The sequence below is a fragment of the Notolabrus celidotus genome, chromosome 2 (genome assembly GCF_009762535.1).
Source record: "Notolabrus celidotus isolate fNotCel1 chromosome 2, fNotCel1.pri, whole genome shotgun sequence".
In the NCBI taxonomy this organism is placed as follows: Eukaryota; Metazoa; Chordata; class Actinopteri; order Labriformes; family Labridae; genus Notolabrus; species Notolabrus celidotus.
The window spans coordinates 37,840,554-38,066,624 of record NC_048273.1 but is presented as its reverse complement, the minus strand read 5'-3'; the positions used below and the strand labels follow the sequence as shown (position 1 = coordinate 38,066,624).

At 41.1% G+C, this 226,071-nt stretch overlaps 2 protein-coding genes and 1 long non-coding RNA gene across 6 annotated transcripts; 2 read left to right on the top strand and 1 right to left on the bottom strand.

Annotated features, from left to right (window-relative positions):
- The first annotated feature begins 1,514 nt into the window (after window positions 1-1,514).
- Window positions 1,515-79,698, top strand: herc2 (HECT and RLD domain containing E3 ubiquitin protein ligase 2). 3 transcript variants are annotated; one of them, XM_034702020.1, is made up of 91 exons: window positions 1,515-1,634; window positions 3,382-3,490; window positions 7,024-7,117; window positions 9,318-9,449; window positions 12,819-13,041; window positions 13,719-13,819; window positions 17,911-18,052; window positions 18,150-18,254; window positions 18,369-18,540; window positions 18,761-18,934; window positions 20,029-20,217; window positions 20,328-20,479; window positions 20,852-21,009; window positions 21,096-21,209; window positions 22,091-22,342; window positions 22,491-22,684; window positions 22,767-22,967; window positions 23,056-23,284; window positions 23,400-23,524; window positions 24,320-24,498; window positions 24,587-24,771; window positions 24,870-25,025; window positions 25,122-25,307; window positions 27,533-27,694; window positions 27,824-27,927; window positions 28,021-28,171; window positions 28,266-28,480; window positions 28,579-28,711; window positions 28,863-28,990; window positions 31,832-32,027; window positions 32,114-32,247; window positions 32,398-32,574; window positions 32,691-32,827; window positions 33,401-33,552; window positions 33,653-33,844; window positions 33,952-34,139; window positions 34,260-34,452; window positions 34,660-34,842; window positions 34,932-35,116; window positions 35,708-35,855; window positions 35,939-36,135; window positions 36,247-36,477; window positions 36,574-36,712; window positions 36,882-37,028; window positions 37,604-37,746; window positions 39,578-39,845; window positions 40,013-40,155; window positions 40,286-40,384; window positions 40,932-41,100; window positions 41,199-41,324; window positions 41,445-41,553; window positions 42,681-42,820; window positions 42,907-43,097; window positions 43,209-43,314; window positions 43,896-43,987; window positions 44,081-44,256; window positions 44,476-44,587; window positions 44,827-44,908; window positions 44,991-45,225; window positions 45,420-45,597; window positions 45,812-45,893; window positions 46,108-46,279; window positions 46,371-46,515; window positions 46,963-47,188; window positions 50,651-50,822; window positions 53,920-54,106; window positions 56,252-56,395; window positions 56,483-56,674; window positions 57,988-58,141; window positions 58,504-58,611; window positions 58,704-58,835; window positions 59,028-59,186; window positions 59,941-60,059; window positions 60,623-60,748; window positions 60,867-61,022; window positions 61,122-61,436; window positions 62,315-62,529; window positions 62,675-62,852; window positions 63,051-63,212; window positions 63,984-64,075; window positions 64,182-64,321; window positions 65,134-65,321; window positions 65,468-65,665; window positions 65,785-65,868; window positions 67,431-67,572; window positions 67,688-67,882; window positions 68,138-68,250; window positions 75,873-76,063; window positions 76,257-76,362; window positions 76,440-76,652; window positions 79,268-79,698. In XM_034702020.1, the coding sequence occupies exons 2-91, from the start codon at window positions 3,419-3,421 to the stop codon at window positions 79,538-79,540; spliced, it is 14,475 nt and encodes a 4,824-aa protein (XP_034557911.1). In that variant the 5' UTR covers window positions 1,515-1,634; window positions 3,382-3,418; the 3' UTR covers window positions 79,541-79,698. The 3 variants fall into 3 exon arrangements, with proteins under 3 accessions (XP_034557911.1, XP_034557910.1, XP_034557909.1); XM_034702019.1 differs by having other exon boundaries at window positions 27,518-27,694; window positions 65,137-65,321; XM_034702018.1 differs by having other exon boundaries at window positions 27,518-27,694.
- Window positions 79,699-80,653: 955 nt separating this feature from the next.
- Window positions 80,654-186,913, top strand: oca2 (oculocutaneous albinism II). Its single transcript, XM_034676866.1, has 26 exons — window positions 80,654-80,778; window positions 87,948-88,111; window positions 88,605-88,676; window positions 105,364-105,612; window positions 111,676-111,771; window positions 112,679-112,870; window positions 113,001-113,058; window positions 113,377-113,449; window positions 113,950-114,110; window positions 114,195-114,277; window positions 117,612-117,765; window positions 120,698-120,769; window positions 123,619-123,684; window positions 127,559-127,615; window positions 130,871-130,995; window positions 132,269-132,407; window positions 143,288-143,420; window positions 149,593-149,740; window positions 151,180-151,237; window positions 151,399-151,507; window positions 157,539-157,666; window positions 158,868-158,927; window positions 159,696-159,800; window positions 166,132-166,225; window positions 168,515-168,608; window positions 185,764-186,913. The coding sequence occupies exons 3-26, from the start codon at window positions 88,648-88,650 to the stop codon at window positions 185,849-185,851; spliced, it is 2,571 nt and encodes an 856-aa protein (XP_034532757.1). The 5' UTR covers window positions 80,654-80,778; window positions 87,948-88,111; window positions 88,605-88,647; the 3' UTR covers window positions 185,852-186,913.
- On the bottom strand, window positions 113,629-116,700 carry LOC117807549. 2 transcript variants are annotated; one of them, XR_004629998.1, is made up of 2 exons: window positions 116,666-116,700; window positions 113,629-114,121 (listed from the first exon to the last, which is right to left on the bottom strand). It is a non-coding gene; the product is annotated as an uncharacterized LOC117807549 (long non-coding RNA). The 2 variants fall into 2 exon arrangements; XR_004629993.1 differs by lacking the exon at window positions 116,666-116,700 and adding an exon at window positions 114,438-114,565.
- Window positions 186,914-226,071: the final 39,158 nt, after the last annotated feature.

Below are 226,071 nucleotides of genomic sequence, written 5' to 3'. Positions count from 1 at the left end.
CATTGGTTTCTTTTAGTCAATTCAAATAATTAGTTTTAGACTTTTTTACCTCTGATTGCACCTGTTTTAACTAACTTTGTGTTGACATTACTTTTTAATGGGTTTAGAATTATATTTTAATTGATGTCTGTTTTTAATTTTAAGGTTTTACCTTTTATTTGCTTGTCTTGCATTTTAATGTTTCTTTTATGTGCTCAACGTCATTGTTAATGAGGGCTTTGCTCTCAATGATTTTCGACTTTAAATAAAATAAAGATAATTACTTCTATTGATCTATATTTAGACAGGTTGGTTGTAAATGGTCATATAGACCAGATAACAGCTTAACAGTCTCAAACAACAGAAATATGGCAGTTAAGAATCTCTCAATTCCAAAACTATAGGTAGAGTTTTAGAACTGTCTGCTTTTTAGCGCTATTTGGGGTGGTGACACCAAATCTAATTTTGAACAAGGACACACAAAGTTTTCTTTCTTTTGCCACACTTGTAGCCAGAAGACACAGTTGGATTAGATGGAAAGACTGTAACCCTCCAACATTTACACAGTGGATCAGAGACATGTTACATGTTGTAAAGCTGGAGAAGATAAGGTATACTGTCAGGAGATCGGCTAACAAAATTTTTATTGATATGGCAGCCCTTTCTGGGTCATGTTGATGTTTTAAGCTCTGACAGTTTTGTGGATGAGTACCCTTTCATGTCAATGTAAGTAATAAGAGGCATATGAATCAAACTGGAAGAACCCTAGAGATGCCCCTTTGGCTCATGCTGCTGCTCCCCTCTTTTGCGTGTTTCAGTGCTTGTTTATGCCCTAGATAATGGTGTACAATTTTAACCCATAACATTTTACTTTATTTATTTCATGTATTTATTGTATTTCTTCTTCTTCTTCTTCTTCTTCTTCTTCTTCTTCTTCTTCTTATTATTATTATTAATAATATTATTGTTATTATTATTATTATTTTATTTTATTTTATTTTATTTTATTTTTATTTTTATTTTTATTTTTATTTTTATTTTTTAATTTTATTAAATTATATTGTAATGTATTGATATTGAGTTATATTCCCTCTAAATGTTACCATGGATGGGGGTGGTGCGGGATTATTTTAATCAGTATATGTCATCACTGTGAATTATTACTGTTGTATTGAAAAATTCATTGGTAAACTTTGTTTAAACAAAATAATCTCTCAAGTGCACAAAATGATTCAATAAAGGTTTAAAAATATAAGCTAAAGATAAATTATCTGAGGAAAAAAAACACCCTTGTTATCTGGGGAAACGCTGCCCCCTGGCGGAGGTTCTGCCCTCACTCACAGGCCACCCCGCCCCTCCTATGTCCCGCCTCTAGTACAAAACAAGCGCTCCTTTCATGACACGGGCAGGCACGAGCGGGCGGAGTTAAATCTTTGACCGACGGGACGGAACCCTTCACATAAGGAACCCCGCCCCCGCGTGCTGTTTAGGTGTTTATAAATCCTGTTGAATCTCTGAGTTCAGACTACGTAATGTGTTTCCATGCCTCGTGCCCTAGTCCTCGACCTGCCAATCAAAACCCTGATGATGAGCGTCCTCCTGTTAATGCAGCAAAGCAGCTGAGGGGACGAGAATAACCCGAGAACAGACCGCAGGTAAGTCTGAAATGTCAGCTTTTCTTCAGTCCCCGTTAGTGTCTCTATGCTGTCTGGAACGTCGTCTTGTTGTGTGCAGTGTCATGTTGTAGCAGCTTGTCTGGGAGGAGAGGTGGTTTTAACGTTAGCATGCTAGCTGTCCACCAAGCTAAGTAGGTAGCATTAGCCTCCAAGCTAATGTGAACGTTCCCGAGCATTAGGTGTTTTAAAGGCAGGATGCTGTGTCAGTGTGTTATACTCCTCCCTGGATCAGTGTTTCTGTATCATATGATAACCTTTTATAAACACTAAATCAAGGTTAACATACACTGTGCCCTTGCTAGCTTATATTGCTACGATATTCTCGTTTTCCCCTAAACGTCTCGTTTTACTGTCAGATGCATCTTTGGCCTTAAACTGCAGCTTTTATCATGTTATTAAAGTTAATGCTGCTGTTTAAATGTCTAATAATATCTTATCATTAAAGCACAGAAATGCAGGTATAGCTGCATAACATAGCAGTTATAAATGCAAAAGGTTAACTATGCTAAGGTGTGTTTTTAAACCGTTATTATGATTAAATGATCCAAGTATAGATGTGACACAGACACTCTGCATGAGTGTTTATTTAAAACCTGTGGTTCAAAGTGGTGTGCTTTAATCCCATGTTTGCCAGCTGGTGTTGGACTTCTCTTTTGTTTACATTTTGATAATAATTATGGTTGCTTAAGCTGACATTTACTGACAGTGTAGTGTGACCACTAAGGTTTAAATATTAATATTAAATAATGTTTTTTCTATAATTGTAAGAATACTGCTAACAAACACAGAAAGGATCATGCTTACTCAGGCTGCAGTGAATTAAACCATATTAATGTGGTGTGTTTTTATGAACGTGTATACATTCATTTATATTTAATGATTTAACACAAAACAAACACATCTCTAATCTTTAACACACTTCAGCAATTTACCAGGCTTTATACAAATGTCATATTTTTTTAAGATCATGATATCAATAAGAAGTGTGGGAAATTAGCATCTAATAGAAACTCTGTTGTTATGGATCTAGTGTGTTTATATTAGATGTTTAAGTGTATTAGTCTGGGAGGTCTGGTCCACAGGTTGGCTCTCTCAGCACCAGTGATCTCCCTTAGCTGGTGTCATCAGCTGATAGAGTCTGGATGAGGAGGAGGGGTCTTCTGGTTCAGTTACATTTTGCTCACAATAGGGTCAACACCTTAAGTTTGCTGTCTTTGTACAGCTTTGAATGACTGTTTGAGTTTGGGTGCATGAGTTTCTTATTTAAAAATGGTCTACTTTGTCTTATCTTTCAGAAAACACAAGGTTTCTTCTTTTATTTTATTTTCTTAAGGGCAGTTTTTGTTAGTTTGCTACACGGCGACCCCCGTCCGTCCGGTTTTGTTAAAGGGAGACGTAACACAGTGTATAAGCTGAAATAACCCACAGAGTCAATAATCTATGTGCTGTTCTTCCTTCTTTTTACACATAACCTGCATTTGCAACAGGTTCCTATCCAAAAAGCCAGACTCTTCATCACTAAACGATCACTGATTAGTCTTCAGATTCAGATTTTTGTGATCTGTTATCCCCCCTCACTTTATAATCATATTATGAACCAACAGTGTACCCTCATTGATTTTAAAGCACTCTTTCATGTCACTTACCCCCAGCTGCTTCTAACCTTCCAGTGACTTTTTAATTCTTCCAACATTATAACGTAGCCTTTCATCTCTTTCCTCTGCAGGTTGGCTGCGTCTGCAGCCAGGAGAGGGGAGGGGAAGATGCCTTCTCCATCTTTTACCCTCGATGCTCAGCTGAGATTTCATGACAAATGGCTGAAGATAGACTTACAGGTATGGTACATATAGGAAGGAGTCATGTTGTAATGACTACTTTTTCATATCAAGAGGTCAACATGTTCTTGTGTGGGTTCGGTCACATGTAAGAATCTGTGGAGTCTGTGAGCGTTTCTCATGTTTACTTCACATTACATTGTCTTCTGTGGGCTAAGAACAGCAATCAATTAATCAAGTATCGATTCATTGAGGGTTAAGAACTTACTCGAAACACGCATTTTTGCTTTCAATTTTCCATCACCTGGAACAAACATCATGTGGTCTCATATTTGCACACAGCGGAGACGCTCAGCTGGCGGCTGCGGCTGTGCGTCAGGTCTCCATGCGCGCTTTGTAAAGAGGATCACGAAGGCTGACAACTTTAAACAGGACATTTCCCACCTTTAGATAGAAAGCCAACAGACTGGTGGGAATTGCTTGTGCGCTATGTTTGCAGAGCAGCAACATCAGAGCCGTCTGGGCTTTTCTGCAGCTGGACTGAGTCTGACCCGGTTGCCCTCCCGGCTGACACCTGACCGAATACTAGGGATGTACATTTTAAGTATTTTCCGTGATCGATTTTTGGAAATGTTGACGATCAATTATCGATTAATTGATAAAAAAAACCATTATTATTCTTACGTCAAAAACATGGCCAAATACGTTGTTTTCCCCCTAAATTATATTTTCTACAGCAACAAAATGCAAATAACTGACAGGATTGAATACGGGTACACGTTTGACACGCAGAATATCAACGATCAGGCTCATTAAAATATTCTCCGCGGACATAATCTTATAAATTGAAGGCTCATAATACTAACAGAAAAGTACTTCAGACTCACAGAGTCCAGTTTTCTGTCTACTCGTTCTTATTGAGAAAAATAAATGTGTGTATTCAATCAGGTATCAGCAGAGAGCGCAACTGGGTCATAATCAGTCCAGCTGCAGAAAAGCTCAGACGGCTCTGATGTTGCTGGTCTGTAAACGTAGCGTACCAGAATTTCCCACCTGTCTGTTGCCTTCGTATCCAAAGGTGGGAAATATCCTGTTTATAGTTGTGTACCTTCGTGTCCGTGTCGTTGTTGGCAGCAGTTTTGTATTGATCCTCTTTTAAAAAGCGCACGTGGAGACCTGACGCGCAGCCGCCAGCAGAGCATCTCCGCTGTGCGCAACACCTTTAACAGCTGATTCACATCTAAACATGCTTTAAACTTAAAACACCTCCCTGATAGATGAGTGTAATATGAGACCACATGATGTTTGTTCCTCGTGACGGAAAATTGATAACAAAAATGCGTGTTTCGAGTCATTTCTTATCAATCAATTAATCGATAATCGATTAATTGTGGTCATTCCTACCGAATACACATGTTTATTTTTCTCAATAAGAACGAGTAGACTGAAAACTGGACTCTGTGAGTCTGAAGTACTTTTCTGTTGTATTGTGAGCCTTCACATTATAAGACTATGTCCACAGAGAATATTTTTATGAGGCTGTTTGTTGATATTCAGTGTGTTAAACATGTTGTACATGTATTCAGTACCGTCAGTTATTTGCATTTTATTGCTGTGGAAAATAAAATTTAGGGGAAAACAACATATTTGGCATTGTTATTGAAATAAGAATAACAATTTTTTTTTTTTAATTGATTAATCGATAATTGATCGTTAACATTTCCAATAATCGATCACGGAAAATACTTAAAATTTGCATCCCTAATTTTTTCACTGCGTTTAGTTTTTTTAAGAAGTTATTTTTCCAGCATTTTTGTCTTTTATTAGACAGCACGGCTGAAGAGAGGCAGGAAATGTGGAGAGTAGAGAAAACATGCAGCGAAGGGTCGAGGCCAGAAGTCAAACCAGTGACCGCTACGAGGAGGACTATATGGAGCGCTTTCACCTCTAAACCAAACCGGCTCATCATATACACTTTGTGTCTAAGCTCTTCACATAATGACAGTGTTGTATCATAATAAGGACATACTGCAAAACCTTTAATCTGATTGTGGGAGAAATGATTGTAAAGGCGATGATTTGCCATTCTTTTTTTTTTTTTGAGTTATATTTTTTGAGTTTTGCACCTTTTTTATTAGAGAGGGGAGGACAGTGGATATAGCTGGAGACAGGGAGAGAGAGTGGGCGAATGACATGCGGGAAAGGGGCGGCAGGCTGCAATCAAACCCGACCAACCACTTCATGGGCTTAATTTAGATTTAGATTTAACCATTAGGCCAAATCTGCGCCCAATAATTTACCATTCTCACTCACACGGTTCAGGTATCGTACCACTCATGCCACACATCAGTGTTTTAATTTAAGAATAATATGGTGCTTTAAACAGATTCCTCTCTCAATTTGACTCATTGCATCACTACTTCATGGCCCTAATGACATCAACCTTGCACTTGACCTTTTACGGTCATTTTGTGCTCCCCAGTTAATCAAATATTGTGATGCATCATTATGATTGTCTTGTAACTTGTCAATCATCGCAGAATCACTGTGTCTTGATTATGCATACTGATGGCAATGTTTCAGGTGTTGTGTCTTGAATGACCTTGCAGTTCCCACCCCAGCTTTAACACTTAGGTCTTACTGAAACTGAACTGGTCTTTTATTCCAAAAATATTTCCTGTGCATCGCTGAAAAGTGAACCAATGTTACAACAGCTTGCATTAACTTCCAGAATCCTGCTGCTTTAATACGATCACAGACAAAAAGAGAGTCAAACTAAAGGGAATACATTTGTTTTAATAACATGGAACACCTAATCGCCCAAGATGTGTCTGAAACCAGTGTCCTGCATGCTGTGTCAAGTCTGGTGCACGGATGATTATTGTTTTCTCGTGATGATAAAGGAGGTGAAGCTTAGAAAATAACAGTAGGTGCAGTGATAAGGTATTTAAAAATACACGAGGATCTTTGTTGTGAAAACAAACACAGGTCTGTTGTTATTATGAAGTCTTTGAATAATACATGATGGATTTGGAAAAGATGGGAACACAACTCTCTGACTTTACTCTCTCATCCTGAAAAGTTTATCACTTCAAAATGAGGCCTAAAGTTTCACCACAGTGTCAGGTTTTCCCCAGCGTTGGTGTTGAGTGTCTGGTCTGGTGCAGTCTGTTTGCTGTCATCTCTGTGCTGACATGTTTTTGACATTGAGGACATTAGATCTTAGAAATCAAGAGCGGGCTTGGCTTTCAACTTGTCAGTATTTCTTAGAAAGGCAGAGCATGATCAGGAACCATTCGGATGATGACACAATGACACATTTTACAGCTGATGTGTCTGTAAATAAGTCGGAGCTTACTTCACTTATATTTGGTATTTGTTTGCTGGTGTTAGTTTTCTAAGTTGGTCAAATTACACACATTGAAACAGTTATTTTCAAACACTTACAAAAACATCTAACCCTGGTTCATTGAGGCTGTAACTCCAGTCCTTTCATAACGTGATAATAGCCCGACCGTGACGTTCTCCAAACACATCCCGACTTTATGAGTGTACTGTGCTGATTTCTGTCTCTCTCTTCCTTTCTTTTGCAGCGGGCATTCTCTCCGGAAGGTCTGAGTGAGATGTGGAATGAAATGGTAAAAGATGAGGAGATATCATTCAATGGAGAAGAATCTGCTCACCCAGGTATGGCACACACAGATCCCTGCATCCAATAACCCTCTATGTTGTTGTTACAGATTTACACAGTGCTGCCATCTGTTTATGAAAGCCAGCTATATTTTAACTCCCTGTCTTAGGATGATATGTGAGCAGGTGACAGGGTTGAGATGAATGTCGGACATGGGTTGAACAGTAGGAAAGGAGACAGTCTCTGCCTTTTCTTTTTCTCTTTCCTGAACTGGAAAGCATCTTCAGGTCAGGGAGGGATGTGAGGAATTCATAATACCATGAAAAAAAGAAAGAGACTCAGACTGTGTGCTCTGCTAGGTGTTGTCAGGAATACATTTACTGCGAGGTGAGTTTGTGTCAAGACATTTCATGCACAAACATAGTCGACCCCTCTGAGATGTATTACTTAATTCTCAAGCTGTTTACTGTGCATGCAGCAGGGTGACCCCTCAGTCCTCCTGACACGGTTTCTGTTAGTCGTTCCAAAGTGCAGGACTGCTACCATCATGAGGCAGCTTCTCTGTCTGCCCCTCTGGTACGTTGTGCTCCGGCATCCGGCAAAAATAGAAGTCTTGTGTATCTGATCCGGAGGGCTCCGACCTGCCGGATCAGAGACGCAGCCGGAACGCAACAGAGTGGAACCAGTGGAAGTTAACACAGTGACTAGAATAGAAACCTATCAGATCCGGTGCTGTGACGGATCAGTGACGGACCTGACACGGATCTGATGGAATTTGGCTGAAAGGCTCTGGGAGCAGCTGGATGTGTTGATATCTTTGGACATAAAATTAGGACCTATCTCTCTGGCCTGGCCTTTGGTTTTAATTAATTTTTTTATTTATTGTTGACATTGATTTAATTTAGTCTTCACTTGTTCTGAATTACTTATCAACTTGGCCATTATCTGAGTCTCTATCTGCATTTTGTTCTGATATAAACTGTAATAAACGTGCTGTACAGATAGTGTTATTGATTGATTAATTAAGATAGGAGGAATATACTGTTGAGCTCATAACTTTAGATACCCTGGAAGAATTTATGGTTTCTTTGGTAGTTTCTGTTGTCATTATGATATAAAAAGAGTAAACACAGTTGTTTGATAAAAATTTTGCTTCACCTAACCACTAACCATGAGTGAAAAAAAAGTTTTTCTCTTATCATTCATATCCTCTGAAAAATGGCCCAAAAAATCCCAAATTCTGCCAGGGTATGTAAACTTATGAGCACAACTGTATCTTCAACCTGCAATAGTTTAGCGGTAAAATCAAACTTTTGTGGAAGTTGAAAAAGTTCCTCTTGCTCACCATCCTCCTCCTCCTCGCTCATGAATAGTTTGAGAGTTAAATGAAAATAACAGCTACACCAGCCCCTTTCACACTGCTTGTTAAAGATGCAAACGTATTATCTCACCTTCAGTGTAAATGTCCCAGAGTTTTAATGATGGGGCAAAGAAATTCAGCTGCACTCTGCATTGGAGGTGGTGAAAGAAGCAAAATAGTGTCACTAGCCCTTTAAAGTATGATGTATGCACCCCTGTAATATCTTCAACCTGGTGAGACTGGATCACTGTGAGCTAGTGGAATAGCTTTGTGTGTGCATGTCTGAGTGTGTGTGTATGTAAAGCTCCCACTGTGTGTTTACATCTCGTGCTTCTGCAATGTAAAATAACACACTAGAACGCCAATATTGCGCCGCTGCAGTGGGATCAATTTGAAAGTCCAAAGGTGTGATGGGATAGGAATACTGTAAACATGAGGCATGAAGTTATGGTGCTAGTTGAGTGTTTGAGTGTGTGAGTGTGTGAATGTGAGGCTCGTGCTGCTTGTTTACATGCCATGACACTCGTGCTTCTTGCAACCCTATTGAGCAATGTAAATTCTCACTGGATCAACAATATTGTGCAGCTGCAGGGTTCAGTGTAAAAGTAGAAAGATGTAGTGGCAGCAGGCTTCATCACGTGTTGTTTACATTTTTCCAATTGAAGATTTCCAAACCCTCTTCACACCAGTGAGCGATCTCATCTCCTCCTTTTGCTTTGTCATCACTGAAAGGATGGTCCAGTGTATCCTCTCTTCCTTTAGCACTAAGACAAATAGTCTCTCATCATGGGTGTCACCTACATACTTCAAAGAAACCTCAATCAGTTTGAAAACTTGTAAATGAAAATGACTCTGACTTTTTGTCTCATTGTTCGAATGTCTTGTGGTCGTTTCAGAGGACTGCACTGACTGCTTTGGAACTCAAAAGAAGGATGAACCTAACGACAAAGAGAAGAAAGACGAGGAGGAGACATCAACATCTGTGCATCACTCAATCATAGAGACCTGGGACTGGGGGCGGCAGCCAGGTGAGCAGGCCAAATATTCCGTTGTGGGGGGACTACAACATGTCAGCCATGTTGTCCTGTGATTGCTCTTGTTATTTTACGCCTCTCTGTTTCCAAGTGGGGTAATTAATACCACGGTGACAGCAGATGGTTTCACAACACCTAAATGTCAACTAGATGCAATGATACTGACCGTTTCAACACATGGCCACCCTCTCTGTTTATCTATTTCACGTCTGTCAGGCCCTGCTGACGCGTGCATGTTTTTCTGGCACGTGAGGCATTGAAACTCTGAAATGACAAGTCGCAGTCTGAAGGTCTGAGCGGTTATTTTTACCCCTCAGAGGGTAATCTTGGTAGGCGTTATGATGTGGTCCTCCACGGGGTAGCAACTCTCACCCCTGGCTGTGTTTACAGGCGGCACTGGGTGTGACGGAGTCATGGTGGTGGGAGATAACATGGGTGGGGGTGACATGAGGGAGGAGGGACGACATGCAGAGCAAAAACATGCTTTGCCAGGAGCCACTCGGCCACTCTTCTGTTTTTTCACAGAGTGGGGCAGGAAGTCACACTGGCCCCTTTGTACAGTGAGTGTCACTTGATCACTACATGGAAGAGTGCTCTGTCATTGATGCTTAAAGTTCAAACAGCAAACTTCCTGCTTTTCCAGTGAGTGGTCAAATATCTGGATTTGTTTATCTTAACTGTCAGAGGACATAACCAATCTGCTGCTACAAGAACACACGACAAACATGCTCTGTGAATTTATCCTCCTCTCTTTTGTGTCTTTTATCTTTTTATAAAAAGTGTACCAACCTCTGTGAGTCAGGTAGGTCTTCAGCTCCAGCCCCTTTAAAGCCATGAGTATTACATAATGACCAGTTAGAGACTTTGTTTGACTGGGATACATATCTGACCTGACAGCCAAGCACAGCTGACTGCGGAGAGGCTCGTACAACCTCAGGCCAGTTTGGCTTATAAAGCTTAAGTGGATTTCAGACCTGCTATTTTGGCCCCTCTCTTCTTCCCCTGCAGAGCCGCTGTATAGAAACATAATACAGCATTTTGCTCTTGAACTGGATCAGAACAAAGGACTGGTTGTGATAGAGCCTGCGAGCAATGAGCTCAAGTGTCACAGGACTTCATCTTGAAGTACCATGCTTTTAGTTTGCTGATAAGCTGGGATGTAATAACAGGATAAACAGAAAAATGCAGAACCTTTTCTACTTGTTATGTTTTTAATCCACTGTGCATCATGTAAACTGGAGAGTCCAATGTCCAAACCAGAAGAGCAGATTTCAGCTTCAATGATTGAAATGCAGCAGTATGTTTAGAAGAAGACATTATTTATTCACTTCTCATGGGGAATGTTTTTGATTTGTCATTATTTAAACACACAGAGATCCTCACATGCACACTTCAGACCATAATGCGCAGATCAATATGGGAAGATGTCAGAGAAAGAGGAGGGGGGCTTTGTAATGAGTCCAGCGTCTTCCTGAAGGGATCCCTGACGGTGCTTCAAAGATAAACTGGCACCTCTTTAGCGATCAGTCAACCAGTCCTCTTTTTTTCTTATCTATGCTGGACTCAGATCAATCAACCTCTGGTTCCCCGGCCAAGTCCCCACAGACTGAGCTGCTGCCACTGAGTTATGTTTGATATTCTTCCTTGTCCTTGTCTCTATTTTAAGGCAAAATGTGAAATCACTTCACAATTCAGTGTTTAAGTTGGCTGCTCTCTTTACTCTGAATGAATTACAAAAAGACCTGAAGCTTTGGGAACAGGTCTCATCAGATGCTTTTGAATGAATTGGAGGGAGACACATCTGGCTGTAAATGTTCTGCCTGATGTATTCATGATTGAAGTAGACTGTAATTGTGTGTTTTTAATGTATTATAATGATCTAGCTTGTATTATGTTTGTATGTTTGGCTGCTTATTGTTTGTCAGAAACTTTGTTAGCTATCTGTTTTGGCCAGGACACTTATAAAAAAGATCAGCAGTCTCTGCTCTTGAGAAATGAAGCCATGGCTGAAGTGCTAAAACCTGCAGTTCATCGAGTGTCCACTTGAGGCTTGCTGCAAAAGCCTTGAATCTACATACACACCCATTCAAAATAGCCAATATTTACAGCTAAAATAAACATGTTTACAGCCTGGTACAAAAATGAGTGTAGTCTGAATAGCTCATTTCTCTATTCGCACACACTGTACAGGAATTTATTTTTGTAACTCATCCATTTTTATTGATATTATGAGTTTTGCATACTTACAAGCACGCTTACTTGACTGACAGGCACTTACACTGTAGCTGTTAGCGAGGAGGCTCAAGTCCCACCTAAAGTCCACCTCTTCGCCTCTTGCTAAGTCCACTGAAAACTTGAGTCAGTATTCCAATACGGCGACTGCCGTCAATAAGCTTTAAAACTCTGCTTCAGAAATCAATGGAATGGGGCGCTGGTGGCCTTGTGGTCTATAGGCTATAGCCCACACCGCAGAGGTCGTGGGCTCGATTCCAGGCCGTGATCATGTGCTGCATGTCTTTCTCCACTCTGCTCCCTATGTTTCCTGTCTCTCCTCAGCTGCCCTGTCATAAAGGCAAATATGCCCCAAACCAAACATAACTTTAAAAAAAAGAAATTAATGGGTGACATCACTGGGGCTACTTCCATGTTAAAAACAGTTGAAGATGTTAAATAGAAAAAAAGAAGGATTTTTTTATGAGCTAAAATATCTCTTTTGAAAGCATATTGTACTTTTTCTAGATGAGTCATGTCAGGAGGGAGGAGCCATTGCGTTTCTATTGTCTGAAAATCTTGGCATTTCTGGTGATGTGTATCCACAGTGAAAACATTTTATTGATGTTTAAGAAAGTTTGTCAGTCAGATTTTTTTTTTACCTATTGTTGAAAATCAAATTTAATGGAAAGCAAGCTGTTTATTTTTTCACAATCACAGTATTTAAGTATTTTATTCAAAAGAACAGGTTGAACACCCCACAAGCTACTCCTATGGAGCCAGTTTTAAAAACATTGACAGCAGGTTAACCTCACCGCCGCTTGTGCACATATATAATGAAAGTGTGCCATACACAATTCTTTGTGTAGTCTTATTTGATAACCTGGCTTTTTGAAAGGAAAAAATGTGAGAAACATGAAGTTATTTTACTAACCATTGGTGCAGCCTTTGTTTCAGTTTGTATATAAATAGACAAAATGACAGTTGAATAATGGGTTTAAAGCTCGAAAAGTAAATCTGTCCTTTTTAAAAAAAATAACATTAAATATTGTATGGTTCAAGTTAGAATGATGATTGATGAAAAAACTCCTTCACAATCAGAGTTATTTATCCATCATCTCTCTCTCTCTCTCTCTCTCTCTCTCTCTGCAGATGAGACTGAGTTGAAGGATTGTCTCCTCGTCCTCGTCGATGACCAGCAGAAGCTCTCAGCTCAGGTGGCTAAAAGCACCCTGTCTGCCCAACGCCTGCGCCAGCGCCTGGTCATTCTGGAGCGCTACCTCATCTCTCTCAGCCACAGCATGATGGAGGAGACATTCCTGGTTGGCTGGAAGATGCCCCCAACCCCACCGCTGCCCGCTGCTGACAATAAGAGGTAAAGATTAAAATGAAAAGTTGCTGTATTCACCTTACTTTTCAATGCGGCAGTAAAGCTGTACTTTACTGAATTTCCCCCCAGGATAAATAGAGTATTTCTGATTCTGATTCTATGACATACTTCAGAGTTTTGTGCCGGACATCTGGTTTAAAATATTCACCATTGTGTGGCTTGACCTTTTCTGTTTGTACCAGTTGTTGTAACATCCTCTGACAGCACACATAATTCCTGTTTTCCTCAAAGACATCACTTTCGAGAGATTTGTTCCTCTATCGGCTTTGAATTAGTCAAGCTACTGGCATTTACCATTGAACGGAAGTAAGGTACTAGAAGTGCTTCACATAATAACAGTTAACTGCCTGCGTCCGTTCAACCACCGAAAATAAGGTGAATAGGCAGCTGGTACCGTGATAGCTTAACTCGGATGTAGTTAGCAGTCAAGACGAGGCCTAAGAGTGAGAGTATATCTGACTGCACAGTGTTTGTACAGAGCACAGAGCATTATTTCACTGCCCTGATCATATGTGTGTCAGACTTATAGGTTGTTCCTGTTTGTTTGGGTTTAAATCTAAAGCTTAGTGTTTGAGCACACACTGTTTTCCTTTCACAGGCCTCTAAAACCCTCTCCCACCTTCATCTTGTGTTAATCTGTGTGTTTTTGTTTGTTTTTCCAGCTCTCGTCCGGTCAGTCAGGGCGTTGAAGGTTTGGCCAGAGTGGGTTCCAGGGCAGCGCTCTCGTTTGCCTTTGCTTTCCTGCGTCGTGCCTGGAGGTCGGGTAAGAACATCCAGAGATACTGACAGTGAAGACGTTGTGTGCTCTCGTCGTGTTGATGAAAGCTGCTGTCATGGTGATGGTGATGGAGCTTAGGTCAACAGCTGCTAATGGATGTGTTACACCGTGTTACACGCTGCTCATAGTAAACAACCCAGCATATTTGTGATGCTATGTTTGTAGCCTTAGCCTGTGTGTCAGCTGAGTGAAGGACTCCCAGAGTTCATCTAACAGTCCCACATTCAGGGTCATGTTATTGTCAGGAACCCGCCTTCACTCGTGTGCCTCACAGCAGGAGATAATCAGTGTTTGATGCCTTCTTACAACTTGAAATATTCAGTTTAGTTTAGGTAAGGGGGGTTGGAGAGGAGTCATCTTCAGTTCACACATGCAACTTATTTAGAAAAGCTCAGTTTTTGCAAAAGCCAAAGTGTTTCCACACGCTGGACCGCAATGGTGGCTTGATCATTTCTGGCTCGCCAACTTCTCCTCTGCCATCCACCATGCTATGTTTTGTTGTCTGCTGGTGCATGGTGATGACGTCACATATAGGCAGCCTGAATTGAGTAACGTTTAACGTCTTTATCATTAAAAGTGTAAAAAACAAAAACGTATCCATATAAAGTCTGCTGTGCTTAAATCCAATGTGTTATTTCCTAGCATCCATACAATCGATATATTACCTTTTAAAACGATGTTAGATCCATATATGTCGTCCGGAGGGCCAACCTGCTGAGCACAGATCGATGTAGTCGGATCATAGGAATATAAATTGATACATCAATGTAGGAGATGAATCGTTACACCCCTACAAACGAGGAATGCCATCAATGAATTAAGTATTGATTAATGGATTGTTAAAGGTGACATATCATGCAAAATTGACTTTTTAATGGTTCTCTACCTGAAATATGTTTCCCTGGCATGTCTACAAACCCCCCGAGAATGAAAAAAATCCATTCTGCCCCTGTTCTGATTTCTCCACCTTTCTGTAAATGTGTGTGAAACCAGCCGTTTCAGACTTCAGTGTTTTTGTTACGTAACAACAATATCCGGTCTGTCACGGAGTCAGAGCTCGGAGCTTGTTCAGCCCATAGACTGTATAAAATAATACTGAATCCCTCCTCCGTTTTTCATTACCTGCACAAATGTGTGCTAACAAGGAGCTTAGGAGGGAGGCATGCTAGTTGTAGGCTGTCTTAATAAACACAAAGGTCGGTTTTACTCCCCACGTCTGCAGATTTGAAGATCTAGTGGATGATTTTTATTTATCATGGATAAGTGCTAGCGCTAATTGGCACAGCCACATAGCTACATGTCGTAGCTGTAGCTGTGTACCAAGACACACGTCGACATACTGACAAATAAAACAACAAGAAACACAGAATCTGTGACCAATCCTCCATAAAAGGTCCTGCTGCCTTTCTGGCAGAGGTCGGTTTTACTCCCCACGTCTGCAGATTTGAAGATCTAGTGGATGATTTTTATTTATCATGGATAAGTGCTAGCGCTAGTTAGCATAGCCACATAGCTACATGTTCGTAGCTGTGTACCAAGACACACGTCTACATACTGATAAATAAAACAACAAGAAACACTAAATCTGTGACCAATCGTTCAGAAAGGTCCTGCTACTGGCGCCTCTCCGTCAGGATCAGATTCAGAGGGTTGAAGTAACGCGATCTCTGAGCAGCCGTGTATATTCAGCCAACATGTAAACATTAGATCAACGTGCTGGAGAGCCGAGGCACATCCACTTCCTGAGGGGGCGTGGTCAGAGAGAAAACAGAGTGTTCTGATGAGGAATGAAGAAGAGGACTTTTCAGGCATGCCAAAATCTGATTTCAAAGTGTTTTTTTGAGCATAAACTTTAAAGACATGTTTTGGGGACCTCTTAGACCAATATATATTGATGAAAAAAGCGTGATATGTCCCCTTTAATGAGGCTTGCAGCTGAGGAGAGAAACATCAACCTTTAGGTACCTGTAGCTTTTCATTTTCCTGCATGTGCAGCAAAAACAACCAGTCAAACAACCCTAGACCATGACCTCAAAAAAGACCAACGATTACACAAGTAAAATTCAGCTAATCAAACTGTGTTAAATTACCATATCAGACAATACGATTATATCTCATCATGAGCGGCAGAATTTGTTTTAAGCCTCTTCTTTGTTAGCATGATGAGTCCAGATGCTGTTTTTGTAATGTGTTCTGATGTGAGGTGGAGAGCTGCCTGTCCACAGGGACTGGGTGGGAACAAAGAGCCGGCCTACTCTCTGTAGCCTTCCTGTAACATGAGCAACACACACACACTCACACACTCACACACTCACACACTCACACACACTCACACACACTCACACACACACACACACACACACACACACACACACACACACACACACACACACACACACACACACACACACACACACACGCTAATACACACACGCTAATACACACACAGTGGAGTCTAGCTCATGCCTGAAATACTCCTATTAAAGCAGCAGAGCCGAAGTGTCACCTGCTGAATGGAAACACACCACACATAACCTGAATATTAAACAGCTAATTTGATTTTGCAGTGTCATTGAAGGGCAAAGATAACCATTTGATCTGATTGGTTACATTACCCCCTGAAGATTCTTGTCTATAAATGCATGCTGCAGTGATGCCATATTCATAAAGATCCTCAGATAGTGATGTCCAGATCAGATTTCAAGGACAGGCATTTAGGCTGATATCACATTTTCTCACTGATCAGTATCACCTGCACTGAGCTGCGTTGAGCCTGGTCCAATTCTTTGTCTCACGTTAGGTGTCAGACAGGTGCTCTTAATCTCAAAGCTTTTATGCAGTTCATTTTTACCAAATCATTTCAAGACCACAAACAGAATCAGAAATAGTTTTATTTATCCCGGGGAGGGAAATCCGGTCATTACAGTTACTCTATACACAATAAGTTATATGAATGCAATAATGAGCGCTGTAGAAAATAAATCCAGTCCCCGGAGATCAGGAAGAGGGCCCTCTGGTGGTCTGTCTGGAGATCAGGAAGAGGGCCCTCTGGTGGTCTGTCTGGAATCTGGCTATGTCAGCGTTGAGAACGTTGGACGCCGTTGTCTGGTTGGCAGAGGGGGGATGTAAACAGCTACCAGTCTGACATGTGAGATCTCCCTGTGCAGATAATATGGTCGGAGGCCCACAGCGCTCTCGCTGCTATCCCGGTCTGCCCGGACAGTCTGGAAGCAGTCAATAGAGACGTTGTGGTCGGGAATATCCTGATGCAGCCACGTTTCAGTGAAGGAAGCACACCATGCTACATTCCTGAAACTCCTTCTGACTCCTGGCTAGTCCTGTTAGCTCGTCCATCTTATTATCCAGAGATCTCACGTTGCCCAGGATGAGAGAGGAGAGACACGGCTTCTATCTCCTCTCCATAAACCTCCGTCTTCTTATACCAGCTCTCCTCCTCGTAGCTCTATGCCTCCTCTGCCTCTGTGTGTCCTAAATCTCCAGAGTTCTGCAGAAAAAAACAGCAGTTCGGCCGAAAGCTACACTGCTGCAACAAACACCTAGTCCTTTTAATTAAATACAACAAAGGAAATTCAGAACAGTTTGGATGCAGGATGATGTTTTCTTAATGCATCACAGTGCTGTTAAAAATGTTCAAGCATAAATATTACATGAATTGAATTAACTTTAATAGTTTTGAAATTTGCCTTGTGCAGGTTTTAATATCAAGGAATAAATCTGCAGTATATTGTTTATTTGTTTGCACCCTTAAAGGTCTTAATTGCATATTTTAGATTAAACAGCATCCGTCCATCCTTTTATTTATACCACTTTCTACTATTTGGGGACACTGGATCCAATCGCAGCTGTTGTAAAGCAAGAGGCGGGATGCATCCTGGACAGTTTTAACCTATTTACAAGCAGACTATTGAAACATATTGTCTGCTACAATACATAAAACTCTCCCTCAGCCTTCAAGCTCGGTGTGCATAATGTGACTGTTATATTTTTAGATACCCTCTGTGCAGTGTAATCTACCCTCTGCACTGTATATAAAAATAGCTGTCTGTGTTTTCCAGGAGATGATGCAGATCTTTGCAGCGAGCTTCTTCAGGAGTCTCTGGATGCCCTGCGTGCCCTCCCCGAGGCCACGCTGTTTGATGAAGGAACTGTGTCGTCAGTGTGGCTGGAAGTTGTTGAGAGAGCTACCAAGTTCCTCAGGTTGGTTAATGACCGATCTGGCTCTCATGTTGAATATTCTTTTGTGTGTAAGTTTATGATGATGATGATTCTTATGTGTCCTTTCTCTCTGGAATAGTGATGTCCATGGAAGTGCCAGCACCAAAGGCAACATCCCTCTCCAGGACCAGCACCTGGCCTTGGCCATCCTGCTGGAGCTGGCTGTGCAGAGAGGCACCCTCAGGTAACCAGACACCATCAATACCTGATCATTTGCCTATGCTGATCTCCTTCTGCTGGTGAAATGCAGTGTGACCTCGCTGCTCACTTAGTTTTTTGTGTCATCATCTGTTTCCAGTCAGCTGTTGTCCGCTGTTCTGCTTCTGCTGCGCCTGTGGGAGAGCGGCACCAGAGAGATGGACAACGAGCGCTCCACACAGGGTACCAGCGCCCCTCTGCTGCCTCTCCTGCAGCGCTTTCACAACATACACAGCAGCAAGGAGGAGCCCATTCCTGAAGAGGAGGCTGAGGTGAACCTTCACTTTCTTTTACCTGTATCTGTATCTCAGTCGCAGCAACGTTTGATAACTGATAACAATGAGAAAGGAAACATTTTTCTATTTATATCACCCTGAGAAAGACAATCAGATACATCAAATCAAAGAGCAAGCCGGTCTTAAAATAGCCTTGTTCTCCTTTTCCTGGTTGAGAAATAAGCTAATAATCTGTGGTTGATTTCTTTGATTCTAGATCCTTACAGCCCCTCTGAGCCCAAATGAAAGTTTCCTGCGGTACCTGACTCTGCCTCAGGACAACGACCTGGCTATTGACCTTCGGCAAACCGCCGTGGTGATCATGGCTCACCTGGACCGCTTAGCTTCCCCCTTCAGTCCTCCACACTGCAACTCCCCCACATCACACAAGGTGACAGCTCTTTTTATCAACTGGCAATGCTTTACTGTTAGTTTCATCTTTTTAGGCCACTGATGCTACTCTTCCTTTGGTTATTTTTCCCGAGTTAGGGATCTGTTTTATCATCTTGGTGCTATAAATATCTTGTAATAAGTTAACCTTGTGTCTCGTTTACTGGAATGATGAAGAAAGTATGTTCAAACATGGCTCTCAGTAGACTTCATGCAAGTTTGAATACTCCTTTAATTACAGATTGGCATTACTTGTATGCACCATATTTTCTTATATTTATTAAGTAAGGTTCAATGTGAAGTGGTCTGGCTGTTATAGCAGCGGAAAACTTACAGGGCGAGAAGGACCCTCGAAGAGAAGCGGAAGATTCTTGTCTCACTATACATTATCCCACTTATTTATCTGCTATTTACTTTATAAATCAATACTTTTACACCAAGTGTTGATTTGAAAATGACTTTTAGTTTGAAAATGCATATATTTCTTCAGTTGAAAGTAGTCTATTGTATTCTTTTTGCATCCATAGTAATAATAAACTCTGCAGGTGTCTTAAGATGAGCTAACTCAGCTGTAATTACTCACATTAATCTGCACTGTTCCTCTGATGGGGAATTATAACAAGCTTTCTGGAGTGCATGAATCAGCCCAACAGCTGATTTACTTTTTCTGCCTCTTCACCCTCAGAATCTGAGACATTTTCTTTTTTGTTTATTGTTCCTTTAACACTGCCGTATCCCATACCGTGCTTGCTTCATGCTGTATATTCAGTTCAGAAGATTTCTCTCTAAATGTTTGTGTTTTTAACCTCTCCTGCCCTTTCCATGCTGTTTTTATCTCTTATTCTCTTTCCCCACTAAAGACAAACCCACTCTAAATCAACCAGAGTTCTTTCTGTGCCTTGATATGATTACTGTTAGTACTCAAGAGTATGTGATTAAAGCTGCATCCCTAGCAATGATGTGTTCTTTAAAGCAATGGTGTGCAAGCGAAACATAATACATGACAATTCAGAATCAAGTGCTGAAGTAAACACAGCCGTGTAATGAAGGAGAAATAACAGCCTCTAACTTTGTCTTGCTGTCCGTCTCTTCCAGGGAACTTTGCAGGAAGTGATTGCCTGGGGTTTGCTGGGCTGGAAGCTTCATGCCAACGTTAACGGGCCCATCCAGTGTAAAGCACTAGCGAGCCTCGGAGTCACACAGATAGTCTGCTCAGAAAAAGGCTTCCTCATCCTGTCCAGCAGTGGTGCTGTTTACACCCAAAACTACAAGAGCACAACCCTGGTCAGTTTCCTGTTCATTATTCTCTCACCTGGCCTCTGAAAAAAGAAACTAGTGGATCATTTCTACCTCTGTGTCAGCTGCAGATTAAGTCAGTGAATTTTTTTTTGCAGGCTCCGATGCTCATCCACGGGCTGAGCTGCAGGAAGATCGTGAAGCTAGCAGCTCATCCTGATGGGCAGCACTACTTAGCCCTGACATCAAACGGTGAGGTGTTCTCATGGGGCTGTGGAGACGGAGGCCGCCTCGGACACGGAGACACAACGTAAGCAAACAAAGGAAACCATGGCTTATGTTCAATTTACAGAGAGGATGGCTCTTTTTATGTATTCCCTCATTGTCACTATATTACAAAAAATGAAGCCATTTGTGTCACTTCCAGATAGAACGTGCACTAAAGCTCAATACCTCTGCTTTGGGGATAAAAATCCAATTATCCCAAATAAATAGCATCATTAAATAAATGATGCAGCTGTTGCTAAAATTAAACACCTCATTATAGCTTCAATTTAGGACATAGCTCCCACTTCTTCCATCTTTAGCAACAATTTGAACACCCATCACAAAGACTCCTTTTTAAAAAACTTGTCAAAGTGCCGTAACCTAAATTATCTCTTGTCACAATGACTCCTTTCAGGTATCTAGAAGAGCCTGCTCTGATTTCAGCCTTCAATGGGAAACAGGCAGGAAAGCATGTCGTGCACATCGCCTGTGGGAGCACGTACAGTGCTGCAATCACTGCTGATGGAGAACTCTTCACGTGGGGCAGAGGGAACTATGGTCGACTGGGTCATGGTATGCTCCAAGTGACAGCCTCAGCTGCAACAACTACATCTTTGTTAGTAAAAACTAAAAGAAGTCTCCTCTGATTGTCTTTCTAGGCTCCAGTGAGGATCAGACCACACCCATGATGGTGACAGCGCTGAAGGGTCTGAAGGTTATTGACGTGGCTTGTGGAAGTGGTGATGCACAAACACTTGCTGTGACAGAGAATGGTAAGAACGAAAATGTGTTTTCATAAACTTCATCACCCAAACTGAAGTGTTGATATTCATAATGACCCGGTTTTGGAACCCATCAGCATTTGTCATTGAGGGTGAAATATAACTCTGCAGGAATTCTGGTGGAGTCAGCTGTAAGCGATAAACACTTCAGCCTTTTCTGTACTCTGCATTGTTTACAGTCCAATTAGCAACAAAGCTAGCTTGTATTAACAACAACAGTAAGGCAAATTTGCTCCTAGGTATGTTTGCTAAATAAACACCATCATTTTTTAGCGTCCAATCATCTGTTTCCGATGAGTTTCAGTTTCACTGTAGATAACAAGTTACACAGAGGCGTCACCCTGGCTTACATTATCGATATAAACCTGAAATTAAACCCATTTTCTTGGGATTTATTGTAATTAACCAATTCTAAGTTTGCCCCCCCAAAAACATCTTGATATAAATTTGTAAAAAGTGAAAATGCAAGCCAGGTCAGGTCTGTCCTCACCAGGAGAAGAATAAAAATATTAAAATGCTTGTATGTTATCTGGAGGTCAGTAAAATCGTCTTTGAAGCAATTCAGCAGGACAGAAATTCTCAACGCTGACTAGTTTTGCATCATGGTGTGGCACAAATTGACACACCATGTTCATTGGCACATGAAGTTGCAATTTTTATTCCTCTGCTGATCCACTGCATGCAGATTTAAATATATCATTGTTAGATGTCAGTCCATTGGAATGGGAATGCCATTGTAGCTATTTGTGTCGTTTATGCTCCTACTGATATTTATTTGGTCAATACTACTACAGACCCCAGAGTACAGAACGACAGTATATCTAGAATCTAAAAAATGAGATGAATAATGACTTAACCTCGTGGTCCCACAGGTCAGGTGTGGTCCTGGGGCGATGGAGACTACGGCAAACTGGGTAGAGGAGGCAGTGATGGCTGCAAGACGCCAAAACTTGTGGAGAAACTGCAGGACCTGGATATCCTGAAGGTGTGCTGTGGCAGCCAGTTTTCAGTCGCTCTCACCAAAGATGGCCAAGTGTACACCTGGGGAAAGGGAGACAATCAACGCCTCGGTCATGGCACCGATGAGCATGTTCGCTATCCCAAGTTGCTGGACAGTCTGCAAGGTGAGTGGAGTATTTTAAATGCCACTTACATTTCAGTAAAGTTCCAGGTCTAGACGCTCTATTTAAAGACTCATTTTGAGGTCCAAATATGTCTTCAGAAGTTTTGAGAACACACGTATGGATCGATTTGTGTAATTTGTGCCAACAGGAAAGAAAGTAGTGGACATTGCTGTGGGATCTACTCACTGTCTGGCTCTCACTGACGACGGTGAGGTGCACAGTTGGGGCAGCAACGACAAACTTCAGCACTTTGATACACTCTTCTATAACAAGAAGCAACCTAAGGCACTCCCAGGTCTCAACGCCAAACACATAGTGGGAATCTCTTGTGGATCAGGACAGGTAATACAGAGCTTTCATTGATAGTTTTGATATGCTGGTGATGGCAGATTCAGATCATATAACACTGTGTTGTGTGTTGCAGAGTTTCGCCTGGTCGTCATGCTCAGAGTGGTCCGTTGGGCGGCGTGTTCCCTTTGTTGTGGATGTTTGTGCCATGTCCTTTGAGCAGCTGGACCTGCTCCTGCGACAGGTCAGTGAGGGGATGGACGGCAGCTCGGACTGGCCTCCCCCACAGGAGAAGGAGTGCATGGTGGTGGCCACACTCAATTTGCTCAGGCTCCAGGTAGACAAGAATCTCTTCACAGCAGCTCTTAAGTTATTACAGTTGTTTTGTTTTTTGCTCCTCTTACCAATAAAACCTCCCTCCTCAGCTCCATGCAGCCATCAGTAACCAGGTGGATCCAGAGGAGCTGGGACTTGGGCTGGGCAGTGTGCTGCTCAACAACCTCAAACAAACAGTGGTGGTTCTAGCTAGCAACGCTGGGGTGCTCAACACTGTGCAGGCAGCTGCACAAGCAGTTCTCCAAAGTGGCTGGTCGGTGCTGCTCCCCACTGCTGAGGAGAGGGCGAGGGCATTATCGTCACTTCTGCCAAATGCTGGTGAGTGCAGACCCGAGCTTCAGTGAATATTCATTTGAATTTGTAAATGCTCTTCCGTTTCATACAAAGTGAACATTTTTCGGGACTCCTGACACTTTAACTGCTTTTCTCTCAGCATCTGGAAACGAGATGGGTGTGAGCCCTGGACGTCGTTTCATGATAGACCTGCTGGTCAGCAGTCTGATGGCTGATGGAGGTTTGGAATCTGCGCTGAATGCAGCCATCACTGCTGAGATACAGGTCAGTGTGTTTACTGCACGATCAGCATCCTCATGTGTTTTCCCATATTGAGAGTGAAACTTCCATCAAGGATTGCATCTCATATCTTATGATTGTCTTGTCCTAAATTCTGTGTCATGGGGCAGATGGATTAGCTAAACTGTGCTTCATGCAAATCTTAGTGCATCTCAAAACTGTTAATTCATACATTCAGTTAGTCTTTGAGTGTAGCCTAAGGAAAATGTTGCGGTTTTACAACTGCATCAATACAGACTTTCAAGCATTAATCTTCTATATCCACTTCCTGTTTTCTTGAGGTAACCCTCCCCCTTAGTTACATTTGCAAAGAGAGTGATATTTGGACTGTATTAAATATCTAAATATCCAAACTGACCAAAAATGATTCTTTTAAAACAGCTAAACCAAGATCTAGTGGTTGCAAAGTGGACGGTTAAACATCCCATAGTGCAATCAAAATAAAAACTATACCAAGTAAACCGTTAACTTGATTACTTTCTGGCTGTGTTTATTATTGTGCAAGCCCTCTTTCTTAATGTTTATGTTTTGAAATGTTGGAACAACACACAATAACTTATAACTGCGCTGATCAGACAAGAGGTTAATCTTCAGGAAGCTGATCAAATGTATGCAAAAGAAGTAACGCTGAATGGGCTGGTGCTGACGTCTTTTACAGTTTATTCCATGTTGCACAGATTTTTGAACAACACGCTCCAGCACATAAACACCATATAATATGAGATTAAATCCCACCGCAACTTCTAGATCCAGGAATCACATGATTAATTTTTTTAACAGGACATTGAAGCCAAGAAGGAAGCTCAGAAAGAGAAGGAGATAGATGAGCAAGAGGCCAATGCTTCCACCATGCACCGCTGCCGCACGATGCTGGACAAGGACCTCATCAACACGGGCATCTACGAGTCAGCGGGGAAGCAAAGCCTGCCTCTGGTGCAGCTTGTACAGCAGCTGTTAAGGTATCTCCTTGTTGTCTGCTACACACATTGCTTTACCTTCTCACCCCTCTCTGTCAGGTAGTAGAGTGACACATTTTCCTTTCTGCAGGAACATCGCCTCCCAGACCATCGCCAGGCTGAAGGATGTCGCTCGGCGTATCTCCAACTATTTAGAGGCGGAACACGTCAGCAAGGAGCGCTCGGCCTCTCTGGACCTGCTGCTGCGGTTTCAGAGGCTGCTTGTTAGCAAGCTTTACCTCGGTGTCAACGGCACAGAGAATGGCAACGGATACAGTAAGTCAAGGGTTTCAACAGACAGCTATTCAGACAGCTATTAAGTCTTTGAATGAGCTTTAGATGTAAGTTTTTGATTTCTCTGTGGTCTCCTGCAGATCCTGAGCTACTGGGTGTCGGTTCTTTGTTGAAGAAGTACATCGCCCTGCTGTGCACTCATATCGGAGACATCCTTCCAGTGGCCACAAGTATTGCCTCAACTGGTCGCCGCCACTTTGCTGAAGTGTCTCGTGTAATTGAAGGGGATCTAACTGGTAATACCTCCTTAAAAATGCAGTGTGAATTTCATCCCCACCTGTTAAAGAACTTGTGACACACTCATGGACGCCCTTCTGTGTTTTCCTCTTCAGGAGTGCTGCTGCCCGAGTTGGTGGTTTCCATTATCCTCCTGCTAACCATTGATGCAGGTGTGATGCAGGAGACGGGTTCTATCCCTCTCCTGGCTGGACTCCTGGAGCACCTGGACCGCTTCAACCACCTGGCCCCAGGACATGAGAGGGATGATAACGAGGATTTGGCCTGGCCAGGAATTATGGGTAAAGCACAAACTCTGTTTCATAAAGTCACAATAGCTGCCTCGAAATAGGAAATGACACAAACATTTTCATTGCTCAGTTATTCAGAGGAAAATCACTTTCGATAGCTGCACGTTATCTTTGAATCTACCAGACTTATCAGTAGTGTTAATGGAAGATTCATCTTTTAGGAATGATGTGACCTTATTGGTAACGATGCATATCACAGAGCCCAGCAGGATTATCATGTGCAGTGAGTTCCTCCTGTGTTAGAGTTAAAAGCAGTATTAGGATGTTCTTGGAAGAATAAGATTAACATAACTAACGTTAGGGCTGGGCGATAATTCAATAATGATAATTATCACGATATAAATTTTCTCGATATGAATGTAACAAATGTTTGATAAAAATTTGATATAAATAAACCTGTAATTACAACCCCAACCACTGGAAAGAGGGGTGCTAATGAGCCTTAAACGCTAGTTGTCACCCAACACTAGACAGAAGAAGAAGACTGCATTGAACAGCCAATCATGTTGCAGGGTGAGAGGTAGGCGGGGCTTAAATATGTTGGGAGCGGAATGTAAACACAGCTGAAACTAGTGACAGCGACACTGAAGAAAACTCAAAACCTACCAGCTGAAATCAGAGTCGTTAGTCTGACACTGTGTAAACTCTGCACAACTCAAAACAATACTCTACAAACTGATACACAGTATACAAGTTGATATATGGGTCATTGACATGACGTGCATATTTTTGTGTCCAAATCCATTATTTTCTTTTGAAACAATTTGTTATTTTTAAGACATACATCAATTGATTCTATAAAATCTGCTTATTTTGAATACAATTTCAGTTCATTCAAATATTGAGATTTATGTATTTTTAAGTATCTCAATCCCTGAAAATGTCAGGTGGCGGAACCATCCGAGCAAGTGAACTGACTTAAAACACTCTAAAAAATGTATTTTAATAATAATAAATTCAAATTAAAACACCATGGCATGATTTTACATATAAGAGCTTTGAAATAAACATCATTTCATAAATATCAATAGTTTAAAGGCACCTAAGGTTATTTAAAAACTTTAGTCCAGCAATTTGCATGTTCTCAAATGTCAGGGTGGCACCACCGTACTCATGGAGCTTTTATTTTGAAAGTAAGTAGTTATAATGGACTTCAACATATGAAATAATTCAGAGGACCCTACCAATTGTCATGGCTGAGCTAAAAGGTTTGTAGATGTCTCCTAAATAATAATAGAAAAGCTTTTATCAACTTATAGGTGGACGGTAACACTTTCAATGTCAGGTGGTACAACCAACCTAAAACTGTAAAAGTTATATTTTATACCTGGCCAAAAGAATGCAAAAATCCTAATATATTGTAAATACAAAATATACTCACAAAATACAAATGTGTAAAGCACTGTAACCACTCTAAGGGATACTTCCTAAAACTTTCAGTTAGAATAAATGATAGGTAAGTAAATATAATTTGACAAATATCTGGTTGCGCCACCTGACATTTTTTGGGCGTTCAAGTTAAGAAAAGGGTAAAAAAAACAAAAAACGATTTAAACACTAAGAAAAAATGTGTTCAAACAAGGCTTATTTGAACAAATTATTTCAGACACAAAAATATGCATTGCAACCATTCTGGAAATACTTAAAAAAACAAAAAACTTTTTTGAGGCTAATTAGTCAACAACCCATATATTTGTTGTAAATGTAAATCAAATTCTGGAAATAAGCTCAACCTGAGAAAAATAAGAATCTACAAACTAAAACTTCACAAAAATCTCATCTTACATTAAAGACCTGCTTCCTGTTAGCACTGTCAAGCGAAAAGATGGATTCAAGAAGTTTATCAGAAAACTAAATCTCAGATATAAACTAACAATCTGTCTGGTTTCTCAAACTTTCACACAGGAGTAAAAATCTGACTTCACAGTTAAATGAAATACTAACTTCATATTTATCGTGATAAATATCGATATTGACTGATACGAAATATTTTATCTTGATGACATCATTTTCAATATCACCCATCACTAACTAATGTACAAAGAGTGGTCGACAAAGAATATTTAAACGTAGGAAAACATGTAGTCTGGGAAGCCTTCAGTGTCTTTGATGTTAACATTTTAGACATCAAATTTGAGATGAGGTTTAGGTTGATGTTGTTGTTGGTTGTTGTGTAACTAACTCTTGTTCTGCTGTGGCAGGATCCTTCTTCACAGGACAGAGCTCAAAGAACAATGAAGAGATTTCCCTCATTCGCAAGGCGGACCTGGAGAACCACAACAAAGACGGAGGTTTCTGGACGGTCATTGACGGAAAGGTCTACGACATCAAGGATTTCCAGGCTCAGTCCCAGTCTCTGGCAGGAAACAGTATCCTGGGTAAGATTAAATTATATATATTTACAATATAAAAATGTTGTTTTTCTTAACATGGGACAGAAAGTGGTGAATGTAACTGACTGCCTAATTTTGATGCATCTTAGTCCTAACAAGTGTTTCCTCTTACAGCCCAGTTTGCAGGAGAGGACCCTGTCGTTGCTTTAGAAGCTGCGCTCCAGTTTGAGGACACCAGAGAGTCCATGCAGGCCTTCTGTGTGGGCCAGTATATGGAGGTAACCACTCCTGGAAACACATTCTTTGTAAATATATTAATTATCGTGTAATAAAATCAGGGTTTTAATGTTTTGATGATTTTATGTCTGCAGCCTAACCAGGAGACGGTAACCACTCCAGACCTGAGCAGTCTCTCCTCCCCTCTCATCGACACAGAGAGGAACCTGGGGCTGCTGCTGGGGCTCCACGCCTCTTACCTCGCAAAGAGCACTCCCCTGTCCCCCATGGAGATCGAATGTGCCAGTGCGTTCAGATTTTTATGGAGTTTAAAAGTTAAAATCTGTCTTCCCCAGAGCATGCCTTTTAATGTGTTGGACTTTCTAATGTCTGTGCACAGAATGGCTCCAGTCCTCGATATTCTCTGGAGGCCTACAGACCAGTCAGATCCACTACAACTACAATGAAGAGAAGGATGAAGACCACTGCAGCTCTCTGGGGACAACCACTCCAGACAAGGCCAAACTCTACTCCCGAAGAATAACCCTCAGCGACCACGCACAGCCTTTCCTGCAGGCCATCGCTGACAACAACACTCAGGACCACACTGTGAAGGTACGTGCGTTTGACAGACATGGTGACCTCGAACCAAACAGCCACGCTCTGGTACACCAGATCCTTTAATGATGTCACTTCTTGTCTTCTCATTACAGGACTTCTTATGCCAAATAGAGCGTTGTTGTAAACAGTACCATCTTATTACGCCCATCACCTTCCCTCCGGAGCACCCTGTGGAAGAAGTCGGCCGCCTGCTGCTGTGCTGCCTGCTCAAACATCAAGACCTTGGTAACCAAGCAACTGTTCTCAGACAGGCTGTTCAAGGAGTTATTTTTGGCTCACTTTGTCATTGAAATGATTTTTTTACGTTATGTACAGATGCATAGAAATCTCTTTCATTCACTTCAGCGTTTTAAAAGAAACTCTCCTCCTGTTGCAGGTCACGTGGCTCTCTCTCTTGTCAGTCAATGTGCCTTGGGTGTGGACCAGGGGAAACAGAGGTCCCTCCCTAAATCTGTGATTGACGTGTGCCGCATGGTCTACCAGGCAAAGTGTTCTTTAATCAAGGTTTGTTAACCAGATACTTCAAGGTGCCAGAACTTCAAACTGTGATATGATACCAGCACAAATCAACAAAAATTGAACTCTTGTGTCGTCAAATTTGAAACATTTTCTTGCTGTTGATTTCCAACCTTCACAAAGCTCTGGTACAATAGAGTCACTAAACAAATACTAACGTGTCACATCATTTATAGCAGCAGTCTTTTTGCAACACAGGCAGGTTTCATGTGAGACATATTTTCATGGACTGGCGGCAGACGTGGGGAAGACAAAGAATACAACTCAATAAACACATGATAAGTGGGAGCTCTCAGCGTGTGTCCCTGCAACGACACAGTCCATTTGAAGGTTGATTGGAGGCAGTGACACCTGACGTCCCTTACGTCCAGTCTACTCTGTAATTTTGTTTCGGTTGCTGAAACTGCAGTAATCCCGCTACACAAAGTTAGGTTTAGGGGTGACCCCGACTAAGCATTTGCTTAGTCGAATCTGATCATCAGATTTTGCCCATAGTCGACGAATAGTCAAATGTTTGTTGTTTTTCCTTATTGACCCAAAGTCTGCATGATGGTGACCACATGACAATATTACACATAACCCTTTACAATTAAGAGACTCATAGCTTAAAGTAACAGGGACAACAGAATATTAGAAGTATAAAAATAAGATTATTTAAATCTATATTGCAAAAACAACGAGGTGATGAAGGAGAGAAAACTCAAATAAGGCCACCATCCGTTAAACATGGAACAACGCTCCACTATAGAGTAAGGAATCAGGAGATATTTAAACAGTGTTCACACAGAGGAGAGCAGCACTGTGGAGGGTAGTTTGTCCAACTTAAGGCTAAACATTTGTGTAATGTTCAAAATCAAACCTGAACCAGCTAAAGGGTTTTTAAATCTCTTAACAGAACCTTTTAAAACAGTCTTTCATCTCGTCTTTGTCCGCTTGAGTCTTTTCAAACTGTACATGAGGAAAACCATCGTGTGTACGGGCAGAAGTGCGCTCCTGTCTTTGTTGACTGTAAATCCTGTCTTTGAGAATATCCTCTCTGATGGTGTGGAGGTGGATGGGATGCTGTGGATTGTTTTTGAGGCTTCAGACAGCTTTGGTTATCCCTCCTCGTTCTTTTGACCCCGTACAGTTTTTGTGTGGTCCTGTAATCCTTGATCTCACAGCCCTCTTCATGAAGCTGCTCCTCATCTTCATCACTAGTTTTAGGATCAACTGAAGTTTTATTTTCTGACATTTTGAGCTACCATGAACGTAGAAAGATTTAAAGACCAGCTGAGGTACGTCTGCTCCACAGCTCCCGCTAAATGGGAGAGTCCACCTTTAATTACCAGGGGAGATTTAATTACCACTTTAAGGAGATTTAACACTTCAAGAGCTGTTCTCAGAATTACATTAAATAAGTTTATATTTATATAACAATAAGATATATGAGACACTATTTTTACGGGAAACAGGAAAATAATGTAAAAAAATTAGACATTGAGCACCCCCATGGTTTGAATGGAATGATCCACATTTCATATGTTCGACTATGAGTTTGGCAGTCGACACAAGGCTCGTTAGAACGAATCATCGAATATTCGACTTTTTGGGGTCACACCTAGTTAGATTGTTGTAATTGAAGCATGGTTTTTAGTGCATTTGGGGCGATCTCAGGATAATCCACCTTGATTTTAATCTGGATATTCCATCTTGGTTTTTATTCAGAGCATCAGCAGAGTCGAAGTTATCTCAAACACACTTTTAAGGCTGCGATAAAGCCGCATTTCTTACTGAATGCAGCTTTCTTTCCCATCATTGGGCCTTTTCCCCCTTTCAAAGCAGCTCTCCACAGATGTTTGTTTTTCACTCATATCAGTGAGCTTGTGGGATTAATTTTTCCAGCAGCACAGCTATGTTAGTGACACACGTGTCAGACACAGACGGTTGTGATGGACAGAATATGGTCATTTTTCAAAATAAGATACCTTACAGACTGATAGTCAAAAAAGGGAAATTAAATAAATTATTTATAGATTCTGTGCGACCTGGTACCAAATGATAAATCATCCACAACGCGTGGTACTGGCCCTGGTTTATCGTATTTTAAGGCATAGCTCATAAATATAATTTAAACCCTCAAACCCTCTATAACCTAAAGTACTCCATTTCATCCTTCTTATTTAACATTCATAATCCAGTGCAGGGATGTCAACTATTAATCAATTATCGATTAATTGATTGTTAAGAAATTACCCAAACACATTTTTTTGTTTGATTTTCTATCACGTGGAACAAACATCATGTGGTCTCATATTTGGTTCAGCTATCAGGGAGGTGTTTGAAGTTTTAATGCATGTTTGGATGTGAATCAGCTGACTGAAGGTGTTGTGCACAGCGGAGTAGCTCAGCTGGGGGCTGTGGCTGAGTGATGCCTTTTTTCTCCGCCGCCGGACTGATTCTGACCCGTCTGACATCTGTCTATATCCTCAAATTCTCTTATTATGGACAGTTAATAGATTTCAATCATTGTGCAGTGGTGTGAAGCTGCTTGCAGACAAAATCAAGCTTCCTCCTGTAGGGTTGCGGAGGTATTCATTGGGTTTTCAGCTGTGAAAAACTCAGTGAATAATGTCTTGTGTCTCAGTTTTCACCCCTTCGTTTTCAATAGGAATGCTCTCTCTCTTCACTTCTTATCTTTGTTTACAATTTCACAGCTTGTAACTTGTGTGCTATAGCAGCCAGACTTCGAGGTAAAGTAGTCCAACAATCAGTGGAGAATGTCATGTGTGTTAATTGTGATACAAATTGAAATGAGGCTTCTAACGGTGTGTGTTTTCTGTGTTTCAGACTCATCAGGAACAGGGCCGCTCTTACAAAGAGGTGTGTGCCCCCGTCATCGAGCGTCTGCGCTTTCTGTTCAATGAGCTGCGCCCCGCTGTAAGCAATGACCTGTCCATCGTGTCCAAGCTGAAGCTGCTGAGCTCTCAGCCGCGCTGGAGGAGGATCACCCAGAAACTGATCCGGGACCGAAGGAAAAAAAGAGGTGGGAGATTCAGAACACACAGTACACAATAATGCTGTTCTACTTTTTCTACGTCGAGTTTTTCTGAATCGTGTTTGTGTTTTTAGTGCCTAAGAAGTCAGAGTCTGCTGACATAGAAGAGCCAAAGCTGGAGAATGAAGGGACCAATGAAGAGGAGATGAATGTGCACATCAGCCCCACACCTGCTGACAGGAAATCACCCACGAGCAAGACATCCAAGGTAGATCAGCTGGACTAATCATTGAAGAGTTCATTGGATAAAATATGTAACAGAAAGATACGTTTGTGTTGTCTGCACTTAAATCCATGCAGGTCAACCGTGTGGTCTCGGTCCTACAGTTTGACATTGTTGTGTTTTCTTCCTTTGCAGCAGGACAAGTGGCATCCGCTTCTAAACACTGTGTCCAACGTCCAGAAGTACAGGTGGCTGAAACACAGCGTTCAGGGTGTCTTCTCTCAGTCCAGCCTTATGGCCACCATTGTGGAGTTTGCACTGAAGGAGGAGCCGCTGGATGTGGAGAAGATGAGAAAATGTCTTCTCAAACAGGTGACCTTTAATTAGATTAATGAAACTATCTATATGATGAAGCAGGAAACAAATCTAGATACTAGTATGGTAGGTAGTTCCAAAGCATTTTTGATGTGGACTTTGTTTTCTCACAGCTGGAGAGGGCTGAGGTGAGGCTGGAGGGCATCGACACCATGCTGAAGTTGGCATCAAAAAGCTTTCTGCTGCCGTCAGTGCAGTACGCCATGCTCTGTGGCTGGCAAAGGGTCATACCTGAAGGGACCAACATCGGGTAAGTCATCAGGGAATGCTAATCAATTTCCCTGAAACTTGTGAGGTGCAGTGATATTGAAGTTGGAATGAAATTATGATAACTGAAGGGATGTTCACTTGCGATTTTATAATGTCCTTTTCTATTTAAAGGTGCCTTTCTTAGCACTCAAGGTCACTGTACAGGGCAGAGTTTAAAAAAGAACAATATAAAAATTAGGCTGATAAAATTGACAAGGCATGATACAGAGTAAATAATAAATACAAATAAAATAAACAGGATCAGATAAAGTGCAGTGAAGAGGTGTAATCAGAGCGAATATGACAGTTTATGTGACATCTAAACAGATAAAACATTGATTCATTCAAGTTTGGACAGCTCTTAAGGAATTGTAGGATTGTTTAGCTCACCTGGTATTTGCTCAGTCAGACAGATGGCTGCACAATGACTGGATCAAGTGCGTGATCAAGATGCAAATGCAGTATAGAGAAAGTTCAAGAAATGACAGTCAGAGAAAAATCCCTCCAGTATTCTGTGAATATTAATGATGTAACAAATGCATGCAACCATTGAATGGTTTATCCCTCCTTGCAGAGAGCCCCTGTCTGACTGCCTGAAGGATGTGGATCTGATCCCTCCCTTCAACCGCATGCTTCTAGAGGTGACTTTTGGGAAGTTGTACTCGTGGGCAATTCATAATGTCCGCAACATCCTGCTCGAGGCCAGTGCACGCTTTAAAGAACTCGGTGAGTGAAGTGGTTGTAAAGCTCGTTCATCCTTATTGGTACTAAGGCTTAGACCTCTTATACTCATACTACATTTTTGCTCGTCTTCTCTGGTATCCAGGTGTGCAGCCTGTTCCCTTGCAGACCATTACCAACGAGAACCCAGCGGGACCAAGTCTTGGCACCATTCCACAAGCCCGCTTCCTTCTGGCAATGATACACATGCTGTCCCTGAAACACGGGTCCAACAGCCTCAGTCTGCTGCTAAACTCTGGCATATTAGCTCTGACACAGAGCGTACTCAGGCTCATAGGTGAGTAGATTTGACTAAGATAAAAACCAAGAACAGAAGCGGAGAGGAATCTGTACACGTCTATGAGGTGTTTGATTTCTTCTACGTTGTGATGTTTGTGTTTCCAGGGCCCAGCACAGACAGCAGTGAGGAGGACCTTGGTTTATGTGCACTCGGAGGCTCAGCAACAGTGCTAGAGGAGTCCAGAAAGGAGGCTGCCCCTGCCCCCTTACCTGCTTCTGGCCCTGAGCTGGCTGCCATGATGAAGATAGGCACCAGGGTCATGAGAGGAGTCGACTGGAAATGGGGTGATCAGGTAGAGAAATCTATTTGACAGTCTCTTTAGCCGTTGGAGGATCATAGCATTTCAATTCAACTACTAACTGGGACGGATACACAGTTTTGAAGTGTTTAACCTTGTGTGTGCCTTGTCCAGGATGGCCCTGCTCCAGGTCTTGGTCGGGTCATTGGGGAGCTGGGTGAAGACGGCTGGATCAGGGTCCAGTGGGATACGAGCAGCACCAACTCCTACAGGATGGGCAAAGAAGGAAAATACGATCTCAAACTGGCAGAGCCTCCACCCGCTGCTCAGCCCCCGACCGAGGACTCAGACACAGAGGATGACACAGGTTAGTTCACAGCACTACCTTAGCACAAGTTTACTTTATCAAATTGCATGAATTATCATTTTAGATTCACAAGATGTGACTCTCCAGTATTTGATATCAAACTGATTAAGAGATGTTTAAAACAAAGGAGGATTGGGTGTGGACCAAGGATTTTACAAATTTTGGCTGCAAAATAATGCACTGATGATCACTGATTCTACCTTCAAGAAGGTGAGCTGATAGAGAAGAGCAGCCACCCGACAGCTATGATGTTAACCGGCACAGTCAACCTGCTGAAGACGCTGTCTCTGACCGCTGGGATCTACGCCGAGGTGCTGCAGACTGATGCCACACGGACGCTCTGTGGGCTGCTGAGGATGCTCGTGGAAAGTGGAGCTAATGACAAGTCAGGTAAGAGAACCTGGAGTGTTTTTAATTCTTTCAACCAAAAAAGTTGTTGGGTATTTATGTATACTTAATCCACTCTTCTTTGTTACCAGGCTGTCACTCTCACAGGCTGGTGTCTCGGGAGCAGCACAGGAGCTGGTGTACACTAGGCTTCATCCGCAGCATCGCTCTCATGCCCCAGATGTGCAGCACACTCAGCACATCTGCATGGATCGGCCTGCTAATCCGGATTGTGGAGGGACATCAGTCCTTTAATGCCATCACTCTACAGAGACAGGTGCGATCATTACAATGATTGGTTCTGATTTAATTGTGTTTTATTAGAATATACATCATTATTAAGAAGCTCAGAGAAAGCTTGTATAAATTCTTTTGAATCCTAGCATCAATGAAGATTCTGAAAAGCATACCTATTCACAAAGTTAAGCAACCTTTAAGGAACAAGATGGGAGGTCCTCGGCCTAGTCAAAAAGGCCACATTCAGACATCAAGCTCCATACATGTACATATATATTTACATACAGTCTGAATATACCAGAGAGTCTAGGATATAAAATGGTCCTGAAATGTTTATTTGAAAATGAAATCTATGCAGCAGTTTCAAGTGGTCTGAAAAAAAGTCTCATTTAGACTTCTGTAGATATCTGTCTGTCTGCTGTTGCAGCTCAAATATAATTTCAAATTGTGTTTTATGCTTCTCTCATTACGTCGGCATCATTCAGTGACACCTGGACTAAAAATCTGATGTGATAGAAAAAGCAGCATGAACAGTTTTTTCTTAATTTGACCAACTGAGCAAATGAGAAAAACATCTATTCAGATTAACAAATCTGTATTGAAGTTTTTGTTCTTTTCTGTGTTCTTTCAGATTCTGGCTCTGCGCCTCCTGCAGGCTGTCTTACCATCGTGGGATAAAATGGAGCGCTCTCAGGACATGAGGTTCCTCGTGGAGAAGTTGTTCAACTTCTTGGGAAGCCTGCTGAGCACCTGCTCCTCAGACCTGCCACTCCTCCGAGGTGTGTTCATCTGTCCGCTGATATATATGTGAGATTATCATGTGTTTCTATATGTTTGTTAAGTTGCCTCTTTCTCTGCACAGAGGGGTCCCTGCGAAGGAGGAAGTCCCGCCCTCAGGCGTCTCTCACAGCCACTCACAGCAGCACCCTGGCTGAGGAGATAGTTGCTGTCCTGCGCACGCTTCACTCCCTCGGCCAGTGGAACAGCATGATCAACGATTACATCAACGCTCAGCTCAACTCCATCGGGGACGTCATGGCTGGCTGCCAGTCCGAAGCAGTAAGATCTATATGGGTGTCATGTTTAAGTATTGTATGTAATGCTGTCATTCTGACTACAATGATAAAGTTGTAAACAAACATGAAAGTGAATATGTCCTCTCGGTTTCAGTCTTTTCTGGAGGATTATTTTTTGGATGCTGAGGGTCCCAGAGTGGGCAGTCTGATGGCAGTGCTGGCAGTCATCGGAGGGATCGATGCACGCCTCAGACTGGGAGGCCAAGTGATCCATGAGGAGTACGGAGAGGGAACAGTCACTCGCATCACCCCTAAAGGACGCATCACCGTCCAGTTTCATGAGATGAGGACGTGCAGGGTTTGTCTGCTCAGCCATCTCAAACCGGTATGGAAGCTCATGTAAATATTAATACTTCTTCCACTTAAGTTTAGAAAAAGACAAGATGCTGATTTTATTCTATTATTTCAATACTTTCCTCAGCTGCCTGCGGTATCCTTCAGTGTACACAACCTGCCTTTCTCTGAGCCCATGCTGGCGGTCTGGGCTCAGCTGGTCAGCCTGGCTGGAAGCAAACTGGAGAAACAACGCATGAAGAAGTCCCTGAGTCGAGGTCTCACAGGTACAGAGATATAGACTTAGATTGGTCGTTTGTAAAGCTTTGTTTTGATGATGAATAATACTTTGCGTCTTTAATACTCATCACAACAAAAGGTCTTGAGCTGCAGAGGAGCCTTGTGTTTCTCTGAGTTCTTGCTCTGTGTTTTTAATCAAGGCCTTTTTATCTCCAGCTGACCAGGTGGACATCCATCTGCTGCGCTGCCAGCAGCTGAGGCTTTATATTTTAAAGGCAGGACGGGCTCTGCTCTCTCATCAAGACAAACTCAGACAAATCCTCTCCCAGCCTGCAGTGGTGGACATCGGACCAAACCCCAGTGGTAAGACAGCACGGACTGAAGGGTTGGAGCGGGACTGAAGATGCTTTAAGGAACACTGATGTAGTTTTGTTGTATTCTGTTCTCCTTAATTTAACAGCCTGATACATTTGTCATGACAGTGAATTCACATTCATGACAAGCAAAGAAGAAGTGTTCCTCTTGATGGAAAACATGTCTAGATTTTGGAACTTCCTTCTGGAACATCTTTGAGAGATTGAAAGCATTAGAAAGGAGGTTTGATGTCTGATGTGTTGCATGACTCTCTCAAACTTGCTTAAGAGATTCATAATGAAGCCCATTGGGTGCACTGAGTGAACACGTGGTCATCATGAGCTGTGGTAACACAATAATTAAAATCTTTTGATATGGCCCGATGGCTGCTGTGTAGGAGGACATATTTTATAGCGTCTCTGATGAACCAATCTGCTTACTGTGCACTCTTTGGAGGTTTCTCCGTGACTGCGTGTGGGTGGATTGAAGTTTGGTCTAGACAAACACTTTTAGGAAGAGAACTTTGAGGCATTATTTTGACATTATCTGCTCTTCTTCATGATTATGTTTTTGTTTGTTCACAGATGATGCAGTGGTGTCATCCCCAGATGTTGGAGATTTGTCTCCTGAGGGTCCCCTACCTCCACTGATCCTTTTGCAGCAGCTGCTGTCTGCTGCCACACAGCCCTCCCCCATCAAAGCCATTTTTGACAGACAGGAGATGGAGGTGAGTTTATACATCTTTCTAATGTTGGGGGAATCCAATAATTTAGCTCCAGGTGCCGGTTTCAAAGATTTTGGGGGTCTTAATAAATGAATTTTCAAGTTTTGAATTAGCTCCTGTAGATTGCTTTAGCTAGCAGCCACAGAACAACTGAAAGGCTGCAAGGCTATCTTTGAAGGGAAAATGCAACCAATTGAATTACGTCCACCTCATTGCTGCCTCTGGCAGGCCAGGAGTGTTATTCTGTTTTTAAAGCACTTGACTATATCACAGAACAGCTTCCTAGAGATAAGCCTTCATTTAACAGAGGAGGGGTTTGTTTAATACAGAAGCAGCTGTTAACAACTTTTATCTACTCAAGCCAGCAGACTCCAATGACAAAGTCAGAAGTTTCACCTCACAGAGCACGAGGGTTGCTAATATTTAGTTTGTGGATATTTCTAAGTGGCATGAGTGTTTTGAAGGGCTAGCTTAAATCCAACACTGCACAATAACATAAACCCAGAAAGCAGATAAGGCAGTGGTAGATCCTTTTGTGAGGTGAAATTACTGTTTTTGTCAATGGAGTTTGGTGGCTTTGAGGAAAGCGATTTACAGTAATGTTAAAAAACGCATCTTACTCCTTCACAATAAGATCAATCCATTCATCCATCCATCCATCCATCCATCCATCCATCCATCCATCCTTATTTGTATAGCGCCAAATCACAACAAACGTTATCTCAAGACTCTTTTACAAACAGAGCAGGTCTAGACCACTCTATGTTAAATTATGAACAGAGACCCAACACCAAGACAGGATAAGACTCAGTCTGACCCCACCTTAATCCACCATGAGCATTGCACCTCGCAGTATTTTGCTAGTTAGAGCGGAGAGGACAAACTTCCTTTAACAGGCAGAAACCTCGAGCAGAACCAGACTCATGTTAGACAGACATCTGTCTCGACCGAGTTGGGTCTGGAAAGAAGGATAGAGGAGAATAAGAGAGAGAGGGAGCGGGGATAGTGATGAGACGAGTAGTAGTAGCTGTTGCTGCTGGAGTCCAGCACGTCCGTTCTATCAGTGCCTAGAAGAAGATATTTTACTATGCTTCTATTTATGGAGTAAATCTGCCCCAGAGGAATATGTTGCTCTGCCTCTCTTTGAGAAACTGAGTGAAGAAGTTAGGCTATCAATCGCTGCAGATGAGACCAATTTTACCATGCAATTTCGCTATTTTTTAAAAAGTCCAACTAGCACCTTCATGTCCGTTTAAGCGTCTGCTATATTTACTTTTTTTGCACTTTGTTTGCCATCATTAGCCCTTTTGTTTCTGCAGTATTCACACTCAAAATATATTTTTCCTTCTCTGCCTGCAGAGCACTGATCAGCTGTTCAGGTCTGCTGACTTCACAAGAGTTAAAAATCATGACATCAATGTTAAAATGCCTTTTATCCTGGACACAAGTGCTAAAACACAATTAGTGCAAAAAACAAATTGGTTTTCTTACGGCAAAGTAAAGCGCTGGAAAGTCTCTAAACATAGAATACACTTAAATCATGTTTTGCCCAGACTTTATTTAAAAGAGCTAAATAGCCACTAACCTAGCTACTGTGCTGATCTCTGCACGGTTTCTTAACAGAGCAGCCGGGCTGACTCTAGGTGGTACTCTTAACACTGACAAGTGCCTTGAAAAAAACTGAACTATCCCTTTCAGACCCAAAAACAAATAAGGGGGCCAACTTTATCGCTAGAATTCCTCTTTAATAAGTGTCTGCCGCATGCTTCATACATCACAGTTGGTAGAGTCAGATTAACTTAATCATTTCCTGTCCATGTCTGGTTGTTTGTAGGCTGCAGCTCTGGCAGTGTGTCAGTACCTGGCCGTAGAATCGGCCCACCCGTCCTCTCCGCTGTTTGAGGAGAGCAGCTCCAGCGAGGCCACCACGCCTGTCACAATACAGCATGTCCGACCCCCTAAACAGAAGAAACAGAAGACTTCACCCGTCCCTCCTTTACCAATCGTCCTCCAGCTCATGGAGATGGGCTTCCTGAGGAAGAACATTGAGTTTGCACTGAAGTCTCTGTCAGGAACTACAGGCAGTGCTTCTGGTGTTCCAGGTATGATTCCATGTTTCACAAACGTTCCCCCTTCTTGTTAACAACATGTCATCCCACATTCACCCTGATCAGCTGTCGTGTAGCGGTTTGTCTGCTTTATTTGGGTCAGTGTATGATTTAATGTTGGAGATGAACTCGTGGAGAGTAATTGAGCTTGTATTCATCAGGTGTTGAAGCTCTGGTGGGCTGGCTGCTGGACCATCCAGACATTCACGTCACCGAGCTGTCAGATGCCGACACCGTGTCCGATGAATACTCTGACGAGGAGGTGCTGGAGGAGCTGGAGGAGCCAGAGCCCACATTCCCCGTGGTAAATTATTTCTCTTTAAATTCTTTCATTCGATACTGAACTGAGTTACTGGTCTATCGGTCTGTGGAAGTCTCCTCATGAAATGATTAATGTGAGGCTGCGATGTGATGTTGCCTGTGTGTGTCTTCAGCCTCCAGGTGCAGTGGTGACTGAAAGCCAGACGTTTAAGAAGAGATCAGATTTCCAAAGCAACGATGATTACGCCGTGTATGTGAGAGAGAACATTCAGGTAAGAGCATCTACCACTCTTTGAATATTTAAACTGCCTCCAAGAGTATTTTTTACATCTTTTGGGACTCAATGATTTATAGATACAAACGTGTTGGAATAGTTTCAGCCCAAAAATAGGGCACCAGTTTTGCCCAGCTGGTAGAGTCTGTGTCCAATACACAGGGGCTTGTACAACCTTTTTGTTGGGTGTCATGTCTCTCTTTGGTTGTCCTTCTTATCAAAGGCATTCTATCCACTGTCCTTTCCTTTCAATAAAGGCATTAAAAGCCTTAAGAAAGACTTTTTCAGGAAAGAAGAAAACTTACTTTAATGTCATCAGACTCAGAAAAATAATCTGAGTCTATCAGTGGTAAAAACAAGAACTTGAATGCTTTGATTTGTTGCAGACATTGCAGCCATTTGAATGCTGCAGACTAGAGCATTGCAGTGAAAATGAAATCCAAACTTTTGCATCCATATGTCATTAAAAACCCAGAATATGTTTAAAAAAAACACATCAGTTGTTTTAACAGCTTCAGCCTGATGGGTCCCTCTCTTCTCTGCAGGTTGGAATGATGGTGAAGTGCTGCAGAACGTACGAGGAAGTGTATGATGGAGACGTCGGGAAAGTGATCAAGCTGGACAGAGATGGACTTCATGACCTTAATGTTCAGTGTGACTGGCAGCAGAAAGGAGGAACGTACTGGGTCCGCTACATCCACATAGAGCTGCTTGGTGAGCATGAAATGAGACTTGATGCTAATTATAAAAAGAAGAAGAGGACAGTAGATAACAGGTTTTAACACATTTTGGGTCGTTGTGTGTTTTCCCAGGATTCCCACCACAAACTTCTCCCTGTCACATAAAGATCGGTGACAAAGTGAGAGTGAAACCCACGGTCACCACGCCAAAGTACAAGTGGGGCTCGGTCACTCACAGGAGTGTGGGAGTCGTGAAAGGTAAGACTTTATATCAAGTCTGAAGTTTCTGTTGTGCTTATAACGGCAGTATTAAAACACAGCTGGATGAATGTCCTGTTTTCTTTATTTCTGAACTGATGGAGTGAAATGTTTGTTTAGCTTTCAGTGCCAATGGAAAAGACGTGATCGTGGACTTCCCTCAGCAGTCTCACTGGACCGGTCTGTTGTCTGAGATGGAACTGGTGCCCAGCGTTCACCCCGGTGTCAGGTACAGAAACAGAAACAACCACGATATCTGTCTGTACGAGAGTTCACAAACTTCTGTTTGTTTGTTTTTCTCTCTTACTTTTTCCTTCCTTTCTTGCTCTCTCTCTTTCTTTCTCCTATTTTTTTTATTCCTGTCTTCCTTTCTTGACATCTCTCTTTCTTTCTCCTTTGCTTTTTCTTTGTTTATTTCGTTCTTTCTTTCTTTCTTTCTTTCCTCGTGTCTTTCTTTTTTCTATTTTCATTCTTTCTCTCTCTTTCTTTTTTCTTTATTTTCTTAATCCCTCTGTCTTTCTTTCGATTTTTCTTTTCTCTTACTATTTTTTTTACAAGATCTTTTCTTTTTCCTCTTTCTTTTATTCTCTCTTTCTTTTCTCTTTCTTTAATTTTTTCTTTCTTTTTTCTGTATCTCTTATTCCTCTGTCTTTATATCTATATTTTTCTTTTCTGTCTTTCTTATAAGATCTTTTCTTATTCCTCTCTTTATGTTATTCTTTCCATCCTTCTCTCCCTCCTTTTCTCCTTGTCTCTTACTTCCTTTCCAGTCTCTCTCTTTCCCTGTCTCTCTCTCACACTCTTTTTCTTTCTCTTAATCTCTTTCTCTTGTTACCCCATTTTTTTCCTTTCTCCCTTCTTTCCCTCTTTCATCCCTCTGTATTTTCCTTTTCGTTGGTTGATTTGTGTCTGTTGTTATTTTTAGTGTACTGTAGAAATGATCTTGAGGTATATTTGTAACCATGTACACTATGGACTAATGGAAGAGTAGCTTCTAGCTTATGATGAAGAGAATAAACAAACAAACTAACAAAGCTTGCAGCAGGTCAACTAATAAACATCACTATTCTCTAAGCAAATAATAAAAACAGACATGTTACGGGTGATGATATTCAGAGTAAAACCTGCATTACGCAAGTGAAATCAAGAATACTCATGCAAACTGTTGAGGTAAAAGACAGCATTTATTAAAGATAGGCCTTAAAAGCTAAACATGAGCTTTCCCTTCCTCATTTAAATGTCTGTTTCCTTTAACAGCAGAGTTTGTTTAAATGCATTCACCTACCTCACAGTCCCCTCTGTCAGTGGCTTTGATGCAAATCCCACCATCTCAGTATGTTGTTGTCTTGTCCACAGGTGTGATGGCTGTCAAATGTTCCCCATAAACGGCCCCAGGTTTAAATGCAGAAACTGTGACGACTTCGACTTCTGTGAAAACTGCTTCAAGACACGCAAACACAACACCAGACATTCTTTTGGCAGAATCAACGAGCCTGGTTAGTCCCTCTTTCACACAGTTAGTGTGTACGATGCTCCCACGAGTGTGTATTTTGGTTCATGTATTTATCTTCTCCACAATTAGGCCAGTCTCCAGCTTTCTGCGGCCGCTCTGGGAAACAGCTGAAGAAGCATCACAGCAGCCAGCGCGGGATGCTGATCGACGACTGGTCTCGTGTTGTCAAGAGCCTCAATGTGTCATCGTCGGTGAACCAGGCCTCGCGCCTCATCGACTGCAGTGATCAGTGTTGGCAGTCTTCCGGATCGCAGGGAAAGGCATGAGATTGGACTGCTTTCTCTAATAAGCTGAATGATGGTCTTTTTAGTTTAGCGTCATTAAAGCGCACTGCATCGCTTGACAGGTTGTGTCATCCTGTCTTCCTGCAGCATTGGATTCGTCTCGAGCTCTTCCCAGACGTCCTCGTGCACAGACTGAAGATGGTTGTGGACCCTGCAGACAGCAGCTACATGCCCTCTCTAGTCGTGGTGTCTGGTGGGTAAAACTTCAATCACTCTTTATTTATATAGCGCCAAATCCCAACAAGTGTTCTCCTCAGACTCTTTCCAAACGCAGCAGGTCTAGACCGTACTCTCTGTTATATTATTACCAAAGACCCAACATCAAGACAGGATAAGATCCAGTTCTATCTTCCAGACAGGACTCAGTCTGATCTCATCTTAATCCACCATGAGCAGAGCACTTTGCAGCATTTAGCAAGTTACAGTGGCAAGGACAAACTTCCTTTAACAGGCAGAAACCTCCAGCAGGACCAGACTCATGTTAGACACACATCTGCTGAGACCGCGTTGGGGTTGGAATCATCAGTATTAGTATTTGGTTGCCCATTTAGGCTGCATCAACTGAAATACTTTCAGACTTTGAAACAAAAGTTTTGATACACTTTCAATCAGCATCAAGCTACACTAGCATTTAAAAAGAAATTCCCTCTGGGACATATGTTGTTATTAAAAGTTAACCTCTTGTATTTACAGCTTAGCATCGTTCTCTCTTTTTTTTTTTACGTTTTTTATTGTTTCACATTTGCTGAATTAACGTTTTTTCTTCACACACAGGTGGAAGCTCTTTGAACAACTTAATCGAGCTGAAGACCATAAACATCAATCCCACAGACACCACTGTCCTCCTGCTGAGCGACTGCACTGAGGTTTGTCAAGAAGACCTGCACATACATTAATATCATCGTATAGTCATTGTATTTATCATCTTTTCTAAAATAGCTATCGATTTCTTCTTGCAGTATCACCGGTACATCGAGGTCGCCATCAAGCAGTGTCGCAGCTCAGGTATCGACTGTAAGATTCATGGACTTGGCATCGTCGGACGCATCAGGGCAGAGGATGAAGACCTTGCTACCGTTCCTTTCTTGGCATCTGACAATGAAGAGGACGATGATGACAAAACGGCCACTGGGAGGTAATCTGGGCTAGAATGAATGTGAAACGTGTTGCTCTTTAGAAAGAGACGGACAACCTGGCAGAGGGTTTAAGTCACATTAAGAGCGTATTCATTTTATTCCCCGAAGAGCAAATTAACAGAAGAGCTATGCTAACTTGACTAAAACTAGATCTTTGATTTGAATATGTGAATACACTCCATTTTCATTTCTTTGTTGTTTTCTTTGTCTTCCGCTAGTCTTGCACGGAAGAAGTCCTCAGGACTGGAGTCTGCTGCCACCATCAGAACCAAAGTGTTCGTCTGGGGTCTGAATGACAAAGACCAGCTGGGAGGACTCAAAGGCTCTAAGGTACAACTTCTCTGTGTTCTGAATGAAATTAGCCAATTGCTAAATTAGCATTTGCTATCTGGTTCCATTGTTCCTACCTCTCACAACAAACAGTTTATAAATGATGGAGGATTTTTAAACTTTTGTAAAATCTGTTGGTAGGATGAGGAACTGAGGAGAGTAAACATGTCTTCTGTGAACTTGTGGGATACCTCAGGAGCTGCTGTGATCTGTAATCTCTTTTTTCTCTGTCGTCACAGATCAAGGTTCCCTCCTTCTCTGAAACTCTCTCTGCGCTCAATGTGGTTCAAGTGGCAGGAGGTTCAAAGAGTCTGTTTGCAGGTGAGTGATGAGTGGAAACCAGAGTTAGCGGTCTTCTTAAAGACGAGTGCATGGTTTTTGTAACTTTCCCCTGCTGTTGCAGTGACGGTGGAGGGGAAGATTTACGCGTGCGGAGAGGCCACTAACGGCAGGTTGGGCCTGGGTCTGTCCAGCGGGACCATCCCGATCCCCCGACAGATCACTGCTCTCAGTAACTACGTGGTGAAGAAGGTCGCTGTGCACTCTGGAGGGCGCCACGCCATGGCCCTGACTGTGGACGGGAAGGTGTTCTCATGGGGAGAGGGAGACGATGGCAAGCTGGGACATTTCAGCAGAATGTACGTCATCCTCCAAAACACTGCACATGTATATGTTAGAGATATAGATTATTTTTTATATCATCACTTCTAACGTTTTAAATGTTGTGTTGCTGCTTTTAAGCTGATACTTTTCAGGTACTCTCATTGACACACATTGTTGTGCTCAGCTCTGTAAAGATATAATGTAAGATATATGTGATTTTCCGTCTCAGGAACTGTGACAAACCTCGGTTAATCGAGGCACTGAAGACAAAGCGTATCCGAGACATCGCATGTGGCAGCTCTCACAGTGCAGCCATCACCTCCAGCGGGGAACTGTACAGCTGGGGTTTAGGGGAATACGGCCGCCTTGGACATGGAGACAACACTACACAGCTGAGACCCAAACTGGTGTGTGTGCATGCCCTTCCTCGCTTCTTTCTTTACTTTAAAAATTTTTGGGCCTTTAGCACAGGCAATATGGGGAAAGAATGGGGCATGGCTAGCACCAACCTTTAAGCTACTGTACCATGTGAAGAACTTTATGTGTGTCGGATGTTTTGATGCTATAAATCAATGTAACTGTAAAGTGTATAAACTGGTCGTGCACATCTTTGTCTTTCAGGTGAAAGTGCTTCTGGGACATCGTGTTATCCAGGTGGCTTGTGGGAGCAGGGATGCTCAAACTCTGGCCCTCACTGATGAAGGTACTTTCAGAAGTACTTTATTTTTTCTGTGGAGTGTTAGATTAAGAGAGTTATATTTTGTGGAAGTGTCAAATGATCCACACTACTCAGACTAGAAACACTGACAGTAAAGAATACTTCATAAATCCCTTTAAAAACACAAGTAGTTTTTTTTATTTGCCTTGACTGATCTCTTTTAGTTTCTTGTTAGTAATATTTTATTCTTTTCTGTCAGGGTTGGTGTTCTCCTGGGGTGATGGGGATTTCGGGAAGCTGGGTCGTGGAGGCAGCGAGGGCTGCAACATCCCACAGAACATAGAGAGGCTGAACGGGCAGGGCGTCTGCCAGATTGAATGTGGAGCTCAGTTCTCATTGGCCCTGACTAAATCTGGAGTTGTGTGGACCTGGTGAGATAAATGAATCATGAAACTACTTCATCAGGTTGTTCGTCTTTTAGTCGGTTCTCCAGTGATTGTTCAACGTTTGTGTTTCCAACAGGGGCAAAGGCGACTATTTCCGGTTGGGCCACGGCACTGACGTCCATGTCCGGAAACCCCAGATGGTTGAAGGACTGAGGGGGAAAAAGATTGTCCATGTGGCTGTGGGAGCGCTGCACTGTTTGGCTGTTACAGAAACAGGACAGGTTTGTTCTGACCTCCATCATCCCAGCGTTTGAAACCTGAGCACATCACTCAGGCACTCTGCACACTCACAGCCGTGGCTCTGTTCCAGCGCTGTGACTTTCCTCCCCTCTGAAGGAGTTTGTTTATTGACTGTCTCTCCACTTTTCAGGCCCCTCTGACCTTTGCTGTTACACACCTTATTCCATCTGGTATATTACCCCCTCTCAGAACAAATTTAATAATGTCAGCGCATCATTTCAATGATGAGAGGCAGCTACTCGATGTTTGACCACTTTAAGAGGTTATTAAGATGGAGTGCTTGGAGCTGTGCCTTAAGGATGTCTTCTTCTGTTTTACAGTCCTGATCATGAAGGGTCACTCACATTTCAGAAACATTAACTTACTTGTTACGTTTTAACCATACAACCTCAATAGAATCTAATCCAGGTGTTGTGCTTCTCTGTCAGGTGTACGCTTGGGGCGACAATGACCACGGCCAGCAGGGGAATGGCACCACCACAGTGAACAGGAAGCCCACCCTGGTGCAGGGTCTAGAGGGACAGAAGATCACCCGAGTGGCTTGTGGCTCCTCTCACAGCGTCGCCTGGACCACTGTGGATGTGACCACGCCCTCCGTTCATGAGCCGGTACTTTTCCAAACAGCGAGGGACTCACTTGGAGCGTCCTATTTAGGTAATCTAGTCCTTTCTTGTAGCCTAATTCTACAAAATCACCTACCATTGTTTATGTTCTACCCGACCACTAAGAAACCAAACCTCCTCATACTTTTTCATTTTGAAAGATTTGGAAATATAGGAACGTCTCTTAGAGGATGCACTTTATATATGATACAAAAAAAGAGCTGAGTAATATCAAACCTTGATGAAGACAAGGAAAAAAGATGAACTAAATTCTAAATTCTAAAGCTTGGGTTGGTAGTCACGGAAAACTAGCCTGAATTTGAATGTAGCATTTCCTCAGGACTCCGTCTAACCCCTCCCCCCTCCCCTCGGAGCTCCTCCAAAACAGCGCCCCCGCTCACATGCACGAGCGCAGCTGATTCACGAACATATGATGGTGACTGATTCAAAACCGGTCCTCGGCACATTGTTTGTGTTTTGCACTACATCAACTCATGTCTCACTCATCGGTAAGAAAACACCAAAACATTCTCATAGTGAAAGTTAAAAACACAAACAAACATGAAATGTATGCTCTACAGGAGGCGGACAGAACGGCAGGACGGGATTTGATTGGTTTCATCATTTGTCTCCTGATGACAGGGATTGGTTGGTGTTTTCCCAGGTTTACTCCAGCTGTAGATAGCAGCTTTTTTTACCTATTTTTTAAGAACACATTATGTATTGATTACCATCGGGAAAGTAAGATCATTTTAACAAGTATAACAAAAAGTGTATCTAAATCTGACTACCAACCCCAGCTTTAAAAAATCACCAGGCATGTTATATCGTACAGAAAGGAGCAAGGACATTAAGATCCAAAACAAATACTATAATTCCAAGGAAGGAAGGAAAAGGAAGTGAGAAAAGTCAATATTAATCTGTCTCTCAATCCTGCAAGAGTTCATTTTATTCCAGGAACAAGAAGAACAGCTTGAAGTCATTCATAAATCAGTTCAAAGAGTGCCTATTATTTCTCCATTTGCTGCAATGAATATGATATTCACCCTGCAAAGAAAGTGAGAGATATTAAAAGTAGGAATGAAATTAGTCCACAGTTATAACCATTTTTCTGAAAACAGAACAAAATCATTGGGGTACAGAGGATAAAAAGAAAAGTGCTTTAAAGTTTCTAACGTCTCAGGGTCAAGGTACAGAGGTCTACTTCACTTCATAAGTCCTGACAGTGAGGAGTGCTGACTCACTGTCCAATCACCAAGTGTCTGTGAGGGCTCTGATCTGGACTTTATAATGCACTTTCTTTAAGTCCAGATATGTGCAGGCTGACCTGAGGGACTTAGTCAGAATACTTTGCAAAACCTGGTGAAGGACATGATTGTCCATCCCTTCAATAAATATGACAAATGTTTGCGTATGGAAGTGGAAAAGAAAACATAGTTATATCTAAACAAAGCAAGCCTGGGGTGATGGAAAAAACACAATTCATTCTCTTAAATTTTTAAGTGACACCTCTTTGGCCCTTTGTGTGTCCTTTACTATTCAATATTTGCTAAAGCTTTGTATTCAGATTTGTGCCCCTCTGACTCCTGATAGTCTGCTTAAATGAAGAGACACTAATGCCAGATTTACAAGTACATATCAGAGGCTTTTTACATGTTATTCAAAGGCACATTTTCTCTCTCCAGGCAGCATGTGATGTCATGATCGTGTGCCCCTTTCCTCACATTTACGCCCTCTTAATCCCTCACACACCACACATGCTCTGCACGCCTGACGTCATTGAAGTCAGTGCTGAGGCTTAGGGTGGGATGGGGAAGGGGCCATATGGCTTTCTCAGAGTCTCACATGTCGTATGAGGATTGTCCACAAGAGTGAGCTGGTCTGCTGTCACTCTGCTTAAAACGACACTTCTGACCTTTATTAAAAAAAAAAAAAAAAAGCCTCCTGGGGGAAATGTTTGAATGATTATTCAAACTTTAAATTACCATCATGTATAATATATCAGCTAAAGCACAGTTTTAACTTTAGAGTTAGCATATTTTCGTATTTTGTGTTCTTTGATTTGAACATTTGGTATCAACCACTCCTTTTGCTGTTTTATTTTCATGCATAATGAATGAAGTTTGTTTGTTTGCAATCAGCTCATCATGTTCCCTCAGTGTCTGCACTCAATATTGTGTTTCTTAAATGTAGTATTTTTTTAACCTCTTTCTCAGTCATGTTTGTTGTGGGCCAAACTTTACATTTATTCTCATGTCAATTAATACGACAAAGGCAGATGATCCGCAGCTGACTGAGTAATCTTTATTGGGAGGAACATGAAAATGCACAGATGATGCAAAATCAAAAACATGCTGCATAACGCTAAACAAACAGCAAACACACTGCAAATACAGAGATGATGAAAAAATAAAAACAAACAAAACCAGAAAACAGTTTAAAAATAAAAAAGCTGCAAGACTTCACAACAGAAGTTCTTTCCCCATTTGTTTGTGCTGCACTCAAGCAGCTTATTTATTAACGGAACAGAGACACAGTTCTCCTTAGAATTTGCATCATTTCAGAATTTGCATCACGTTTGTCCTGATGAAGATCAGTCAGACTGTTCCAGATCGTCTGCCCTTGTCCTCCATCGTAAATTAATGCCAGGAAATAGTGAAATGTCCTGTCCACAACTCAAAGATATTGAATCATTGACATGAAAAACAACAATATTTGGACTTCAGAAGTTGAAATCAGATTAGTTTTGCCCCTTGAAAAATAACTTAAACCAGGGAATCAGATTAGTTTAGAAATCCACTCCTTCATGACTATTTTTGCAGCTTCACAGGTTACCTTCACATGAGATCTGTGTTCAAGTTATTCAAATAAGAACTACAGAGGTCAAGAATTCTCCATGGATGCAAATAAAAACATTAAAGCACAAATCTCTTAGAAAACTAAACATGTAGTTAATCTTGTGATCATTGAGAGCTTCCCCTAAAAGTTTCTCTCACACCTACGAAAATAAGATCATTGATTTCTCTCTATATTTTAATGTTATTGAGGTTAGATGTTTTTGTTGATGAATACACAAAGTTTACAACAAATGTATGAATTGTTTTCTGAAAGGACATAATGAAAATACAAACTAAGCAGAAATATAAAATCCTCCTGAGAGCGTCCTCGAGTGTATACCTCTGAAGTTTGATAAATATTGTTGCAGTTCTAAACAACCTTTGGTTAAGAGCAGCAGAAGCAGAAGACGTCAGCTCTATGAAGGAAACTGCATCAGTAAGGCTCGTTTCCTACAGAGCTGCAGAAGTGTTACAGTTTATGTTCTGTAGATCGAGGACGTTTTACTTTTGCATGTCTAGACGTCTGCTGCAGTAACTTTTCTTTTAGAGAAGTTGGACTCAAACAGACCGTCTGAATCTGTCGGCACTCACTCCAGGTTTTGATGCTTGGAGCTAGTTAAGTGTGCTTCCCATCAGTGACAGCGTGTCTCTTTGTTTTGGTGTTTTGCTCTCTGCAGGCGTTCAGTCCGACAGTGACTCATCAGCGGTGAGCAACAAGATGAGCGGGCAGAGCAGCGTGAAGCCTAATCGACCCTCGCTGGCCAAGATTCTGCTCAGTCTGGACGGAAACTTGGCCAAACAACAAGCTCTGTCCCACGTTCTATCAGCCCTGCAAATCATGTATGCAAGGTAAGGTCTGAAGTGAACTCTCATGGTGGGTCAGAAGATAAACAATACAACATGTTACACCAATACAAGAGGCTCAAGTCTGGATACAGACTTTTGTCCCATTTCATCTTCCTCTCTGTTTTCTCTGAATATTTATGACTATTCTATGCTTTCAATGCTCAAATACAAAGCAGTTCTAGATAGATTGAACGACATGTTTGGAAAAGTCATCAAATAAATGAATAGATACATTTAGCAAGATATATTCAAAAGTGGAGTAGACACAATAACAAAATCAGGTGAGGTTTTTAGGACATTTTTTCCATGTCATATTTTTAAAAAAGATTAGAGTCAGGATAGTTTTGTGAAGTTAAAGTGCTCCAATCATCTTGATTGTTTGGTGTAAAGTGGTCAAAAAGCTTTACATCAGTCTTTTTCTCAACTTGACTGCTTTAAAATCAAATGTTTGAAACTATCAAAAGTTTAACGTAAATAATTAGTGTAAACACATCAGTAACAAGCAGCCTGTGCACCAAACAGAAAGCTGCAAACAGGGAGGGAACTCTGTGGAGGGAGCAGACAGCTACCTCCTGAAAGAACTGTTGTTATCATGTCCTGACTTTGATGCCAAAGTCGGTAGTATGCTCACCAAAGACACAGTGTGAGGAAGGAAACGCCTCTTTGGCAGCCTGGTTGCTCCTGATGCTCAGCTGACTAAAATCAAAGCTTCAAACGGAGCAGATGACGCCAAAATCTGCTTCTGGTTCTGCTCCAATGTTTGTTTGGCTTCTTGTTCATTTCCACCAGGTGCATAATGAGAAATAAACTGACAAACAATCTAATGATAGCCTTGTAGATAGTAACCTTATACTTGTTATTGTAAATGGACTGCAGCAGGTGTGTAGCACTTGAGGTGCTTTTTAACTACATGTCACATTCACACGCTGATGACAGAGGATGTAATGTTAAGGCCAACACTGCCTCTCAGTACTGATATAAAACATGGACACACTGTATCACAGCACTGACTTTGCCTTTTGGAGCATCTTGGGGTTCAGTGTGTCACCTAAGGATGCTTCAATATTTAGAAGGAAGAAGAAAGGAAGATTACACTCCAGAGTTCAACATGCTACACATGCAGAGGCTGAAACAAAGACATACGCTTGAGGCTGATTTATACTTCTGTGTCTCCACTACGCAGCAGGGGCTGCTGTAGTGACATGAGCACCACATACTTGTGCGTCGATGTGTCCGTGTTGCACAGCAATTCTCCGCCGAAACGCTTGGGGGCAGTGTGGTCTCTCTGATAGCCGGTCGCCTGTTTCCGGTCTCTGTTTACTTTTCCACAGAGATTCAGAGCGTGTTATGTTAATCTACAGCTGATACATGTTGCTGTTTATCATACAGACATGATTACATGAAGAACAGAGAGGAGGAGATGAAATACACGGACGATGAACGGGGGTCCCGGAAGTGCTTTAACAGCGGGAAATACAATGCCGCCGAACTGACCAATCACAGGACTTGTGATCGGCGTCGATTTTACGCGTAGTTACCATAGACTGTAAATAAAAATGGACAGCGTTGCTCCGCCTCTTCCCGTTGTACGGTTCTGAAGCCAAAAAATCCCTCTCCTGGGCGCAGCCATTGTGCAGCCAGAGCCTGTGAAGCCACTGTAATAAGCTCCACCCTACAGCGTGACGTCACAAGACGCTGTGTGTCCTTTGAAATTTCCCTCTATGGCGGCTGTGAATCAAAGGAAACCCGGAAGTAAAACCCCGTTTTTTAAACTCTAATAACTAACGAAAAATAAACTTTTCAGGAAAAAGAGGCCTTGAACACAAAACACTCAAATACTAACTACATATCACCACAGCATACGGATTTGAGATACATTCGTACGACGTGTATTTCTTTTTTAAAGTTTGAGACAGATTTTTTTGACCTATACTGCAGCCAGCCACCAGGGGGCAGTCACACTGCTGAAAGCCTCACCACCAGCCACCGGAACCTCTCCCTTGGTAGTTACCATAGGGTAGTTACATTTTGGAGGAGTTGCACGTCAGCTACGTGCGTAGGCCTATGCGTAGGTACGGGAGCTACGTGGACCCCCGGCGTAGGCTACGCCATCCATTCGATGCAGAAGTATAAATCAGCCTTAACAGAGAGATGTCAGAGTGAAGGTGCTTGCACATGGATGAGTGCCCCAAGCAGTTGTGGGTTCGATGCCTTACTCCGGAAGTGAACTGGCACCCCTCCAGCTATTAGCCCATAGTCCAAACTTGGTACCAAGAATTGGACCACATCCCGAGCCAAGTCCCTACAGACTTAGCTACTGCCGCCTTCATGATGCACTGCAGGAGTTGGGGATAAACCTTCTGTTTTAGAGAAAACCCACTGCACCACTGAGCCACAGCTGCACCAGTTTTAATTTTAGTAGCTTCTGATCTTTCTAGTGATTTTAATATGAAACAATATCTTGTGTTTGCATGATCCTAAAGTCAATGAAAATTTTAGATGAGGAAGTGTGTCTGCCTTTATTTTTATAGAAAAGTTCTCTGTAGACTTTGGTTATTAAGTGAATATATTAGGATACTAATTGGAAAAGTGCTGTTTACATAAAGATAAGATAAGATATTACTTTATTGATCCCCGGGAGGAATTTGGCTCTTGCAGCAACCCAGAAATAAGTAAAATCAAGAATACGTTTAAATAAGTAAAATAAGTACAAACAAAAATAGATAAATAAAGATAGAATAAGAATTTAAGATATATACAAATGTTACAAATGATGTAAATAGTGGTAATTACAGGCAGTGTTAAAAAAACATTGTGTTAAAACAAGATGAAGTGTCTGAATTAGAGGGAAGCCCTTTAAAGTTTGAGCTTTGATCATAATCAGTTAAATCTTTGAATCAGAATAACTGAATAATCACATAATAAGCATCGTGTTTGTTTGTCAGCACTAAAATCTTAATTATACACTTCAGTCTAACACTGATTGGCCTCCTGCTGTGAATTTTGAAGGGGAAAGTCTGAACTCTAAATATTTGAATCATTTGGCTGGAAAGTGTCATTAGTTCGTCTTATTGTTGACGAGTCATGTTCTCTCCCACAGAGATGCGGTGGTCGGAGCTCTGATGCCAGCCAGCATGATCCTGCCAGCCGAGTGTCCTTCCAGCTCTCCTGTCCCCCCGTCAGACTCCTCGTCCTCGTCCAGCGTGAGTGATGAAGAAGGTCCTCCTGTCCTGCCTGAAGCTGAGGAGCGAGTCAGTCCTAATCCCTGGCAGGACAAGAAGGGAGAGGTGAGGAAGACAGATTCAGAATGACTTTAATTTACAAACTCAAAGTCGCTCTGTGAAAAACTTTAAGTTATAAAGGGCTGCCCCCGCTGCATTTGTGCTGATCTACTCTGAATTTATGCAAAGTGAGTTTTTTTTTTCATATCCACCAGGTGTGTAGATGCAGCCATCAGCAAACTATATTTGGGTCTAAGTCAGGAACACCAGAATCCCTCTCAGGGCTTTGATTATAATTACAACAACGTTTTCTACGATGATTTTCTCCTTGTTCCTCGACTCTTTGAGTTGAAACTCTCTACATGAGCAGTTAGTCTGTCAGAAATACATCAGAAGAGCAACTCTTGCTCACATTTTTAAGTAAAGAAGTTACTCTGCAGCATTTGTGCTCTCTCATAAACGAGTATTATTTCTCCCATTAGCAGGATGAAGTGTTTTGAGTTACTTTCCTGAGAAGTATGACGAGAAATTGAACTTCTAAAGCTCACTGGCTCTGCTCACTGCTCTATTACTCCCCTGCTAAAACCAACTGCTCATAAAAATGCAGAGAATGACTCCTCTCTTGTCTAACAAGAATCCATTGTGAAGCAGAGAAATGACTGCAGGACGTTCTATTTCTTCAAATAGCTTTAATACGATGTAAAATGAACTGTAGGCTCATTTCAATGATGAAAATTGCTCAGGTTTACAGGCAGCATCATTCCCTTTGAAGGCTGTCTGAGTATAGCAGCCCAGCCTCGATGTCCTCACTCACACACTCACTGACTTACGTTCCCACAAAGTCTGTGAGGTCTAAGGGTTGTTCCGCTGTCAGATCACATAGAGTGTCGGGGATCTCTTTCAGACTTTTTGAGCACCCTTTCTGTAAGTTCACATCTACCAAATCAGTATTCATTGCATAGTGACATGAAACATGGGATACTCAGGGGATGCCTGCAAGCATGGAAGTGTAAATGAATGCCATAACAAGTAAATAGAAAATGAGACAGACTAAACACAAAGCAGGGAGGGTGGAAAGTTTTTTTGAAGCAACATTGATGCTTAAAAAAGATGTTTGCCTGTAAGTATAAATATATAAATCAGCCTTAATCCATCTATATTTTGTAGTTAAGCTGTTTCAACAAAGTCAGTCCCTGAAGCTCTGGTCTTGAGGAAAGTAAAAAAACGTAAATGAAAACCTCTAATGCCGCTAAGGTAAACAACCAAGACACAGTGTGGTCAGGGTTAGACGAGAAGCTGCAAAGTGATGTCCCGTTTGTATGTTTACCATTTTTAGCCCTTGCAGCCTCATTCACTCTCATCCCTTTTGATGTGATGTTGATAAAGTCCTTAAAGTAAAACTTGTTCAGTGACAGACTTCTCCACCCGCAGTGTCTCACAGAGAGATACTGCAGGTCTTTTCTTCCTGCAGTGGTCAGACTCTATAACCAATAATATATATTTATATATATATATGTTGTAGATATGCTTATTTTTTACCTCTTTAATTTTAATTTTAATTGCTAATACATTTTTAATAATTGTTACTTTATAGGCTCTTGTTTGCTTTATATATATCTTTTTTGCACTGTCTACTTGCTACTGTGACACTTGAATTTCCCTGTGGGACGAGTAAAGGACTTTATTATCTTATCTTATTTTAAAGGGCTCAGGGCTTAGGGTTTAGGGTTTAGGATGGACATTAAGAATCAGCCAATAGGGTTAGGAAATGTAGAGTGTAGAAAGACAAACTCTAACCCTGCCTCTCTTTAGCTGTCCTACAAATTAAAAGGAAATGTTCTTAGAAAATGAATTATTGGTCTAAAGCTTCTGTTTGCATCTTTTAAATCCACATGACTTTATTTTGAATTCCCCCAAATCATAATATCAGTTTACTGTTTGTTCGCTACTTGCCTTGTTTAATGCCACATGAGCTTTAGAGTTTGTTATTTGATGCTACAGATACATAGAATTTGTGATGGTAAATGTTTCATAGATGAAATGCAAAGGCCGAGGATAACACTTAATCTTGAACTGAGTTCTGGAATAAGACAGAAGAAATTGTACTTCAAATCTTCATAATCATCAGCTTGTTTGTTTCTTATCGTGATGTAACTTTATTGTGATTCTTTCGTGTGTGTTTCTGTGTGTGTGTGTGTGTGTTTTGAGAAGGCTCCTTCATCAGAGGAAGCCCTCACCCCGTCCTCAGCCATGACTCCGTCTGCCTCTGGTGCCTCGTCTCGTCCTTTCATCCCCGTCACTGACGACCCTGGAGCAGCCAGCATCATCGCTGAAACCATGACCAAGACTAAAGAGGTGAGGCGACCTGAGCATGTGTGTTTGAGAATCTATTAACCCCAGACATAGGGAGCTAACTCAGCTGTGTCCTCTGTTCATCCTCAGGACTCTGAGAGCCAGAGTAAGGTGGTTGGGCCGGAGCCTCAGTACCTCGACGAGTTCACTAGTTTGCTCGTGCCGGATGATACACGCGTGATGGTCGACCTGCTCAAACTGGCCGTGTCCTGCCGCTCAGGAGATAAAGGCAAAGAGGTTCTGTCTGCGGTGCTGTCGGGCATGGGGACAGCTTATCCTCAGGTAATTTAATGATGCCATAACTGCTGTGTGTTTAACCTTATAAGAATGACTCTTCACGGGCAGCAGCAGAACATCTGTGTTTACATTTATCTAAACATAAAAGGTGTAATAGCGAGAGTCTTTTCCTACAGAAAGTGAAGGATTCCATCTCATCATGATATGATTAAGATTTTTGACATCACTTTCCTCGATGCAGTCTGAACGGTGCAGCAGTGAACACACATCTGCAGCTGAAGAGAAATCATTTTTACATATTCGTCTCTAAAATGAAAACATGAATATTTAAAGCATTACCTGCATAACCTGAATAATTTAAAGCATTTGCAGATGTTGAGGTTATACAAAATTGTAAAGTTATTCCAAAGTATTGCATCGTAAGCAGAAACACTAACAATAATAATAATAATAATAATAACGACTTTATGTATATAAGACCTTTAAAAGAAAAGGTTTACAAAGTGCTTTGACAAACAAAGCATGGTTCGAATAATAAAGTAAACTGTTTGACAGACAGGGAGGAGGAACAATTCAAAACAGAATACAACACAAGAGGTTAAAAAGAATACACATGATTTAAACAGAATGAAGTGATGTGACAATAGACCAATAAATCATTGTTCCAGAGGTTTTTCAAGGATAAAGAAATATAAATAAATAAATAAATAGAAACGGATAAGTAAATAAAAGCATTAAAAGGACAATAAAAGAGGCTTTCAGAATGAGAGGACAACATCACCTCGAGAACATTTGAAAGAATTAGGAACTTTAAGATAATAAATGAAAAATTTGTTTTAAATTAAAACAATAAATAATCAAGTCAAATAATCGAATCGAAACAATTAATTAGTTGGATAAAAACTAAAAATAATAATAAAATGGAAGTAAAAACACTTGAATATTTATTTAGATTAAACTATGAGCAGCCTTTGTGCTCTAACTTTATTCATGAGCACCTTCAGAAACACATTTTTCAAAGTGCTTTGACAAACAAAGCAAATGCAGGGACTCTGTTTGGTCTAAAATATTCAATGTTTGTTCTGTTGTCTTTCAAAGAGTGGTCCAGAAAATTCAACAAAACTGCAAGAACGCAAACAATTGTCCATAACTACAGATTTATAGATTACACTCCATTGCACACAAACATAATAACTGTTTATTGACTTACATCACCTTTGAGCTTTTTTCTGCAGCATCTAAAAAATGACAATTGATAAAATCACAATCATCAAAAATACAACAGATGACGCTGCCAGGAGACTCAAAAAGGAATCAGGTGGTAATACTTGGCGTTTTGTCGTCTCTGTGGTGTACAGGTTGCCGACATGCTGCTGGAGTTGTGTGTCACTGAGCTGGAGGACGTCGCCACAGACTCGCAGAGCGGCCGTTTGTCCTCCCAGCCGGTCGTTGTGGAGAGCAGCCATCCGTACACAGACGACACCTCCACCAGTGGGACTGTGAAGATCCCGGGTATGCAGGGGAAATGGAGGGATGATTGTTTCATGCAAATTTGTTTTAAATGTTTTAGCCTGTTTTTTAGTGTCTTTTTTTAATATACACTGTTGAGCTGCTGCAAAAAACAGTATTTCATTTCACTACGTATGGAAATACTAGAGGAAATGACAATAAAGTGAATCTTGAATCTTGAACTCAGATGATCAGGATATATTTTATGTATATCCATATGGGTTGTTAGCACTTTGTACAGTTTTGATATGATAGTTTACATGAAGCTTAAAAAACACATTTAAGTTAGACAGAGGTAAATGGAAAATGTAGGTTCAGCAACAGATCGTTTTCATTACATGTCTTTCTTCAATTTGCTTCTGTAGGTGCCGAAGGTCTGAGGATAGAGTTTGACCGACAGTGTTCAACTGAGAGACGCCATGACCCGTTAACAATCATGGACGGAGCAAACAGGATCGTGTCCGTCAGATCAGGTAATGAAAGAAAAAACTCTTTTAATAAAGTTTCATGAAACGTACTCGAACAAATCAGAAATGAATGTGCCTGCATATCATTTATGTTTCAGGTCGGGAGTGGTCCGACTGGTCCAGTGAACTAAGGATCCCAGGAGATGAGCTGAAGTGGAAATTCACCAGTGACGGCTCTGTGAACGGCTGGGGCTGGCGCTTCACTGTCTACCCCATCATGCCTGCTGCTGGTGAGCTCAGTTAAAACATACAACCAAGTGCTGACAGCGGTTTTGTCTCCTGATTAAACAACTTAAGCTAATCCAACATTTGAACCAGATTTTGTATATTTCACAAATTAATAAAAGTGCAGGGTGTATTTCTAAAATCACTCTAAGGCTGTCTGAGCTTGTGACACTGATCCCTTTCTCGTCTCTCCTCAGGTCCCAAAGACTTGCTGTCTGATCGCTGTATCCTCTCCTGCCCCTCTATGGACTTGGTGACCTGTCTGCTGGACTTCAGGCTAAACTTCGCCTCCAACAGGAGCATCGTGCCTCGTCTGGCCGCCTCCCTGGCTGCTTGTGCCCAGCTCAGCGCACTAGGTCCAGTATACTTGCTGTGATTCAACATGTGAAGCCTTTACCGTAGTCCAGATAAATGCAGAATACTGAAAGCACACTGAATTCTTTATCACAGCAAATTTTTATTGTGCCCACATTCCTCCTGAGGGTTAACATTAACAACAGTATTTCTGACTTTTGATTCTGAATGTTTAATCACAGAAACTTTTTGCATGCATTAAGCTCTAGTGTTTTAATCAACTTTAATCCTTCATGTCCTGTTGGTTGCTTGAGGCAGAGTCCAGTAAAGTCATGTCTGTTTGAAGGCTGATTGTCAAATACATTAATATGGGGAATAGCTGTTCAAGGTGTGGATGCAGGACAAAATACAGCAGCTGTCACTTTTAACTCATTTGCTCATGACATTTGGACATCCAGCAGATTTTTTAGTTCATACAAATACAATAGAAGAATATATGTGATATTATTTTAACTGTCAAAAACAAGTAATATGGCTTGTTTTTCTACTAAGATGCATTTATCAGAAGTCAAGCTATGTCACTTTCTGGTTGTGTAAAGAAATGTTTTAGGGTCCTGCACCCTGATTGGCTCTCTTCTGAGCAACATCTAACTCTTCTACATCCTCTCGTTATATCTTTGTCTGCATTAGCATGTTTTAGCATTAGCATGTTTTGCAGCACTTTACAATGACTGGTCAGTTTGCCTTGAGTGTGCCTGCACCTTAACTGTCATAGATAATTGTTTCATAAATGTTTTTATGTTGTGTTCTGTGCAGCTGCCGGACACAGGATGTGGGCTCTGCAGAGACTACGTAAGCTCTTGACCACGGAGTACGGTCAGTCCATCAACATAAACCGGCTGCTGGGCGACAACGAGGGCGAGGCTCGCTCCATGGTGAGAACAGAACAGAGTGATCGAACACATGATACAGCTGAGATTAAAGATCCTGTGAGGAACTTTCAGAAAGTGTGGATTTTGGCGCCCTCTGTGGGCAAAGTGGTATCTCTCATCTCTGTTATAACAAATAATAATCTCATACTGCTTTCTTTTAATGGTCACATTTTTTACTGTGAGTCTTTGCTGTGTCTGAAGCGACATTATTATTCATTTCTGCCTGTTTTGTAATCTTTACAGGAGTTTTATGTACTTAGATTTGACATGAAATGAGAGTTAACACATTTTTACTGAGGTTTATGTCATTATTATGCAGTTACACATCAATGACGGTTGTTTATATTGTAGTATTTTGTTTAATATGTTAAAATCAAACATAATCTCCCAAAAAATATACCCTTAAACATTTTCTTTGCAAACCTGAGTTTTTAATTAATTATTATAATAATTGTATTATTATGTTTTGCGGAATACTTGTGAAATTCATCCTAGCTGCTAAGCCTCTTTTAAATCCAACTATAATAAATAAAGATGTAATTGATTGGTGATATATTTCCTTTCAGAGTTTCACAGGCAGTGCGCTGGCCGCCCTTGTGAAGGGGCTTCCAGAGGCTCTTCAGAGGCAGTACGAGTACGAGGACCCCATCGTCAGAGGAGGCAAGCAGCTGCTTCACAGTCCATTTTTCAAGGTATGCTCTAAAGTTTCCTCAGCAGCTAAACGGCAGCACAGGTCAAGAGTTTATTGATTTTTGTATTGATCATCACAAACAGTTTTCTCCCGGAGACTCATTTTAAAATTCTGTACAGGTCTTGGTTGCTCTTGCTTGCGACCTGGAGCTCGATACCTTACCGTGCTGTGCTGAAACACATAAGTGGGCCTGGTTCCGCCGATACTGCACCGCCTCCAGAGTTGCTGTGGCTCTAGACAAGAGGACTGCCCTGCCAAGACCCTTCCTGGATGAGGTGAGTGAACCAGGCTGTTGTGCACTTGACTTCTCTTTACCACAGTTTAACCTGGCAATGTTTCAATCACTCCTGCATCACTCCTCTCTTCCTTTTAAGGTTACAAAGAAAATCAGAGAGCTCATGGCCGACCACGAGAGCATGAATAGCCTCCATGAGAGTCACGACTTGTTCAGGCGGGAGCATGACGAGCAGCTTGTTCAGTGGATGAACCGCCGACCTGACGACTGGACCCTTTCTGCCGGGGGGAGCGGCACCATCTACGGCTGGGGCCACAACCACAGAGGACAGCTGGGGGGCATCGAGGGGGCAAAAGTGAAAGTGCCCACCCCTACTGAGACCCTCGCAACACTGCGGCCCGTGCAGCTCATTGGTGGGGAGCAGACTCTGTTTGCTGTCACTGCAGATGGAAAGGTCAGTCCAACTTTCTGTCTTCACCATGCTCTTCATACTGTTTTAGTATCAAACACCTGCGTAGGATTCACACTGGCATTTACACACTGTAGTAAGGGAAGCAGTCCAAACACACAGAGGAGCTTCCTGGTAGCTTGTAGCTTCACATTTTGAGACAACATAAATGGTTGATGACAGAGAAACAAAAGAAACAAGCTCCACAAAACTGATAATACTGCTGTGGCAACACATTGTCTTCTTCCTGAGGCTTGATTTTCCAAAACAGGAAAGCCCTAAACTGAGCTAAAAACCCAACTAAGTCGGTCTCAGAGTCCAGAGAATGCTCCAATAAAATTAGCACATCTCACACGTCTTCATCAGAATATTCAAATATATGAGGCCTAATTTGTGTTCTTAAAATGTAACATGGTTTTAAATGATTGGCTTTATTGCTGCATGTGTCTGTTTTCTGCTTCCTGTGACTGACAGACTTCATATTGTGGTTAATTTTATAACGTGATTCATCCATAATTCCCTGTAAACTAGTCCTTTGTTATACTGTCAGTAATTTGCACACACATCTAAACATTGTCCCTGAATAATAAAGACTAATATCAAATCAGGAATATTGTCCTTGACTGACTTACTGACTAGTCTAAATGTTGGAAAACACTCAAAGAGAGCTGGTCCAGACCGTACTCTTTGCTGTATTATTTACAGAAACCTAACACTAGTTCACCAGGAACAACACTTGGCAACATTTGTCAACAGAGGAGAGAAAAAGTTCCCTCTTGACAGGCAGAAAATTCAAGCTGCACCAGACACCAGAATCACGACAATCCAAATCAGAACAACCAGAATCAGAATTGTCACACTAATTTATGTGTCTGGATCCTCAGTTGTACGCTACAGGATATGGAGCTGGAGGCAGACTTGGTATCGGAGGCACAGAGTCCGTGTCCACCCCAACCCTACTGGAGTCCATCCAGCATGTCTTCATCAGGAAAGTGGCAGTGAACTCTGGAGGGAAGCACTGCCTGGCTCTGTCCTCTGAGGGGGAAGTCTACTCGTGGGGAGAGGCTGAGGATGGGAAACTCGGCCATGGGAACAGAAGGTCTGAATTGAATCCAATATAACACTTCAGTGCACCTTAAACTCTCAGATCATAACACATACTGTTAATTCAAACTCAAGTCACTGTAAGAATCAAAGATTAAAGCGTGAGTTTCTGCTCTGTCTGTGACTCAACTTGACTTCAGCCCCTGCGATCGTCCTCGTGTAATTGAGTCCCTAAGGGGAGTGGAAGTGGTGGATATCGCAGCTGGAGGGGCTCACAGTGCCTGCATCACTGCCAGCGGCGAGCTCTTCACTTGGGGCAAAGGTCGCTACGGGCGGCTGGGCCATGGGGACAGCGAGGACCAGCTCAAGCCAAAGCTGGTCAGTGATCATTTAGCTCTCACTCTGTCTCTCTAGAGTTCAGCCGAGGTTTGTGAGCACACTGAAAAGGCTCAGCGTGTTTCAGTGACATGTGTTCCTGTCAGGAATCAAACAGTTAACTCTGCCTCACTCCGACAAGGCTTCCCAGATAATCACAGCCACGCAAAGCTGATGTTAGTGTCTCTGTGGTTTTTCCAGGTGGATGCACTGCAGGGTCACAGGGTTATTGATGTGGCCTGCGGGAGCGGGGACGCCCAGACTCTGTGTCTAACAGATGATGACATGGTCTGGTCCTGGGGAGACGGGGACTATGGCAAATTGGGCCGGGGAGGCAGTGATGGCTGCAAAATCCCCATGAAGGTAAGGCAATTTACACCGCAGTGTGCACTGGAGGTCAGCAGAAGCATCACTTTATACTTGAGACTTCTCTCCCCAGAGATCAGAGTGTGCTGGAAAATACAAACTAGAAGCAGCTTTCTTCTTTCTTTCTTAAGACTAAATGCTCCATCTTTTTCTTTAAACGTAGATTAATTAAGCACTGATAACTTTGTTCTTCTGCAGTCTGTGTTTTCTTTCCTTTTCTTTTGGTTTTCACAGGTTTTTTTAAAGCTCCTGTGAGGAATTTTGGATGCTTATGAAACAGACTGAAATGAATACTGATGCCTCTTTATGACTTTTAAAAGCAAAGGGTACTATCAGCAACAGGACTAATGTTTTTTATGTTTGAATCATCAGTGCCTTGAACCACTTCCTCAGGATAGTTGTCAGATGAGACGATTTACAGCCTGCTGAAGAAACACGTTTTTACATTTTCTTTTGCAAAAATCTCAATGAGTGATACGTTTGACTGTTGAAAAAAAGCAGGTTGAGATTTTTTTGTCAGAAAATGGTACTTACACTTGTGCAGGACAAAAGAAGATGTACCGGTTTGTCCACAAGGGGGCGCCAAAATCAACACAAACAGAAAGTTCCTTACAGGAGCTTTAACATTTAATTTGAAACAGAGATTGAACCTTGGTGAATAGCACGACTCAAATCTTGTGTTTGGAGTTTTTAATCCCTTATGAAACATGTTTTGTATTTTTTATTCAGGTCCATGAGATGACTTGTGAATTTTGTCTTTGTTTTCAGATCGACTCTCTCACCGGTCTCGGAGTCGTCAAAGTGGAGTGCGGCTCTCAGTTCTCTGTGGCTCTAACAAAGTCTGGAGCCGTGTACACCTGGTACGTACAGCACAGCGCAGAGTACATCTGTCATGGCCTCACTGATGCTTCACTGCTTGTAGAGATAAAACGGCTCAGCTGTGTTTGTGTATCCCGTCACTCTCAGGGGGAAAGGAGACTATCATCGGCTGGGCCACGGCTCAGACGACCACGTTCGCAGACCCAGGCAGGTTCAGGGGCTGCATGGGAAGAAGGTCATCGCCATTGCTACGGGATCACTGCACTGTGTGTGCTGCACAGAGGATGGTACGATTAAATGAGCATCCTTTATTTCTAAATATTCCCCACATATGACAGAAAGGTTGTTAATAAGGATGCACAAATATCGACTAAGCATCAATATCACTATATTTAAATCAATATGATGATCAGATATAAACTGGCCACTCCAGCTGGTAGATGCAAAATGATTGTTGTTAGCGGACATCTGCTATCAGGTGATAATTTGGCATTCATTGATTATAGTAGCTGATAAACGTGTGTTGGGTTGCCTCGACTTATTGATAGCAAGCTTGAAAGCTCTGTGTTCAACTCTACTGTAAGGTTCATGCTTCTGGAAACACAAAAAAAGTATTTTGCATAAAAGAAACAAACATTTGAGACATTTTTTCACTGCTTTTCTAACTATGAGTGTGTTTAATTCTAATGTACTGAATATACATCAGTATGTACACATATGTACAGTTAGTGATTTTAAAGCAGCTCAAGACACCTTTGATTCGAGTAATTCTTTGATAGATAATCTTTTTATGTGCAAAAAGGTTAAACTAAAGGTTGTTTTGTAAACTGTACAGTTGACTTAGTGCTCAGTCAAAGCTGGTGTGAATGACTATTGCACGGTTCACTAATGTTTTTATAATGAAGTCTAATTCAGTCCGGTCGCCCAGATGGGGAATGAATGACAACGGAATTATAGAAAGCAACAACAATCATGTAAAAAATCTGCCCATTACTCGTTGTTTTTGCCGTGTTATCAGTCGGTATCATTGAACCCAAACAGTGTAGAGGAGTTGTCATATAGCAGCTCACAGAAAGCTCTGCTGTTGTGTTCGTCTCAGGAGAAGTGTACACGTGGGGCGACAACGATGAAGGCCAGCTGGGAGACGGGACCACGAACGCCATCCAGAGGCCGCGACTGGTTGCTGCGCTGCAGGGCAAGAAAATCAACAGGGTGGCCTGTGGTTCTGCTCACACTCTTGCATGGTCGACAAGCAAGCCCACCAATGCTGGGAAACTCCCAGCACAGGTACTGTACTCACTGTCATCATGTGTGTGTATAAATAAGTGATGTGTTCCAGTAGATGGCAGTAAAGCTTTGCACCATTCAAACAAAGTTAGGCTTAGAAATGTCTGTTACGCTGTCCTCCTCTGACTGTGTGTGGTTTTTAAAAGGTTCCCATGGAGTACAACCACCTGCAGGAGATCCCCATCATGGCTCTGAGGAACAGGCTGCTGCTGCTGCATCACATCTCAGAGCTCTTCTGCCCGTGTATCCCCATGTTTGACCTGGAGGGTCGGCTGGGTCAGACCGGTCACGGACCCTCAGTGGGCTTCGACACACTTAGGGGCATCCTCATCTCCCAGGGCAAGGTGAGACCGCATCATGATCCAAGAAGAATACATCAGCAGCAGTATTCACAGTAAAAAAATCAACACATTCATTCTAATCATATTCTAATCTATCCTTCATTTTGTTTTTCTTTTAACAGGAAGCAGCTTTCAGGAAGGTGGTTCAAGCCACGATGGTGAGGGACAGACAGCACGGACCTGTGGTGGAGCTCAACAGGATCCAGGTACTGATGGAAACACAGTTAAAACACAGAGACTGGATGATTTGGAGTTTACACACAATAACTAAACCAAGGTTTTTGGGATAAAAGGTGTGGTAAGATATATTTGATAGTAATATTTAACTTTTGTGCTGTTGCAAAAAGTTACTTAAGTAATAACAGTTGTTGAACTTTGAATAGATATCAGGGAAAATCAAATGATATTGATACCTGTTTCAATGACACAGCAACCAAAAACTACATTCTATTGTGCTGGGGTAAAAATTGGTAACTTCTGCTGCAAACAACAAAATCCTGCACCTTGCAACTTGTCTTTTTCATCACTTTGTTTTCAGTTTGGGTTAAAAACATTTCTAAACCTTCAGCTGTTACTAAGCTTTTATTAATGAAGGCCTGAAATGTCAGTCATATGTTGTGTCTGAGCTGTAGTACAGCCACCAGCCACTAGCGGGAGCTGTCACATGGTTGATGACGAGTACTACAAGCACAAATGACAGACGGCATCTCGTAGCACGGCAAGGTTTTGCATGTTTTGATCTAGAAAAGGAGATGAAGTTGTATGTAGGTCGTGTCTGGCTAACTCAAATGGAGCGATGCCGAACAAACACATGTATGTTGACGCTAACTGAAGGCTGGTGGTGCTAGCTCTGCTAACCTTAGACTACTGTAGTATGCTAATTAAAATTTTAATTTCCATTTGAACTACTAGGAACTGAGTCTGAAAAATAAAGGAGATTGTCTTGTTTTCTAGCTCATGGCCCTGAAAAGCATTCAAAAAAGTGAAAACCCTAGATTTAAGTATGCATACATACTCTGAAAGTTGCCAAATATAATGACGATGGTCATGAAATAACCAAATATTATGAAAGAGTTTTATACATTGTAAACAAGCTCTAGTGCGGACTCTTGCTCTACCCAGCTGTGATGCTGATCTTCATGTGCTGCAGACAGTGCAGAGGATTGTCAGCTGTAAAGTCAGAGCATGCCCTGCTGAGAAAAAGTGACATCATTTGTAATCAGTGAGCATGTTTACTATGTGAAAATAGTTTACATGTCAACACAAACTGTAGATCTGAAAGTGAATTATATGGGGTGTAAATATCTGCAGACTGAGGTATGGGGCGCACAAAGCCGACACATTCCTCACACAGACCCTCTCATAATCACTTTTTTTCTTTCTCCTTGAAGTCTCTCTCTCTCTTACTGTACACTCCTCCGTCCTCCTCCTCTCACTCGCACTGTGAGGCCATGTTCCAGACGGGCTCCTGAGCATTACATGTGATGTCTTTCATAAGGGGATTTCTCCTGGTGTGTGTGATCTGTGCTCAGGCCTGTCTGCAGGACTTCCTGGACTGAGCTTTAGACTTTACTCCACATAGAGTCTCTGTCTGGGCCACTGCTTCTCCACACAAGAACACCTCCCCCCATGTAGCTCTGCTTGTGTTTGAGCTGTCATATCCAGGAACTCATGCATATCGCTACTTCCTCTTTATCTTGTGAGAGGGTTTTAAGCACAGATCAAACTGAAATCTCTCTTTTCTTCTCGTCTGTTCTTCATCCTGCAGGTGAAGCGTTCTCGCAGCAAAGGAGGTCTGGCAGGTCCTGATGGGACCAAGTCTGTGTTTGGTCAGATGTGTGCCAAAATGAGTTCTTTCAGCCCAGATAGTCTGCTGCTCCCTCACCGAGTGTGGAAGGTCAAATTTGTGGGTAGGTGTTACAGAACTGTATTCACTCCCCATTCATAAAGCAGCACATTACTCTCCAAACATTATGTTTTATTATTCTTTCACTTCCTCACCCTGGATGTGTTTCTGTTCCTCAGGAGAGTCTGTGGATGACTGCGGTGGAGGCTACAGTGAGTCCATCGCTGAGATGTGCGAGGAGCTGCAGAACGCCCTGACCCCGCTGCTCATCGTCACCCCCAATGGCCGGGATGATTCAGGCGCCAACAGAGACTGTTTCCTGCTCAACCCTGCCGCCAAGTCCTCTCTTCACATGAGCATGTTCCGCTTCCTAGGTATAATCCAGTTAATCCCTAATTCAGCTCTTTATTGGTGTTGGTCCTGGACAAACAAACACTTAAAATAATCATGTTTATTTCAAAATAAACAAACTAAATGTGGCTTTCCTCTGATTGAACACCTGACTTTAGAGAATGCCTTATTAAATATCTATATTCCTTCTCTATAATGCAGACCTGTTGCACAGCACAGTGACAGTATTGTACTTGTTTGATCAGCCGGTAATGCCCTCTGCCTTGCTGTGTCTGCAGGAGTGCTCCTGGGCATTGCAATCCGGACTGGGAGCCCTCTGAGTCTGAATCTGGCAGAGCCCGTGTGGAAACAGCTGGCAGGCATGAACCTGACCATTGCTGACCTCAGTGAGGTACGTACACAGTCCTGTTCTCCTGTAAACACTGATTCTGCTCGGTGTGTATCCAGTACACACACAGGGTGATTGATGAAGTGTGAAAACACACTGGACCACGTGCTACAACCATTCACATGAAGGGATTTGTTCAGGTGTCAATTTAAACTACTTCCCCACAGCTTTTTAATTGGTGCAACAACAAAAAATACAGTAGTGCCACTGCCAAATGTAGTCCCTCCAAACCTTTATTTCTCAATCTTTATTTGAGAACTCCCTCTCTTCCCTTTTTTTGTTATAATAATGACTTTGTTGGTTTCATATTCAATAAAATCCATAAAACCACACCCATAAACTGTCCAATGTACAGTCAAACAACCAATCAGGGTTAGCTTGCTCATGACCAGCCAATCACAGCAACTCTCTGCAAATTTGTATCATCTGTTTTTTTAATGCTCTCTCTGGCTGTTTTCGAAAAGGCCCACTTCATACTACCTACTAATGCAGTAGTAGGCAGTAGGTACTACCTACTACTGCCTACTGTAGCAGGTAGTTAGGTATGTAGTCTGACTGTTCTGTTGGATCTGTTCTGCAGTATACTGGGCCAGACGTCACTGAATTCGTCAAAAAAGAATAGAAAAGAAAAAGCGGATCGAGCGCTGTGCATTGTGGGAAACAGTACGCAAGTCAGACTGGTCTGATGCATACTGAGATATTTTCCCGAATCAGTAGACACCCGGGGAGTTTTGGCATACTGCAGATTTTGCTGTTGTTCACATACTACTCCCTACATACTGAATTTTGGCCAAATCACTACGTACTGCTACTATAGGTGGTTTTGAAAACAGCCTCTGTCTCTCACTTGCTCTCATCTCACCTCAGTGAACAGACAGTTTTGCAGTGACATAGGTTTGATGTGTCATGTGTCAGGCGGGCAGGGCCTAACAAAGTGATTCGAGGTAGCAGAGAGAGAGGTTGAAGGTTGTTTATATGGGGATACTCATGTCTCGTACTGTTACTTCAATGTGTGAAGGATTCTGATGGAGCTCTTTCTTAATGTGTAAATTGCTGTCTTCACATTTCACACGTTGCAGTAACACATTAGTATAAGATTGATAAGTCAAGGGCACGGGTTTGGCCTAATAGTTAAATTTTGCTCCCATATAGTATGGCCCAGTTTGATTCCAGCCTGCGGTCCCTTTCCCGCATGTCATTCCCCCACTCTCTCATTCTCTCTACCGGTTTCATGCTCCATCCACTGTCCTCTCCCCTTTTATAAAAAAAAGGTGCAAAATATTTACACTACCAGTCAAACATTTGTTCACACCTTCTCATTCAATGGTTTTTATTTATTTTAATTATTTCCAACATTGTAGATTAATACTGAAGACATCAAAACTATGAAATAATCTGGTTTTGCCATAATCTGGATCACAACAGTAGTCAAATAGGGCTATCCATTGTGTACTAACCCTACCTCTGAACTACACAACTGATGGTCTCAAACACATTAAGAAGGCAAGTCTTTCTACAAATGAACTCTTGACAAGGCTCATGTTAATTAGAAACCAATCCAGGAGACCACTTCATGAAGCAGACTGAGAGAATACCAAGAGTGTGCAAAGCTGTCATGAAGGAAAAAGGGGGCTACTTTACAGAATCTAAAATATAAAACAGATTCTGCTTTGTTTAACACTTTTTGGTTCATTCAATAATTCCATATATGTTCTTTCATAGTTTAGATGTCTTCAGTATTAATCTACAGTGTTTACAATCATTACAATAAATACAAACCCTTGAATGAGAAGGTGTTTACAAACTTTTGACTGGTAGTGTATATTTATTTAAAAAAAAAGATTAATACATCAAAAAGTTTCTTCTTAACAAATACATTTTCAACTGATTTCATTGTAGTTTCCTGAAGTTTTTCACGCTCTCGTCCGCTTGATCCTTTGATTTAAGCTAGTCCTAAATTTCATTGCGACCTATGATCTTCTAGACCGTGCAGCATTTAATCTTGGCTCATGCAAAATTGAAGATCAATGACAAGAACTTTATGATCGACCAATTGTTGCTGTCTCTCTGGCACCAAACAGAAAGCTGCAAACTCTATGTACAACACACACATGACTTGTCACCGTGCCCTCACTGTCGGGTCAGGAGGAATACAATGTCGTACTCGGAGCCTGCTGGTGTGTAATGTTAAAGAAACAGCCTCAATCACTGTAGATAAAGAAACACACAGAGTGCAGCTGTGTCAGACAGCTGCTTCTGAGCATGATGGAAGATAATTTCAGAACAGGGATGTAATTTAAGTTTTGTAAAAAGTGACCTGTGATGTGCCCAGACTTATGATGAGGTCAGTCAAAGTATTTTCAAAGTATTTTGTTTTCAGGTAGGTATAAAATTTCAGAATTGACGCTCTGTGTTTGACTGTTCATGGAAAATAATTCTGATCTTTAAGGGTTTTTATGCTTTATGCTCCTCTTGTGGAATAATCTCTTGTTTCTCTCCAGTTGTCACATAACGTTGCCTTTTTTTGTTATGACAACAACGTTCACGCTTTAGGATAAATCTTTCGTCCACTGATTTCATTCGACTCTGCCCTGCTGAAATTAAGAGTTTAATTTATCAAATTGTTCTGCAGTCAAACATCCATAGAGCAGGGATCGTATAATTAGCCCTGGCGCTTGTTTCATTAACTATATTTCATTTGGCTCTGTTCCCCATCTAATAATACTCAAACCTGTCCTGTAATTTGGATTTAATTTCTGACTGCAGGCTGCCGTTTGATGCTCTTGTTTTGTTTAACAAGGTGAGGTCTTTTCCTCTCTTTATATTTATTAAGATGAGGCAAAACAACATTTCTCTACTGTTTATAGGAGCATACAGTAACTGCAGCTGTCTTCACAATCAATGAACACAAAATAAGTCAAAGGGTAACCTGTGCTGACTCATCAGGCATCGCGGGGTTAAAGTCTAAAGCAGGACATGATGGGCGAGGTTGCAGCGCAGCATCTCTGCTCGAGCAGGAAGGAAAACAAACATGGAGTGCATTATTTTCCCATCATGATACATCTCCCCTCAAATGACCTCAAACTGAGCAGCTGAGGATTTTGCAGTTTTTATTCGAACAGCTCAAGAAGAGAGGGAACAATCTCCTTTCCTTGCAGAGGCTCATGCATGAATAATCCATATGACCAGGGGAGGCTGTAGCTCTTTTACATTCAGAACTACATGGATGATAAATAGAATTTTGAAGCATGACTTGTATGTACGATTGAATCATGATGTGCACACAGAAGAGCTGAGCTCATGAAGAATGGACTGCAGCCGCTAATTGCACCATAAATTGCGCATTGATTTCCCCACTATCAGCTCGGCCTTGAGGTCAGATTCTCAAAGCATGTTGTGCTCTCATAATCAAACATGAACACGTGTTCCTGCTGCAGGCTGTGGCTCTTGTTTTGCATCTGATGGTGGTAAAGGGCTTTGTGCAGCTCGTCTCGTTGCTGCGCTGAGCTGTAGCTGAGCTCATGAGGGGCGCCAGTTTGGCTTAGTGTCTAATTCACATGCTTCATCTACAGAGGCTGTAGTCCTTTATGCGGGTGGTCAACCTGTGGCTCTTTGCTGCATCCCCACTCTCTCTTTTGTCCTACTCTACCCACTCTCCTGTCACTCAATATAGGCACGAAAAGTTCCAAAATACACTTCAGTAAAAACGAAAAGGAAAAGTTTCTGTGTCTGTGAAAGCTTTGTCCTTAAAGTGACCTAATGAGGGGTACAGGTACAGATAAACTGAACTCTCGACCTCATCTTGCTCCTCGTAATGGTCAAGACCAGATGCGGAGCAAGTGTTCCTGTGTGTGGCAAAGTGGACCTCTGAGCCCCTGACTGTACCGCGACCCCTAATTACCCCTAATATAAGAATAGATGTTTTTCTCGGTCATTCAGAGGTTGAATTGTCATCATGATCACTGAAAGTTTAAGCCTAGGCTCGTTCAAATATGGCAGCCCCGAGCACAGAGAAGCTCTTCACTCTTAATACAGTTTGGGTGTATTTAACCCCTTGTTCATGCTTTATGACCCAGACGTTGTTGTCGTGTCTCATTTGCAGACTTAATGGGAGAGAAGGTCATGTGATTCTTTGATGAATGAGCCTGTGAGAATCATCATGACGGTTTGTTGTTGTAGTTAAGTGAAATACGATCTGGTGATAACACAGAGTGTTTTATTCTGAAAATTAACCCGATGTTTTCATTTTGTTTTGGCGCCTGACTTCCTGTCCCGCTCCATCTGTTCTGTACATATTAGAGCTAGGGTTGGCAGTCTCGGAAAACTAGCATGAATTTGAATGTAGCATTTCCTCAGGACTCCGTCTAACCCTAACCCCTACCCCCCCTCCTCCCTTGGAGCTCCTCCAAAACAACGCCCCCGCTCACATGCATGAGCGCCACTGATTCATATGATGGTGACTGATTCAAAACCGGTCCTCACCAAAACATTCTCATAGTGAAAGTTAAAAACACAAACAAACATGGCTGCTGTTAGTACTCACAACTGTCATGCTAGCATTATTCAGTGTTACTGGTGACATGATATCAGGAGGAAAGTTATAACACATATATAATACTGTAACAGCTCTACTGTTTGTTAAACATGTTCAGTGTAGATGTTCTTAATTCCTACAGTGTTGACCGTCAGTGAAGGCATCAGGAGAGGTGTAGAGTGTGTGAGCCAGAGAGAGGAGAGACAAGAGGAGAAGTTCTTCATTCATTCAAACATTGATTGTTGCTTTGTTGGTTGGCGTGGTAACAGCCGACAGTGACCGGTTAATAAAAATCAACGTGTTCACGAATCGGCTCGTCATCCCTACAGCGTCAGGACGGACGCTACAGTACATCTACATTTTCTGTAGGACTTACTAAATGTCATTAATTCTTCTGCTTGTCAGAGCCCCCGTGGTGAGAGCTTTGTAGACCCTGATGCGGACTACAGTCCTGAGCAAAGCACCTCATCAGGTCAGAGGGGACAGGCCCGAGGTCGAGTGAGAGGGGCAGTAAATAGAGTCAGGGGAAGCAGAGGCAGGGGACGGAGAGTGCACGCCGGGGAAATGTACGCGCAGGAGGCGGGCAGAACGACAGGATGGGATTTGATTGGTTTAAATTTTGGACCCTAAAAATGGTGATTGGTTGGTGTTTTCCCAGGTTTACTCCGGCTGTAGATAGCAGCTTTTTTTACCTCTTTTTTAAGAACACATTATGTATTGATTACCATCAGGACATAAAGATCATTTTAACCAGTATAACAAAAAGTGGATCTAAATTTGATTACCAACCCCAGCTTTAATGTGCTGTGCTCCGGCATCCGGCACAAATAGAAGTCTTTCGTATCCGATCCGTTGCGTTCAGGCATGCCGGATCAGAGATGCAGCCGGAACGCAATGAAGCGGATCCAGTGGAAGTTAACACATTGACTAGAATAGAAACCTATCTGATCCGGTGCCGTGATGGATCACAGACGGAGCGGACACAGATCTGGTGGAATTTGGCCGTAAGTCCTTCTCCAGGGATACTCTCAGCTTCTCCACAGGATCTGCTTGGGTTATAGTTTTTTGCGTAACTGCTCTGATGACGCTTCAGTGTTACCTTTTGAGCTAGTATTTGAAACATACCGAACTTTACCTGATCAGTTTTAGAAACAAACAGAAGCTTTACATAGCTTTTTAATGTTTCTTTTATCATGTGCATCTTCACTTTGATTCTTTTTGCGTTAAGAAGTCTGATCTTATTCTCATCTACTGATTTGGAATGCCTTTAATAGCTACAGTTTCTTTCTCTTTTTGAATCTAATCAGATATTCTCTGCAAATCAGAGATGTCAATCATGCAAATTAGTGGTGCAACGGATCATCGTTGATCCGTGATCCGTACGGATGCCTCTCCATGGTTCGGCACGGACGTGGTCCGCGGATCGGTTGATGAAAAAAGTTGCGCGTGTTCACGTGATGATCGCATGTTCAATCCACACTCACTCGTGAAGCGCAGCGGTAGTCATGGCAAGTGAAGGAGCAGAGGAACTTGAAAAACCTCCTGCATCTCTTAAGTCACATGTATGGGAGCATTTTGGTTTCCCTGTAAAATACAGTGAATGCTGAATGTGCTTGAGCCACGTTATGAAATTCCGTTGCGCACCCACTAGACCATGAGGCCGTCTGTGGCCCCCGAACTGTTATCTCTTCACTCTGTGTTTTTGTCGGGTCACCATGTGTTTACCGGGACTTGTCTCCATGTCAACGATACGCAGACAGGCTGTTACTGGGTCACTTAGAGTCCACTGCGAGTGCAATTTTTAACTTTCACTTTGGTTTATGGAGCAGTTCGCATGTTGGCACTTTGCCAGCTGTAGGACCCTAGAATAAAACGGTGTGTTCACAGTTTGCTGCTCAAAGAAAAGTGGAAGGTGAAAATCAGCAAATGAAAGAAGAATGGAGTGAATCTTTTGAAGTTCCTCTGCTCCTTCACTTGCCATGCCATGAAATGCAGTGAATGAGGCAGGACTGGGCCCACAGATAGGGTGCTTTGCACATGCAGTACATTTTGAGTTGAATTTTGTTTTTATTTAATGGGCAAAGTGTTTTACAAAATAAATGGAGGGACAAAGTTATATTTGTCTTGTCTCCTTTTTTTCTTTTTTTTTTTGCTGATCCGAAAAATGATCCGATCCGTGACTCAAAACCGTGATCCGATCTGAACTGTGAGTTTTTTGATCCGTTGCACCCATAATGTAAATGATTAAATCTCATCAAAGTGCTCCTCCCTGTGAACAGGTGGCGTTTGCATCAAACTGTTTTAATTTGCCTTAAACTTGCAGGAGAGTTTGGTGAAGCACAAGAGAAAATAAAAAGTTTCAGGATGGAAAAGAAAGTGGTCTTACATGAGGCTCATTGTTTGAAGATGAGCAGCTTAGTGTCAGACTTCTGTAAACCTTCATAACGACCACGCAGCTTAACTCTAATTGTCTCGATCCCTAAACCGCCATCTCTGCTCCTAAGCTACAAATGTCTCTCAAGATTATATAACATTTCAAAAGCCTCATGATCTGCATTATAACCTGCAAAAAGGACACATTCCTGTGCATTCCTCCTCAGATTAAACCTCCAGCCCTTCAGCTCCACAGAGCACTACAAAGAGAAACACGTCTGCAGAGTCACACTGTACCTGCTCCTCTAAAGGTTAATCTATATTTAATTCAGGAACAGTCGTTGTCCCACAATCTGAGCTTTTGTTTGGGAGCAGGCGTGAGTCGCCTCCTGCCCTCACGCTGTGATCATGAGCTCCTGGACTGTCTTTGGGAGAATTCTTCAGCGCTGAAACAAAGCTGCTCTTGTTATGTGGTTTTACCCTGAGGATAGTGTAAAGGTTGGATGTCAAATTAATCCACCACAAGACTCAGGAGGGAGCAGATCGCTGGAAGGCTCACGGGAATTGTGTTGGGATAGAGCAGGGCCGTTCACACACAAATACACACACACAGAAAGATGAATGAATGAATGGGAAAGGAGTGAACTGAGAGGTGAGGAAGAGGAGAAGGGATGTGAGAGTTTTTGTGAACTATAAAACAGATTTCTTCTGTCTCCAGGTTGATAAGGATTTTATTCCCGGCCTGATGTACATCCGGGACAACGAGGCCACAGCTGAGGAGTTTGAGGCGATGACGCTTCCCTTCACGGTGCCCAACGCAAGCGGGCACGACATCCAGCTCAGCTCCAAGTACTCCCACATCACCCTGGAGAACCGCGCTGAGTACGTCCGCCTGGCGATCAACTACAGGTGAGCAAACACTGAATGAACAGATCCTGCATTCTATCATTCATGTGACTCATGTACAGGATCAGGTCTGTGTGTTTCTGGACATTAAAATCAGGTTTGCGGTGATCATGATCATTTTGTTTGAACACTCTGGACCGGTGAAGACTTCTGTAATGTCTTTGTTTACCTTCCTGTCCTATCCTCCCGTCTTCAGGCTCCATGAGTTTGACGAGCAGGTCGCTGCAGTGCGAGAAGGAATGGCTCGAGTCGTTCCCGTTCCCCTGCTGTCCCTGTTCACAGGATACGAGCTGGAGACGATGGTGAGAGCAGATTTCTTGTTCTGTCATATTCTTCTATCCTCCGCCTGTGTTCTGGTCTGACTGTTTCCTCTCCCCAGGTGTGCGGAAGCCCGGACATCCCTCTCCACCTGCTCAAGTCGGTGGCCACTTATAAAGGAGTGGAGCCGACGTCCTCCCTCATCCAGTGGTTCTGGGAAGTGATGGAGTCCTTCTCCAACACTGAGAGGTCTCTGTTCCTGAGGTTCGTCTGGGGACGCACACGTCTGCCTCGCACCATCGCTGACTTCAGAGGGCGGGACTTTGTTGTGCAGGTAAGGAAAGGAAACGTGTCTAAAGAGCTCTAACTGTGGCTTTGAAAAGCCAGAGAAGAAAAAGAAGAAAAGCAACATATGATGGCTCCTGAAGGCTGCTGTGAGCTATAAGATGTACCCCTGAAGCTTAAATTGGTGTAGTTCTGATGTGTGTGTGATGCTCATCTTTCTCACTGATCAGTCCAGATTGTTGTTTGAAGTGTCTGACGACGTTACAGAAGGTCTCCCTGCAGTGATGAAACTTTAGGATGAAGAGTAAGAAGTCTTTCTTAAACAAAAACAGCTGTAGTGTTGCTTCTTTTAAAACCACCAGACTCTGTGGAAAATAACAAACAGCAATCTTATTTGCAGAACAGGAGAATTGCTTGTCTTCTGCCTCCTCAGGAGGTCGTTTGTTTCTGTTATTTGTTACACAAATATGTCAGACACACACCGCCGACTTAAAGCAAAGTCACACAAAAGCACAAACATGCAGATGGACAGACTTTTGATCAGGTACATATACATTCATAGACTGTTTCTATTACAGCTTGTTTCACAGCAGCAAACTGAAGCTTTGATTTAGTCATTGAGAGCCCAGAATATAAACAAAAGCAAGAAACATTTATTACATACATTTTTAAAGCAAGACAGTTCTATTAATTAATGTTTTTATTTATAACTTTTTAAAGACAAGATAAAGACAATCAAACAATGGCTCAAACATATTAAATGAAGTAAAGTTTTTAAAAAATATACCGAACTATTAATATAAAGTTATTTTTAATATTAAATTAATTAATCAATAAAAAACACACCTGAGGAAAAATTTAAAAAGAAAACAGTTTGTTGAAATTTTTTTAAAAATAACAAAATTCATGAAGATCAAAAAAATAAATGAAATTGAAATGAAAAACAAAGACATAAAAACACCATCCAAAGCTGCCAATAATCCAATCCAATCCACTTTATTTATATAGCAAATTTAAAAAAACAATCAAGTGCTGCATAGTGAGGTAAATAAGTTAAAATACACAGAACATAAAACAGTCAGAGAATAAAATGGAATGAAATAAAAGAATCATAATAAAACACATGAAACACAAAAAAATAAAATGAATAATAAAAAATAAAATAAAAACACTAAGAGCCAATAAAAGAACAGACAGACAATAATGTACTGTACTCTTTGCATCAAGTCTGCAGGAAGTAGGGGTGTGCGATATGAAAAGGAAATCATATCACAACTTTTTTTGGCAAAATCACGATCATGATTTTATCACGATTCTTTCATTTTGAATATTCAGACTATTTTAAAGTCATTTAGCAGTAAAACAAACCAATGCACCGATTTAAAATCATAGCCCTAAACAGAGAAAATGATCAAAGATCATTTCAGACAGGATACTGTTCAAACTCTTTTCATTTAGGTAAGCTATTTAGAAAACTTGTGCCAAGTACAATTAACATCAAACAAAAATAATGACATGCATCACTTCAACTTCTTTTAGTCATAGTCCTTTTCTTTTCTCCACTCAAAATGAAAAACAACTTAAACACACATTAAAGTAAGGAGCATACTTGCTGGGGGATCATGTCCTTTGAAGATAAAACGTTACTGCTTCAGTTCCATCTTTCCAGCGCTCACTCGTTTCCTCATACGGTGTGTCCTTATCAAACGCCTGTGTTAAAGCTGTTTGTTTTTCCTGTGTGGATGGAGGCACGACACCGCTCTCCTCACCTTTTGACTTTCTGCATCCTGTTCCGGGTGCTGTCTCTTCAGGTGGTTTAATAAGGTTAATAAGGTGTGTTTCCATCCGAGGTGCGGACCTCCTCGTTGCAAACTTTGTAAATAACAGTTGTTTGTGTTGTGTCGCTTTGTGAAAATCCAAACCAGTTCCATATGACCAAGGTAGAGTTTCTTTAAGGGACCAACTCCTCACTTTCACTTTCATTAGCAGCCATGCTGTCTCTCATGTAGTTGGGGCAAAAGGGGAGGGGGATAAACAAACCAAGACACTGCCTACATCTCGCTCTGATTGGTTCATCCGTGTGTCTGTAGTGCTTACATGAAGCAGACTAACAAAGGGTGTGATTCAGCAGAGAGAAAAAAACTTTGGAGGTGGCTGTGCATGGGCACACAGACTTAAGGCACAGACATGGCACAATGAGGGATAGAATGTGCACTACAGACTACGATCTCTGTGCTTTGGCAGACCGTCGTCACATTCTAATCCTTCACAATCTAAGATCATCATATTGCACGCCCCTAGCAGGAAGTACAAAAAAAATTCCCCCTGTTTTTAACTCACATCGGTTTCATCCAAGAAGGTAAGAAACGGCCTTCAAATAACTGAAAATGTCAATGATACTCGGGTTTAAACATGAAAATAAAACATGTGCCCACGAGCCTCAAACATCCAAACTTTAGTCATAGGCGTACTGACTCTGTTTCCTACTCATTTCAGGACTCATGTCCTCTCTCTCTGTGGTTACTATAATCTTTTTACTCTCACACGCAGAAATTAGCTAACTGAACACTCACAGTTACTTTTGTCTCTTTTTCTTCATGTGAGGAGAAGCATGACACACTTTAAAAACCACTGACCTCTAACCTTGTCCCTTTTTGTTTTCAGGTGCTGGATAAATACAACCCCCCAGACCACTTCCTGCCCGAGTCCTACACCTGCTTCTTCCTCCTGAAGCTGCCCCGGTACTCGTGTAAACAGGTGCTGGAGGAGAAACTCAAATACGCCATTCACTTCTGCAAGTCCATCGACACCGACGACTACGCCCGCATCGCCCTGTCCGGTGAGCCCGCTGCCGACGACAGCAGCGAGGACTCGGACAACGAAGACGCCGACTCTTTTGCCTCAGACTCAACCCAGGACTACCTAACCGGACACTGAAGTTTGTAGAAGGATCACTGACAGAAGAGCTGCCACAAAGAGACTGCACTAATCTCACCTGTTAACACATTCATACCAAGACACAAAGGTCTGTGGGGCGAAAATGTGCAATGAGCTTTAAAAGCATTATAAGCTAAATAAAGAGAGGAACAAACGCAGGTTTGCTCTGATTTAGTTTCTTTAAAATTAAGTGAGGTGATCAGCTGCACATGTAATTGTCGTGTTACATGGGAATATGTATATTGTTACAGTTACAGAGTAAAAAAAGGCTCCAGCCTAGCACTGTGGTAGATTAACCCCTCTGGTTCGTGTGAAGTCCCTGTCCCTAGTTTGTAAATAGAAATCAATGTGCGGCAGAAACGTAGAGCGACTTTTTGTTTCTTGGTAACAGACACATTTCTTTATAAAAAATGAAAAACATTTTTAAATGAAGCGTCAGTGTTTCTCACTCGGCTCGCGTCACTCAGAGCCCACTGAAGAGTCATTTTAAGATTCCTGTATTCACCCCCTCCCTTCATCATGTTTGTGCACTGTCTCCTTAAAGAATGTACATAATATGATTGTGCCATGTATCACAGAAGGTCTCATTCCTGCATATTAAATGTTAATACATTTCTGTTAATAAATAAGATAAAGAATCTGATTCAGTCCCTGGGAATGTTAAATAATGAGGGAGCATTGTGATGAAGATGTTACAGTTGTTAAACCAGTTAACTAGGACCCAAAAGCAAGCGGAGGCTGAGGAAGCAGTGGAAGTTATTTTGTTCTTTGAAGGTGAGGTAGAGGATGACTGATCCAGAATCCGAGGTGAGTGTGAGATCCAAGAGATGCAGGAGTGAAGCGTGAGGCTCGGGTGAAGGCAGGTGAGTGTCCGGAGGGAGAGCGTGGTGGTGATGCAGGAGAAAAATGGAGGAAAGCGGCAGTTAGTCGAAAGATAATCACACGAAATATCAAGAAACTTGCAATACTTAGAAGTACTGGCGAGCCGGCCAATGTTACACGGTAGAAGCGGGAATACTCTGGCACCCGACTCTTCTCTCCACAGAGCTTCAGTGCAGTGTCCTGATGAGCGGGATGGGGAACAGGTGTGAAGGTGCAGGAGCAGCCAGAGCAGGAGAGAGCCAGTGTGGGAAAGAGAACCACCCAACACTGTGGGAGAGACCGGGGAAAACTCCACACAGGAAAAACACAGTGATCACCAGAGAAGAGCGCCTACCTTCAGTGATAGCCGACAGCAGGTTTGTCCTAAACTGTAACTGTGTTGAATTGTCTGTCTGTCTTACAGTTTGTGATATGACTCATGCAGCCATCAGTCTGTGAAGGCCGTCAAAAAGATTCAGCAAGGGGCAAACCATGAGGGGAAAACACTGCTACCTGCCTCCAGAGAAAAGTCTTCAGCTAGTCGCAGTCAACAGTAAGATCAAAATATGTGAGCAAATCTACACTCCTAGGACTGTCCCTTCTCTCTGTCAAAGCCAAAACCAAAGTGAACACATTCACCACTCACTGAGGTAAACACCAATAATCAATAATAACAACAGTGCAGTAAACAACAAATAAACAGAACCCAATTTAGGGCTCATATAAGGATAAACTTATTAGAGTTGTGATGGTCAAAGGCTGCTGTTATCTAAATAATTAATGTGACCCTGACAAATCCAAATCAGAAATACTTCATTTATCCTGGGGAGGGAAATTTGGGCATTACAGAGCTCTTATAACAATAATACTAATGTAAGAAAGTTAGATATTAATCGAACAAGGAATAAAATAAATACAAATAAAATAAAATAAAGACCAAATAAAAACAGAATAAAATAAAATAGAATAAAATGAAATAATAAAGTATACACTGAAGTGGAGAATACATTTTTAGTGATTTCACTAACAGAAAAAAATGTGTCACTGTGCATCATAACTAAAATAGGTCTAAAAGATGATTTTATGTATTTGTGCCTCAAACACAATAACTTAGTTTTTAATTTTGAACTTCACTGTGATGTCGTCATGTCAAAGGGAAACATCTTTTTAAGGAGCCAGGTTCTGCTCAGTGTTCAAACTGTATGCTCCTCTGTTCAGACGACACAGTCCTGGAATCAACTCTCACCCTTCTCTCAGTGCCACATGTCATTCCCCATTCTTTCCACTGCGCCATCTTTCACTACAGGCATGAACAAGTCCAAAAAATAAATCTTAAAACTCACTTTTTTAAGTCATTATGTCACTCCAATTCTGGATTTCATAACTTAGGAATGAGGGGAAAGAATTTCTGAAATTTTGGCACAAATGTCACATTTGTGTCAGGAAGGAAGTGAGTGTTTTGGAAGTTAGAGGTCTTTGTCCTTTATCGTCATTGTGGTTTATTTTTTTGCTCAGTCAGATGAAAAGAGAGCTCTCACACTTTAATATCTAATAGCTTTCCCTTCTTCTTCTACTGATCTAGCTGTTTGTTTGTTTCACTACAGAACACAAGCAGGAGAGCAGATTTTTAAGGTTTTATAATAATAATGATAATAATAATATAATAATCATATTTATTTATATGGCACTATTCAAAACAGGGTTACAAAGTGCAAGAAAATGAAAATATAAATAATAATTATAAATTGATTCATTAATTTAAAAAAATGTAAATATATGTAATATAATACTGTCTTCCCTTTATAAAAAAAATTGTATTGAACCTATTGTAATTTTTCCATTTGTATTGACTTAATTAATATGTTTTATATTACTTCAAAAATATATTTTTGCTGTAATTAAATTCTTATAATAATAATTTAGTATTATTTGTTATTACTCTTACTATTAATCCTTGTTGTATCCGCTCTTGTGGACACACTGACCCAGTGACTCAGAGGGAAACACTCACAAATGTAAACCTGAGCTTGAATATTTGAAGGATTTGAGTTCATTCTACTTTGATATATTGTGGCGGGCGGGACGAACAGCAGGATCTGTGAGGATTTGACAAACGCAAGCAACACAAACTGTAATAAGCAGATTTCCTAAAGTTTCAAAGTTACACCTGTTTCAGGGTTTCTATTGGCTCAAATAAATCACACACACTCCAGTCTGGATTAAGATTTTTGTTTCAATGTAGGGTTGGGAAACTGTGTGAATAGCCTGCTCTCCTCATAAACCATGTTATGAAGTTTCCCAAACTGGGTCAGGAGTTCACTTGAGTTTTCTGTCTCTGTTTGCAGCAGACAGCGCGTTAACCCAAACCAAATCACTTCATTGAGAACCTCTTTTCAGATTTGGCACAGAGGTAGCAGTGGGACAGTGGCGTGCTGGGTGACTGTGATGGGTATTGTTGACATCACAGTTCACCCCTGGCTGTATGGCTAATCTCTCTGATTACCTCTGTAGCATGCTGTTGTTCGCGGTGCTCCAGCATCATGAGGGACTGCACCTCCTTCACGTGCTGGGAAAAAGGTGATGTAGGGGATCTTAAGACCCTCACTCACACGTGCAGAGAGTCCAGGAGGCATTCCTCATAGTTACTCTGTCTGCAGCTAACTCCTTTAAGTATGTGTGTGTGAGAATGTGTGTGAGTGTGTTGTCTCCGTCCACTCCTCTTCCAGTAAACGTATGCATAGTTCTGAGTAGTTCAAAGCCATGAGAAAAACCTCTGTGTTTTATGAAGGCTTGATTTGGCTTAAATATCATTAGCATTCTTTGCAGACTTAGTGCGCAGTAATAATCACAAAGTGCATTATGCTGGTAGGAGTCAGGTGCTTCTCAGTACAGTGAGGGGGGGAGCAGAGGCGAGGAGTGAACGCTCACCCTCAGCCTTACTCACGTTGTGGAGTTTGTTACATAAACTATTCTGCAAACACTGGACAAATGTGATCGTTTGTGCACACATCCTCACTGTGATATTTCAACAGAGTAGCGGTAGTTCAACAAATTCCCACCCTTTCATTATAAGTCCATGAACTTTATTCCTCTAGGCCCTTTTAAATGTTTCTCAATTAGCCTCTTACTGCAGGCAATCCGAGGGCACTACCAGACGTTTCTTTGGAGGGAGGATTGAGCCCCCTCCACTACAATCTGCCATTACGAAATGCAGTAAGAAACAAGTTGAATATTTCCTCCTTTTATTATTCACATAAACAGGCCTATCTCTTGTATTTTGCAGGTCTAACAATTAAAATCATTATGTGAATAAAAATCATTCATAAAAATCACAACATTATTGTGTAGGGGTCTCGTTTGGCCCCCAAATGTGTTCTTGGCTCACTCCTGGAAACGCAAATATCCTCCAGCACGTTAACAACAGTTTGGGTTATTTCACATGAGAGCATTCTTAGATTTCCAGAGGTCTTGACTTATTTTAAAAGTTGGAAAAGTTGCAAATAACTGAGTCCAATTCTACATATATGTGGAAATCTTCCAGGAAGTACAAGTCTCCATTTATTGGGATATGTAGCAGGCAGTATGTTCTTTTACAATTAAAATTTGATGCAGGAGTAGGAGGGGGAAGGGCTTGGATTTACACGCCAAATCCAACAAAGGGGACTTGTGCAACTGCTGCTTTTTAAAAGACACGTTTTGTTTGGGTTTATTGGCTCGATCATCAGATTTAAAGGTATTATAAATTAAATTAATCCCCCCAAAAATAAGATCATGTTTATTGCAGCGTTTTTGATAGCAGGCAGCTGAGAGTTGAGAAGAAATGAATGATTGTTACCGAGAAATGGGAACAAAAAATAAGTGCCTGCTGGACTCAAACTGGGGATGTGTGATGTGTTGATGACGGACGAGTCGGAAAAATCAGCACCAAAATATAAACACGCCTGTTGCCATTTTAAGGTTGAATTATTTAGTTTAGTTTGGTTTGGGTCAATTAGTACGGGCATAGTAAAAAGGCAAACAGAATCAGAAATACTTTAGTTATCCCAGGGGGGGAATTCCGTCATTACAGTTGCTTATACCCAGTATGTAAGAAAGTCAAAATGTGAATAGAAAGAAGGAATAAAATAAAGATTAATAAAATAAAATAGAATAATAATAAAGTATGTACAGGAACACAGAATAGACCTGTTTGCTTCTGGTCTGGGTCCCTGGCTTGTCCCCTGGCCTGGGTCTCCTGCGGCGCGTTGGGTCCTTCGGCCTGACTGCTCTCGTGGCCCGGGTGCTGGGCTGAACCGCTCGGCTGATCTGACCAAAGTGGTATCATCTGCACCAGTGGTGGTCTTCCCACACAAATAGAACACAGCACGGCGGCAACCCTCTGACCCAAGCTTCAGTAATGATTGTGGACACTAAGGGTTGCTTAAAGGTGACATATCACGCTTTTTTCATCAATATATATTGGTCTAAGAGGTCCCCAAAACATGTCTTTAAAGTTTATGCTCAAAAAAACACTTTGAAATCAGATTTTGGCATGCCTGAAAAGTCCTCTTCTTCATTCCTCATCAGAACACTCTGTTTTCTCTCTGACCACGCCCCCTCAGGAAGTGGATGTGCCTCGGCTCTCCAGCACGTTGATCTAATGTTTACATGTTGGCTGAATATACACGGCTGCTCAGAGATCACGTTACTTCAACCCTCTGAATCTGATCCTGATGGAGAGGCGCCTGCAGCAGGACCTTTCTGAAGGATTGGTCATAGATTTAGTGTTTCTTGTTGTTTTATTTGTCAGTATGTAGATGTGTGTCTTGGTACACAGCTACGAACATGTAGCTATGTGGCTATGCTAACTAGCGCTAGCACTTATCCATGATAAATAAAAATCATCCACTAGATCTTCAAATCTGCAGACGTGGGGAGTAAAACCGACCTTTGTGTTTATTAAGACAGCCTACAACTAGCATGCCTCCCTCCTAAGCTCCTTGTTAGCACACATTTGTGCAGGTAATGAAAAACAGAGGAGGGATTCAGTATTATTTTATACAGTCTATGGGCTGAACAAGCTCCGAGCTCTGACTCCGTGACAGACCGGATATTGTTGTTACGTAACAAAAACACGGAAGTCTGAAACGGCTCGTTTCACACACATTTACAGAAAGGTGGAGAAATCAGAACAGAGGCAGAATGGATTTTTTTCATTCTCGGGGGGTTTGTAGACATGCCAGGGAAACATATTTCAGGTAGAGAACCATTAAAAAGTCAATTTTGCATGATATGTCACCTTTAATCATTAGTATCACCGCACGGAGTTTTTGGCGTCATGGTGAGATGGTCCCTCTCCATCTAAGTCTCTTAAGTCTCTCTCTCCTTCTCTTTCCCTGTCTCTTTGTATATCTATGTGTATTCCTTCTTTTATTTTATTAATTTTTTTGGTCCACCTAGGTGTGCACGCCCTCTTTTACAGAACATGATATTAGCTGTCAATAAAAGATAGGCCAGAGTTCTAAGAGGGATGGTGATGGTCGCATGCACACAGTCACAAGCACAGAAGAAAAATGTTTTCTTTCTTTTCTTTTGCTGCAAGAATAAATTGCATTAATATTTGACAGTTTGTGACAAACATGACACAAACCAGAAATATATATGCAGACAAGAGAAAAAAGAAAAAAGAGAAGAGAAAAAAAAAAAAGAAACAGAATAGTTAGAATTAGCTATGTACAAAAGCACTGGGAATGAAGGTGATATATACAAGGATGTTAAAGTGGTAAGGATATTGCACGGTTATAGTGCAGTGATCAGAAAGGGGAGTTGTACAGTCTGATGGCCACAGGCAAGAATTACTTCCTGTAACGTTCTGTGGTACATTTTTGGGGAATGAGTCTTGAGGCATTTTTCAACAGGAGGACCCAGGGTCTAAATTTAGTTCAGGGGTAGATAATCTCCCCCCTGAAAAGCCCTTGCTTGGGGGTAGTACTTTTCAAAGGTCCCGGGACTTTCAGGGGTGGGGCCTGCAATGCTGAACGTGTCTGATTGGTAGATTAACCACAGTGTTTTTTTATTCCTCCCGTCGTCCACAATAACATCACACACATCTGTGATTCACTTGATTTCTCTTTCTTTCATTAGTTTTGATTTGTTCTATCTTTTTTGTATGTGTGTGTACTTTTCAAAAGAAGAAGCTGTGATTCTCTTGATTTAGCAGCTTGTAACAGTAGTCTTCTCTCAGCCCACCGTGAATGCATCTCTCCCGGTGTTATGGTTTTAAAAGTGACCCTGTAAACTGGAGACCTTCAGCTGAACGTGTCAGTGTTTGTGGAGTTTACACAGCTGTTGAAACACAGAGGGAGTTCCTGGGAATGCAAACTAGTTTAGTTTTTATTAAGATTTCAAAATATCCTCATCAGATATTTAATGATCGTCTAAAGACGTTTATGAGGGATGCATCCGGCTGAGAGTCTCCAGTTAACAGGGTCGCTGCTTAATTTAGTTCAAAAGGATTTTAAATCCATGTTGAAACGTCTTTGCTACTCGCTCTTATCTCCTCTCTGTACTTGCACTGAATGTGCTCCTGTGTTTCACCAGCACGTTGCAGAGAGGGTGGTGGATGTTGTCCCTGATGAAACCATACACATTTAAAAAAAATCTACCTAGAAATGTCTCACTTTAGTTATTACACTGGGAGTCAGGTTTGTAACCTTGTGGCCACATTGATGTGTGTGTGTGCACAGTCACACAAATCAATGGTCAAAACATTTGAAATTTTTATTATTATACATTTTATGTTGTAAAATCCAGATTTGGTATTCAATGAACCTAATCGCTGAAAGAAGACCCCTTTTTTCTGTGTTGAGCCAAAAGTTCTGAGTCACCAAAATAATTTGAATATCCCGACAGATTTTTAAAAAATGGGGCTCAAATGTTCCTTAACGTGATGACATAACATATAGACAAGTGAGGATGACCGCTCCCTGACCGTTGGCGCTTGTCGGGGGGGCGGTGTGTAATTGATTTGTTCATATTATGGTGCCTGTTGCAGTTGTAAGTGTAACGTTTTCCATGAGTGTCTAAACAATTGTGAGACATGCAATACTTTCACGTAGTGTGGTAGAGTTAATAAGTTACTTGAAGACACCTTTCTTTCTAAAAATCTCTCTAATTAAGCGGCAAAGGATGACGTTAGCATCCACATTAACAGTTAGCTAATTCTAGCAATGACAAGGCAGAGAGTGAGAATAAAGAGGAAGATTGTGGAAGGGAAGTCTGACTGAGGAGCATTAATAATGTAAATTACATCTTTCAGTCTGAGGAGTTTCTTCTGTCTTGTTTTAGCTGAAGTTAGCCACTTAAGCTACCACAGGCTACACCTGGTTAGTGGTTAGCTCAGAGTGTTGTTGATAAATCTGCACTACCGTCTCCTGATCTGGTCTAGAGGTAGCAGTGGGACAGTGGGGTGAGTGGGTGAGTGGGTGACTGTGTTGGGTCATGTTGACACCAAAATTAACCCCTGGCTGTATGGAATTAAGATAATCTCCTCTGATTACCTCTGTAGTGTGCTGTTGTCTGCAGTGCTCCAGGATCATGAGGGACTGCACCTCCTTCACGTGCTGGGAAAAAGGTGATGTAGGGGATCTTAAGAGCCTCACTCCCACGTGCAGAGAGTCCAGGAGGCATTCCTCATAGTGACTCTGTCTGCAGCTAACTCCTGTTGCTAAGGTAATTCCTGCTTACAGCTAATGAAGATCATAATCGCCTGTGTTTTCATTTATTTAAAGATATAAAATAAAATTGTATCATTACCTGGAGTGACAAAATATACTCAGTGTCCCAGCTACATTATGAGCAACTTCCTAAATTTCATTTAAACCTAATTTAGGAGAAGAAGATGCAGTTTTACATAATCTGAGGATCACTTATTTATAAATGATTGGGCAATTCTGTACATGCATAAACCAATGCATAAATGTTCTGTTTTCTATCTGACATTTCCACCATAAGTCAGCTTGTGTGGACTTCAGAAGGAGGAAATGACAGCTTTTGCATTAACTTATACTGTGTACATTTAATTTGGGCTTTATTTATTCATTTCCCAGTATTTGATACTATTTTTTTTTACCATTTCTCATTAGTTATCACACTCAAGGTTGTTCTACCAGATGATCATCAAATCTTTACTTATATAACAAATCTGCTCTTTGTGCTTTACAAGGGAACTCCAACAACTCTATCTCTGGATTCTCGCCCTGGCTGAAATGACCCTCAGTGATACAGTCCCTGATTTGTCAGTACTTCCAAAAGTTACCCTTACTGTTCAGAAAACTCTGCAAATTCAAAACAGGGTAATACTCCACCCAAGTACACGCTACTGATCTTAGATATCCTGTTTATGAGCTGCTGTTGACAGTAAACAGACATTGTCACCATAAGGATGGCTGGATTTAGCCATAGAGAGACATACGGTTGTCTATGGTAAAATTGTATTTTTAATTAAAGAAGATCATTCAAAACAAATTTGAGACATTATAAAAGACACAGATCTCTGGATTGACATGCCCCACTTGTGGACGTCTGGCCCTCATACCACCCTCATGGAGTCTGTTTCTCACAGGTTGAGCAGAAACATGCACATTAGTGGCCTGCTGGAGGTCATTTTGTAGGGCTCTGGCAGTGCTCCTCCTGTTCCTCCTTGCACAAACGAGCAGATAGCAGTCCTGCTGCTGGGTTGTTGTCCTCCTACGGCCCCCTCCATGTCTCCTGGTGTACTGGCCTGTCTCCTGGTATCTCCTCCATGCTCTTGACACTGTGCTGGGAGAAACAGCAACCCTTCTTGCCACAGCGTGCATTAATGTGCCACCCTGGATGAGCTGCACTACCTGAGCAACTTCTGTGGGTTGCAGACACCGCTGCATGCTACCTCTAGTGGTGAGGGCACTGGTAAAATGCAAAAGTGACCAAAAATCAGGCAGAAAGGATGAGGACAGGTAAATGGTCTGTGGCCTCCACCTGCAGAACCATTCCTTTATAGGGGTTGTCTTGCTAATTGCCTCTCATTCCCACCTGTTGTCTGTTCCATTTGCACAACAGCAGGTGAAGTTGATTCACAATCAGTGTTGCTTCCTAACTGGACAGGTTGATATTACAGAAGTGTGATTGATTTGGAGTTACATTGTAATTTTTAAGTCTTCCCTTTATTTTTTTGAGCAGTGTATATTCTTGTTGAAATTCTTGTACTGTACACCTTTTTGTTTGCTGCTGTAACTCCGTGAATTTCCCCATTGTGGGACGAATAAAGGAGTATCTTATCTTATCTCTTATGTTATCGAACTTAGTGTGCTCTCTTTTTCAGCCTGATGACTGTGTGGAGTAATGATCAGGGACTTTGGGAGGATGGTCTGGATGGTTCTTCATGAGTTTTTCGAGTGCATGCAGCAGGCATACAGTTGTCATAGGTGGGATTAAACACACAGTCTGTGTACCTCTTTGCAGACTGTCTCAAAATGTGCCAGTGTTGGGTTTGAACAGTTATCACATCCATAAGAGGCTGAAAGGCTGCTTAGTTTTCTGTTACATACACTTGTTTTGTTGAGTTGCGCTGTGCTTGTGTTTTACATCTAATTACATGAGTTTCAATCATATACCTGAATTACTGATTCCCATTTTACTTTTCTTCTGTTATTTGTTTGTGGTTGTTGTGCCAAAAAATGTTGGCACCAGCTATAAACAATCCTGTTCCCCCAACCAATAGCTCCTCACTTCAAAGCAGCTGCTGCTGCACTTTACCGAAGGTCATCTACGAGCAAGATGAGTCAGTACAAATAAACCCAAGGTAAGAAACTGTGTAGTCATCTTAACTCCTAAATGGCGATCTTCGTTTTCTAGCCTGGAAAACAGCTTATGAATTTAGTAAAAGTAGAGTTTTAAATTTAAAGGTGACATATCATACTTTTTTCATCAATATATATTGGTCTAAGAAGTCCCCAAAACATGTCTTTAAAGTTTATGCTCAAAAAAACACTTTGAAATCAGATTTTGGCATGCCTGAAAAACCCTCTCTCTGACCACGCCCCCCCAGGAAGTGGATGTGGCCTGTAAACATGTTGGCTGAATAGACACACTGCTTACAGAACACGCTACTTCAACCCTCTGAATTTGATCCAGAATCTGATCCTGACGGAGAGGCGCCTGTAGCAGGACCTTTCTGAACCATTGGTCACAGATTTAGTGTTTCTTGTTGTTTTATTTATCAGTATGTAGACGTGTGTCTTGGTACACAGCTACGAACATGTAGCTATGTGGCTATGCTAATTAGTGCTAGCACTTATCCATGAAAAATAAAAATCATCCACTAGATCTTCAAATCTGCAGACGTGGGGAGTAAAACTGACCTTTGTGTTTATTAAGACAGCCTACAACTAGCATGCCTCCCTCCTAAGCTCCTTGTTAGCACACGTGTGTGCAGGGAATGAAAAACAGAGGAGGGGTTGAGTTGTATTTTATACAGTCTATGGGCTGAACAAGCTCCGAGCTCTGACTTTGTTACAGACCGGATATTGTTGTGACGTATGAAAAACACTGAAAACTGAAATGGCTCGTTTCACACACATTTACAGAAAGGTGGAGAAATCAGAACAGGGGCAGGATGGATTTTTTTCATTTTCGGGGGGTTTGTAGACAGGGACACATATTTCAGGTAGAGAACCATTAAAAAGTCCATTTTGCATGATATGTCACCTTTAACTATATGGTCAGTCCCCTTAATAGGCTGTTTAAATTGATCAAAAGTAACATTGGTTGCATTAACAGTTCAGCACCAAAGAGTAAACAGACATCATTGACCAGATGTCAAGAGACAGTGTTTCTAAGACAGACTGGATCTGGAATGAAGGTCATGTTCTCTTGATTTGTCACTCTGAACCATAGACGGTATCATTAATGGACGTAGTCTCCGTGACGTCACCCGTCTGTTTCTGAAGCGCTGTTTTGAGGCCAATCATCAGCGGCAGCCATATTGGAAATGCTGAACTCAACATAACTTATTTTGAGCGAGTGTGACGTAAAGAGGCGGGCTTTGAGCCTCCTAACAAACAGCTACAGTGTTCCCGCCTGTCAATCAAGTCAGCTGTGCCTCTCATTATGGAAAACTTGTAATCTTAATATCTTCTAAACTGCCTCGTTATGAAAAACTTCACCGCCTGTACAGTGTGTGCTGATCAAGAAATGAGTTATCCAGGCTACACTCACTTTTTGTACCAGGCTGTAAGCTTGTTTAGTTTCTGCTGTAAAGATCGGCTGTTTTGAAAGGGTGTGTATGTGGTTCCCTGTACTTCCAGAGCCAGCCTCAAGTGGATACTTTAGGAACTGCAGTTTTTAACACTTCCGCATTGGCTTCAAGTCTTGCAGCCGGAAGTTGCCTCTTGGTTTGTTACTTGTGAAAACAGGGTCCAGCATCTATTTCTGGGTTACCTGGACTCAAGAATAGCCCATAATATGCCCTCATTACCTGCAGCTAGTCTCCATGAGGGGCTTAAGATGTTGGTTAGTGCACAAAGATGTTTCACAGTTGTTGCAACAGAACCACAGATCTTGTCTTTTAAGTTCCCTGCAATCTTATTACTTGTAAGAATGTGCTGCCTACATTACCCACAATGCAACTGCTCCAGATGCCAGAGACAATCTGTACTCAAATGCTTGATTTATTGCGTGACCTCCATTTGTTAGTTATCAGACAGCTTCCTCTAATACTGGTCAAATCATGTTAAGATATTACACATGTCAACAAAGAGGATGCAAGCCAGGGAAAGACAGACCTGCAGACAGAGAGCAGGCAGCTGTGTGTCTGCAGCAGCATGTGACTGCATGTGGAAGGTCGACAAAAGAGAATGATGCTCCTGTGTCTGCAACTTTAAAACAGCTTTTCCTTTCTTTCACTCAGCTGCGTCTAATCTCTCTCTTGTTTACTGCACCTGAAAACTGAGTGCCCCCGTCATATAGGGGGAAAAAAGAAGAAGCAGAACGTTACCGCTATGCATTGTGGGATGCAGTACAACATCCAGGGAGTTTTGACATACTGCAGATTTTGCTCTTGTTCACATACCACATACTGAATTTTGGCCAAATCAGTACGTACTGCTAGTGTAGTAGGCGGTTTGAAAAACACCCTGTGACATTTCACTCAACACAGCACTCAGTAATAAGGAAGAGTGTTCAGCATTTTCACACACGTTTCCTATTTTTGGACTTTGCAGTTGTTAACACTGTTTGTGGAGTGTTTCGGCTGAATGTTACTTTACCATACTGGAGATATGTTCTGATATAAAATGATGCCCCTGATGAATGTTCTTGTTATCTGATTAATTCACAGTTAATGATGAAAACTGGTTCATGTTCAACCTAATCTGACTCCATTCACACAGACCAATGTTGAAAGTTACAGGCTTGATTCACTTGAGTCCATAACTTAGACTGTGGCTCTCTGTTCCTCTTCAACTAAAGAACACTAACCTGCTGTTATTGTATCTACAGTACAGGACAACCCACTACAGATGAATTATTCTGTAATCCATGAGGACACTGGAATACAACATTCACTGAATTGAAAGCTTGTAGTAAATAGCCAACAAAGAAATTGATGTTATAATTCAATTTGAACTTAAGATTTCAGACACTCGACATGAAACCAACTTTTTACAGGCTTTGAACTTGAGACTTGTAAGCCCTTATGTACCTCCAGCTGAACTTCAATGTAAAGTTTGTGCAGTCTTTTCCACATGACCCAGTCAGTCTCGTCCACTACCTTTCATAATGATTATATATGGTTCACTGGTCCTCATTACTCTGGCCATATCCATGCATACTTTGATCATACAAGTTATTCTGCACTCATGACTGGACCACTCAGCCCCAGACACATTCTTATGATAACTTCTAAGCTGAGTTTAAGATCCAGTGTATTGTTGATGAACATTTCACTACCTAACTCTGTTCCTGTGATCCAAACAGCTGATCGGTGTGTATCTGTGCTCATGCCGCGGAAGAACACCGGTCTTTTAGGTGCGTCTGAAAATAGTGCCAAAACAAGGTTCTGATGGCAAAGTCTAGAGCTGCAATTTTTTCTACTGGTGCATGCATTTGCACCGTGATGAGTTCCTGGACCGTATTTTCTTAACTTTAGCGAAATTATGCAAAACAGGAGGCCCCATCTGCAGAGAATTGTAGCCTAGCTTGCGCCCGACCCTCTGGGAATTTGCTCATTAAAGGGAAAGAGCTCCCCGGCACGCATTGTAGCTAACAGGAGCAATAATGTACTGTAACTCATACGACTCCACTTCAAAAAACCTGAAATATCCCTTTAATAAACATGTTTACAGCCTGGTTCAAAAAACAGCTTGGCCCTGCGAAGCTAATTCTCTATCAGCACACGCTGTGCAGGGTTGAATTTTTTTCTAACATGCCGGTTCAGAAGATATTAAGATTATGAGTTTTTACCCAGATAAGGACATGACTGACGTGACTCCCGGTCGGGAACACACAGCCATTGGCTAGGAGGCTCACACTACGTCACACACTGCCTGGTTGAGTTCCGCATTACCAATATGGCTGCCGCCGTCGATTGGCTTCAAAACAGCGCTCAGGAACAGATGGGTGACGTCACGGATACTACGTCCATATTTGATACAGTCTAAGGTTGGAATGCTCAGTTCGATGTGAGTAACCTGCTAGTTTCCTTATTTTAAGAAGAGTTAATATTCTTCACCTCCTTCTTCAAACTGATGTTTCTGCTGTAGTACAGAACGGACAAACCAGAAACATAAGTCTGTTTTTATTTAGTTCCTCAAAAGAATTTGAATTGATAAATATTTTTGATAGTGAAAACTTGACAAATGGACCACCATCATTTCCCTGACAGGAGGGGTGAGTAGGGGAGCATTCATTTATTTTTTTATTTCATGAACTTTGTTTATTAGAATTTCTTTGACATAATTTGATAGTTGCATTGAACACTTGTAATTAACAATTTCATATAACAATAACAATAAGACAATAAACCCTTAAATAATAACAAGGAAAAAAAAAAAAAACCCAAAACAACATAATGATAATAACAATAATTGTCATTATTATTATCATTACAACAATAATTAAAACTAAATTAACCACAATAACAGCAATAATACAAAAAGCAAACAAAAAGGTGAATTATTACACATCTATACACGTACACAGATGTATACACACACATACATATCTATGAGAAAGAGTAGGGGAGCTTTTAAATCTTGAATCTGACCGCTAAATATTCCCTTTTCTACACACTGTCCCTTTAAATGTTACCTCAAGAAGTTCAAACTATGAGTGTAACAGATTATTGATTGAAGGAAGACCAACAGAAAAAATCTATATTAATAATACTACTAGCAATATCAAAGTAAATATATGACTTTGGTTCTGAGTGACATATCATAACAAGTATCAGATTGATCCTCTGAAAGACGCCGCAGCATTCTCTGGCACATAATCTAAGCTGTCCACTAAACTCCAGCGTATCCACAAGTCTGCTGCTCCTCTGCCCGCCCACTCCCACTGGTATCGCCCCTGGTCTTCAGAAACTTTACTGGCTCTCTGTCCCACAAAGAATCCACTTCAAAGTCCTTCTTCTCACTCTTAAACCATCCATCTGTAATCTCACCCACCCCCTCTCACCTCCCTGACCTCCACCGCCGACACACGCCTTCCCACAGCCTCTGCTTCTCTGATACCAACCTACTCCATGTAGAACTGTCTTAAGGTGCTGTGGGTTCTCTGAGAGAGCTCTACAGATAAAATATTGTAGAAGTATGGCAGGATGGGGTTTGTTTTATCTATTGACAATATTTCAAGAGATACATGACCCCATGGAGATTATATTCCACTATTATCATTATTGTGCTTTTTAGGATTTGTTTTAATGTGTCATATTTAAGAACAACCTCTGCTTGTATCAGAAGTATACTCTGAATCATCAGATATTTGGTCTCATCACTTGAGCCAGGGCAGGGACAGGATTGTAAAAGTACCTCTGAATAATGATGTTGGACGTGTTTTTTTGTTTTGGAGTAACAGTGCTAAGTAGTAAGTAACTCATTCATCAAGCAGCCACAGCGTTTGTAGTGACAGTGGTTGAATCACTTGAAGCCTCTGGCTGTAATCTTTCCGTGTGTGTTCATGTGATTTCACTGTTCTCTCTATTGTAGCTGACGTACGTCCACGAGACCAGGGTGTCTTGCCCCCCTGGACATCTCCCTTGCATAGCTTTCATGCTCTGGTGTTGCAGAAGACACTCAGTCCATACCAGGTGACTCCATGCACTCAAAGGGAAACATTGTCCTCCCTTATTTCTAAGAATGGAGAAGGTCGATGCAGGAATTTCATTTTAATCACTCAGCTGCAGAGTTCATTTTGGGAGGGAGTTAATGGAGGAATATTTTTGTCAGTGATTTTGTTCAGTTCACTGGATGGATAATTTTCATTGTGGGAAGGTTTGAGTGGTCGGAGCTTCTAATTACTTAGGTCCTTTTAGTCTGGTTCACTGGCTTTACTCATGGATGGCAGGATGTTAAAATCCTAATCTGCTCACTAGCGTTGGGTCAAAGGGAAATAAATGAAAGATTAAATTAAAGATACACAGGGATTTATCTGTATCGCCAAGTAGGGCCCCAAAATCCCTCTTTTAGGGTGAGATGCTTTTTGAAATGAATACAATGAAGTCTACAACCAAAGGGCAGCTTGAGTTTAGATTTGTATGGAGAAAACAACAGAAGGATAGGAGAAAGAAACACATGAGCACCACCTTTCTATTGGTTAGATGTATGCTGGTTCTGTCAGATCACATTGCAAAAGAAAAAGTTGATGAAAAGAATTTAAGAGAGCTTTCAGCAAGGTAGTTTACACTGGTCTCACTCTACCTTTTACTGAGGCAGATATACTGTAAACACCACATGAGCCATATCTACAAATGCCACTACCTGGTGTTGGGTTTTAAAGGGAGTCGGGATGTTACTCTCTGAACCCAACCATGTCCTTAGGATCTGCCAGACCAGTTTACATCGAACAATTGCTATCGAATATCATAAGTCCATCCTCATAACTTTATGTCTCAAGCTGAGTAACTGTGACTTACTTTCTTCTCCAACTTATTTATGGCTGTTCCTCCCATCACCCCTCTACCCCCCCCCCCTCTCTGTGTCTGATCTTTTGACAATATTTATCAGCAGCCCATTTTGCAAAGACATCCAAACATCAAAGTGACACTTTGTGTTTTCAAATGTTTGGATATGTCCCTATCACAAAAGGTAATCTGAAGCTAATGAATGACATAGCATTTCACAACGGTCCAAAACTGAGATGAACGTCATTGGTAGCAACCAAGCGGCAACCTCCGGCTGCGAGAATTGAAGTCATTGCGGAAGTCCACTTGAGGCTGGCTCTGGAAGTACAGGAAACCACATACACACCCATTCAAAAAAGCCGATTTTTACAGCAGAAATAAACATGTTTACAGCCTGGTTCAAAAAACGAGTTTAGTCTGGATAGCTCATTTCTCAATGGGCACACACTGTACGAGGGGTGAATTCGTTCATAACGAGGCAGTTTTGAAGATATTAAGATTACGAGTTTTCCATTATGAGAGGAACAGCTGACTTGATTGACAGACGGGAACACTGTAGCTGTTGGCTAGGAGGCTCAAAGCCGACCCCTGCTGAAGTCAATCTAGCTCGACAGCAGTTTGGTTGACTTCAGCATTTCCAATAAGCAGAAGAAGAAGAAAGAAAGAAACGTACTTTATTAATCCCCAGGGGGGAAATTCACTTTTTCAGTCGTGTTGTTTTTTGGTCATGCTACACGCACAGTTTTTTGATATATATACATACAATCATGCACACACACATGCAGTGGACATGCACTTTTTTTGGGAGAGATGTCAGAGTGAGGATACTTCCATCAACCAGCGCACCCCAAGCAGTTGGGGGGTCGGTGCCCACCGACCATTTGCTTCAAACAGTGCTTCAGGAACAGATGGGTGACGTCACAGATACTACGTCCATTATTTATACAGTCTATGGTTGCAAGGTTCATATTTAACAGACGCTTATTTCTCAGACGTCAGGGGCAGAGAGCGACAAGAGATTGTCTCTATCACATACATACATGGACAGTCTGCACAAGTGTCCTCTGTGTGTGAAACACTGCATTGATATAGTGGACTAGAAAAGGACTGGAAGTGTTGAGGAGATTCAGTAAATGTATCCATCCGTCCGTCCGTCCGTCCATCCATCCATCCATCCATCCATCCATCCATCCATCCATCCATCCATCCATCCATCCATCCATCCATCCATCCATTATCTTGACCGCTTATCTCGTTTCAAGGTCATGGGGGGCTGGAGCCAATCCTAGGGGACTCTGAGTGGAATGCAGGTCGCCAACCTATCACAGGGCAAACATGGAGAGACAGACAACCGTTTACACATACTCACACCTGCAGGCAATTAAGAGTGATTAATTAACCCGATGAGCAAGTTTTTGGACTATGGGAGGAAGCCTGAGTACCTGTGAAGAACCCACGCATGGAGAACATGAAAACTCCACACAGAAAAGCACCTGCTCAACTGGGGACTGGAACCAGGATCCTTCTCGCTGTGATGCAACAGCGCTACCAACCGCACCACCGTGCAGTCCAACAATGGTATCCATATCAATAAAATGAACTATCCCCATCCTAAGTGTAGAGTCCCACTTGCTGTGGACTGAAGCTCTGGAGAGCCTTCATGTTGAATGACCCACTCAAAGTGTAATTTATCAGTTGAATAGAACGGCGAAACATGGGGTTGAATATGTTTTATGAGCATCATTAAATGGACTTGTTGATTATAAAAGATGGTATATACCACCATGCCTATCAGTGTCAGAACCTCTCTGGTTGAACATGTACTTTGTTCACAGGTAGGATAACTGAACGACTTTTGTTACATTTTTGGTCCTTTATGCGATGAACCCTCAGAGGCATGTCCTCTGAAGCCACAGGGACCATTTCTGTGACAGTTAATAAAGCAGCAGGGGCACAACTCAAACATTAAAACCCCTTATTGTCTCTGTGGATCCCTGCCTTGATTGACGGCTCTTCATGTTGCTAGCTTTATATGCTCTTCTTATAATCAGAGGCCCCGAGTAAGCAGGCAGATTCCACATCAGTTTTTTTAAGCATGCCTGATGACCTTCTAACCTTTTTGGTACTAAGTCGAGCTTAGCGGGCTTACCTCACTTTCTTCCCTGCCCCACAGATACACACAAATCCCTCACTCTGAGCCTGCATTGTCAAATGTTTTTATTATGATTCTGACGCATTTTTAAGACTTTTTAGGCTCCAACACTTCTCTATGGAAGCCCTAAAAGGACATGATTAAATACATTTTATTTTCTCTGTTTTCTCGAGATAACGAGTTCAGTTTACTCGTTTTCTCAACTTGTTAGGACGCCTGAGCACCAACGAGGTTATCTCCAGATTACAAGCTTTTTTTCTGGAGATAACGAGAAAAATAAGTCCATCTCGAGAAAGAGGAGAAAATAAAATTGTATTTAATCATGTTCTTTTTGGGCTTCTGTACTAAAAATAAAAGGAGCACATTTAAATATAACCAAGTAACTTAAGGTAATAGGGAAAGGACTGTTTTCAGTTTCTTTAATTCTTTTGTTTTTTGTTTTTTCACAAATATTGTTTAGTGAATTTTGCCTCATTAAAGAATAAAAATACATTTTGTTACAAGGCATTTATCTTTTAGGTTGAAGATCAAAAACACCAGAAACAAGCTTTGTTATCTGGATGAAAGGAAATAAATGATCCCATTGTCACGTGAAAAATAAATCGAGATCTCAAGATTGTTTTCTTAGGATATCAAGAAAATTAACTTTTCTCTGCTGAGAAAATAAAATGTATTTAATCATGTCCTTTTAGGGCTTCCATACTTCTCAAAGTTAGAAGAACCTCTAAGGATTTGAACCATTCATTTTCTACATAGCTTATTCTGTCTTCTGTACAAACTTTTATTATCATTATTTTCATTGTATTTGTATTTATATCTTATTACTTACTTCTTCTATTAATATTATTTGATATTCTTAATTATTGTGTATAGGAGCAACTTTAATGACTGAGTTTCCCCCCAGGATAAATTAAGTATTTCTGATTCTGATTCTGAAAGAGTCAGTTTGAGAAACTCCATAAAAATTCAGTAAAGATTAAGGAACCAGGGTTTAACTGTGACATTTCAGAGGAGCATGAAATGCACGTTATACCAGATAATAGTGAAAACAAACAACCATAGGTAACACATTACAAACGTGGAGTAATCCTTTAAAGTCAGTCCTTTTTTCTCTCTAAAGTTTCCTGTGAAGCCTCTCTGTCTCTGACCTGTCTGACCTTTCTACACCTTAAATCTGTGGAGTAGACTCACCCTGTTAAAGTGAGTTAGGCTTTGTATTTGACAGCTCTCTCTCCCTCAGTAGAATACAGAGAACACCTTGAGAGCACTCGTACTGATTGAGATGCTAAGATACCTTTACAAAATCAAATCTGTCACACTTTGTTCTAAATGCTTTGTCTGGGGAGTATCCTCAACATGTGCGGCTTAAGTTGTATTTATTTAGTTCAAGGAGCTGTCATGAACAGTTTTTTCACTGGTGGATTTGTAGTGTGTGTGTGTGTGTGTGTGTGTGTGTGTGTGTGTGTGTGTGTGTGTGTGTGTGTGTGTGTGTGTGTGTGTGTGTGTGTGTGTGTGTGTGTGTGTGTGTGTGTGTGTGTGTGTGTGTGTGTGTGTGGTGGTGGTGGTGGGGGCTCTAATCAGCGAGGGGAGTTTGGCTGTAAAAGTGGGAGAGAATGATTGAATGGGAAAGTTTTCTTCTATGAGTGGAGAGAGAAACTTGTGCCACTCCCCCCCTCCTCCCAACCCAGAGTACTCAGCAACATCTCCCTCCTTCGCTGGGGAGCACAGGAACGGAGAAGAAAAGGAACTCTGCCTCTCTCGTCTTCATGAACATATAAAACTATAACTGCAAATAAACCCCCCGGCATCAGTTCCACACATCAGCGTTTCTCCAGGACTGTGGGAATGAATCACTTGTGATATTTCCTGTTGGATATTCATCTTTTACCTCACAAATCAGCATCACCGCCATTCACATTATTGTGTTTATCTTCATCATCATCATCATCATCATATAGATCAACTTGCATCTTCGTCCTCCAAGGTAAGCATCACTTTCATTTTTATGTTTCTAGAATAAAAGTTTGAATATATTCTTCAGTGGAGGTTTGTTTGAGGTACTCAGTATCCTGTGTGGTGGATTTACACAACAGTACAGTAGTGGGCTTTGTTTGAGGGGGTTTAGGCATTATGGCCTAATGCTGCTGTACAATACCACTAAAGCTTGACAGAAAGCCATTTCATTCCATTAATACACAACCAGGTCTGTGGTTTGTATTTAATATGATATATTTCCCCACAATACCTGATACTGAACATTGAAATGCTTAAAGAAAAACCAATACTCAAAAGCCTTCTGTGTGTTTCTGTCTGTACCTCCTTCACCTGTCAGGATGAGTTTGTCTTCAACCTCTAAATGCTGTGGAAAAATTAAGATAACAGTTTGTGTTTGTTGTAGCACACAGCCCACAGGCAGCTTGTCTTATAAAGAGGATGATTCTTTTCTATGGTGAAGCATATCACAAGCAATGGACAAGGTTATTAAATGAGGCGTAACCAAACAGCAGCCAGCTTCCACTGATGCTAGTCTTAATGCAAGAAAAAAATATCTCAAATGAACCAAAGATTGATGTTCTGAATGACTTCGATGTTGGGTTTATGGCTATAAATGAAAAGATCTTTGCATTACCTTTCTAAAGTACGACCAATAGTTCTGCTTCAATCTTTAAAGGTACTATAGAATCATTTTATAAACTATAGATCAGTACGCTCTTATATTGACAGGATGGCCCTCAGGTGATTTTCTTTCCTGGAAATGTTGGACGCAGTAGTTCTCTGGCCCTGTGCTGCTGCCTGACTGTAGCCTAGCTACTCAAAGAGGTTATTATCACAGAGAGCTCAAATGTCACATGTGAGTTCCTGTTGCCTTTCATGTGAGCAGTAATCCCATCGAATTCATGCAACCTTTGTGTTGGCAAGTACCTCATGTCTCCTCAGGCTGACCTCATCCACTGACCTCATGCTGCGAATCACTCAGCTGTTACATGGTAGCTTTAGTGTAATTGTGGTCTAAAATCAGGTCTGATCACTCACATTTACATTATGTAGATCATTCTTACTAAGGTTGACAGATTGCCTTTGTGTACTTTATGGCCTCTGGCTCAATCAGCACTCAGGGATTCTGCATCTCAATCGTACAATAGAGCTCCTTGTTCCTTTTTGCCCCAGGAAAGGGAAGTTAGTGCAACTGACGTATCACATAGAGCGGGTTAAGGATGTGATGTAAAAGTTACTGCATCATGAAGCCACTTGATGAGGAAAGTCATGAAGGTCAGTAAAGGTGAAGCAAACAGTCAGTGAATCTAAAAAGTAGTGAAGAAGATTGAGTGTACTTGAAAGTCAAAGCTGTAGCTTCATATATGTTATAATCAATCTTTTTATAGCAAGAATAGTTCACAAAACTTTTTGTATGTGAGCCAAGCAGCGACCTCCAGTCTCAAAATATGAAGCCCATGCGGAAGTGTTCTAAACTGCAGTTCATCGAGTATCCGCTTGAGGCTGGCTGCAGAAACACCAGAAACCACATACACACCCATTCAAAGAAGACGATCTTTACAGCAGAAATAAACATGTTGACAGCCTGGTTCAAAAATCGGCTGGGGTCTTCGAAGCTTATCTCTCTCTATCAGCACACACTGTACGGGGGGTGAATTTGCTCTAATGTGACGGTTCAGAAGATATTAAGATTAAGAGTTTTACCCAGATAAGGACATGACTGACTTCACAGACAGGCGGGAACACATAGCTGTTGGCCTGTTGATTCAAACCCTGCTTCTTCACCTCACTCTAAGTTTGGTTGAGTTCAGCATTTCCAATATGGCTGCCGCCGCCGATTGGCTTCAAAACAGCGCTCAGGATTATTATACAGTCTCTTTATACAGTCTATGGTTAATACCAAAGAAATGTATTCCTCGATTATAATTCTTGGAACTCTCCAAATGGAGATTTGCAGCCATCACATTGAATGCTTCCCCAAGAACAAGATCTCCATCAAGACTGAGGTGTTGGTACCATTTCAGAACTATTCTCCACATTAAATTGCCTGAAAACACGAGTCACATGATTTCTCATGTGTGTGTGTGTGCCAGTGCTAACAGGCATTGGTCCTCTTGCCAGAGACAGCAGCACCTCATGTAGGGCTGATAACACATCAGGGGATGGGAATTGCTTGTAAAAAAGCTTGCCTCGACTCCTGTGCATCAGGCAACGAGTTTGAAAGTGTCTGTAGTGATTCGTTTTGTTGAGTTGAACATGACTGATGAAGTTTGTTTACTTCTGGAAAATGGTTAAAGGATAAAGGTATGTTGTTCAAGGGGATCTAAAACTTCTACACTGGGTTGCACCAGCTAAGATTGATCCAACATAAATACAAGTTACAGCTTAAATTTGACACCTAGCTCTGAGTAGGTGTAAGTAGGCTGTCACTGCACATTGTTTTCAAAGATGGGATCATTTTGAGGATGAAGAGGAGCAGAGTTTTACCAGCTGCGATGTGTCGGCAACGTGTCCTCCTCAAATGATTACATCATTCAAACACCCATGATGACTCTGATCTTAACTTACACTTTCGTTTTGATAATAATCTTACTTTTGCATAACATTAGAGAATTGATGTTTTTACTCCATGTCACCCCTTTAAGAAAGCAAGCTTTTCACTGATTGGCCAAATGGAATACAAACATCATCTCTGTGACATTAAAGTCTACTACGTCTCCGTGGTGCAACCAATCAATGACACAACTCAAGTAACAAACTAACTAGTTTTAACGTATGGTTTAGTGTGGACTTGACGTCATAATATAAGACTCCACTTTTACTGAGCTGATGCTACAGGATGATAGGATGACACTAAAGATCAGCTTTTTTAGACAAAACATGAAAAGGGTTGTAGCCACTGTAGAGTTCTGTTTTTACAACTAACCACTTCATGTTTCGTTCACTCTCCGAGCATCAACACAGGAAACTCTTCTCAGTGTGAAAGCTCTGTGTAAAGAGTTCACATCCAACTTAGCACCAAACAACAGAAAGAGATTGTGTCCACCTAGAGGACCTTATTCTTGAACTATGAAAAACAAATAGTTTGCATAATTTGTGTTACAGCTAAGCCCCGTAATCTTTCCTAACTGTAACTGGATACTTTTGGTGTCTAAACCTGTGACAAAATTGAACCAATTTGTGAGCTTTCACAATACTAAAGGTGATTGGAGTGTGACCAAAGGTATTTGATGAAAGGTCAGAATAAGATCATTTCTTGGACTATTCAATACTCGCGTAAGGTGTTTGGTTTCAAAATGGAGTTAACCTTGTTCTCCTGGATCTGTGCTAAACTGTGGAGTCTTGCTTCTTGCAGGTGATTTTGCTCCTTATCCTGGAAGGGCTTAGTCTTAGTCAAGGTACTTAAAAAAGAAAACAACTGGCATGGCATACAAAAATGTGAACAAGTTATGTTGTGTGGTTGTAGGGAGCTTTGTCCAGCGTTAATGTCTCTGTGATGCTGATGGTATGCGGTCTGCTGACGGCCACAAACAGTAAGTTAGGAATAAGCAGGATTGGTAACTTTAGATTTGCAAAACGTTTCATGCTTTTGTTGTCACACAGAAGACCCCTGTTGGTGCACTAATGAAAATTCAATGTTGACTCATTTAGGTCCAAGTCATGATCTGCCCAACCACTTGGTTTTGGTTCCAAACTTGTAACCCAATTATCCCAAACTGTAAACAGTGTTCATCATGCTTAGGTTGGAGCACTAAAGTGCATGGTTATGTATGTTGTTTGTAGTAATTAGTTTGGTTACACATGGAACCCAGCTCTGGTCTCTTTGGGTCTAAGTCCAGGGTCAAATCTATTAGGTTCAAGCATGAAAGCTCCTACTTAGGTTTCTGGGGTGTTTGAGCTTAAAAAAATACTTCACTAATGACAGTAGTTTTACACACGACTTGTCTCTGGTCTTTGGAAATGTTATTTGTCCCAATCTAAATAATAATAACAGTACAGAAGAACAGACACTGCACAGGAGTGTAAAAATGCGTTAAAGTTAAAGTACATGAACATTACAATGTTACAATGTTACAATGTCATTTAGCAGACGCTTTTATCCAAAGTGACGTACATACGAGAACAAGAACAACACAAGCAAAGATCTGGACAAGAGGAAACAAGATCAGTAAGAGTAACAAAGTGCTTCAAGTCCATTTGGGTGCAGGTACTGCCAAGCAGTGTAAAGGCAATGCACAAAAGTAAACAAGGATTTTTTTTTTCCTAATAAAATAAGGAAAATCTACAATGAAGCAACCAAACCATTTAAGACCTTCCATTATCATCATCAACAATGAACATCATCACATTAAACATTAACTGGAGAGAGCAAAAGTAAACACTGCACGAGACACACATACTGTTAACGTTTTGTAAGGCAGTAGTTCTAATCCCCACCAGGTCAAGGTGCAGCTTTTAGCAGGCACTGGGCTTTGTTTGTCTCATGCTTTATGCTGCTACTTCCTGCAGGGACTTTGTTGTTTGCTATAGTGTAGTTAAACAACTATATGCTATCATGTTCTACTCTTCAGTTGATGTTCTCAGTTTGTCAGTCAGTCAGTACTTGCAGTTTAATTGTTGAACTTAACCACTTTTGACATTTCAGTTGAATCTAACCTCTTTCTTTCTACCCTCCAGCTGTCTCACCATGTACTTGGAGAACAAAAGCAACCTGGATATTGAGTTATCTCAAAATCCAGCCCAAGGTCCTCAGGGCAGGAGTAGCCTGAGGTCACCAGAGGCCGTCGCGGGGAACTTTGAGGAGCTGCTTCTACTGCAAGGATTCTCAGAGAGGAGAGAAACCCAGAAGCTGCAATCGGCCGGTCTGCCTACGGGACAGTGCGCCATCCATAATGACGGATTTGTCCCCGTTCGACAAGAAGATGGGTATGCATGCTGAAATTGTGTCTGTGCTTCTAACTAGGGGTTTATTGACAAGTTTACCCATCAGATGGAGTTTAAAGGATGGTTTGGAGGCAGCAAAGAAAAGCAAAGAACTCAGGCCTCTTGCTCAACAAATCAGTGTCCTAGCACTGTGCTAGTTCTTCTCAGAGAGGTTTGGTGGCTCGAGTTGGGATGAAAATCATATCCAGGCATATTCTGCACCCAGTGAAAAAACACAACTTAACAGTACACTTCATGTTAGAAAGAAAAACCTCAAACACTGCCTGTGTGAATAATTGAGACGTTTAAGAGTTGTTGACAAAGCGTTGGTGGATTTCTGACAACCTGAGATGAGTAGGTGTGAATATTTTTAGCTTGTTCACCCCCTGAAACCTCAGCCTGCCTCCCTACATTATTGTGGTTATGGGGCTACAGGTTTGTGACAATGCAGATTATGTGCTAATGACTCCTGCAAATGAAGTAAATGTACTGCCTCAGCAGCTTCATGGAGCATTCGATGGGGTTCGTCTTTTCTTTCCTGACAGAAACTCAATGAACCCTGAGTCAGTTACATTTTGTGTTTGTTATGACATTCTAAATTTTCATTCAAACTGAATTCTCTCCACCATTACTTTCCAATTACCTATTTCGTTTTACTCTGAAATACATCACTGAACGCTAGAAGTGCTGTCATGCCTCAAACTGGTTTGGTTAGAATGGACGGTATATATAGATGTCATGTAGTTTGGGAGGTGTAGCTTGTTGTGGGTGTTGTGTCCGAGACTGTTATACCCTGTCTTTTATTACTTTGGTGAATTTTTAGGGCAACAACTACAGTCCGAAGCTTCATGGTGATAGTGGGAACATGGCTGTAAGTACTACAGTGTGGCTCACTGCTATGTTTTTGGACAATAATGTTAATCTACGTCATAAAGGAATACATTTGATGAGGTTCGGACACATTTACATTTGTGGTATCAATTCACACAACAGTTTTATTTTTCACTTTACTTCTGTTTTCAGAAAAGACAATTGAGCAACTAGCCAGTTAACAAAGTGGAGCATTTAGCACCTGAGTACAGGCTTGTTCCTTTAGGGACTGTCTCCACTGAGGGCATTTTTAGCACTGGCAGCGCCCACAACCTCAATATCAAAGCACTCCTCACCAGCACTTATTGTTTCTAGGTTACGAAAGTTGTTTTGAAGCCGCTTCTGCTTCCCTTGACTGTTTTTAATCTGTTTAAAATGCATCATATTTGCTTTTGTCCAATGACATTTTACAAAAGCGGTGGTAATGAACGTTGTCCTGACTTTAACAGCTCTGAATTAAAAAAAAAAAAACCTCCCCAAAGAGGAGAGGAGTAGGAGGATCCTTGATTCAGTGATTACCGCGGTAAAACCCCGGTCACATGACTCCAGCTGTCTGGTGGTCCCGCTCCGTGCTGCTTTCCAAAAACAACTGTGGGTGTTGACGGACGTGAGAGCATGGAGCTGGACTGCGGAGGATCGGAGACGGACCGGACACAGTTTCGGTGGAAGTCCTGTGTCAGTGACAAAAATATGCTGAGGGTGAGGATGGTTCTGGGCTTAGGATGTCAAAAGCTGCAAACACTAAACTACTTTGGTTTTATATAGAAAACAGGCACAGCTAGTGTAAACAAATGCCTCGAGTGGACACATGCCCTCAGAGTTTGTAGGGCCCAAAACTAACTTAAAGGGAAGTAACGGGACATGCTTGTATTAGGTGGTCTGAAACAGGACCTCAAATAAATGCTACGTCTGCTCTTTGTCTGTTAAAATTGTAGAAAAGCAAGTGTCTCTTATTACCTTAAAAGGGTGGACTGCAGAAGAAAATAAGTTTCAGAGAACAGAGTATGTCAGTGTTGTGTTAGCTAGTTTCTGTTGCCCCTAAGTGGATCAAAAACAGTGAATGTAGGTTTGTAGTTTGTGTTTATGTGAACTTCTAACTAATGCTTTGAATGACTAAGAGTCTTTATAGTACAAGTTTTTCTTGTGTTCTAGTTTAGCGAGGGATTAGCGCTCAATCTCTTGTGTCAGTAGGTTTTATGGAGCAAAGACATAACAGTTTAAACTACACGTGCAGAATCATTTTAAACACGCCCTGTTGGTTTTAATCTTCCAGGGATTCGAAGGCTATACCTGGAAAACACTGGAATTCTTGTGAAGTTGAAGCATTCACAGACACAAGGTCTTGAGTGTGTGTCTGGGGGTGTGTACTTCAGTCACCCAGGAGAGTGCTAATCTCAAGCCCGTGGCTGTGACGTTATTGGGATTAAAGTGTGGAATTTTTTGCTGCATAAAATAAGTTTGTTTTAGCAGCACTTTCTGTTTGGCAGCTAAATTAACATGGACTCCTGACACCAGCATTTCAAACCTTTTTCTACTCCTTTAATGCTTAAACATTTGAATCTAATGGGGTACTCAACTTTTATGTCAAAATACTAAAACAAACATTGATGCAGATTGTTGCAGATATTTTTCATATTTGTGTGATCCTTTTAAAGTTACTGCAGATCAAGGTGGAAAATATCCGCTTAAAGATTCAGGGACAGTCCTGACTGTGCTCGATTTTTATATCACCTGGAGAATTCCACTGTACGAGACCTTGGTGGGTTTTTAGGAAATTCATTCACATTCCTCATGTAATGATATTCATGTTCTTTAGTATTCTGTAAAAGATGAATGAAGTCAAAGGTGCACATGATGGCTAGTGTACGGCAGATCACTTTTTGTAAAAAAAAAAAAAGGCCTGTAGTAGTAGACGACCAGGTATTATTTATTTATTATTTTATTTATTTATTTATGGTTTATTTGTTAGGGACGGATACAGTATACATAGACAAAATGAGAACAGCCATCCCATGCAAGTATCCCAGTGTTTGCAGCAAATGCTAATTTGCAACACCCAATTTTGTAATTTTGCAGATACTCATACATATTTTTCAAAATCATTATTATTATTTTTTATTTTGGGTCCTTTTCTGTCTTTCATCAGAAGATCAGAGGATGGGACAGTGGATAGAGCAGGAAACTGGTCTGCAGGATGGAAAGGAAGCCGACCACCTGCTGTGAGGACTATAGCCCTTGTACATAGGGCACATCATTTTACCTCCAGGCCACCCTGGTTATACATTTTTCATCTCTGCAGTAACAATCAGACATCATTATTTATTTCATAACCTTGAGTGAAACATGACTCAACAAAAACTGAGCATGAACTGGGGGGGATGAAGTTGCAGGGCACACTCATTTTGTAAGGCATGACTTTAATGAATTAGACAATAAACACATAACAGAAAGTAAGGACTTGTAATCCATCATATGAATGGACAACAGAAAAATACAAACCATAAAATCCCGGTGAGGGAACTTCGAATCATCATGCATCGGACAGATTACCATTAGTTGACAGACAGGAACTTATTTGACACGAGAAGAGTTTCTAACCTGTTCACCTGCAGGATGTTGTTTCCTGTAATAGCAGTGGTGAGGGTGCACTGCTGTTAAAAACTTGAACATGATTGGTTGTGACATTTCTGTGATATTTTTCTGGCTGAAAGAATGCTGCAGCAGTAGTAGCTGTCAGGTCGTCGATGCGGCACCTTTAATAGTGGAGTGTGTGATTCTTATCCAATACACTTTCTGTCAGAGTCAGGGAATATATCCTCACGGTCCACTAGCTGTGTGTTCTATGTGTGTACTGAAAGAATGACCTGTTCACAGCCCTGAGTCTGTAAAGGAAGGGAAAAGATGCTGGGAGGAAGCCAAACACGACGACTCCGGCCATGAAATAATAATAAGTTTACAACAATGAAGAACGTGACTTGGTAAAATGTGAAGGAGGTCATGAAAGATACATATCTGTAGAATCTATCTGTTAGGAGTTGGATGATACGTTTAGGGACATTGTTTTAATTTAACAGCCTTCAGCCTGCTGTCTTTGCTCTCTCTGATTGCTGCTCATTTTCAGCCTCATTAGTCAGCTGATTTTGGGGAAAGCTCTGAAAACCCACTGAAGGGGACGGAGAGTTAATCTGTTACATCATTTTTTAAAAGTTATTTCAATTGCATTAAATCATTTTGTAATTTTAAAATACTTGAAACACTATTGCCATGATTTTTTAAAACAGACATTACCAGCTACAGATGAACTTTTCAAATGACTTTTAATTTGAAAGGAAACACCAGAAGGGAGCTGCTTCCTTTGGAGCTGCACCAACTGATCATGCCTTTTTGCTCAGATGAACACCACCCGCTGCTCTCCAGCTTTGGTTGAAAGATCCTCCTCATTTGCAGGATTAATATTCCATCCACACAGGAGACAATTAACACATGATTTATGTGACAAGCTGATAACTTTTAAAGGTATTCAGATAGGCTGAAATGGTTGTAGTTTGGTCTCTCACTCAAATGTTTCACATTCATACAGGCAATATTTATCTCTCCTCCTGACAGGTGCCATCATAAAGATAATAGATGATATACACTTCACCTGTCAGCGGTCATTTCAATAGGATGACACCAAAATGCATGCGGTTGCTACAATCATCCAATGAGAGCAACGAAAAGTATGAGGTTACGCTAGACATTCAGTTACTAAGGCTAGTAGCACGTTGAGGTATGCCATGTCACTATTTAGAAGCCAGCGCTCTCCAGCCATCATGCTTGTACAAAAACGCAGTACACCTGTCACAAATTCAAGTCCAGCTGTGCGAGGCCTGACCTTAATAAGGGCGGAAGGATATCTGTCTGAACCCGGGGAGGAACAGGACACATCCACACAATAAAATACAACCCAAGATGTTCGTCTGGCTCCTGGATACAAAAACTCCACATAAGTTATGATATCACATTATTAGAAGACTTTTTTTTTATTACATTGACAGGCACTCAAAGTAAAGTGGCAGACTGAAAAGAAGGCTGTTTCAATATCTTCCTCCAAGTGAGACCGCACATTCACAGAGCTGAAACATATCTCAGGGATGGGACAGGCTCAGAGTCATTTAGGGGCAAGAGGAGGGAAGAAAACACTTGTAGACATGCAGTAAATCTCTTTATAGTTGTATAAGAGATTCCAAAGAGGATTAATGTGGCAGACTCCACTAATGTAATCTACTCCTGTATCCAACACTCTCACCACAGTCATTGATTCACAGCACCCAACTGTCTGGAGCGTTTGGTAATGCCCTCTAGACGTGTAAGACAACAGCAACAATTATAAATCACTGAATTATCTCCAGCACAGCACAATTACCTTGCATTGATACATGAATTAACCCAGAACACTTATGGAAAAAGAATTACAGTAAACAGAAGTGCTCGTCTTTGTGTGAAGAAGTGGACAGACTGTGTTTAAGCTTTTAACAGGCAGACGGTAGAAACCCTTCGAGATTATAAGATTAGCCGAGGGGGACCTCTAATTTTCTGAAAGATTTCCATCGAACAGTTTTGGCTCAGGGGGCTGGTATTCCATTATATAACGATTCTCATGATGTCTACTGTTGTCAGAGTAATTGCAGAGATAACTGTGGGCTTGATGAAATGGTAGATTGGTATTTTTGGTGAATTAAAGGATAACCAGTTGTCCTCCCATGGTTCTGCTTTTAGGCATTTTTAGGATGAAAAAATATCAGCCAGGGATCTCTGGAGGAATGTGTGTGTGTGTGTGTGTGTGTGTGTGTGTGTGTGTGTGTGTGTGTGTGTGTGTGTGTGTGTGTGTGTGTGTGTGTGTGTGTGTGTTGGTTGAGACCCAGCTGTGAGGCTCCTGACAGAGGCTGCCTACAGGAGCCTCGGGGATACAGTGCAGCAGCAGGGTGACAAAAGATGCTTTAATGATCTCCTCAGGTGTCCAGTCACCAGCTGCTCACCCACCTCTCTGCCACCCATGGGTTACAAAGGGTCTGGCAAATCTCTTAAACCAGTGACTGACAGCTGTGCAGTGACAGCCATGGGCTTTTGGGTCAGAGCACACATGTTTTTGAAAAGATGAAGATGCAGCTATGTTTGATTTTCATTTAATTTTATTCCATTTCATTTCTTCTGCAGGCACAATTTTGGCATGTTTAATATGTTCAGAGGAAAATCTCCATCATCCAACCTTTCAGAGAGATCACCACTGCTGAGATTCTCTCAAGATGAGAGGTGGGTAACCACAAAGTTTAGATGCATCATCTGCTATGGAGCCCAAAAGTATTCACAGTTAATGACACAGTGAGAAGGACTTACGTTACATCACATCACATCACATCACATGAAATAAGTGAAAACAAAATGAAGCTATTATTTGATTTATATAGATAACTGACAGAACTCATCTTATTATGATGTAAATGTAACTTTGTTTGCAAAAAAGTTTGTTTGGAGGAGTTTTTATTTTAAAATGATACTTTTTGTGTGTTTTTCACAAACTGATCTTCTGTCACTGTTCCTTAATCAGATATCGTGTCCCCAGCCATATCTTGAAGTAGCTATCTGTAAGATCTCAGTTTTCTTGCCTTTGGCAGCACCAGTGGCTGTAAATTGTAATTGCAGATGCATTTATGGACCTCCAGCAGAGATCCACAAATCCAAGCAGCATCCATTCAAATGTTTTAATCCAAACTGCTTGTGAATTATTGCAGGAATATTCACTTTTACAATGATTAGGCCTTTTTTATTAAATATATAACAGTTGGAATTTCATGATCTTCAGAAATATGTGCAGTCTTTCCTAAAGCAGTTTCATCAGTGCTGCAAAAACAGGATTTTTTTTAACTTTCATCATTTCATGTGATGAAGATTTAGAATGGCTTACACAGCGTGACTCAGCTTTTTACATCTCTACACAACACTTCTTACATTGATTTATCTGACAGTGTGTGAACAACAAATGTAATGGCTTTGTGATTAGGATGCTGGACTTTTACAGACATGTTGTCTTCTGTGCTGTAGCAGAAACATTTTTCCATTTACGAGCTTACACCAACAGCTGGTGTCCTTGGACCCTTGTTTATTTCACTGAAGCTGTAGTCCTGATTCCTAGTGACTGACGGGGATTATTCTTTTTCAGCATTACCTACATGACCCTGCATGAACCCAGCTTTGTTGAAGGGGAAGGGGAGCCCTGGGATAACGGTCCTCTGGACCTGGAGAGGAGGTATCGACTGGGCAGCGAGGTCAACAGCCTGTCTCTGTCCCGCTCCGGCTCCTCAGACAAGGACCCGATGGACAACACCAACTTCAGGCTCACGAGCAGTATGAGGTAAGACCCTTTTAGTTGACCCTATGTGACTGATGGTTCCTGACCTTTTTTATCCCTTTATTATGAAGCCATGTCTACCTCCGGCATCACATTATCATTGACCGACTCCCTTCTCTACTTTGTCTTTCAGATGTTGCCTAAGAGTCTCCAGAATTGCTACAATCTTTACTGTCCTTGTTCTCTGCAGTGTAAGTGGACGTGTCCATTTTGAATTACTGACACTACTGATGTGATGAAATGAACATTTGCTCCTTGGTGAATAACTGACAATCATAGACAAACAATGCAAACTTGTTTATTTCTGTCAATCTGTAAATGTCAATCCAGTGCTCTCACAGCTCTACATTTAAATACAATATATGTAGCTTAGTTGTAGCTTAGCACTCTGACTTTGTTGCAGAGTGTTTGATTTTTCAAAATGTCTTTATCCTCAGCATCATTGTAACCCTGTGAGGAGCTGTGCGGACTAAATGAATAATATGTTGATGAATATGTTCTGCTTTCAGCTCTTCTTCAGCATGTATCCAGATCGAAATAATCCCTGGAGGATGCTGGCAGTCTCTTCAACAGAGAGTTTCTGTATCCTACTCTTTTGCATCACAATGCATCTGTATTCTCTCTTTCTGAAATAATAAACAAAAGTGGGCTGTGAATAGACCAGCAGGCCTTTAATCATCCAGGAGATGGTCTGAACTTAATGAATGTTCATTTTACCTCCAGTATGAGGGCACACAGACCTTGTAAGAAAAATCCACAAGTGACTTCATCAGGCTTTAATCAGGGTGATTGTAGTAGATGAAAATAGGTGAAGGCAGTGTTAAGAACCCTGACAGGTGAATGAATAGTCCTGAGTACAGCTTTCTAATCTCTGAGTCATATTCAAGGAGGATTCTTTTGAAGCATGTAATCACTTCCAGGAAGTTAAAGTAAAGTAATTGTGCCGTGTCCTGTTCTGGTTTTCATTCTAACATAAAAAAACAAAACCCGACAGTCATCTGCAGGACACTTTGTTCCTTCTCCAATCAAACAAAGGAACAGGAAGTATCGATCTTTTTCTCTTAACGTTCCTCGTCCCGCAGCGATGAATGTGACAGACTTTCGAGACAACGCCATGCTGAAGCTGCAGGTCGCAGGGCCCTTTACAGGAGGGGTGATCGACCTCACCAGGCAGGAGTACATCATGATCCAGGTGGAGCAGACGGAGCAGGCGGGACAGCAACGGAGGAGGCGGGCTCAGACGGTGAGGAGGATCTATGTGATATATTTTAATTATTTTTTGATTCCACAAAAACTTACTCATTCATCTTCTGCTGTTTGTGAACAGGTGGTGCATAACTGGACCATCCCTCTACACAGCGAACGAAGTGATCAGATAATGTTAACAAAAGCGTTCGCAATGCTCAACAGGTAAACGCAGTGTGATGATTTATAGAAATAAACATGCACGTTGTCTTCTCAGAGTTCTAACCCAGAGGAATGTTTGATCAGAGTCAGTTATTCAGAGGGATCTACTGTATATATATTTTTAAAAACACAATACCCAATTATAAGAAGGTAGAATATTTACCTTTTAATTGCACCGATTGCAGCTATACACTGGCAAGCATCTAGCATTCTGAAACATAGAAACATACATACGCGGCTGTGGCTCAGTGGGTAGAGTCGGTCGTCTATCAATCGGAAGGTTGGCGGTTTGATCCCATCTCTGGCAGTCACATGCCGAAGTGTCCTTGAGCAAGACACCTAACCCCGAGCTGCCTCTGTTGTTCAGAGGTGTGTGAATGTGAACGAATGAGATTAGCTAACACTGATGGTCCCTCACTACATAGCAGCTCTACCATCAGTGAGTGAATGGTATGAATGGGTGAATGTGACGAGTAGTGTAAAAGCGCTTTGACTGGTCAGACAGACTAGAAAAGCGCTATATAAGTACAAGTCCATTTACCATACAGGGATGTTTCCATATTGCAAGCACAGCAACATATCACAGCCATTCAATTTCACATGTTTGCTGTGCTTCTTCTTTCCATCTTGTTTTTATACTGGAGAAAAAAAAGTCAAAAAGCTGAAAACAGACTTCAACACTGTCCTTAAGGGTTTTGAAGATGAAATAGTATACAAATTAAAACCCCTTCAATGATTTAAACTGTCATGACAGGGAAAAACTGAGGTGGAGGACCCATGCACAGAAAATAAAGATTTAATAATAAAAGAACAAAAGGCACAAACAAACTTACTTAAATGTCCAATAAACTGAGTTCAAAAGAAAACACTAGAAACACTGAGATAAGGGAGCACAAGAAAGACATTGGCCCAATCTCAATGTCCACACACTCACTGACTTTGAGGTGCGTCCAGGCTAAGTCTGTGAGGGTTTAGGGCTGTCCCACTGTCAAATCATCAAGTGTGTGAGGGATCTCTCTCAGACTTCTTGAGCCCTTTATGTCCCCTTTCTGTAAATGGGCCTTTTTGCAGACTTAGCGTGAGGGAATTACTCACAGTTCATAGCATTGTGACGTGAAACACTGGATTCCCAGGGGAAGCCCACGAGCATGGAACATGAAATAAAAAAAGTGTGACAGTAAAAAAGAAGCATGAAAGTTGCAATTAAATTTACTGGTAAAAAAGTTAGCCTGTAAGTATGAATATTGAAAACAACCTTAATCTATTCATCTTCACATATGTGTATACAGTATAACTTATATACTTTTAGTTATGTAGCCTAATTCATATATTTTAAATTAGCTGGTTAAGCAGTTTTTATGGTAAGAGCCTGGATCAGATGACAGTCAGTCAGCCTGTCCCGTAAGTAGGGATGGGTACCGAATTCGGTACTTTTATAGGTACCGACCGAATTCCGTCGGTACTACCGAGTACCGACTCACATAAAATCAAACGGTACCATGTTTCGGTACCTGAACGCATCCATGTGACTGCGAGGGAGTGGTAGAGGGGGCGATTTTCCATACTTTCGCCCTGTAATGATGTCAGAGACTGACCGGGTGCACGTCTCTGCTCCCTGTTCTCTGCTCTCTGCATCTGCGCGGGAGCGCGCCAAACGGAGCCTGCAGCTGACGGGCGCGCGCACTCAGCGCGAGGCAGAACTTCAGAAGGATTGAGTTTATTTTCTACAGTCAATGGTTGAGACGGACTCTCTCGATCCGACTTCCAGCCCTGTTTATAACAGTTCCTGTGTGCGTGAATGCCCAACAAGTAAGTTGTGTGTCCTGTTATTATAAAGAGACGGAGAACTGACTTTTTCCCGTCCGCAGACATTCACCTGTGTTCATTGATAAACTCCAGAAAGAGCAATTAGACGCCACGAGCACGTGTCAGCTAATATATCTAATCACCTATATAATCCTGATTCTGTTCATTTCATGTTAAATTCAATAAATATGTTAAATTAAACTAATTTGAGATTTTATTCTTTAAATTAACATTTATTACCACATAAACACAAAAGTACCGAAAATTGGTACCGTTGAGTACCGATTCCCAGGTACCGGGTATCGGTACCGGTTCAAAAGTGAAAGGTACCCATCCCTACCCGTAAGTGCCTTGAATTTGAGGAAAGTAAAAAATCCTAACATCACTAAGGTGAGCTGGTGACGTCATGCAGGTTACGTGAGAAGTCTCAAAGTGCTGTCACATTCCCAGTTCTACAGTTTTGAGCCCTTACAGCCTCCTGCCCTCAAGCACTTGCCAGCTGACGTCAATTAAGTCAAGAAGGGCTCAGGGCTCAGTGAGGACATTGAGATTGGGCCATACACACTAAACACAAGAAAGACTTACAATGATCCAACACAGGACAGGGGACACAGAGGAACTGAATCCACAGAGTGATCAACACAGGTGTGAACACAGGACACAGGTGAAAATAATGAGGGGAATCAAAAAAGAGGGAAACACACAAGGGCAGAAAGTAAGTAAACTGGAAACACAGGGATCAGAAGTATAAAAAAACAGAGAACACAAGACAAGACCAAGAAACACAAAGTACAAGAAGAGACATGGATTACTAAACACACAAAGGACACAAAGGATAACTAACACAGAATAAACACAGGAGGAGCCAAGGCATGAAACACAAGGACAAACTGAACTAAACAGAGATACATGACAAACTATTTATTACCAGTTAAGTATCAAAAACATGTGGTTGAAACACTTAGCAGTATAAATATTATTTGACACAACTGTTTGTATTTCCAAATTAGGAATAAATACAACATATTATTCATTATTTTGCAGATGTTTGATAAAAAACTAAGTAAAGATCAATAGTAAAAGATCAATAGAATTTCTAGATTGCAATCTTGTAAAATAGAAACCCTTCTGTCACTATCATAGATAAGAAGGGCTTCTTAATTGAAATGATGTGCATGAGACTGCATCAACAAATGAAGAGCTTCAGATCTGCAAGAAAAAACTCCTTTATAAGATCCTCTCTGGACAGAAAACTCACATCTGTCTTTTCAAAGCTTCTTTTTCTGTGGACTACAATTACTTCTTCTCTCCTTATATATTGAATATGCTTATTTGTTTTATGCTACATAACATCCTATATTCTGTAAATGTGAGTGCCTGCTGTGTGATTGTTTTTAAATAATGAAATCTTTGTTAAGCTGGACCCTTACCATTATAAACACAAAGTTATCTGACCACACTCTCTACCCAGGGGAAGTTTCATGAAAGAACAACATGTTCAGAAGTCTGTGCTTTCTCCTTCCCTGCACAGTGACCCCATCTCCATCACAGTTCAAGCCTTCCTGCATGAAAACGAGGTTGTGCCGTTATCCATGACCTACCAGTCTCTCTACGTCACTGTGGAGACACAGGTGGCCATGGCTGGAATCATCCTGACCGGGGTTTATGTTCTCATCATCTTTGAGGTAATTTGATGCGTGCATGATGAATGAGTCTGTGTGCAATACAGTGTCTAATGTGGATGGTATAATCGTGTACAGTAGGTACGAAGCTCTAAGCCTTATCCACGGTACCTGACGAGGGCAATGACTCTCTCTGATCACTAATGAACTGTTCCACTCAGTGCTCCTACAGGCTTGAAGTCTGGATTTGCAGCATTTTGTCTGTTTTTGACTTTTGCATCATTTATAGTGTTTAAAGTGCATTCGCTGGAGAAAAGCTGCTTTTTACTGCACGTTTATTTCATTTGCAGCGATTTTTTGTTGTTGCATTTGTTTTAGAATTTAGAAACCGTATGGGACACCATGACTGAATTGCCCTTTTCAACCTCTGCACCTATCTAATATACAGTCCTGCAGGGAAGGTGCTGCACACTTATCTTAAAGTCATATAGGTTTTTCATTCTGCTGCCACCGTGAGCAAGCACTGTGTCATGGAAGGGAAAGAAAATGTGCACATAATTTTAATATTAATCAGCTGAATTCCATCGACTGCTTCAGTTTCAGGCTTTTTTTCGTGCCTGTTGGCTCTCTGTCACACTTTCATGGCTCACAGGTACACGGTCTAAAAGAGTAATCATACAACCACCAGTCACAGCTGCAATCTGTGTCCTAATTGGGGTCTGAAGGTGCAGCAGAGAGCAGGACCTTATGTCATGAACTAAAATACGAAGTAGCTGTAGCAGCGTGTTTATGTTGTGCTGATAGATCCAAACTTGCTGATATACTTTAAGTCATTAAACCCAAAATTAGATTATAATCCTACATATGAAATGATACATTTTTAAACAGCCTGCCAGAGGAGATTAGACCTGCCGAGTCAGTCCCTTGTTTAATGTCATTACTCAAGACACACTTTTACAGGAAAGCTTTCATTGTGTGATTTTATTCAATTTTAGCTCAGATTTTAAGGATCTGTTTTAAAAGTTTGTATATTTTAAAATTTTTATTTCATTAGATTTTTATCACTTATTTTGCTTTTCACTTATTTTTGTTTTTATTGCCCACTGTGATGCACTTTGTTACCTGTACTGAAAATTGCTATATAAATAACATATTATTATTATTATTATTATTATTATTATTATTATTATTATTATTATTATTAAATGAAACGATGTGAATACATGTCTGTCTAAAACTTGGAAATTTTCTATTTACTTCCCATCATCAAATCATTTTTAATAATAAGGAATTTAAAACATGTATCATTATATGAATTAGGAATTATTGATAAAGTTATTAAAAGAAATCCAAAGATATTTAGAAATTCCTTTAACCTGGAGGCAGTTAATCATTGATTTATTTCAGTGTTCATTTCTGAGTTTAAAGTTATGATTATTATTTCCCCCACATATTTGCTGTCATACCATTGATGTGTTGCTCACTACCCTCTAACTTTACTGATTCTGGTTTAAATCGGAGCTCCCTGGATACACATGTTATTTTCATTTATTTCCACTCAGTGTTTGCTTTTAATTAGACAGGCTAATCTCCCAGAGTGCAACAAGGTGTGAACTTGCTAATCTGAGCCTGCAGGGGCATCACGATGAAGTGGAAGTGAACAGTGGGCTGTGAGACATGAAAGCCCAGTTACACTCTGCAAACACTCCCATGTGTCAGCTCTGTTACCGACAGTCAGCTTGCAGAGGCTGTAATTGAAAGTGTGAGCGATTGTCTGTAAAGCAGGAGAGCATAGAGTGCACCGCTATTCAGACATCAGCAAGATGTCATCAGACTTCAGCTGTCAGTGAATGCCTCGCTCTGCAGAGGACATTTATTTTTCTCCATTAAACTTTAGTTTAATAACTGATCTTATTTTTAATGGGCACTTCAGTGAAATGTTCCCACAGAGGTCTAAAGTAGAAAATTGCAGCACAGTTTTCTGACAAAGGCTGAGGAAATTAAGGAGGATGCTTTTGTTCTCCATTATGTGTTATTTGAAAAGATCGGGGGAAAAAGATGTTTCAAAAAGTCTAAAGAACGTTCAGGCTTTTATTCAGCTTGAGTGACAGGAATCAGGTTAGTGCTGAGCAGTTAACAAGGTCAGCTCGCATTAAGGACAAATGTTCTTCCCATCAAAAATACAACAATTTATTTCTTCTGCTAAAGTAAACCTACTAATAAAACAACCTTCAGTCATGTGATTTTTAATGAAACTGATAGTCAGTTTTACTGTAGGTCAAGATGAAGGCCAAATATCACAGTTTCCTCCTCAGAGAGCACCTGTAGCTTTAAATGTTCTACATTTAATACCAAGGCATGGAAGTCCGAGGAGCAGCTCAGGTGTCTGACTGCACATCCATGCTCATCATGAGCCTCAGTGTAAGAATAGAATGCATCACGTATGAAAGAAGTGATCTCCTAATAGCATGATAGGTTGTGTGTAAAATCTCCTTTTGCATTTCTTCTGTTTTGTATAAAAAATAATGATGGACCATCAAAGACTGAATAGCGCACACATCACAAAAATAGTTTGACTCATACTTCCTGTTCCTGCTGAATCCAAAATCTGTTCAAAATAATTGGGTTTTCAAAATGTCTCTAACAGCCTGAGACGCTGTGTACCGACAATCAGGCTTAAGTGACACACCTGAAACAGCAAATACTAGCACTAACAGCAAACATAGACTCAAATACAACATCTAATGTAAAATTATAACGTAAATGAATGAATACCTTTGAAAGATGTTGTCACTGTAGCTTTGTATTTATGACTACAGAAGCAGTCCTCGTCTGTTGCTTCAGATAAATTAGTATCATTAGTCCATTATAGATTATTTTGGAATTAAACCCATTAGTGATGTATAAATGTAAATGTTGATGTTGTATATTGTCACCTTCTGTGATTTTTGATTATTAAACTGGGTGTAAAAGATTATTTCATTTTAAATTTCAGATTGTGCATCGCACCCTGGCTGCCATGCTGGGATCTTTTGCAGCCTTGGCAGCCCTGGCTTTCATCGGTGATGTAAGTTTTCTTCTATTTTAATGAGATATTAAATGAATACAAGTCTAATGCTTCGAAAATGTCGCTCATCCAAACACTATATTTTTGTCAATACATGATTCGGCAATTTCAGGGAGCAATGACCCGAGATTGAAATTGTGTCGTCAGATAATTCACAAAAATAAAATGATGATCTGGAAGCTCTCAGCTCATTTTTGATTTCACATGAGCTCATTTTGATGCTAAAACCAATCATAGCAGCAAAACAGGAGATTGTACATGTCTACTCAGGTTATTAGCTTTTTACAACACAGAGGTTATCTGTGTTTAGTTAAACAGAATAACCAGACAACATTATGAGGTGCCAGGGATGTTTATGTCTTGAGTTATTGTTTAGTCATGTCATACTGATGAAATAGCAAATATTACAACATTTCATCCCAGAAACTTGTTGTTTATGAGAAAGCTTGAACTGCTCTAAATCCAGCACACCTGAGCTTCACTACTGTTGTGAATATTTAGGATGCAAGCACCTTAAATATTTATTATTTGCTATTAAACAATATGCTAGATTGATATATTAGAGAATTTAAAGGTGACATATCATGCAAAATTGACTTTTTAATGGTTCTTTACCTGAAATATGTTTCCCTGGCATGTCTACAAACCCCCCGAGAATGAAAAAAATCCATTCTGACCCTGTTCTGATTTCTCCACCTTTCTGTAAATGTGTGTGAAACGAGCCGTTTCAGACTTCAGTGTTTTTGTTACGTAACAACAATATCCGGTCTGTCACGGAGTCAGAGCTCGGAGCTTGTTCAGCCCATAGACTGTATAAAATAATACTGAATCCCTCCTCTGTTTTTCATTACCTGCACAAATGTGTGCTAACAAGGAGCTTAGGAGGGAGGCATGCTAGTTGTAGGCTGTCTTAATAAACACAAAGGTCGGTTTTACTCCCCACGTCTGCAGATTTGAAGATCTAGTGGATGATTTTTATTTGTCATGGATAAGTGCTAGCGCTAGTTAGCATAGCTACATAGCTACATGTCGTAGCTGTAGCTGTGTACCAAGACACACGTCGACATACTGACAAATAAAACAACAAGAAACACTAAATCTGTGACCAATCCTTCATAAAAGGTCCTGCTGCCTTTCTGGCAGAGGTCGGTTTTACTCCCCACGTCTGCAGATTTGAAGATCTAGTGGATGATTTTTATTTATCATGGATAAGTGCTAGCGCTAGTTAGCATAGCCACATAGCTACATGTTCGTAGCTGTGTACCAAGACACACGTCGACATACTGATAAATACAACAACAAGAAACACTAAATCTATGACCAATCCTTCAGAAAGGTCCTGCTACAGGCGCCTCTCCGTCAGGATCAGATTCAGAGGGTTGAAGTAACGTGATCTCTGAGCAGCCGTGTATATTCAGCCAACATGTAAACATTAGATCAACGTGCTTGAGAGCCGAGGCACATCCACTTCCTGAGGGGGCGTGGTCAGAGAGAAAACAGAGTGTTCTGAGGAGGACTGAAGAAGAGGGTTTTTCAGACATGCCAAAATCTGATTTCAAAGTGTTTTTTTGAGCATAAACTTTAAAGACATGTTTTGGGGACCTCTTAGACCAATATATATTGATGAAAAAAGCGTGATATGTCCCCTTTAAGCATTCTGCTTTTATTATGTAAAACTACCAAACAATAATATTAGCTCTCAGCCAATGGTTACATCATTTATTTGATATCTGAGCCTAGCTGATGTGTTATCCAGTACGATATTTTATCTTTAAAGGCCCTGTGAGGAGTTTTGAACTGGCTGAGAAACAGACTGAAAATGATACTGATGCCTCTTTATGACCTTCAATAGCAAACGAGACCATCAGCAACAACACTGACACCTTCTCTGTTGTCTTTTTTAATGGTGTCAGACCAGATGATGGACATCTTGCTTCAGAAACAGCCTTTCTTTTATTGTTTTCATGGAAACTAATCACATTGCCTGATAAAGTTGACTGGTAAAAAACAACAGGATGAGTTTTTTGTTGAAAACACTACTTTTGCATGTTTAGGACAAGAGATAAGAGGTATCACTTTCTCCACAAGGGGTGCCAGAATTGATACAAAACAAAAGTTCCTCACAGCAGCTTTAGATATGATAAATATAATTTTTTTACTGCTTATTGTCTTTAAGTATCTGATCGATCTGGAAGAGTTTAAAGGGTGACAGCTGCATAAATTCTTGAAGGCTATACGTCAGCCTGGAACAAAGCTGTTTGACAATGTAAAAATACTCCCCAGAGCATGGCATCATGGTCAAAAAATGGCCTCCATGACAATATGGTCATCAATGAAGTCAGTTTGACTTTATTTTTGTTTCACAGAAAAATTGATTTGTTGTTTATCAAGACCTACAGTAACCTTCACATACTCTCTCAAATCTTCTGTATCCAAATAATAAATTCACAGCTAAGAATTTCTCTCCGTAACCAGATTGTATTTCATCTTTGAACATCAAACCTTTTTAAATCTACTGCCAAGAATATCCTGGGAAGAGGGGCATGGCTTCTAGTAGTACATAGATTTAAAAAAATCGGAAAGAAATCACTCAGTAAATGTTGGAAAATAGTTTCTGGGGTTTCACATTAATGCAAGGGGAAAAAATTGCATTACTTCTATGTTTAAGTTCAGCAGTATGAAGCCAGTGCAGCTCACAGGTTAAGAACAAGTTTGCTGAAAACTAGTTTGAGGGATCTCAAGAATATAAAATGATACATCTGACACTGATTTATTCTCCTCTTTTTAGATGTTTGCTGCTCATTAACACATCTTCCTGAATCTAATTACGCTCTTTGCCTCTTCCACAGCGGCCCAGCCTGGTGACCGTGGTTGAGTGGATCGACTACGAGACTCTGGCTCTTCTCTTCGGCATGGTTAGACTCTTTACTTATTTTTCTGTTTGTTTAGAAACCAAACAAACCGTTCAGGCAGAAAAGCCCACTTCTTCTTTTTCTATACCCTATATACCATCTGACACCTTGAATCCACTTATTGCGTTTTCTAACAGCCTTTCAAACCCCTGACAGTGAAATCTGTCCCTGTGGAGGCAAGTGAAGCTGACAGTATAAAATCTTGTCTCCATGGGAACAAGCATGACCTGTCAAGTAAGGTATAAATTGGTGGGTGTCTTGACAGTTTCTTCTCAAGCACATTCTAACTTTATAGCAGATAATTAACCTTTAAAAAAACCATCTTTCTTATTGACATGGATAAGTTGGATGGATCAGCAATACCTGAATTTCATGTGGAAGCATGACCACAGTTGGCAGCTTCTTTTAAAATTACCTCTGTCAACAGCTGCTGCTGAAATGTTTTTTCCACACTCTGCAGAACAGAGCAGAGGGAGTTTTTGGAAATATTCCAAACCTGGAGGTATTTTAAAGAGACTGTGTATTATATTTACAATCATAATTCAAGAAGAAGTTTGGACGCTGGGTAAGAAGTTGATAAAAGATTTAGATGGTTTGCAAATCATTCAAACCCCATTTACTTTAAAACAATGCAAAGACAACATACCAAATGTGAGAACTAAAAAAAAGTGATTGTTTATAAAAATATTCTCACCTTAAATTTGATGTCAGGGTTATGTTTACTGTTATGTTGCACCACCTCTTCTTTCAACAACACTCTGCAAACGTCTGTGAACCAAGGTGATCAGTTTCTGGAGTTTTAAAAGGGAAATGTCCCATTCCTGTCTGATAGAGGATTTCAGCTGCTCAACAGTTCAGGCGGCTTTGTCTATTTTCATGATGCTCTAAATGTTTTCAATGGGTGACAAGTCAGGACTGCAGGCAGACCAGTTCAGCACCTGGACTCTTCTACTACAGAGCTATGCTGCTGTAATACGTGCAGAATGTGGTTTGGCGTTGTCTTCCTGAAATATGTAAGGTGTTTCCTGAAAAAGGCATTGTCCGGATGGCAGCATATGTTTAGCGTTACTAGTGCCTTCCATGATGCATAGGCTACCCATGCTATGGTCACTTGTGCAACCTCATATCATCACAGATGCTGGTGTAACCACGCTGAACTGCACCTTATTACAGCTGACTGGTTCAATAAACTCTATGGTGTGTTTTGAAAGGATGAAGAGAGGCTTGATAGAATCTCCAGACCAACACTTTATATCTGAACAGGAAAGGACATAAACGTATGCTGGTCAGTTGCACAGGGGCTCGTTCAATGGTCATACAGCACACTACAGTCATGGCCAAATTTTTTTGAGAATGACACAAATATTACATTTTCACAAAGTCTGCTGCTTCAGGGTTTTTAGGTGTTTTTGTCAGATGTTTCTATGGTATAATGAAATACAATTAGAAGCATTTCATAAGTATCAAAAGCTTGTATTGAGAATTAAACAGAATTCATGCAATAAGTCAATATTTGCAGTGTTGACCCTTCTTTTTCAAGACCTCTGCAATTCTCCCTGGCATGCTGTCAATCAACTTCTGGACCAAATCCTGACTGATGGCAGTCCATTCTTGCATAATCAATGCTTGGAGTTTGTCAGAATTTGTGGGTTTTTGATTGTCCACCCGCCTCTTGAGGATTGACCACAAGTTCTCAATGGGATTAAGATCTGGGGAGTTTCCTGGCCAAGGGTCCAAAATCTTAATGTTTTGTTCCCCGAGCCATTTTGTTATGACTTTTGCTTTATGGCAAGGTGCTCCATCATGCTGGAAAAGGCATTCTTCATCACCAAACTGCCCTTGGATGGTTGGGAGAAGTTGCTCTCGGAGGATGTTCTGGTACCATTCTTTATTCATGGCTGTGTTTTTAGGCAAGATTGTGAGAGAGCCCACTCCCTTGACCGAAAAGCAACCCCACACATGAATGGTCTCAGGATGCTTCACTGTTGGCAAGAGACAGGACTGATGGTAGCGCTCACCTCGTCTTCTCCGAACAAGCCTTCCTCCAGATGCCCCAAACAATCGGAAAGGGGATTCATCAGAGAAAATGACTTTACCCCAGTCCTCAGCAGTCCAGTCCCTGTACCTTCTGCAGAATATCAGTCTGTCCCTGATGTTTTTACTGGAGAGAAGTGGCTTCTTTGCTGCCCTCCTTGACACCAGGCCTTCCTCCAAAAGTCTTCGCCTCACTGTGCGTGCAGATGCACTCACACCTGCCTGCTGCCATTCCTGAGCAAGCTCTGCACTGGTGGTGGCCCGATCCCGTAGCTGTAACACCTTCAGGAGACAGTCCTGGCGCTTGCTTGGCTTTCTTGGGCGCCCTGGAGCCTGTTTGGCAACAATTGAACCTCTCTCCTTGAAGTTCTTGATAATTGGATAGACGGTTGACTGAGGTGCAATCTTACTCGCTGCTATAGACTTCCCTGTTAGGCCCTTTTTGTGCAATGCAATGATGGCTGCACGTGTTTCCTTGCAGGTAACCATGGCTAACAGATGAGGAACAATGGTGTCATGCACCATCTTCCTTTTAAAGTGTCCAGTCACTCAATCATGACAGATTGATCGCCAGCCTTGTCCTCATCAACACCCACACCTGTGTTAATGTGTGTGACACTTGTGTGTCATTGAAATGATGTTAGCTGGTCCTTTTGTGGCAGGGCTGAAATGCAGTGGAAATGTGTTTTTGGTGATAAAGTTCATTTTCAAGGCAAAGAGGGACTTTGCAATTAATTGCAGTTGAGCTGATCACTCCTCATAACATTCTGGAGTATATGCAAATTGCCATTATAAAAACTGAAACAGCAGACTTTGTGAAAATTAATAGTTATGTCATTCTCAAAACTTTTGGCCATGACTGTACAAAGAATAACAACAATATTAGCTACTAGCTTGTTAGCTTAGTTATAAATGTACAGAGTGCTGCGTTCTGACACTCACCTCCGGCAGGTCTACATACACTGGCACAGCATTACAGCTGCCCAGGGGGTATATACTGTACCTCAGAGAGGGGGCGCTCTAGAGCCACAAGTGCATATAACAAACAATTACACACTAGAGCAAGTGGGACAATATGCAATACAGAACTCGTTACACTGGCTTTTGAACTGTGATTTCCAAAAAGACTGTCAAATTTTGAGTTGTTTTGACCACAGGACAGTTTTCCTCTTCATCTAGGTCTGGCTTAAATGGGCTTAGGCTCAGAGCAGCCTGAGCCCACTCTTCGCTGATCTTGTTCTGAAGGAGTGTGAATAAGCAGTGTTTAAGAAAATACCTTATATAGATTTCTTAAAACAGACAAATGTATCCTTCATCAAGAATATTTGCTGTGGAAAATATTTAAAAAAGGCTGTGTTTGCAGCATGCAGTTTATCACTTCTTGTTCTGACACTCTCTCCACAGCAGCTGCTCAGGATAAAAAACAAACTCCAAAATATCCAGTCTCTGTGTTGATTGTTTCTTTTGCTGTTGTAGATAATAAAGACACATCAGTGTCTAACCTAAGTCTGTTTCACACCCTGCTAAAACAACCCCTCACAGGAGCTTTAATGTGTGACTTAATGCAGGCAGTATCAAGGGTTTCTTTCAGTCACAAACTGCCAAGCCCGCAGTCTCCTTAAAAAAACGTTTGGACTCTGTTTTGGTCTCATTTTCACTTGACTCTCTGACTGTAATGTGTTTGATTTCAAAGAAAGAAAAGAACCTGAACTATAAAGAATGTACAGGAAGAGAAAACCACCACTTATGTGTTCTCTTTATCTGTCCGTATTTTGAAAACATTAACATGACATATATAGTTGTTACATAAGTGAGAATAAATGTATATATTTTTTTCTTCCAGATGGTTCTGGTGGCCATTTTCTCAGAGACCGGCTTCTTTGATTATTGTGCTGTGAAGGTGAGTTCACTGTGTGATGGTGATGATGATGGGACTTGGAACTAACAAAGAAAATAACAGAATCAGTAAAATGATAAAGTCTGAGGTTGTGAACATGACAGTTTCTATATTTAACAGTATGAGGTATTGATTGACTGATCTAACATAGTAGCTGCCACTAAGCTGTCCAAATTAAAGCTTCTTCTTATATTAGCTCTGAGAAATGACAGCATTATTTTTCATATTGACCTATCTGATATGAAAATGATTAAAGAGCTCTGTTAGGAGGCCTTAGCCAGTTTTGATGCCTGCGTTTCCATCCTGACTCAAAGGTAGAGCGATAAAAACAAGCTGACAAGAATGACATTGTACTGTCGTCATGTTGCTTTATATTTTTCTCTTTCACTGAGGAGGAATCGTCTTTCTTCAGCCATCAACTTTTAAACCTTTTGTGTTTTTTTTGGAAATCTTTCCTCGCTCCAGAAAATAAAAAATCTCAATGTTTTTTTGGTTTCCAATCACATTTTTTTCACAATTGAGATACAACAAAGATAGCACCAAGGTTTTTTTCTTTTAAAAAAAGTATTGAACTTTGCAGCATGTTCCTTGAAGGGTACACAGATCAATCTTTTCCATGAAACGTACAATACGATCAATAACGTCGGTACCGCTTGTGCCCTGTGCTGAATAACATAAATTAAAAGACATTCTTTTCTGTCACCTCCAATCAAAAACAGGCGCTCACTTTAATGACATTTTAAGACATCTCCTCATCTCTGCACACTTCAATATCTGACTTTCCCTCCCTGCAATTTAATGACAATCTTCTCTGTCTCAATCAGAGCTTTGTTTCCTGAAGAATGAAAATGATTGTCCCATTTAACAAAGGACATGGCTTCTTCAATCTTAGAATACTTAGGTTAAGGCTCTCAGACATTACAAACCAGAACATCTGTTCAAACAGTATAAATGTTCATAAGCTTGATTACTTCATCCCCAGCTTTTTTTATTTTGACAAAAGATATGATACATGCTTGGTGGCCACATCCCCATACAGTAAAGGCACTTTTCGACCGCAGGGACTTTACCCCTGAACTACATGCTTTTCCACCAGTGGACCCAGGGTCTAAATTTAGTTTAGGGGTAGATAATCTCCGCCCTAAAAAGACCCTGCTAAAGGGGTAGTACTTTTCAAAGGTCCTGGGACTTTCGGGGGGCAGGGCCTGCAATGCTGAACGTGTCTGATTGGTAGATTAACCTCAGTGTTTTTATTCCTCCCTCCGTCCACAATAACATCACACACATCTGTGATTCACTTGATTTCTCTTTCTTTCATTAGTTTTTATTTGTTCTATCTTTTTTGTATGTGTGTGTACTTTTCAAAAGAAGAAGCTGTGATTCTCTTGATTTAGCAGCTTGTAACAGTAGTCTTCTCTCAGCCCACCGTGAATGCGTCTCTCCCGGTGTTCCGGTTTTAAAAGTGACCCTGTAAACTGGAGACCTTCAGCTGAACGTGTCAGTGTTTGTGGAGTTTACACAGCTGTTGAAACACAGAGGGAGTTCCTGGGAATGCACACTAGTTTAGTTTTTATTAAGATTTCAAAAAATCCTCAGCAGATATTTAATGATTGTCTAAAGACGTTTATGAGGAATGCATCCGGCTGAAAGTCTCCAGTTAACAGGGTCGCTGTTTAAACCAAAACACCGGTCGATCTCTGCGATCACGGCTTTTTGAGTTCAAAAGGATTTTAAAGCCGTGTTGAAATGTCTTTGCTACTCGCGCTTATCTCCTCTCACGTGTTGATTCAGTGAATCCATCTGTGATGAAATATAGCACCATCTAAAACAGCGCCAGCTGAGTCTCTTCATGCTAACAGGCTAACTGTTGTGTTGCTCAGAATGATACCTGCCTGTCTACCCGGGACTTCAGCCCGCGGTCGAAACGCAGACAACAATGGGGGCACATGAACCTTTTAGTTCAGGGTAAAGTTGTTCCAGGGGCTAAAATACCCTGGAACTCTTGGTCGAAATCCACCTTAAGAGTTACCTCTCTTGGAAGGGATGTGCTCTCTGAATCCCAATGTTCACCTTAAAGCCTAAGCACAACCTTAACCTCAAAGGCTAACTGATGTCAGGTGTACAGTGTTTGAGTGTGCAAGTCAAAGAGAGCCACGTAGCAAGAGAGCGAGTGAGTTACAGAGAGATAGAAGCTGATAAAGTCAGGTAGCACTTCAGTGATGCTCAGTTTGTACAGAAGGTGCACACAAACACACATCAGACACATCAATAAACATGTCAGTTTAATAAAGTATAGATATTAAATGACCAAAGTTCAATTTTTCCAAAATGTAAAAGAAATATTTTTGCCTACTGTAGCTGTAACATCCCTGGTGCATGGCTACTCAAAAAATAAACTGTACTTGCTGATGTAAAGGACACAATTTGGCTATGAGTTCAAAGTCCACATCACCACCCTGAAGCTCTTGAGGACTTGACAGTGTGACAGCTCAAAGTTCTCATGAGTGTTTGACTCCACTGGGACTTATAAAGGTTGCATGCATGTTGTTTGAAACGAGGCTCCACACAGGAAAATTATAAATCATTGCATCTCAGGATCCATATTTTCATACATTTAGGAATAAGCTACATTCTGCCGGTGCTCTGCTGTTGATCCACGTGTATCCTATAAATAATACACATCCTCACATTAGTCTCTAACTGTAAAGCAAAAGTTAATCTCATCATCCTCTCTGTACAAGGTCAAGGTTTCCTACCGTCAGAAAAAACATCAGTTTCAATCCTCAATACTTACCGTGGATGGTGAAGGAGGTCGAATGCCTTTTGTCCTTCAGGTGCAGAGGCACTCAGACCTGGAGAACAGAGGGATTATGCAGGCTCATGAATTTTAAGTGTGAGTCGGACGAGGGCAGGCACTCAAATTAAAATACCTCCCTTGAGAGTAGCTTGGACACGTTGTACTATTGCATTCACAGCGTGGCCATTCTGAGCTTAAGAGGAAATCTGTGCTCAGTTCTACATAAATACTGTGTGGCTGCTTCTTTAATTACACAGGCTACTCTCTTGTGCTTCTTCTCATTAAAGAAACGTTATGTTTCACTGTTGCACTACTGATGCTCCGAAACTTGATCTTAAATGCAGCCTACTTCACCACTCTATGATCACATTGACTCATCTCTAAGTCCGTCAGACATCCTCTTAATGTCTTTTCTTATTGCTGAAATGAGCATCTCAATGTTTCATAACTTCTCTCTGCAGGCCTACCAGTTATCCAGAGGACGAGTGTGGCCGATGATCATCATTCTCTGTCTCATCGCAGCCATTCTCTCTGCTTTCCTCGACAATGTGACCACCATGATGCTCTTCACCCCTGTCACTATACGGTACAGTACACTCATGGTGCTTTTTCTAAATCTGTTGTAATAAACCTAATTAATACACTGTATAACACTATCACTAAAATTGTCTTGTTTCAGCACATCACCTCATGAATTGTAGTTAAACTGGATTGAATAAGCATGATATAATGTGTTGATCAGTGAAGAATAAGCTGTTCTGTCTGGCTGACTTGGTTAGCTTGTTAAAGAGCCGGGTGTAGCAGACAAAACTGCATTGCTAGCTGGAAGTCTTGGCTTACTCGTGTCTCCCTGTTGCATCCAGAGCAATCATCCACTTGTGAGCCGTTGTTTAATGTAAAAACAAAAACAACTTTATTCTGGTGCTCCTTTAGTGTCACAAAACCAAACATGTAACAGATGATGCTTGATTCCACTCTAATAAACAATATTCCAGACAGACACGGTAAAAAAACGTGCGACTCCAAACCAGTCTAGCTTCCACTGACTCCTCCCACTGTCTGTGCCACACACAATCCTTTATTAAAGAGACAGTGTCTTCCCATTAAATCATTCTCTCAAATAGTATATAAAACAACCAAATCCAATGATTGTTGCATGCTTTACCACTACAATTTTTCAACTACACTAATGCTAAATAAATCTATAAACATTAATAACCTGTAACATTACTTTGCCTCATACACCGGGCTAGCTGTTTCCCGTTTCCTGTCTCTGTGCTAAGCTAAGCTGACTGAGCGCTCTCTGTGGCTTTGTATTTACTGTAAACTAACATTTTGATATTATGCATGAATCAAACATCAACAATTTTTCCTTTTAGGAAACCTTAGAGTTCATTAATTCATGTTCAGCCTCTCTGAACGGGCTGAATGTGTGTTAAAGACATGTTACGTTCCTAACACAGATCTACATTTGACTCTAGCGCCCTGTCTCACAGATCAAGGGTCTGTGTACCTCCCCCCTCCTACTCCCCCCCACATTATCCTCTCTATTTTCTGATCTTGAACAGAGTCCAAACAGAGACCCATTATTAAGTCTGTTTGTTGCCAGAAGGTCAGAATATTGATAATATTTGACTTGACTTAAATTAGACACCCCACAAACACAGCACAGCTCCGGTAAACACTGTGCTCTAACCTGTCATCAGGACAGCTTGGGGTATATCCTCCACAGCCTCGGTGTTAAAGGACCAATGCTTTTTAACTTCTGATATCCTTTTTATATGGCTGTATTACTTTCTCCCACACGTCACAATCTAATCGCAGCTAAAGGGCTTTTCTGTCTCTATCTGATTTTGCAGGTTGTGTGAGGTGCTTAATCTGGACCCCAGACATGTCCTGATTGCAGAAGTAATCTTCACCAACATCGGAGGGGCTGCCACAGCTGTCGGTGATCCACCCAATGTGATTATAGTATCAAATCAGGACCTGCGCAAAGAAGTAAGCACTTTCACAGCTCTCATGTCTCAACGTGCTCTAATATAGTGCAACAGATCAGCAGAGAGTAATCTGACACATGGGCCAGACGCTTAGTATGGCTAACAAATGCTCTCTACCTAACTCAACCACTTCAGTCAGATGAAGAGGAAATAACTGTTTCGAGCTCTACAGAGATGAAAGATGAAACATGTCACGTGAAATAAATTAGCCCTTTATTTATCTTCTTAACATTTGTTATCAACAATTTCAGAAATCTGTGGCTCCTGCTAAGACTAAGAGTTCAGATTGTTTGACTTTGTGGTTTGATAATGTTGGAGCATAAATCTAAGAGTCTGGAAAGTCATTCATATTGACGTCCCGATCAAAGGCAGAAGAACTGAGATTTTACCTGCAAAGTTGTTGCTTTGATTGATTTTAAATGAGTAACCAAGGACACAAAGTCATCATGCCATTGTTCCTTGTAGCTAACCTTGAAAAAGGTCATTTTAAAACTGACTCTTGTCATTTTTGAAACATTCACAGTCATCAGTTTCTAAAGGATTCACAGTCACAGAAAATATCTCAATGTTGAAAAGAAACTAAGGGTTTTGTCGTTGTTGTTTTATAACGCTCTTTCATCATCTTAATCATTTTGTGTTTGGTGATCATAAAACTCGGTCCCACCTGTCTCAAAATATGAAATGTATATCTGTAACTTTCAATATTATTATTGGGCTGCAAATATACATTGTTCACTACATTGGGTGCATTTTCATCTTGAACCGTCACATCCAGCTTGGGTATCAATGGAGGATTGTGTAAGCAGTCCAACCTCCCTCCATGCTTTGGTGGGTGCTGCACTTCCACTATCCTCTAATAGCCCCAGCAGTAACCCTGTGGTAAAACAGTCCTTGTGTATCTGGGCTCAATTCAGAAAGCATTTTGGATTACAAAATGTCTCACTTAGAAGTCTCATTGCCTCTAACCATCTCTTTGTTCCTTCAATAGCCTAGTACTTAGTATCCATGACGTCACCCATCTGTTTCTGAAGCGCTGTTTTGAGACCAATCGTCGGCGGCAGCCATATTGCTGCTGTCAACAGTTGTGAAGAGGCGGGCTTTGAGCCTCCTAGCCAACAGCTACAGTGTTCTCGCCTGTCAATCAAGTCAGCTGTGCCTCTCATTGGAAGACTGGTAATCTCAATATCTTCGAAATTTCCGCGTTAGAAAAAAATTCACCCCCTCACAGTGTGTGCCGATCGAGAAATGAGCTATCCAGACTACACTTGTCTTTTGCACCAGGCTGTAAACATGTTTATTTCTGCTGTAAAGAGCGTCTTCTTTGAATTCGGTACCCTTATCACACATATTTTCAGGTTCCTACAGGTCAGGCACTATGTCCAGAGTTTAATACCAAACTTTCCTCATAAACCTCCAACTAACCCAATTGATGAACTTCTCTCTGGCAACTCAACATCTAAAGGTATTATTTCCAAGATCTATAACCTCATTTCTAAGTTGAACAGCCCCCCTATGGCTGTTATTAGAGCTGCTTGGGAGCAGGATCTAAATTCCACTTTTACAGACAAGACAGTCGGTCCTGAACGGCATACACTCCTAATTCTATATGTGCCAGACATATTATTTTACAATTTAAAGTAGTTCATGGAATCCATATTTCTAAAACCACATTAGCTTGTATTTACTCTGATGTTGACCACACTTGTGATAAATGTAAAGTCGCCCCTGTCTCAATTCTGCACATGTACTGGTCCTGTCCCACTTTAACTACATTTTGGACATCTTATTTTCAAATCATCTCAGAAATCCTTTTTGTTTAATACTGTTGATTTTCAATAGAAAAAAGAACATTGGAAAAAAGAAAAAAAGAAACGTGTATCTGTTTAGAAATGTTTTCATTTGCTCATAAAAATAGTTTGGTGAAGTGAACATCAGCCAATAGGAGTGCTTTCACCAGCTCCAGACATACAGCAGAAAACTAGGTACAGTAAATATAGCGTGAACTCAGGTGTCCTGACTGGGCTTTGATCTATCTCTACAGGAATGTGGTTATAGTTCATTTGTACTTGAGATATTTCCGAGGTTGGTTTCAAGAAGGTTTGACAGTTCAGTGTCGACCTGTGTCATATACCTGCCTGTCTACTTCACTTTCTGGAGGTTGCATCCTTGAAGTACTCAGATAGGTTTCCACCTTCTTTGTGAGGCTTTTCCATAAAGTAAAGGCTGATTTATACTTCTGCGTTGAATCAACGGCGTACCCTACGCCGGGGGTCCGCGTAGCTCCCATACCTACGCCGAGGCCTACGCACGTAGCTGACGTGCACCTCCTCGAAAATGTAACTCCCCGTAGAGCCGACGCGGACCGCAAGCTCTGTGATTGGTCCGCTCGGTGGCTTTGTCTTTCCCGCATTTACAACACTTCTGGGATCCCGGACATCGGCCGCACATCGGCTGTGTATTTCCTCTCCTCCTCTCTATTCTTCATGTAATCATGTCTGTATGATAAACAGCAACATGTATCAGCTGTATATTAACAGAACACGCTCTGAATCTCTGTGGAAAAGTAAACAGAGATCGTAGCGGGACCGGAAGCAGGCGGCCGGCTATCAGAGAGACCACACTGCCCTCAAGAGTTTCGGCGGAGAATTGCTGCGCGACACGGACACAACGACGCAGAAGTATGTGGGGCTCATGTCCGCGTCAGCCCCTGCTGCGTAGGGGAGACGCAGAAGTATAAATCAGCCTTAAAGCTCAGAGTCTGTTAGATTAAGAACACTGGACAAAGAAAACACAGAATAAAAATGATGAGGATTTTATTTGAGTGCTTTTCGAGATACTCAGAGACACTTGAGCAAATGGAAGCTCCTGGAGAAGTAGAAATGTGTGTAGGTTTGTCATGCTCCAATAGCACGGCAGTAAAGAATCAGTGTTGATGCAGTTTTTCTAAAGCCGTCATATTCCTTACATAAGCTCTGACATTCATGGCCTGGCACAGCCTTCACAGTGCATACATTCAGAGTGTATAAACAGGCATCTGCAGGTATGTTGAGGCTGCACTGTAGGTAAATGTTATCGTCTGATTCTGCTGGTTGTACACGTGATATTTCTGCTCAGCACAATCTCTCTGTGTATTTATACAGTCCTGAGTCGTGACCTCTATTTATGTTGATGTGCAGGTGATGAATGGAGATGTGGTGGCAGTGAAACCAATTTATAGTTTTTTGCTGCTGCTGCCATAAATCACAGGAATCAGAAATGTCAGAATAGCAGAGGAAACCCGGTGACACCTTACTCTTCCGGTGTATCCAGGCAGTGGAGCACAATGTGGCAGAGGCTGCTTTCCTGCAGACATCATTTATGAGATATTTTGGTTGTCTAGAAGGTCATGTGCCACTGTCTGTTTGGCTCTCTGAGTGTTTGTTTTGGCCAGGATCAACAAAAAATATATACTCTCCTCATTCTATAGAGCCTGATGGAAAGAGGTAGCATGCAGCAGAAACAGTAGAAGTAATGGCCAGATTTGACCACCTGTGTGTGAATAAAGGGAGATCAAACACACTCTAAACAAAAACAGAGTTGTCTTCTCTTAAAGGCTGCTGTTACTGATTTCATTTCAGTCTACATGTTAAATATTTCCACATGTATGTAGATCCTCCCTAAACATGCAGACCCTGTGATCTATACTGGTTAAGACCATAGACTTTAAATAAAAATGGACAGCGTTGCTCCTCCTCTTCCCGTTGTACGGTTCTGAAGCCAAAAAATCCCGCTCCTGGGCGCAGCCATTGTGCAGCCAGAGCCTGTGAAGCCACTGTAACAAGCTCCGCCCTACAGTGTAGCGTCACAAGACGCTGTGTGTCCTTTGAAGTTTCCCTCTACAGCGGCTGTGAATCAAAGCAAACAGGAAGTAAAACCCCGTTTTTTAAACTCTAATAACTAACGAAAAAGAAACTTTTCAGGAAAAAGAGGCCTTGAACACAAAACAGTCAAATAATGACTACATATCACCACAGCATACGGATGTGAGAAACATTGGTACCACGTGTATTTATTTTTTAAAGTTTTACTGCTCCCCCATTCATTTGAATAGGACAGATTTTTTGACCTATACTGCAGCCAGACACCAGGGGGCAGACACTCTGCTGAAAGCTTCACCACCAGGGGAGCATCCGGCTCGCCTGGTTAAGACTGGGCGTAGGAGCCATGAAGGATTTGAGTGTATATAGTATCTTATTTTGAGGTTTAGGGTAGCTTATTGTTTGTATATTTTTTGTGGTGTTATTTTTGTTGTTTGTTTACAATATGGTTTATTGTGGGGTCAGTTAATTAGGTTATTTACTGGTCATGGGGATATTCTGTTCATTTAGGCCACCAGTTTTCTTTTGTTTGGAGGTAGAGAGAGGGGGTGAGCTAGATCTCCGTACTTTTTGTTTACCCCCATTTTAGCAATTTTCTCTATTTCTCGCTATTTTTGCTATTTTTGCTATTTTCACTATATTCGCTATTTTTGCTATTTTTGCTATTTTCTTTTGGTCACTTTAATCATCTGTTTGTGCACTTTATCACAAGTTGATTATACTTGTTTTGTTAATAAAAGGTTAAACTTCCTTTTTGTACACCAGTGATTTTTGCTTTTAGCTCGTCTGACACTTTCCTAGGCCCAACCTAAGCTAACCTCTCAGCAGCGTTTGGCTCTTTGTAGTTGCTACACTGGGAATGTCCTGATCAGATTCTTTGACCCCTGATCCTGATCCAGTTGTTCAATATTGAGTATCTGTTGATACTGAACCCCAATCTCATACTTGTATTCGTCTAGATAACAGAGCTGCACACCGTTTTATTTGTTTCGTTTACAAAAAACAACTCAATTAAACAAAACAACTTCACTTAGTCCAGCTAGCATTGTGTTTAAACCTCCTTATATAATCTAATTTGCATGCTCTTCTGCAGGATTCACAATGGCAGCACTGAGGTGCTAGACTGAGAATGTAAATATTGGACATTAACTAGGTTTTCCTTCATTATTGTTCCCTTCTCATTACTATTTTTTTTAAAAACAGTGCATACGGTAAAGCAAGTGCAGAATGCTAGGTAACACTAAGTTACTTCCGTAAACGATCGGGATGAGATGATGGGCTCAAATGTCGATCACAGAGCAGTACAAAAAATGCCCAGATCAGCTCTGATCTTACAGTTGAGATCAGGATCGTCACACCCCTCGTTAAAACATGGAATAAATCAAATAAGGTTAATAATTAGCATCTTTTCAACACTCTAGCTGCAGCAGACAATTAGAGTCTTATAATATAGTTACTATTATTTTAGTTAGTTATGACTTTCACATTACTTGAAACAAAACATCTGGAGCTTGTGGAAAATTCAGTCATCTGAATCTCACAGGTAAAACATGAGACTTGTGAGCTCATATCCGACCTCACTGTGATGCTTACCTGAAAAAAAATACAGCTAAACTCTGGAATGGCTTAACACTTCAATTATGATAGGCCTCCACTGTTGAATATTTTAAATCATTGTTGAAGACCCATCTTTCCTCTTTGGCCTTCCCCTTGGGATGAGAACATTAATATCCCCAACAGATTTTATTTGATTTTACTTTCTATATAAATATGTTGAGAGCTTCTTAATCAGCAGCCAAATCAGACCATATTAGTGGTTACACATCATGGAAGATCGAAGCATCAGTCTTGGTATGGGTCTGTTCTTTAAGGGGACCCTCTAGGTTCATGCTTAAAGCTTCTATAAGGGTTTTTAAATTGCTATATATTAGATGCCATAGAGTTTACACAGCAGCTCTGAGAGTCCCCTCTTGTAGCACATTGAATTATTCCTGATGCCTGTGAGGAGTTCTGCTTCTCCAGTGCTTCCCCTTCCTGCAACATGACACACACCTCAGCAGCTGTATGTGCTGCCGGTGTGGCTCACATCACATAGAAGCAACATGCCTGTGCACACTGGAGTCCCTCTCTTTGGGATTATAGTGTGATTAAACGTGTGAAGGAGACCGTGTTAGTGATGATGCAATTATGTATGGAAGCATGTAACTGAAGCCTTAGTCCTCCTCAAGAGCTGCATGACATATATCACAGTTTGAGTGTTTAATGAGATCTTGATGACAATCATTGAATCTGTGCCACCGGGGTCAGAGTGATGTAACAGAGTTTATTATGTACACTTTTTATTGGAACACATATTTACCCCTTCTTTTAAATTTAAAGCAATACAATTGATTTAACAGGTCGACATAGGAAAGTTTCTTCTAATATTTCCCTTTAAAATAACAGCATAAACTCAAAGTACAACTTTATTCTCTGAATTTATTTACTTTTTTTCCAGAAATGTATGACTGATTTCTCCTGTGACCTTATTCTCTTTTAAATTAATTATTGTAAAATTACGACTTTGTTCTCTTCAGTTTTATAATTTGTTCTCAAAATTGTATTTTTATCTTTAAAGTTTCCTGTCCTAAGTTTGACTTCATTTTTTTGAAAAGATGAATGCTTTGAAGTTGGTTTCAAGCCTGTTTGAAGCATCATGTTCGGTTCAGATTAAAACAGCATTTAGATTTCTGAGCGTGAATTTAAATTTGACCTCGTGTTTACAATGAAAATGACTTCTCTTTACTGCTCTTCAGTGATGTTGTCAGCCAATAGTTTGTTTACGATCTGTATGCAGATTGTGACAAAAATAAACAGTAGTTTGAACATTTCACTGAGTGAGTTCGAGCAGCCTGTCTCTGTCTGAAAAGGGCAATGACTCGTAGGCTCCTCTCATAACCTTCACTCGTCTTATACTCTGAGGGCTGAAATGCTGCCGCACTAGAAGACATGACATTTTCCCAGCTGCTTGATGTGGCATCTGTTCGTGCCGTGTGACATTTTAGCCTTTGCGGGTGCAGCAGTATGAGGTCTCCTCCAGTGTACAGTAGCATCCTGCTTCACCCGACTCCCGCGGCCTGCTGTCCAGTTTGTCTTGGCTTGGTTTCCCAGGTGACAGAATGGCGGGGACACAGCGGCAGCACACTCATCCAGTCATGTCTGGCCTCTGATAAGGACAGCTTGTGTGGGCATGCATGGTTTGCCTGGCTGTGCGTTTGTTTGTTTGCATGCTTGCTTGTTTGTGTCGGGGGAATTTTTTGAGGGGAAATCCAGAAATAGAACAGCGGTTGGCTGTGAAGTATGTGTTTAGGTGCTTCTGCCCTCATAAGAGCGTCCTTGTATTTGTCATGGAGCAAGGTAACATGGCACATACGAAATCTCAAAACATTGGGGTTTCATTTCATTGACGGACGCTGCTGACTCTCCTTGCCAAATGGATCTTCTCCAGCCAGTCAGAAGAGTGGTTGACATTGGCTCTGAAATATGGACATGACAGGGTCAGAGTTAACGGCTGCAAACACAGAGACATGACAGCAACAAACACGCAGGCAAACTGATGTTCTTTTGTTGTTTACTGTCTTGTTCTTTGCTTCTGAACACTCTGAATGACTCATGCATTTGTTGGCTAGTCTATTTATACATCTATATATACTGTATATAAAATGTTTTCATGGAGCACTTAATGCCAAACACAGAGCTGGAGGAGATGAAAAATGCGTCCCCTTGTAGATTGTCCTGCAGACTGTTCTCTGACTCTGTGATTGCCTGTACTCTCAGCACTATTTGGGGCCCATGTTGCACAGAATACATGGTGAAAATCATTTTTCCACCTTATTGATACAACCTCCCCACATGAGGCGTGTGCCCAAACCGTGTGGCCCCTTCACGAGAATTCTTTACAAAGAAAAGTATTGTTTATTTGGTAATACCTGTGTAAAACTGGTGCAGTATCTATGGAACAAAAGGATGTTCATTTGAATTCAGATTTTACTTCATTGCTCACCATGTTGGAAATATGTAGGACTGACCTACTGACCTGAAGTATTATTATTGGTTTTAATCATCTTTCTGAAGGACTTCAGGAGCTAACTCAAAATCACACGTTCACTGAAATGCTACATCAGGGTAAAAAGCCTTGAATTCAAATGTTGATTGGACTTGTTTTAATTTCTGACTGCTCAGTGGACAGCAAACATGCATTTTACACACTGACATATTGAGACTGACAACAGTTGTGTGAGGGGCTGAACTATAGAAAAGGAACAAATAGCTTTTTATTACACAGCCAAATCCAATTCTCCTGACAGATTCTGAGTCACATGATCCCAGATTAAAGCCCTCGTAATCTGTGAATTGTTTCTCTGTAAATCATATCAGAGTGAAAAAGTGTGTCTTGGATGGGCTCAAGTGTTGGTTGAGAATGAGCAGCTGTCCTCAACCCACCAGGCTGCCCCGAGGTCACAGCAGACTGAGAGCAGGTCTCTGTGGAGACATGAATAAAGCAGAGCTGTGCTGTATGAGGCAATGAGATGACTCTGTGATGGAATTATAGATTGTGTGACATGAGAGGGACCTTTGCATTAGATCTACTGTAGACTTGATGAGGAGTTTAAGATCTTTTGCACACTCAGACTTGATTGAATACATGATATGTGATATATCAGAGCTTTAAGGCCGTGTCTGAGAATATCTTTGTCTTCATCCTGCAGCAAGTTTCATCATATCAGCCCTTCTTTTGCCTTTATCTAGACTTCTGTTGTAACTTGACAAATTGCAGATCCTGTAGAGGTCACTGTTAACCAGTTTGAGTACTTTCCTTTTCTATAGTGCTGTGTGGAAGTTATTAGAAATACAAAAGGTATCAATCAATGGAAGCTCAAAGTCAGACATTATAAATGCTTAATTCTGAGGCTCTTGTTTGGTTTCACAGGCTGCAGAGAGGTTGATGTGAACAAACGCACTCACATTGTGTGTTATCATGTGTTGTATTGAGGCAGACAGAGGGAAGACTGAAGGGTTTGATTGTACTTTTAACACAATGACGATGAATTTGAACTTATCCCTCATATTTAATTGAAGGACACATTTCTAAAGATGTTTCTGATAAAATCTTGTTCTCTAGGAAAGATTAGCTCATCATGAGGACAGCCTCAGCCTGGGGGCTGTGCGTTCTTTTCTTATGCAGCATATAAGATGTGCTCCATTACAAGTTGCAGCTTGGTGGATATGTAAAACCTTTAGGATACAATTATCATCACTCTTTTATGTGCAATGATCAAATTTGCTCTTACTTTATTCCCTCTCCTCAGGCTCCTCTCAAATATAAGCTTTCATTTCTTGTAATGTCATGTAACATAATGTCACCGTCCCTCTCTTAACACCTGGGATTAATACAGTTCCTGTATTAAAGTGACATGATGTGTTGATTATTAGTAACACCTTCACTTATTTATATACAGACTTTCATTATCTGCATTCTCACAGGGAAAAACTTTACTTTGCATTTGCAGCCTGTGTACTTTAAACAAGGGGTCAGGGTTAAATTTAAAGAGAAGTTAAGATTTCTTTATCTTTATAAAAGTTAAGTTTCATTTGAGTCCAGGCTCACAGACCCACACAGCTGATCTGATACAGTACATGGCATGCAAAGGAATAAAGAAGTATTGCCAATAAAGTGTAAGATGAGGTACACTCAAACTGTTAGTGATATTTTAAGCCTTTTTATGTAGCTACATGTTGCTGCAGCCATGTCCACAGCAACACGTGTTTGCTTCTGACTTAGATCTCTGGTTTCTCTAAACTGAGGCTGTATTGACTTCTTTCTACTGTGGATGATGCACTCACTGCTTACACGCATCTCATAATACCCCACTTCAAAAATTCAAAACTGTCCCTTTAAGTTTCAGCTACATTATGTTTCCACAAAAAGTCCCTGCTCAGTGGAAAATACTCTCGAGAATTACACAGAACTTAGAAAATGTACTTGAGGCATTTTATATCAGCTGTTGATTTAACAACTTATTGCCACCAAGCGGAAACCTTCAGCCGCCAGAATCAAAGCCAATGTGGAAGTGTTAAAACTGCAGTTCCTCGAGTGTCCACTTGAGGGTGGCTCCGAAAGTACCGGAAACCACATACACACAAATTCAAAAAGCTGAAATAAACATGTTTAAAACCTGGTACAAAAAAGTAGTGTAGACTGATTGGCTAATTTCTCGATCAGCACACACTGTACGGGGATTCCTTTTTTTTCATAACACGACAGTTCAGAAAATATTAAACTTGCGAGTTTTGCCCAAATAAGGGCAAAGCTGACTTGATTGACAGGCGGGAACAAGTAGCGACTGGACAGCCCAATGTAATGAAGTAAAAGTACATCTTTTTTAACACAAATGTACTTGAGTAGGAGTAAAAAGTACTCTGCAAAACAAATACTCTCAGAAGTACAATTTTTTTTAAAAACTACTCAAGTACATGTAACGGAGTAAATGTAACTCGTTACTACCCACCTCTGCAGATGGGTGACGTCACAGATACTACGTCCATTATTTAGACAGTCTATGGTTGCCACACAAGAATACAGATACTTGATTTGGCGTGATTATGGTTATACATGTATGAGTGCAACTAAAAATCCCATGTGCAAACAGCATCTTCTTTTGAAACATCTGTGGTCTCATGTGACAGATCTTCTTCATGAGTCTTTAGAGCAGTGTTTTTTTGTGAAGAAGTTCCTGGGACTAAAAGTGTGGGTACTTTTGGTGAACACAGAGAACAGTTCAAACACTTCTCTCTCAGTTGTTGATTCCTCAGTGGACCATGACTTCTTTTTCAGAGCAGCACAGATCACCTGTGTAGACAATAGTCTTTCCTTTCCCTCTTTATGCTGATGTCAATTGGTGCTTGAGTTTATATCATATAAAAATCTGCCCCTTCATCTCCACATACCTTGTTGTCTAATGCATTGTTATTCTTTGTCTTACAGGGGATTGATTTTGCCAGTTTCACAGGCTACATGTTCCTCGGTATCTGCCTCGTCCTTCTCACCTCATTTCCTTTCCTACGGATGCTCTACTGGAACAAAAAACTCTACAACAAAGAGTCTATTGAAATAGTTGGTGAGTGAAGAATTTCCTTCCAAGTCATGGCTGTTCCATGAATTCTTCTCTATATAGAAGTAATGAAGGGTGCTGTTGTGCAGGGGAGTTATCAAGTTGTCATGGGGATGAAATGTAAATTGCAGGGTCTCTCTGGATGAAGCAGAATGGAAAAATCATTTATGATTTCTTTTGATTATTATTATGGAGTCTCTAAACCCCCCCTGAACACCAGAGCACATATTCACTCAACACCAGCGCTACTCGCCTGCTCAGGAGACGCAATGACCTCAGAGAAACTTCATTAACTCTGCTGTATGACCTCTGACTCCTACGTATGATGTATAGCACCCTCTGAATTTAATCATCTTACCCCTCTGTCTCTGGGGATTTTCACTGTATTGCATTCAAATTGAACTCATCAGATGACCCCATCTTCTAAGATGAAGCAGTCCTGGTTTACGGACGTTTAGTGAGATAGGGGGAAGATCCCTCTGCACTGTAAACTCAAACAAGTTGAAATTACTCGAAATGTTTGTGGTAACTGATTACATCAGAGTTTTAAGTAGCGGAAATACAATTTTTGAGCATAACTGAAATTTTAAAATACAATTTCAGTTTACTCAATTGTTTTCTTTCTTTTTGTTTTATTTTCAAGTTTCCCCAACTCAAATTTATTTGTTAATTTTTTTAATATTTTTAATTCATTCATACTAGATGAAACTGAGTCCATGTCATGGTTTGGTTAGTTTAGTTCTTTGGTTTCATGACTTGGTTCCTCCCCGTGTTTATTCTGTATTAGTTCTCCTTTGTCTCCCTTGAGTGTTTAGTGATCCATGTCTCTTGTTGTGTTTTCTTAGTCTAGTCTTGTGTTCTCTGTTTTATTTTGTAGTTCCGAATCCTTGTGTCTTCAATTTAGTGTTACATCATGCCCTTGTGTGTTTCCCTCCTTTTTGATTCCCCTCATTAGTCTCACCTCTGTCCTGTGTTCACACCGTGACTGTTTTAAGGTCTGTTTCAGGGCACTCTTAGTGACTGTTTTAAGGTCTGTTTCAGGGCACCCTTAGTGACTGTTTTAAGGTCTGTTTCAGGGCACCCTTAGTGACTGTTTTATGGTCTGTTTCAGGGCACCCTTAGTGACTGTTTTAAGGTCTGTTTCAGGGCACCCTTAGTGACTGTTTTAAGGTATGTTTCAGGGCACCCTTAGTGACTGTTTTAAGGTCTGTTTCAGGGCACCCTTAGTGACTGTTTTAAGGTCTGTCTCACGGCACCCTTAGTGACTGTTTTAAGGTCTGTTTCAGGGCACCCTTAGTGACTGTTTTAAGGTCTGTTTCAGGGCACCCTTAGTGACTGTTTTAAGGTCTGTTTCAGGGCACCCTTAGTGACTGTTTTAAGGTCTGTTTCAGGGCACCCTTAGTGACTGTTTTATGGTCTGTTTCAGGGCACCCTTAGTGACTGTTTTAAGGTCTGTTTCAGGGCACCCTTAGTGACTGTTTTAAGGTCTGTTTCAGGGCACCCTTAGTGACTGTTTTAAGGTCTGTTTCAGGGCACCTTCAGTGACTGTTTTATGGTCTGTTTCAGGGCACCCTTAGTGACTGTTTTAAGGTCTGTTTCAGGGCATTCTTAGTGACTGTTTTAAGGTCTGTTTCAGGGCACCCTTAGTGACTGTTTTAAGGTCTGTTTCAGGGCACCCTTAGAGACTGTTTTAAGGTCTGTCTCACGGCACCCTTAGTGACTGTTTTAAGGTCTGTTTCAGGGCACCCTTAGTGACTGTTTTAAGGTCTGTTTCAGGGCACCCTTAGTGACTGTTTCATGGTCTGTTTCAGGGCACCCTTAGTGACTGTTTTATGGTCTGTTTCAGGGCACCCTTAGTGACTGTTTTAAGGTCTGTCTTTTCTCTGTTATTAAACTCAGCTGATGCTAAGTTTTGGTTAGGTCTGAGCCGCTGCAGCGTCCAATCAGTGAGTGATATTCGATAAGGGGGCGTGTCTGTCAGAGAAAAGATTTCTGCAAAGTCTGCGCTCATGTTTCCTCGATTATCCCTCGTCTGATCAGTCTCCTCGCTCCTCGCTCCTCGCTCCTCTCTCCTCTCTCCTCGCTCCTCTCTCCTCCAGCAGCGTTTAGAGCTTTGGGACGCAAGTTAAAATGGCGCGTCAGTAACTACTTCCGGTTCGACCGAGGAGCGAGGAGCGAGGAGACTGCAGTTTAGAGCTTTGAGATGCACCCTGTGTGTATTTAGTTCCTCTGTTTCCCTTGTGGGATCATTGTTGGTCTTCCCTGTACCGGTACAGCGGTTTGGCGTTGTCTTTCCTCGTTACTTGCTGCTTTGCGAAGCACAGACATAGTGGTTTTTCAAGTGTGTGAAGACTTACGTGGTAACGTTGATGACGTCATACGCAGCGTCCCTCTGTACAGTCTAAACTTCTTATTTGGACATGGATATTAACTCAATCAAATGATCCACATATAATTAAAACATGAATCGTTTAGATAACTCAATAATTATTTGTTACAACTAAATAGCTGCTTTTGAGTTCTGTGCCCTTAATGGCTACGAGTTAGAAGTACTGCTCGGGTTTACAGTGTGTAGTTCTGATGCACAAGTTAAGATATTTACATTACTGCAATATTATTATGCTCACAGCTTATTCAAAGCAACTCTGTGGAACACTTTCTTGATTTTGGCCACCCTTGTGGTTAAATCAGTGCATCCTATAACTTTTCTGACACTGAGCTTTACACTGATGAGAAGTGTTTAAAAAGAACTAAATGATAACCAATCTTATTCCTCCTGGTCTTGTTAGCTTCTGGAGGTTATTTAAAGACACAATCATTTTCCTGTGTTTTATAAGAGCCTTACTTAATGTTCATAAAGCTAGTAAAAATATTTAAAACTGCTTTTATTCAAGAGGTCATGGTGAGGTTAAGTTCAACATCATTTCCTTTGTTGGAAAACTTTCACCCTCTGTCTCATTTGGCTGGGCTCCCTGGAGAGTCTGATGATTCACCCAGAGTCCCAGACACTACAGAGCTCATCTCAGAAACCCCCTTCACTCTGCTGTTCAGCCGCTGCTTCTGACTGGTAGGTAGAAAAAAGACAGAATAAAAGAAGCTTCACTCCTCTGGCATGAGAGCCACACAGACTGGCCATTCAACCTCAGACCTTTTTCTTTTTTGCTTGAGTCTGACCTAAACATCAATCAATCGGTCACAGCTGAAGGCTAAAGGAACCAAAGAGAAGAACTCAGGAGGCAGAAAACTACTTTAATAGTCTTTACTGGGGGAAAAAAAAGGATACAAAAATCTAGGCATGTAAACAAAGTCCAAAAATAGGTCAGGCTGAGAAAGAATATAAATGTTAAAGAGTCAAAGGCAAATCAGTAACTAAAGTAAAGAACATACAAAGACACAGACATAATCCAGCAGATGGGGAGTAAATTGGTCTAGTTAGCGTACTGAAGAGATGATGAGGAAATAGGAAGCAGAACAGGTGAGTTGAGGTCTGGAAAGAGGAGGCAGGAGGGACTGACTGAGTGTAATACGACAGACAGGAACTTCAATTAGATGAATTGATTAAAGCTGACATATCATGCAAAATTGACTTTTTAATGGTTTTTTACCTGAAATATGTTTCCCTGGCATGTCTACAAACCCCCCAAGAATGAAAAAAATCCATTCTGCCCCTGTTTTGATTTCTCCACCTTTCTGTAAATGTGTGTAAAACAAGCCGTTTCAGACTTCCGTGTTTTTGTTACGTAACAACAATATCCGGTCTGTCAAGGAGTCAGAGCTCGGAGCTTGTTCAGCCCATAGACTGTATAAAATAATACTGAATCCCTCCCCCGTTTTTCATTACCTGCACAAATGTGTGCTAACAAGGAGCTTAGGAGGGAGGCATGCTAGTTGTAGGCTGTCTTAATAAACACAAAGGTCGGTTTTACTCCCCACGTCTGCAGATTTGAAGATCTAGTGGATGATTTTTATTTATCATGGATAAGTGCTAGCGCTAATTAGCATAGCCACATAGCTACATGTTCATAGCTGTAGCTGTAGCTGTGTACCAAGACACACATCTACATACTGATAAATAAAACAACAAGAAACACTAAATCTGTGACCAATCCCTCAGAAAGGTCCTGCTGCAGGCGCCTCTCCGTCAGGATCAGATTCAGAGGGTTGAAGTAACGCGATCTCTGAGCAGCCGTGTATATTCAGCCAACATGTAAACATTAGATCAACGTGCTGGAGAGCCGAGGCAGATCCACTTCCGGAGGGGGCGTGGTCAGAGAGAAAACAGAGTGTTCTGAGGACTGCTGAAGAAAAGGACTTTTCAGGCATGCCAAAATCTGATTTCAAAGTGTTTTTTTGAGCATAAACTTTAAAGACATGTTTTGGGGACCTCTTAGACCAATATATATTGATGAAAAAAGCGTGATATGTCCCCTTTAAGTAACAGTGTAATTATTCAGAGTATAAAAGGTTTTTAAAATACTGTATGATGCAGAAAATAAGACTTCTACCTATGCACTGACAAGTTGAAAGTAGGTTTTGTGACACGTAACAGTAGGAACAGAATTTTGTGACTGATGTTACAAAACACATTTACAAAAACACCATAGAGATCCCACCCACCCCAGAACATTGTTCACTTCACACACACCTCACATTCATACCAACATTAATTTGGGGTAGACAAACAAAGAATCAAGCAGAACCAGGTAAATACATTAGAGGAAACAAGATCATAAAGAAAGAGGTAATTATTACCTGAAAACAGGCTAGTGCATTGGGGAAGTCACTTTAGGCCTTAGAGGCAGAGACAAAGTGCATAGACACAAGAGTGACATAGATTAATTATGTTTTTCAATAAATAGAAGGTAAAAAAAGGTAAAAAAATAAAATATTATAGCTACATAAATAAAATAAAAATGAATGAAGGGAAGAATGTGCTCAGTTGTTAGTTTCTGTGTAAATAGACAGGGAGTCAATATAATCTAAGAAGGGCTGCCGTTGCTGGTAAAATGTATTTAAAGAACCTTTCAGGGAGTACCTAATCTTTTCTAATGTAATGCAACGCAGTATCTCCTGAATCCATGTGTTATGAGTAGGGGGTGGGGTGGGGGTGTCAGTTAGCAGCTTCCTGAGTAACTCTGTAGTCATGCTACTGAAATCTATGCACAATCAACCGAGAGAAAAAGGTAATGGTGAATTGATTCCTCTAAATCTGAAAGTATATTGATTTCAGTGATGTATGGTAATCCTGTGTTATAGTGCGAGATCGTTCAGTGGCAGTAAAAAAAACCTGGGTGTGTTAGGATTAGGTGATAAATGTTTGCTCTGTCCTGAATCCATCCTCTGATGAAGAAGTTTGCATATGAGACAGCGGGGCAGTAGATAACGGGCAAACTAATAAAACAAGTTATTTGTGCAGAATTGTTTGCATTTCTCCCAGAAACACAGTCCCCTCTTATCATTGTTTACCCAAAATCCTACAGTGCCCTCCCCCTGTGGGAGCACCTCAGCAGGGGATCATTAAAACGGATCTCCAGTTGTCAACACCGCTTCCATTCAGGGAGTGAGGATGAGCAACTGTTAAGAGCTGTAATGTCACACTAAGACTCCAGCAGATAGAAGGAAGCTGCTGCCGATCAGCGCTGCAGCCGCTCAATGCGGGCCTGATGGCCCATCAGTAAATCCCACCCTGTGGAGCTCCGCTCTCCCGCCAACCTGGCCAACCTCACAGTGCATGCAGCTAAATCAGCTCCAAAGCCCCTGCTATGGCTGCTAATTGTGCAGATTCGCTTACAGGAATGTTTTTTTCCCTGTGCCAGTTAGATCCTATTAAGGTCACCTAGCAACCTTCTTGAAAACGGATGGCACCTACTGATTTCTACACAGGCGTCCAGCTCCCTCAGCTCCCGTCTCCGCTTCAACATTGGCTGTTCCTGAGCTGGTCAATGTGCCCATCGCCTGGCTGCATTAGTCCCTCTATGGGGGCTCTCAGCGTATTGACGGAAAAACATCTTTATATCCTCACTGTGAGCCTCAGCTGTACGAGATGTTATCGGCTAAATCCCCCATGCCTCATAGTGCTGCTGAACAATACCACTGTAGGAACTGTATAAGCCTGCGTTTAACATGCACTAAACAGGTGTCTCTCTCTCTCCTGCTCTGTTTGTCCTGTTTCCTCCAGAACTCAAGCATGAGATCCTGGTTTGGAGGCAGACGGCTCAGCGCATTAATCCCGCCAGCAGAGAGGAGACAGCTGTGAAATGTCTCCTGATGCAAAAAGTTCTAAACCTGGAAAATCTGCTCCGCAAGATGATGAAAACCTTCCAAAGGTTCATAAAACTCTGAAAACACACAATACATGTTGAATAAATGCAATGACTTCCATGACACCTCATGTCTGCCCATTAACACACAGCTAGTTGAGTTTATTGTTATTCAGAACATGCGGGTGTTGAGCATCTTCAATGCAGGTAGTGAATACATCTCCCGACATTTCTCAACACCTTTTTTCAGATGTATATAAAATGTACTCCAGGACTGACCGCCTTGTATCTCACAGCCTGTTCCACCCCTTTCAAGTCATTGTTCTCTGTTGGGGATAAAAAAGATCAGAACATCCTCCTGCATTTTGAAAAATTCTGAGTTTGGTTGGGTGTTTCTCAATCCCCTGTTACAAGATCAGATCTTTAAGTAAGGGATAATGTATGGTTAGCAGGTAGTTATGGGAAATAGAATCCCGACAGGGTGAAACAAGACCCCGACGCGACTCCTGAAAAACATTGATTAAAGATTATTTTATTGATTTAAAATGATTTATGTTTACAGTTTTTAAAAATAGTCCCAGTGATTCCTCGTCAGTGATCGTTCCATGGTGATGGATTCTTCTCTGCCTGTTGCGGTGGATTGAACATGAAACTGTCCTCAGTCAGCTCTCCTTCTTCTCTGAGCTCTGCAGTTCACACACCTTTAAAAAGAAGCTAATGTCACAACTCTGAACCCTGCTGCTATCATCACCACCACTCATGGTTTAACTTTCTTTGGAGAGATCACTAACCTAAAGCTTCTCTCACCTGCTCCGCTCCTTCATCATATTGATGGACAGGAATTAGCATGCTAACTGAGGCTAACGTTTTTGCCATATTGTTTACCAATATGATGCTAACGTAAGCTAACGATTTTACCTCACCTTACGGTCTATGGTGTCAACAAGCAGAAGCTAAATGTGTCTGAACTCTTTTCTGCAGAATGATTTGACATGACGTGTGATCAGTTTGACTCTGGTGTTGATCATGTTAGTGAAAGTTAATAACCATTGTCAAGGGGTTTGGACCAATCAGCATTAAGATTCTTACACAACTGGAAGATCAGTAAGAGAGATGGGTAATAAATCAAAATAAGGGCTGCACAACAAATATGATTACACTATTGAACATTTGCAGTAAAACATCAGAACATTTATTACAAGAATTGCAACTTTTTTTGTTAAATGGAAACATGAGAGAGACCAAGAGGAGGGTGTTTTTTTTCAGCTTCTCCAATATGTTTTTCAAACAAGCTAAGCAGTTATAGCACAAACATTTTCATACCAGAGGGAAAAACAATCGTACCAAATACCTTCAAACATTCAGTTAAGCGATGCCATCATATTTTATTATTGAATATATATTTTCCATCCCTCAAGGTTCTCACTAGTCTACCTAATTTTTTTTGTCTTTTTTCACAATGAGAAAATGAAATTAACTTGAGATTTGTTTGTGTGTCTTGACAGACAAATTTCTCAAGAGGATAAGAACTGGGAACAAAACATCAGAGAACTGAAGAGGAAGGTAAGCTTTCATCCTTCACCTCCGACAGATTCCTCACTCATGCGACTCTGCTGCATTGATGTTATCACAATAATGAAGTTGGCCTAGTCTTTGAAAAACTCCACTTAAGAGAAATGGGGTGGGCTGTATGATAAAAGAATATATATTTTTCTCCTCCATAGCACAAAATAACCGACAAGGTGCTCTTGGTGAAGTGTGTGTCTGTCCTTGGCGTCGTGATCTTCATGTTCTTTGTCAACTCCTTCGTTCCCAGCATTCATCTCGATCTCGGTAAGTGCAGCACTATCTCATTATTCCACTACTCCACGGGCCGCACTGTGTGGTTATAGGTTCTGTCATGTAATTATGAAACTCAGCTTCCTCTGGACTTGTACCTCAATGAACCCAAACAATGGGCTGACCAGAAAAGGCAACCAACAAATTACATGGATACATAACTGCATTTAGATCCTGGATCTATTCTTGCTCAGGAGTCTCGAATATGCACTTTGATACAATAATATAGCACAATCACATGTTTTTAAATCTCTATATGAAAGGTTTCTCTGAAAACTAGATGGAAATTATCCCTTATTATACACAAGCAGCAGACTGCAGCTGTGACACGACCACAAAGTAAATATCAAGTTAGTTTTCTGAGTCCTTGCTGAGGAGATGAACTGTTGCATTAATTACTTCAAATAAGTCTTATGGCAGATACATTTCTTGGAGGATACTACACCAGTGAGCATGTGCTTAATAACATGCATACAGCTGGTAACGATCATGAGAGGTACAGCTTTAAAATCTTTGATGGGCAGACTTCTGAACAGGGGTAATAAAACATCTAATAACCCATCTTCAGTTTGATTCTCTCCAGGAGAATTGTTTTTCTGCTCTTCTGAACGCTCCCTGCAGCCTGGTGTGTTTCTGTGATGACCTTCATGAAGGCCACAAGGTCTCACATGATGATAAAGTCATTGTGTGTAACAATAAAGAACTGTTGTTGTATTGAAGGCAACTCCAGCATACATTGTTAGCATGAGGTATGGTTATGTGATCATCACTGTAAGGTTATAAAGGTTACTGTGGTTGTGTCTACATGAAGGTAGCCAGTCAGCTGATGTGAACACGATTCTTAATCCGTTGGCCTGTATATACACTACCAGACAAATGTTTGGAAACACCTTCTCATTCAAGGGTTTGTATTTATTTTCATTATTATAGATTAATACTGAAGACATCAAAACTATGAAAGAACATATATGGAATTATTTAATTAACAAAAAAGTGTTAAACAAAGCAGAATCTGTTTTATACAGTGGTGTATAAAATACTTGAAAGCCATACTTGAGTTAAAGTAAAGATATCTTACTTGAAGTCTCCTCAGGTAAAAGTGAAAGTCACCCATTAAAAAAATACTTGAGTAAAAGTCTTAAAGGAGCTCAAATTAAATGAACTTAAGTATCAAAAGTAAAATTACAAAGAAACAAAACAGGTAGAAATAGTTTTTTCTCTCACAAGCTTTATTAAGTTTAATTCTCCCTCCCTCCCTCAACTCCCTTCTCCTCTTGCTCCCTCCCTCCCTGCTTCACTTCTTTCTCCCTCTCTCCCTCCCTCTCCTCTTGCCCCCTCCCTCCTTCTCCTCTTGCTCCCTCCCTTCCTTAATTAAAGTCCTCAAATTTTCTGTTCATCTTCAACATAAATTGGTTTTCAAAATTGTGAGAGTTCAGTCGTGCCCTGCGATCTGTGGCAAAGCCACACAGTTTTGACCTGGGTGGCCAAACTGGGGCACTGACTGTTGAAGGGTTGACCAGGCGTGGAAAACATTAGGGGCTTACCCCAAACCTAGGAGGGTTACTTCCAATAATCACATCTACTTTAACTTCTTTTTATAAAATAATTCAACTAATGTTATACTTTGTACATTTCTAACGTTAACATTAAAAATGTAACTCAACAGAGTGTCAACATTTAAATCTGCTGAACTAAACTCTTTAAGGACTCAAAATGAAGATGATTGTCCAAAGTCAAAGCATCAACAAAAACAATATTCAAATCCACAGAAACTACTGTCTCTGCAGCTTGCTGAAATGCAATAGCTGATTTGAATATAATATGACATGGCAAATAGCCAATCATGTTTAAGAATTTCAGGTTGGCCAATTAGTTTTCAGAGGTGGCCATGGCCACCCCTGGCCACCCCCTGGCTCCGCCACTGCCTGCAATGCTAAATATTCGTTCCTATCAGTATTGACAATATGGTATCCATACCATAGACTGTATGAAATATGGACGTAGTATCCGTGACGTCACTCATCTGTTTCTGAAGAGCTGTTTTGAGACCAATCGTCGGCGGCAGCCATATTGCTGCTATGGAGCCAGTGTGACGTAAAGAGGCGGAGTTTGAGCCTCCTAGCCAACAGCTACAGTGTTCCCACAGTCAGCTGTGCCTCTCATTGGAAGACTCGTAAAGTAAATATCTTTGAAATTGCCTTGTTAGAAAAAATTCACCCTCTCACAGTGAGAGCACATCGAGAAATGAGCTATCGAGACTACACTGGTCTTTTGAACCAGACTGTAAACATGTTTATTTCTGCTGTAAAGATCAGCTTTTTCCCATTCATGTGTATGTGACTTCCAGTACTTCTGGAGCCAGCCTCAAGCGGATCCTCGATGAACTGCAACTCATATTTTTAGACTGGAGGTTGCCGCTTGATCCATACTTATTACTGCTTATTACTGGTTCATTCATTTACCGCAATGTGTGTTTTAGGTTTGACGGTGAGTTTTGGAACTCCATTATTTCGGTGTTTTTCGGCAAACACAGGAGGCACTTCATCCTGTAGGATGAATCTTTCAGATATGGCCACGGGCGTCCGTCTTCTCCTAAAGCACAACTAGCAGGTTGAGGTGTGGTGGTATCTCCACTGTCACCAGTGGATGAGGCTGCTTCCATCATGCTGTTGAGACTGATGAATATTCACAGGCTATGTGGTCTCGCTGAGATGAGCCTCAGCTTGATTTGAGAGCGCCATTTATTCACACGAGAACACGCGCAGTCCCGATAATCCATACATCATGAAACAATTATATTCACATTTTATTTTGTAGCCTGAAACGACAGTGAAAATATAAATGTAGTGAAGTAAAAGTGAAAGTTGCAAAAAATATAGAAACTCAAGTAAAGTATAGATACTCCCAAAACCTAATTAAGTACTGTAACAAAGTACTTATACTTCTTTCCTTTACACCACTGGTTTTAATATTTTAGATTCTGTAAAGTAGCCCCCTTTTTCCTTCATGACAGCTTTGCACACTCTTGGTATTCTCTCAGTCTGCTTCATGAAGTGGTCTCCTGGAATGGTTTCTAATGAACATGAGCCTTGTCAAGAGTTCATTTGTAGAATGACTTGCCTTCTTAATGTGTTTGAGACCATCAGTTGTGTTGTTCAGAGGTAGGATTAGTACACAATGGATAGCCCTATTTGGCTGCTGTTGTAATCCAGATTATGGCAAACCCAGATTATTCCATAGTTTTGATATCTTCAGTGTTAAAGCTGGGGTTGGTAGTCAGATTTAGATCCACTTTTTGTTCTACTGGTTAAAATTATCTTTATGTCCTGATGGTAATCAAAACATAATGTGTTCTTGAAAAAGAGGTAAAACAAAGCTGCTATCTACAGCCGGAGTAAACCTGGGAAAACACCAACCAATCCCTGCCATCTGGAGCCAAATGATGAAACCAATCAAATCCCGTCCTGCCGTTCTGCCCGCCTCCTGCAGAGCGTACATTTCATGTTTGTTTGTGTTTTTAACTTTCACTATGAGAATGTTTTGGTGTTTTCTCACCGCTGAGTGAGACATGAGTTGACGTAGTGCAAAACACAAACGATGTGCTGAGGACCGGTTTTGAATTAGTCACCATCATATGGTCGGGAATCAGCAGCGCTCGTGCATGTGAGCGGGGGCGTCGTTTTGGAGGAGCTCCGAGGGGAGGGGGGGAGGGGTTAGACGGAGTCCTGAGGAAATGCTACATTCAAATTCATGCTAGTTTTCCGTGACTACCAACCCAAGCTTTAATGTGTCTGAGACCATCAGTTGTGTTGTTCAGAGGTAGGGTTAGTACACAATGGATAGCCCTATTTGGCAACTGTTGTAATCCAGATTATGGCAAAACCAGATTATTTCATAGTTTTGATGTCTTCAGTGTTAATCTACAATGTTGAAAATAATTACAATAAATAAAAACCATTGAATGAGAAGGTGTGTCCACACTTTTGACTGGTAGTGTATATATTATGTTGTTGGTTTATCTTGACTCTACAATCAGGTTTAGGGTTAGATCTTGTCTGAATCTTCCCACTGAGATGTCTCTTATGTGTGCTCCGTGGACGACCTTAACAACATCTCATTAATGCTAACACTATCCCTAAATGAAGACGGCCATTTTCATACACATCCTGTCATCTCTTTCCCTGCCGCCGAGCCCACTCAGCCACCAAACATGCTCGGTTAATTACAGCCACTGCTCAGGTTACCTCTGTGTGACATTTATTAAATGGGAATGACCCCGCAGCAGCATGTTTTCTGTCCCAGTGGAGAGACAGGCGCCTGTCCAAACACAGCTCTCATTATTGCATGCAGTTCACAGGCAGGGCTGACTACTGCAGCCAGCAGGGTCTATTCATTCACTCTTGTTTTATGAATGAAGACTCATTAAAACTGCATTAACTCTGCACAGTAAGATTTCATTTGAGTGTGATTATTGCCCGGTCATTTGATCCCTTTAATGTGTCTTTGCTCGTGTGAGTGAAGCTGAGGTTTGAATGAAACTTTATTGATCCCTGTGCAGAAATCCGGAGAGTTGTCAGACAAAAAATAAGCTGTCCAATGAAGGATTGTAAAACAGGAAATGAAGGAAAGAATTATTTCAACATTTAGAAGCTGAGGAGTGGTAGAAATGTTGGTGATTTGTGTTACAATAGAAGCTCATGCATTTTTAAACATTCTTACTTTTCTTAAATTCTAACATTTGAATTCTTGGCAGGGTGAATGGACACTTGAAACAGCACAGTTTCTTATCTGACCAGAAGCTTACATGAGTAAAAGATGCATGAGTCACAGCACAAATCTTGTCATGTTTTGGCTTCGGCCTTGATACACAGAACATTTACTTTGTTCTTATAGAAAACTGTGATGAGACATTCTCCCCCTCATATTTCTTCCCTCAGCAGTGCTGCCTTGCAGTTGATGAATGAGTCTTTCAAAGAACTGCCCAGACCTTCCTTTAAAGCTCCTTTTAACTGGAGAGCTCTTTGGATGTTAGCTGTTGCATGTACAAGATGCATAGTGCTTAGAAAATATCAATGAACACGAGAAGGTGCCTTGTGTGTTGTTTTGTTCTCTTTAGAGATTCAGAGGATGTTACAGCACGAATTCATTGTCTTGAATGAATTACTTTCATGTCGTAAAAAGATCCTCTTCCTTGTATTTATCTTTTTTTTTGAAGATTTTTGGCCACATTTATCCTTAAAATAGTCATCTTAGGAGAGTGAAGGTAATTTTGTAACTCGACATTAGAGTGAGAAATTATTTATTTTCCAGCTGAGCTCAGGTCCAAACAACAACAAATACTTTGGCAGTTCCTGAACTGGTTCAAAACCTCTCCTTCAGTCTTGATCTTCCAATCAATCTCTCTGTCTCTAATCACCTGTCCCTCACCCCTGTTGTCCTTCTGTTGTTCTTCTCTCTGCATAATTTCCATCAGATGGCCGAGGTAATTACTGCTGCTCACCTGTTTAATCAAATCCTCTCCTTGTGGACGCTCATTCTTCCCTCTTTTAAAACCTCTCTCTGTATGTAAACACGACCAGGTCTGTGCCAACTTTTGTCCCCCAGACAAGATTGTGTTTCTGGTTCATACTTTCACATCAAGACAGACCATAACTTTATTCACTGTTTCCAACAAGTAGCACTTAATGACCTGAGCTGTTTATTTGATGATAGTCGGGTCATGTGCTCGCTGCTCAGCAGATTGCAGCAGGAGCAGCATCTGTACCGTTTCATAGAGGTTGCTGTTCTTTTTGAGGGTTGTGATTAAAGACAAATGTAAGTGAGAGGAGCAGATGGAGCATTTTGTAAGAGCTTAAAAAGTCTGCTAAGTATCCCCTTGTGTCCTGTGTGATGTATCTCTTTTTGTTATAATCCTGTGAGCTCACTTTCCGCTGGATAAGACCATTAAACATTTTTTATGTATGTGTGAGTGTGTTCTGTCGGCAAAGGGAGATATCAGATGGTGTTTCCTCTCTCTCTCTTTCAGGTTGGATTGCCATCCTGGGTGCACTGTGGCTTCTGGTTCTGGCCGACATCCAGGACTTTGAGATCATCTTGCACCGGGTGGAGTGGCCGACGTTACTGTTCTTTGCCGGTCTCTTCGTTTTGATGGAGGTATTTCAGTCCATATCTTTCATGGTGATCCTACAGAGACTTTGGAATCCCCCAATAAATAGTGCAGTCAAACAACTGATGCCAAACAACAGCTCTTGTGTGGAGTGTCCACTCGTAACAGGAGGCAATTATTACAAATAAAGAGTGAGCCAGGACAGGATGAATTCATGATTAGCTGGACACCCCTCAGACCAACATGAAGACAAGACTGTGAATGAAAACAGGATCAGTGCTCGGATCCTCTGACAGTAAACTCTGCAGTGACAGAGCTTTAGTGTGTAGTGTTTATCAGGGGAACTTCTTTACCTTCAAATCCTGAGTGAAGGGTAGAACTAGAAAAGAAACAATGACGGTATGTTGCTTTCCTCTGTCTCACGTTTGTTAGTGACATGGGAGAAAGGACCAAAAGCAGACAGGCAGAAATAATCATCCTTGCAACATATTGATCCATATTGATTGGACATTTGACCTTAAAAAGAAAAAAGGTAGTTACTGAGCTCTGCTTTGGTCTCACAGTTAGAGCCATATAAGGCGATCCAAAGCAGAGCTGATTAACGATGATGTTTCAGTCAGCTGTTTCTGTAAATTAAGTCTTAAAGCTATCATATTATCATAATATTTACTATTTTGTCTTATTTCTGCTATTTAGAATTAATTAAAATATTATAAAATTTGCTTTGAAATGAATTTTGCTTTATCATTTTTTAACGTATTTTATTATATATTTTTATGCTTTATTCATTATGTTATCATGACTGATGTACATCCTAATTTAATGTGAAACATTGTAAGACAAGAAGTGAGATATCTTGATCAGGTAGAGAATGAAACTGACCAGAAGGATCCTAAAGCAGACAGCAATAAGTCCAATCACTGATTTAGTTTTGACTCCGTTTTTGTTTTCACTGCATTTTGATCTATTGCATATTAAAGTTGTTGGATATAGTGTAATGTGGTTAGCCTTTAGAGTAAACCTAACTCGATCTCGTCAAAAAGTAGACCCCATAAGGAGCAGCCCACCACGAGAATGTTAATATTGTTTTTGTTCTCAGGGTCAATAATGATAACAAGAATAAATTTGTCTCTGTCTGCTTAGAGGCCACTTCATCCAAACCGAATTGCTTTTCTGTCTTTGCTCAGTCTCACCTGTAACTAGTTCCCAGATAGTTTTCCATATTAATCTCCTCCTCTTCGTTTTCAGGCTTTAGCCCAGCTGCAGCTCATCGACTATATCGGAGAACAGACAGCTCTGCTTATAAAAGTGAGTTTTCTGTTTTGATTCTCGACCTCAACAATCATCTCTCAGCGCTCAATGCAACTGGCTTAATTGATAATTGGGCACAGGTGATGTGATATTGCATTTCATGCATATTGATCCTTTTGTTCTGCTGCGCTCTGAATCCAATTACTTTGTTTACATCTGATACCTGTCAGCAGTTGAAGAAGGGCTCTGGGTAATTTTCAGCCATATTCTCGCCCGTGGGCTTCATGCAGCCGAGGTGTGTCTCTGAAGAGAATTGCAGCAGTAATAGATACGTCAGCTTGTGTTTAGACTGCAGGCCTCTGTAAGTCTAATAATCACACATGACAGGCTGTGTGTATTCATGGGTTCTGACCTGCTCAGCCTCGCACACAATGGTCAACATGGGGGGTACAATTGCACGTCCCTCCTCTCCTGAGAAAGTAACGACAGGTGAAAGGAGAAGATATTGCCTTCTTTAACCAGGTCACGAGTACAGAGGAGAGGGCTATCAAGTGGGTTCAGAGAACATCATGCTTGTCACATGTGGAGAATTCACCTCGCTTTGTGTACAGCAGAGAGAGACAAGATAACACCACCACCTGTGGTCATGTCACACAGTCAAACTGCCCCAGCTCCTTGACGAGAGGTTCAGTGTCAAAGAAGCGACATAATTGGTGTGTTTGATGTAAATCACTGATAGACTGAGGAGGGGGAGGGGTGGGCCGGTGCCTCTGAGTGGCAATGAAAGCTGGAGTTATCTGTCACTCTTATTATCTCCTCTCTCAGGCGGTACCAGAAGACCAGCGCTTGGCAATTGCCATTATCTTGGTGATGTGGGTCTCGGCTTTAGCCTCGTCTCTCATCGACAACATTCCCTTTACTGCTACCATGGTAAGAGTTTCCAGCCTGATGCTCACGTTTTACACTCCAGTATGTTCTTGTATTATCACACAGACATCAAATAAGTCACAAGCATACATGAGGAAGTAAAATATGAAACAATTTGACTAATAAACACAGACTGTGACCCATTTGTTAGAGAGCGACTGTTTGAAGCCTTTAGGTTGGCATTTTGTGGTTACCACCTATAACCGAGAGCTACAAGTAACCTGACTTGGATAATACGAGGGAGCCGGCTAATGGTTAGCAACACTTCGTTTTCAGCTAACACTAGCAGTAGCTTGGTTGCATCCATGTTAACAGTACCTTGATATGAATTGGTCAAAGGCTGTCAACAAAATGCTCTGACTGAAAATGAACAGCTGTCATCCAGGTTGCTGGGATCTCACCTTGTCCATCAGAGTTTCTAAATTGAACGTCATGTAGTGAAAGTGAAGTCTTGAAACTATACTTTGGGACTATAAACTTATGAGGATAATCTTTATTGAGGTAGTAAATCTAATGAGATTTGGTAAATTTTTCTCATGCATTTCTGTGCAATCATTCTATTCCACAACCGTTGGAGCTGCTCTCTGCTAGCTGTTACAAAATGCTGCTTTAAGGTCCACTACTTGAACATACTCCATGATTTTAACTCTATTTGTTAATATTTAATGTTTCTTTGAACAAAACTCTAAAAACTTCTGTTTGCATTAAGACTACACTAATGTGTGTATAACATGTTTGAACTGCAGACACTCTGCTGCTACATATAATTAGTTTTTAATTCTGATACCTATCATTGAGTTGACACAATATCAGAGAGCAGTTATGTTAAATCTGTTTGTTTTACAGCTCCTAAATTCATTGGCCGTGTTTGAGTAACTTCGTTCTGTGTGAGAGTAACAAAGTCAACACACAAACATTTCAAGAAACTAAAATGAATAATAACAAGCAGGGAAAAAAAGAAGCCATTCTTCCCCATGTAAGTGCAGAAACAGACAATTCAAATACATTACAGTGTGTTTTATAGAGCCAAAGGAAAAGTGAGATCCTTTTTTTTAACCAATAAAGATAAAGGGTACATCTGTATGTCTTTTATATTAGGTTTATCCTCTGTTTCTAAAAAGTGCAAATCTGTCACAATTCACATTTTCTTCTAAACAAATGCTGAATGTTTTGTTGTTTCTTCTTCAATACATCACACTCAGATTACCTCTTAGTAAATGTGTTTATAATAACACTTGATTTAAGACATGTTTGATTTTATTCAGTTTTGATCAAGCGGCAACCTCCGGTCTGAAAATATGAAGCCCATGCTGAAGTGTTATAAACTGCAGTTCATTGAGAGTCCACTTGAGGCTGACTGCAAAAACAACGGAAACCACATACACACCCATTCAAAGAAGACCATCTTTACAGCAGAAATAAACATGTTTACAGCCTGGTTCAAAAAATGGCTTTGGTCTGAAGAGCTAATTTCTCCATCGGCACACACTGTACAGGAGGTGAACTTTTTCATAACTCTGTATTTTCGAAGATAATACTCGCCTCTTTACCTCACACTAGCTCGACAGAAGTTAGGTTGAGTTCCGCATTTCCAATATGGCTCCTGCTGACGATTGGCTTCAAAACAGCGCTCAGAAACAGATGGTTGACGTCATGGATACTACGTCCATTATTTATACAGTCTATGGTTTTGATACAGAACTTCAACATTGCTGCTTTGACATGCATTTGGTTTATGGGATGATTGACCATCTATTTCATCCTAGATTGTATCAAACAAGTTAGCTCAGCAGTCCATGTGTTATAGGATTCACATACAAAGAGCAGAGAAAACATTTTCATTCTCCCAGACCTCAAACATTGTGCTCTCTTTCTTCACATGAAGTTAGTTTGTGAGTCCTCCGGTGCCTAAAAATGTCACTAAATCTCACATCTATAAAGTCACTTCTATCCTGAGATATCAGAGGAAACAGAGAGACTCTTGCAGACACTCATGAATTATTCAGCTTCTTTCTGTGAAAAATATCAGCCACCTCACCACTGCTGCTGTCAGCTGTCTGTTTAGCTGAAAATTAATAGATTGTATTAAGAGATCAGTGTTTCAGAGCAGCAGCGGTGCGCTCAATTAAAAACCACTGAGAGAAAAGAAAAGACTTCATCCCTCTGACAGAAAGAGACGTCGCTTTCTGGAATCACACCACCAGATATTTTAAATATAGAGGTGTAAAAAAAAGCTGTGTTCTCTGTTATTTTCTGTGTTTTAGGCACATGCAAGTGTTGTTCTACCTGTAAAAGACTTCCACAAGCATCAGTTCTCAGTTCAGTGCACAGCTGATAAGAAAGCAAATCCTGTTTGTCAGAATAGAGCAGAGGAGATTTGTTTTCTGCATTCAGACCTGGGAAATGAGTTTTAGAACGACTTCATTTAGAGAAATAGTTTGATGTTTTGTGACTTTCTTTTTAGCAACAGTTAGCTTTTATTAGAAGGAGAGACAGTTAGCCATACTTTATTTAAAGGTAAAATGTCTGCCAGTGTCTATAAGGCTCACTTATCAACACTTTGATCTTGTGTATTAAATCTCTGCAGATATTGAAAGTGGAAAAGTGAGTTTATTTTAGACAGAGGCAGACTCACGATGCATTCAAACAGATTCAGGCAGACAGCAAACTACGTTCATTATAGTAGAGGAGAGCAGGGCGGTAACATAAGGTGAGGCCAGCAGAGAATGTCAGTAGGTGCATTTTGACCAAGAGTTCCGGGGTCTTTTAGCCCCCAGAACTACTTTCTCCAGAACTAAAAGGTTCCTTTGCCCCCATTGTTGTCTGTGTTTCGACCGTGGGCTGAAGTCCCGGTTAGATTGTGTAAATCAGGCCAGTGACGTATGGAGGAGAAAAAAAAGTAAAGGCACTACACCACCAGACCAGTAGAGGGCAGTAAAACAAAGAGGAATGCCATTCATCACAGATGACACCATAGAAGAAGAAGGGCCGGCAGGTATCACAACAGTTAGCCTGTTAGCATGAAGAGACTCAGCTGGTCTGTTTTAGATGGTGCTATATTTCATCACAGATGGGTTCACTGAATCAACACGTGAGAGGAGATAAGCGCGAGTAGCAAAGACGTTTCAACACGGCTTTAAAATCCTTTTGAACTCAAAAAGCTGTGGCAGAGATCCACCGGTGTTTTGGTTTAAACAGCGACCCTGTTAATTGGAGACTTTCAGCTGGATGCATCCCTCATAAACGTCTTTAGACGATCATTAAATATCTGATGAGGATATTGAATCTTAAAACTCCCTCTGTGTTTCAACAGCTGTGTAAACTCCACAAACACTGACACGTTCAGCTGAAGGTCTCCAGTTTACAGGGTCACTTTTAAAACTGTAACACCGGGAGAGACGCATTCACGGTGGGCTGAGAGAAGACTACTGTTACAAGCTGCTAAATCAAGAGAATCACAGCTTCTTCTTTTGAAAAGTACACACACATACAAAAAAGATAGAACAAATCAAAACTAATGAAAGAAAGAGAAATCAAGTGAATCACAGATGTGTGTGATGTTATTGTGGACGGAGGGAGGAATAAAAACACTGCTGTTAATCTACCAATCAGACATGTTCAGCATTGCAGGCCCTGCCCCCTGAAAGTCCCAGGACCTTTGAAAAGTACTACCCCCCTAGCAGGGTAGAACTAAATTTAGACCCTGGTTCCACCGGTCGAAATGCATGTAGTAGGGGTAAAGTCCCTCCGGTCGAAAAACGCCTAGTGTTGTGGTTTATCAAGATACGGTGGGTGTGTCTGACTTCAGTTTTTTATGCTTTAAAAACAGGAAGAAAAAAAGTATTGTCCTTAAAAACACCTCTTTGATTTGATTTTAATTACAAGGTTAAAATATAATCTTGTTCTTTGGAGTCAGAGAAAAGTTTTCAAAGAGCAACATTAAACTTCTTTAAAGAACTTTTTGTTTCAGAGCTACCTGTGATACCTCTTCTCTGATTTGGTCCTCTACCTGAGTGGTGACGCATAATGCAGAATAGCTTGTTTTATTTATGAGGTGTAATTAGCTTCTGTAGATCATGAAAAGGCATAAATATTAAAATCAGTTGGTTTCGGGGTGCCGTTGGCTTAGTGGTCCAAGCGTGCCCCATATACAGAGGCTATAGTCCTCGTCACAGAGGTTGCAGGTTCGATTCCAACCTCGACCATTTGCTGCATGTCCTCCCCCTCTCTCTACTCCCCACATTTCCTGTCTCTCTTCAGTTGTCCGATCCAATAAAGGCAAAAATGCCCCAAAAATATAACTTTAAAAATAATTTCCTAACCAGCTAAAAAATTCCTCACAGGAGCTTTAAGTTTTGGTTATTAGTGATTGTTGTTACAGAAATGTTAAAACTAGAAGAAAGCAAATTGATCTTCCTGTGATCATCTGTTTGATTTTTTCTAATCACACCTCTACATGTCAAAAAGACATCAGACATTTGTGTTTCTGAAAAGATTTAATAAAAACAACAAATTCAGCTGAAAGTCGTCAGTTAACGGCGACATTCTTTGAAACATAACCTCTCAACAAATTGTAGACACGTACCAAAAAGTAGAATAGACACAAAAAATTGATTTCAAAAGATTGCTCATAATTTCAAAGCAACTGCACAATGTCTCTTTGTCTGATAAATAGTAATTTTAGAATCAACAAAGGGTAACAAATTAGTAAAACTGTGTCATCAAGTTAACATTAATGTTGGAGGTTTGCTTTCAAACATCAAGATGCTTTTTATTGGTATATTCATTGTTAGGTTTAATTGTATTTGCAGAGAGAGACTGTTTCATTTTACACAACATAACAGCAACAACCAATCACCATGCTTTTTTTGTATTTTTATAAAATATTCTACAATCTGGACTGTGTGTTTGTTGTTCCTGTTCTGTCTTGCGTTCACTTGTACTTGCCTGAAAGCACAACTAATCATGTGCTCAGACTGTCAGGTTTAGCCTCTTTCAGCCCCTCTGAAAGACTGTGCTGTATTATTGACAGCAAGCTAAAACAAACTATCTATACATTTCTTCTGACTGTATTCGAGACAATTTTAATGGTAAAAATGATCGTAAAAAGTATTACATTTGAAGAAAATATGTCAAACTTGGTGGCGGACAACTTCACTTACATCTCCATAAAACTTTAAGAAAACAATGTAGTTGGGGCGCTGGTGGTCTAGCAGTCTAAGCGCCCCAAGTATAGAGGCTATAGCCCTCGTTGCAGGGGTCGCCAGTTCGACTCCCGGCTGGTCCACCATTCGCTGCATGTCTTCCCCCACTCTCTTCTCCCCACATTTCCTGTCTCTCTTCAGCTGTCCTGTCAATAAAGGCAAAAAAGCCCCAAAATATACCTTTAAAATAAAAAGAAAAAAGAAAACAATGCAGTTTAGTTTGATCCGACAAATCTTATCTCACGCTCTACTTCAGCAGTTTATCATCATTTTTCCAGAAGTTAAAGCTCTTTAAACCATCTGATTAGAAACATTACTGATAGCTTTGTCATCCGGTGTAGTGAGATAAATGAATCAATGACTGTAACTTCTATATGATAGTGTACTTAAAGCCCTCATATTGTATCCACATTCATAAAGGTTCAGTATTTTTTTAAATTTTGAATAGTTCCAGTAAATACTCTGGTTCACTTTCTCTACCAGCTGAAGATGTATTGGGTGGTAAAAGGCGATGTACAGTACATGCATGCTCAGTTAGTATAGACCCCTAAAAGTGATATTCACATCAATAGTTCAGTCATGCAACGTCTGGCTACACCAGCAGGAATCAATGGCCATCGCCTCCACCTCGCTGCACACGACGGCGTACATGTTTCATCTGGAGACTCGTATTCAGAGCAGACGCAGCAGTTTAAGTCGATTCCTCCAAAAAGAACCCATCAGTTTTAAGAAAGTTTGAAAGCAGTTGAGTCAATGCTGTCGGACGTCAGGGTGAGGTCCTTTCTGGATTATCAGATACTTTATGTTGCATACATCATCCATGGAGCTCCTTTACATGTTTTATTTGGATGTTGCTTCCATTGGAAAGTTTAAGAGAACTTCCTGTTCCTGATTCAGATTTAGGCGTCTTTATTTATGTCATGGGCAACAATTAGTTTACAGCCTGACAAGCTACATAAACAATACAAACAGTCAACAGCAGCATTCAAACAACACACTTTGTTCTCTGTGGAAAGATGTTTCATCCTCATTGTCTCATTTAAATCTTTAGAAAAAGTATTGCATGTGAAATGATGACAGAAAATATTAAAAGCAGTGTTTAATTTTAAGAGCTCTCTCTGTATTCACAGATTCCAGTCCTCATCAACCTGAGTCAGGACGCAGACGTGAACCTGCCGGTCAAACCTCTCATCTTCGCCCTGGCCATGGGAGCCTGTCTCGGTGGTAAGCCTTTGCTTCTGTTCTCTTCGTGACATCAAGAAGGAACTTAAGTGTAAAGATAGAGGATGAGACTGTTTGCCTGAGGGCACAAACACCTCTCAGTGTTCCTTACAGTCACTCGGGACGTTATATATGATCCCGGTGTGAAAGGTGTGGATCTGTATTGATGGCAGGAGGAGACATTGTATGCTCTTGGTGACAGCCACACTTTGTACAGCTGCGTCGCTCCTTGGAGGTCGGGCTGTGCTTTTTGTCACAGCATCCCGAGATGCCTAAGGCTCCCTTCTACCACACCCGTCAGCCAGCCCTTCAGCAGCACAGGGAGGCAGTGTTTGGGTGAAAGGGACACAAAGAGAGGGAGAGTAAGAGAGCTGTCATAGTGTTTCAGTTTAATCAACTGCACTGTGACAGGCCCACATCGATCGGCCCGGCTCCATCACCCACACTGACACCTCTTTGAGATGTGAGCAGTATTGAACGCGGGGCGGATACGAACCCTGACTGTCAAATGTTACCTACACTCATTACAAAAAGTCAAACTCAAACCAAATGAAGGCTGAAAACAATGCAGGAATACTGAGGGATGAAGATTACAAATATGATAATCATTATAACCGTTTATTGATCTCATGTACAGTCATGGCCAAAAGTTTTGAGAATGACACAAATATTACATTTTCACAAAGTCTGCTGCTTCAGGGTTTTTAGGTGTTTTTGTCAGATGTTTCTATGGTATAATGAAATACAATTAGAAGCATTTCATAAGTATCAAAAGCTTTTATTGAGAATTACACAGAATTCATGCAATAAGTCAATATTTGCAGTGTTGACCCTTCTTTTTCAAGACCTCTGCAATTCTCCCTGGCATGCTGTCAATCAACTTCTGGACCAAATCCTGACTGATGGCAGTCCATTCTTGCATAATCAATGCTTGGAGTTTGTCAGAATTTGTGGGTTTTTGATTGTCCACCTGCCTCTTGAGGATTGACCACAAGTTCTCAATGGGATTAAGATCTGGGGAGTTTCCTGGCCAAGGGCCCAAAATCTTAATGTTTTGTTCCCCGAGCCATTTTGTTATGACTTTTGCTTTATGGCTAGGTGCTCCATCATGCTGGAAAAGGCATTCTTCATCACCAAACTGCCCTTGGATGGTTGGGAGAAGTTGCTCTCGGAGGACGTTCTGGTACCATTCTTTATTCATGGCTGTGTTTTTAGGCAAGATTGTGAGAGAGCCCACTCCCTTGACCGAAAAGCAACCCCACACATGAATGGTCTCAGGATGCTTCACTGTTGGCAAGAGACAGGACTGATGGTAGCGCTCACCTCGTCTTCTCTGAACAAGCCTTCCTCCAGATGCCCCAAACAATGGGAAAGGGGATTCATCAGAGAAAATGACTTTACCCCAGTCCTCAGCAGTCCAGTCCCTGTACCTTCTGCAGAATATCAGTCTGTCCCTGATGTTTTTACTGGAGAGAAGTGGCTTCTTTGCTGCCCTCCTTGACACCAGGCCTTCCTCCAAAAGTCTTCGCCTCACTGTGCGTGCAGATGCACTCACACCTGCCTGCTGCCATTCCTGAGCAAGCTCTGCACTGGTGGTGGCCCGATCCCGCAGCTGTAACACCTTCAGGAGACAGTCCTGGCACTTGCTGGACTTTCTTGGGCGCCCTGGGGCCTGTTTGGCAACAATTGAACCTCTCTCCTTGAAGTTCTTGATAATTGGATAGACGGTTGACTGAGGTGCAATCTTACTCGCTGCTATAAACTTCCCTGTTAGGCCCTTTTTGTGCAATGCAATGATGGCTGCACGTGTTTCCTTGCAGGTAACCATGGCTAACAGATGAGGAACAATGGTGTCATGCACCATCTTCCTTTTAAAGTGTCCAGTCACTCAATCATGACAGATTGATCGCCAGCCTTGTCCTCATCAACACCCACACCTGTGTTAATGTGTGTGACACCTGTGGGTCATTGAAATGATGTTAGCTGGTCCTTTTGTGGCAGGGCTGAAATGCAGTGGAAATGTGTTTTTGGTGATAAAGTTCATTTTCAAGGCAAAGAGGGACTTTGCAATTAATTGCAGTTGAGCTGATCACTCCTCATAACATTCTGGAGTATATGCAAATTGCCATTATAAAAACTGAAGCAGCAGACTTTGTGAAAATTAATAGTTGTGTCATTCTCAAAACTTTTGGCCATGACTGTAGTTGTGCTCATGTTGTTTCTATCTATGTGACATTAATTGAAGACGGGAAAAAGCTCAAAATCTGGAATGCTGTTATTGTGTCTTTTCAGGAAACGGTACATTGATAGGAGCGTCAGCCAATGTGGTGTGTGCAGGGATAGCTGAACAACACGGCTACGGCTTCTCCTTCATGGAGTTCTTCAGGTAAGCTGGCACTAAAATGTGATTGATACCTTTTGACAAACTGTAAAAAAAACCCATAGGAGACAAATCTGCGCTCTAAACACTCACTAAAGTAAATCTGATGGTGAAGATGATGATGTTGAATTCAGGCCAAGGAAGAGCAGTGGTAAATGTTTTGGAGTCTGTAAGCCTCCACTTATTTCACTTATTTAAAATCACACCTCTGTCCTCTAAAAGGTTGAAAGGTAAGTACAGTTATGTGGAGCACAAAACATGTTGACTTCCTTTAAAAATGAAGTTTGAAAAACCTTGATAGCCTAAAAGATGAAGAACACTTTCTTCCTTTGGGAGCCATGACCCACACCACAGGGCAGCTCCTTTTGTAAACACCAGTGTTGGAGCTAACAGTCACACTCACACGTGTTACCTAGCTGTGGTTTAATATCAGTCGCTTTGATTCTTTACAAAGCAACTGAAAAACACGGGGAAGTTAGAATGAATTGGCAGCTTCACTCAAACTAGAGCTGGTCAGTGAGCTTCGTGTCACAGTGAGCTACTAAAGAGAAGACCCCCTGCTGTGAGATATAAAGATGAAGTTAAGACGTTTTTTGACCGCAGGAACTTTACCCCGGAACTACGTGTGTTTCAACAGGAGGAACCAGGGTCTAAATTTGGTTCAGGGGTAGTTAATCTAGTACTTTTTAAAGGACTTAGGTCCACATCTGTGATTCACTTGATTTCTCTTTCTTTCATTAGTTTTTATTTGTTCTATCTTTTTTGTATGTGTGTGTACTTTTCAAAAGAAGAAGCTGTGATTCTCTTGATTTAGCAGCTTGTAACAGTAGTCTTCTCTCAGCCCACCGGGAATGCGTCTCTCCCGGTGTTACGGTTTTAAAAGTGACCCTGTAAACTGGAGACCTTCAGCTGAACGTGTCAGTGTTTGTGGAGTTTACACAGCTGTTGAAACACAGAGGGAGTTCCTGGGAATGCAAACTAGTTTAGTTTTTTAATTAAGATTCAATATCCTCATCAGATATTTAATGATCGTCTAAAGACGTTTATGAGGGATGCATCCTGCTGAAAGTCTCCAGTTAACAGGGTTGCTGTTCAAACCAAAACACCGGCCGATCTCTGCCACGGCTTTTTGAGTTAAAAAGGATTTTAAAGCCGTGTTGATTCAGTGAATCCATCTGCGATGAAATATATGATACCTGCCTGTCTGTCTGCTTCTATGGTGTCATCTGTGATGAATGGCATTCGTCTTTGTTTTACTGCCCTCTACTGGTCTGGTGGTGTAGTGTATTTACTTTTTTTTTTTCCTCCATACGTCACTGGCCTGATTTTCACAATCTAACCGGGACTTCAGTCTGCGGTCGAAACGCAGACAACTCTGAGGGCACAGGAACCTTTTAGTTCTGGGGAAAGTAGTTCTGGGGGCATATTGTCATCTTGTTAGTTTTTTGAGTTTTGTTCCCTCTTAACTTACCTTCCACTGAAACACAACGGACTTATCTGCATGTTACAGTAGCCTACTGACAGAAACAGGGAGTCCCCTAAAAGTTCTCATGTTCCCAAGTAGTGCTTCACCTTCTGGGTCTTATATGTCTTCCAGCTATGAATATAATATGCTTTGTTTTGAATATTTGTTTGAATGATTTAGATCGTGTGAAGATCAAAGATATAAACACTCCTGTTGATGTGCAAAGTTAAAAGTCCCCTGATGACACAGAGGGGTGTCAGGGTAAATTGAGCTCAGCCCTGGGCAGCCCTAACTGAATTAACCCCTGCTTTTTATTCTAGTATGTCTCTTCAGTTTATGTCAGACTAAAGCATTGGTGTTGATCCCAGGGGCTAACACCTACATGCTAATGTCCATCACATGTCAGGCTTGGAGATGCCAACAATGTGTGTGGAAGTTCTTCAGAAAATTTAGAGAAATGCCAAAAGTCTGAGATCCAGAATGACAAATATCCAACTTTCCCCCAGAGTCCGCTTCATTGAAATGTGTGACGTGTCAGAAGCTTCCCTGCTCTTTGACAGACAGTGGCCCTAATTCTGAGTTCTTGAACATGTAGTCTCTCTATTTCTCTCTGTCCTTATTCATAACTTCTTTTCACTCTTTACTTCAGATGTCTTTGTTAATGATTGGAGGGACGCTGCATGTTGCGTGGACATTAAAGGTGACATATCATGCAAAATGGACCTTTTAATGGTTCTCTACCTGAAATATGTGTCCCTGGCATGTCCACAAACCCCCCGAAAATGAAAAAAATCAATTCTGCCCCTGTTCTGATTTCTCCACCTTTCTGTAAATGTGTGTGAAACCAGCCGTTTCAGACTTCAGTGTTTTTGTTACGTCACAACAATATCCGGTCTGTAACAGAAGTCAGAGCTCGGAGCTTGTTCAGCCCATAGATTGTATAAAATAATACTGAATCCCTCCTCCGTTTTTCATTACCTGCACACATGTGTGCTAACAAGGAGCTTAGGAGGGAGGCATGCTAGTTGTAGGCTGTCTTAATAAACACAAAGGTCGGTTTTACTCCCCACGTCTGCAGATTTGAAGATCTACTGGATGATTTTTATTTATCATGGATAAGTGCTAGCGCTAGTTAGCATAGCCACATAGCTACATGTTGGTAGCTGTGTACCAAGACACACGTCGACATACTGACAAATAAAACAACAAGAAACACTAAATCTGTGACCAAGGGTTCAGAAAGGTCCTGCTGCAGGCGCCTTTCCGTCAGGATCAGGTTCTGGATCAGATTCAGAGGGTTGAAGTAACGCGGGTCTGTGAGCAGCCGTGTATATTCAGCCAACATGTTAACATTAGATCAACGTGCTGGAGAGCTGAGGCCACATCCACTTCCTGAGGGGGCGTGGTCAGAGAGCTCATTCTCATTTAAAGGCACAGACACAGAAAACAGCCTGTTCTGAGCAGGGCTGAAAAAGAGGAGTTTACAGGCAGACCAAAATCTGATTTCAAAGTGGTTTTTTGAGCATAAACTTTAAAGACATGTTTTGGGGACCTCTTAGACCAATATATATTGATGAAAAAGAGCACAATATGTCACCTTTAAACTCTCTCATCAGTCTTTTTCCTTCTTTATTTTTTGATATCCACACTCTACAAGATCTTGGTCCTTTAAGAATCTCTTTGAAAGGGTTTCTGGCTTTTGTTAGGAATAAGTCGGGTCAGGTCCTTTAAGGATAACCACCTGACCCAGCTTAAAATATATATAGCACACATATTTCTGTCTGTTAACAATCTGATGAAAAGCGCCCGGCAGACATGAGTTAATGTGGTCTGTTCTGAGCAGTGATTTCAGTGTGTGTCCTCCACGGTGACACTGTAAGGGCACAGAGAAATGTTTACTGCATGACTGAAAGAAGTCACAAAATGGGCTCAATAATCCAAAGAGAGAGGCGTCAGACTTTGAGTCTTGGCGAATCATGAACAGTCAAACGTGTGTGACTGATTGAATAGACACTCAGTGAAACACTCGGAGAAGGCTTGATTTGAGAACTCTGGTGAATCCAAGTGATGGTGAAAAATGTCCTTTTATTTCAAGGACGATAAGTGGGCTGCTTCCACAGTCACCACCTGCTCACTAATAATTATCAATCTGCTGATGAAACAGCCAGACATCCTTTACTTGTTGCAGAAGAGGAAGTGGACAGTGATGTTGAAAGACGGATGAATATGAGTTTGATTAAATTTAATAAGCAATCACAGTGAAATAGCAGGTCATTAAATTAACGGAGGCACTAAGTGTACTATTTGTTCTGATGAAATCAGACAGAAAGAGAACATTCCTTCTCATGGTTTGTTCTTTCACTGATTATATATTGAATCTGCAGGTTCGGATTTCATGAAGCTCTGCTTTTACACTTTCTGTCACGTCAGTGCCGACATACTGTCTGATGCTTATGGAAGCATTCATTGTATGTCCACCTTCCTCACAGAATGTGCATCACAGAATCATGTGGTGAAAGCCGAGGCTACAAAAAAACGTCTTTGCATTAGAGAGTGACTGAGACGGAGATGAATCACTGCTGCAGGAGGAGCTGCTGTTTCTCTGAGATCCTGTCTTCCTTTTCACTTGTGGGATGTTGTTAGGCTGCTTCTAGAGGTCTACAATTCATATCATCAAGAAGAACCAGAGTTGATTTCTGCTTCATCAAATATTAAAATGCTTTTATAGAGGCATTATTGCAGAACAGATATCCAGGACTGAAAGCAGCGCCGTATTTAAGCTCTGAAAGTGGCCTCTCAGTGTTCTGTGTTAAGACTTTTAACAGGAGCTGAATTATCCTGGGTCTCATCCTTGGATTGTTCAATTAAATAATGAAAGCTAATAAAAGGCCTGAGTTTTAACAGTCAGTCGCTTTATTCAGTGAGACAGAGGAAGTCCTGTTAGTCCTGCCTGTGTGAACTTGCTTCAAAAGTGCTACTCCATCAGTATTCTTTACCAGGAGCCAGAAGAAGAGCAGAGGTCTTCTCCTCTCAGAAACAAACAAACACAGTAATTCAAACCTGTAAAAACTAAAGTGAAGCCTTCTGGCTTTCTTTAAGGGGATACAAGTTGAGCTGCTGCTCACTTTAGCACAGCGTGAGTCTGATAACTCGTCTGGTGTGGTTGCTGATGTCTTTGACATTTATGCTTTTCTCTTCTTGGTGCGAGGAAAATTCCCCCAGGGCAATAAAAGTTTGATACAACTTGAGGTCTATGTTTTTGAAGACTGGAATCCTCTAGTTAAAATGTTACAGTTAAAAAAACACAGCGGCACAAAAAGAAAAGAGTTAATGTTTAAATCTCCTTCCACAGCCTGCACTTCTAGAAAACTCTGATTCAAGTCTTTCAGGTGACTCTGATGAGGGCAGGAGTTTAGTGCAGCTCTGAAAAAGAGGAACAAAAAGTCAAAGCCTCATGTTGAACAGCCAAATCAGATTTAAAGGACTAAGTTTGGTATCTGGTCTGAGCTAGGTTGCACAAGGCAACCAGGAGCTGTGAGAGGAGGACGAAAAAGCAAGCTTCTGGCTGTGGAGACAAAACATGGGGAGCGAGCAGCTGCAGGGAGTGTCAGGTAGACGTCCCTGTTCACTGCCTCACCACCAGGAGTTGTTCTAGGTTAAAGAGTGGAATATAGGGATGGGCATTTCAAGCCAAAATATTATTCGACATCTGTTGTCAGCCGTTTGTGTGGCAGTCACGTTAACCAGCAGCAGGTCGATGTGCTGCTAGTAGCGGGCGCTGATAATGTCTGTCTCTATCTCTATGTCGGTGTTTCTATGACGCAGCATGGCATGTGTGTTTACATGTTACAGCCATGCTCAGTCTCTGGAAATACTTGTGTAGTGGTGTGAGATTCAGAAGCAGAGAAAATTGCTGCAACTTGTTTTCCTATTCTTTTGCGATTCAATGCAGTAAGCATTCTTCTTCTTCTGTTGTTTAATGCGGTTAGCAAACAGCTTTGAGACGCTCTATAGCCATCGCCGGGCGGGAATACCGTATTACAACCAGGCACCGGTAAAAACCATGAAAAATTATACTTTTAAAATGAGAACATATTTGAAGTAACTCTTTGATTTTTACTAGGGGTGACCCCAAATAGTCGAATATTGGACGATTCGTTCTAACGAGCCTTACTCGACTGCCAATCTCATAGTCGAATATTTGCATATGAAACGTGGATCATTCCATTCAAACCATGGGGGTGCTCAATGTCTAATTTTACATTATTTTCCTGTTTCCCGTAAAAATAGTGTCTCATATATCCTGTTTTGATATAAATATAGACTTATTTAAAGTAATTCTGAGAACAGCTCTTGAAGTGTTAAATCTCCTTAAAGTGGTAATTAAATCTCCCCTGGTAATTAAAGGTGGACTCTCCCATTTAGCGGGAGCTGTGGAGCAGACGTACCTCAGCGGGCCTTTAAATCTTTCTACGTTCATGGCAGCTCAAAATGTCAGGAAATAAAACTTCAGTTGATTCTAAAAACTAGTGATGAAGATGAGGAGCAGCTTCATGAAGAGGGCTGTGAGATCAAGGATTACCGGACCACACAAAAACTGTACGGGGCCAAAAGAACAAGGAGGGATACCCAAAGCTGTCTGAAGCCTCAAAAACAATCCATAGCATCCCATCCACCTCCACACCATCAGAGAGGATATTCTCAAAGACAGGATTTACAGTCAACAGAGCAAGGAGCGCACTTCTGCCCGTACACACGATGGTTTTCCTCACATATAGTTTGAAAAGACTCAAGTGGACAAAGAAGTGATGAAAGACTGTTTTAAAAGGTTCTGTTAAGAGATTTAAAAACCCTTTAGCTGGTTCAGGTTTGATTTTGAACATTATACAAATGTTTAGCCTTAAGTTGGACAAACTACCCTCTGCAGTGCTGCTCTCCTCTGTGTGAACACTGTTTAAATATCTCCTGATTCCTTTCTCTATAGTGGAGCGTTGTTCCATGTTTAACTGATGGTGGTCTTATTTGAGTTTTCTCTCCTTCATCACCTCGTTGTTTTTGCAATATAGATTTAAAAAATCAAAGTTTTATACTTCTAATATTCTGTTGTCCCTTTTACTTTAAGCTATGAGTCTCTTAATTGTAAAGGGTTATGTGTAATATTGTCATGCGGTCACCATCATGCAGACTTTGGGTCAATAAGGAAAAACAACAAACATTCCACTATTCATCGACTATGGGCAAAATCTGATGATCAGATTCGACTAAGCAAATCCCTTGTCATCCCTTTAGTCCAGACTGACATTACTAATGTCTAGGGCTGCAGATATGTTTATATTTATTTTTTAATATTTAGTCTATTTATTTCAGGATTGACTGTTTGGCTACTGCTGGAGGCGTTTTGATCGCAGTTTACCAAAACCAAAGATGACATATTCATCTTATGTTATAAAAAATGGAAGATATTCATGATTCTGAAACTATAATCTGAGAGTTTCTACTTCATTTTCTGATTGTTGATGGTTGATTGTTGTGATAAACAATCAGTGATTGATATTGGACGGTTTGGGTCTCAACAGTTTGAAAAATGGAACCATTTAAGAAGCCTTAAGGAATTAAATTGTCTCTCCTTTGTAGAACTGCTGAAAGAAAATACACACAGTGACTGATAATCACAATAGTTGATGATTAGTTTAATAGCTGACAATCAATGGATTACTCGTTGCAGCTCTGAATAAAGACTAAGGCCTGGATTGCCTGAAAGCTGTTTGAAGTGTTGAAGTTTCTGACAGGATAAATTTTTGATGATGCCTTGATGCTGGAGCCGCTCTGAGATTTGTTTCCTTCTCACCCTGCCTCAATGTTCCAGTAAAAATCAATTTAGTGGATTGTCATCACACTTAGTTATGGTACCATATGTTGACAAATTAGTTATAGCATTGAAAAGCCTGAGGATTGTTCATCATGGGATTTGATTGAAATGGATCAAAACAGTGGCAGCCTCACAGTCTAGTAGTCTCTACAGTGATTGGACAGAAGCATTGCTGTGGGCTGAAGCAGTGCCTGTAATTGGCTGTCTGTGTCAGGGGTCACAGCTGTTCACAGAGGCAGGTAAAGGGGAATAAAGTGTATCTGAGACTCCAGGCAGCTGCTGCTGATGTATCAGGTGCTTCAATTCAGAGCCCAGATGAGCCCACAGGGACCTGGATGCCTTTTTGATGGACCATCACAAAGGAAAATGAGGGGCTCTGAATAGCTCAGCGGTTCGCTGGTATGCTCCCTGTGGCTTCTCTCATGCCTCCAAGTCCTGATCAACCTCCTCCCCTCCAACCCTTAACCTCGGGACTGATAAAAAGGACTGGCTCTAAATGGTCCAGCTTGATGGGGCTTGATAGGGTGTACGCCATGTTTCTGAAGGTAGCGAGAAGAGGAATATGATAATAAAGAAAACCACTGCAAAAGATAAATAATTCCCTTTACATGTGGAATGCTAGATATCAACTTTGAAAAAGAGCTTTACTCATTAACAGACACTTGTACACTTATATTACATAAACTCAGCACGAAATTAAAATGAAAGAAGATTTAAAAATACCAGAAATTCAACAAAATATCAGCAATACAAAAGAAACCACAACTCTTTCTTTTTCAAAAGGATCTTTGAGAAATGTTTTATTGACAGACTTTTTTATATCTGTTTAATCGATACCTAATGCCTGTATGTTTCTGGCTGTGCTATAGTCTTAAGTATGAACCATACAGCATTTGAAAACTCATCTCAAACATGGTCACTGGTGGAATCATATTATGTGCCATCATGTGCCATATGATTATTATTATTATTTTTATATAGATATACATATATTTTTTCTTTTCTTTGTTTATTTGTGTGTTTTGCTGTGAAGCACTTTGTTTAGAAGAGTGCTATAGAAATAAAGAATACATCTTTTTACATCACAGAACCTGGCATTTTAACAGGGGTGTGTAGACTTTTGATATCAACTGTATGTGTGAGGCAGTAAACTCTTGTTTTAACCTTTAAATAGTTGCTAAGTCTCTCTCCCTCCCGCTGGCTAATGACAGGCTGCAGGCAGACTAACATACAGAAACCTCGTTAGCTTGGTCATATTCTCCATGCTCCTGTGTCCAAGATGATTGCGCAATCATAGGAAAGAAAGTAATCATAAAGCAAATCACCACAGAAAATCAGGCTTCAGATAACTTTTCTTAGTTTGGATTTTCTCCTTGGTAGAGTTCCTGGTCTGCCATTCACTGAGCAGCAACTGAGCAGCTACAACAGGTGCAGTAAACAAATAAAATCAAATCACATTGAACATCGTGACCTGAGTCAGAGAAGAGGAGGGGAACTCATTATATCAACACAATGTGACTGAATTAATATTTCCATTCATACGGCTCCCTGCATCTGCAGAGGAGACTTGTGTTAGTCACAATGTTCCCTTGCACTAAAGACTGCAGGTGTGTTCCCTAATTACATACAGTGTAATTATGGAAAAATCATATTTAAGCCTGGAGGCACAGAAAGAATAATCTGTCCTAACATATAGCTTCGACTGTGAAAGTTAGAGCATTTTGCAAGTCAAAGTGCTCGTTGAATATGAAAGGTCAAGCTTTGTCAGAGGCTGCAGTGATGTCCTGGTTCAAGCTTACAGACCCCATAATCAGACAAAGGAGTCCCTCTGGTTTATCTAAAGGAAGTCTCTGAGATTACATCTGGACTTTCACAGAGTTTCCATCATATGCAGCTAAATCAATGTGTGAGATCACCTTGTTCCTCTCTGTGCTGTATTGTGGAAAGTTTTTCATCTGCCCTCTGTCCCCTCACGCTGTGCCTGTGATGGGGAAATGGGATTTTCTCAGCAAAGAGATTCACTCATGTAGAGGTGACCTCTGCTTGTCTGATTATTATTACAGTTTAGAGATTTGGAACTCTATCCATCTTGAGTGGACATTCATTCCACAAAGATAAAAATCACAGTGGTCTTTGTTAATGGTAATGGGCTATTCAAAGGCCTTGACCTTGTGAAGCTAAAATGACCACTTTAACATGTTTTCTGTATTTATTAGACTGGCAATCAGAGGAATCTGTGAGCTCTGTGTTTTATTTTGAGTCTGATTCCTCTGCAGTTTAAGCTACTTTCTGACTCGGTCCTGGAACTAATGATCCCACACAGTTTATCAAATATGGGGACCTATAACTGGACGCTGATACTGGAGCCTTTGATAGCACTAATTTAGTTGAACAAGCTTTGCAAAAGCAGAGAAAGTTTCTCACTAACGTCCAAATTTCACCAGATCGCGGGTCTCGTCCGTTTCCGATCCGTCACGACACCGGATCTGATGACCCTAATACATTTAATTTAATTTAAAAACTGTGCTTTTGAGCTGAAACAAATGTTGGTAATTTCAATAAACTACAAGTAAAAAAAAGGGATGGAAATTTCTCTTTCTCTGTATCAAAAACGTATCGAACCGAACTGAACCGAACCGTGAATTTTGTGTATTGTTGCACCCCTAGGAACTGCATCTTGGATCTTCTGCATTGGTTTTAATATTCAATACTTCACTTTGTGGCTTGGTTAGAACTCAGATATACAGCTGGGCAAAAAAGTATTTAGTCAGCCACTGATTTTGCAAGTTCTCCTACTTGGAAAGATGAGAGAGGTCTGTAATTTTCATCAGAGGTACACTTCAACTATGAGAGACAAAATGAGGAAAAAAAATCCAGGAAATCACATTGTAGGATTTTTAAAGAATTGATTTGTAAATTATGGTGGAAAATAAGTATTTGGTCACCCACAAACAAGCAAGATTTCTGTCTCTCACAGACCTGTAACTTCTTCTTTTAGAAGCTCTTCTGTCCTCCACTCGTTACCTGTATTAATGGAACCTGTTTGAACTGGTTATCTGTATAAAGACACCTGTCCACAGCCTCAAACACTCAGACTCCAAACTCAACCATGGCCAAGACCAAAGAGCTGTCCAAGGACACCAGGAAGAAAACTGTGGACCTGCACCAGGCTGGGAAGAGTGAATCTACAATAGGCAAGCAGGTTGGTGTGAATAAATCAACTGTGGGAGCAATAGTAAGAAAATGGAAGACATACAAGACCATTGATAATCTCCCTCGATCTGGGGCCCCACGCAAGATCTCATCCCGTGGGGTCAAAATGATCATGAGAACGGTGAGCAAAAATCCCAGAACTACACGGAGGGACCTGATGAATGACCTGCAGAGAGCTGGGACCAAAGTAACAAAGGCTACCATCAGTAACACACTACGCCGAGAGGGACTCAAATCCTGCAGCGCCAGGCGTGTCCCCCTGCTTAAGCCAGTACATGTCCAGGCCCGTCTGAAGTTTGCCAGAGAGCATATGGATGATCCAGAAGAGGATCGGGAGAATATCATGTGGTCAGATGAAACCAAAATAGAACTTTTTGGTAAAAACTCAACTCGTCGTGTTTGGAGGAAGAAGAATGCTGAGTTGCATCCCAAGAACACCGTACCTACTGTGAAGCATGGGGGTGGAAACCTCATGCTTTGGGACTGTTTTTCTGCAAAGGGGACAGGACGACTGATCCGTGTTAAGGGAAGAATGAACGGGACCATGTATCGTGAGATTTTAAGCCAAAACCTCCTTCCATCAGTGAGAGCATTGAAGATGGAACGTGGCTGGGTCTTCCAGCATGACAATAATCCCAAACACACGGCTCGGGCAACGAAGGAGTGGCTCCGTAAAAAGCATTTCAAGGTCCTGGAGTGGCCTAGCCAGTCTCCAGACCTCAATCACATAGAACATTTGTGGAGGGAGTTGAAAGTCCGTGTTGCCTAGCGACAGCCCCAAAACATCACTGCTCTAGAGGAGATCTGCATGGAGGAATGGGCCAAAATACCAGCTACAGTGTGTGCAAACCTGGTGAAGACTTACAGGAAACGTTTGACCTCTGTCATTGACAACAAAGGTTATGTTACAAAGTATTGAGTTGAACTTTTGTTATTGACCAAATACTTATTTTTCACCATCCTTTACAAATCAATTCTTTAAAAATCCTACAATGTGATTTCCTGGATTTTTTCTCATTTTGTCTCTCATAGTTGAAGTGTACCTCTGATGAAAATTACAGACCTCTCTCATCTTTCTAAGTGGGAGAACTTGCAAAATCAGCGGCTGACTAAGTACTTTTTTGCCCCACTGTATATATAAATATATGTATATATATATATATGTATATATATATATATATATATATATATATATATATATATATATATATATATATATATACACACACACACAATTTTTATGTTTTTACAATTGGATGCATGGTGACACTTCCTGGAAAGAGAATACAAGCTAACCAAAATGAAAACATATTTGCCTTTGGGTTTTTTGGCCATGTACGGCTGTTTCTTGAGATTGTAATTTTGGCATGTTACATTTGTTACATTTAAGATTGATTTGTTACATTTAAGAAAGTTCAGGTGGAGTGAGTTGCTGTGAAGAGGGGTTGAATGGATATGTAGAGCTGCACATCATCAGCATAGAGGGAGATCTTTGGATAGATGTTCAATCAACAAGTTTACTGTGCATATGAGGCATTTGGATTTATATGTAGGATTATTATATATGTTGGAATATGACATTGCAAAGGTAAATGATGATGATGTGGACAAATAAAAACATGAGTGAAGTGGTTTCTGCTTCGAGGGGTTTGTGATGAATGGGCAGACCTCTGAAATCACAGGAAAGTCCAGCTTCTCTGATAAACACTGGAAGGATTGTTACACCGTTTTTAACCAACTGACACATCTAGACTTCCTTATTATTTTTAGCATCTTCCCTCATTATTCACCTCCCTTCAAACCTGTGATGTGTAAATAAAATGATAATCACCCTGACCTTTGGAACGCGGTTCAGTTGACTGCTCAGAAAGCTTAACTCCACAGCAATTTAAATGCACAACCACGCAGAGTTAAAGTCATTATTAATGAGCTTAAGTGCTTGACTTGCCTCATTAATCCTTAGTTCAAGTACTAATTTGACATTTCCACATGCATAATGAATGCATACAGCATAATTCTATTCCTTCCACTTTATAAATAGTTGTGGCAATAAATTGCAATACATGAACATACAATTACATACATACACACTTACCATTTACTCTGCATTTAAGGTCCAATCAGTGACTTGAATACTTTATTTAGCTTCTCAGGGCCGGAGTTGATATTCTGAACATATCTTAAAGGTCATTTTAAAACGATGTCTAAATCAGAGGATCACGTTGTATTAGAGAGACAGAACAGGAACATAAGGCAAAAAACTCTTTCCAGAATATGAATAATCACCAAAGAGATGCCAGTGACTATCATATATAGGGATGGGCAATGATTTTAGAACATTTGAATATTCGTTCTCTTAGTAAAAATCGAAGAGTTACTTCAAATATTTTCTCATTTTAAAAGTACAAATTTTCATCGTTTTTAACGGTGCCTGGTTGTAATACGGTATTCCTGCCAGACGGTAGTGTCTTAAAGCTGTTTGCTAACCGCATTATATAACAGAAGAAGAAGAATGCTAACTGCAGTAAATAAAATGTAAACACACACACACCACGTCACAGAAACACAGACATAGAGATCGAGACAGACGCTGTCAGTGCCCGCTATTAACAGCACCTCGTCCTGCTGCTGGCTCACGCAACTGGTCATTGGAATAATCGGCAAATAGATGTCAATGATTCTCAGTATTTTGGCTTGAAATGTCCTTCATGTTGAGAATCTCACTGGACATTGCATTGTTTTTGCTGTCCTTTGAACTGTTAGGCCTCCAAGCAGGCTGTCCTCTTTGATGATTTTGAAGTGCAAATGTTTTTCACATGTTACAACGAACACCAAAACCCTGTTTCTGTAATTCTGTGGCTGCTCTTGTCTGATGAGTACCGGACAGGTTACTGTTCTAAATTACACATCAGCAGCAGGATGACAGTTTCACACTAAAAAGCTAAAAGTGTGTCAGATTGTGAAATATATATTAGGACTAAAGTGTGAAAACAGTTGTTTACGTCTGATGCCCTAGCCTCCGGCCAATCAGAAAACCCATTACCCTATAGTAATCATACTTTATCATCACAATAGCACTCGGCCGTGCATTAGGAGCAACATGCTGCTATCATTTTGCCGTTAATCTCAATCGCAGGATTAGCAGAGTTAATAAACATTAATGTGCAGTAGCTGTATGTTTGTAGTCATTTTCTGCTTTATTTGGTCCTGACTTATTTATTGAGTTTATTATTGACTTTTCAGACTGCATCATCACACACAGCGACATCTGCTCTAAATGATATTTTAACGATATGTGTTCTCTTAATATCTCAGTTGGCACATCTATAGTTGCACTTCTGCTGCTCTGACGGAGTTTCAGAGCCGGCGCATTAAATATAAATGTGCTTTCTTTTTTCTTTCTGGCCTGTGAAAGTGATCTGTGTCAGAGACTCGGGGCAAACAGATCTCTGGCCCTCGGAGCAGCCATGTGTCCATATAGGACATGGTAGACATCCAAATGATGAACCATCTGCAGATCTGGAGTCTGCTATATGGACACATTTCAAATGTATGATGCTAATTGTAGAGTGGAAGACTGAGAGAGTCCTGACCTGTATTCTAATTAATACTACAGTGTGCAGCACGGTTGCCACTACTTTTTATCTACAGCTGGTGCGTCATAAAAACATACTTCAGTCATGGCAATAAGGACAGAGCTGGCCTAAAGTCTCCTATCACACCAGGTAAGAGACTGGACCAGAAAACAATGAACAACACAGGTAGTGTTACAGCTTTTTATCAGCTGAAGAAACTTGTTCTGCCTTTTTGGTAACGACGACTTCATTTCTAAAGCAGTACAGTACAGTTTACACGTTTACACTCTGGATGATCTGCCTCTGTGTGCAGAGAAACATTCATACCGCATGGGAACAAAAAGGAGACTGTGACTATATTAATAGAAACAAAATACAGTAAACACATCACATCAGGGACAAGGCCAGTGGCTTTTCATAGGTACACAAAGCGCTGTAGTAGCTGTGTTAGACCTTTAATCCCTTATTACACACCACAGAAGAAAAGGATTTAATGAGAGATTACAAGACAACTTTACAAAGTACAGTGGTGAGATTAAAGCTTGTCAAGCTCAGTTCTACATTATTAAGACATAGCTTAGTGTAACTCACAGGGTGTAGATTGTGTTTTTAAGCCTGGCACTGGTTACTTTTGAAGGTGCCCTCCCCCCTTGGTCTGAAATAACAAGCTCAGACTAAAATGCAAAGTGCTGAAGATACAAGTTGGGAAATAAGGCAGAGCATACATCGGCTATCTTTGCGAGGTAGAGGTCTTTATTTGCAGTTGTTCCCCCAAAACAAACTCTCTCTTATTTTTGGAGAAAGTATTTTGTGCTTTCTGATGTTTCTGTGTGTTGACCTTTGACTCAGGATACAGAGCTTGAAACCAGAATAGACCTGTACAGACTGTGATTTAAAGTTCACATGATCCAATACTGTTTTTTCTTTACTGGTACCTACATGTAGTTCTTCTTGTAAAGAAAATACTCTCTGGTAATGGAAAAACAGTGATTATTAGCTACTGACAAACATTAAATGACTAGTAGTGCACTGATGTAGGAGGTCTGAAATCATGACCAATATTGTAGGGATGGGACATGATTTTCAAATGCTCAATTATTCGTTCACTTATTGAGATTGAAGAGTTAAAATCAATATTCTCTTATTTTAAAAGTACAATTTTTCATCATTTTCACTGGTGCCTGGTTGTAATATGGTATATCAGCCAGACTGTGGCTATAGAGCGTCTTGAAGCTGTTTGCTAACAGCATTCAATAACTGAAGAAGAAGAATGTTAACTGCATTAAATAGCAAAAGAAGATGAAAACATTAGTCACTGGAAATATGTGTGTAGTGGTGTGAGATCATAGACTATAAATAATAGAAGTAGTATCCGTGATGTCACCTAACTTATGTCGAGCTAGTGTGAGGTAAAGAGGAGGGCTTTGAGCCTCCCTGCTAACAGCTACAGTGTTCCCGCCTCTCAATCAAGCCAGCTGTTCCTCTTGTAATGGAAAACTCAAACTTTGAATATGTTCGAAATTGCAGTGTTATGAATAAATTCAGCCCCCGTACAGTGTGTGCCGATCGAGAAATGAGCTATCCAGGCTACACTTGTTTTTTGTACCAGGCTGTAAACATGTTTATTTCTACTGTAAAGATCGGCTCTTTGAATGGGTGTGTATGTGGTTTCCTGTACTTCTGGAGCCAGCCTCAAGTGGACACTCAAGGAATTGCAGTTTTTAACACTTCCGCATTGGCTTCAATTCTAGCTGCCAGAGGTTTCCGCTTGTGTGAGATTCAGAAACGGAGATAATCGCAGAGACTGAACATGGCTGTAAATGTCACAGAAACACCGTCATAAAGGTTGAGTCAAATAATGATAATGCTGTCTGCTAGCAGCACCTCGTCCCGGTGCTGGTTAAAGCTGGGGTTGGTAGTCAGATTTAGATCGACTTTTTGTTATACTGGTTAAAATGATCTTTATGTCCGGATGGTAATCAATACATAATGTGTTCTTAAAAAAGAGTGAAAAAAACTGCTATCTACAGCCGGAGTAAACCTGGGAAAACACCAACCAATCACCGTTTTTTGGCTCCCCAAATTTTAAACCAATCAAATCCCGTCCAGCCGTTCTGCACGCCTCCTGCGCGTACATTTCCCCGGCGTGTACTCCTCCGAGTCCCCGTCTCCTGCCTCTACTTCCCCTGACTCTATTTACTGCCCCTCTCCAGTCCTTGGGCCTGTCCCCTCTGACCCGATGAGGTGCTTTGCTCAGGACTGTAGTCCGGATCAGAGTCTAAAAAGCTCTCACCAACAAGCAGAATAATTAATGACGTTCAGTAAGTCCTACAGAAAATATATATTTATTGTAGCGTCCGTTACCACGCCAACCAACAAAACAACAATCAATGTTTGAATGAATGAAGAACTTCTCCTCTTGTCTCTCCTCTCTCGGCTCGCACACTCTACACCTCTCCTGATGCCTTCACTGACCGTCAACACTGTAGGAATTAAGAACATCTACACTGAACAGGTTTAACAAACAGTAGAGCTGTTACAGTATTATATATGTGTTATAACTTTTCTCCTGATATCGTGTCACCGGTAAAACTGGATAATGCTAGCATGATAGTTGTGAGTGCTAACAGCAGCCATGTTTGTTTGTGTTTTTAACTTTCACTATGAGAATGTTTTGGTGAGGACCGGTTTTGAATCAGTCACCATCATATGGTCGAGAATCAGCGGCACTCGTGCATGTGAGCGGGGGGGGGGCGTCGTTTTGGAGGAGCTCCGAGGGAGAAGGGGAGGGGTTAGACGGAGTCATGAGGAAAAGCTACATTCAAATTCATGCTGGTTTTCCGAGACTACCAACCCTAGCTTTAATGCGACTGCCACTCATCGCTCAATTACGAATTATCACTGAATAGATGCCCGTGATTATCCAAAAGTATTTTGCCATGAAGTGCCCATCCCTATAATATTGGATTGTGATATATTCTCATTAAGAACATTTTGTTTGCACATGATTAAATTGTTTTTTGTTCTTTCTCGTTACAGATTAGGATTCCCCATGATGATAATGACGTGTATGATCGGCATGTGCTACCTGCTGGCAACACAAGTCGGACTAAAATGGAACATGTAATCCACAACAGAGCCAAAGAAACTGTGTGTGAGTGTGTGTGTGTGTATGTGTGAGTGTGCGTATGTGACCTCTCCTTCAAGCATTCAGCTCACTGTAATGTGATAAGTAACCTGATTGATGATCAGATTACAGGCACTGTTTGAAGCACAGCAGCCATATTTTGTTAATGTCTTTGACTAAAGTGCAGACCAGCAGGGACCAGAACACCGGTGCTTTGACCAAAACGTGAAACACAACATCCAAAAATATGTTGCATTAAGCTCTTTAAGACTGGTCCACTGTCACCCTGTTGAGTTTGAACAACTTTGTCAGAAACTTGAACCTTTTTGTCTTCAGCAAAGAGTCACTCCAAGGGAAGGAAATGTATCTTTACTGAAAAATATCCCTCTCCATTATGCTGTATGTGGTGCTACTGCCTCAATGTGTTCAACTGGTGTTTGTGATTCCAGCTGTGGCCACTGATTGGAAATCTACAGTGTGTGGTCTGTTTACAAAAAGCAACAGCTAAATTATCAACACGTGTTTCTCATGATTTGCTTTAATGGATACTTTAGGACACTGATTGATTCGTTTAACACTTCACCCATGGTTTACCAAACTTCTGTTGATGTTTTAGAGGAACAGTAATACCCAGTGAAAGGGATTTTTTAAAGGTTAATGTCTAATATATTTGCCAGCTGCCCAAATCTGAACACCTCATGAATGAATCTGAAGAACAAATTCAGCATCAGTTAAATTGGAAAATAGTGAAATGATTAAATGAAACAGATGTAGAATGTTATCTAAAGATTGTATACTATCTATTGTACTGTGTACACATTGATCTCCTGTAAACTCAATGATTTAGCTCAGTCAGTCATATTTAATGTAGAAAATGTTTAATCATGTAAATGCTCTTACGTGGAATGGACAACACCTCTCCTTGTCCTGTTGAAATTATTTCCTGTATTTATTGTACAGCCCGACAACTTGAACGTCATTAATGTTGAACTGTTGAGACTCTCAGAACATTCAGACAGAGATTAACACAAACAATAAAGGTTGTGATGTTTCTTGTTTTCATTTGGCTCCATTTGTCTTGATTTGGTGTGAACCTGTTGCACCACATTCTCACAAGGTCCCCTTTGTTGATATAGCAAAAAAGCAAAGTATCAGGATATTTTACATAATAGTAAATTGATTTTCCTGCCCTTCACGTCCATACATCAAACTGTCTCTGAAAGTTCTCAGTCATCCAGGTCATGCACTGCAAATACTGAAATCTAAGTAAGATTGAATATCTCAGATAAGGTGAAATGTTCTTATTTGTTGCCTGATAAGATCGTTTTTCTCACTAAGCAGTTTTTATGTTCGAGTGTTTCCCTTGTTTTGAGTGTTTTGGTCCTAAATGATCTCAGTAAGATATTACAGCTTGTTACTGAGATTTGATGACCTGTATTGAGTAATACATGCTTGAAACTAGAATATTAACTGTTACAAAGCTGTTTCATCAACACTCACAAGTATAAAACAGATTTTTTAAAGTCATCATTTCTTATTTAAAGCATGAAATAAGAAATCATGACTTTGACACAATTATATCTCTTCACACAATTAAAACAAATGACAGCAAAATGTAATCCACTGTTTTATTTTCAATGAAACAATAGAAAATATGTACTACTATATATTAGTACAGTTGGCACAGTACTGTAAACTGACACTTAATATTTCAACATTTAACATTTCAGACCGTTTCAAACAGAAATAATTACATTCAGATAGGTTCTTCCACATTATAGGCATTAATGTGATTTATGAATTCCACAGCTTTTGGCTCATTTAAGAATTTTAATAAAATGATCCTACATAATGAGAAATATATTCTTAACTTTTGTCTTTCTATCAAGAAAAGTAAATTCGTTTTTAGTGTAACTTTGCTGGTTTCCATCCATCCATCCATCCATTTCTTCCGCTTATCCGGGGTCTGGTCGCGGGGGTAGCAGTCCAGGCAAATTGACCCAGACATCCCTCTTCCCGGCGACACTTTCCAGCTCCTCCTGGGGAATCCCAAGGCGTTCCCAGACCAGGCGGGAGATATAATCCCTCCACCGCGTTCTGGGTCTACCCCGGGGCCTTCTCCCAGTTGGACGTGCCCGGAACACCTCTAAAGGGAGGCGTCCGGGAGGCATCCTTATCAGATCCCCGAACCACCTCAGCTGACTCCTTTCGACGCGGAGGAGCAGCGGCTCTACTCCGAGCTCCTGACCCTATCTCTAAGGCCGAGCCTAGACACCCTTCGCAGGAAACTCATTTCAGCCGCTTGTATCCGCGATCTTATCCTTTCGGTCATGACCCACAGCTCATGACCATAGGTGAGGGTTGGAACGTAGACCGACTGGTAAATCGAAAGCTTTACCTTCCGGCTCAGCTCCCTCTTCACCACAGTGGTCCGATACAACGTCCGCATCACTGCTGACGCCGCACCAATCCGCCTGTGGATCTCACGCTCCAACTTTGCTGGTTTCAAGAAATTTAATGTCTAGTGCATGTGATTATGTCAAGATAATGGCACTAGCATTTACTTCATTTAAGAATATTTTTCAACATATTGAGAAAAGAAGTCTCATATTTTTTTATTCCTATCAAGAAAATACACTTGTTATTAGTAAAAATAAACTAATATGAAGGTATTTCTGGGTTCATTGAGGTTAGATATTTTTACTTCTATTGGAAAGTCTTGACAAGCCAAATTGTCTTGTTCTGTTGGCAGATCATTTTGCTTAGTTTAAGTAATATACCCCACATTTTTTATATTTTGTCTTGTTTTTGAAGGCTGGATTTTTGCAGTGTGGTAATTCAAAGCTTGAACTGAAAGGGCGACTAGACTTGGTAGAAAGTCTTGAAGACGTGCTTTTATACGCGCTGGCAGCTGCCTAAATACCGAGGAGTTCATATCTGCACGTGTGAAATATTATTATCTGCTAGTGTAAATGTTTTTACAAGCTTGCCCGTTTTGACACAAATCTAACGCCATACTAGTGCAATGTAACTCATACAACCCCACTTCAAAAAAACTGAAATATCCCTTTAAGTTTAGTGTTACTGCCTGTTTCCCCGCCTTTGTAATTTTCTTCACCAGTGCCTTGTTGTCCTCTCCTGTGTGTCCTTACTTGTTACCCAGTGTGTCTACTTAAGGCTGATTTATACTTCTGCGTCGAATCGACGGCGTAGCCTACGCCGTAGGTCCGCGTAGCTCCCGTCTACGTCTATTAATCGGAAGGTTGGCGTTTGCCGAAATGTCGTTGGACAAGACACTGAACCCCAAGTTGCTCCTGTTGTTGTTCATTGGTGTGTGAATGTGTATGAATAAGATAATCTAATACTGGTAGTCCCTCTACAGTCATGGCCAAAATCATCTGTTAGCCATGGTTACCTGCAAGGAAACACGTGCAGCCATCATTGCATTGCACAAAAAGGGCCTAACAGGGAAGTTTATAGCAGCGAGTAAGATTGCACCTCAGTCAACCGTCTATCGAATTATCAAGAACTTCAAGGAGAGACGTTCAATTGTTGCCAAACAGGCTCCAGGGCGCCCAAGAAAGTCCAGCAAGCGCCAGGACCGTCTCCTGAAGGTGTTACAGCTGCGGGATCGGGCCACCACCAGTGCAGAGCTTGCTCAGGAATGGCAGCAGGCAGGTGTGAGTGCATCTGCACGCACAGTGAGGCGAAGACTTTTGGAGGAAGGCCTGGTGTCAAGGAGGGCAGCAAAGAAGCCACTTCTCTCCAGTAAAAACATCAGGGACAGACTGATATTCTGCAGAAGGTACAGGGACTGGACTGCTGAGGACTGGGGTAAAGTCATTTTCTCTGATGAATCCCCTTTCCCATTGTTTGGGGCATCTGGAGGAAGGCTTGTTCGGAGAAGACGAGGTGAGCGCTACCATCAGTCCTGTCTCTTGCCAACAGTGAAGCATCCTGAGACCATTCATGTGTGGGGTTGCTTTTCGGTCAAGGGAGTGGGCTCTCTCACAATCTTGCCTAAAAACACAGCCATGAATAAAGAATGGTACCAGAACGTCCTCCGAGAGCAACTTCTCCCAACCATCCAAGGGCAGTTTGGTGATGAAGAATGCCTTTTCCAGCATGATGGAGCACCTTGCCATAAAGCAAAAGTCATAACAAAATGGCTTGGGGAACAAACATTAAGATTTTGGGCCCTTGGCCAGGAAACTCCCCAGATCTTAATCCCATTGAGAACTTGTGGTCAATCCTCAAGAGGTGGGCGGACAATCAAAAACCCACAAATTCTGACAAACTCCAAGCATTGATTATGCAAGAATGGACTGCCATCAGTCAGGATTTGGTCCAGAAGTTGATTGACAGCATGCCAGGGAGAATTGCAGAGGTCTTGAAAAAGAAGGGTCAACACTGCAAATATTGACTTATTGCATGAATTCTGTGTAATTCTCAATAAAAGCTTTTGATACTTATGAAATGCTTCTAATTGTATTTCATTATACCATAGAAACATCTGACAAAAACACCTAAAAACCCTGAAGCAGCAGACTTTGTGAAAATGTAATATTTGTGTCATTCTCAAAACTTTTGGCATGGCTGTATATAGCAGCCTGTACCATCAGTGAGTGAATGGGTTTGATTGGGTGAACATGAAGAGTAATGTAAAAGCCCTTTCAGTGGTCAGAAAGGCTAGAAAAGAGCAGTATAAGTACAGATTAATTTACCATTTACCATCTGTCTGGGACTAAAACACAGACTATGTGCTGGAACAGCTTGATTTAGTTTGATTGACGCCAAGTGCATCAGCAATTTACGTCACCACTACAATGGCTCTACGTACTTCAATACTAACTTGAAAGTGTTTGAAGTGATGACTCAGTTGTCTTAAGTTTAAGATGACTAAAAGTAGCCGGCTGTGGCTGACTCGTGGTCAGGCGAGCGGCTCTAAGTGCTGTAACTCCCACTTAATTAGACAGTAAACACATACCTGACAGTAAAAGCTCTCAGAAATTACAACATCTCTCTGGTCTGACGCACAGACATATCAACATATTTTCTACTGCAGTATATAACTGACACCACAAATGACGGAAAGATACCTTGATATAACCTAAGGGTGTATCCCTCAAGGGATTATTAACAACATGGCAACCCAAAAGTTCCTCCTTCAGCCTGATTAGAAAGCATCAGTCGATAATCAAGTAGCCGTGAATAGATTCTTATGTTGCTTTTTATAGACTCTTCACAGACGGCACCTTAGAAAGAGCAACACAGGATCATATTTTGGCTCCTGCCTCTTGAGAGAAATATTGGCTGTTATCTGGTTTTAATTTTCTGTTGGTATTAAAATGACTTTGTCTGCCCACACTTTTCCTCTCGTGCTTTTGGAGTTCTTGACATCTTCAAAATGTTGAAACTCACAAAATCTAAAGTAGAGGACACAGAGGTTAGTGGATACTCAACAGAAATAAATTAGACCTCTATAACAAAAGGATTCTGGTGGCTGGTGCTGTATAGTAATAAAGTGGATTTCTCTCTTCATGTTAAAAGCTTCTGGTACTTCACAGTGTTTCCTCTGAAGTTTCACTGTTGTCCTCCTGCCTCTTGCACAGCTCTGCTCTTACTGTGTTTATTGGCAGCGACTGAGAGTAAAACTGACTTTCATGTTGCCTTTAATGAGTCCGGCTTCATGCCAACTAAAAGCCAACCACATGGATCGATGTGTGCAGCTCCGGTAGGACTGTTGTTTTAAAATCAAACTCCCCGGGGGATCATGACTTGAAGAGTGGAACCCCCCAGTTTGCTTCATTCATCGGAAATCTGTTTGTGTTGTCCACTTTGCTCCTTCCAGAGCCGTGCTGTGGATCACAGCTTTAATTTGTAGCTAATTAATTAAACAACCTTCCACCCTTGGAGAACTCAACATGGTTATGCATCATTAATGTTTCTAATGTGTTCCAGCAGTTAGGGTAAGCAATGTCTTAAAACACCAAGAGTTTGTTTGTTTAACACTGAGCTACAGCTCTGATAATATGAGACAGAAAGGATTACAGGTTTACAAGCTGAGTCGTGTTTTTAATTTATGAACTTTGATTTGATGTTTCAGTAACATCCACTTTCCCTCCTTCTACCCAGAATACCTCCACATTCTTACTTTTCTCTGTAGGAAATGAAACCAGACGTTTTTACATCTTTGGTTAAAATAAATGGACTCAGGGCCTCAGACAGTCGACAGAGAGCTTTTCTGGTGATTTATTAAAAATAAGAATAGTAAACAGACACCAGGCGGATCCTTTGAGGAATAGAAAATAAAAGAGCCCACATTGTGCAGCCATGTGGAAATGAACACCTTCAAATCAAACTATTGGATGCCTCTGTATTAGATAAAATGGGGTAAGTGCCCTCGAAGGTGCTTTAACATGGAAAACTTGATTCAGAACAAGAAAAAGCTCATGTGTAAAGTGCTCTCTGCAGAGTCTTTCCTGTGGAGAAATGTGTTGATGATGCAGCGGCCTTTAGAGTGCCTGTCCAATGAAGAAATATCATGCTACTGACAAATGGGTGTTCCTCCAGTAGAGAACATGTGGTACTTTTCAGAGTTACCCTCAGAGGTGAAAATCTAAGGGGTGTTCTCCAAAGTGCTGATGAGGTGGAGAAAACATGATGCAGTGATACAATGAGGGCCCTTAAAATTATGAAAAAGTGATGCAGTGCCAATCAGGTGGAGAAAACACGATGCGGTAACCCTGAGTGGGATATTTCACAGAGAAAATGAACATACAAAACATGCAAAACTATGCCTTAAAATAGAGAAAACAAAATGCATTAGAAAGAGGGCGTCCTTTCTTTTAAGAAATTGAGAGCAGGGATCTTTAGGGAGACCTCTAAGGGGAGAAAGCAGGATGCAGTGGGCTCAGGGGTGGAGAAAATGAGGAGATAAAGGATGCAGTACCACCTTCATGTAGAAAAACTTCCTGCTGTGCACAAGAGCGCTACAATGGAGGAAGAGGAAACAAGACACAATCCCTCAAAGCGGAGAAAACACAATGATCCACCTTTCAGTAGAGGAAAAAACACACAATGAACACAAAAAGATGCCCTTAAAAATGGAGAAAATATGATGCTTTATCACTTTACACGCCCTTCTATATAGGTAAACATGATGCTGTACCTTTAAGGGAGATCTCCCAGTGGAGAAAACAAGATGCAGTGCCCTCAGGGGTGTGTCAATAGTGGAGAAAATGCACGGATGGTTGTATTTGAAATTGTGAAAGTAAGATACAGTGCCGTCTAAGTGGAAACCTATGTTGCAGAAAACATGCTGCACTGCACAAATAAGAGCTCTAAATGGAGGTTCCATTTTAATGCATGCAAGACCCTGTAGGAAGTCATACCAGCAGAGAAAAATAGATGCAGTTCCTTAACAGTTCCTGTTCTAGAGGAGAAAATGTAAAGCATTGTCTCAGGGTTACTTTTCCAGCGAAGAAAGCTGCACAGATGAACTTGGCATTTTTAAAATCCAAATAAAAACTTTAAATCTTATCTAAGATTATAAGAGTGTCACCAACTGTGCATCATGCTTTCTTTGCATGCTTGTGCCCAACTGCATCAGCCCCCACCCATTACACAGCCTTAGTCCACCTGTCACTCAACGCTCCTGTCCTGTCCACAGTATATTTTGAAGCTGCTGTTGTATTTTTTCCCTCTCTTGTATGACAATGTCTTTCAGAACTTTCTGTATAACATTGTGAGTAAGTTATCCCCTCTGTAGTTTTGAGGTACTTTGTGATAGATGACGTGCTTTATTCTTCTTACCTCAGTCACCACACAGCTGCAGAGGCTTGTTTTATTGAATGTTTGTCTCTGCACTCTATCCTGTAAAAACTAAGTGTGATGGCTCGCTGTGAACAGCTTTTTCTTTGTTTGCTCTCCTCTTCTGCATAACTGCTGACATTTTGTTGGAGCTGGAGCTAATCCAGCCGTTCTCTGAGCCACTTATCTGCTGCTCGATTCGGCCATCCTCAGCGAGAGCTGGGAGCGTATTTATCGTGTTCACTGATCCAGGCGTGTCCCTAAAGAAAACCCACTGATTATTCAGTGTTTGTACACAGGAATCAACAAAGACTCAAATCAATAACAATGACCATGTTGAGGCTTCATGGCTGCTGGGAACTTTTCAGTACTGGTTGAAATCATTCATGATGGAGAAGCAACAGAGTTTATCGTTAATGAATCTATCAGAGCTGTGATTCAGGAACCATTTAAAGATGATGTGTTGATACTGAATCAAATACAGCCAAAAAACATTTGAAACATGAGCATTGACGGCAGTCTTTTTAGTCATTTTAAATAACATTGGTATGACAAGAGATTATATTGTCTTTTAATCGTTGTCATATTTTACTGTCATTTATTTATTACATTAACTTATTGCTGTCCTCCACAGACCCTCTAGTCCCATGTACAGACCCAGTGCTTGACTTGTGACTTGTAGCATGTATATATGATGGATGTGTGGAAGATGTTAAATGTTATATGGTTCTTGTATGGTAAGCTCTAAATGAATTGCCCTTCTTGGGATCAATAAAGTTGTCTGAATCTGAATCTGAATCTGAATTTTCTGTTGGCATTTGGAGTGGATGCATTAAGTGATCACGGTCTTCAGCCCAGTCCCTTTCACTTTCAATCAATCAGTCATACAACCCTGCCAAAGCCTACACTGTGTAACACATCCCTCCCTGTTTCAGCCCTTTTTCCTCCTCTTCTCTTCTTTTCTCTGCAGCCTTGAACCACTGATCTCAAGTTGTTGTGCTCTCCAAATGAATCCAAAGTAATATAGAAAATATCCTCCATCCTTGTACAAATGCTATTAAAACTGATATATTTGCCACCAGTGTTTTGCATGAATACATTAAAAAGAACTCATTCATGTTGTGGTGAAGGGTAAACTGAATGGCTCAGTTTGTAACTCATGAACCGGAAAGTGAGCATAATTCATTCTTCAGGCAGCAAACGACCGCTTACATTCAGGAGAGGTATTGAGAGTTGCAGAGTTACAGAGTGCTGTGTTTACTGAAGTCAGCTTCCCGGTACCTGACATGGCTTTAGCGTCTAGTAATCCAGATGTAGTTACTAACAATAGACCTATCTGGCCTCCTGCTGTGGCCGTTCCAGACTGCAGCTGATATGCTGGACTCCAGCGGCAACAGCTACTACTGCTCGTCTCTATCATCCCTCTTTCTCTCTTAAGGCTGATTCATACTTCTGCGTCGAATCGACGGCGTAGTCTATGCCGGGGGTCTGAGTAGCTCCTGTACCTACGCAGAGGCCTACACACGTAGCTGAAGCGCACCTCCTCCAAAATGTAACTACCATAGAAACCATGTGGACTGCAAGCTCTGTGATTGTGTTTCCCGCATTTAAAGCACTTCCGGGATCCTGGCTCATGGGCCGCACATCGTCCGTGTATTTCATCTCCTCATCTCTATTCTTCATGTAATCATGTCTGTATGATAAACAGCAACATGTATCAGCTGTAGATTAACAGAACACGCTCTGAATCTCTGTGGAAAAGGAAACAGAGATCGTAGCGGGGCCGAAAGCAGGCGACCGGCTATCAGAGAGCGTTTCGGAGGAGAATTGCTGCGCGACACGGACACATCGACGCACAAGTATGTGGTGCTCATGTCCGGGTCAGACCCTGCTGCGTAGGGGAGACGCAGAAGTATAAATCAGCCTTTAGTCTCCTGTTAAAGGAAGTTTGTCCTTGCAACTGTAACTTGCTAAATGCTGCAAAGTGCTCTGCTCATGGTGGATTAAGATGAGATCAGACTGAGTCCTGTCTGTAAGATGGGACTGGATCTTATCCTGTCTTGATGTTGGGTCTTTGTAAATAATAGAACATAGAGTACGGTTCAGACCAGGGGTCTCATTTATAAACGTTGCTTACGCTCAAAGCGGGGCCTGAAATTGGTGTACGCCAGTTTTCACGCCAAGTTTGTTTTTTATCACAAACTAGCCGAGTCACCTCATATTTATCTCATCAGTGTCCAGCTTCAGCTCCTCAGCTCACTCTACATCCTTCCTTCACCACCACCATCACCACTGGACCAGTGTCTAGACTCCAGAGCGGGTTCATCTTATCCTGCTCTCGGCTCGCTGCCCCTTTGAGTACAAGAAGACTACTGGAGTCTAATCACCAAAGACTTTGCACGTTTCTTATGATTTCTAAAATCTGCTAAATAAACAATAGTTCACTCATAATGAAGTCTCTCCTGATTGATACACTACCAGTCATAGTTTGTTCACACCTTCTCATTCAATTGTTTTTGTTTATATAATTATTTTCAACATTGTAGATTATACAGTGTATACATGCCACATTTTGAGATTTAATTCTGTCCATCAGATTTATACAAAGTGATTATGTTAAATAAAATCAAAGGGTTACCTTCGAACCTCATCTTTTACCTTTGAATTGATAGATGTAACTGACACACATAAAGGCTCTCATTCTCAGATAATAAAACCCTTTGTGGAAAATATTTATCATTCCATTCGTCTCTGGCTTTAGTGCGCTGATGACACTGAGATCTGATTCAATCCAGTTTCTGCAGACTGTGAAACATTTGTCTACTGACGAGAGAAAAACCTTGAAAGTCCTTGCCACTGTAACTTGCTAAATGCTGCAAAGTGCTCTGCTCATGGTGGATTAAGATGAGATCAGACTGAGTCTTGTCTGTAAGATGGGACTGGATCTGATCCTGTCTTGATGTTGGGTCTTTGTTAATAACACATTGAGTACGGTCTAGACCTGCTCTGTTTGGAAAAAGTTTGAGGAGAACGTTTTTTGGGAATTGGCGTGTACATTTCCCGGCGTTCACTCTCCGTCCCCTGCCTCTGCTTCCCCTGACTCTATTTACTGCCCCTCTCGCTCGACCTCAGGCCTGTCCCCTCTGACCCGATGAGGTGCTTTGCTCAGGACTGTAGTCCGGATCAGAGTCTAAAAAGCTCTCACCACGGGGGCTCTGACAAGCAGAAGAATTAATGACATTTAGTAAGTCCTACAGAAAATGTAGATGTACTGTAGCGTCCGTCCGGACTCTGTAGGGATGACGAGCCGATTCATGAACATGTTGATCTTTAATAACCGGTCACTGTCAGCCGTTACCACGCCAACCAACAAAGCAACAATCAATGTTTGAATGAATGAAGAACTTCTCCTGCCTGTCTCTCCTCTCTCTTGCTCGCTGTGAGTTGTGAGTACTAACAGCAGCCATGTTTGTTTGTGTTTTTAACTTTCACTATGATAATGTTTTGGTGAGGACGGTTTTGAATCAGTCACCATCATATGGTCGTTAATCAGCGGCGCTCGTGATTGTGAGAGGGGGCGTCGTTTTGGAGGAACTCCGAGGGGAGGGGGGGAGGGGTTAGACCGAGTCCTGAGGAAATGCTACATTCAACTTCATGCTAGTTTTCCTTGACTACCAACCCTAGCTTAACACAGACAGGTAAAAAGAAAAAATGAAGTGATATATTTAAAAATGATTGAGGATAACTATGACACTTTGTTTGATATTATGTTGTAATAATACTCCTTTGCACTTTAAAATATGGCACAAAGACGAACATATACATCCTGGTCATTCATCACATGACTCATTTTCCTCTCATAGTTCTCCAGATGAGAGCTCAGATGTTAATGAAAAAGAGAGTACGTGCATAATGACACAGAATCATCAGACAATAGAGCCTATTTAAAGCTGTATATACTGTTTTATGACTCGGTGTGACACCATTGTTCCTCTGACCGTATGAACTAATTAATTACAGCGGTTCAATGAGAATTCATTCGATTTCCTCTAAGAAGTCTCCTCTCCCCACGGCTAATGCTCTTATTCATCAAGACGGGATTAAATGTGTTCTAGCCGCTGTAATTAAGAACTGCAGCGAGGGGGCTTAAGAGGATTCACTTTAAAGGCTATTTTAAAAAATCCTGATCCTCCTGTTACAACACAAAGAAATACGATACAGACCGAAATACATGTCCTCCTCTTTGATCACCGCGGCACTGAAGCTGACCTCATACCGGGTCTCTTTGATTAGGGTGGGAGGGAAAATTACAAGGTGCATTATTACACAGCAGGTTGTTGTTAGATTAATTTGTACAGATGATTAAAATGTTATTGCAGCATTTATTAAAAACATGACAGAAATAATTATGAGTTGAATCACAGTGTGAGGGGGAACAAATAAAGACTGTGGTCTGTGGAGCACGGGCACCTTCACAGGGACCTCTCAGACTCACTCTCAGCTCTGTACTGTTTCTCTCCGACTCCATACGGTGCTCTGAAGGAATCACTCATGATAAATAAAACACCTTCTTTATCTTACACACAGCTTTATGAGGTGCATCCTCTGTCTTTGAAAGGCCTGTTGGTGTGTGTCTGCAGAGCCACAGGCTGCAGATTCAGGACCACACATTAGATTGTACAGGACTGCATTAGAGAGTCTGGATTGATTGACTCTTATGTTGTTTTCACACCAGATGGGAATAGAATCATTCTCACGCCTGAATGACAAGTTTTTGTCGGGTGATGCAAATGACATGAATTGCGTGGCGTGAATGGAGCAAGTTATACGACGCAATTTTACAATGCATTTAACACACTTCATTCGCTTAGGAGAGATGACCATTTGTGCCGCAATGGCCAGTTATCAATCAATAAATCAATCAATCTTTATTTGTATAGCGCCAAATCACAACAAATGTTATCTCAAGACGCTTTTACAAACATAGGAGGTCTAGACCACTCTATGTCAATAGCATGGAGTTAGCATGGAGATCCTCAAGTGACGTATAATGTGAAGAACATACAGGTGGAGGTTCATTCATCAGAAAAAATGGAGGAAGAATTGATGCTACCCCAAACTGTACGATACAACCTGCTCCTTTTTTTTTAGAAGAAAGAGAAACATGAATAAAAAGAGCGCAGTGCGAGGAAAGGTGGACTCATACAAGTACCTTGGGGTCCAAATAAACAATAAACTGGACTGGTCCACCAACACTGATGCCATCTACAGGAAGGGACAGAGCAGACTGTTCTTCCTGAGGAGACTCAGGTCCTTCAGTGTCTGCAGCAGGCTCCTGAAGACCTTCTATCAGTCTGTGGTGGCCAGTGCTCTCTTCTTTGCTGTGGTGTGCTGGGGTTGAGGAAATCAAGACGGGTGAGGCCAGCAAGCTCAACAAGCTGGTAAAGAAGGCCCGCTCTGTGGTTGGCCTAGAACTGGACAGTCTGGAGTCAGTGGCTGAGAGGAGGTTGATGGTCAAACTGCGAGCCATCCTGGACAAACCCTCTCACCCTCTCCATGATGAGCTGTGGCTGATGGGGAGCTCGTTCAGTCAGCGCATCATTCCACCACGGTGCAAGACTGAACACTTCAGGCGCTCCTTTGTGCCCACCGCCATCAGACTGTTGAACAGTAACGGAGGCCACAGACTGCACCATGCTGACCACTGAAACCCCCCCCCCCCCCCATGAACAGATCCATAACATCCCTGCTCTGTCTGTCACACTCCATCATCTCATCCTGAACTCTCTCTTGACTGCTGCTGGCATTATAATGTATAATATACTGTATTATATAATTATCTTGCTATATTATATTTTGTTATATTACATTACTATTGTAACTACAACCCATGGTCATATTACATACAAATATTATTTCTATTTATTGCTTAATTTGTCATTACCAACCATAATCACACCATGTCAACCTGTCACTACTGAAACATTGTTTAATACTGCCTGTAATTACTGCTATTTAATTTAAATTATATTTGTAACATTGTATATATCTAAACTGTACTCTAGCTTTATTTATCTATTTTATTTTACTTATTTTTATTTTTATTTTATTTTATGTTATTTTGTTTTATTTTTATTTTGTACTTATTTTTTACTTATTGAAACTTCTTTCTTGATTGTACTTATGTCTGGGTTGCTGTAACAAGTGAATTTCCCCCCCGAGGGATCAATAAAGTAATATCTTATCTTATCTTATCTTATCTTAAGTGAGTGAGGAGTTCTGATTATCTGGCATGTTGTGAAAACTTTTGTCTGTCACTTGATTGCAGCAACTTTGTAGAGCCTCAGTTGGCATCCCAAGCCTCTCCTCATTCTGCTCTTGCATACACCCAAATGGAGGAAGTTATTCACACGAATTAAGCATGTAAACAGAACATTCTGGCGTTCAAATACGCACATATAAACCAAGTCATTATTCAATTTGCGTCCAGTGTGAACACAGCATTACTCTGTTGCAACACAAAGGCTCTTGAGATGCCCCAAATAGTGGAGATCCTGTCTCTTTCAGACCCATCCCCGCTTAAGGCCCACCTTCTTCTGATTGGCCAGCTCATAGAAACCCTTCAGCTTCATTCTTTACACATGTTAAGTAACATTATATATGGGCCGTCCTTCTTGTTCTAAGTAGAAGAGCATGCTTATGCACCACCAGTGTACTGTAGAACTATACAATGAAGGTTGTGTTTTGGATTGTGGATTTGGTCTTTGATTCACCACCTGATCCCTAAAGTGTAGACTTGTTCCAAAATCAGCACAAGAAGTCAGTGCCTGTCAATTTAGCTTCACTTTTGTACAACTTTTGGAAGTGAAGAAGAGTCATCCATCTTTAAATTTAGCGACTGGTACACACCTTACTTTAAATATATTTGTTTAAAAGCTTTTATGCTTGAAACAAAGTCCTGAAATCAGATTTGTTTTGCAGATATGCTTGAAAGCTTTTGGAATACCTCACCATAAAAGAGTAAATACAGCATCTCACCGACTTCTTTAAACAATGTCTGAGTTTATTTCTGTGTGTAATGAAAATAAATGAGGCATGTGAATTATCCTGACTTCACTGAGAATTGAAAAATAAGTTTATCCTTTAAAACATCTAAAATCACAGCCATGGCCTTTAAAGAGTCATTCTTTGGACAGCTGTCCTCCCGATCATTAAGAGTGCTTTAATGGAACCAGCTGACATTTTGCTAAGTACACTTGTTTGCTGTCTCAGTCAGACTAAAAGGAAAAGATGTACTTTCATTTTTCTCTGTTTGTCCTGTAAACCTGTCCGTCTACCTTCCTATCTGTGGACGGGTCCTCTCTGTCCCTACATGCTGCATGTGTAATGTGGTTGGACATTGAAATGTGGAAACAGCAGCTTCATGTGAAAGATTTCTGGATGACCGCTGTGTGCAGTGATTGAGCTCTGTGTGAAGCCGGCTGCCATGGAGGGTCAGGACACTGCAGGTTTTCTTTTTATTCAAATGTAAAAGCAGCTGCTCTCACTGATTAGAAAGTTTATCCAGAGAGGGAGAAGAACTCAGACGTGAAGAAGTCTGCGGCTGGACCCCGAACCTGCAGACTCTCAGACCTGTGACACCCGAGGCGTCACTCTCCTGATTCAGACCGAGCATGGCTCTGCTCCACTCTGTGTTCAAGTATTTTGTGATAATTATCTGTCACTGCACCGAGCATTCAAACAGGAGTCATCAAAGCTCTATTATTTTCCTTTCAACCAGCAGATGAGAGGTTTGAGAGTGAACGCTGCGGCGTCTGGTCCTGGTTCAACCACAGTTGTGATCACAGCTGATCAAAACTCTCTCCCCTTGTGACTGTGCCTCCCTCTAATAATGCAGCATTTGCATATCTATAACAGAAGTGTATCACACTTTCAATGGTGTATTGTTTATAGACATGTATGAGATGATTGCAGAAAGGGGAAATAAGACTGCGTAGCATCGACTTAATTGGATTTCTTATCTGGCATTGTGTGCATGAAGAAGCAGACTGAGTGATGAGGTCACGCTCCTCACAGGGTTTAACTTTCATCAGCTGTTCAGGACAAACTGCTGTCCTCTGGAGGAGACAGGTCTACAGGTGAGACTGATGAAAAACAACACAGAGGTCAGCTTCTTTTAAAGGTCCATACTCAGGTCCTAAATCAGCTGATGATCTCATACAGATTTTACAGTAGATTCATAATGCGGGAATTTTGATCGACACTATTTGCTTTTCTCATCATCCTCCTACAGAGATATTGGCCCAATCTTAATCTGCACAATCACAGACTTTAAGGGTCTTTCCCATCTGTGGTAACCTGTGAGTGATTCATGTATCCCTACAGACAGATATCTGCATGCAAGTACAGCTAACAATCCACTCTTCATCAAACATGCCATTGTAAGTGACGAATCGGCCTGATGCTATGTCTCCACAGCCAATCAGTCCTCAGATTTCCTGACTTCCTGAAATGATGAGATGTGATCGAACAGACCTCCATCCAACAAATATTTTTGAAATGATTTTACTTCTTACAAATCTGCATCATGATGCTGTTGGATCTACAGTCATGGCCAAAAGTTTTGAGAATGACACATATATTACATTTTCACAAAGTCTGCTGCTTCAGGGTTTTTAGGTGTTTTTGTCAGATGTTTCTATGGTATAATGAAATACAATTAGAAGCATTTCATAAGTATCAAAAGCTTTTATTGAGAATTACACAGAATTCATGCAATAAGTCAATATTTGCAGTGTTGACCCTTCTTTTTCAAGACCTCTGCAATTCTCCCTGGCATGCTGTCAATCAACTTCTGGACCAAATCCTGACTGATGGCAGTCCATTCTTGCATAATCAATGCTTGGAGTTTGTCAGAATTTGTGGGTTTTTGATTGTCCATCCGCCTCTTGAGGATTGACCACAAGTTCTCAATGGGATTAAGATCCGGGGAGTTTCCTGGCCAAGGGCCCAAAATCTTAATGTTTTGTTCCCCGAGCCATTTTGTTCTGACTTTTGCTTTATGGCAAGGTGCTCCATCATGCTGGAAAAGGCATTCTTCATCACCAAACTGCCCTTGGATGGTTGGGAGAAGTTGCTCTCGGAGGACGTTCTGGTACCATTCTTTATTCATGGCTGTGTTTTTAGGCAAGATTGTGAGAGAGCCCACTCCCTTGACCGAAAAGCAACCCCACACATGAATGGTCCCAGGATGCTTCACTGTTGGCAAGAGACAGGACTGATGGTAGCGCTCACCTCGTCTTCTCCGAACAAGCCTTCCTCCAGATGCCCCAAACAATCGGAAAGGGGATTCATCAGAGAAAATGACTTTACCCCAGTCCTCAGCAGTCCAGTCCCTGTACCTTCTGCAGAATATCAGTCTGTCCCTGATGTTTTTACTGGAGAGAAGTGGCTTCTTTGCTGCCCTCCTTGACACCAGGCCTTCCTCCAAAAGTCTTCGCCTCACGGTGCGTGCAGATGCACTCACACCTGCCTGCTGCCATTCCTGAGCAAGCTCTGCACTGGTGGTGGCCTGATCCCGCAGCTGTAACACCTTCAGGAGACGGTCCTGGCGCTTGCTGGACTTTCTTGGGCGCCCTGGAGCCTGTTTGGCAACAATTGAACCTCTCTCCTTGAAGTTCTTGATAATTGGATAGACGGTTGACTGAGGTGCAATTTTACTCGCTGCTATAAACTTCCCTGTTAGGCCCTTTTTGTGCAATGCAATGATGGCTGAACGTGTTTCCTTGCAGGTAACCATGGCTAACAGATGAGGAACAATGGTGTCATGCACCATCTTCCTTTCAAAGTGTCCAGTCACTCAATCATGACAGATTGATCGCCAGCCATGTCCTCATCAACACCCACACCTGTGTTAATGTGTGTGACACCTGTGTGTCATTGAAATGATGTTAGCTGGTCCTTTTGTGGCAGGGCTGAAATGCAGTGGAAATGTGTTTTTGGTGATAAAGTTCATTTTCAAGAAAAAGAGGGACTTTGCAATTAATTGCAGTTGAGCTGATCACTCCTCATAACATTCTGGAGTATATGCAAATTGCCATTATAAAAACTGAAACAGCAGACTTTGTGAAAATTAATAGTTGTGTCATTCTCAAAACTTTTGGCCATGACTGTACATACTTCAGATCTGTTTATTACGAGTTAATCACAAGAATATCTGTATTTTCATCTCATGCGCTGATATAGCTTCTGTGAAATGTATTGTCCACTAATGAACTGAGATTAACAAAAAACAGATGAACGTGTGATGCTGAGAGGGATGTTATAAACCAAGAACTATGTTGCAGCTGCAATAAGTTTCAGGCGCAGGACCACACCTCGACTACACCTCTTCTGGCACTCTTAAGCCTGATTCATACTTCTGCATTGAATCGACGGTGTAGCTTACGCCGGGGGGTCCGCGTTGCTCCCATAACTACGCAGAAGCCGACGTGCACCTCCTCCAAAATGTAGAATCGACGCCGACCGCAAGCCCTGTGATTGGTCCGCTCGGCGGCATTGTATTTCCTAGAGCAAGACACTGAACCCCAAATTTCTCCCTCTGTTGTTCATTGATGTGTAAATGTGAACGAATGAGGTTAGCCAATATTGATGTCCGTCACTAAATAGCAGCCTCTACCATCAGTGAGTGAATGGGTGTGAATGGGTGAATGTGGCGAGTAGAGTGTAGAAGCGCTTTGAGTGGACAGACAGACTAGAAAAGCACTATATAAGAACAAGTTAACAGAACACGCTCTGAATCTCTGTGGAAAAGTAAACAGAGATTGTAGCGGGGCCGGAAGCTGGCGACCGGCTATCAGAGAGACCGCACTGCCCTCAAGCGTTTAGGATGTGAACTGCTGTGCGACACGGACACATCGACGCACAAGTATGTGGGGCTCATGTCCGCATCAGACCCTGCTGCGTAGGGGCGACGCAGAAGTATAAATCAGCCTTTATACATTCAAAATTGTATCCCTCTCCTCTCTTTTTGTTCTCACATTCCGCATCCCTCCCTTCCCCCTTTTCTTTTTCTCTTTCTTTCTTTTCTCCTATCCGTAGGGCCCTAAAGTACAGTTCGTTGTGCCCAGGTTTTACAGTTTTATGTGGTATCAATGTTGATAAAAGTCTAAACTGTGAACCCAACAGATGGACTGTAATTTATGCTTTGGTTTTATAAGGTTGAGAGTGAGAGTACGTCCATGAGGAAGTCTGATGCTGTGATTGTATTCCTTTAAACCACGCGTCCTCCTGTTAGAGGACTCTGAGCATGACAGAGAGTGCTGAGCCGGCAGATTCACAGTCTCTTCATGTGACATCACAGCGGGACAGAGTGGTCAGCCCGTCTGTCCACCACACCTTCTGCTGTCCAGCCTGACAGAGTATACAGAGCTCAGTGATTTACCTGCATGAGTCATTGTTTGTACAGCATGTCTCAAAAAACACAGAGTGCTCCAAGAGACCAACACTGACAATAAAAAAAGAACCGGTCTATGAAGCAGGAATGCTTCAGTTCTCGGGAGGTTTCGTCATGTTCTCTCTCGTTTCTGAGAACTGCTGCTGGTTCCTCTAATAACAGACGCAGAGTGAAGTGCTCGGTCAGATGTGGAGTCATTAGACTGTCTGTGAGGAACAGAACAAGGAGAGAAAGAGAACTGTTTACATCCTACGGATGCTCCCTCCTCCTCCTCCCCTTCACCTGCTTCCAGCTGGCTGTACACAGGAGAAGACGTGCTCTCACTCCGGTTAGCTGCACAGCTTCATCCTTCAGTGCATCAGCTGGGAGTCGGGCTGTTGGGTAATTATTAGTCTTAAACAAGTGAATCCTTTTAAAAGTCTGCAACAAGAAGAGTGAGGAGTGGATATAAAGCTGAAACATAAAGAAGGCTGCCCTCTGACCTCTTGCATGATTCAGAGTTCATTCTGCAGGATTGTGCTCTTTAATTAAATAAAGATAACATATGCAGACATCACGCAACGTTTCAGTGATTAAAAGACTAATCAAGCAAATGCTGCTGAATACCAACATGCTGAGATGAACTCTAATGTGCACTATCATAACAGATGGATCAATGAAAGAATATCAAGCACAGCATCTTATAAATGTCAGGGTTTAGCTGGGGATGATATTAAAGGGATGGTCCTTCATGATAATTTGATTCATCTCGCAGGTGAAAGTTTTTATTTCCTCACAAAGACAGTCTCTGCAGGCGCTTCCTCTAAAAGTGATTTTTGCAGCTTGGCTGGCTCACTTCATCGTTTGTTATGACCCTCAGTTTTATATTTTGTGGACTGTTCCTGTTGTGCTGTGCAGCTCGGTCTCCGCCCCTGCAGTGTGTGGGTGTTTCTGTGTGTGTCAGTGAAACAGGTGCTGATACAGGTGCTGCTTCTGATTGGCCTGTTCAAACATGGATTGGATGAAGACGGACATCAGTAGTTTCAAATCTCAGCTGCTGCCACTTCTAACAGATCAGTATTAGCCTGTTTGAACCTAGATCTGTGTGAATCATGTAGACCTGACTGTCTGATGCTATGTTTGGATATTTAGATTTTGATAGATGCTTCGTTTGATCGACCAATTAGCGTGTAAACCCTGTGAATATGAGCACTGTGCGGCAGAGGAGGAGGGGTGAGCCATCTTTTTGTTTGCTCTCTTTTCCTCTGTTTGTATCGCCAGGAGCTCGGGGAATATATTAGTCATTACCTTCAGATATTTGTGTTACTGTCAGGTGATGTTTTGGCGTTTTACTACTCTCCAAAGTTAATAAATAACTGCTGCTTTACTCTGAGATCATCTGCATCACTGTGCAGTGGGAGCAGTGGTACTAGTCTTGGTTTTTCATCGTTGACCTTGAATGCAAACTCTTGAAAGTAGGTCAACTCCTCCCCTGGTCCAGCCCTTTAATTAGCTGAACCATATATAAAGCACCTGTGGCAACATGGCTGCCTTTTTGTCTTGTCTGCTTTTACAGTAATCCTGCTGGCAACACCAGAATGTGGCAAGGTGGGGGGGCACTAAGGGCTTGAACTTCCTTGCCACATTCTGGCGTTGCCGGCAGGATCACTGAAAAGCAGAGACGTGTTCTTTTTTTTGGTGCGTTGTAAACCAGTTGGTTCATTTCATAACGTGTGTATTACTCTGTAGTTGTACTTTTTGTTGTAAGGCAAAGGCAAGACAGCAGCTGATTCTACAAGTATGTCGAACTTCAAGCAACAGTCCTGGGCTAACCTCAACCTGCTATTGTCTCCATCTTCATCATGGCAGAAGAACTGAATCAATTAAAAGATTTGATGGCACAACTTCAATCTGAGAACCGACTGCTGCGGAAACAGGAAGCAGCACCTGGTACTGGTGCTGCATCAGTAAGTAACTCTTCCTCTCAGCCCCCCTTGAGTGTGCCAGTTGTTGAGCCACTGGTTTACGTCCCTAGGGATAGAAAATGCCCAATGTTTAGAGCTAAAACTGGTCTAAGCGTTTCAGAATGGGCAGAGTAAGTTCAATCCCTTAGTGCCCCCCCCCCCAGCCAAGGATGTAACATGTTTGAGCACTGAAAGAATGAATGCTCAGAATGAATACCATTACATTAAATGAAGGAATGTCCTGTGAGGATTCATCTCAATACTTCCACCACAGAAACATCCTCAATTCAGATCAATTCCAACCCTGACACTGTATAAATGATCATTGTCTAACATTGTCTGGAGACAATATACCTCTGGGAGCAGATGACAACTTTCTAATCACTCTAGGTCAGCCAGTAGTTAAGGACTTCCAACCTAGACTGCTTTTCCCATGCAGCGTTTACATCTGCATTGCAAACCGTCAAACCTCAGAGTATTCGCCCATTCGTTTGTTTCCAGTAGGCGTCAGTTCATCAGAGTACAGTGCTTCACACCGGAGCTACACTGTGGCTCACCTCAGCAGTAGGAACCCATCACAGAAAGTGAGAGTTTGAGATGTTTTCTTCTGATGTTCAATAACGGCACAGAGATGTGGAGAATGAGATTTTATCTGATATTTTTTTACGACAGTATTGTGGTTAATAACAGTCGAGTTGCAACGTCAATGTCATTGTAATCCATCATCTCTCTTAAATACAGTTTGAGAAAAATAAGGAAGCAGCTACAATTCCTAAGATTGAAATTATATTAGGGTTAAATTTTAAGGAGCAAACCTTTAACTCAAGAAAGGTCCACTCTCATTCATCAGAGTGTTACGTCTGTTTTTATAGCTACAGGTCAAAGCCTCCTCTCTGGTCTGCTGTAGTATTTCTTTACTTCACTTCTAGGTTCACTGGTTGCAGGGGTGTCCCGATAAAACCTTTTCACTTCCGATACGATGCCGATATTGCAGCCTTGAGTATTGGCCGATACCGATATCGATCCGATCCGATATCAGCACGAATCATACATACTTTAATTTCTTATTTTATCCAGCACAATAAATTGGCCAATCTTTTCTGTTATAGCTAACGCCTTTTTGCCGTCCCATGGGAGTTCGTCACTCTTTGCAAATGTTTTGGACAGCGTTGGTTGTTTGAGGGAGCCAGAGGTTTGTTTCTTCGCCTCTGTGGTCTTGCGAAAATTCTCATGCTGTTTTTTGTGATGCTGCTTCAAATGTGCGATGAGGTTGGTCGTATTAAACCTCCCCGGTTACTCTGCCACCACGGGAAACTTGTGCATGACAAGTTTTGCAGCTCAGCTGTTGTTGTGATCACGTGGGCTCTGCATGCTGGGTCCGGGCGCTGCTGGATAGAAGTGCTGGAGCGGAGTCTGGAATGGACTGCTCCTATGGGAGTGCTTATATCGGAGATTTTAGATGCAGGCCGATACAATCCGATTCTCAATTTTTTGCTGATATCGGACCGATATCCGATATCAATGTCGGATCGGGACACCCCTAACTGGTTGGTCAGGTGCATTCCGATCCATGGTCACAAACACGAATTTGCTTCCTGATGAAAATGCATACAGGACCAACAAGTTAGATACGGAGAGTGAAAGTAAAGAGAAAGATTCAAAATTCAGAAAGAAACTGAATAACCTACAATTTACGGGTCTTAAGTTAGCTGAAGCACCATGATGCAGTAAAAATGCAAACTTTGTCAGGTCTGTTCTCAAGAGGAGAGGAGAACAACAAGAAGAGTCTTCAGTCATGATATGATGATATCACTTCAGTGATGACCTCTCTTGTCCCCGTTCGGATCAGAGCAGACTTTAAGGTCCTGCTTCTGACCTACAAAATAGAAAAAGGCAGCGCACCATTATTTCAGACTGACCCGGGTAACTCATATGTGCCTGCAGGGTCTTCCAGGTCCTCCGAGTGTCCCCAGGGTGAGGAAGAAGATGCTCTGTGGGGAAGCATTATGAAGAAGTCTGCTTCTGAACATTAGACGGGTTCAGTAAATCAGAGCAGCTGAAGAACCAAGTGTGTGTTGTGTTTAAGTCTTCAGGTTTTTTTGCACATTAGAGATTTTCCCATTAGCTTTAAAGCACTTCTCGGCCCAGGAACTGACGTCCCCTTACAAATGTGTGCCCAGCCTCAAACCCTAACGCAGGAAATAAGGATAACATCTTAATTTAAGAAACTTAACAAGTACATTCAGATTTTATTTCTACACAGTAAAGGGATTCAAGCCTTATTTTTGTCTCCTAATATCTTGAATTGAGATGTTTATCTGGACCCGTCTGGTGAATATGACTTGTATTAAGTCTATCCCTCTTTCCAAACCCAACTCAGACTCAGCAGAAGTGTGTCTAACATGAGTCTGGTCCTGCTGGAGGTTTCTGCCTGTTAAAGGAAGTTTGTCCTTGCCACTGTAACTTGCTAAATGCTGCAAAGTGCTCTGCTCCTGGTGGATTAAGATGAGATCAGACTGAGTTCTGTCTGTAAGATGGGACTGGATCTTATCCTGTCTTGGTGTTGGGTCTTTGTAAATAATGGAACATAGAGTACGGTTCAGACCAGGGGTCTCATTTATAAACGTTGCTTACGCTCAAAGCGGGGCCTGAAATTGGTGTAAGTTTGTTTTTTATCACAAACTAGCCGAGTCACCTCCAATTTATCTCATCAGTGTCCAGCTTCAGCTCCTCAGCTCACTCTACATCCTTCCTTCACCACCACCATCACCACTGGACCAGTGTCTAGACTCCAGAGCGGGTTCATCTTATCCTGCTCTCGGCTCGCTGCCCCTTTGAGTACAAGAAGACTACTGGAGTCTAATCACCAAAGACTTTACACGTTTCTTATGATTTCTAAAATCTGCTAAATAAACAATAGTTCACTCATAATGAAGTCTCTCCTGATTGATACACTACCAGTCATAGTTTGTTCACACCTTCTCATTCAATTGTTTTTATTTATTTTAATTATTTTCAACATTGTAGATTATACAGTGTATACATGCCACATTTTGAGATTTCATTCTGTCCATCAGATTTATACAAAGTGATTATGTTAAATAAAATCAAAGGGTTACCTTCGAACCTCATCTTTTACCTTTGAATTGATAGATGTAACTGACACACATAAAGGCTCTCATTCTCAGATAATAAAACCCTTTGTGGAAAATATTTATCATTCCGTTCGTCTCTGGCTTTAGTGCGCTGATGACACTGAGATCTGATTCAATCCAGTTTCTGCAGACTGTGAAACATTTGTCTACTGACGAGAGAAAAACCTTGAAAGTTCCTCTGAAAGTACCCAGGAAAAGTGTTGCAAAGTCAGGTTGACAAAACAGAGTTTGTTGGCTGTTGCAGCCTGATCTCTAGTTGCACTTCATTATGTCAGTGGGAACAGAGTTACCATGGCAACTGACAATTTGTAGGGCCGAGTAGGCAGGTAAGGGGAGGCTGACAAACACAGTGCTGATCTGTGTCGGATAAACTACTTTTGTTTTTGTTTTTCCTGCTTATTCTCAGCTGCATCACTCCTCCACTGAGTTTTAATGACTCCACAGACTCGCTGAATTTTTATGAATGAATCACTGAGTGCACCTGGACACTGATGCACTCTGTGTAGTTCTTCCTGTGCATCATTATCACACTGCTGTTGTTTATGCTGATGTTTTTCACCTTAATGCATCATGCTGGACTGTCTTAGAGGTATTTTGCAGTTTACCCTTTGACTCCTGACTTAGGAGACCCGATGCCTCTTCTCTTTTGATGATGCCTTGGAGTGGGTCGTGCCCCTGCACCTCCTGTCTTTTGTACTCACCCTGCCTCTTTACTTGTTCTCTTCTATATCAAAGCCCCTGTGAGGAGTTTTTAGCTGGTTATGAAATAGACAAAAACAAAGCTGGTGCCTCTGTATGACCCACGAAAGCAACTGAGACCAAAACTGACAAGACGGATTATTTTTATATTGCAGTTTTTTAATGAAACTGCTGCTGTGGGGAAAGTGTCAGATGAAGTAATTAACTGCAGGATGCTCAAATAGCTTTCCTGACATTTCCCACAGTAAAGACTCACAGTTAGTCATATGTTTGACTTTTAAAAGAAGGCAGGATCAGTTTTTTTATTCAAACTTATATTAACTACATGTTTACAAGATAAAACCAGCAGAGATAAGACTGCAACTCAAAGTAAACACTTTTTTGTTATTTCCCAGCTGTGTTGAATACATGATTCTGATTGTTCAACAGCCACAACAGTGATTAATATTCAGTATTAAAAGTGACCTCATCTCCCCACTGCCTGTTGACACCAAGGTTATTATAGTTTTGCATTTTTCATTAGTTTTTATTTCTATTTCGTTTTGACTTTTTGTTTTCAATTTCAGTTTAGTTTTAATTAGTTTTTGAAGCGGGTTTGCTAGTTCAGTTTAGTTTCTATTTTTTGAAAATGCTTAGTTTTAGTTTAGTTTTTTCTAGTTTCAGTATTAGTTTTAGTCTTTTTTGCCTGTGTGCCTGGCCGGGGGTTAGCTTCTGTTTCAGGGTAAGGGGGCTGGGCGCTCTCTCTTGCCTTGACAAGGAATGCTAGGTTAGCCGTCTTGTGTGAGCTTTTCAAATGGACTTTAAGATTATTGGGATTTTCCCCCTTGAGTAATGGTCCACATATTTTATCACCTTCCATTGCAAGGCACTTACTCCTATCAGAGACACGCATATTCAAAGTAATCCCAAATGGGGTTCTGCCGCTTTCTCCTGACTTTCGCTGCCATTAACGCTCTGCAGGCAAAGTGTGGACGCGTGCCTGCTTGTGCGAATGAGCCAACTGAAGTGAAACTGGCAGAAAACAAACAAAAAATTCATATCCTAAAAAATAGGGAATACTGGTAGATACTCTGTAGGATAGTACTCTCCCTGGGGTGTCGGTCAGAACACACTGGACAGGAGACAGGAGGGAGCTTTAACCGTTTAGTGAATATTCTCCTTACAGCACAACAGTACAGCAGACCCAATGAGGCCACAGAGGCCAACACATCAAATAAATACACAAACATAAGGGTGATGGTCACAATATGGACACTTAGGCTAGCATTACTGACCCTCTATAGTGTTAAATAATATGGTGACTCACTGATACATCCTTAACAATAAAATAAGCAATAAACAATAATCATTGATACAGAGATAATTATTCAGATGCTACCACTACAAGTATACTAATAATCATATCACTCTAATACCACTGCCACCAATTAACCATTAACACTTATAATGATAAATGAACAGAACAGGATCATATGGGTGATTAATAATATGAGATGACGCATGCCCTCATGGCGTCTATTTTCTCTCTGGAGTTTTAACACACGTGAATGCCTATGGACAGGAAAAGTCAGTTCTCCGTCTCATTATACTTACTTGTTGGGCATTCACACAGGAACGGTTAGAAACAGGGCAGGTAGTTGGAGCGAGAGAGTTCGTCTCTAATCCTCCTGCAGTTCTGCCCCGCGGTGAGTGCGCGGGCCCGTCAGCTGCAGGCTCCATTTGCCGCGCTCCCGCGCAGATGCAGAGAGCGCCAAATGGAGAGAGCAGAGACGTCCACCCGATCAGTCTCGATCTTTATTACATATCCACTCAAAATACTGAGTTTAAGACGAAAACTAAAGACATGTTCTCTATCATTTTAGTTTATTTTAGTTAGTTTTGTAAACTCACAATACAGTTTCAGTTAGTTTTTGTTTTTTTGTGAAGCCTCGTTTTTATTTTTATTTCAGTTAACGAAAATGTTTTTTCACCTCTCGTTTTCGTTATTTCATTAGTTTTCGTTAACTATAATAACCTTGGTTGACACTGTGGTAAAAATGTTAGTGTGGTCTCAGGCGGGTCTTGAGAGTGGGGAAATAAATAAGGGATAATGTATGGTTAGCAGGTAGTTATGGGAAAAAGAATCCCGACAGGGTGAGGCAAGATGATTTTATTGATTTAAATGATTTCTGTTTACAGTTTTTTAAAATAGTCCTAGTGATTCCTCATCAGTTGGCGTTCCATGGTGATGGATTCTTCTCTGCCTGTTGCGGTGGATTGAACATGAAACTGTCCTCATTCAGCTCTCCTTCTTCTCTGAGCTCTGCGGTTCACACACCTTTAAAAAGAAGCTAATGTCACAACTTTGAACCCTGCTGCTATCATCACCACCGCTCATGGTTTAACTTTCTTTGGCGAGATCGCTAACCTAAAGTTTCTCTCACCTGCTCCACTCCTTCATCATATTGATGGACAGGATCCAAGATGAAAACATCGCAGCCTGCCGTATTTAACATGCTAACAGAAGCTAACGTTATAGCCACATTGTTTATCATTATGATGATAAACACCTTACGGTCTATGGTGTCAACAAGCAGAAGCTAAATGTGTCTGAACTCTTTTCCACGGGTTGATTTGACATGACATGTTATCAGTTTGACTCTGGCGTTTCTCATGTTAGTGGAAGTTAATAACTGTCGTCAAGGGGTTGTCAATTGGGTTTGGACCAATCAGAATCAAGAATCTTACACAACCGGAAGATCAGTAAGACAGCTGGGTAATAATGACAGTTAGCTGGGCACAGATGTGAGAGCAGCCTGAGGAGCTACTGGACCCCAACCATCTCTGAGAGAGAAAAGAGGAGCAACATCCTGTCCTGCAGCAGAGCTGGAGAGAGCATCTCTGAGCTGCTGATCTCTACAGAGTCTCTGAAACCAGAAGAGGTAGAGATAACAGACACAATGTTCAAAGAGGAGACTCGTTTATGTTTAAAAGTGAGTCAACGTCAAAGAGAAGAAGGAGAGCTGAACAAGGACAGACATGTCAACATCAATAGTCCTGCTGAAGTCCTGTTCACCTCATCTAACGTCACCTTCAGTTATTTTCACTTTAATGTGGATTAAAACAAATAAATAGGTTAACATTTTTAAAGTGATGTCTATAGCTGGTAGCTGGGTATAAAGCAGGATAATGTAGTGAACAGGTGGTTATGCAAATTAAAATCCTGACAGGGTAAGCAGGACCTTAACATAAGACTTCTTCCTTCTGTGTTGCGGTCTTGCTCACCCTATCTGGGATTCTACATAACCGCCCATTCATCATACAACATCCCTTACTTGTAATATTAATCCATCATGTGTCTGTGTTGATATTCTGTTGTTAGTTGAGGCTGACACTTTTTTAATATTTTCCTTGTGTCTTTTTAAAATGTGAAGTTCAATGGAACAGGAAATAGTAACTAATGATGAACCCACAGATCGTTTTCCTTTTAACTCCTTCCAGTTCATTTCATTGGCTGCTCTGGTACCCTGTTAACAGCCACAGCAGGTGGATTTTTTCATGCCCAGCAACCAAATATAACACAGACAACGTTAACAAGCGGGGAACAATGTGGAGTTTGGAGCTAAGAGCCAGGCAGTTTTGGCAGCAGAGGATCAACACAGAGCTAAAGGGAAGTTTAATTTAGAAGTAACAGTTCATTCACTCCAGTGTTAATTCTTCTGTTACTCTGTGCTGTAAGAAAATGTTGTACTACTGACCTAATCAATTTAATGAAGGGCTTTTTCTCTGCCTAATTTGAGTGACAGGAGAGTGCTGCTCGTCTTGCTTCCCTTCAGCCACAACTTATGGAACTGAACTTTTCTGTCTTTGTGGCACTTTTAGGAGAGTTTATAATGAAAAATTTAATTAGACAATTAGTGTTGTTTTCTCTGTAGTAAATTATACAATCACATCTTCAAAAAAGTCTGTGCTCCAATATTTAAATTTGAAAGTGGTGCTTAGTAAGAGACTGGCAGTCATTTTGTATTTTTGTTGCTGGTTTTCATGAACGGAGTATTTCTAAATTGGTCCCCTTGTGCTTCTACCCTTTTCCAAAATAATTTAGACATAATTCCAGTTAGAGATTCACATCTAAGTAATATTTTTTACCTCCTGTCAATGGGGTCGGATTCCTTACTAAACCCAATGATTACATTTTCCCTGTAGAACTTTAGCCCTAAAGAAGCTACCACGGGGGACCTTGGTTTAAGAATAGTATGAACATGTACAGTCATGGCCAAAAGTTTTGAGAATGACACAAATATTACATTTTCACAAAGTCTGCTGCTTCAGGGTTTTTAGGTGTTTTTGTCAGATGTTTCTATGGTATAATGAAATACAATTAGAAGCATTTCATAAGTATCAAAAGCTTTTATTGAGAATTACACAGAATTCATGCAATAAGTCAATATTTGCAGTGTTGACCCTTCTTTTTCAAGACCTCTGCAATTCTCCCTGGCATGCTGTCAATCAACTTCTGGACCAAATCCTGACTGATGGCAGTCCATTCTTGCATAATCAATGCTTGGAGTTTGTCAGAATTTGTGGCTTTTTGATTGTCCACCCGCCTCTTGAGGATTGACCACAAGTTCTCAATGGGATTAAGATCTGGGGAGTTTCCTGGCCAAGGGCCCAAAATCGTAATGTTTTGTTCCCCGAGCCATTTTGTTATGACTTTTGCTTTATGGCAAGGTGCTCCATCATGCTGGAAAAGGCATTCTTCATCACCAAACTGCCCTTGGATGGTTGGGAGAAGTTGCTCTGGGAGGACGTTCTGGTACCATTCTTTATTCATGGCTGTGTTTTTAGGCAAGATTGTGAGAGAGCCCACTCCCTTGACCGAAAAGCAACCCCACACATGAATGGTCTCAGGATGCTTCACTGTTGGCAAGAGACAGGACTGATGGTAGCGCTCACCTCGTCTTCTCCACACAAGCCTTCCTCCAGATGCCCCAAACAATGGGAAAGGGGATTCATCAGAGAAAATGACTTTACCCCAGTCCTCAGCAGTCCAGTCCCTGTACCTTCTGCAGAATATCAGTCTGTCCCTGATGTTTTTACTGGAGAGAAGTGGCTTCTTTGCTGCCCTCCTTGACACCAGGCCTTCCTCCAAAAGTCTTCACCTCACTGTGCGTGCAGATACACTCACACCTTCCTGCTGCCATTCCTGAGCAAGCTCTGCACTGGTGGTGGCCCGATCCCGCAGCTGTAACACCTTCAGGAGACGGTACTGGCGCTTGCTGGACTTTCTTGGGCGCCCTGGAGCCTGTTTGGCAACAATTGAACCTCTCTCCTTGAAGTTCTTGATAATTCTATAGACGGTTGACTGAGGTGCAATCTTACTCGCTGCTATAAACTTCCCTGTTAGGCCCTTTTTGTGCAATGCAATGATGGCTGCACGTGTTTCCTTGCAGGTAACCATGGCTAACAGATGAGGAACAATGGTGTCATGCACCATCTTCCTTTTAAAGTGTCCAGTCACTCAATCATGACAGATTGATCGCCAGCCTTGTCCTCATCAACACCCACACCTGTGTTAATGTGTGTGACACCTGTGTGTCATTGAAATGATGTTAGCTGGTCCTTTTGTGGCAGGGCTGAAATGCAGTGGAAATGTGTTTTTGGTGATAAAGTTCATTTTCAAGGCAAAGAGGGACTTTGCAGTTAATTGCAGTTGAGCTGATCACTCCTCATAACATTCTGGAGTATATGCAAATTGCCATTATAAAAACTGAAACAGCAGACTTTGTGAAAATTAATAGTTGTGTCATTCTCACAACTTTTGGCCATGACTGTAGACTCTGGATCAGGATCCACAAAGCAGTCAGTCCCTCCAGGATTTCGCGGGATTTTTTTGTGATTGTTGCGGCCCAAAAAGCCTGATTTTGCGGCAGCTTTTTGAAAAAATTGCGGTGAAAGTTGCGATTTTTTTTTTTTTGCTTTTTTCCCCCAATAACATCTCAGGGGCAAGTAAATACGCTAAATTACAGTTGTTTTTAGAAAACATTCTTGATGTGGCCACTGACTGTATTTTGATTCTCTTGATTCACAGAAAAATGCCATGAAAGGACTGTATATCACATTTACGACGGTCCCTGAATGCACCTCGTAGTGACGGGCACTTGACAGGCAGTTCACGGCACTCTGAAATTAATCTGTATCTTTGACTACAAGGAGTTGATCAAAACTTACTAAATGTGTCTGATGTTTCACCAAACTAGAATAAATCAAGCTGTAGTCGCAGAGCTTTTTACGGTAATGGCGGCAACAATGTCAAACCTCAAATAGTAGTACCTTAAATAGTAAACAGACGCCCCGTGGATGTGTCTGTGTCACTAACACACACCGGGGGTAAAATCATCAATGAAGATGAGACAGATGCATGGAGGAGGGAGAGCTGGTTCATAAAGCACACCTGCTGCAGGTAGAGACCAAGCAACACTGAGCCCCTCAATCATAGACTGTAAAAAATATGGACGTAGTATCCGTGACGTCACCCATCTGTTTCTGAAGAGCTGTTTTGAGACCAATCGACTGCGGCAGCCATATTGCTTCTGTCGAGCCAGTGTGACGTAAAGAGGCGGGCTTTGAGCCTCCTAGCCAACAGCTGCAGTATTCCCACAGGCAGCTGTGCCTCTCATTGGAAGACTGGTAATCTCAATATCTTCGAAATTGCCGAATTAGAAAAAAATTCACCCCCCTCACAGTGAGAGGACATCGAGAAATTAGCTATTCAGACTACACTCATCTTTTGTACCAGGCTGTAAACATGTTTATTAATGCTGCAAAGATCGTCTTTTCCCCATTCATGTGTATGTGACTTCCGGTACTTCCGGAGCCAGCCTCAAGCGGATCCTCGATGAACTGCAGCTTTTAACACTTCCGCATTGACCATAGACTGTAAAAAATATGGACGTAGTATCCGTGACGTCACCCATCTGTTCCTGAGAGCTGTTTTGAAGCAAATCGACGGCAGCAGCCATATTGGTAATGCTGAACTCAACTAGGCAGAGTGTGACGTAGTGTGAGTCTCTTAGCCAATGGCTGTGTGTTCCCCGACCGGGAGTCATGTCAGTCATGTCCTTATTTGGGCAAAACTCATAATCTTAATATCTTCTTAACCGTCACGTTAGAAAAAAATTCACCCCCCGTACAGTGTATGCCATTAGAGAGATTAGCGTTGTAGGGCCAAGCCGTTTTTTGGAACCAGGCTGTAAACATGTTTATTAATGCTGCAAAGATCGTCTTTTTCCCATTCATATCTATGTGGTTTCCGGTGTTTCTGCAGCCAGCCTCAAGCGGATTTTCGATGTATTGCAGTTTATATCACTTCCGCATTGGCTTCATCGTTTGAGACCGGAGTTTGCCGCTTGGTATTGACTCATATTTTTAGACCGGAGGTTGCCGCTTGCCCTCAATCTATAAATAAAAACGTTGTCATGGTCACTTGTCCCGCCTGCTGTCCCCTCTCTTCACCCGTTCTCTGTGCGTGTTTTGCTGTTCAAAAGTGCCGATCAAGTGAGGACTTACGTTTAAGGAAGTGAAATTGATGACAAAACCGATGACGTACAGGGGCTGAGGTTAAGGTAATTGGTCAAATTTGCGGAAAAGTTGCGGTGATTGTATAAAATTGCAAGGCCGTGAAAAAATCGCGCTGATTGGTTGAATTTGCGTTGATAGTTGCGATCGCGAAATCGCAACTTCCTGGAGGGACTGAGCAGTGAAATGCATGTGTCAACAAAGCAGCTGCAGCCCTGAACCTATGTCTGTTTAATTTTTGAAATATAGTGACACATTGCTGTCTGAGATAACTGGCTGATAATGTAGAATCACAATCAGCTACTGTTCTCCAGATATAACATCCAGTATCAGCATTAAAGCATAAGAGAACAAAATGGACGTCACTAATGTACATTTATGAAAAAAACCTTTATTTGATTTTTTCTTGTCTTTGTAATAAAGCACATTTCATTATAAAAAAAGAAACATAGATATGAAAATAGCATGGGCATCAGAGATGGACTGATGCTTGAGCCAAAGCAGAAATATCATCATAACCCACTGACAGGACAACACGCTGCTGAGGAGCACACTCTCTACACTTGCACTTTTCTGTACCACTGAGTAATGAGATATCTATGTCACACTGAAAACACAAAGCAGAAGGAGTGTACAGTTGAGTATTGTGTGTACAGCAAGTAAGATAGGAGATAGTCCATGTCAACAAAAATATGGTTCACCACTGTTGAAGAACACAAATGGCGAAGGCTCAGCTACTGAATGAACGCTTGTGTTAGAAAAACAGTGTGTAGAGCAGCAAATACAACAATGGAGGAAAAAATGCACATGACGTCAACCATCTTAAAGCACTTCTATCCTATTATTTCTGTAACGCTCACAGTTTCCCATCGAATGACACTCCAAAGTACAGCACTGAATACAGGGTCACTTAAGCTCTCCTTTAAAACCCCAAACACAACATCTTCAAAGACAAATCAAACAATCAGAGAAAAACTCACGTCTTTGGCTTGTTCATCACAATAATACTTATTGAATGTGGCTTACATCACTGCAGAGTTTGCACTCTTTATTGTACTTCAAGTAAACCAAAACTGCAGGAACAGTCTGAAAATGAAGTCTGTGTTATGTCCAAGATACGGAAGCCCAAAGAGGAAGGTGTTTGATTATTATTTTTTTGTGTCTGGTCGTTGTTTTTGTTTTTTGATCTGTGAAAACAGAAAGAGATTCTTGGTGAACAAAAAAGTTTCCATTTGATTTTGCTACAAACTTAGTTTGTAAAACAATAGACACTCCTCCCTCGACAAAACATGGGAAAGTAAAACTCTCTTCAAAGAAACATGCCACTTGTTGTAATTTTAAGAACATCCTGAAATTCAAATTCTAGTCGCACTAAATAGATTAATGCAAAAAACAAAATGTATGTTTTCTCAATTGATTTACAAATATTCAAACGTGGTAACACTTTACAATAAGGGTCCCTTAATTAGCATTAGTTAATGCATTATTAAGCATTAACAGTTTAATAATAGTTTAATAATCGTTACAATGTATATCCTAACATTAACTAACACATTAGTTAGTGCATTAATAAGCAGTTCATTAATGTCCACTGCTCAGAGTTAATTAATACATTATTAAGCATTAATAAAAGTTACAAAACTTAATTAGTTAACCATTAGTGAATGCTTTCTGGACCCTTATTGTAAAGTGTAACACATGCATCACTTAAGTAACACATTATAAATGCTAAACTGCCTCATAAGCATCAGCATAAGCATAAGCGTGTGCATCACTTTTAAGTGTCCTCTGGAAACACTTGTGTTGTGTTGCTGTCTATTTGCAGCGCGTTATTCTAATGTATTGTGTTGTGGTCTTTGCATCACGTTTTCTAAATGCTGCTCTTGTGTTGTCAAATTGATGAAGATGTTTTCTTAATTTTCTTGTGTTTTGTCTTTTTGCATGTGTTTTCTTAAGTTGCAGTGCTGTGAGCTCTCAGGGCCACCGTACTTCTCTGTGCCAGTTGAGATGTTATCTGTGATTATCTGTTTTATTCTAAATAAAATGTGTTGAATTCTTTACATGTGTTGCTTCAACTACATTTCAACTCATTTTGCTTCAGCGTATGTGTTACCTAAGGGATACATGTGTTACACTTTACAATAAGGGTCCAAAAAGCATTCACTAATGCTTAATTATGGTTAAGTAATGCTTATGAGGCAGTTTAGCATTTATAATGTGTTACTTAAGGGATACACGTGTTACACTTTCCAATAAGGGTCCAGAAAGCATTCACTAATGGTTAACTAATTGAGTTTTGTAACTTTTATTAATGCTTTATAATGTATTAATTAACTCTGAGCAGTGGACATTAATTAACTGCTTATTAATGCATTAACTAATGTGTTAGTTAATGTTAGGTAATACATTATAACGATTATTAAACTATTATTAAACTGTTACTTAATGCTTAAAAATGCATTAACTAACGCTAATTAAGGGACCCTTATTGTAAAGTGTTACCTAAAACGTTTAAAAGGAACCAAGACAATATTTAATCCACTAGCAAAACTGTCCAGTAGACAGAAAAGTTTTCTCCATCTGTTTCTTGTGAACCAAAATAAGTCGATCAGAAAGGTTTCCAACAATGATTGAGGAGTTAGAAAGATAACATTTGCCAGAAAAAGTGTCACCATCTGTTCTTGAGGCAACCAAAGCAAACAAAAACTTTTTATACCAGAGTTTCATATTTGAGCAGCAAATATGCTATTGTCACAAACCTCTTTAGGCTTCTGTACCAAATGTTAGAATCACAAAAATAGTTTAGTCTGAGGGATTTACACGGCACATCAGCGACAGACAGATAAGTTTCATGTCTAAATGTCGGTTCCTCCTTATGCCCATCTGCGTAATCCGGCTGATCCTCGGCACAGACGATTCAATGACCCGAGCTGGTTCACTGGTTCAGTCTGGAGCCACACACATGCCCATACTGGCCTGGGATCAAATCCCAGCCTGAATCCTCCCTGTGTTTACCCCCTTTGCTCCCCCAGAGTCTGGAGGGATAATACTGAAAAACGTGGACAGTCCAGTTGGAATACCATGATGCAAATTATACCGGGGAGGGCTGGAATAAAGAACTTTCAAACTCCAAATGTCACATTGACAGCAGTGAAGCCTGCCATCAGATGAGGCTTTGTGTCAGTTTAAAAGACACATTTGACCCATTTTGTTCAAGGGTAAGACCTGTGCACCAAAATCCAGTCAGGTTTTCCTTTACTTTGCAGCTGAGGAAGAGTCACTAAAACTAGAATGTAGAGGTTGAAAAACAATCCTATCTATGTGACAGTGACCACAGTTTTATATTAGTGTGTTTCAATTCATCACATACACAGGTTGACCATTTTCACAGAGAAAACCAGATTGTTTTGACACTGTTTTGTGAAGAAAGGAATCTTATTATTTCACAACTAACGAGACAATGTTTGGTAAATATCTGGAGGGGCGTCGGACTACATTTAAAGGGACAACACACATTAAATAATTTGTTAGCTACCATGAGACAACAGCAAACAGTAGCCTTCAAACGTTCTCTACTCTTTTATTGTGTTACATAATACAATTGAAGGGGTTTCAGAGGAAAATGGCCGTCCATGTGAGTATGGTGAATTGGAGGTTTATTGCATTCTTGCAGCATAAATGTCATTTCATATAAGTTAAGCATAAAAAGTAGTGGTGGTATGAATAGCATACTGGTAGCAACCAGGATTTTCAAAAGCATGGCGTGTTATTGTAACTCAAAGCATACTCTATCTTAAACCTTTTTATGTAGTTTTGGCGCCTTAAAGCAAAAGAAAAACAGGGTGAAGGTTTGCTGGCAGTCATTATTTGGTTGTTGAAACTTGTTGGTTGTGTTTAGAGGACGCTGTGATTGTGGAATGTGGAACATCAAGGATGCATTAAAGGAAGTAAAGCCTTGTTACAAACCTGACGTCACTTAACTTTGGGTTTGATTCATTCATGAATACTCTAACCCAGCTTTCTATTTCTTATCATCGACTGATTCCTAAAGGCATCTTGTTGAAAGAAAGAGATATATTTTCAGTGATAACACGTGAACTCGAAATTTAAAGGCTGTAAGGGAATAAAGGAGGTGACTTTCAGAAACTGTGTTGCATATTCACGATAACTCTTGGCCTTGTACACTTGAGTCTGGATGTAAGAAAGGATGCAAAAGCGTTCTTGTTTCTGTTGCTGTTGTGCTTGTGTTTTTCACACTTGCCTGATAATATGAGGTGAGCTATGAAAGTATGTACAAAATAGGTTGGCAGTCCCATTATTGTAACAGTCAAGGCGCTGTTGAATGAAATACAAACTGACGAATGACTTCAAATGAACCTGCCTGTCACGCCTCTCCTCTTTGTCTGTGTTGGCTTCAGTAAATTTCCATCCTAACATGGAAATGAAAGATTTATTGTAAAGTTTAGCACCACGCAGAACACCTTATTGCATCGCCCTTCATTTGTGAGTCGAAGGGCGACAGAACACAGAATCATCTTGGGTCCACAAAGTCAAGAGCAATCATTTAACACTTCAGCATTGATGAACTATAAAATAATAAGTTTGCATTCACATTGTGGCCAAATACTGCAGAGTTTCACGTGCAATTTATCAATATCATAATTAAACATACTTGTGTTAAGCCACAAAGAAGAACAACAAAAGCTGATCATAACAAAATGACTGTAATCACACGGCAGCCATTTATATCTAAACTTAACCTTCAGTGTGTGGAGCTCCAATTCTTAACTACAAAGCTGTTCCAGTTTGAAAGTCATGAAAACATAGGACATCTCAGAATGTGTTATCATTTCCTGCTCTCATGAAAAGACATTAGCATTCAATCTCTTCCAAGCTAACTTTCCAGTAAGCACATTTACTCCATCCTACCATATCCTGTAATCCTATAACCTTGTCAAATTGTTCTGTAAGTTAAAAAGCTGTTATTTTCAGCTAAGAATCAAAGCCTTTTTTTTTTGTTTGTTTTTTACCAAAGTGTAACACTTTCTAACACTATTGTTAGCTAACATAGTTGCTACAGCTTGCTAGAGATGTACACCTACATAGTTAGCTAGAGTGTTACACATTAAAGTAGAAAATGAAACCATGTGACTTGTAACACTATCAAAGGGGATTGTTGGTTAGAAAGGGTGTCACTGTGAGAAGGAACTGTAAGCCTCTTTCACTGAATCATGCCATTGTCAGCTAGGAGATGCTATAAAAGCTAACTGATAGCTGGGAGTCCAGCTTTTCTTTATGTCTTGTATAAAGATATTTAAACAGCTTTCTTACTAGAATCAGGAGGTATTTCAAGCTGGGATTTAACACCTGCCTTTTTTGTCCTCTAAATCATAAAAAGATCTTGTTAGCTTGTGAGTGCTTTACCTAGATTTGATGCTATTCTGATGGTATCTTGCAAACTATCAAACAGAATTGTTAGCTGGAAAAAGGTGCTACTACCAGCCGAAAGTTAGCACTTTTCTAATTCTGTCACATTAAACAATGTTGATAGCTAGTGAGGGCTTATACCTTCAATGGGTGTTAATGTCTGTCTTGTATCTTGTGAAACTGTCAAACAGTATTGTAGAATATGTGCCACTGTTAGCTTTGTTTTTACCTTTATTTATCTAAGATTTTCAAACAATATTGTTAGCCATAAGGTAGCAAAGACTACAGCGACACAGACTCTCAGCTGTTAAGGAATTGTAACTATCAAACAGTAGACTATTGTTAGCTAGAGAAAGATGCTACTGAAAGCTAAACCTTTCTATCTGTGTCATTAGCTAGCTCATGAGTTATTGCGCTTTTAAACACTACTGTAATGAGCAAAAATAGCTACTGCTAGCTAGAATGACCTATAGATAATTTTTTTTAGAGTTATTAAACAAAATAAGGAAGTTTTACTGCCTTTCATAAGGCTTTTCTTAATTTGACACAACTGTTAGTGACTGGATTTCTAAATTGTAACATGATCAAACAGCTTTATCACCAAATAATAGGTGGTCCAGCTTGGAATTTACACCAATCGTATTGTCTTGTAAAATAATCAGACACTATTTTCTACTAGACATTGGTCTTAGCCTTACCAGAATTAATGCTTTTCTTTATTTCTTAATATATATATATCATATTTAATAGTTATATTATATGTGTATTATATGATACTATATGTAGTAACTATTTATATATAAAAATATATACAATTATTTATTATTTTTGTATACTTTATTACTTACTTTACTGTATTTCATAAAGCAACAAAATATGATTTTTAGCTAGAAATAGGTGCTACTGTGACGACATTTTTGTGATACTCCCTAATTCTATTAAGAAGTATTGTTTGCTCAGAAGTGATGCTTCTGTTGGCAAACCAATGTTATTATTTCATAGGTTTATATTATTTTCTGTCTCTCTGTCCTTTTGTAAAGTGCTTTGGGCGGCATGCTTGTATGAATAAAAGGTGCTATATAAATTAAGTTGAGTTACAGTTTGGCCTCAGATAAACGTCTTTCCTCTAATATTGTATGTAAATATGAGACAGCATTGATAGCTGAGAAGTGGTACTGTTGTCCAAGATTTCTATTTGCTTTATATTGTGTAACTGAATGCTTACATTTAAGGGTAGCTAATGAGTCATGTTATGTGTGTATTTCCCTAACAATATGAGCCAGTGCCCCCTCTGCATTTCTACCATCCATCATCTCTTTAGCTCTAAATCAATCCACTATCACTCAGCATCTTATTTGGCAGCAGGCACAGCTTGGGCACTCCACACCAGTGCTGGCTAAGTTACTGTCTCTCTGCTTGTACTAATGCACACTCACTTTCACATCTATTGCATACATACAGCCACAATGTGAATGCAGCATCATCCCCAGCAATACTCCACAAGTAAACGAAACATTCAAACACATGTTCTTCCATGCTGTATTGTGTGTGGAGTTTCAAAGCATGAAAGTGTAACCAAATTAAGAGCTGTTCAGACTTCTCAGAGAACATAAAGAGTTGGGCACATGCAAAATATTTGGCACATACATAACAAAGGTAGTAGAAAGAAAACGGCTTGAAAAAGGGATATAAAAAAATTCCACTTACTGCCCAAGGCAAAGATCTAGCTTTCGCTGAGATGAGGTCGTCACCATGCTGAGGTTATTATCAGAGGTAAATATGTATATCTGGTGTTCATCTCAGCTCTGGCCGGGCTATGCAAAGGCAATTCTACGGCTGCTAATGCCAAATCTAAACACAGGGATGTCAAATTAAGACCCAAATATTTTAACTACCAGTCTATAGCGGATCATTTTATTACTTCTCCAGGGTCAGTTTGGTCTCAAACTGAGACCACATATCAGAGCAAGTGTGATTATATTTGTGTGTGCAATAATGTATAAATGACACCCATTATACTCTATGATTAATATGTGCGGAAACTGTAAGAAAAAGAAGAAGCTCAATCCTGGCCTGCTAACTTCATCTAGTTTATGCTAAGAGCTCTGGCAAGAAGTGAGTGGTGTGCAACAAAAATGCATGATGTGAATACATGTAGCATCTGGAAAAATC

Excerpts from the sequence above, each read along its gene's own strand:
- herc2 (XM_034702018.1), top strand. The coding sequence starts at position 3,419 with ATGCCTTCTCCATCTTTTACCCTCGATGCTCAGCTGAGATTTCATGAC. Across the intron at positions 34,843-34,931 it reads TGGAGCTAATGACAAGTCAG|GCTGTCACTCTCACAGGCTG; the intron begins GTAAGAGAACCT and ends CTTTGTTACCAG. Across the intron at positions 60,749-60,866 it reads TTCACAGTCCATTTTTCAAG|GTCTTGGTTGCTCTTGCTTG; the intron begins GTATGCTCTAAA and ends AATTCTGTACAG.
- oca2 (XM_034676866.1), top strand. The coding sequence starts at position 88,648 with ATGACCCTCAGTGATACAGTCCCTGATTT. Across the intron at positions 143,421-149,592 it reads AGAGTCTATTGAAATAGTTG|AACTCAAGCATGAGATCCTG; the intron begins GTGAGTGAAGAA and ends TGTTTCCTCCAG. Across the intron at positions 166,226-168,514 it reads CATGGGAGCCTGTCTCGGTG|GAAACGGTACATTGATAGGA; the intron begins GTAAGCCTTTGC and ends GTGTCTTTTCAG.